Genomic DNA, 286,670 nt, shown 5'->3' with positions numbered 1-286,670 from the left:
AGAGCAGGCTGCGGAATCCGGCGGGCTCTCCTGCGGGGTCTCCAGGCGGTGCTTCTTTTGAAGATCAGCTGAATATGTATGGGCGTGTGCTTCTGATGTTAAAATTCCCAGTTCTCGCTGTGCCTCCCGGTTTTCTAGGCTTCGCACACACTCCTCAGGGAGCCGGGGCGCAGTAGCTCGTTGGATACATTCTCTGCGGTTTGGGCGTCTAGCTTTCCTGCGCAAAATGGGGCTTTTAACCAAGTTTGCGCTTCCTTCTTGCCTCTTTTCTGTAGCTGGTCAAACCTAGCCCGCCAGATTTCACCCGTCCCTCACCGTCCGCCAGAGTTCCCCTCTGCCCCTCACCTGTCCAGCACGGCCAGTGGTGCCTTGGGAAGTTTAGGCTACAAACCCTGTGTCACAGTCCTCAGCCAGCGTCCCACAGGACTTGCCAAAACATGCAACACCCAGCTATTTAGTGAGGGGCCCTGACCTCTGGTCCCTTAGGTTACCAGACACAGGAGTGACAGCAGCCAACACAACAGTAGCCATCCGATGAGAAGCAATCAAAAGTCTACCTAATCTATTTGTAGATCGATCAGCAGCACGTATATTTCGGGTGTGCTGCCGAATGTGAGCAGACACGGTGCCCTGCGGTGGAAAGGGCTGAGGGCGCTGCCCTGTGTGGCTGACATGGCCGCCCTCTGTGGCCGGGCTGAGGGGGTGGCAGAGTGGGCTGTGGAGTAGGAGGCGGTCGTGGTTACTGTGGCCTCTGAGTCATGGGCGACTGTCCATCGAGAAGCAATTGCGTTTACCCTCAGAGGGGGGCTGTCCAGTCCGGCCTCCAGCTGCCACGCCTCCCCCCGCTGGCCTGTGGTTTAATGAGAACATGGCTACACTCACGGGCTCACACCGTCTGTGGCACTTCCGTGTCACAGGACCATGACTGGGAACCTGACATATTTCCTCCCTGAGCCTTTACGAAAAGAGGTTGCCAACTCCTATTCTAGGAAGTAGATGAAGCCACTTCCATGTGTTTTTGTGTAAGAACATCTGGTGGGAACGGGGCATGCCCTGCCTCTCCACGGCCACCCTCAAGGCCCGCGTTTCCCATGGGTCAGGCTAGCCCAGTGGTCGGCAAACTCAGTAGTCAGCAGAGCCAAATGTCAACAGCACAACGATGGAAATTTCTTCGGAGAGCCAAATCTTTTAAACTTAAACTTCTTCTAACGCCACTTCTTCAACATAGACTCTCCCAGGCCGTGGTATTTTTGTGGAAGAGCCACACTCAAGGGGCCAAAGGGCAGAATGTGGCTCTGAGCCACAGTTTGCCGACCATGGGGCTAGACCCTTACACATGGCACTGTGCCACCGGACAGGGCCAGCTGGTGTGTGTGGGCTCTCCACTTCGTGCGGGAAAGATGTCACAGCACACCCCTTGGTGGCCATGAGGGAACCTCGATCAAAGCGGAGGATGTGAAACAAGACGGGGCCTCGCACAGGAGAAGCCGCGGGAGCCCGGGCTGCCTCGCTCTCCGGGGGTCAGAGCGAAGGGCCTGGGGTCAGGCCAGGGGGAGCTGCCGCTGCCCATGACCCTGGCTGCGAGCCTGCGGGGTCCTTTGGGGTTGGAGGTGCCTTTGGGGGAGGGAGAGGGAGAGGAAGGAGATGGACTGGCTGGCTGCCCTCTGGAGGGGAGCAGGCCCTGTCCTTTGTCTTGAGGCGCTCATTTCTCTCTCGCAGGCGGAACCTTAGGGGAGGTCGGAGGGAGGGTTCAGCAGAACAGTCACCATTTTCCAGGTGGGCTCCTCCAGGCCGTGGTCTCCACTGACGGGTCAGTGTCAGGGCCGATCGTCAGTCATCACCTCAGGTCCTGGTGCCGCTGGAGCTGAAACACCCCGGAGGCCCAGTGTCACCTCTCCGAGGGGACCTTCTGATCTGCTGGGCATTGCTCTGCAGTGTGCGCAGCTTCCTGCCTCAGTTTCCCTGTTCCACTTGTCCTGGCTCCCTGGCCCATCTCATTCCCCCTCAGAGACTTCCAACCTGGAATCTTTTAGGGGTGATGAGGGCGGACAGCCTGTCTCCTGTCACAACTTCCTGCTGACAGGGCCGTGGTCCCTGCCTGTGGGGCGTGGCAGTCTCTCCCTCCTGATCTATGAGGACCGGGAGTGGGACCCAAGACTGGGACAGAGGGCTCTTAGCCAATGGTCCCACAGGTGGGCAGGCTGGGTGGAATAACCTGAAATAGCTCTTTAATGGAATCGTTGTATCATTTCAGAAACGAAGTTGGTAGGTGGCTGCGTATTTCATTGCCTCCATATTTAGTCCCGAAAGGAAGTGGGTTCAGTGGAACTGTTGGAGCTGCTTTAGGACAGCGGTCGGTAACCAGAGGTCCGTGAGATCTGAGAGGTACGCGCTGCTGCTCGGAGGGGCTGGTGCAGGGGCTCCCATGGGGCTGCGCAGGGTGCACAGCAGTCGTGTTTGATCGGGAGCCTGTCTGTGCAAACAGAAGGGAAAACCAGGTCAGTGGTCACAGCATTGGAGCCACTGTCTGCCCGCCGACCAGGCTCCGAGGGTCCTGGCTGGGACAGACGGACGCCTGACGCCTGGCGACGCTTCACCGGCAAGTGGACCATCGAGGCCACGGCCTCCTGTGCCCCGGTGAGTTCCGGGCGGCTGGCCTGCCGCAGCGGCTCTCAGCAATTCCACATCAAAGGAGGGGGTGCCGCTGAGTGGAGGCGGAAGACAGCCACGGAGTCAGAAACTAGCTCAGTTCACAGGGACAAGCAAAGCGGTACACTTCGAAGACTGCGAATGGCAATGGAGTCCAATATTCACAACTGGCCATTGTGATTTCCATCAAAACACGATTTCCCCCTAAAATTATTTTGTCAGAGGCTGTAGTAGGCCTGGTTCCAGTCCAGCCAGGTTATTTGTATAAAAACACAAGAATAGCCACTGACCATACAGGCTTCTTCAAAGTGGCTTTGCTGGCATTTCACTCCCCTCGAATCTTCAGCTTGAGCCTTAGGCAGCCCTTCAGGGCACAGAAGCCAAGCCGCGCAGTTGCCATCTGGCTTAGCCTGCGAGGGTTTGGGTGGATCTCTCACAATTTTGAGGCCCCTGAAATGTCTGGGTCCTCTCCTTGCCATGTCTCAGGAAGGTAACCTTTGTTCCTTACCCAGAAAGACTGCATGAGCCACTGGCCAGCAGGGCACCAGGCCGTGTCCCCCCAGGACTCTGAGATTGAAGTCAATCTCAATGCCTCAGCCTTTCTGGTGACACCCAGAGGTCAGCATGTCCCTCTTGGTCCTGACATTCAAGTAAAAAACTTGGTTAATAAAACCACAATTGGAAACTGGTCTTATGTGTCCTGTTATGAAGAGAACAGATTCTTGTTGGATTTATGCAAATAAATATATTGTCATGAAAAGAATGCTAACTTATTGAGAGTTGCCAAATGGTGGAGAGATTATGGAGGGAGAAAAGTATAAATGCTGCAATATTGCTACGAGGATGAAATTACCAAATTGTTCTAGGGAAAAACAAACGAGCTTCCTTACATCTGGAAAACAGAAAGACTTTTTCAACAATCAGCAATATTTTGAACAGTCATAAGAATTATGATTATTCTCAATTCACTTTGTTTCATGTAATTAATTTTTGTTTGTTTTGATTATGTGCCAGTATTTACATGAATCCAGATATTTCTTAGAGTTCCATAAATCTTCATTCAAAGACATGACCAGCTTGGAGACCTGTAATTTAGAATAAGTTAGCATCCTTTCCACAAACCTTCCCAAAGATGTGACATATTTGCAAGTGCATCAGAGCAAAACAATGACTGCCTAGAAATGACAAAACTTAGAATGACACGGTGATAGCCCAGCGGTGTGGTTCAGTGGTTGAGCGTAGACCCACGCACCAGGAGGTCACTGGTTAGATTCCCGGTCAGGGCATGTGCCGGATTGCAAGCTCATTCCTGGTATGGGGCATGCAAGAGGCAGCCCAGGGATGCTCCTCTCTCATCCATGTTTCTATCTCTCTCACACTCTCTTCCTTTCTCTCGCTCTAAGGCAATAAAAACATTTTTTTTTTTTTTAACAAAATGACTTATTAGTGTCACTGACTGGATACCTGCTACCCTTGAGAGTTTCCTATTTGTGCTTGGCTTTGAATCTTGGTAAGTTCCTTTCTAGAGCAGACTGAAATTTCTAGAACATTCATTTTAATAAGAATACATGTACATAAATAGAATAGCTATTATTATTATTATTGATTTTTATTTGACAAAGGTTCTCATGTAATTTTTCAAGCATATCAAACAGGCATGATTAGTTCAAAAGAAATTTAGGAGAGAGAATAAATCCTTGAGATCTTCCAGGGCCCATTGGAAAAAGTCATTTCTTGGTTAAAAATCTCTTAAAATTTTAATTTTGGGAAGGTTGTCAAATGTACTTAACCAAAAGATCATATTATAAATTCTTTGTAAACCTAGGTGAAGCAAACACACATTTTATGCTAATAACTCTGAAAGATATCAATCAAACTTAAATCTGTTTTAATATCAAATGATTTAACAGACTTCAGTATTCTGTTTAATCTATGTAAATATTTAATTTTTTAGGTCAATAAAATATCACACCTTGTAATGCCATCTTGTAAGAAACATGCCCTGATTTATCTTCAAAGGAAAGAAAGAGCATGTGGCCAGGCGGCTGCTGCTGAATTTCCCCAGAGCACTCAGGGTGTGGGGGTGGAGAGAGGGTGAAGAGCTTTGCACATGGCTGGTAGCACATTTTCCAGGAAGATTCCCCTGGACCAGTGGTCGGCAAACTCATTAGTCCACAGAGACAAATATCAACAGCCTAACTTTTGAGAGCCAAATTTTTAAAACTTAAACTTCTTCTAACACTACTTCTTTAAAATGGACTCGCCCAGGCTGTGGTATTTTGTGGAAGAGCCACATTCAAGGGGCCAAAGAGCCACATGTGGCTCAGGAGCCACAGTTTGCAGACCATGGCCCTAGACAAAGGGAGATGGAGGTGACTAGGAAAGGGCCCAGTCCATTTTTTAAACAACCCAATGGGAGACAGTAAGACCTGGGAGACCTTTAGGAAACAGGTGACCAAATAGTCCTCAGCCAATGAGGAGCTGGAGGAGGGGCTACATAAACAGGCTGCTCCCTGCTCCATGTGTGATCCTGTACAATGGGCGCCCACTGTTGAGAGTGCTGTTAAAAGTCTCATTTCGCCATGCTTAGTCCTCTGTCATGTGACAGGAGAGCATTTCTCACAATCTGGAGGTAGGAAACACTCCACACATGATACACAGACAAGCACAGATTACACAAGGACCATACACATGAAGACTACATATATGAAGGCCACACACATAATTCGAGGTACTAATTTTTATAGAGAATATAAAACTTTTCTCATTTGCTTTTGATAAAAACTTTAATGTGAATGCTCAGTGGAGACAAAGGAAGTCTGGTCTCCAATCGACGGGATTAAGCAGCAGGAGAGGCCTGGCGGGTGCTCCCCAGAAGTGACGTAGAAAAGCGGTGAGCCTGGGTGGGCTGCTTTGGCTCACTGAAAAGTCAGAAACCCCAGTGGCATAAGATGTGACATGACAACAGTGGGTTTGTCAAAATTAATGTCTAGAAATACGAGGAGAAAGCGTGTTTGTGGATGTGTTTGCCCCATGTCCTGAAGGCGGCCTCACCAATGGCCAGAACATCGACTAGATGCCCTGGAAATGGATTTAACCCGACGCAGGCAGGGGACTCACCTCCAGTCAAACAAACAAGAGAGAAGGGTCCCTTTAGATGTCAGGGGTGACCAAGTGCTGACTCACTGAACCTCATCATCCAGGTGTCACCTGGGGACATCATGCGGGCAGGTGACTCCATGCCCAGAGGGCAGGTTTACCTTCCAAGTCAACATTGACCAGATACATCTTGCTGAAGGTCCATCTTGATGGTGGATTTATTCCACAGCTGACAGATAGATGTACCCTCCACTCCAGATGATGAGAAAGCTCAAGGGTCGCCAGCATTCCCGGCTTCTTGTCCACACCTCTGCTAGTGAAGACAATAAGTGGCTTCCCAAACCAGCATTCCTTAGACTGATGCTTATGAACACCACATTCTAAACACACTCTCACTTCCAAGAAACACACCTTCAACAAAGCACAAGTCATTACATTAGCAGCTTCAAATCCATTTACAGACTTTGCAATGAAAAACCAAAAGCAGGCAGACTTAAGACTTGTAAAGCTATCAATGTTTTAATATTTTGTGTTATTTCAAAATAACTAGATATTGAATAATTTTCAAATTTACTAATCTAAAAAGAAAAAGTTGAAATTGTTAAGGGCAGGAGGGAGAAATAGAATATTGGGGACCAGCTATAGCTATGCGATTTTAATCATGCTCTGTTAACTGTGATTGCTTTGTTCTGATTAAAGAAAACACATTCTGACCTGGCTGGGAGCTATAGGCCTGGGAGTTAGCCTGGAAATTGGGTCCATTCTTCTTATCTGAGAACTGCCTTTCATCAAAGAGAAGTTAACAACCTTGTTGCCCAAACAATGGAGTCCTGAGGGGCCTGCCCTTTGTAACCCCCAGCACGCATTGCCTGTAACCATTAAACCCATTCAGATTCCTCTGCCTACTTCCCCATGTACTCTGTCCTACCCAATATAAGCAGCTGACTTATGTGTGAGTGTGTGTGTGGGGGGGGGGGGGGGAGGGGGGACAGAAGGGGGTAAAGGAGATTTTTGTGGATGACCTGCTGCTCTCCCATACAGCTGGCAATATTGGAAAAGAAAGACACTTAATTAAATATTATTCAACCTTATTTGTTTAATTGGCTCAAGTATTGATCAAGCCCCTTTGTTGTCCAGTTTCAAAATAAGTTAAATTGATTTGCTTAGGTCAGTGTTTTTCAACCTTTTTTTGGGCAAAGGCACACTTGTTTCATGAAAAAAATCACGAGGCACACCACCATTAGAAAATGTTAGAAAATTTAACTCTGTGCCTATATTGACTATATATAAAGTAATTCTCTTGAATAGGAATCAAATAAACACAAAGAAAGTATTTTATAATTACTTTATTATGAAATATTAAGTAAACAAAATAGTGAAAAATTATAAAATTCTTGTCTTGTCTGCACCTACAGCACACCAGGCAACATCTCGCGGCACACTAGTGTGCCGCGGAACAGCGGTTGAAAAACGCTGGCTTAGGTGGCTAAAGTTTTTTCCCTTTTTATAAAGATCATCTTCCAGAAATTTGTATTTCAAAGATCCTAGGACTTTGGTTTCATAAAGCCAATTATTTATAAGCCTTTGAGATGCATAGGGAGATTTGGGGAAGGTAAGATGTTTGGTGGGCTGAATTGCTCTGTGAAGACTGCATTGAAAACAAGGACAGTTGTTTTTTATACCTTAAGGACTGGGTGGCCACCCAAATATTGGCAATGAACTGACAAATCCATTCACCCACTTCTGGAATGTTTCTTTTTATTTGGGGATATTTTTCTAGTTTACAGAAAGCACATAGTTTAAGATCTCCTGAGAGCCATAATGGCTTGGATAGATGAGACCTCCATCCATTTCCTTTGGGAATGTTGAAAAAGGTCCCAGCTGCAAGATAGTATTGTGGACAGAAGGGGCCACATGCTAGCCTGATAAGCTTAGGGAAGGCTCAAATAAACTCACAAAAATACTTCACAGGCTTGACTATTTTTTATGTTAACAATATTAAAATTAATGGTGCCATTAACTAGCTAACCTCTCCACTGTCCATTTTATATTGGGGTCAGGCCATGTTACTAAAGAAGATTAGCCTTTTTTTTGAGGGTCAGGGTCAAATATCTCCCAGTTGGTGAGCATATACCCCAAAGGGGGACTCTGAAGGCCCTATGGCCAGGTTCCCATCCACAGAGACACGTGTAGCAAGCTGAGAGTTCGAGGCATCTCCGAAGGCCTCTGGGCTGTTTGGGCCATTCTGAGCAGGGCGGGTCTCCTTTAAGACCAGAACATGGACAGAATCACCAGATGAGGAAAGACGATGAGAGATGAGCTCCTTCCCACCCATCTGGCTTCGTTTTTGCATTTACAGGCAAAACAAATCTCCCAAGGAGAAGGTGCCCAGCCCTGAGGCGGGAGTCCTTGGATGACAGGGGTTGCATGACCTGCAGACTGAACCCCGCCTCTGGCAGATGGAGCCCCTGCCTCTGGGATCGCGCCTGCTGATGGGCACACTGGTCAACAATGGCCCTTTAGCACCCAGACCACTTGTCCCTTGTGCACAATCTAGTTGGTGAAAACGAAATCTCTCCAACTCTCAGTGCTTTGGATCCTACAGGTAATTGCCAAATGAGCCAGGCATTTCAGTGATTCGTGTATCCTCTCCCTCGCAGCAGCTCGTTCGAACACATGATCTACTTTTTATGACTCCTCGGAAGGGAGAGAATGGGGTGGCACTACAGTAGGGCCTTTCCTCACTCAGGAGAAGCCAGTCCATTCTAAATCTTTCTGAGCCCAAATAACTCTCTGTTAACCTGGTCTAGAGTCGGACAGGGCGCGAGGATGGAGGCAGGTGGAAAGAGGACATTTAACGTCCCAACAATGAAAGGAACTGCCCAGCAGGGCAGCCGGCTCTGGGGAGTAAGTGAGAGCTATTTAGCTGGATAGCATTCCGGCTAACAAGCCCCACAAGACAGACTTCCACTCCAGGGCGCGTCCTCCGATGGCCCTAACCACCATCACACGCTAGGGCTCTATTGCCAACTGGTAGAGGGAGGGAGCTGAAAATGTGAGTCTGACTGGTGAACCCTCTCAGCTGATACCGCTCAGCCAGCTCCCGGGGAGTCTCACCTGGTTTGACCTTTGGTCCCCTGAGGACAGAATCTCTCCCTTCTCGTCTACAAACTCGACATTCCTGGTGCCCTGTGGCCGCAAGCAACGAGGGGTGACTGCAGTGGGAGTGCTTAGACCATCTCCCGTGACCTGAAGATAGGGGTCACCAGACGTGGCTAAACCCGGGCTGGCTGGCAACTTACTGACCAAACCAAAGCTCACAGACTCTCCCACAGGAAATAGGTCCTCCCATGGGCGATGGTGCACTGTTTGCATGTGACTCTCACGATGAAGCCACAAGGGACGGGAAATGACTGCTGGTGTACTGAGCACCTGGCATGCGCAGATACTACTGCCAGCCCTCAGGCTTCCCAGCAGCCTCAGGGTGGAGGGATCACAGTGTCACTTCTTACAGATCAGGCGTCCTCCCAGCAGCCTTGGGGATGAGTGCTCGGTGTGTCACTTCTTACAGAGCAGGAGGTTCAGACTCCACAAACCTAAAGGAACTGCCAAGTTCCATGAGGTGACTAGAAGCAGGGACAGGGTTTGAGTACAAGCGTGTGACACTGGTCACATTGATATACGTACACTTCCTGGGAGGCAGATCATGTATGCATGTTATGTTATCTATATATATAAAACCCTAATATGCAAATAGACCCAATGGTGGGACAGTCGAGCAACTGGTCACTATGATGTGTGCTGACCACAAGGGGGTGAGTGCAGAACATGGTGGGCATTGGCCATGGTGGGGTGGTGGAGCAGGTGAGCAGGGATACCAGACCAAGGTGAGGCACCAGTCACTGTCATCAGGGAGAGCCTCTGGTGTTACTGAAAATTCTTTGCTCCTGTGTGCCACTGTCCCACTAGGTGCTCACACCTGTTGCTGGTGCAGGCCTCACTCACACCCCTGTGCTGTCAGTGGGTGAGAGTTGCAGCTGCCAACCATGATCGCCCCTGAGGGCTTCTCTATCTTCCCCTGCTCCTGAGGGGCGATTGGGGCAGCAGCTGGTGCTGGTTCTTTTCAAGGTGCACATATTTGTGCACTGGGCCCCTAGTTTATTTTATATTTATAAAATAACCATTCTACTTAGCAAATCCAATCCTCCAAACCTTCCCACAGACCAGCTTCACAAACACTCCACAGATGACGTTAATGTCGGTGAGCACTGTGTGGGGCTCGGGGAAAGGAGAGAGTCAGGACCCTGGTGTGTGTGACCTGGTCATTAGTCTCTGAGGCCAAGGCGAGGGGTGAGGGCAGGCAGGGGTGAGGCCAGTTTGACAGGGGACCCAGGAGGCTGGCGCGGAGGCTTCGGGGGAGGGGGGGTCCTGCAAGGCTGTGTACCTGGTCTCAGTCCCATTGAACAGCTTTCCATGATTCAACTAAATGAGTCATTTACCCAACAGACACACCGGAGTGAGAGGCCCACGGGGCAGGTTTCCCTGCTCCTCCAGGCCCCCTGCCTCTCGCACCGAAGCTGACACTCGGGAAATCATTAGGCGAGTCAGGAGCAGCATTTCCAAACAGGAAACCACAATAGTTAGCAGGTCCAGCCTCGAGGTTCCCATCCGCCTCCAGCAGGGGAGTCACAGGATCGGGTCCAGGGTGCCGGCTGTGTGTGCACCGGGTGAAGGGAAAAGCTGTTATCAGACATGTGCTTGACTGTCTTGGTGGGCAGCATAACAGGACTCCCAGGCTGTGGTCATGGCCATAAGGTGTACTCTGTGTTTGCGTGACTGCGGAGGGTGCTACCTCCTAACCAGCCTGGCCACACGCAGCCCCTCCCGTCTCTCTGGCACCCACGGGCCGGCCTGGCCTGGCAGGTGTGCGCGGGTTGGCACGAAGCAAATCACACAGTGGAGCCAGCGACCTGCCGAGGTCCCTCCCCGGTGCTCCCTGTGCTTACCTGCCCCTGCGCTGACCAGTGTGGCTGCAGGCTGTGCTTCCAATCACCCTCCTGCAAACCGTGACAATGGCTAATGCTCCATCCCTGAGGGCTCGGGGACCTGCCCACAGCAGCCGCTTGGCTGGGAAGAAGGTCCTTCCCGTGTTCCTATTACACAGACCAACACCCCCAGGGCAACGGAGACCCCCTCATAGCGGTGCTGTGGGCTTGCCCTCCGTGCTTTCCCAGGGCTGCTCCTGCTCGCATTCTTCCTCTCAGACGCCACCCTAACCTAAGCCCTCTGAGGTGCAGGACTTTACAGCCAGAAGCAGAGAAAGACCCATTTTCCTCCGCAGATTCTATGGAAGCAGAAAGACATGCAGTAAATTAAACCCAATTTGCATGACACCACCAGCGTGTGCAGCCCTTCCTGGGAGTGGGATGGTCTTTGATTGAATTTCCTGCTTCTCTCTCTGTGTGGTATTCTGGGAGCAATCAGGAGCCCTCTGCTGGCCAATTAACACCTGGCCTCACAGGCCTGGTGTCTTGCTTGTGCTGCAGAGGTAATGAGCCCCAGTCCTGCTAGGGCTGTATTTTTAATAACATTTCTCCGTATCTTTTTTCCCCCCTCTCATGTCAAACAGATCACTGCACCATTAACCCATTTGTGTTCGGTTGTTATCCTGTGACAAAAAGCAGGATTTAGAGAGTTCTCATTGTGTTGCTGAGGAGAAATCAGACATCCAGGCATTGTGGCTCATAAAATATGGTGAAGAGGTAGTTGGAGATTGACATTCCAGCTACTTAATCTGTTGGATGGTCTATATGAGGCCAAATACATGCTCACAATCCAGTTACAAGTCCTTCTTGAATGACACATACATGGCGAGGAAGGCAGGGTGGGGGAGAGGGCGGACTGCGAACAGTAAGCAAATGCAAAAGTGGTTCCTATACAGAATGCTGGGGACTGTGGGAAAGCAAGCAGGGAGACACGAGCCAGGCTGAGGGACCTGGGCTTGTGGGAGCAGGTGGCACCCGAGCTGAATGCTGAAGAGTCTACGTGGTGCCCAGGTGGGCCACCCCCGAGAGGAAATACTGTGCCCATGGGGAGCTGGCTGTGTGCGCAGTCCCAGGACAGTCCTGACAGCCCCTTCCATGTGACTGCTCCCGTGGGGAAGACCAGCCCGCTCTGTCTGCTGACCCTGTGCTGAGCAGCCTGCAGGCCACGTGGGCTCATTCCCAGTAGGTCAGCCTGGGCAGCGGCATCCTGACCTGTGCCACGGGGGATGTACTTTGTCGACTTACTGGCAGCAATGCCACCTGCCCGGTGAGGAAGGCACATGCACAGCCGCCCCATCCACCTTCTTCCAGTCTGACGCCGAGTGGGATGCTGGAACCACTTACAGACACTGGTGATGGGGGACACACGCTGAGTCCGTTGTGTGTCGATGTGCCAGATCCCACTGTCGACCGGCTCCCTTCTGAGTGGGCCTGTGAGGGGCACCTTCTGCTGGAGAGATTACTAATGAGTGGATCCTTTGGGGGCTTCGGCGTAGAGAACGTAAGGCAGAGGTCCATCCTACTACTGATGACGTGAACTGGCCGCCATTCAAGTCGGTCATGCATAATGGATCAAACACAGGGCAGGCTTGTTTTTTGATGTGTATCAGGGCTGATAGAAGAAGGGGCTGATGGAGGGTGTGCCATCTTCTAACTGTGGCTGCCACGATTACCTTGGGGTTGTCTCCATTTCTGCCAGTCGTAGGGGAAAAGAATGCTCAGGATAGGGGGAGGGAGATGTTTTAGGGGACAGAGCCGGAAGGGGAGCCTGTCGTATCTATTCACGTTTTATTGGCTAGAACCCAGTCACATGGCCACATCTAACCACAAGGGAGTCTAGGAAACGTAGCCTAGCCATGTGCCCCAAAGAAGAGGGAAATGTGGACTGGAGATCACAAGTGGCATCTTTTGCAACCCCCACCCACCCCATGCCACCTCTTATCATGAGACCTACCTGGGTTTGTTTCTGGCCCAATAGTCACCCTGGACACCTGGATCCTGGTTTACTGTGACATTGCCTGCAGACCATGAGGCCACCTGCTCTAGTCTTCCTTCTGCGAGCCAGGGCCTTGTGGCAGTTCACGGTTGGTGGCCACGGCCACAGAAATAAGAGTTGGAGAAGCTTCCCCTGAGTCTCAAGTCTGGAGGTCCACATCATATTAAAAAGAACAGAAGCTGAAGCTTTTGTCTGCTTTCTTGTTCATAGTTCTTACAACATTATGACTGAACAGAGAGTTCCAAACAGACATACAAAAGTGAAAATAACTGGGCTGGATTCCCTAAGCCATTGCCATGAGCCTTAGATACAAGTTGTGCCACTTAAAAGTTGTGATTGGCAAGGCAGCCAGTCACGAAAGATCCACAATTCAATGCTAAGAGAAAAGACAGAAAGGAAAAGAATGCAAGATTCTGTCAGCTCCATTGTATTTAAATGTAATTAGAATTAACTGGAAAATGCACTCGGGTGCTGTCGTTTTTTAATGGGAATGCAGTTTTCTGGGGTAAATGGAGAAAATCATGTAATATGTGGACTACTAGAGGGTCTGTGAGGCCACCTGCTGGCGGGTTTTGGTAGAACCTTGGTAAATGGAACCAGGCTGTAAGCACCTACAGAACCCTGGTCCTCAGGTAACCTTAACTGGTTCAGATGTTAACCCCAAGATCTGTGGGTAACAAAATTGTTTCTTTACTGTGTAAGCATCTTTAAAAACTCACAAGATTTAGAATTAAGTATTGAAACATTTAAAAGACCAGACCATAGTATTAATGTCTGTCTCAGGAATCTGGAAAGATTTGTAATTTTAGTCACTGGTAATGTTTAGATACTTAGAATGACCTCTTAGAAAACAATTTAGCTTTGTAACTTCAATTTAAAATAAACAATTGAGAAATTGATTTAGTCCTGTAAATTTAGGTTGAAATCTTACTAATTTTACATACGGTGTTAAGATAATTAAGAGAAGGTAAGGTCCATTGTATTTAAATCTAATTTATTAGATTTATAAGAATTACTTAAGTATAGGCAAACTTTTTCAGCCAGATAATAGAAGTGTTTGGAGAAAAAATTAAATACATTAGATTTATAAGTGCAATTTACAGTCTGTAAAGTAGCTTAATCAAGTTTGTAAATGGGACCAAACATTCATAATGTCTCCTTCACCCCAAATATGACTGTTAAGATTTGCTAGACTTAAAAGTAAAATAATAAGATTTGAAAATTGACCCCAAAAGCTGAAAATTAGGATTAAGCGTTAGAGTTACTAATTTGAATAAAGTGAGTAGTAGATACTACAACCAAAAAGATATAGAATTATATTTTATAGTACTTAGTCAACTTGGAATAAAGAAAAATAGCCGACCGGCCATTTGATGGAATTGAAGACACTTCCACATGAATCGGCCCGTCTTCAGATTCTTATCCCCAAAGTTTCCTGAGACAAACTAGAGGCGGGGCCATTCATTCTGGGCCGTTTTTCAAATGGCAATGCCTCCAGATCCCTTTAAAAGGGAACAATGCTCAAGGATCCCGTGTTAAATTATGTTCATGGGGTCAGAGAACTAGATAGAAGCAGTTCACGTAAGAGCTTAATACACCCAAACAATCGCACCAACTAAAAACAAATCCAGATGCAAATGTAACAATGATGGAATGCATGACGTGCGGGTCTGCAGCCCAGCCAGTTAGCTACCAACCCTGGTACTGGCTGCACAGCCCAAGTGCCTGGCATCTGACAGCCGTCATCACCAGCGTCACCCACATCACCCGCCTCATCCACATCACCTGTGTGCTGACTGCACCGCTGCTGCTGGGAGCCTGCTCTTCGGCCTGCGGCGTTGTCTCAGGCACAGGCACTGTTTGTACTCTGCTCACTTCCCCTCTTCCCTCATTGCAGGGAGTTGTTCAAGGACTGCCCGTTGGTGATGAGGTCACTGCAAGTGGAAACAAAGGAGGACACTGAAATCTGGGGCAGAGCTTGCTTTTAAGGTGCCTATTGAGATGAACCAGAATAGCCAAACATTACCATTTGAGGATTACCAAAAAACTGAAAATGGAATTTTAAAATTCATTACAGAAAACCCATAAATTGTCTGGAGAGCTAGTTTGAGAAACACATAATAAAGTGGAAAGAGCTGAAGCTTTGAAGGAAGTCAAATTCTGGTTCAGATCCCAGCTTTTCCACTTATGCCCTTACCCACTGTGGCAGACTCTCTGTGTCTCCTTTCCCCATCTGTATAACAAGGATAAGAATCCCAAAGCTCACGAGAACCAAGAAGGCAGTGTAGATAAACTTGGTCCTTACCACCCCTCACAACCACATCAAAATTACAACTAAAATACAGAACAACCATCATTCAGAACCACCTAAAATATAGCTGAATAGGAGTCCTTCAAGAGAGAAGTAAAGAAGAAAGTGCATTGAGACTGGAAGAAGAAAATGAAGAAGAAGAAGAAGAAGAAGAAGAAGAAGAAGAAGAAGAAGAAGAAGGAGGGGAGGAGGAAGAGAAAGAGGAAAAGGAGGAGAAAGAAGGGCTAAAATATGGACAATAAAATTATTGCCCAAAAAAATGGGCAATAATTACATATCTATTGATAATTAAATCTAAAAATAAAAATAAATGAACAAGAAATCTAATGAACAAAGTAAACTGATGAATAAAATAGAACCAGAGGCATGAAAACATGGAATCAACTGATGAATCTCAGAGAGAAAGGGAAAGGGGAGGGCAGGAAGAGATTAATCAAATATCTTATATACATTCTAGAGGTCCGGTGCACAGATTTGTGCACCAGTGGGGTCCCTCATCCTGGCCTGCAGGGATTGGGCTGAAACTGGCCAGGTGCACCGATTCATTCAGGGTGTGTCTGACCCATCTCTCTCAGTCCCAAGTAAAATGCCAGAAAGCAGATCTTAATGGATTGAGACAGGCGTCTTCAAACTACAGCCCACGGGCCACATGCGGCCCGCAGAGGAGTCTGATCCGGCCCGCCAGGTTTTTTGGGCAGTGAGTGCAGCCGAGGTGTTACAGTAGGAATTAGTAGTTCATATAGTCCGGCCCTCCAGCTCTCTGAGGGACCGTGATCTGGCCCCCACTTTAAAAAGTTTGAGGACCCCTGGATTGAGATAATGCTCTGGAGAATGGCAGTTTTGCACCTTACACATTACAGTCAAGGGAGAAGATGTAAGTGGGTCACTTGAAATCCATTGGTGATGGATTAGGGAGATGGAAGAAAGCAAAGCAGGGAAACCTCTGGGATTGGACAAAAAGTAAAGTGATAGACACATATTTCTTTACTTAGGTGGATGCAGGACCGTCAACAATTACTTCAGTAAAGTGAGGGGATTTGTGGTCTCTGCAGAGTGGTGCCTGTGTTTTGAGGGGTCTGGGAAAAGGAGAATTACTTTGACTTTTCAACGACATGTTATCATAGTTGCAAAAATATTTTAGGGAGACTGGAAGTAAAGATTGATCTTTGTCAGGGAAGATACTGCCTAGGACATGACTACCCACCATAACTCGTTTAAAAATGTCTAATTTCAGACCATCCTTGGTGATTACTTTAGGTCTCTGAGTTTGCAAGGCCACCACCCAGGCCTTCCTCCCCTGAGCTTACCATTAGCATGTGGCCTTTTTTTGTTCATGAGAATTAGAGATAAAATGCATCAGGTGAAGAACAAAGGGCAAGTCTTCAGTACAAGAGAGTTGCTCTTATTGTTAGAGATGAACTGTGCTTAATGCATTTGCCAAGAAACCTGTTCTGCAGTCATGAGTATATGTATGAGTGTATGTGTGAGTGTGTACATGTGAGTGTGTATGTGTGTGTGTGTGTGTGTGTGTGTGTGTGTGTGTGTGAGTAGGAAGGTTGCATTGTTAGAAGTTTTACCTGCATCAGATACAAATGAAAGATATTACAGGGATCCCTTTTGAAAAGTTCACACTTTTGAAAGTTCGCACTCTTCCTTTTGGTTTTTAGCAAAGTATTATGTTGGCACCAGTTTTTGCTAATGGGAGGGAACCCAGAGAGGGTTTTCACTTTTACAAAACAACAGGAAAAGCAAGCACTGTGCTCAGCGTTGATGTGGCATCATGCTAGCAAGTAAACTACACTGCGTGTATGTTCCTTCTGCTTTCTGTAGCTGAGCATTTACCGACTGCTCCCGCCTTCACTGTGTCTGCATGCTGCTGTGGATGGCACCCAGTGCTCCCACCTTCGCAGCTGGTGAGTGCTCCTGCAGGTTGCCTGTGTCAGGTGTGATTTGGTCGGTTGTTTTTTTGTGTCTGGGAATGCTTAGAATTTTTCCATAAAAATCAGTGGTAATTGCTCCCTTGTTTTGTGCCATTTTGGCTTACAGAAGGTTTCACAGGAACCTCTGCTTTCCGGAAGAGAGGAAAACTATATGAAGTGTGATTTCCTCAATATTTTCTATGTAGCCCCAGTGCAGAGGAGAGGTTGGAATTGGGGGGTTGGGGAGCTCAGGGTCTCTATTCTTTTCAATCAGAGCAATTTTGTTTTACATGTGCACTTCACACATGCATGATTTGCATTTAAGATATTTGACTAAATGAATTTGTGGCTAAAAAGAAAAGTTGAAAACCATTCATCTATTTTTTTTAATTTTTAAAAATTTAATTAGTATCTTATATATAAAAGCCTAAGCAACTCGACAACCGGTCAACCAGATGACAGGCAGTTGCTATGACATGCACTGACCAGCAGGGGGCAGACACTCAATGCAGGAGCTGCCCTCTGGTGGTTGGGCACTCCCACAGTGGGAGCACTGCTCACGGACAGACTGGTGCCAGACGCAGGTCTCATGGCTGGCGAGTGCAGCTGTGTTGGCACAAGCCTCTCCCATGGACACTCCCCCTGTGCCCCTTAGTGGGGTGGCAGCAGGCACAACTCAGTGTGGCCAGGATGAGTGGGTGGCGCAGCACCCAGGCTGGGCTTAGGCTCCTCCCTGGCGGCCTGCCACTTTGCACACTACTTCGTGCTGTGCTGGATCAATGGGGACAACGGACTGGAGCCCGATGAGCTGACGGGTAAGGCCAGGCTGCAGCTGCACGGAGATCCACTGATCCCCGCAGGCCAAGCCGAGGCGCACCCCGGTGCACAGACGCATGCACGCACCAGCCTGTAGTATTAGTATACTGATGAGGATGGAAACCGTCGGCCCACTGTGATGTGGCAGACACAACAATGAGTTAGGTATTATAATTCGTTCTCTACTGGTGAGAAAATTAGAAGTCTATGTGTGCATTTTGCCTCCTGAATTACTTTTGAGTAAAGCATGTTCTTGGCAGTGTTAAGACACCACCCTGAAATGTCCCTCAGGTTTGGAAGCCCTTGCACATGGATCTTCCAGGTCTAGACTTAAAATGTAATTCCGAAAATATCAGGCAAGTCACTTTCTGACCTTTGGAAATACTAGCCCATAGCTGTTCACAGGCATCGGCGAGGAATCACTCCTCTCACCCAGCTTCCTTAGGAGTCAGCATCCTTCACTTACGCATATTTAATAAGGAGGTTTGAAGCGGGTTTCAGGAAAGTTGAGGAAAATAGACTGCCTCCCATTTTTCACAGTAATTTCATCCCAGGGGCCCTAGAAATGCAGACACAGGCAGGCCTACTAGCTAACACGCCCCATCACGTACACACAGGAACGGGCTTATCGATGTTATGCAAATCTGCTTGTTAACTACAGACTGGGATGCCAATTGTCTAAGGAATTTATTAATTCTGAACTCTGAAAAAAATTCAAAATAAGAATGAGAGAAAACAGCCTAAATTTATTTTTTGAAAAAGCTGTTTAAATTGATTTTCAGAGAGAGAGGGTGGTAGAGAGAGAAACATTGATGTGAGAGTGAAATATAGATTGTCTGCCTAGTGGGGATCAAACCTTCAACTCAGGCAACTTGAATCGGCAACCTTTCCGTGCCTTCGACAAACGCTCAACCAGCTGAGCCACACTGGCCAGGGCAAATGCCTAAATTTCTTTTCTTTTCTTTTTTTAATATTTATTATTTGAAGTACTATAGGCCCGGTGCATGAAAATTCATGCACTCGGGGATGGGAGCGGGGAGAGAGAGGGAGCCCTCAGGGGATGTCCTACTGACAGCTGGGAGCAGGCCTAAGCCACAGTATGGCCTCCCTCTGCAGGAGGTGACTGGGCAGCCGAACAGGGAATGGCGCCAGCCAGTGAGGCCCTGTCCCCTCCCACTCCCCACCCTGCCCTCGTCACCCCTCCACTGCTGCTGGTTGCTGCCACCTCTTCTGCTGCTGGTTGCTATCCCCTCCCTCTGCCAACTGGCACTCGCCTTGGCTGGCCTGGTACTGCCTGCTCACCAGGCCCTCCCCCACCACCAACTGGTCTTTCTGCTGTTCAGTTGATTTGCATATTATGCTTTTATTATATAGGATTACATGTATTCCTTCTGTCCTCCACCTCCCATTGACCCCTTCTAGCTCACCCTTGACCCCCACCCACGCTTCCACCACCCTATTGTCTGATGTATGTTTTATGCATATATGAATACAAATTATTTGGTTTATCTCTTCCCACTCCCCTCCCTACTCCCAACTTTCCTCTGAGATTTGACAGTCTGTTCCATGCTTCTATATCTCTGGATCTATTTTGTTCATCAGTTTATTTTGTTCATTAAATTCCATATATAAGTGAGACCATGTGGTATTTGCCTTTCTCTGACTGGCTTATTTCACTTAGCATGATACACTCCAGGTCCCTTTGTGCTGTCTCAAAGGGTAAGAGATCCTTCTTTTTACTGCTGCACAGTATTCCCTGATGTAAATGTACCACAGCTTTTTATCCACTCGTCCGCTGATGGGCACTTGGGTTGTTTTCAGATCTTAGATATTGTAAACTGTGCTGCTTTGAACATAGGGGTGCATCCATTCTTTCTGATTGGTGTTTCGGATTTCTTAGGATATATTCCTAGAAGTGGAATAACTGGGTCACATGGCAGTTCCATATTTAAATTTTTGAGGAAACTCCATACTGTTTCCATAATGACTACACCAGTCTGCATTCCCACCAGCAGCGCACTAGGGCTCCTTTTTCTCCACATCCTCTCCAGCACTTGGCATTTGTAGATTTGTTGATGGGAGCCATTCTGACAGGTGTGAGGTGATACCTCATTATTGTTTTCATTTGTAATTCTCTGATGGTCAGGGACTTTGAGGACTTTTTCATATGTCTTTTGGCCATCTATACGTCCTTTTTGGAGAAGTGTCTATTCAGGTCCATTGCCCATTTTTAATTGGATTGTTTGTCTTCCTTTTGTTAAGTTGTATGAGTTCCTTATATATTTTGGATATTAACCCTTTATCAGATGTATTGTTGCTAAATATGTTCTCCCATAAAGGGGGCTCCCTTTTAATTTTATTGGTGGTTTCTTTTGCTGCACAGAAGCTTTTTATTTTGATGTAGTCCCATTTGCTTATTTCCTCCTTAGTTTCCTTTGCCCTAAGACCGTGGTAGGCAAACTGCAGCTTGAAAGCCACATGCGGCTCTTTGGCCCCTTGATTGTGGCTCTTCCACAAAATACCACGGCCTGAGGGAGTCTGTTTTGAAGAAGTAGCATTAGAAGAAGTGTAAATTGGCTCTCAACAGAAATTTCTATTGTTGTACTGTTGATATTTTGCTCTGTTGACCAATGAGTTGGCAACCACTGCCCTAGGAGATGTATCTGTAAACATTGCTATGAGAGATGTCTGAGATTTTGCTGCCTATGGGTTCTTCTAGGGTTTTTATGGTTTCCCGACTTACATTTAAGTCTTTTATCCACTTTGAGTTTATTCCTGGGTATGATTTACTAGTAAGTTGGTGGTCTAGTTTCATTTTTTTTGCATGTATTTGCCCAATTTCCTCAACACCATTTATTGAAGAGACTGTCTTGACTCCATTGTATGCTCTTGCCTCCTTTGTCCAATATTAATTGAGTGTAATGGCTTGGGTCAATTTCTCAGTCTCTGTTCTGTTCCATTTGTCTCAGCCCCAGGCTGTTTTGATTACAGTGATTTTGTAGTATAGCTTGAGATCTGGTGTTGTGATTCCTCTAACTTTGTTCTTCTTTCTCAAGACTGCTACAGCTATTCCAGACCTCCCCCCCCCCACATTATTATTGTAATAGGTTGTTAAAATAAATGAAAAATTTCAAATGATAAAACCTGGGTTTTCTGCAACATAATTACAGCTTGAAGCTCCGTGTGTATGTAATAAAGCAAGGCCATGCCACCGCTGTGACATCCTGTCACTCAAATAGCCTCTGAGTCCAGGAGGGCAGAAGTGAACGAACTAGCTCAGTGGGAAAGGAAAACACCCAGCTAACACAGCCGAGGGGTGAGGGTGTGCTGTGAGGGAACGGCCTTGAACTCAGACTGAAGAAAGCAAGGTTTTTGCTTCTGACTCCCAGTAAGCAGCTCGATTTTCCCCAGGAGGCACTGACTCTCTGAGTCTGGTCCCTCCGGAGGCGTCGTCCCACAGGCAGCTCTGCGCCTCCGGGTGCTGTCCGCGCTGCCTCCTCTGCACAAAAGGAGGTCTAAACCCAGAGCACAGGTTGCGCAGCGCTCATGTGCTCAGCGCCCGGAAGCAGACTTCCAGGGACCAGGAAGTGCTGGAAAAACACAGTTCCATTCCGCTCTCAGAGTCACAGGAGAGGACGTGAGGAAGGTGTGTGAAGTTCATGGCAGGGTGTCTGAGGGGGCAGGCGGAAGCCAAGTGGGAAAATCTCTAGGTTTAGATGAGAAGTAAAACAGAGAGACACACAAGTCTTTTACACGCGTGGGTGCAGGACAGTGGACATCTACAGCACATGGAGATGTATGCGGGCGACAAGGTCGCGGGAGGGCTCTGTGGTCTCCTGCTCCAGAGCTGGCAGCTGAGCCTTCCAGGGTTTGGAAGAGAGAGGGACTGACAACTCAAAGGCGTGTCATCCCAGACACAGCCATGGCCAGGGCTCACTCGAGTCAAAGCCTGGCCTTTGCTAAGGCAGCTGCAGGCCTGGGACGGCCTGCTCGCCATGACCCGCCGGGTCGGGGATTTGTGATCAGGACAGCCTGTGTGGTTACATTTGGTCCCTGAGCTTGTCAGCCTGCCGTGTGGCCCCTGAAGCCTGTGAGGGCCATCGCAGAGCCCTCCCTCTCTCACACTCACGTTGAGGGTCAGGTGTCACGTCCAGCCACACTCTGCTTGCCGCGGCAGGGACTAGGGAAGCTCCCACGGAGATGACATCTGGCCGCAGGGCTGGGTCCCTACGTGACAATGAGCAGGGCCCTCTTGCTGGACAAGCAGCATAAGTGAGACTGTTTGTTAGGTTAGGCTTTTGAGAGTTGTTTGTTACGGAAGCAAAACCTGGCCTGGCCTGACTAATACAATGCGTGCAGGCATTGGGAAAGCATAAGGATTATTCAAATACAAGAATGAAGAAACCACTCCTTTTGAAAGCATTTTATCCTATTTAGGTGTTTAAAGAGCTTGAGAGGAAGGTAGGACATGTTGCCTCTTTAGGAATATCCTGTTGGTGGAACATCAAGCTCAAATGCACAGTCAGGCAGTCACCCCAGGTGAGAGAGTGCAGTGCGTGCCCACAGGAGAGGCAGCAGCAGGGGCAGGCAGCCCTCACTCGGCCAGGGTGCTTCTGGGTTCAGGTTGGCAATTGCTGGTTGGGGCTTATTTCCGCAGCTGATTTAACTGGTCAGGAGAAATGTGGGCTTGGGGTCTCAGGGAAAGTAGTTTCAGGAGAAACCACGTGGGTGGGCCTGATAGAAGGCGAGTTTTGTTGTCAGCACCGTGGTGAGTGCTTTTCTTATTTTAATTGGAATGGCTTCCTGTGAGCGAGCTTGGACCTGGCTGAGCCCAGAGCACCCATCGCCCCAGGCTCGGTCCTCCACACAGCTGAGCTCTGCCTGACCCTGGGCCATTTAGATTTTGCAATCCTTGCGCTGAAGCATGTAGGTTTCAGAGAGAAATGGCGGTTTATAATAGCAATTAAAAGCTACTACGTCTATACGAAAGTTAAAAACGTGGGTTCAGCTAACATATTGTGAAGGCCACACACCACAAGCAGCGTGGGAGCCGCTGACACTGGGAACAGACAGCAGCCTGCCGTGAGTTAGTCACTCTTCCTGGGACCCTGGAAGGAAACGTGAGACTGAAGCAATAATTGAGCATTAAGCAAAGCACCTGACTTACATGTGATATTTCCTTTGATTTCCCTCCTTTTTAGAAATACCAAGTCCCCATCAAACTGCTTCCTGTCTTGTATCATTTTGAATTTTTAAAAAATTAAATTTTAGAGAAAGGGAGGGTGAGAGAAACATTGAGCTGGGGCCGGAGATTGAGCCCAAAACCTCGGTGTGTGCCCCGGCCAGGAATGAACGGCCCCTGGGTGGACAGGGGACACTCCAGCAGCGGAGCCCCGGCCAGGCTCTGCGATGGTTTTGGATCGAGTGTAAACCGGCAGGCGCCGGCGTCTCTCCGAGCGGCTCTCTGGCTGTGACAGTCGCCCCGGACCGTCCTTGGGAAGCCGCGTTCAAGGTGCCGCCTCGCACACCCACCCCGTTCCGGCCTGTCACGGGCAGACCTGGAGGGAGGCTGGGTGGCGGGAGCCCCTGGGACCCTGCCATCGGGTGAGGAGTTTGCCTGCCCCGGACACGGCTCCCGGGCGGGCAGTCCCACGGGGGCCACCCGGCAGGCTCAGACTCTTCCTCGCAAAGCCGCCTGCTGGCTCACAGCCTGGAGGCCCTCCGTGGCGCACCTCCCGCTCAGCGCTCAGGGCGGACCTTGGACGTGGCCACTCCAGAGCTGCTGCTGCTGCTCGCGCCTGGGTCTTCCCGTGGCCACCACGCGCACCCTGCGGCCCACCCGGGGCCCCCACCCGCACCCCCACGGACCTCAGTGTGTAAGGAGCACCAGGCACAGTGTGTGGAGGGCAGGGCAGTGAGGGGCACCTCCCCTCCCGGGATCTGGCCGTGCACAGTGGGAGGACGAGCCACCCCACAGGGGTTGGATTTCTCCTTTAAATGAGGAGACACGCCTGACAGTCCCTGCCACACGGACCTTGTTGAGGACCCTCAGTGTGTGGTGCTCTTTGGCCAACATCACGCTGTGAGGGCGAGACCTGTGAGACGGGAAGGAGGAGGGGTGTCATCAGCGGCCATCACCGCTTTCTGCACAGAGAACAGTGAGGCTCCGAGAGCGTAGCTGAGTGGCCCAGGTGGTCAACAACTAGGCAGGGGCGTCTGGCTTCACACCCGGATCCTAAGTTCTCATCTGAGCTCACTCTGTTCTTGGGCGAGAAAGGGTGGGCCACAGAGACAGAGCGGGTGGAATGGGGACTTGTCTCCTGAGGTGCCTGCCATTCCAGTGCCTCCTGCAGGCTGGCGCTGTCCCCAGCTGAACAGCACGTCTCCTCAGGGGGTGGCGCCTTCAGCTGGACTCTGGATTTGGAGCGTGGCTTGTCCCGTGGCCGTGGCCGTGGCCAGAGAAAGGGAACCACAGAGCCGAGCTGGGTGTGCACAGAGCAGCCAGGGCCTGGGGCTCACGGATGCCACTGTGGGGAGCAGCCCAGGCCCTGTGTCTGGGAGGTTCAGGGGCATCGTGCCCACAATCACTCTCTTCCTGTCAGTGAGGCCGCACGTGGAAGTCCGGGGTCCCTGGTCCTGGGCAGGCCATGCTTCCTGGTTTCCCAGCATAGTACCATCTTAGTCCTGTTTTCTTGGTGCCAGGATCAGTAACTCCCTCTTTCTATCTGCAATGTGTGTGCATGCACACACATGTGTACATGCACATATGTGTACACACATGTTTGTGTATATGTGTGCATGTGTGTGTACACACAGTTCATGTACAAAAGAAGACCTGCTGACTGCCTAGGAGTGAGCGTTTCTGAGGCTCTCAAGTCCTGCTTTGAAAGTCCTTGACAGGAGGTCTCACCCTGACACAGTGCCTGCTGTGGGGAGGAGACAGCAGTGCGTGCTGTGACGTAAAGAAATGTGCTCTAACTGATGGGTGAAAACGACACCTTGTTTTAATTTTGCATCTTCACAAAAATGGATGGCAAGATCGAACACACTTCCTGTGTGATGTGTGAGCAGCCCGTGGGCTCTGGTGCATTGCTGGTCGCAGGTGGTCCTCAGGAGGGTGTGTGTTCTCAGCGGGAAGCTGCACTTTACGTAGGGCTGTTAGGCCTGTGGTGTGTGTCTGCGGGTGCGACAGCGTGGGGGGTGACTCAGACCAGATCAGAGCAGAGGCCGGGCTGGCCGCAGAGCTGACCCTCAGTCCCTGTCCTTCCTCCGGCCAGGTGGGGAGAGGCAGCCAGGCCTGACCTCCGGAAACACGCAGGCCCTGAGCTGTCTAGTAAATAACCTCCCACTTAACCTCTGAGCACTCCGGTTAACAGGAATCGGGGCTAATTGTAAGATTGACATTTTGTAGATGAAGCTACTGGGGAACGTGATCCCCACGTGCACCAGGCCCAGTGGAGGGCAGTCCGGTCCCGGGCTCAGCACCGTCATTTTATAATAATACATAATGTGCACTTGTCCATCTTTACTGAAGAGGCAGGTCATTGCAGTTAATTTTCAGTTAAATAGAAATTACCCTGTTAAATATCAATTTTTAAAAACGTTTTATCAAACCATCGCAGAAATGCGGCTGATTGATGGGCCCATTTAGCTTTTCTGCCTCTTGAGAACCCACTAAAATGGAGGTAAACAAAATGTCCAAAGGTACACAGCACAGCAATGGGGAGAGTGCCACAGGTGGACATTGCAAGTAAATCCCAGAGAGAGAGAGAGAGGAATTGAGAAGGAGGAGCAGGGCTGGGGGTAGTCAGAATGGCAGGGCCTGAGCCAGCGGCCTGAGCAGACTGTGCTCTGGGACCAGCAGCCCCGTATCACCCCCCGAATCGTCGGGAAAGTAGATTCATGAGCCGGAGCCAGGGAAGCCTGGGGGCACAGCCAGGCGGCTGCTCGCTGCCTCCCTGTCCAGAGGGGCGTGGAGGTGTGCCCTGGCCAGGTGCCCCCTGCTCCTCTGGGGCCCAGACCAGCAGCCAGGGGACCCCTATGTACAGCTGCCCCGGGGCTCCAACCACACCCCACACCATAGCCACTTGGCAGTGTGTGTACAGTTTCTCCCCTTCCCCTGTCGTCGTCCTGGCAGCTTTGTGGAAGTCAGTTACCTGGGTGTGGGGTCTGTTCGGGCCCCTCTGTTCCCCTGACCTCGCCCCAGCCAGCGCCAGCGGCTGGTCCTGCGGCTTCATAGGAAGTCTGAGAATCAGAGTTAGGAATCCAACTTCGGTCTCTGTTTTTAGACTGTTTTGGTTACACTTGGGCTTTGTATTTCCGCATGTATTTTAGACTCACTTATCAATGTCTATGATTAAAGAACTGTAGGTATTATGATAAGGATTGCATTTAATCTATAGGTCATTTTGAAAAAAACTGACATATTTTTAAAAAAATATGTTTTTATTGATTTTTTGGAGAGAGAAAAGGAGAGGGAGATAGAAATATCAATGAGAGAGAATCATTGCTCGGCTGCTTCCTGCACACCCCACACTTGGGATTGAGCCCACACCTGCGCATATGCCCTGACAGAGAGTCAAATTGTGACAACCACTGAGCCACACTGGCTGGGTCTGTTCTAAGCATTTTTAAAATCATAGTGATTCCAGCCAGAGCCACACAGAAAGGCACTCTGGGAAACAGAGTTCCTGGTTCGACCAATTCAGGTGTCTCTCCTCACCTGAATTATCTCTAAAACCAGTAGGGGTTTCCAAGCCCATGATGCAGATCTTGCTCATGGACTTTATGTGTGGAGGGAAAGCTCCTAGGTCCCTCTGAGGCGAACAGGAAAGGTGAGTGATATACACACATCACGCTGTCTATGGAGAATTTTAAAGTTAATAACTTCCAGACAGCGTACTGTGCACGTCTGTGCCAATCGGATCGATGTTCACACATACATGTGTGTGTGTGGGAGGGTGGATTCCATGCAATTTTATTTCTTCCTGGTTAAGTTTTTATATTGAATATGTATCACTTTATAATCAGACATTTCACAAATAACAACAAATCTTGGCCTTTAGTTGGGACAAAATGCTACAGGGCTATGTGTGCACAGTCAGCATCACATCCAATCCATCCACACCCGGAGCCGGAACTTCCAGCACCGGCGTGAGCACCCGCATCGCTGGCTTTGAGCTCCGAGTGGCCCATGGCCCTTTCCCTGGGCTTCCTCCCCCCTCCCCCGCCCCTTCACAAAGCAGAGGCCTGGCCACTTCTCCGCCCAGTGCAGCCCCTCCTCTCTGCACCCCCTTACGTAAGTGGAAGCATCAACCTTCTCGTTTAATGAAATCGGGGCCCGGGGCTGTGCCCGGGACCAGGCCGGGCGCCGTAGGAAGAGCAGCTGGTGCTGCCGCTGGGCCTGTGCGCTCTGAGTCCCCGCGGATCGGATCGGAGCAGCACTGGCTCCCCGCGCTCTGAACTGGGCTCCTGGGAGGGATGGGAAATGACCAACAACTGGGTCTTGGTCTCAGCTTCCGGCTGGAGGGTGGGGCTGTGGATCCCCCTGTCCCGGGGGGAGGGGGGAGGGAACAAAGGGGCTGAGTGGTATTTCATTTCATCACAGGGATCGTCCCCTCTGACCGTCCGCAGCCTGTGCCCGCTGGTCCCGGCCTCGGACTATATTTAGCCCATTATGAATATGGAATAACCTTGAAAATGATTCGCAGCGACATCCCTCTGTCTCGCCGAGTAACGTCAAAGTCGTTAGCAGAAGCGGGCGTTTGCCTGGCAGAGCGAGGTGGAATCCGAGCCTTCCCTGTGTCCTCTGCCTGCCTCGGGCCTGGACCCCAGAGCCCGGCAAGCACATTCCTCCACTGCCCAGGCACCTGCTGCCCCCGGAGGAGGAAAGGGCATGAGGCCACGGAGGGAAGAGCCGCTGTGGTGTGGCACCTGGTGCGGGACTGTGGAGCCCACTGGTCAGACCCCTCACGGAGGAAGGGGAGGAGCTGAGGGCCAATGGAGGCGGTTAGGCCTCTTCTTTCTGGCTGTCACGTCACGGCCACGTGTCTTGCCATTCACTCTCTACTCATCCCCTGAGCTGTCCACGCTCCAGGCTCTGCTCATTCTCTCCGGAAGACCTCAGCATCACCGTTATTGTTACTTCTCCTCAAGCTTCCCCAGCAGAGGACTGGCCCCTCACCAGGAGGCAGGCATGTGCCCTCTGCCTTCATGGCGCTTGGCAGAGGCATTGGCTGAAATAAACACCCACTTCCCACGGCCTGGGGCTCCGGGGGGCAGGGCTGCTTGCCCAGCGCGTCCAGGCCTGGTCAGTCTCCCGCAGACGCGGGGTTAAGGAGGGAAAGGGGAGCGGGTGAAGGGGGACAGAGAACGTGAGAAGGAAAGGGATCAGCACGGATGCCATTTGATGCAGGAGGACGGGGTGCGGAGCCGGAGAGCGCTGGCCTCGGGTCTCCCGGTGACACACCGGAGAGTGAATGAGCTGCTGCCCCTCTCGTCTGGCTTTGGGGTTCCCACCCCGACTCCCACCCTGAAGCCCCGCTTTGTCCTAAAATTAGCAACTATCATGTCGGTTCTGCCCTGCACGTGTCTGTCCCTGCGCTGTGTCAGGCCTGTGCTCCACTCTCACTTCTCAGCGATGCCAGTCCGGGGTTGCTGCATCCATGCTCCTGCCACCCCGTCCCCACGGCACCCCTGCCACCCTGTCCCCACGGCGCCCCTGCCATCCTGTCCGCCCGGTACAGCAAGGCGGGCAGATGCTCGAGATGGAAAACACCCATTTGTTTGTCTATCTGAGTTGTGGTAAAACACGCACACAGCACTTACCATCGGAACCATTTAAGGGCCCACTTCCACAGTGGGGAGTGCATTTCCATGGTGTGCAACCAACCCGAGCTTTCTCAGAGACGGAGTCACTCTGCGTCCCCTGCTCATGTCACCAGAGTGATAGGTGCCGCTCAGTTCCCGGAGGCGTGAGTGGGGAAGAGCGTGGACTCTGGAATTACCTTCCCGGTTCACATCCGAGCCGGTCATAGGATGCACCCGATCCTTCTGGCCGCTGGAAGGAAAGCATGTCCCTCACCGGGGCAGGAGGCTGCACCGTGGGGCTCTGCCTGACACGTGTGTCAGCCGCAGCCGCTCGTCGCCCTGACGGTTCTTCCTTCTCTTTAGGGGTCCGGCCATTTCCCCGGGGCCTTGCTGGGCGCGATGGCCTGCATCGTGCTCCGGGGACAGGCCGCACGTGCCTTGGGGAGGAAGGGGCGCTGCTTCAGCTGTTTTCGAGTGCTGCCCAGCAGGTCCCCGAAAAAATGGGCCAGCTGTTGTGTAGAAAGCACGGAGTCACTGCCGTTCTGTCAGCGAGAAGAGCTGCTTGCAAAGACCCCGTGTGAGAGTGGCGCTCTCTGCGTGTCTCTCCAGCACACACTCACTTCTCACTTTATTCCAAGTCCCAGGAGACACTTTGACGGTGTTTTAAAGCTCGACGCCAGGGACTCGGTGAAGCAGCAGTGACGCTGTGAGCAGCTATGACCGAGGCCACATGCATAAGGATCACACTGCCACCAGCAGACGCCAGCGGCCGGAAGAGGGGCTTGGTGTCAGTGCTGTGATGTATGATCCCTGGGATGCAGGGCAGGCGGGTCCTGGTGGGGTGCTGACCTTGTGACTCTGGCTCCTACCCTATGAGCCAAGTTCACGGCGCGTGCCTCAGGGGCACCCTGAGAACCCCACGGGACATGCAGCACAGGAAGAGGTGCGCAATGAACACCAGAATATTACCCCCTGCTGCCGTTCCTACGTCCTCTTAGTTGTGTCTGAGTGTACCAGTACCCACTGCTGCCTGACCAACTCCCCCAAACTTAGCGCTTATGCCTCACAGTGTCCGTGCGTTGGCATTTGGTGGCTGAGCTGGTGCTTCGGGCTCTGTGGTTGCGGTCAGGGGCCAGCAGGGCCAGCAGGGTGGCTGTCACCTCCAAGCTGGACTGAGCTTCCTTTAGGACGAGCTGACAAGGCTGCTGGCTGGAGTCCACGGTCCCCGTCACAAGGGCCTCTCAGAGGCTTCTTGAGCAGCTTGGTGGCACAGCAGCTGGCTTCCCCCAGCACAAGTGGCAGAGGTCAAGGAGGAGGTCCTGGTGCCTTTCTGACTGAGTCTCAGCAGCGGCCCACTGCCATTTTCGCTCTGTTCCACCCTCGAAAGCCAGACCTGCAGGCCGGCCTGCACTGCGGGAGGGAGTGTGATGCTGTTCTCCTGAAGGGAGAGGTCAGAGAGCTCCGGGCCTGTTTGAAGACACCACGCATGGCACATGGGCTAAAGTCACTGCCGTCAGCTTCTCCTTCTTCTCAGTTGTTGGCCACCAGCTATTTTAGACGAGGTCCCAGTGAGAAGCAGATGGTCCCCAACTGTGCACAGGCCGCCTCTCAGCTGGCTCACAGCTGAGTGCAGGGACCAGGCCACTGCTTCCGCAGGCCAGCTGCCTCTTGAAGGCATTTGATAAAACCACAAATTCTATGCCTGGAAAATATGTTGGCCTCTTATAAAATCCAACATTTCCTGTTGGAGGGCAATGCTGTGTGAGGTAAGTCATTTTTAAGTCCACAGATAACACTGTTGACCAAAACACTGGAGACAGGAAGAGCAAACAGGAGTCTGTTCCTGGGAGGACAAGATGCTGCTTCCCGTACAGCCAGCTGACCGGTCCCTCTGGAGAACGATGTCACCGAGGACGCAGCATGGGCCTCTGCTGTTGGCCGATGTCAGGCTGCCACGATGGTGGCCAGGCTTGCTTTGATGGAGGAAGAGGTCCTTGCGCCCATGTGCCTGATGACCTTTCCCTGGGTGGGCTGAGTAAGCGCTGCGTGGCTGAGGAAAGAGGCTGATTGGCTCTTCTGATGGGTCATCTTGTGCATTTATTACTGGGAATCTCCTTAGCCACGGGCGCCCTCTACTGGGCATTTATCAGGACATTTATTTTCTGTTCATTCTGAGCTCCATTTAAGTTCTCCTTGTCATCACTTTTCCAATTTGGACCTTTCTAGATTCCGGACCAGCTGGCCGGCCCCTTAGCTGCTCTCCCTGAGTCAGCAGAGGCGTGTGCCTCAGGCACCGATCTTCTTCCTCCCGGAGCATGGACTAGACCACAGTGCATGCCCAGCTGCCCACCGGAGACTTCCCCTCACCACCGTCTCTGAGGGCCACCCAGGATGGGGATAGAAGGCAGCACCTGCAGACTAGTTACTGCTTGCTGTGTAGACCTGTGCACACCGCACACCAAGGCTTTGTCTTCTGTAAATTGGCCATAGGGAACATCACATGAGGCCAAGGTGTGAGCTGAGGAAGAGACAATGAAACACAGTTAACCTACTGTGAATGTAAGTCATCCAGGAAGTGAAGTTACTGTTGATGACACTCATCCAGGAAGTCAACCTATTGTGTGTACAACTCATCCAGGAGGTCAACCTACTGTGAATGTAAGTCATCCAGGAAGTCAATCTATTGTGTGTACAACTCGTCCAGGAGGTCAACCTACACTGTATGTAGCCCATCTAGAAAGCCAAACAATAACTCCTAGCCATAGGCCCAAACAGCCAGTGCAGGAATAACAGATGACTTTCCAATTTTCACCTCCACTTCCAAAGTAGCACCAACTAGAGAACAGCAAATGGCCACATCCAGCCAGTCACACCGATGTCCCCTGCTGGTCAGTTGGCCTGTGCATCTTCAGGAAGGCACACCTGCAGCCTATTTTTTGTTCCCACATGGGAGCGTCCCCATTCTGCCTGTGTGCCTGCCAAGGCCCGTGCCGGGTGGTGGACTCCCTCGCTGTGGCCAGCTCTGAGCAAATCGGCGCTGCTGTTCTCTTTGGGGCAGTCTTTATTTACTTCTACAACTAGGCCAGCTTGTCTGAAACGCAGGTAATTCAGATAATGAAGGGAGTCAGCGTGAGTTCTCCAGATCCTTTTGCTGGCGGACCAGCCTCTAAGGTTGGAGAGGACTTCTGAATTTAAATCCTGCGTGTAGAGCACCATTTAGTGCCAGGACCATCTAATGAGATCGCGTTGGGCGGTCTGATATACATCCCCAAGGGGGATTGACGTGCTAGGTCATTATGCAATCACGTTTGCCTTTCAATTTTCAAACACAGAACAGGGAAAATGGACGAAGAGGTTGAGTTTGAAAATACAATAGTACCAAGTTGCTTGTCTTCAAGAAATGTCTCCCAAATTAAACATATACAATTACGTGCGGGTATTTATCTTAATGGATGTTTCTGCGACAGATGAGAGGGAGGCGACCTGGCTGCTGAGATGGCCTGTCGGGGCCTGTGAGCGGGAAGGACCCACTTTATTCAAACCATTAATGACCTGTCACTGTCAGCCCGTCTCTAACTGTATTGTGCGCCTTTTATTCTTTGTGTTAAAAATACGGAAATGGAAAAAGATTATTTCCAGATGCCTCCCATCCTAATCCTGTAGAAGCAAGCCATGTTCTAACATCCACCTTTATTCTTATTTTTTGCTTATTTATAAATTTCACCACAAAAATGCAAACATCTAAATGTATGTATGTAACAAAAATCACCATGAAGGATTGTCCCTTGTATTAATATATTGCTATTTCCAGTCAGATCCTCTAAGTTTCCTAATGATTTAGTGAAATGTTTTCTCTCCCTCCTTCCCTTCCTTCCTTCTTGCCTTCTTCCCTTCCTCTTCCCTTTCTCCATTTCTCTGTTGTCTTCTTTGAAAGGAGAGAAGCATCTCATTCTGATTTACTTTTCACCTGGGCCCGCACTTCCTCACTCAGCTCCCTGACATGCGCCTGTTGAACCTGACTTGGAAAGCATGTGTTCTTAAGAAACCATGGAGGTGGATCTGGGCCCCCACTCCTGGCTGTGGGCCCAGAGCAGAAGGCCTGGAGCACTTTTACCAAGTGATTTCTTGATGAAAATTTCTCTGGGTTCAGGTGTCAGCACATGCTTAGCTGAGACAGGACATGTCGGTGTTTGTTTAACTGGATCCTTAGTTCAAAAGATGCGCTATGTTCCTGGTGGCTTTGTGTGAGAGCAGCCACCCTGATTGGCTCCCTTGAGTTCCTAGCTCCCTCAGGCACACACTCTGGGCTGAGAGCCGTCCACCACGTGGAAGTGTGAGCACATGGTGCGATCTGTTGAGCTGGTGCCCAGGCACCATCGCTAGTGGGTAGGTTTGGCCAACTTGTGGTGGGAGAGAACGTCAAGTTGGAAACAAAGAAATGATCAGCTGGGGCCTTTTCTCACAAACTTTGACTTATTTCAGTACATTAGATGGGAGAAGGGATTACAGGACCGTATTTTGACCCTAGACCCAGAGGTGGAGAGGATGGTCGTTGGTGGCTCTGGCAGCATCGCCTGGGTGAGCTGGGGGAGGCGGGCGTGAGCGGAACAGCCATTGCCTGGGCTATGAGTCTGCGCACCTGGAGCCCAGCTTTGCGTCTGCCCTGCATCCCGGCTGCCGAGCCTCACTCTCAGCTCCTCTGGCAACAGCAACCCCAATGGTGTAGGCCATTAGCCAACTTTGGAACTTACTCGCCAAGGAGGTCAAGGTGCCTGACCTTGTAAACTTACCCACAGTTTGTAGACACTCTGGTGTGCAGGCCAGCACAGGGCAATGGGCATGTTATTCCTGTTAGTCTTCGATATACCTTCACAAGGGAGGGGACGTAACACCCCCTTTTGCCAAAAGATAAAACTGAGGCTCAAGAAGCTTCTGAGACTTGCCCAAGTCAGCACCTGTGGCTTGGATATGGAATGAAAACTTTCTCATGCCCAAACACATGAAGTCTATTTCTATGCTATCTGCTATTCAAAACACCCACCCAGCCCCCTCCCTCTCTTTGTCCTTTCGGACCCGAGTCTGGCTCCCACCTCTCACGGTGTGAGAATGGCTGTTCCCGGGCAGCACTGAACAAAACCTGGCATTGGGTCTAGATTATTATTTACCCATCACTCCTGTCCTAATTCTGAAATTTTGGGCTCAATGATATATTTTTTCCTAAAGTGAAACAATAAAAATGCTTGGCCTTGCACCCAGCCGTGTCCCTTACCCTTTCCCACTCCTGGTTCCGCTTCTCCCGATGACTACGACCGTTTCCAGTGGGTTTCGTAACGTCATGTGCCACCGGCCTCGCGCTCACACCTGCCAGCCCTCGTCTCCATAGCTCTTTATCCCTCAGCCCAACTGTGGAACCATCATCCGTAGCCATTAACTGACTTAGCAAACCCTCTGTCAGTGGGGTCCTCCGTGGAAATTGAAAACTAATTAACATTTATCTCAGCGGCTAATCACATAAAATCTACCGCCTTCCTATCCCAGGTTCCGAAGTCGTGATTGCTGTGAGCTGAGCAGGAAGAGCTTGATCTGTGCTGACAGCGCACCAGCTGAGGTGAGAGGACCGGGTTGGCTCCTGCCTCTGGGGCTAATGAGGACCACGGGGGCCATGGGCTGAGAGCCTCCAGGACAAGGGGCCTCACTGCCTGGACAGCTAGTCACCGAGACACCCAGGTGTGTACACCCACACCCACACCCACACACACACACACACGAATATTACACACCAAAAACTTGTTGATCTCAATGTTTAAAAAGAGTCCTCTTGGAAGGAAATATTGAACTATTTATTCATCTATTCACTCATTCACCCATTCATTCCATAAATATTGATGTCTTCCCATCACAGGCCCTATTTGTGAAATGAACTGGGGAGACATATCTTTCACTTACGTCATCAGTGACAGAAGCTCAGCAGATGGAAGGAATGGGTGTCAGGGACATCCCAGCACAAAAGGGTCAACGGGGTGGCACTGGTACTCTTTTTATTTGGGTAAGATGAGTTAATTTCTCTGATTGTTCTTCCATTAGCCAGCTTTTTGTCCTTTAGGACTCAGCAGAGACTTTGACATGCTAATGTTCTGTTGCTTTCCAAGAGGGCAATAGACTATGCTCTCCTCAGATTGATGTGACCACGGCTCGTGTGTGTGTGTGTGTGTGTGTGTGTGTGTGTGTGTGTCTGATGTTTATCACACAGGATAGAGTTCCCAAGAATATATTTTGGGACATTCTAACCTAGAGTGGAATTCTTTATGCAAAATAATTGAGATTAAAAAATAGGTATGAAAAATGTTTAGGCCGCAGTGGAGCCGGCCTGGCGATGTGTGACCTGGGGCTGCAGAGGTATGGATGGGTGGCCACAGGGCTGCACTGGCCCATCAGAGCCTGGAGCCCATTTGGAACAGGTGCCTGCCCTGTGGGTGACTCAGTCCTGTGCCTGGTGCAGGCTGGAGAGTGGAGCCCGGGCGGGGCTCTGCCCCTCACACAACAGCACTCTCCTTCCTGTTGAACTCCAACTCCTCAAGGCCACAGCTCAGTCTTCTAAGCAATAAATCAACATGGGATCCCATCAGAATCAATCAAGAAAATAAGGTTTCAGGCCCTTCCTCAGACCCACGGGGCCAGAGACCACATGTTCCCAGGAGCGGTCACTTTGTTTTAATAAATAGAACATGAGTTCGGAATCTGAGGGGAGTGAGTGGTTTAAGGGATCTTATGGTGAATACTTTCAAATGAGGAAACAGCATCATTTAAGAAGGTTTTGTTGGCTTAGATTCTCTGAAAGCAAGACCACCAAGACTGTGTCCATGCCTCTTCTTCTGAGCCGACTTCTTCCGGAACTGAATGAGGAATGGCAATGGAGCATGGGGGAGTGACATCTGGGATGGACAAAACGGGGATGTATAAGGACCAAGGAGGATGGTATTAACGTCCTCACGTATGACTAGTCCGGAGTGGTTACAATGGCATTTTGATGAGTTTAGGTGAAGGATAAAACCTTTAAGATATATGTGAATCACAAAAGGCTTAACATTTCATTCTTAATATGATCCTAACTATGTGAAATATATATATTTGGGGGAGAAATCATTAAAGTATTAGAAGTAGTTATAGATGAATAATTATACTCAGGGCTAGTCACATGATTTTGTATATTTCAAAGTAACATGTCTTATTATTCTACTGGGTTAATACAGTGTTCAGTCAGTTATTACTGCTTTTGAACAACAGGCTTTACTCAGATTTAAACCATTTTCCAATACTGCTCTTTTTTTTTTTTCTTTTTTAATCCTCACTTGAGGATGTTTTTCTATTAATTTTTAGAGCGCATGGAAGAGAGAGAGAGAAAGACAGAGAGAAATATTGACGTAAGAGAAACACATCGATTGGTTGGTTGCCTCCTGCACAGTCCCGAGAAGAGCCTGCAACCAAGGCATGTGCCCTTGACTGGAATCGAACCTGGGACCCTTCAGTTTGCAGGCCAACGCTCCATCCACTGAGCCAAACCAGATAGGGCTATTTTAAAAGTCTTTATTGTTTTGCCCTGGCTTGGTAGCTCAGCTGGTTAGAGCATCGTTCCAATGTGCCAAGGTTGCAGGTTTGATCCCCAGTCAGGGTGCTTACAAGAAGCAACCAATGAATGCATCAATAAGTGGAATAAAATCTCTCCCCCCCCCCCCACTCCCCATCCCCAGATCCCCTCTCTGAAGTCAATAGAAAATACCAACTTTATTGCTTTGAGCAGGTTCAGATTCACACACAAATGGAGCAGAAAGTCCTGAGAGCCCCCCATGCCCCTCCCACTCCATCAGAAAACAGTTGCTCAGCCTCAAGGAGCCGGTGGGCAGGGCGGTGGGTCATGGGGCTCTGAGCCCTCGCTCCCCAATGAGGACAGCGAGGCCCAGAGGAAGAAGCAGCTGCCTGGGCTCGCACAGGAGTGAGTCTTCCTGAGAAGATACAGGTTTTTGGTGTGCTCTTTAGTAATCTAGGCATTTCTCCGAAACCTCAGGGGTGTCTGTAATAAAAGTGTTAAACACAGAGCATTTTTGCAGGGTTTTAGCTCCTTTCATTACAGAGCTTGGAGAAGGTCCTGGAGCCCAGCGGGCAGAGCCCGGGTGAGTGCACAGCAACGTCTGCCTTGGGCTCTGAGACGCCCAAGAAGGCATCGTGCCTTTGACCAGTGGTTTTCGAATTTGCGAGGGACGCCCGCTCTCTGGCAAGCGAAGCCAGCTTGGGTTGTCTGTGACTTGCCATTGTCCGTGCCCTTCCTCTTCCCGTTTCACACACGTTATTTCTGCTTTCTGTCTGCATGTGAGTGTGGGCCTCCTCGTCTCGAAGAGCAGCCGACCCCAGGTCCAGTCAAGGAATGGCCTGAAGGTCGCCACCACGCATCATAGCTTTGAGGCCCAAGGTTTGTCACGCCTTCCCACCGTGGCCTAGCTGAAAAACATCGCGATGCCTCAGTTACCTTTGGCTCAAAATACTTATCTCCTGAGAACATAGCGGCCAGAGGGAAAGGATCAAGCCCACACTCAGAGTCAACACCCTGCTGGTGCCTCGGCTTCTGCATTCACTGCCACAAGGCATCGCTGATCTGTCCCCCCAGGGCCCCTGCTGCTAGGGGCTCATTGAGGCTGTCCCCCTGGACCCCTGCTGCTGGGGGCTCACTGAGGATATCCCCCTCGGGCCCCTACTACGGGAGGGGGGGCGCTCACTGAGGCTGTCCCCTTGGGGCCCCTACTATGGGGGAGGAGGACGCTCACTAAGGCTGTCCCCCCGGGGCCCCTGCTATGGGGGGGGACTCACTGAGGATGACCCCCCAGGTCCCTGCTGCTGGGGACTCACTGTCACTGCCGTTTCTGCCACAAAAGGAAAGGCAGCTTCCTTCTCAGAACAGCAGCTGGCACTGTTAGCCTGGCACTTCTCGCCAGGGCCCCTGCCCTCCTCCCTTTGCTTCCAGGGAAGCGAGAACTGTCCACACCTGCCCCTTCTCAAGGACTCCACTTGGCGCTCCACTCTCTCCAACGCCCATCTCTCCCCTTCTGGTGGGTCATTCCAATCACCATGGAAACATGCTCTAAGGCAACACCTCCCCTTGAACCGTATCTCACACCAGCTAGTAACCATGGACTTTCTCCTCCGCACACACGTCGCCTTCCCAAGCCAGCTGTCAGCACCTCGGTCACTTTGGGTTCATGCTCCGGCACCTGAACTGGCTCCGTGATCTTCCTGAATCTCAGGTTCAAGGCACCCTCCTCTTCCCCGCCCCCTGCTCTGAGCGTCCCCTCCCCTGCCCTGTCACAGGCCCTTAATTCCCAGGGGTTTGTTGTGTTGTATGTCTGTCTTTTAGGAGCTGAGACGCCACTCAAACTCGGACTCAGGTGCTCTGCCATGACGCCTGCGCATTCCTCTCTCATCTAGACAGGTGGGCCCCGAGGGCACAGTTCGGAGTCTGCCCCTTCAGTGGGCTTGGAAGCCCCAGGGTAGAGGAGACCTAGAGTGTGGGCTCTCAGCGCCTTTGCCAGCGTCAGGCAGGTTCCCCTGAAGTGAGGCCTAGGCGGCCCTCACAGAGCAAGGCTCGCTTCAGGGCTGCCTGCCTTCATGTTGGATCTCCCGCCCACCCCCTGCCGTCGGCGTTTTGTTAGGAGATGCCAGGCGTACGGACGCTGGCTGCTCTTTCGGGGCCGGCCCAGATGCTGCATCCTGTGGAGCTGTCAGAGGCCTGTTTGTTCCATCCGCTCACAGCACGCTGTGTCTGCAGTCCCCAGCCTCCAGGTGAGTGCTGGGAGGCGGGCATCCTCCAGATGTCTCCACATGTCCGGTGTTTGTCATTGCCAAGGAACATCTGGGTGCTCAGTCTCCGTTCCCTGTGCATTCACGGCTCTGGCACAGCCACTGTCTTGGGCTCAGTTGCCCCGGATACAGCACAACAAACAGCCTGAACGGGGCGGGTGGGCACGGAGCAGATGCCTCCTCAGGCTCCGTTCCTGCGGCTGGAACCCCACCTGGTCTGCGCCCGCGGCAGTGGGAGGCATTCTCTCTTCTCTCTCAGGACCCGAAGTGTGGGGTGTCAGGAGGGCACATGCCACACGAGTTCCAGTGGGATGAGCTGCCAAGGCTGGATGTGCCCCACAGAGAAACAGGAAGAACAACCTTGGCACTGGCTACAGCCCCCCACGTGAAGCCGGGCAGCGAACCGTCCTGAAGTTCAGCATGGCGTCCCCATAGATCTTGGGAAATTGGCCGCCCTTTGGGGGTAACAGGAAAACGAGGGGCCTGGTTTGATGGTCACTACGTCTCTCAGCTCTGGCTGTCCATCACTGCATAGCACCCGGCGCAGTCGCACGAAGGAGGCAAGAACGTGGGCAGCAGAGGGGCTGGTGGGGAAGGGGTGAGCTCGGGCTCAGAAAGGACCCTGTCCGCACCTAGAGAGGCAGGAGGAGAGGCGGGAGGAGAGGCGGGCTGGCGCGGTGACAGGCGACCCTGACTCAGGTGCCAGAGCATGAACCCAAAGTGATCGAGGGGACTGGCAGGTGCTGACAGCTGGCTTGGGAAGGTGACGTGTGTGCGGAGGAGAAATCCATGGTTATTAGCCGGTGTGAGGTACAGTTCAAGGGGAGGTGTTGCCTTAGAGCATGTTTCCATGGTGATTGGAATGACCCACCAGAAGGGGAGAGACGGGCATTGAAGGAGAGCAGAGCGCCGAGTGGAGTCCTTGAGAAGGGGCAGGTGTGGACGGTTCTCTCTTCCCTGGGAGCAAAGGGGGGAGGGTGGCTGCCCGGGCACACCCGCGCTCCATTTCTGCTTTCCACATGGATCAGGAGGCTGTGCTGTCCTGTGGGAGGCTGGATGAGACAGCGTGAAGGTCTACAGATGCTCAATCAGACACCCTCTACTTTCCATTTCTCCTCCAACTCTCGGCGCGTGTTGCGTTGCCGTCCCCTCCTCAGGGAGCTGGACCTTGCTGCCTTGCCCTGAGCACAGGGTTTCCCTGCCGTCACCCTCGGGACCAGGGTGGGGACAGATGTCCTGCCTGCTCCCCATTGCCACTTCCGGACTTTTATTGTCTGCCTCTGAAGGTCTTGGGTTTGGGTTCAGAAGATGACGTTGCAGTTCCTGTGGCGCCATTCCTCCATCGCTCCTGCCACGGATGTCCTTCCGGAAGGTCTCGGCTCTGCGTGCTTCTTCAGCTGCGGGTATTGTTTCTGATGTCATGCGCCTCCTTGTCTCCTCTGGCTGCTCCTCCCTGATGATGCTGTTGTCTGTCCCTCAGCCTGTTCGCTGTGGGATTTTCTGCTGTGACTTCGGAGGCAATGTCTTCCAGACCTGACTGAGGGCGACAGTCCGTGTGTGGACGCACGGAGGTTAGCTTTGGAGAAGTGATCTTCCTCGGTGCCTTTCGGGGTGTCCCCTTGTTGGCAGTGTGGTTCCCAGCCCCCATTTCAGTTCCTTAGTCATCTCTGAAGAAGGCCGCGTCCTTGTCTTCCTCACCGTGGCCACAGAGCAGGCAATGTTTGGGTTCACATCCTGGTTTACCTATTGGTGGTTTCAGGCTCTTATCAAATCCAGCTCCTAAGGGTCAGCCGATGGGCATCACCTGATCCATTTCTCAGGTCCTCGGGCCCCTCAGCCGGGCCCTGGCTCTCCTGGCTTCCGGCTGATGTCCGCCTGAATGCTCTGCGCGCCGCTGTGAACTTACAAAGGGCTCTTCGTGGTCAGTGTGGCTGCCGTTATAAAGTGGCTTTCTGTGGGGTACTATACTTTGATTTACTGCCACCAGCAAGCCCGCCCGCATTTCTAACTCAGACATGTTTTAGGATGTGGCTCCTGCCCGAAGGAGGACGCACAAGTTGGGTTGGTAAGTTTAGGGGCAGGAATGGTGTTAGAGAAAGCAGTCTTCCCACCTCACAGAGCCAGCCAGAGGGGAAACGGCTGTCCAGTGTCCAGCGCTCAGCCTGAGTGTGGAGATACACGGAGAAAGGGCTGCAGTGCCTGCTCGCATGCATTGCCCGGGGTCCGCAGCTTCAGCCTGCCACACGGTGAGGTCTGGCGAGGTTTTTTCTACCCAGATCTGCGGGGTTCCCACCAGCATCAGCAGCCCCCCAGCCCCAGTGGGTGGCACTTCCAGCCTTGTTTCTCAGTGTCCTCTGCTGCTCTGCACCCTCCGATGCTTAGGGATGACTTGGGAGAGCTGACCTGAGGCCACTCACTCCATTCAGTCTGGACTGGCACTTCCTGTCCTTTGACATAGAAGTGGCCTGTGGCCCAGCGTTCCTGAGGGGAGCATGATGGATGGACAGTCAGTGTTGCTGCCAGACATGACTGTGCCCTGGTGTTGATCAGCAATGACCATGTCACAGTTGCCTGGTCTTCAGCTGTTGAATGGGGCTGACAGTATTGGCATCACGGGGTTTATGAAAGGTTTGCATATACCATTGATATGATTGGGAACACCTAACCCAGTGGGTGACTCATCATTGTGGCTCACGTGACACATTGCAGAAGTCCTAGTCACACACCACCTTCCAGAGCTTGGTCAACGGGACCGGCTAAGCTACCCGCTAATAACTCAGTTTCTACTGCTTCTGTGTGAAGCCTTTAAAAACATCTTGCTTTTGCTGACTTCTCTTAAGGACGTGCTGTCAATCACCTCCCAGAATGAGGCACGAGAGCTTAGGTGAGTTGGTAAGGGACTAACCCAGCGCTGGCCGCCCTGAGTCCTCGGACCTGACACCTGGGCTTTGATCATGCGCTGAAGGCCCCAGTCCCGCAGAGGCCCGCCTGCACCCAGCTGCTGACCCCGCTGGCGAGCGTTCCTGAGGCGCAAAGGAATCTGCTCGTCCCACTCTGAGCCACATGGGTTCAGCTGCACCTGCTAAGGTGGTGTGAGCTGTTTTATCGGGAGTCCCTGGCACTCCTTGGAGGAAAAGCTTCCCCATGAACAAAGTTCTCCACACGAGGTGCTGCTGCTTGTTCTGGTATTAATGGGCCCAAAGCAGTGACTCCTCCGAGGGGCAGTGTGGCCCTGAGGTCACTTATGTATTAGGTTTACACTAAGAGTAAAGGCACACGCCACTGAGAAAAGGAATAGCCCCATCTTAGGAGGCCGAGAGGCAGGGCCACAGCAAATCCTTGTTCTTCTGGACCTTCATCTGCTTTCCTCCCGAAAAGGGCTGGTCATGGGACACTGTTTTGGGATCTGAGAAGGAGTCTGTTTAGAGCATTTGAGAAAGATGCCCCTCCCTCCCCTTGCTTCCTACTCTGATTGCACGTGACAGTGTGACACTTGGAGACGCAGCTGCTCTCTTGTATCCATGAGGTAAAGCATCGCTGATGCGCTGGAGAGAACAGGTGGCAGAGATGGTCTTCACTGCTGTTATGGAGCTCTCAGGTCAACCTGGGGGCCACGGGACTTTCACATTATTTAGCAGTAATATGTAAAATAACTTTTGTTGGGTCTCGGTGACTTGCAGCTAAAACTATCCTCACTATATGCAAAGAAAATTGGACATTATTATCATTACAGTGGATTGGAGGGTTTTGAGCAGAGTAGTACTATTCTTTGACTTATGGCTTAAAAAAATACTGGCTGCCATTTGTTGAATAGACCAGCATGGAAACAGGGACAGCAATTAGGATGCAATTGCAGTGATAGGGACTAGATAGGGCTGTGAAAGGGAGCGGAAGATGCTTGGATGTGGGACTAACTGTGGAGACAGTGCTGCTGATGTGCTGGTTGGATGTGGAATATGAGGAGAAGTTGCTTTCTGCATGTCTGTCCCAAGCACACGGTGGGGGTCGCACTATTTGTTGGGACGGAGAAGCCTCAGAGAGACGAGATATGGTGTTTATGGTTCCATGTGGTCACGTTATTTTTGGTGTTTATTAAATACCCAAGTGCACATGAAGGCATTGTCCAGTGGACAAACGTATTATAGGTGAGATCCCAGGGGTGAAGTTTGTGTTGGAGAGAGAGAGTCTGTGCCATCGTTGGGTAGGAGGGCTTGGATAGGTCACCTGGGAGAAGTATAAGTAGAGAAGTGGGGCACACAGGAAACAAAGCCAGGTCACGTGATGATAGAGAAACGGGGAGAGAGAAGAAGAAAGCAAGCCAAGGGCACTGGCCAGGAATGGCCAGTGAGGGGGGTGGTCAGTCAGATCACCAGAGCCCAAGCACACTGTTTCAAGAGGGGTTGGTGGTCAGCTCTGCACGTGTAGCTAAGAGCACGGAGGGCAGATTTGCTTTGGGAAGATCTGAAGTTTCTCAATCGTTCATGAGCAGAGGGATCTTATTAAAATCAGATTTTGGCCTGGCTGGTGTGGCTCAGTAGTTGAGCATCGACCTATGAACCAGAGACCACAGATAGTTTAATTCCTGGTCAGGGCACATGCCCAGGTTTCAGGCTCAATCCTCTGTGGAGGTCATGCAGGAAGCAGCCAATCAATGATTCTCTCTCATCATTGTTGTTTCAGTCTCTCTCTTCATCTCCCTTTCTCTCTGAAATAAAGAAAAACATACTTAAAAAAGTCAGATTATGGGGGTGGGCCAAGGACTCTGCATTTCCAGAAAGCTGCAGGCAATGTCGCTGCACTGGTCCTTGGGCCACACTTCTTGAGTATCAAGAGTCTAGGTCATCGGTGACCTTGATGATGGGAGGCAAGTTCCAGCAGAGTGGTAGGGGTGAACGTCATACTGGAGTGGGTGGGGGAGAGAATGGGAGTTAGGAAGTGGGGACAGCATATGGACAATTGTCAAAGACTCAGAAGGTCTCTCTCTCTCCCTCTCTCTGTCTCTCTCTTTCTGATCTGCATCTACGCATGCCTGCACACATTCATCCTCCTGGTTATAGTCCCAGGAGGTGATTCTGGGGGGAAGGTCAGAACTCCCTGCGCAGCCCTGTGCCGAGCTTTTGGCCCTGGAGAGGCAGAGCGTGTGGCCTCAGGCCGCCGTGGCCGCCGTGGCTGTGCACACTGCTGAGGGCACTGCACAGCCACCGGCTGCCTGCCCATGATGGCCTTTCTTTCCAGCAGCCCTTGAGCCGTTGTTTTTGTTGCGGGATATTCTTAGGAAAATGCTGCCTATGAATACGCTATGTGTGAACTGTACATTGTTTATTACAAGACCATCTGATGGTTGTTTTTCTTTGGAAGCACATTCTGCTACTGACCCTCTCCACCCCCGCCCCCCACTCCCACCCCGGGGTTAGAACTCCAGAGTCAGATGCTTATGTTCAAAATTCAGCTCCAATATTTATCAGCTGTGTAACCTTGGGCAAATCACTTAATTCCCCTAAACTTCTGATTCCTAATAGCTTGTTAAAAGAATCAGAGAAGGTAATAAATATAACACTTAGCATAGGAACAGCTTCATAATTTTTGTCTGTTATTACAGAATTTAATGCACGCAGCTTGACTTAGTCAACGAAGAGAATTGAACCCCTATTAACCATCAAATGAGGTTGACTCTATAATGGTTTTGTGGAATGATAAATAAAAGGAGAAAAAAAGTTGCTAATGGTGATAAAATATCATTTGGAATCCCAGATGAGCAATGTAAGACCATGTGTGATAATCACAGTACTACTAAGCAGCAAAGTCATTACTAATCATCCTTTATCAAAAAGCGTTCCTCTCTGCTTTCTGGCCTCAGAGCCCCGGTCCTGCCCGGGTCCGATCCCACCTCAGAGTCACAGAAGTTCAAGGAGAAGTGCCCTCAGAGACCACAGTGTCTGTGCTCTCCCTCACAGACAGGCTGCCTGGCTCAGCAGTGGGAGGCTCTCCACGGTCACCTTGGCCTTAGGTAAGTGGAAAAGGTGGCGCTTAAATGGAGGTCTTTGAAGAAACGTAGGCACAGATGCGTGAGGAAGTGAGCAGGGAGCTATGTGGGTGGCGAACTCTGACTGCTGAGGTAGCAGCAGCGTGAGCGCTGCCGCGGGGACACGCAGACCAGAGCCGCGGCTCCCAGGGCGCCCTGTGGCGCTGATGGCCGTCTTGCTCGCGCTTCCGTTCTCCTGCCTCACGGTGGTGCGTGGAGCGCCTCCCTCCCCACCTGCTGTGCTGCCTCCGCTCAGCTTCAGCCCTCTCCCCAGGGCTCTGCCCCACGGGGAGCTGGCGGTGGCCCGGCCCCAGCACCCTTTTCCGACTTCAGGGTTGACCCGGGACTGTCTTCATCTGCTCAGTCAGCCTGTGCAGGTTCATGGTCCAGTAGGACCGGCCTGGGGGCTGGGCTGCTGCCTGTGGGCAGGGATGGGAAATCGCTTTTGTTGCATGTGGAGCTCCAGAGTCCTGCCCAGGACACTGACGTGGTGACTGGGCAGACACTGCTAGGAATGCCGTGCCGGCAGCGGCGGGTGAGGCAGCTCACATCTGCTAGCTCCAATCTCTGCCGGCTGATGGGGCATTTTCTGGGACTTGCTTTGTTCGATGCACCTTGGGAAGTCAGACATTTTTCTCTGATGCCCGAGTGACAAACTTTGTACCTCTCCCCTTCGTCCTCTCACCACCCCCGGAGAATTTAACTTCAGAAGAGGAGAAGAAAGACCTTACAGTTGCTGAAGGTTTACTGCGTCCTACGTACTTTCATGCACATGACCTTTCATAGTCAGGGAGCCTGCAGGCCCTGGCAGGCTTGGTGTCACACTGGCACAGCTAAGTGTCAGAGAACAGAAAGGGACACAGCATAATGAGAAAGGAAGAAATAGGAAGCCCATTAGCATATCTTATGGAAATGAACGGCTGTGACCTGTCTTCCCTGTGGCACAGGGACCTCAGCGCTGCCTCGAGTAGGAAACGGCCGCAGCACCCTGTTCCTTGCCCTGGCCGGAGACCGGGGTTCCTACAGTGGAGACCACATCCATTTGAGGACATTCCGTGTTATTCAGGATGGGGCTAGGGCTCTGAGACAGGTCCAGGCTTGGTCTGCAGCGCTCTGATAGGCAAACACCAGGTACCTCCTAACACCACAAACTCCATTTTCTTTACTCACAATGAGGGTCGGCAGCCGCTGTGCATGGGTGAAGGCTGCTCTGCTTGGCCTGGGAAGTGGTGGGCTCCTCAGAACCTGTCGGTACTGGGATGATGAACTGGGCTTTTCTGACCTCTTTGCCCAGGACTGCCTCCTGGTGGAGAAAAACACGGGCCTATGACCTTTAATAACAGGTTTCATGGGTGCCCACTCACTTGGGTTGATAGTACTGAGTATCGACACTTATGCGCACACACACACACATACACACACACCCATGCACATATATGGCATGAGCACGTACTTATGCATGCACACGTGAACACACATCCACACACACTACACTCATGCACACTTACTTATGCACACATGTGCGCACACACCACTCATACACATATTGGCATGGGTGCACACACATGAACACACATGCATTTTCACATTCACTTTGTGCATGCACAGAATCATGCACACATGCATGCACACACACTCATGTATTTCCATAGCTTCCTGGAGATAGCTCCCGTGTACCAGGATTGAATCCAGTCAGGACACTGTGGTGTCTCCAGGGCATGTCCCACATCCAAAGGCGAAGCTGACTTTCTAGAATCTATCCCATTCAGCAAGCTGCTGCTGCTGTGAGCACGCCTGCCGATGCCACATCCCCTGAAGCTGGTCCCACCACTTCCTGTGAGATGCCCAGTGTCCTCCCAGACACTGCTTTCCATCTGCCAACGCTGGGGCTTCCCCCTTCTGCAACCACAGCCTGCAGCCTGCCAGGAACCGGCCTTGAGTTGCCAGGTGCGTCTTCACTGTGGTTTTGGTTGAATGGAACACTGCCTCTCCATGTTTGGTGAGCCAGGACATTAGAGGGCCCTGTGGCAGGTTAGCTCGTGCCCCCAAGGTCACCCAGGAGTTAGCTAAGCACGTGTGATATTTTCCTCACACCCGCTCTCTAACACAGCCCTCAACTTGAGCACATGAAGGGCCAGGGGTGATTAGACTGGCCTTGCCCCTCCAGCCACCATTGCCTGGTGCCGGGGGTGGCAGACATTGCTGAGAGTTCCAGAACTCCCCACCTCCTTTTTCCTTTGGTACCAGAGCCCCACTCCCTGTCTCCAATGAGTTAGCTGGGAACATAGCATTGAGGTAGACACTACAACTCCCAAGCACCCTTGCAACAAAACATGATCATATGACCGAGCTTAGGCCAAAGGTTTCAAGCAGGACTGGAATCTATCTTGGTGGTTTTGAGGGCCAGGAGGAAGACCACCTGAGAAAAAGGATGCTTTTTGTTTTTTGTTAGAGCACAGACGTGCTGCTGCAACAAACAGACTAAAAAGTGCCCAGTGGCACAGACAGAAGTTTGTTTTGCCCACATGATTGGCCTTAAAGCCCTGGGCAGGGTGTGTCCCTCCCGGAGAGCATTCAGATCTCGGGAGAGAGGAGGACGGCAGGCCCATGCTCTGAAGTGCGCTCTGTGAGGAGCGGACGGGTGAGTGTGGAGCCTTCTCCCCGAGAGTCCGTGGGCCCTGGCACAACGGGCTAGGAGGCCTCGGACACAGCCAGGCCTCCGCCAGGCAGTGGACACCGGAGGGAGGCAGCAGGTTCTATACGGTGATGCTGGTTATGTAAACTAAGCAAATACAGACACAGCAGACCAGAACGCTCTGACGTGGCACTTTCTTAGAGAAATATCTTAATCTTTCTGGGACACAATTAAAAATGCCCTCCTTTAACAAAGGAGGTGTGGCCGGATCAGCCCCAGAGTTACTTTCACGGCTAATGCTCCGTGCCAAGTGACTTCATTCATTCATTCACCTCGAATGTCTTCCACGTGCCCAGTGACGTCCCAGGTGCTGGGCTGCAGCCCCAAACACAACAGGACAGGAAGGAAGCCCTGCCCTGTGGGCTCCATTCTCTCAGAGCAGAGAGGCATACATGCAATGCCCGGTGCGCTGTGGGGTGTAGAGAGGGGTCAATATTAAAGGGAAAAGTCAGGCAGAGGGGAGGTCAGGACGGCAAGAGGAGCGTGGTAAGTCACGATGGCAAGCGGGGTGCTCAAGAGAGGCTCATTTTAAATGCAAACAAGTGAGCAAATGCTTGGAAATGTGGGGTGCTCAGCCACACAGATGTCTGAGAGCGGGCTGTAGCAGGAGCGCCCAACGTGTGCAAAGACCTGCAAGGGGGTCTGGGAACGAGGGCTTTTATCTGGTGAGAGGAGCCATCGGAGCTGTGCCGTGGAGTGCTACTCACTCTGCGGGGTCTGGGGCGGGTTGGCGGGGGGAGCTGGGAGGCCACCGGGGGGTGGGTGAGGGGTCAGGTGGAATGTGCATGTGAATGCGTGGGTGTGAGGAGGGAAAGACGACGGGTTTCCTGGGGAACTGCATGTGGGCGCCCAAGGAGAGGGGAGTCAAGAGTGGGTTCAGACGTGTTACGTTGAGATGCCTCTTAGATGCCCAAGAGGAGGCGCTAAATAGGCCCTGGACACAGGCAGGCGGAGTGAGGAAGAGGCCTGGTTTGGAGAGAAAAAGTTCCCACGTCTCGGGCTAAGAGCTCCGGGGGTGTAGACTGAGGTCCGGGTGTATTTCTGTTCCGGAGGATTTTGTGTCTGGAGGGTTTCCGGTCATCGCTGATGTCACTGTTGCTTTGTGAGCAAGGACAGAGGCACGCTGGCAGCAGTGCTCCCCGTGGAGGAGGGGCTGGGGGGCAGGTGGGGAGGAGGTCGGGATCAGAATCTGGAGAACTTGCGGGGCCACATCAAGGAGCCAGGTTTCCTCCTGCAGGAAAGAGGGACCAGCAGACAGGAGCCTGGGGGCCGGGCTGGTGCAGGTGGGTGATGAGGACATGTTGGGGGCGTGTGGCCCTGGATACTAGGCCTCTCAGCTCTGGCCCCCGCCTGTCCCCACCCTCTCGGTCCCTGACATTTGCACTGCAAACTAGTGACAGCTCTGAAGTCCATCACTGTCTTAGTCCCACCTGGAGGGTGACGGCGGCGCATGGGAGTCCCTGTGGCCAGGACGGGTGGGAGGGTGGCTGAGCAGAGTGCCCTACCACGGGCAGCTCGCAGCAGGGTCCCGGGAGGCTCCGATCCCAGCCTGGTGTGCAGGGCAGTGCCATGGTGAATGGCCAGGGACCGTGAGGGATGGCTGACCTGTGAGTCAGTGATGGAGTGCAGTTTGATAGCAGAGCGTGGACACGCCATTAGCTGCAGATGTGTCTGCCATGCCTCTCCTCACTGATATGCCATGGAGCCTAATTAACGCTCCTCCTGCGAGACAGGAGCCGAGGCCTGAGCACGTCGCCATGGGGTATTTTGCACATCGGTTGAACAGCACTCAGCAGCCCCAGTGACATCCGTGCAAACGCTGGTTGATAACGAGAACGGTCTTGGCCTGAACAGTCACGTCGCAATGTGTCTTCTGTTCCTCTCACTTTCATGCATTCGCCTACAATGCTCTGGGGTTCTGAGGCAGACTAGCCTGTTTCTGTGTCCAAAGCTGCGGCTTTCCCTGCTTTTGGTGGGAAAGAAGCAGCAGCTGCAGTGAGGGGGTTTCAGGGCGGCGGGCACAAAGGCAGAAGGGATAATGATAAGAAAGCTGGACGGAGCATCACATCTGGTTCCCGGCCCGCTGTCCGATGTGAGAGCCGGGTGGGAGATGGGGGTGAATGCACCAGAAGCTGGCCCCGACCTGCGACCCCTGGCGGTTCCCCACTTCCAGGGCAGGAGTGTCAGTCAGCCTCTTCCCATCAGCGACCCGGGAGCCTGCAGACGTCTCCCACACACCCAAGGATCCCGTCAGGACGCTGGCCACTTCCTCTGTGGGTGCTGTAGTCCCCACCTCGCCGCCCACCTCCACTGATCACATTTAAATGGAAATGGAGAGGCATCGGCTCAGGCGAGTCAGCTTCAATAACACCTCACCCTGGCGATTAGAATTTTTATTGGTCTCCATCTAATTGATTTGTGTCCATTCCAATGACCATTTTCCTCTATGCCCGTCACTTTCCTGCACTCCTTCCTCTGCTCACAGCGTCTTGTCACCAACTACCACCCCGAATGTCTGACAGGGACTTTCAGAGGGTGTTGCTCCCTGATTACTGAAGCCAGCCCTTCACCGCCGAGCGAAGCCACCCCGACAGGTTCCCTCGTGCCTACATGCACCCTCAGCAGCCCCTGGAGGCGGGTCCCATTGCTCCTCAGTGTGTCCTGACTTGGGCACAGCCCTGTTTCACCTGGCAAGCTCTTCCAGGCAGAGGTAGGCTCAGTGTCTTCCATGTCAGTTATTCATGATGTGCAATATACACATGCACACCCACCCACATGTGAACACACATCATACACACACACACACACACACACACACACACACACATGCTCTACGGCGATGCTCTGAGTTATCCTCTCACCAAAATTGACCCATCCCCAGTCACCCCATTCTTTCAAGTCTCCTTCCAGAGGCCAAGGGTGGCTGCGGCTGGATTCATCAATGAAATACCTTGTTGCTAAGTTGTTAGTTCTCATATGTGACCCTGTGAGCACATGGATAGAAGTAAGCTCTCGATGAAAAATGCAGGAGTCTTCTTAAGGTGAAAACTAGTTGATGGAGAAGCAAGGAGCTGCGTGTCAGAGTAGAGGAGGCAGAGAATTTGAGCCGGGAGACCCTCCTGGGCTGTCGGAAGCCAGGTGCCCGCTGCGCCCAGCCTCTGAACGCCAGGTTTGTGGCTACTTTGTTTGAAGACCGGCTGGTGGTGAGCATGCAATCAGGCCTGGGACCCCGCACACCTGCTTGGGAATATGAGCAGGTGGAGGTGGGCCTCAGAGACACAGGGCTTTGGGATGACTATGGGACGGAGGCACAGACGGTGCCCCCTCTGACACCCAGGACACATGCACTTCCCCTTCTCACCCGCCCTCGCTGCCCTTCACTCTCAGGCAAGGTGCTCCGTCCTCTGGATGCCTCCACCCCCAGGCAGGGTGTTTCCACAGCGCCCGAATCAGACCTGACGTGGCTGCCAAAGAGCCAAAGGAGCCGGCTCCGGCCCGTCGCTGCAGGGACTGGGGGACAATATGTTTGTAATAGATTACTGGGCATTTTCCAGGCTGATGCTTCCACTCCACTGTGTCCTCCGAGCACAGGGATCAGAAAAGCTGGCAGCCCTTTGCCATGGAGGCTTTGAAAGGCAGCCCGCCCACACGCATGTCTAGTGCCCTGTCGGGTTCATGTGCACGTCTCTGAGTCCCCAGTTAATTCGCCAAACAAGGTCTCAACCCACCAGCACAGAAAGAGGGCTGGCAGCTCACAGCGTCTGTTCACTTAACTCACCCCGTGAAGTGGCAGGTGCTCCATGGCCTGTGCATGGCAGTGAGCACAGGAATACATATGGCTGGTGCGTATGGACATACGTGTGCACCCACACATGTATGTTCGTACACACAAACACACATGCATTGCGCGCGCGCGCACACACACACACACACACACACACACACACGGGCTCCATGAAAACTAGATAAATGGTCAGTCAGGCTGGCTCTTGTGTCAAGCCAATTGGACTTGGCCTTCTCCCCATACCCAGGGCAGAGTGCACACAGCCAGGTCTGAACAGGAAGCACGCTCTGGCTCCTGACCATCAACTGAGCCCAGATTCCTTTTCCCAACACAGCCAGCCACTCTGCTTGGAAAGCCAGAAAGTCCGGGTCCCAGCCATGACATGGTTTGTGTCCAGGAAGCCATGATGCTGTCCCCATTGCAGGGAGGTCTGGAGGCCCCACCCTGGCACCCTTTGCCATGCGGCTCTGCCTCCTGCCACACAGCTCTGTGGCCATGACTCCCACTGTCACTTGGCGATGAGCACCTGTCCACTCCTGCATCCCCTCCTGTTACTTCAGGTGTAGGTCTAGCTGGCAGAGCTGCCACACATGGGCTTGTTGAAGATGCCAAATGCCTACTGGGCTCACACCTGAGGCTTCTGCTGTACCACACCTGGGGTAGGAGGAGAGTGAGGGGCTCAAGAGCAAGGACATTAGAGAGAAAGGAATCTATTCAGCTATGAGTCCTTGCACATGGTGTCCTTGGCCCTCAGTTCTCTTAACTGCGAAGTGTGGACGAGTAATGTCCACTTGCCTGGGTGACTGTGAGGCCTGAGTATGGCAGGAGTGTAGTCACATTTTAGGCCCACACTGAGTGCAGTCCCACATCAAGGACCCATAGTGCTGGATGTCACTCATTATCATCATCATCACCATGATCATCACAATCTTTCTCCTCATCACCATCATCACCATCACCACCACCATCATCATTATCACCATTACCATCATCATCTTTATCATCATCATCACCATCTTCATCATCATCATCATCACTGTCATCACCATCTTTACCATCATCACCACCATCATCATCTTCACTTTATGCTCTTTGGCAGAAGAAAGTACCCGATCCTCATAATGACCTTTGCCCTCTGCCTCTTGCAGATGGCACCATAGTAACAGGATGAAGGCTACCATCACCAGTAATGTGTACTCTGTTACCATCGAGTACCTTCTGATCTGACTTCAATTTAATTGTGAGAAAATACCAGACAAACCCAATTGAGGGACATTCTGTAAAATAACTCACCAGTGACCGCCAACAGTGCCCAAGCCATGGAAGACATGGGTAATAGTCACAGTTGGACTTGACCATGAGACATGACGATGCAGTACAGTGTGGGGTAACAGAATGGAACCAAAGACATTAGTGATTAAACTGCTGAAATCTAAATAAATTCTACAATGAATTAACAGTATTATGCTAAGGTTAATTTTCTGGGTTTAATAAACTTTTATCTAAGCTATTACCTGAGAGGAAGCTGAGTGAAGGGTATAGGAGAACTATCTATACTATTTTGCAATTCTGCTATAAATCTAAAGTATTACTTAAAATTCAACAACTAATAACTGGAAAAATAGCACATGTGAGTTGGATTTATTTTACCACCGATTGCCAGTAGAATTCCAGAAACCTGTTATTTGATTCTGAGTCTCTGTAAGGTACTGACTGTAACATGTTAGTTATGCATGTCTCCAGCTCTGCTAACACGCTGACAATTGTCATTATCTGTAAATAAACACATAATTTTGCTACTACAATATGTTTCCAAAAACCTTGCATTGACATTTTTCAAATAAATGACATCTTTTGCAAACTTGAGTTACCTCCAGTGTGCATGCTTCATAAATTTAATTTTCACATATCACATTCTGTAGGTTAATGAGTAGCTACCAGATTGAACACACTATCCCGGTTGCAGCTCAGTGCCTTTGTTTTTACTGGTTCCTTGGCTGAAACAGACTCTCCTGTTGTCTGTGAGTCCTGCCTGTCATCCAAGATGCTGCTCAACGGCTCTGCTCCCTTCCTCTGTGCTTCTGGGCTCCCCTGTCCACCACTCCTGTGACCATCAGGATCCTGAAACACTGGCACATCGTGGGCATTTACCTGTTGGGACTGACATTGGCCATAAACATCCAGTTTGGCCAATTTGGTACATACTTACTAGACACCAGCTCTGCTTTTCCAATTCTACTGAGCCTTGCAGTGTTTTAAAAACTATGACTGTCCGTCTCTTTCCATTGGGTTGTAACAGACTTAGGAGTAGCTTCCTCATTTCCATCCACCCCCCAATGCATGTGCCCTTCCTTAACACCAGCTCTACAGGCTCACAGAGGCTGAGTCACAGACTCTGAGCCACCCAGAGCCTGTCTCACACGCTCTCTTCTCCCTGCCACCCTCCAGGTGCTGGCTCTTGGTCGTTAGGGTTATCGCCTGATGGTTCCAAAATGGCTCCAGGCACAACAGTCACACATAATAGCATCTCACACAGAAAGAAAGTTCCTGCTCCCAAGAGGGTATCCATCCTGTCTCGGTGTCTGGAGGAGGCTCACATGCCTGCCCGGACCAATCACTGGTGCTAGAACCGAAAGGTGGTGATTAGCTGTGGCCCATCGCGGCCCTTCCTGGGAGCTGGCTGGAAACCCACATTCCCAGAATGTCAGCGGTGTCACACCTGAGCACACTGGTGATTCTGTTGGCAAGAAGGAAGGAGGGATGACTGATGAGTGGGCAACTAGCATCTGCCACATATGCTAACCTGGATTAGGCTGTATTTCTCTGTGTTTGTATTTCCCCTTTGATTATATTTATTATCACGCCAATGGCAGGAATCAAGCCTTAAGTTCTCTGCATTCTCCAAAGAGCCTTGTCCAGAGATGAGCTCAATGAGTATTTGTTGATGGATTGGAGGGAAAAAATACCTGAAGTCAGAACCCAAGTCCCGGTCCCTCGCAGGCTTCCTCCTTGAGTGCCAGCCTGAGGGTCCCTCCGGGCCCTTGCAGAGGTGGCCAAGTAGGAACAGGGCAGCAGGAATTCTGTGTGGCCATAGTCAGCTCACTGGCTGGGCATGGACACATGCCCCACTATACACTAGGCGGGCATTGGGGCAAACACGTCTATTGTGGGATGTGGGATGCGGGTGAGTGGTAGTGCCAGTGGCAGAGCTGCCCACGTGCATTGCGCTGGGTCTCATTCCTGTCACGCTCTCTCACCTGCAGAGGTAGCTCACCCCGCAGAACCTGCCCAGAGCTTTCTCCCCAGACCCCCAGCAGGGGGGTGAGGGTTTCTCCGGGGTCCTGGGTATGTGCCCTAAAATCACACGACTCAGATTCTGTGTCACGTAGATACAATAGTGTTTCCTATTCAATGAGGGCTTATTACTTTCCAGGCTCATGATACCTTTTCAATATGCTTTCCCGCAGAAAAGCCTTATGCTGGTGTGAAGTACATCAAGGTGTGGTCACACTGTCTGAAAAAAGCCACGAAGGAAAAGACACAGGGCCGAGACGGTGTCGAAGCAGGTGGCAGACGCAGTCCACCGCAAGGCAGCACGTTTCTATCGGGAGTGACTGGCTGAGCGGACGTTAGCCAGGTCAGGGGGAGAGGGAGGGAGGAGCCCGCAGGGGGCTGAGCATCCGGGGCCTGTGGTGGGGGGTGTGTGCCAAGAGACAGGCCCAGGGAAGAAGTGGTCAGGAAGCAGTGGCTGATGGTCCGTGGGCCACGTAAAGGGCCCGTGTTGTTTGTCTAGAGGCCACTGGGAAGATGCCTGATGGTCTGCGATGTCTCAGAGTGTGTGAAGTTTGGGCAGGTGTCACACAACCAGGCATCTGTTTGAAAACATTGTTTAGGCTGCCATATTAAGACAGATCTCACTGGAGGTGAGCCAGAGCGGTGCGGAGGGAGCGGTGAGGGGCTGCTCCTGGGGTCCAGGCGGGTCGTGGCGGTGGCTTAGACTAGGGCAGTGGCCGTGGAGGTGGAACAAGATAGATGGATTAGGCCCATTCATTTTCTATTGCTGCTGTAACAAACAACACAAGCTTGGTGGCTTAAAAGAACACCGGTTCTCACCTCACGCAGGGTTGGAAGTCCAGGAGGTTTGCCCACTGGGTCCTCCGCTTAGGGCCTCCGAGGCTGAGGGGGTGTGGGCTGGCCAGGCTCCTCTCCAGGGCCCTGTGCCCAGACTCATTCCAGCTTGGGAACAGGGGTCAGTGGCAGGACTGGGTCTCTATTTCCTTTATCTTCACACCCGCCAAGGGCATCCCTCTGTTCTCACGCTGGGTGTCTCCAACCCTGTCCTGACCCTGTTCCCACGCTGTGTGTCTCCAACCCCGTCCTCCGACCCGCACAGTTTCCCCTTTTGCTTCCTTTCCGCTCCTATGGGCTCATGTGATCACATGGGGCGCTGAGGGATGGGGGTAATCTCTCTAGCATAGGGCCCATTGATGAATAACCTTAATTAGATCTGCAATGTCCCTTTTTGCCACCTAATATAACATACCCGTGGGCACAGCACCGAGGGCAGAGGCCGCCAGGTCCCGATTCTGCTGACCGCACCAGCTCCGTTCAGAAGATAAATCTAAGGTCTAGGCAGTGGGTGGGAGGGACAATCACTCTATTCTGGGAGACAGGTGCGAGTGGGGAGCATCCCAGGATCAGGTACTCGCACCCTCAGAGGCCTCGCAGGGCGGGTGCTGAATGGTGAGGAACGACACCTGGTCAGCGGAGGGGCGGCCAGGGCTCCGGCCTCGGCTCCGTGTCTCCGAGGGAGTCAGCCCACCTCTCAGGGCTGCGTTCCTGGTGTGCAAAAGGAAGATATTCAGCTGAGTGCTTTCTTCCCGCTGCAGCTCTCGAACCCCGAGCTCATCAGGTGCCTTGTCTTCCCGCCCTGTGACCTGAGGGGAACGTGCCAGGTGTGGGAGGCGGGGCCAGGGAGCCGCCTGCAGATTGCTGGATTCATCACGTCTTTCCGGAGAGGAACGCCGACAGATGTTTCTGAGTCATAATAAAAGGTTAAACATTTTAACAAAAAGACACATGGCTGACGGTGATTGGGTTCCTATTAAACTCCCGATACCCACGATTTTTCCACTCATGCAAATGAACTGGAAGCTCATTAATGAGACGAGAGGCTGCAGCCTAATTAGCAGCGGGGCCGGGAAGGTTACAGGAGCTGATTCAGCAAACTAACTGGATAATTACCGGACTGGACCTTGGCAGCTTCTAGAAAAGCTTATTAATGGCGCTCTCCGAAAACGCCGTGGCGTTGGCCTCTCCACCACAGGCCCTGGGGTTCCGTGGGGGTTCCGCACCAGGAACAGGTGCTCCCGTCAGCCTCCTGGGCAGCAGATAACACCCCATCTTCCTCGGAGGCCCGGCTCCTCGGCGGGGAGGCCTGGGTACAGGGTGACCCGTCTTTCCGGGGCCCGCCTTTGTCTGCGCCAGGCGTGGAGGGCACAGGAAGATCTTTTCACACGCGTTGCCTATTTGACAGCAGGAGGACCAGCATTTTGGATGTTAGTTTTCATTAAAGCCACACGTACCTGGTGTTTAGCAAGGCAGCCGGTTGTAAGTGAGGTGTGCTTACAGAACCTCATTTAAACCTCGCCATGGTCCTGTGAGGTCCATGCCATGACTGTCCTCAGTTTGCAGATGAGGAAACTGAGGCACATGGAAGTCTCCTGAAGCCACACCGGCAGAAAGAAGCAGAGACAGCAGAGAAACTCAGCACATCACCTCCTGAAACCAGAGATGTGGCCACGGCCCCATGATGTGCGTGGAGCTTGGCGAGGGGATGCTTAGTGGAAACTGAGCCAGGATCGCGCTCGGCTGCCAGGCCAAGGTTGGCCCTGCCACGGGGCTGCCCACACAGCATTCCCTGTGTTTGTGAGGAGCACGTGATGCCATTGGGCTCCCCAGGCCTTGCTTTGTTATCGAGCCTTCGTGTCTTTTCTGTGATTCTGCATCAAACCTTCGAGGCCAGGTGCTTGCAAACTGCAGTGGCTCTGCTGGGTTTGGAGCTCTTTGTTCTCTGGCTCCCCCCGGGGGGTCCTGCTAAGTTCGCTTTAGGAAGGACCGGGCTGGCCCCGCTGCCCGGGGAGCGAAGGAGAGGAAGCCAAGGCTCTCAGCCCCTCAGGCCTCATCCCGGAGCCAGGGCCCCGGTCTTCCTGCTTCCCATGGGCCTGAAGCTACCAGCCCCCCACTCTGTGCTCTGTACCACCGGATGCCTCTGAGAGATGGGGGCTCAGGTCCCAGTGCCCGCGTGCCCCGACGGGAGCTGAGCTCACTGGGTGCTCGATGCAGGAGCCGCAGCGGGATGCTTTGAGCGCCTGTGACTGCAGGAGGGGACTGGGCGAAGGGGATGCAGACTGGAGCCACCATGAGCGTGCGCTGGTCCCAGAGCCTCCTCCTCTGGCAGAAGGCGCGTGGCTGGAGCAGAACCCGGGCCGCAGGGCTGGGCCGCGGCTGAGCGCCGTCCCACGGTGGCGTGCACTCTGCCATCCGTGCCCAGCACTGGGCATTTTCAGAGCCATTTGTTAAAAAACAACTTACCTCGTTGGAAAAGTGAGTTTCGTTTCCTTTCACAAAGATAAAGGAACGACTTTAAATAGCGTGGGGTGACGCAGAGAGATCGCCCAGGGTGACATGGAACGCTGGCTCTAATCAGAGGCACCAGCTTCAGGGCTGGGAGGGTGTCTGAGGACGGAGCGGAACCTGCTTGCTTATCCCCGGGGCGGAAAGGATGGTGTAGTTTACACCACACTGAGCATGGGGACCCCCAACAGGAACCGCTGCCTCCCCTCCGGTGGGGTGGCCAGACCCTTCCCTCCAGCAGGCGCACGGCCGCTCCCCAGGTTCACCCGAGCAGGCAGAGTCTTTGGGGCCCACCTGTCAGCGAAGGAGGAGCTTTCGCTGCTGCTCCCAATCCCCTCACATCCAGGGCCACCACCTTGGCCACTGCCACGGCCACGGCCACGGCCACAGGAGGTTCGGTTCCTCGTCTCACCCTCGGGGAGTTGTGGGCGCCCACCACTTCGGTCCCAGAGCCCTTGGCTCCAGGCTCACCGGCCCCTGGCACTTTGACCCCCTGAGCGGTCCTAGCTCCTCCTGCCACCTCCTCCCATTCAGCTCCTGTGCGGCGGCTCGGGACCCGGGGCTCCATTCCCATCAGGCGGGCACTCGCTGGTGGAGGTCTGGGCTCCCTTCTGGGCCTTGGACTTGAGGAAATTCCTATTCCACTTTCCATGGTGATGAAAGTATGAATCCTACGTGAGCACAGACCAGGGCCAGCACAGGGTCCATGGCATATGAACACGTGGCCAGACCTGGGCAGGCAAGGCACTCAGGGACCCACTCTCCCCTCCCCCCCCAATCCTCCCCCCGCCCCCTGCAAGCTCTCTCCAGCAGGAGGGGTGGGAGGCAGAAGGACGTCTGTATTACTTTCAGCAACACAGATAACTTTCACCGAAGGAGATGCCCCTCAATGCAGCTTCATGGGAGGCGGTGGCTACCTCAGAGACGAGATGGCTTGTCACTGCCAACAGGATGCTGTTGGGCCTCAGGAAAAGGCCACTGAGAACGGTGCGCATCGTGCTGGCCCAGGAAACGGGAGGACAGTGGTGACCTGGATGACAAAGGTCCCAGTGTTATTGGGCACTTAAGCTGGCTGTCACTGTAACTTCCTGCTGGTGGGTGGTGCTGAGAGAGGCAGCTTCCATGGAGGGCAGCCCCTCTCTGAGGAGCCGGTGAAGGGGGGCGGGGAAGGCGCCTCTGCAGAGACTAAGCAGGCCTTCCTGTTGAGGCTTCTTCCTTAATTTGCATTTTTAATTAGATGGGATCTCCAAGGGCTTCCAGCCTTTCTTCTCTCTGCCTTTAGCATTGCCTTTTTTGGGTTTTTGCTCCGCAATTAGAATTTGTAACAAATGAGTTGCTGGCATATAAATGTCAGCTCAGGGTAACACACTGCAGCTGCAGGACTGAGCAGGGAGGCCTGACCATTCCTTTAGAAGTGAAAGCGCTTTCAGAGGCGAGCACATTCCTCCCGCAAGGGGACGGGGCTGGGGGCAGCGAGGTTTGGGTTTGTCTCTGGTTCAGGTTCCTCCTGGAAGCCGTGTCTTTGTGCACATCTGAACGCATGAACTCCCACTTCAGAGACAGTTCCTCCTGCAAAGGGGCCTGGGGAGGTCACCGAGGACAGAGCAGGCCGCCGGGAGGAGGGCGGATGGGTCACTCCTTAGAGCCTCTGGCCAAAGGCCTGCGCCGGGCCTGACCGTGCTTTGGAATGCCGGAGAAAGAGAACTGCAGTGACCTCGCCACACACCGTGGACACGTCATTTACCCCGTGTCCAGCTCCACTCCTTCCCTCCGTTCACTCACTCCACTCCCAGCGCGCAGGGCCTGGGCCGGTGACGGTGGGGAGAGGCTGGCCACTGTTGGTGCACACAGTCTGGGGAAGGACAGCTGGACCACCTGGCATGTACTGTGTGGACATGGGCAGGGCACCGAGCCATTTTTGAAGGCTTCTGACGCTGAGGACTCGAGCTGCCCAGCACGTGGCCAGGACACCCACAGGCCCCCCCACCCCCCTACGCTGAGCCAGGGCTCTGGGCTCGCCCTCAGCTGGAGAGCAGACAGCTGCTCCCCGCTGCCTAGGTGAGCCTTTTATAGACTCGAGACTGTGTCTGTCTTCTGTCTGCTTGTGACAGAAAGAAGCCGGCTGCCCACGGCGATAACAATGATAATTTTCCCTTGGAGAAGGAGTTGTTATTGCTATGGTTACCAGCACAATCTTTCCCAAAGGGAAAAAGGCAGTTAGTCATGAGTGCTCCTGGGACCAGCGCTGACGCAACCCTCCCTTGTGATTCACTGGGAAACGTCGGAGGGGAACGGGTCACCGCAGGTCACGCCACCACTCGGACTGTCTGAAAGGGTTGATGGAAGCCAGTCCTTCCCTCCGTGTCTGAGCCGCGGGGTCAGTGCCTGAGCCAATAGCCGCCCCGGTTTATTAAATCAGGGCGCTTTCACACGGAGCCTGGAAGGAAGGAACAGGGTGTGACGTAGACGTTGTAACTGTCTTTAAGACAGAGGGGGCCAATGACATTGCTTAATCTGCAGAACCCAGTGGTCAGGACAGCTCAAGCTTTGTTTCCCAGGTCTTTTTTATTTATTTTTTAATTTTTTATGTATCTTTATTGATTTCAGAGAGGAAGGGAGAGGGAGAGATAGACAGAAACATCAATGATGAGAGAGGATCATTGATCGGCTGCCTCCTACACACCCCCCTCTCCTACTGGGGATGGAGCCCACAACCCGGGCATGTGCCCTGATCAGGAATCAAACCTGGGACCCTTCAGTATGCAGGCTGACGCTCTATCCACCGAGCCACACTAATCAGGGCAATGTTGTCAGATCTTGAAGCATGCCCCTCACACCACAGTCCTCCTGAAAACACACTCCCAGCACCAGCCAGGGCCTGTCATGCTCCCATTTTTCATTTCTCTGGTTTAGGATGGAAAAGTTGACAATTATATAAAACTGCCTTCTGGGACAACAGAAACATCTAGTTATGGTCAGTTCTAAGATCTTGGGCTCAAGTTAGTTGTTCAGTTGGTGCAGCCAAGAGCAGGTCTTGGAGAGAACGGGTGCAGGAAAATGCATGCTGCTTGGCTGGGGTGGGTCCCGGGGGGCGGGGCAAAGACACTGGCCACTGTCTCAGGGCCAGACTGTGCGGGCAGGAGGGAGCAGAGAGGGCCCCTGGAGACCAATCACCAGTTTCCCAATTCGCCTGAGCATAGACCGCCCATCCCTCACACCTGTGTTTCAGTGGGTCCAAAGAAATTCACTAAACAGAAGGTCAGTTGCAAATACTTTTTGCAATTAATAACTATGTTCTTACGCATTGATCTGCTCATGTGTGTGCTTGAAAAGTGGAGGCTTGGACCATGAAAAGTTAGAATAGTATGGCCTGACGGAGCATTTATGACCGTCAGTTGCGGAGAAAGTTTAGTTACCACACTGAAGGCATCTGTTGTTCAGCTTTTATGTTATCACCTTTCAGATCTGGCATGAAGGATGACACACAGAATCATGCACAGAAGATGGACTTTTATAAGCTGAGGAGAGCATGAGCCCACACCAGGCCATTCTCAGCACCAAGACAGTCCCCTCTTCCCGGTACTAACTCACTCGCCCCGGAGGGTCTCCAGCGCCCGCCCGCCGGGGCCCAGGGGAAAGAACGAGGGACCTGGGAGAGGGAGAGGGAAGGAAACAGGCCACACAAAAGCCTGTGCCGTATCTTTTCAATGTCAGATCCTTGCCTCCAAACTGCCGGCAATAAAGCGGATGCCAGCTCACCTTGGGGCGTGCAGACACTTCTGACACGTGAGGAAGGACAGCTGGAGCAGGAAGAGCCATTAAGGCAGGCAGGCGGGCGCTTGGGGGGCTGCCGGGATGGGACTGGGACCTTCCCTGGTTCACAGCAGGGTCTCTGCTGGGGTCAGCCTCGGGTCAGCCTGGGAGAGCTGGCCCCAACAAGTCCACCTGCTCCCCCTTCTCTGCACAGCACCAGCCACAGCCTCCTGACGAAGAGGACTGTTTCTAACCCCGAGCAGACGCACTGCAGTCACCAGGATGGCTTGGGGGGCTGCCACCCCGGGGGACAGGTGGTTGTTCTATGGCATGGGTGTGGCTCCCTTCACCACAGCCTCACAGCTGCGCTGTTTTCCAAAGGCCACCATGGCGTGTGAGATTGCCCCATCTTCATCACATTTCAGAAAACCCCAGGACTCAGACACAGACATGACTTTTGGGAAAGAGAAGTCATGCCATTTTACCTGCTAGTAAAAAGCCAAAACTCACTGCGCTGTTTCTAAGCCAGGCTCCGTCAGCACGCGCAGGTAGGAATCCTAGTGCCAGGCTGACTGCTGCCGCCTGCAGACGGGACACCGGCCCAGCGTCTCAGTGGCCAAGAGTCAGATGAATGGAAGGACTCAAAACAAAACTCTTCCAACAGTGCCCGCCCTTTGCCCCTGCTCCCTCCCTGTCACTCATGAGGCAGCGTCTGCGCTCAGCGGGATCCTCCTCAGTGTGCTCTGGCCCAGGAAGCTCCCTGGCTGGTAAGGAGACCTCTGACCGGCTCCGTGGGCAGACACCCACACTGAACACCTCACTCCCTTCCCACTGCTACAACCCCCCGGGTAAAGCTTCCTGTGTTCAATGAGTGTCCGTGCCACTAGAATCCCTTCTCCTTTGTGAGACATGGAACTAAACATCAAACGAGTGTAGCAGTGGTATGGACTGAATGCATGTGTGTCCCAAACGCCTCTCTTTTCTTAGCCCTGGACCGAGGACATGCTTAGATAGAGGAAGGGAGAGAGAGAGGGAAACATGGATTGGTTGCCTTCCATACCCCAACCAGGACACAACCCACCGCCCAGGCCTGCATCCTAACCGGGAATAGAACCGGCAACCTTTCAGTGCCCAGGACGACACTCAACTGATGGAGCCACACTGGCCAGGTCCAGAGTCCATGTCTTAAATCCTCATCCTGGGGGGGTTGTGTTTAGGAACAAAGCCTGTGGGGTGCTTAGGTCCTGAGGGCAGAGCCCTCACAGTGGGAGGCACCAGCCAGCTTCCTGCCCCCCCCCTCCCCCGCCAGGACTCAGTGAAAAGGCCATCTGGGAGCCAGGAAGCAGCCCTTGCCAGCACCAAACTTGCAGACTGTAAGGAATGAATTTCTCTTAGTTATCAGCTGCTCAGTGAGAGGTATTTGTTATAGCAGCCTGGCCAGACTAAGATGCACCTTAAGAACTCATCATTCTGGGGGAAGGGGAAGCAGGTACGATGTTCTGAGTTTCTGAGTGATGAAAATGAAGTCCCTTAAGTTAGAGGGCATACAAACCATCTATGTAATAAAAGCCTATGCCACTGGTAAGGCGGAATGAACAGAATGACTGGTCGCTATGGTGTGCACTGACCACCAGGGGGCAAACAGTGAACGCAGGAGCTGTCCTCTGGTGGTCAGTGCACTCCCACAGGGCGAGCGGCACTCAGTCAGAAGCCGGGCTCACGGCTGGCAAGCACAGCAGCGGTGGCGGGAGCCTCTCCCACCTTGCAGCAGTGCGAGCCCGGTGGTAAGGAGCGGGAAGCAGGTGTGCAGTAAGAAGCAAGGCGTCCTGGACTGTGAGAGGGATGTCCGCCTGCTGGCTTAGGCCCACGCTCCACAGGCGGACCTCCCCAGAGGGCTCCCGGACTGTGAGAGGGCACAGGCCAGGCTGAGGGACTGCCCCTGTCCAGTACCCAGATTTCATGCACCAGGCCTCTAGTGTCATAGAAATTGACTTGAAGAAACATACTGCCATTTTCTTTCATATGGAGAAAGATCTAACTGCTACCAAGCCCTGAGAGAGTCCTTCTCCCTGCAGCCTGAGACCTCAGCAGCTCTGCTTTGGAAGTTGGAGGCCACGTCCCCTGTTCTTTATATAGATATAGATATACAATAGATATAGATATAGATATAGATATAGATATAGATATAGATATATAGATATATAGATATATAGATATAGATATATAGATATAGATATACAATAGATATAGATATAGATATATAGATATAGATATAGATATAGATATAGATATAGATATCGATATATAGATATATAGATATAGATATACAATAGATATAGATATAGATATAGATATAGATATAGATATAGATATAGATATAGATATATTTTATTGATTTTACACAGAGAGGAATTGAGAGGGACAGAGAGTTAGAAACGTCGATGAGAGAAAAACATCGAGCAGCTGCCTCTTGCACACCCCCCACTGGGGATGTGCCCGCAACCAAGGTACATGCCCTTGACCGGAATCGAACCCGGGACCTTACACTCCGCAGGCCGATGCTCTATCCACTGAGCCAAACCTGTCATGGCCACAACCCCTGTTTTTCGCTCCCGGGCACCCCCTGCCCCACCTAGGATGTCATCCCCACCACTTAGAACGGACCCCTTTGTGGAAACAGGTGGCGAGGCCCCCGTCTCCCGGAGTTAGACTCTCACGGAGCTGCTTCCCCTCGGTGGGGACTGGGGCTGGCCCTCCTCCACGCCTTACTCTGCCTGCTCTGCTGTGGAAGGAGAGAATGCCATTTGCATTCCGTTCATGGGGAGAAGGGACGGCGTCAGAGGGACATCTGGGCTCTAATGGAAAAGTTGCTGAACACGGACAACGGCCTTTTTAAAACTCACGGCCCGTCCTCATAGAGCCAGCGCTCTGCCACCACGCTGCCCCTCTCCCCGGCAAGATGTCCTGTCACGTCTGAGCGCGGCTTCAGTGAGCAGGAGGCGCATCAATCCCCCCTGAGCTATTAAAACGTTACCTGCTTAGCAATAATTAAGGTGTGCAGCCACAGCTCCCACACAGCTCACGGAGCCAGGGTCATATTTTTCTCCTGCTGCACCTCAGGTGTCCTAAATTATCAGGAAGCCAGGGAGGGGGAGCGGGGGCCAGCAGGAAAGGAGAGAGGGAAGGAGATGCTTGCATAAAAGCAGAATAATGAACCTTTTCTTATGAGTTAATATCCTCATACTAGTTTCTAAAAACATTTTCTTTTAGATTTGACCTGTTGAAATGTTTTAATGAAAATTTGTGTGATTGGAAGCATTTTTAATTTGAGATTTTAGGTCACCAGAGGCATCGCTAAACTTTCCCTTTGACTTTGGCTGAAAAAGTATCTGAGAGGCTACACGCTCCACAGCCAGGCACCGAGAAGACAGGAAGCTGCAGGCCCGCAGGCTTGGCTCCTTCTGGCTTTCAGATTTTTCTTCTATTTCCTGTCCTTTCCCCAGTCCCCGCCTCCCCAGGCCCCGCCCCTCAGGCCCCGCCTCCGCAGCCCATTCCACAGCCATGGAAGCTCCACCCTTGTTTGCTTCCTTCCACCTTGTCCATCCCTCTCACCCAGCTTCTGGTGCTCCAACAAAATGGCCTTCACCTGGACATTGTCGGGAGTCTCCAGTAGAAGTCTCCCCCCTGAAATTCTCTGTGTGTATGTTCCAATATAACTTCCCTCGTGTCCACGGAAATGGGAATCTGTCAAACTACACGTGTCCACTCTTATTAGTGTGTGTGTTCTGTGGGGAAAGGAAGCTGTGGGATGGCCTTGTTTTCTTTCTTTTTTTTTTTTTGAAAAATAACAAATTTTATTTTTCAGTTTCAGTTTCCCTTCCGGGTTGTTTTGCACTGGTTTCTGGTATCCAGCATATGGTACTTGATATTGTAATAACTGTATGGTGCCAGGTGGGAACTGGACACAGTGGGGGACCCGCTTTGTCAGGTTTGTGACTGTCCTGGCCTGGAGGTGTGAGGGCTCTGGACCCAGAAGGCAGGCTCAGGGACGGCTGGACAGGCTGGAACTCGGAGCCCTGAGGAGGAGGGTGGCCATGCGGTGTGAGTTGCTTGCTGGTGGTAGCGTTTCCCATGTTTCTGTTACTCCTGCTCATTGGACCGCCGAGCATTTACCGCGCGGTGCACGGGGAGTCTGTGACCGGCGGAGACGGGGGGTGGGCCTGCTCCTCTGAACCCGGGGCTGGAGGTTTGCGCAAGGAAGTGGCTCCCCCTGGGAGAGGGAGACCTGGGTCTTAGTGAGCCTTCAACATCTGGGATCCTTCTTCCCTTCACCTGTTCAGAGGGGACTGTCCTACCTCCGAGCCTTGTTATACGTGGGTGAGAGCATTGCAGACGGGATAAGCTAATTCAGTACCATTTTTGTCACGTTCTCTGGGAGACTGAATGCTGGGCCCCACCTCTGGACCCAGGCGCTGGCCATGTGTGCTGCTTTGGCAACGACATGTGGGCAGGCACTCTGTCTGTTGCCTGTAAGCCTTCCTCCTCCATTGGCCCCCACCACAAAACCTCATCGCCTCTGGGTGTTTTCGCTGTTCATAAAATATTTGGGTTGCTCTTTGCAACAACATTGTGATGTAGATGCCCGAGGACTCTCACAGCTTTGGAAACTGAGCTGCAGAGAAGGTGAGCAAGCTGCCTATGTCACACAGGAGCAAGTGGTGATGGGAGATCTGTGCTCGGGGTGTGCATGTCGAGGTTGCCACCTGAGGAATTGCTCTGCTTGGGAACTCGCTAGCGATGGGCTACAGAACCTGCTCCTTGGACATCTCCTCCTCCCCCGAGAGCAGCTCCTTCTGATACTGGCCCCTCCGTTCCTCCAGCTGCGAATCTGGGAAGATGTGCAGAACCTTAATGGCTGTGCTACGCCTGGTGACAAGGCGTCTCCTGCTCCCAGAAGACTCTACAGCTGTAGAGCATCCTCAGGCACACGGTCCCGTTGATCTTGAAGAACTGCCCCCAGGTAAGCCGAAGGCTGTCCGGGCAGGTTCCTTCCAGTTGTGTAAGGAAAAGGCCCTGGAACATCTCTGTGATAAATGGGCACCTCGATCCTGACGCTCCCCACGTCCAGGCATCGACGGCTGAGCTGGGCTGCAGCCTGGGAAGTGCTCAGGGTGCCAGCCTGGAGTCCGGAGGCGAGAGGGGGAGCTGGAGCCGGAGCAGCAGGGGTGGGAGGCCGCCCGCCCAGGCACAAGCTGGCGGCACAATAAAGATTTTACTACGAGGCAGATTACTCCAAAGACGGATGGACTCGCTCAGAGACCCACTCCCATTTATGAAGGTCGTAAGTTACAGCTGCCCGGCCCCTCGAAGGAGCGCAGCCGGCACCTTTTATGGGCGAGACTTCCTGCCGTTTATCAGGCTCTCCAGAAAGCAGACAGGCTTTATGGTGCGCCATAACTTTAATGCCTGCAAACCATTTGGCGATTTGGGGGGGATTATTAGTAACAAGGGCAAGATGCTGAGCCGATTGCAGGCTGCGGGCCCTCTTTTGCTCGCTCGCATGCCAGCTCGCCTTTCCCAGGCAGAAATGAGACCCTGAGCCCTCGGAGGTCAGAGGGCGGGGGGAGCCAGGGCGCCTACACCTTAGACTTTATCACATGAAACGTTGTCACAGCCCTAAGAGAAGAGATGCCTGATGAGAATCTTAGCCAGAGCGCAGACTGTCCTCAGGAGCCCTCTGTGGACAGGTGGCCTCCTCCCTCCCAGCCTCCCTCTTCTCCTCTTCCTCCCTCCCCCCCCCCCCACTCGCTCACCTGCCCCCTCTCTCACCTGGCCCCTCGCTCACCTGGCCACCTCCCTGGGGTCCCTCTTATCTCAGTGCCTTGCAGTGGAGGGAGGTGCTGTCTGTGGTCCCAGAGAGGAGCTGCACCCAAGAGCAGTGGGAATGAGTTTCCCCATCAGACTGTCCCTCCCACTGCTCCTGGGTGAAGCTCCTTCTGAGATCACAGAGGACACTTCCCTCCACTGCAAGGCACTGAGATAAGAGGGACCCCAGGCAGGTGGCCAGGTGAGCGAGGGGCCAGGTGAGCGAGGGGGCAGGTGAGTGAGGGGCCAGGTGAGCGAGGGGCCAGGTGAGCGAGGGGGCAGGTGAGCGAGCGGGGGGTAGGGAGGAGGCAGGCTCTGCTAACCACTCCCTGCCAGCAAGCACCCACCAGCCTCGCAGGGCAAACGCATGCTGCAGCCCCAGCTTTGCCCCTTTTCCTGGCCTTGGCCTCCAGGCATGTCCACGCACCCGGCCTCCGCCCACCTGGGAGGGCCTGTCTGCTCAGGCGCCAGGCTGACGCTCGCCTGCCTTCAGGAGGATCCCTGGTGGCGTCCACGGAATCCACTCACCTCCCCCCGGGCCAACGTGGGCACACACTCCGCCTGTCTCCCTTAGTCCTGCTGATCGCCAGTTCTAGTTTAAGGGCGCCTTGGCCATCTTGGTCTTCCTTGGGACTGTGGGCAGGGCACCCACTGGGGTCTTTACTGGGTGTGGTCACCTTATAACCCCGCTCCGCCCAGGGGCCCGGCAGCCTGGGGGCCTACCGACATGTGCTTATCATAATTATGTGCAAACACCTGTATGCGTGTGTTTCACATCTGTGGGAGGGGTGGGAGGGCCACGTTACCGTGAACTGTGTGCTGCGCAGTCATGCCTGCAATGGTGACGTCCTCACGGAACATGCACACTTTTCCTCTTGCCGTCATTCTCTGAGCACGTGGCACAACCACTGTGCACTCAGCACCTGCAGCCTAGGCATTCGGCCGTCACGTGGGTGTGGAACGAGGCTGGGGGGGGGACGGAGAGGAGGACGCCCAGCTTGTGGCGTGGGTCCCGGGGACACGGGCTGCAGGGCCCAGGGGCACGTGGAGCTGGCTCTGTGGCCTGTTGCTCCCAAGCTCCAGCGCAGAGCAATTCCCCAGGTGGCGACCCGACAGCCACCCTCCCGCCACGCCCTCCCTGGCCGGTGTCTGTCCGTCACAGCAGCGGACGCTCCACTGAGGATGAGTTGAGTTGCAATCAATCAGACTCATGCTTGACAGACTGCTCGCCCGGCAGCTCACCGGCTCTCCTCAGGCATTTACATCGCAGGCACATCCCAGTGCTGCGTAGACGCCTCGAAACCAGATCACAGACGCCAAGGGTGGGTGCCCACGGCTACTAGTACCTGAGAAGCAAGGTCACCTTCTGAGACCGGATGAGGACCAGTGCACACGAGCTCCGCCAGCACATTCCCTGAGAGGCAACAGATAAACTGCAAAAACCCGCCTGCACCCAGGCCTGGTGCTGGGGGGTCCTGTGCGCCCTCGTGACCGGGCGCTGCCCGCACCCAGCTCGGGGCGTGATGCTCTGTTTCTCCAAAGTCCTTGGCATGAAAGCCTCATGTGTAGGATCTGCCGACAGGCACACACACCAGAGCATTCGGCTATGGAACCCCCTGGTGGCACTCAGCTGGACCTGGATGTCACACGCCAGTTACCCCGGTGACCACTGTCCCCGCTTTGTCCTTCTCATCCAGACGTTTTCCAGAGGGAGGGACCTTTTGAGTTGGTCAGTTATGAAACTTCTTCCGAGGAGCAGCGCGGGGAGCGAAGGTGGCAGCGTTCCTGGTGCCCACACGCCAGCGGGACGAGCTGGGTGTGAACTCGGCTGTGCCCGTGCCTCCCTTTCCCGCTGCCCTGGCGCACACAGCAAAGCCCAGCCCGGCTTTATCTCAACCGGAGTGAGACCAGGCCGCCCAAGCCCGCAGGCCGAGCCCGCATTGTTTAACTGTGTGAGAAAACACTCATTATCCCAGTTTTACAGACAAAAACAAAGATGCAAAATAAAGCAGTAAAACACAGATGGCAGTAGACCGAGACCATCCATACTTCACTCTGAGGTGTCTGTTTGCCCGGCCTTCTGCATGCACTTCTATGGGACCTGCAGCTCACTCCGCGGCCCGTGGGCCGTTCCATCCCATTTGGCAGATGTGGAAACTGAGGACCGGGAGGCAGCCAGTTAGCACATGGCCTACCACAGGCCTGTCTGGGCCCCAAGCCTGTGCTGTGGAACCATCTAACCGTCTCACAAACCCTCGAGAATTCAGGATCACATCCGTCTGAAAAACTTCCTGCCCGCCAGGTCTTTCGTCACTGCGGGCTAAGTGTCCTCGCTGCTCTTCATCGCCACCGTGGAAAGAAACCTCGGTGATAGTCAGTAGTTTTCGTGCGTGAAGGAGACTTGAAATAAAGCAAAAACAGCCCATTTGCATAGCACGGTCTGCTGAAATGTCAGCAAACACAAGCTAGCGACACATCGGAAGCCAAGCCCAGGAGGACAAGGCCTGGCTACCTGCCTCCCACCCACCCTGTCCCCGCAGCCTCCCGCTGGCCTGGGACCTGCCACGGAGTGGGCCTGTCGGCTGGGCCTCAGCCAGACCAGCACTGTCAGCGGCCTCAGCAAGGGCTCTGATGGAGCCTGACAGCCAATCGCGAGAGGAATTTGATTTGACATGTGCCTGGCAGTGAAAGCAAGTGCTCGCCTGCCCCCTGACCCACTTGACCCCATGGCCTCGCGTGTCAGACTGTGACATCCCAGCATCAGCTGAGACACCAGACGCACGAAGCAGGAGAAAGATGGGCAGTGACAGCTCAGGCCCCGCACCTGGACCGGCCCCTGCCTGGGCGGGGGCTGGGCTGCAGAGCCCTGGCCGAGGCTGTGCGGTCCGGATGCCCCACCGGAACGTGCCCTTTGCTGATGCGCTGACCGCTCCTCACAGACGCTGAGTCGGTCCGTGAGGCCTTGGACATGGAAGCAGCTGGGGGTGCAGATATGAGGGCTCCACAGACAAGGCAATTCCCAGTTTCGCTTGCATCTACCCTGGAGGCAAAGCAGGGAGAGACGGTGAGTGAAGGGAAGCCCCGGGCAGGCTCCAGCCTGAGTCAGGGACTTGGTCTAAGTTCTCTGACTCCCTCATTGCAGCAGCACTGCAGAGCTCCACAAGGGACCTGCCCATGACCACACGCCGTGAGGTAAGGGCCCGACCCAGCCTGGCATCCTCCACACCCTTCCTTCCGTGCTGCACCTCTGCTGGCCTGGCACCAGAGATGGGTAGGGCTGGTGAAAGCCACCGTCACATCAGCCCATCTACTTCCCCAGCCCCCCTGCTCCTGTGGTGAAGGGTCCCCTCACCTGCCAGGGAGTGGGCATGTCGGCTGGGCCTCAGCCAGACCAGTACTGTCAGCGGCCTCAGCCAGTGCTCTGGGGCCACAGACAGCCCAGAGCCCCTCCCCAGGCCTCAGCAGGAGTAAGGAGGGCAATGCCGGGCCGTGGTGAGACAATGACTCCCAGGCTTGCAGTGGCCCCCTGGCCACCTGCCCACCTTGCTGGCAGCAATGTAAGTGGGATCAGAGGGCACTCCTGCTCAGCCTCTGGGATTTTTAACTTCTAAAAACACGGACTGTTATATAATTGCCAATATTTTATTTTGTCAAGCAAATATGTGGACCCACTTGCTATCACTTTCATTCAGGAGAAAACACAAAATACCAAATGTAGGAACAACATCATCTCATCCTGAAAACAGGCTTGTCCGGACAGGAAGTTGGCAAGCATCAGCTGGCATAGGTGGTCACAGATGAATGACAGTACACAGGCCACCGGCAGGAGACTCAGACTGCCATTCAGGGGCCCTGGTTCTGGTGGAAAGAGCCTAGTTGGATTTGGGGTACTTGCCCAGCTCTTGCTTTCTGACATTTTATCACTCTGGGGGCTGTGAGATGGTCTCCAGGCACGGGCTCACGAGATGGTACAGGTGGTGCCTGTGAACGCTCACGGGCAATTGTCTGATCACTGCAACCTTGGAGAAGAGAAGAAGATGGGCCTGGCCTCTGTGATGCCGAAGTCACCTCTTATAGCACCTGCCAGCCCTCTCCACAGAGCTGTCCTGTCAATAGGGCTGGTCTCTTCCTCCTTGTTGTTCTGTACGATAAGACGGCTCCTTCTGTTCAGAGGTGAGCAGCCGCCACCACCAAAGCACCCACCATTGATAGTTTAGCAGGTTCTTGCAACTTCCTGGTAAGGAGGCAACACTCCAGTTTACCCCAACATTAGCACCCTTAGCCAGGAAGCTCCCATCAGAATGGCTGGCAGAGTCCAGGCCGCAGGGCCTCCGTCAGCCTCTCAGAGCGGACCTGGGTTCAGTGGCCTCGGTACTTGGGTTCTGGCCGGGAAAGAATTCAGAGCCAGGACTCAAACACTGGAGAACATGTATGTAGAAAACCACAGAGGTGGAAGGAGCGGTTCATAGAAGCAAAGGGCTTAGGGAACAAGTTACAGAGGCGAAGGAAGGCCCTGGGCGCTTAGAAGTGAGGAGGTAAAGATGGCGGCCCTGAGGGGTTAGGGGAGACCCCGGAAGGAGCTCCTGGGAAGATCCAGCAGCTTCCAGGTGAGTCCTTTCTGGGTGTGTGTGGTCTCCAGGGCGGACTGGCTAGCGCCAGGGTAAGGTCATATCTAATGCAGCTGATCCCGAGACAAAACTGGTCCGGTTTTGCTGCTTTTCTGGGCCTGGAGCTGAAATGCAACCGAGGCCTCCCTGTTATCTCTAGGGAGCTCTTGCAAATCAATACCCACTGGCTTTTATGTGGTGGAAAGCCCACAAGAGTGAGCTGTCCTCTCCCAGAAAAGCCCCGCTTCTCTCCTGACTCCTGCAGGATGGACAACTGGTGGGAGGGGCAGGGCAGGGCTGCCCTGGCTCAGTGGGTGCCCAGGAGCCGCAGAGCGGCAGCACCCACACCAGCAGAAGCAGTGCCAGGGAGGCGCACTGAGCTGGAGCAGGTGGCCCGGAAACAGTCCGTGAGGACCCGGGGTGCGCTGCCGTGAGCGGCTCTCCTTCCACGCTCCATTAGCACGCTTTCTTGGCGCTGGCCTCCTGGCTGGGGATGAGGGGCTGTCTTCCCTTCCAAATGGCCCTTATCAGTAATGCAACAATAGCCATTTAATTAGCTGACCTGAGCGCCAGCCAGGGGTGCTCATTTGCTTTTGCAGCTGTTCCCTGGTCTGCACAGAACTGATAAGCGGGCTTCCCCCCGGACCAGCGGGGGTGGAGGGGGCTGTGGGAGGAGCGGGCCCTCCGGAGTGTGTCCTGCACCTGAGGGAGGTAGCACTTGACCAAAGCGTGTTGTCCAGCCAGGCTTCCCCAGGGCTGTCGGCTGTCAGCGGAAAGATAAAATAGACAACCAGGAAATTGCAAAGGCGGGGGCCGGGTGGGAAGCCAGGAAGAGCCCACCCCTTCCCAGAAAGGATACCGAAACTGCCTCGTTTACAAAATCTGAGTATCTTTTGGGGTGGTTCCCAGTTTCCAAAGCCAGACCCAGCCTTTCCTTCGTGCCCACCTCTGGGTGCACACTAGGCTTATGAATATCCCCCCAATAGTTCCGCATCGAGGCCTTCTTACACCAAGATTAATTTACGTGTCTCCCATCCTCTGTTCCCCACTCTGAACAGGATTTCCCAGAGGCACAGGTGCACGGTCCGAATGAGGCCGCACCAGGCTCTGCTGCCTGGAGCCAGGAGCGCAGCAGGGGCGGAGGAGGAGGCTACTCTGGTTGTTACCCTGAAGCAGGAAGTCACTCGGTCGTTACAGAGTGTGTGCCTGGCGGGGTTCCAGCACTCACTGGGGGCTGCGATCAGTCACTGGGAGCTCCCTGGCTCCCTGGGGCCTCTCCCCATCGCTCCGGTTCCACTCCTGCCCAGAACACGAAAAGCGAAGCACCATCACCCCAGGTCAGTCCTTCTGCTTTCCTAAAGAGACTGCAATGCATGCACTTTGTCCCCATCCAGGTCACAGAGACTCGGGCAAATGTCCGTTCCCTGCCCACCCCTCATATGGGGGACCAGACCTGGCTTCTCAGAAATGCAAATGCGCGCTCTCTCCTGAGCCCAGGTCAGACATCCCTGCACGGAGCCTGATGGCCCCTCGCAGTGAGGCAGAATCCCTCTTCTGCGCTAATCGTCCAGCACAGACCGGAGGAAGCGGCCCCAGGAGCCGGCCATTGGCAGCACAGCCCTGCGCTACTGAGCGGGACTCGGACCTCATTCATCCTCCCGACGGCTGCGCCAGCCATTTTAAATGACATGGAAGCCGCCCCGTTTACCAAGATCAGCAAGCTACCGTATTATTATGATTATTTAGCATTTACACACACTATTTGCAAAGTGCTTAATCATAACTTATTTATTACTTCATCTCTGCTCGCTAATGGAAAATTCCAGGGCTCGGCGAGTTCACTGACCTCCCCTCTGGAGACACCTTAGGCCACTTCCAACTGCTGGCCACGTGCCTGCTATAAGAGGCTTTAATGAAAACCATTTGGCCTGCATGTGGACGTATTCTTTTTTTGCATTTGCAGTGTATCTATTGCAATAAAATTCTTACTTCTTAATGAGTGAACAAGCGTTACTGTGCTGTAAGTCACTGAAATCCTGTCTTTCTAGAACCGATGCAGAACTTCTGAGAGTCCATTCCAGCTGCGTGACGGTGGTGGAAATATCCGTCCCTGCTGTCACTGCTCAGGGTCTCCCTCAGACCGTGGCTGAGCACAGCGGGCTCGAGGGTCCTCTGCCCCCCTGGGGCTGTTGGAAGGGCGACCCCCGGGTTGGGAGGCTTCTCCAGGTCTGCCTCTCTATTTGACCGCAAAATTCTTGGGCAGGAGTCAGAACTCATTGTTTTAACCCATCTCTGCAGAGCATGTGGGAAGGGGCCTGGAACTCAGGCCAGTGTGAATTTACCAAAACCAGCCACACCATGCTCTCGGCATCTCTAATTGGTGGGGGCTCCAGGGCCCACACTACATTACCAGTCACGGCTCTTCGCAGCAGCCGTGAGCATGTCCTGTTATTCCGGGGACACGGCGGGTCCTCCAGCTGCTCCTTCAATGCCCGGCACTCGGGTGCCCAGGGGCCTTGCAACAGGCCGTATCTGCCGGGACTGCTTTACCCAGTGCCCAGGGGCCTCTTACATCTTGTTCAAGTGTCACCTGCTCAGAGACACCTCCCCTGGCCAACCCACCAATCTGACATGTGACCCCCGCCGGCCAGGCAGACATCGCTCTCCCGGTGCTAACGTTCTCCTCAGTTCTGACACCTAACCAGTCACTTACTGCATGTGTGTGCCCGGCATGGTGGGCTGTGCTCTCAGCTCTGAGGACTGGCATCCTGACCAGTCACTCACTGCATGTGTCTGCAGAGTGGCGAGCTGTGCTCAGAGTCCCGGTGCTGAAACAGGCTGGTGCACAGCACTGCCTGTAAGTCTTGCTCAGAGAGTGGTGGGGCGATGACGGGACAGAAGCCAGAGTCCAGGGCGCCATGGGGACACTCAGGAGCACGGACCCCAGGGCCAGACCAGCAGCCGCACCCCAGTCCTTGAGTTTTTCCAGAACCGTCCTGAGCCACATGCAGTCAGATCTGGGAGTTCCCACCTCTCATAGTTCTCCAGGCTCCCGGCCAGAGGAGTGAGGAGGCAGGAGGGTGCAGTCTTAGAAGGATCTGGGGGTGAGGGGGTCGCATTCGCAGCGCACTGGAGGCCCGTGGACGGCCTGTCAGCTGCCACAGAGCTCTCACCAGGCCAGCAAACCTGCAGACCATCCCGGGCTGTTTGAGGGGATGTTCAGGTTTTACCAAATTGAAAGCTCATTATTAATTCATGCCAGAGATAAGAACCAAAATTCACACTGCCAGAGGAGCACCCACTCATCTGCCAGCCAGGGTTCCCCTAGCCAACCCCCCCCCCCCCACCAGAGTCCCCCCAGCCAACTCTCCCACCAGGATATCCCTGCCAGGGTTCCCTCAAGGCCCCCCGCCAGGGTTCCTCTGAGAGCGCTGCTGACATGGTGAGGCAGAGTGGGGACGGTGACTCGGCAGCTGCAGGTGGCCCCTTGGAGGACTCAGGAAATCGGGTCATGTCCACACAGGGCTCCCAGTTGCGCATCCCAGGGTGCCAGGCCCCAGACTGCGGGGCCCTGTGTGTGAGCCAGCCCTCCCCTCAGAGCCCCCGCTCATCTCCCAGCACCCGGGGCTCTTCAGGAAAACCAGGACCGAGTGTCCGTGCCCCTGTCCCATCACCGGGCATTTCCCAAGTGGGAATATCATGTGACTCTCCCTTTGCCCACCCCCCTTGGACCATGTTGTTTGCAAATCCACTGGGTGTCAGGGCTCAGGAGCCCCCTCCATTCTTACACCCGCAGCCTCTGTGGTGGCTCCCAGGACTCAGGTCAACACCGCCTCAGAGAGGGAAGCTTTCCCAGCGGCAGCCTGAACCCTTCGTCACAGCGCCACGCTGCCCTGGGCCCGGGGGCCACCGGCCTCAGAGCATTCCCTGCGCGGGGCCCCTCTGGGACCCGAGACCGCATGGACAGGAGGAAGGACAGTTCGGTGTGGACGCACACCGTGATATCCGCTACTCTTCGAAGGCTGACCTTGCACCTTGGCCGCCCGGAGCTGCCGTGCCTGGGGGCACCCGGAGCCAGCGTCCAGCGGCCTGTGTCCTCCCACTGCTCCTCCGCCCGCCCAAGCGCTGGCCCACCGAGACCTAACATTTGTCTGTTTTGCGAATAGATGAGTATTTATTAGACGGGAACAGCTGGGAGCTCTGTGATATTTAGACGGGATTAGGCGGCGTGTGAGATAATGCGGCTTTTCTCTAACCAGCCTGGGCTTCGTTACTGCGGGGATTTCTGGGGTCCCTGTGAGAGCGAGATACAGTTAATTTCCTGCAGAAGCCGTGGGCTGGGCCGCGCTGATATTGCTGTGTTATTTAGAATGGAAAGGTCAGGCCTGAGATTGAATAATCAATGGCAGACCCGTGGGGAGATGAGGTGGTTGGCGAGCAGTGACTGAAACTCGGCCTGCTCCCCTGCCCTTCCCGCCCGGGCATCTGGCTGCCTCTGTTCATTCTGCAAAATGTACCCCAAACCCTCAGGGCTGGTGGGGAGGGTGTGTGGGCAGGACCAGGCGGCGTTCAGGCGGCTGATGGTTGGTGGTCTGACCCACCCACCAGCTCCTGGCCGCCTGCCCGGCCGCCTCCTGCACAGGAATTTTCCAGTTGCAAATGGTGGCTTTCTCCTTGGCACCTGCACCTTCGTCCCCTCGGGCACTGGTCTGCGTGGCTGCTGAGATATGACTCAGAGCCCCCTCACCATCTGTCTTGAGTGGAACACGCAGCGTGGAAGGTCGGGAATGCTCAGGCATCGGGTGCCGGCCCCAGGGCGGTGTCTGCCCTCGGAGGGCAGAGCCTCCTCATCCTGGCGGCCCCCTCCCAGACCCGGAGCAGGCCCTGCGGCTCAGAGGCTGGTCACTTCCTCCAGAGGGTCCAGCCCGAGCTGGGGAACAGGCTTCCCGGCCCAGAGCCCTCCGGAGCCGCGTGCAGGCCCTCTGTCTGCGCTGCAGGGTGCAGGGAGCTCCTGATACCACGGTGGACTTCCCGGTGCTGTCCTGCTTCCCTTTGGTCCGGTCACCCCGGGGGCTCAGAAACCAGGTTTTCAGGAAAAGCCTTTCTCTCGCTGGAAACCACCAGTCACCACTGTCAGTGGGCGGAGCCCACACACTGACCGGCAAGCTGTGTCCAGCTCCGCGGAGGAGGGCGGGCCAGGGGCTTTCTGATCCCTTTCGGATCTCAGGTGCCATGCGGTTGATTTCTTTTTAAATTGGATTTCAGTTGACACTTGAACAGCACAGGTTTGAACCGTGCAGGTTCACTTATATGCGGATATTTTTTCAACTGACCCAAGTTCAACCGGCAGTTCCAGCCATGCTGTTCGAGGTGAGCTCCGGGCTGGGAGCCTTTACCGCAGGCACACTTCCAGAACCAGGGAGTGTGGGGGGCTGCCCTGCCTTCCCAGCACCTGCTCCTCAGGCTACTGGGGCCACAGATGCTGCCAGGAGAACCGGCCACTCGAGCTGCTGAGGTCAACGGTGACAGAGCCAAGGCCCTGCAGGTGCCCTGTGTGTCTGCACCCGCCCCACCCAGGTGCCCTGTGTGTCTGCACCCGCCCCACCCAGGTGCCCTGTGTGTCTGCACCCGCCCCACCCAGGTGCCCTGTGTGTCTGCACCCCGCCCCCCTACCCCCCCAGCTTGCCGCAGCAGCTGCCACCCTGAAGTTTATAGGTGTCGTTACCTATGAAAAATCTGCTCCACGGGAAGACGGCTGGGGCTGGAGAGGGGTGGCAGATTGCGATTTAACGATCAGATTAAAATATGCGAAAGCAAACAAATAAATAAGTAAGGTGCCGGCAGCCGGGAGCCCCACAATTCATGCCGTGGGCACCGGCTGGGGCTCCGGGGACCAGCTCGTATCTCACCACAGGCAGGCTGGGCGGCCGCTCCTGTGCCCGCAGGAGAAGCAGTTCTCCAGAAAGATTTACACCCGGAGCCGCTCGCAGGCTGGAGGGCCAGGCCCGGAGGGAGCGCGCAGGCGGAGGGAGGCCGCCCAGCCCACGCCAATGCAGCGACCAATTTCCCTCCCCCAGCCCCTCTACTCACCAGTCTCGAGTCAACTTGACCGCACGGCGGCAGCCACAGCGTGGGCATGCTACTGCATGGGCCAGCCCTACTCTGCACCTCCCGCCTGTGATTTCACGGGGGCCAGTGGGAATTTCTCACTGTGTCACCCCCACTCCCAGGCACAGAGCCGCTGCTCACAGGTACAGGCTGGGGATGGATGGCCGAGCCATTCCTCTGTCCCAGCCCCACTCCACACCCATCAGCTTCCCTTCCGAGGGGCCTCTCTGGAACAGGGGTGAGGCGGTGGTGGCTGTGGCACCGGCCCCCGCATGCTCCCCCACCCCATCTCCTTGGGACCGAGGGTGCTCTCTGGCCTGTGTTCAAGGGCTGGTCCCCCCCGCCCCCCGGGTCCCTCCTCCTGCAGCGCATCCTTTGTACTGATGCCCCGGCCTGGAGCTGCCTCCCTCCTGCTCCGAGCGAATCCTGCAGTTGGCGGAGAGGCAGCTCCTTGGGAGGCAGCCCTCAGCCTGACGCCCCTTCTCTTCCCGGGGCTCTCCCAGTGCCCCGTCTTTAGTTGTGCTGCAGACGCAGGTCTGTGTGAGTGAGCCAGGCTCCCCCGAGGACAGGAAGCCCCTGAGAGCGGGGACTGGACGCTCCCTTTGGCTGGTGACTCCGCCCCGAGAGCAGAGCCCTGCACCGGAGCTCCTGGAGGACCAGAGCCTGGCAGGGCTCTCGTCACCCAGTAAGGCAAGGTCATGACCTCACCACATGCTATCACCCCACAACCCGTACCCGTTGGCCCTCCACAGCCAGAGCAGGGAGGTCACAGCCACATTCCACAGCAGAAAGCACGGTGCTTGCTGCGCGGCCCAGGGGGCTGCGGCTGCTGTCGTGGCTGGAGGAAGAGGGAAGCGGGAGACGATCTGAGATCATCAGTCACCCCCCACCCCCTCCTCGGGAAACCTTTTCTCCCACTCAGCAAATGATGCTCTTGTACCAATAACAAATGTCAAACGCTCTGCCTGGGACCGGGGAGACAGACATTAGCAAAGGAGAGCAATTCCGTGGAAAGCAGAGAATTTCTGCTTAAGGACCGAAATGCCAAGTAACAAATGCCACAGGAGACCCCGGGGAGACAGGTCTGCATCCGCAAGCAGGACTCGAAGCGGTAGACGCGTCCACAAGGCGGCAATTATCCGCCCCGCCCGCTCCGGAACCTGCCGGCTCAGAGCACCAGCACCAGAACCAGCCGGATGGGCACCGGGCGGGGCTCCTGAGACACCTGCAGGCGGGACCCCCTCTGGCTGCAGTGGCGTGGCTCCTGGTGGATGTCTTTGTCCACTTACCACGTGGCAGCGGAGCCACATGGCGTGAGGAGTGAGGGAGTCGTTGCCAGGCTTCTCCGGACTTGATTGTGTTTGATTCACAGTGAGTGACACTTGTACCCCTTCCAGTCCCATCAAGTGACCCCACTGAACCCACATGTTAGACCAGAAGCAGAAGGAAGCGAGGAGTTGGGACGCACCTGGCGCGTAAACAGAATGGGCGACGTGGGCAGGGGGCCCTGGCACGGGAGGCGTTCGGCCGGGAGAGGCATCGCAGGACCGGGGTGGGGGGCAGAGGCAGCCTGAGGAGGAGCTGCACGGCCTCTCTGCTCCACGCCGCCATCGGCTCCAAGCACCAAGGTCACCTTCTAACAGACTCCCTGCTTCCAGGCGGGCTTCTGTTGCCAGTGTCACGTGAGAAACTTAAATGGCGTGATGTCACTCTTCGGCCTTGGGTCCTCCAGGCCGCCAGGCTCACTCGGGGACAGCCAGGTCCTGACCAAGCTGCACAAGAGGCTACTGGTCTGCGCCATCCACCTTCTTTCTCCCCCCGTAACTTTTCTGACCGTCTGGCTCTCTGTCCCCCCTGCAGTGGGGAGGCGAGGAGCACCCCGAGGACGGCGGGCAGGCGTCACGGTGGGGAGCACCTCAGATTTTGTGCGTTTAAGCCTTGGAGCTCAGCTCTCCAGGCAGCGATTAACCCGTGGAGTGACCGCCCGAGGTGGACAGTACCACCATGGACCACAGGCGGGTGCTGAGCCCCGAGTTTGGACAGCACCCCCATTAGTGCATGTTGGGGGGAGGGAGAGTGTTGGGCGGACAGGCTGGGCCTGGGCCACCCCCTTTCCGGACCTTCCCCGCTGAGAGCCAGGGAGCCGCCGGGAAGGGACCACACTTTCCTGTGGGTCCGTGCGGGGGCCAATTGGGCTTGTCTTCTGCTCTTGCTTCTTCTCTTTGGCCACGAAGCATGACAGGTGGCCGCTGTTCAGAATGTCCACGTGTGGGGAGTGCCAGGGAGGGGCTGCCCAGCCAGACCGCCCGCCAGGGCATTTAGGAGGTGAGAAGAAGGAGAGGTGAGCCATCACTCCTGTCCCCTCTGGGCCCCGGGGGGAGGAGGGCACACGCCTGTGGGCGGGCACAGCAGGAGGAGCGGATCCCTGAGGCACCGCCTGGACAGGAGACCAGCACCGAGCGTGGCTCCGGCTCCCAGTGACACACTGGAGTCCTGCTCTGGACACACTGTGCCTCTGCCTCTTGCTGTGACAGGTCAGGGGTCACTCTATTGGTGAGCTGGGTGAGTAGGGCCACGAAGCAGGGCAGCTGAGGTGGGAGATGGCCGGAAGCTGCCCTGCACACCGGACCCCGTGCCCCAATGTTTGGGTCGGAAAAGGTGGCCGAGGCCTCTGTCCTCACGCCGGCCATGTCCTCATCACCAGCATTCGCGGGCGGACTCACACTCTGAGGCCACAGAGCCCTCAGACTGGCCTTCACAAAAACGGGAATGTGATCCCATCCACTCTGATTCTCCCTTCCTCCCTGTTTTCTGTTGATTCTAGTCAAACGGTGATGAGGGAAGAGGGTGCTGGGGACACTCAGTACACACAGGCCTCCCTGGCCCTGGGCGGAGCCTGGACACAATGCAGGGGGTGCCAGGGGCACAGGTGGCCGCCAGAGCATCAATCCCACCACCCCTGGGTGCTGCGGGCTGAGTGCTGTCCCAGCCGGGACACCGGACACCACTGCTAACAGACCCTGACCCCAAAAGTTGGGGCTCAGGGCTGCGGCGGGGGGGGGGGGGGGAGAGGGGAGAGGCACTGCGTGGGAGCAGACACAACGCAGGGAGCTGTGCGGATGGGGCACGGCTCCCCTGCTTCTGAGGGCTGAGCCCTCCAACCTCGGTCCGTTCTCTGGGGACATCTCTTGGATCCCACGATTTTCCTGGGGCCAAATCACAAAGAGAAGGGAATCGGAGTTGCCTGCAGAGAGCTGACTCACAGGCTTAAACTTTGCTCAAACACCCGCCTAGACCTGTAGCTGGTGTTGGGGGAAGGGGCGCACCAGCCCCAGACAAGCAGGCAAGATGGGGCGCTCTGCCACCTGCAACAGGGCTTCTTTTCCCATACGAGGTCCTCCCTTCCCCCTGGCCGGGGTGGCTCAGTGGGTTGGGCACCTTCCCATGCACTGAAAGGTCGCCGGTTCAATTCCCGGTCAGGGCACATGCCTAGGTTTCAGGCTCAATGCCCAGTTGGGGGCGTGCAGGAGGCAGCTGATGGATGTTTCATGATGTTTCTCTTTCTCTCTCTCAAATCAACAAACAGCATCCTCAGGTGAGGGTAAAAAATCCGTCCCTTCCTGGGTGACGTCCATGGCCGAGTCCTCCACCCCACGGCCACCCACGGGGCTGTAGGATGATCAGGGTGACGGCCACAGTCCAAAGAACCCGCCCTCCTAGGGGGAAGACCAGGGCCGCGTGGAAGAGAACAGTTACACCACACACAGGCGTATTTTTTGCAACAAAAGAAACTATTTATTTGGAATATGCATTACCAGTACAAATTAGGAGACTGTAAAATCTACACCGTGTTAGTATCATCATTGAGAACACAGAGCTTCCGTCGATCAAAGGAACGAAGCCGGTGCTCGCAGAAGCAGAAAAGCTTAACTTTCAAACCAAACAGGGCAGAGCTTCAGGGTTACACTCTGAGTATAAGAGCAGGGAGGGAGCAGAGATAAACCAGCGGCCGAGGGGAACACTTCAAAATAACTGGAAGCGCCCAGGGGAAGGGGAGGAGTAAGCGAGAAAAGGGGAAAACGTTGAATGTTTCACTTATTTTAACAAAAGGCAAAACAAAACAAAACAAAACAAAGAGGTTACAAAAAATAAGATTCCAGAAAGCTTTGCGCGAGGGATCGAAACCATCAAGGCGATGTGAAAAGCGTGCTGCTGTTCGGCTGTGACTTCAAAGAAGCGGGCGGTTTGGGTGGAACCATAAGAAAGCGCCGCTGCCGGCTGCTTCTCCAGTCCTCGAGGAGAGCCGAGAGGCCTGGGTGCTGGCTGCTCTCGGACCCTCGGGCCTTTGTTAAATGACAGAGGTGAAAAGAGAGCTCCTTCCTGGTGTCACCGCCTCTTTTCTCCGGACCAATAACAGCACCCAGAAGGCTGTGTGAGAATAACACCCGGGACCCTGACCCAAATTAGGGCCCCCAGCCCATCCCGGTGCCCAGCCAGTGCCATCCCAGCAGCCGGGAAGCTTCTGCGGGAGGAGGCATCCTGGCCACCCCAGCTCCCTCCTCAGGGTGAAGGAAAGAGAGCCGCTCCTTGGCACTCACACAATAAGGCAAGAACTGCTCCTTTCAAGGCAAGGGAGGAGAACGGAGCCCTGACCTTCCTCAGAGCTGGCCGGTGCACACACTCCGGGCGCAGGGGGGCGCAGGGAGCCACCAGGCGCCCACCGGGGCCTGATCCGTGACGCCAGCTCGATTCTCAGACAAAACCGAAGCAGCGAGAAACAGCCTCAGCGCGGCTGCCGCCTTTCACATCGCCTTGGTACATGTGTGAGGAATAAACACAGCAAGACCACAGTCCTGACGATTAAAAAAAGCACCCCATTAACAAACCAAAAATAACACAAAACAAAGCATCATCCTTTTTTGTTGTTGTTATATTTTCAAGAATAAAGGGGGGAAAAGAATTCATTTCTGGGTCTCAAAGTTAAGAAACATAATAATGTGTTAGGTTGTACCTCTATGATGCTCACTATCCCAACTTTTTTTTTTTCCTTTTTTTCCTTTTTTTTAGTTTACAAAATGAATTACGGTCACTTTAAACATCGTGGAACAGGAAATGGGTGTGCACAACTCGACACTTGTCTAGCATTCTTGAACTAATCCACAAATGCAGGAAAAGAAAAGCAATGGGGGCGTGGCCAATGGGGGTCGTTCCGTGTGGAAACAAACGTGGCGATGAGGGCGTGGGCGCGGAGGCGACCCCGTCCTGCTTTTCGTGCTGCGAGGGTCATTTTTAAAACCTTTATTATAAACACTTTTAAATCCAGACCGCGTTTTTGGTTTTTTTTTTCCCTTTATCTGAATATACAAGAACATTCATTATCAAATGTTCGTCATCAGTACTACAAAGAACAAGACACGAGTCGCAAGAAACAATGGAAAATGTTAATAAAGCTGAGAGGATTGTTGAGTATCTTTTTAAAAAGTTTTCTTTAAATTTGAGTTTCTGTAGTTTTATCTTTTTTTTTGGTATCGAAGTCAGGTTTTTCTGGGCAGAAAAATAAAACTCCGAAGGAAAGGGGGGTGGGGAAGGGAGAGAAAAGGCAACCAGCAGCCAAATAAAACCATGTCACGAAGGTGCCACCAGGGAGAAGCGTGTGCGGGGTCCACCCCACCCAGGGAGGAGGGTCGGCAAGGGGGCGATGAGCCGTTACAGGGGGCAAATCCCAGGGGACGCCGCGGCCAGGACACTGGCTCCCATGTCCCCAGCACATGGGGGGGAGGGAGATGGGATTGAAGGAGGAGCCCCCAGGGCACTGCTGCCACAGGCCCAGTGCCCACCACTCTCCTCACATTTCACTGAACATGAGAGCCTACATGGAGCCACACTGGATGTGAGCGTGGCCGGGGAGGGAGGGGACGGTACAGTGAGTGCGCTGCCACGGGGCGGGTGCCACGCTCTGCTCCCCTTTCTGCTGACCCAAAATGGAAACCCTGCCACCCAAACCCGCCTTCCTGCGGCTCCAGGAGAACCTGCACCCCAGGCCAGGCGTCTGCGAGGTGCTCCTGGTATTCCCGGCCTGCGTCCGCGTCCCTGCCTCGGCACCCTGCGTGGAGCCCGACCTGGTGACGGCTTAGGGGCCCGGGCCCAACGTGGCTTTCTCATGCTCCTCATCACACAATCCCAGCACCATGTGTTCTCCCCTCCAACACACATGCCCAGTGGCCATGCGGGAGCGTTTCTGCCCACTGGGCCGCGTCACGCAGAGCTGCCCGCAGGGCCACACCTCCAGCTGGTGGTCAGTGGGGCCTGGGCCGCGCCAAGGCCCACCTTAGATTCAAGCACCAGCTGAGAGCCAGGCCCGGTGTTTCTGGTTTGGGAGGTTATCGCTATTCTAAGAAACCGAACAGACCAGAACAACCAAACAAGCAACAGCCACGACCCCTCCCTTTGCCATCACGGTGGCGGTGACGGCAGGTCCCATGTGACAGATCTTAGACCGGAAAGCCGTGCCCGCCTGACCTGAGCATTTCTCTCAGACGCTGCTCCCGACCTCGCCTGCATCTCAGGGACAAGGACCCCACGTCCTGTCCCACAAGCCCGGCCAAACCGTCTGCCCATCACAGATCCGGGAGCGAGGCCCCGAGAGCCGAGCACCGCGCACCGCGCCCTCGACAAGCCACATGGAACAGCTTCCCTGCGCGTCTCTCTGGGCATGCCCATGGGAGACCGTGACCTCCGTCTCTGTCACTCACAGGTCCTGGACAAGCCAGCACACAGGTAACAAGCCAAGCGCTCACGCCACCGCGTCCTCCAGACCCAGATGCAGCACACAGAACTGGACAGGTCACGACATGTCTCCGGCGCCCGGACAAAACAGGACAGAGCACTCCATTGCACAAGTGCCCGCACCTCTGGCTCAGGTGGAGCCAGCAGAGCAGGACCCTGGGAGCCGGCCTGCCCTGTGGGGGTGGTTCTGGCATGCATGCATGCGTGCCTGGGTGCATGTGTGTGTGTGCATGTGGGTGCATGCTGGGGCCCCCGGTCCTAGACCATGTGGGCTGCTGGCCTGTGTCCTTCACAGAGTTCCTCTCCTGGGCTCACAAGGAGGATGACATGGTTGCTAATGTAGGCATCTGTATGAGACATGTGGCTGATCATGGGGTGGTGCATGTGCCTACAGGTATGTGCACACATGCATGTGTGGGGAGGGCTCAGGAGAGAACTGCCTTCCTCTGTGATGATTTGGCACTGTGCTGACCCACACCTGGCTTCCAGCGTCCTGCCCCCACATCTGACTCTGAACCAGGAGCTGTCCGAGGACAACGAGCAGCCGGGATGCTGCCTCTCAGGCTGTACCCCTCCTGCACTGACTGCCTGCCTGGCATCGACCTGGCGGAGCTGAACCCAGGACAGAGCACCCTCAGAGCTGGCTGTGGCAGGACCCAGGGGAGCCGGGAGGGAGGCAGCGGGTGGTTCCTGCCAGAGGTAGTGAGTGAGGGAGACAGGGTGCTGGGCATGGGCTCCATGAGGTAACGTGGCTCCTCATACCACCAGAGTGAAAACATACAAATGCTTTTATTGTTTTCTTTGCATTTTTTCTCTTGAAATCCCTCTAATGGTTGAAAGTACCCTTCAGTGACATGTAGAGGGCAGGGCCCAGGGAGTGGAGGGCAGGGGGGGTGGTGAGGGCACAGGCTGACGCTGCTGGCTGGAAGGCTGGCTTCTACCCAGAAAAGGGGACAGAGTATAAAGAAGTGTCCGGATTGGCCGGAGGGGCATCCCGGGAGGAGAGAGAGGAGCTCGTGGTGGCTGCTGATCGCTGCGCCTCCGGTCTGACCGCTTCAGCGTGGGAGACTCCCTCCGGCCCCGCCCTCCGGGCGCAGGGCAGCGGGGATGGCGTGTGGGGAGGTCAGTTGGAGGTGTCGGAGTGGACGCTGCCAGGGCCTTCTGTAGGGGACGTCACTGATGAGGGGGTAGTCGCATCCTGCCAACCTCCATTAGCCTGGAAGGGAAGAAGGAGAGAAGTCAGGCCTGCGAGGGCGGTGGGAGCACAGGATGACTGACGGTGACGATGACAGGAGGAGCTGTGAGGAGGCAGCTGAGGGCCTGCAGGGGGCACTCGACGGCAGGCTGTTCTTGTGGCTGCTCCCCCTCTCCCTCAGTGACTGGGCCCCCCCTGTGCCAGTGACACAGAGTCGTGTGTGTGTGTGTGTGTGTGTGTGTGTGTGTCACCCCCCCCCCCCACCCCGTCAGGTGAGGCCGCCTGCCCTGAAGGTCCAGGGGCCCGAGTCCCGGGCTGGCTCTGGTGGGCACTCCTACCCCTTGGCCTGGAGTTCCCCTGAGAAACACAAAAAGGTGCCCAACTGCCTCCGAAGGGCCCTTCCAGCTCGGAGCTCCCTAAATCCGGGTCCCAGGCGCCTCGGCACATGCCAATGGCGGGGCGCTCCTGTCCTCAGCGGGGCACTGGGCACACCCAGGTGAACTGTGGCTCAAGGCGGGACCTCCGCAAGCACAGCCCGGCTGCGAGCGAGGTTCCACGAAGGCGAACCCCGTCTGGTGGGAGCATCAGGAGCTCCATGGAGGGTGCCCAGGGTGACCCAGGAGAAGGGGCGCTGCCGCAGAGCCTGGCCTGGCCTGGGGGAAGTGCCTCGAGGGGCTGAGCCGGGAGCCGACGCCTGGTCTCCACTTGCACATCCTTTTCCAACACTCAGTCCAGAGCATCCCAACAGCAGCACTGTTCCCACAGGACCCGACAGCCCAGGCCGGAGGTGCTGCGGCCGTGACATCACGACCCCGCCCTCCTTTGCCCACAGATGGTGCAGCGACAGTGTGAGTGCGAAAGGCAGTGATTGCATTCCCTCCCCGGTAACAGCCCTCTGCTCCCAACACGTGACTAAGGCCCAGACAGGCCTGGCGCTCCTGGAACACCTGGGCCCACGGGGCAGGGGTGACTACGGCATTTGAGCGGGGGAGGGGGACACCTCCTCCCCGCAGCGTGAGGGGAGGTCCCCGCCATCACAGAAGAGCCAATCTGGACACGTTTCCTAGACCAGAAAACTAGGCTTTCACAACAGCCACGGTTTTGGGAACCAAAGGTTTCAGCACGGATCCCCCTTCTGCCACCTGCTTGGAGCTGGCCCCGGGGCTGCCTGCCTGGGTCCCGAGCTATACATGCAGCTGGCTTTGAGCCCAGAGCAGTGCTGGCTAGGCTGAGGCCCGGCCCACCCTTCCCTCCTTCCTCTGACTCACCTTTGTGGCACAGGGTTGATGCAGAGAATTCATCACCGAATGTGACAATGTAAGTGAGCTGGGCACTAAGAAACTCTCATTTGCAACCCAGAACTCCGCTGAGGCGCCACAAAGAGGCTGACGTCAGCACGCTAGGAGCTCGGCCTGCACACAGCCAGATGCCCGCAGCCCAGCCCGGGCCTGGCTGGCGGAGAGCTCCGGCCAGGGAGGGAAACACAGAGGCACCCGCCCCGTGATACGCACGACACCCACACGCTCACCAGGGCGGTCACAGCCAGAGCCGCCATTTCCCACCAGGTTCCCCGGCAGGCAGTTTTCCAGCGTTTCACAGGGAGTGCTTTCCAAGAGCTGCTCTGGTTGCCAGGATGCTCCCTGGGAAATTTCAGCCTGGCCACTGCAGTCCCATCTCGAGCTGTGACCTTTAAAAATGTAGTCTGACCTCCAACCCTCCCCTCCCCCACCTTCAGTGGCTTGAGCGGAGGGTCCGTGTCCTCCTCAGGCCTGGGCTTCCTGCCGGCTCAATGCTCGTGGCTGATGCTCCCACACCCCCTCCCGCTACTCCTCTGCTCAGGGGTTCCCACAGAGGCGAGCCATTCCCCCAGTCCCCCCCACCCACACCTGCCGTCTCCAACCTTGAGGGGCGCACGTGTCCCATGTGCCCCTAGTTTAGTCACCTGGGGGCAGCCCTGTCCTCACCCACTTCCACGTCACCCACCAGACCAACCATGAGCACCACTGTGGGGCTCTGGCCAATTCCAAGCTGCCTACCAGTGCCTCACCTCACAGGTGTCAGACAATGTCCGTGAGGGGACATGTTGTGGCCCTGGTTGTGGAGAGAGATGTGGTCTCAGGTCAGTGACCTCCATGACCATTTACACCAAGCCCTGCACACCTAGGAAACAGCCGAGGCAGCCTGGCCGCCTGTACTTGGCCATGTACACCCAGGAAACGCCGAGACAGAGCCTGGCCGCCTGTACTTGGCCATGTACACCCAGGAAACGCCGAGACAGAGCCTGGCCACCTGTACTTGGCCATGTACACCCAGGAAACGCCGAGACAGAGCCTTGATAGCCTGCACTAAAACACATACACCCAGGCTTACCTCCTGATATGCCACCCTGTGCAGGACCACCCTGCTGGTCAGCTCGGCCTATGTTACACTGCACCACGGGGTCCTGGCTGAGACTGTACAGTAAGGCGGTCAACCTGCCCTATGTCCATTGGTGACACGTGACCTCTCTTGTTACAAGTCACTTCTGTGCCATGCACTCTCACTGCCATCTAGGGTGCCCTGTCACAATCCAGACACAACCCTTCCTGCCCTGTGCCCACCCCGCACCATCCTGCCAGCACCCAGTGCCAGGGAACTGAGGGGCACCTGTCAGTGGGCTCTGGGATCAAGATCTACCCTGGCACCTTCTCTTCGGCATTCTTTTCTGTTTCACTTGTTTCGAACACCCAGCATTCATGCCACCGTGTGAGGCACTTGGACATAGGAGGGCTGGTTGAGGCTGTCCCCTCACGCAGTGCAGTTCCCAGCTTTAGAGCCAGGTGCTTTCCTATTTGTATTAAAAGTGCAAATGTGACTGTTAGACATAACGTTTCCACATCCTGCAGACCTGGGGACTCCGCAGGTTTGATGTATACACAGGAAGCTAAAACTTACGATTTAACTTTTCAGAGAAAAACAAAACTCAGTTTGCCTGAGCTAAATAGAGGTGTATTGGGGCAGAAAATTATTTCTATCTGAATAGAAACCCTCCTACTCAGATCTGCAAAACCCCAGACACGTCTCTTTACACACATCAGCACAGTGTGCAGAACACACAATGCATGTATTCTCATAGACTGAGCACACATTCAGAACACACACACACACACACACACATACACACACACACACACGCGCGCTGCAGGAAAAAGGCTGTAAGAGACTATTATGTTTACTCATATAGCCAAATCTGGATAATTCAAGCAGAGGGTGTTTTGTCTCTCCGTATAAATGATCTGATGGGCTGACTCTATACCGCGCCAGTTCCTCGTTTTGTTGGTATAACCTCTGATTTTGCTTTTCTTTGTTGAAAGATAGCTTTTCCTCACGGTGCACAGAGAGGCTAACGCACACACTCCACGGAGCATGCACACCACGGGGGGGTGGGGGGGACGGACACCTCAAAGCCACTGACCATCACGCAGAAGCTGAAGCCCCTCTCCCTCGTCTGCCGTCCACACGGCCATCACCCAGATAACCAGACCCGCAGTGACATGCCGCAGAGAGACGGAGCCAACTCCACACCCAGAGACTGGCACATTCAAGTACACCGAGGACAGTAATAGCAACTTACATGCCACCACCGAGACAAAGCCACAAAGGCCGCGCTGGCAGCCTCTTATTTTGAAGCCTATTATTTGTGGGAGGTACAAGCTATAATCACAACAGAAACTTTCAAAACCCTTATCCTCCGTGACGCACCAAATCTATTTCCGAGCCCTAATTGCTATGTCACCAGAGAGCTGGCTGCTTAATGCGCTCAAATGGCGCTGAGAGCTTGCAGGGCTGCAGCACACAGAGCGTGCGGGGTGGGGGGTGGGGTGCAGGGCACAGCCTTCCTGCTGCCTTGTTCATCCTGGAAGCATCTCGCTCAGAACTGCTTACAGGTGACGCGAGAGAAAGGCTTGAAGACCGCCAGCACGCAGACTGCAAACGCACCCGCCCACCCACGGCACATCCTTGATGCGGGCACACACTCCTGAGGCTGGATTATTGTCCACATGGAACATGGGTTGACTTTTTAAATTTTATTTTTTCCCCTTTTACATTGTCCCAGAAATGTGTGCGGTGGAAAGACCCCAGCCATGTGGCGGGCTAGGGGGTCCAGCGAAGCCAGGGCAATGACTAGACAGAGAGAGAAGGTATTCTATATTCCCACTGTAGCTCGGTTCTTTTCTCTGTAAAATAGTACCACTAACAGATCTGCCTTTAGGTCTCCGAGGACAGCAATGGCTTTCCTGCTGAAGAACATTCCACTGAGATAAACAGGATGAGAAGTGGTGTGGGGAGGCCTCCTTCATGGGGCCCCGCCATCTAGAAGCAGAGTTTCCTCCATTTCCAGACTCCCCAGGGCAAGGGCAGGGCATCATCTAGTGGAAGATAAGAGTGCCTGGAGGTCACTGAGAAAAAGGTGGACATTTCAAGAACACATTTACAAGAAGAAATTCATTAGTAATCAAAGAGAAACAAATTAAAGTCAAGTAAAAGCGAGATACCCTTTTATGATTTAAGTAGTGGCCCAGTGCACAAATTCATGCACATAGAAAGAAAATTAATTAGAATAAATAATTTAATATTGTTTTTTGCCCTTTCTCTAAAAAGAGTGTCAACCAAATTCATGATCAACAATGAAAGATCGAAACATGCATGTGTGACTGGCTAGAGCTTTATATGCATCATGCATGTGTGAGTCAACTTAGCCTTTTATAGATACAGAGTAAACTTGCTTAATTAGACCTGCTTTCTGATGTAGCTAAACTTTTCCAGCCCAGTGAAGCACCCTAACTTCTCTTTCAGGTAATTGTCAGCAACACAGCAGTAAACAGCAACATGAAGCAGATTATTATTGTAGGTCACACAGGGAGAACAAAGGGTAAAATATTTAACTGCAACAGTGTTTGACTATATTCTTCGCAATGAGAAAAACCTGAATCATTTTCAAGGTCCACCATTTCTTATTTCTTTTCAGCCGCTTCAAGTTTCTAACCTTTCCAAATCTCCATTTTCTGGTTAATGAAAAGAAAATAGGATTCCATCGAGTCTCCTATCCAACTACTCCAGGATTTCTGTGAGTATCAAATGAGATGAGGCGCAGGAGAACACTTCACAGACATTTGGTTACAGTGTAAAGTGTTTCCACCTGGCTCTAAAGCCCACAGCTAATGTAGGTCCTGGTGTGTGAAGGCACCATGGCCAATCCCAGAGCTGCAGGCGAGGACCAGTCCCTGGTGCCACAGGTCCCAGTAGAGCAGCCGCCAGACCCACCCAGCACGGGGGTCAACAAGGGATTCCCAGCTCTGTCTAGGATTCAGGGCCTTGAAGAGTTCAATGGATGCTGTCCCTTTAAAGTAGGGGTGTCGAACTCAATCAGAGAAGGGGCCAAAATCTAAAATCCAGCCTAAATCGCGGGCCGAATGGTTTACTGAACAGTCATAAACTGTCATTGTGATGGAAATGCAGCCGAGTGCAGTGATGACAGCGCGGTGCGGGCCACATTGCAAGGCCTGGCGGGACGGATTTGGCCCGCGGGCCTTGTGTTTGACACATGTGCTTTAAAGGGTAAAAGACACCGCTCAGCATAGCCCTCAGCTTGGATGAGATGGGCATCGCTTGGGGATAGGCAGGTCTTTTATTTCCCTGCCCTCAGGTCCAGTGGCCACTATCAAGTCCAAGCAAATTCCTGCTGAGCAAATGAATGAATGAAGGAATGACTGTGGACCGAGCTCAAGGCCAGAGACAGCACCTGTCCCAGAAAAGACCAGTGAGGAAGGGAAGGAAGAAGACCCACTGCTCTGGCCTCTGAACTCACACCCACAGAGGCTTCTGGTGGAAGCTGCTAGGTCAGAGGGCACAGGCTTAGGTAAGGTGGGGTTCAAATATGAGCATCAGGCTGTGAAAAATGGGGAAAAAAGTCATTCTTTTGTGTGAAAGACTCTCTGAGTAACAAAAGTCTTTGGGTGCAGACAGACAAGTCACCCACAGCCTGCCTGCTGGCTAGGGAGGGAGGAAGGGAGGGAGCAGGGAGGGAGGGAGGGAGAGGAGGGAGAAGAAGAAAGACCTCTTGACAAAAGTTGGATAGGCTCCTTTCAAAAGATGGGCATTAAGCACCTACTATGTATCAGGTCTGGTGACAAAACCAGGACGCTTGTCATCAGAAGCAGGGTGTGGGGAGAAGTAAAGCAAGAATCCGAGAAGCCCTCGCAGGCATGGACTGCAACACCTCAGGTGCTCAGTGAGCAGGGCTGTGGCAAAACTGCCTTTGACCTCTGGCCGGAACACTGACCGCTGGGCATGGCACCAGGAACCTCCACACACGACAGGACAGGCGGGGAGAACCGCCTGGCGCCTCTGCAAACTGCCCCACAGGAAGGCTGGCGGGTCCTCGGGCTGGCCCATGGCGGAGGCAGAAGCCCTGTTGGCAGGTCTGTCTCACTCACCTTCAGTCTTGTGATTGTTCTGATGCCTCTTAACTTCCTTGTTTACATTTTAAAACCAACCTAATTGTGTTAATAAACTTGAATTACATAAGTTAACACATATAAACTGCCTAGCACAGGGGACCAAGCCAATAAGTGTTAGTTATTAATGCAATTATTAAATGTCGTTTTAGCCTGTTAATTTTCTGCCCATATTGTTTTTAATTGTTCGTTAATTTCCTGCTTTACGGCACTTGCTCAGTTTATGACTACTTGATCAATTTTATAATCTCTGTAAGCACGTTCTTCGAGGCTGTGATTCTAGCCACTCGCCCTCACTGTCTTCTGTTTGTGTTGTTCTCCCAGTATGTGTATACTTCCTCTCGCACGTCTCTGGCACTCTATCGTTCCCCTGCCATCTCCCATCCTTCCACCGGCTTGTCCTTTAACAGTACATTATTTCTTCCTACTTCTCTATGTCTCTTATTTCCTGGCTCTTTTACAATTACTTTTTGCCATGGCTTTTCTATTTCCTATTTCTCTGCCTAAGCTGGTTCACATGTGTGACCTGTGCAGCCCGTCGCAGCTCACTCGGTGAAGCAGCTCTGTGAGAGCTGACAATGGGCGCAGGATGGCAGTCCTGGCCCGGCTGTGACGGTGCCTGCTGCCTCCAGAGCCTCTTCAACTCCGTCTGGGCTAGTAAACAGGCAAAACTGGCCTCTTCCCCCATTTGGCTATCCCCCGAATTTCTGTTGTTGTCGTATTTGGTTAATCCTCACCCGAATCCATTGATTTTTTAGAGACAGTGGAAGAAGGGAGGGAGGGGGAAAGAGGGAAGGGGGAAGAGAGAAAGAGAGAGAGGAAAACATCATGTGAGAGAGACACATTGATTGGTTGCCTCCTGCACACACCCCAAGTGGGGCCAGGATGGAGGCTGCAACCGAGGTATGCACCCTTGACCATGAACTGAATCTGCAGCCAGGCCCTCAGGGAGCACCCGCTCCGGGTCACATAGCCAGGCCCTCAGGGAGCACCCGCTCCGGGTGCCACAGCCAAGCCCTCAGGGAGCACCCGCTCCGGGTGCCACAGCCAGGCCCTCAGGGAGCACCCGCTCCGGGTGCCACAGCCAGGCCCTCAGGGAGCACCCGCTCCGGGTCCCACAGCCAAGCCCTCAGGGAGCACTCGCTCCGGGTCCCATAGCCAGGCCCTCAGGGAGCACCCGCTCCGGGTCCCATAGCCAGGCCCTCAGGGAGCACCCGCTCCGGGTGCCACAGCCAGGCCCTCAGGGAGCACCCGCTCCGGGTCCCATAGCCAGGCCCTCAGGGAGCACCCGCTCCGGGTCCCATAGCCAGGCCCTCAGGGAGCACCCGCTCCGGGTCCCATAGCCAGGCCCTCAGGGAACACCTGCTCCGGGTGCCACAGCCAGGCCCTCAGGGAGCACTGGGATGAACAGGCATCTCTTCACTTCCTTCCTCCTCTGGTACTTGTCCCAGATGCAGGTTGGTCCTGCCTTCTGCTTCTTCTCTATCAGATGGACAGTGTGTACAGGAACGTGGAAAAGAATTGTCCCCAATTCAAATGACACCAGAGATGAGCAGAGTTTCAGAAATGCACCGAATTTGAAAACAATGCCTGACTTTTCCTAAGAGAGAGCTCCATTTTCGTATCCAAAGCCAAGCTTGCGGGAGGAGGTCCTCCTTCCAAGGAGGTGGGAGGTCTCTTCGGGAACCAGCGCTGACGGCCCCACAAACGCCAGGGGGCCCATTCGCTCATGTTTCCTGAGTGTGGAGGGCCAGGCCACGCGTGGGCCACCCCAAGCCCGAGCTGCCCTCTGTAGGGGTTGAGTTTCCTCTTTGTGGAGCAGAAGGCAGGACCAACGTGCTCAGCACAACTGACGCGACGCTGTCCCTGGGGCAGTTCCAGGCCCGGCCTGGCGGAGGGGACGGCGACCGCCTGTGGGAAATGCCGCCTCGTGGCTACCTGGTGGAGCCCACAGGCCTGGGGCAGGAGGAGCCGAGGCTCCAGGGAGGGCCCTCTGGGCACACGGTCACTCCCCTCCCATGGAACACACACTGGCCAGAAAGCTGAGAAACCTCCTACAGAAACAGGACGGAAGAGCCTTTTACAATTGTGAAGAGAACACGGTGGATTAGTAAACACAAGATAAACAGCAGCACCGCACACTGCACACTGAATGGAGGAGCCGCCGGCCATTACATCCCGAGGGCGGAGCTGGCCACACTGGCCAGCACCCCGGTCGCTGGGCCGGAGGCAATGGCCAGGCGGGGGACGCGGGGGTCTCAGGCTGGATGCGCGGAGGCGGCTGCGGAGCGGTGCAGGACTCGGGCGGGGAAGGCCAGAGGTCAGGGCCGTCGTAGACAGCAGCGAGAGGCAGGGACAGGACAGGAGACGCACAACAGTCCAGCTACACTGCTCTGACCTCGGGGTGACGGGACCGGAGAGGGCGTGTGAGCGGCAGGCGCCTGGACTCTCGCCCCTGACTCCCCACTCAGCACAGTCGCTCTTGTCCTGGGACACAGCAGTCATGTCCCATCACGTGCTGAGGAGGGGCGGAGGAAGCTCCATCCCCGGAAGCACACCTCCCTCAGAACAGTCAGCGACCCCCTCAGCACCCCCGGGGAACACCCACCCGTGCCCCCAAGAAGAGGCCGATGAGCACGCTATCCCTGTGATGCTGCCGACGGCACCCAGGGGCCGGGACGCCCACCACAGTCTCTGGCCGCGGGCAGCTCGGGAGCATCACAGTGGAACCATCTTCTGGGGACACTCCTCGCCTCCCTGGACACACTGTGGGCCGCCCCTCGGCCCCCTTGCTCCTCAGCCTCACTAGCGGCAGGTGTGTGGCTCCACAGATTTCATGGACGCTGGCGGTGACACACGGGGGCTGCGGGATGGCCGGGGGAGCGAGGAGCTGCCCAGAAAATGTCCAGCTCAGAGGAAACACGCCAGGCCCAGCTGGGCTGCCGGCTGTGGGCGTTCATTCAGTTCTGGCTGGAACCTTCCATTCCTGTCCTGTCTCTTCTGATCCCCTCCCTCTGTCTCCCTCCCTTCTCCTGGCACCTCAGCCCACGCTGCTGTACACACATGCACCCACCCACCCACACAGTACCCACACTCTCACACAACACATGCACACACACAACACATATACCCACACACAACACACATGCACACACACAAGGACACTCAACACACACAAGAACACACACAACACATGCATACGCAAGGACACATACAAAGGATAACACCACACACACACACACACACACACACACAAGGACACACAAAACATATGCATGCACTCAATGCAGACGCTCATACAACATACACATAACAGACACATAAGGACACATTCACACACAATGCGTGCACGCACACACAAACACACACAAGGATACATACACAACACATGCATGCACACAATGACACATACACACAAGGACACACACAACATGCACACAAGGACACACACACAACACATGCACACTTACACATACAACACACACAGGACACACACACACTACGTGAACACACACGTGTGCACGAAAAGGATACAGGCACATGGACATGTACACATCCCAGCTCAATCCACCACTAACAGTCACCTCGCCCGAACACGCTTGGTCTCGCAGGGGCGCAATTTAAAGCTGACACAGAAAGAACACACCTGTCTGGCCGGCCTTTGCTTACCCACCTGTACACTGAAGACCCAGAAGCAATAACCAAGTTCACGGGAGCCAGCAAGAGGCTCTTTCACGCTGTGCTTTGAAGACGTGACTGTCTGCACATGTGTGGTTACGACACTCCAGAACCGGAGCCCAGCCCACAGGGTGGCGTCGGAAGGGGTGCTGCTTCCGGTCCGAGGCCCTGCTCCCCGCTTGGAGAGATGCCAATGCGGGCTGCCCCCCCGTCCCCCGCTTCCTGCCGCCACTCAGACTCCTCAGCTCCTCTGTGAGCATGCCATGCTCTCGCCCCAAACTCACACAGAGCAAAGCTCCTTCTGGAAAAGTCTGCCAGGAAGTGGGTGAATGCATATGGGCTGGAGCCCCCCGCAGCCACTCAGCTCATCTGGAAGCCATTTCTGAGCACACACTCCACAGGATCGGTGGTTTCTAGGGGGCACCGGCGACTCACCCGTTCCCATGGGAACAGCAACTTGCGTGAGCACAGAGGACCAGGGTCTTCGGCTGCCTGAGCACACCAGGCCAGCTCTGACCTGCCGCTCTGAACTCCGGCCGAGATGGCCCTTCCCCTCTTGGCATGGGTGCTGCCTCTGGGCCTGCCCCAGTGGCCTGGCCCCTCTAGTGGGTCATTTGCGGTGAGCCAGACTCTCGGGGGCCAGGACGTCCCAGCCAGCACACACCCCGCTCTCCTCGTGTCGGGGCTGACTCCCTGCCCTCTCTCCCAGGCCGCCTCTGACAGAGAAGCCGGGGTTCCCTGGCCCGCAGTTCTTGCCACTGGCCATCACGGAATGGAGGGACCGTCACCTCCATGGCAGATGAAACACCTCAGCCAGCACAGCGGGGGTGATGGGTCATGCCTACTTTCCCTTCCTTCCTTCCCCAGTTTAGTCTGATCATCCCAACGAAGCCACAAAGCCGTCCCCACCGCCAGCACAGGCCCGGCCATCAGTGCCCCGCCTCGGGCTCCAGGCCCAGGACCTCAGCCGAGGGGCAGCCATCCTGTCCCAGCCGCTGTCACCGCCGTGAGGGAGCGGACGGCTGATCTGAGAAATCGAGTTGGATTGCTGTCCCAAATCCACACTCGGCTCTCCCGTGTCTGTCTGATCGATTTCACTCTGTGCGACACAGCTTGTCGCTACGGATTTTCATGCTGGTCGGGAGCCGCAGGGACCCTAGGACCCATGCACGATGCTCAGCACCCGCCCGTCCCTCTGCAACCCCGCCTCTCCAATGGGCCATCGGAGAAAGGATTCCTCTTCAGACCACACCCGATGCCATGGACACCGGTTCCCAGCTTTGCTCCCGTCCCACCCCACGCCGGTCACCTGTGTGGCTGCTCCCGCAGCAGAGGCGTGTGGCTGCAGGTGCCTGCCAACGCTGATTGTGTCTGGCAGCCCCCGATGCCCGCCACGATGCCCGGCCCCGCACCTCGGCTTTGTGGGCAGAACGCTGCCGACGGCGTCACCGCTAGACGCGAGGAACTCAGCTCAGATGGGCCCCACTAAGTGTCCCTGGGAGCAGGTGACTGTGGACTAATTGGCTGGGAGAGGATGGAGGGGACTTGAGTGCTTACACTGATGCCCTGGGGACTGTACATCTGACTGGCCGCCAGTCCGTCACTGTATCCTCCTGTCTGGCTGATAACATGGCGAAGGGTATCCACCTGCGGGAGGAAGAGAGGGGAGGTTAGTCAGGGCTCCGCATGCTAGGTCACACCATCCCTCAGAGACGCTCCTCTGGGGGTGGACAAGGAGGCTGACTCCTCTCTAAGCCAACCCAGGCTCCCCTCGAGCTCCGAGAGGCGACAGGAACACGGTAACAGAAAGGGGGCACCCACTGAGCTTCCGGGAGGTGGAGGTGGGTGGGCACCTTGGGAGAGGGAGGAATGACCCCCCACATCTCCGTGCAGCTTCTCCCTGGCTGGTGTCCCATAGAGGGCACCCGGCCAGCCACTGCCCGAGAGCAGGTGTGGCCGGCACGCATCTGTCTGGGGACAAAATGGCCAGCGCTGCTACCTGGCTGAGTGTGGCCTTATCTCCTCACATGTGACCCAGGCACTTCCTGAGCCAGGGCTGGAGCGCCGCCTGCGGTCTGTCTGGGCATGTCGTGCTTCCTGGCCACGTGCCCATGACACAGGCTGGCACGACTGGTAAAGCCTGGGCAGTTCTGACCCAGAGGCCCCCGCCACCCCTTGCCCATCAGGGGTGGGAGGGTGAGCTGCCCGGGACCCTGGGCTACCCCACGTGCTTCACTTTCCCTTCCCAGCATGGACGTGGACTCGGCACCAGAACGGGTCCCTGGGCCCTCGGGAAGGCTGGGAGCTGGGCTTGGTCAGCCGGGGTCTCCCCGAGGTCCACCTGGAAGCAGGATGCTCAGGCCTGCCCCCCAGGAATCACCTCCACGTCGGGCAGGTAGTGGGTGGAAACCCGGAGTGAGAGGAGACCCGGAGAGGGAGCCGGTGCCCGAGCAGCCCCTGGGTCCTGGGCGGTGAGCACAGAGCACTGGTCCCCTCGCTCCTGCCCCGCCTTCCCAGTGTGATTGACAAGCCAGAGCCAAATGCGTTCACCAAGTGTGGACGAGATTCCCACGACCAGGGCTGTCTCGGTTTCGGTCTGGTTGGTTGGTTGCTGCTAAGGTTTGTGTCTACGTGTCCCTCTGAAGCGGTAAGTGCCGACACGACCAGGAAGAGCCCGCACGGCCGAGGGCACTGGGCTCCAGGTGCCCCTGCGGCACAGTGGCTGGTCCCTACCTGTGACTGCACGTTGGCTCCAACCTGGGCCCCTTGGTAAGAATCCCCATTGAGTGACTGCACGCTCATGAACAAATCTCCAGAGTTTGACATGTTAAAAGAGCTGGAAGAACCTGGAAAGGAAAGGATGAGGCACCTGAATCACAGAGAGGAAAAGGCTCCGCCCGCAACTGACAGCAAGAGGAAGAGCGACATGCAAAGCAACCCCCAAACGAAACTGCACCCACACCCCTCCCCCCGGTTAGTAGCATGGAGGACAGAGCAGACAGAGGTGCAGGGGTCCTCGGTGCAGGGAGCCTCGCAGCAGCTCCCCGCTGGGGGAGGGGCCGAGCAATCCTGTCTGCTCATCTGGGGGGGGGGGTGGGCAGTGTCCAGGCCCAAGGCCTCCCTTCCCGCCTCTGGGGTCTAGGGTTGGCCAGGGGACCGCAGGCGGGAGAACGTGGGCTGGTCCTTGCCACGTCCGCCCCTGCCTGGAGTGCACGAGCTGGGCAGCTGCATCCGAATACGCTGCTGTGGGCCCGCCCGCGCTGGGCCCATGGGGAGGGGTGCATGAAGCAGTGCCCTCGCAGGCAGGACCCAGGTCTGATTCCGCTGGCATTCCTGATTTCTAGAAAGCAGGTGAAGTTCCTTGTTGGGTGGCAAACAGCCCAGAAAGCCTCTGGGGTGGGGAAACGTGTGAGAATGAGCTACCCTCCCTGCTACCTGCCGCTACGGAGGAAGAGGAAGCAGGAACGTGAGCATGCGTGAGTATGGAGTGCTGATAACAACAGTGATAACAGCCCAGGGCCCACAGCGGGGCAGGAGAGCAGCTGCCCGAGATGGAGCCGTTCCCCGGAGCTTGCCCTGAGGTCCATCTTGGCCCACCCGGCTCCCCTGGGAAAAGCCACCCCCACAACCTGAACACGGGGTGTGGGAAGCTCATGATTATTCTGGGTCAGCGTGCAGCTCAGCGCATTAGGAAAGGAAGCCCGACGTGCAAGGTTTGGTTAAGTCATGACGTTAGCCTGGAAGAGGAGACGCAGGGACCAGGTCCTTCCACTCTGCTTTCCAGCCAGAGGCTCTGGCTGCTCGCCGCGTGCTCTCCGTGCGGAGTCGCCCAACAAGGATTCCTGCCTGAGCCCGGGCGCCTTCCTGGCTCTGCAGGAGCGGCCTGCCTCCTACCCGAGGGCTCGGCCACCGGGACGGGCTCCGGTTTTCTCCACGGAAGGATCCTATGCTAACTGGCCGTCCTATCCTCACGCTTCAATAGCCCCGAGAGGAACCGAGGACTGAGCTGAGCACGCTCGCCTGGGCACGACCTTGAGCCAGAAAACCGCGTCTTTCTGGGTTCTCTGGGACGTCCCTTGACATGCAAGGACCCAGCTATTTTGCTGCATGAACTGAGCTCATGCTCGCTCCCTTCAGGTGGAAAACAGGGCGTTCCTTCTTTGGGGAGGGTGCCCCCCACTGCCCAGAGACTGGCCTTGCCACAGCCCTGCACACATCCTGTTGTCTGGCACGTTTCTTCGTGTGACTCATCCCAAAGAAATTAGAAAAGATGGGTCTTCGGCAAAATAGGCAACACAGGCCCAGGGTCTGCGTAGTCCCAGCTCTGGCCTCCCAGCTGGGGTGATGCCCAGAGCCCGCCCGCCCCCCCCCCCTCCCACTCCAACCCCAGTCAGCCTCTCAGTGACCTGTCAATCCCAGGCCTCCATGCCCTAGTTATTTCCCTTTTAAATCTTCATTTAATCCCAGAAATAGAAGCTAAATAGTAAAAGCCACTTTGCCGTAAGTATGACAACACACACTCCCACGCCAAGGCCATCAGCACCCAGGACCGGCTGCTCTGAGAACCAGCTGGAGTGGCTCGGCTCTCCCGGGAGCGCACAGTCTGAGTGCGGGAGCGCGACCCTTCCCAGCCCAATAGCAGGAACACCACCCTCCAGATGTTGGCTGGTGGCACACACACCGAGAACCAAGAGAACCCAAGGGGTACCCAGTGCCAGGGAATGTGGCATCCATGACCACGAAGGCCTGGGATGTGCCAGGTACAAGGCAGATGCTGCCATTAGCACACCGTTTCAGAAACACACGAGCACAGAGTCACGGGAATGTGTCTGGGCCGCACGGACACAGCGAGGACACGCGCAGGGCAGCACACAGAGCAGTGACTGGGGCTCCCGTGTGTGGGGCTGCCCTCTGCACGCGTGTCACACAACCAGGGCTCCTGACTCATGAGGCTCTGGAGGAGCCACTGCCCTCATGGCAGGTCACACCGACATCTAAGTAACAGAAGACAGGTTCTCCCTCCTGCGCTGGAGCCAGGGAGGCAGTGGGGGGACACGGCCTGTGGGGGCGGCTCTGCGGTGCGGTGGCCTCATTCCCACAGGAGCATTGCTTGCTCAGTCACGGGGGTCTTCCCTGTGAGCGGTGGTCACATCACCGCCTATTAGTCAAACACGCTGCACTATGTGCTGGCCAGCCCACAGGCTCAGCCTGCAGCGGGGAAGGGGTGGGGTTCCAGCTAACACCCCGACATTCCGGGCTGGGGTGGAGCTACACTGCCTGAAGGAGACCGAGAGGGAACCGGGTCCCCTGGGCGCCACACGTTGGCACAGGCAGGTGTGTGAGTGTGGGGTCCCAGGCACTGAACGTCTAGTCTCTAGGACACATAAGGTTGTACAGGAAGAAGAAAACCAGCCGTCTTCATCACCCCAAGAAGAGGATGCCGATGACGAAACTGCAATGCTGCGCAGGGCTGCAGAACCGGCACCGCTGGCCTCTCGCCCCATCCTTCCTGTGGCATGCACCCGGCCTGGCACTGCGGAACGGCCGCCCTCCCAGAAGGCCACAGCGCCAAGTGTCTGCAGACAGTCCCCGTGTCCCGGACGCAAGCTCCTGCTGAGCACGGCGACAGGATGGTGTGCGGTCCTCCTGGAGGAGCTCCGCTGGGGAGGAGCCCTGGCGTCCTCTGCACTGGGCTGTGCAAGGCAGACAGAGGAGGGCCGCCTGCCAGGCCTTGCCGGGGGGGCTCAGGAAGGCTGTGTCCAGGCCGGCCTCTCTCTTCTCCAGGACCCCTCCTCCGCCCAATTCGAAAGCCCTGCTACTTCCCGCTCAGGGCAAAGCAGCAAGGGAAACGTCGTCTGGCTGCGGGGAGCTCCCAGCAGGTGTTGGGAGCCCGAGGCAGGTGTGGGTCAAAGTTCTGAGCCCCAATCCCGAGAGGCGGTGCTGTCGTTCTGCACTGAGATGGAAGGGGAGGCACACAGGAAGAGAGACTCAGCCGGGGGAGCCTTCCACTGGGCTTTGGACACCAAGGACAGGTTCCAGGGCTGCCTGGCCGGCCAGTCACCCTCCCTGCCATGGCCTTCCCTCTGGCCGTGGGACTGCACTGATCTCCTCGCAGGAAGCCGGGGTCCGGGCTTTCACATGACAATCTTCCCCCTCCCCCTCCCAAAGCCCCAGGCCTCCTATTTCCGGTGGAATGCAAACATGAACCAGGGCTCCCACTGACTAAACGGGGCCGGGGGGAGACCTGCCACGGCGGGGCCTCCGCTGCCCGCGCACCTCTGAGCAGCTGAGTGGAAAGCTGACTCCTGGGCGAGCTTCCTGGTCACAGACCCGGATCCCAGGCTGATGTCGGTGCTGCCACGTGGCCCCGGCAAAGCAGACACTGTCTTCTTTCCTGGAGGCGGAGACTCCTCCAACTTCCCAAGAGATAACCCACCTCGTCAAAGGGCCTCTGTCTGAGGTCAGCTCTTCCTGTAATCTCAGCATCCAGAGTCCTGGGGACTTTCCCTCAGGTCTTCCCAGAGGAACTTTCGGGACAAAGGGTGGTAATTATTACTTCATTGGACCCCATTTTTGCATTCTTTTTCTTTAAAAAAAATTTTTTTTTCTTTTTTCCTTCTATTCTTCCTCTGCATCCACTTGCCAGCTCTGCTGGTGTAAAATGTGGCATTTGCCAGGCACGCTCACTATCTCTGATGCTCACTATCACCACAGGGACCCGTGTTAGGTGGCTTTGTGAAATAAGCTTGAGGAAGCAGGCCTGCATCTCTCAGCAGCAGGGGCCCTCACAAGTGGCTGAATAGCGGGAGGCAGAACAGCTCTGGAGGGAGGCCTCGGGGAGCCACCGGCCCGGCGTCCTCCTTGCAGGAGGAATGCAATTACAGCGAGCAAACCTCCGACACCATTCCCACCTCGACAGGGACCAGAGGCTCCAAGGCTCCTGAGCAAGAGGTTTCCAACCAGCCCCACACATGTCCAGATTCCCTTTGGTCTAAACCTGCCGTCTGCGTTCACCATCGTGTCTGCGTTAGGCTTATCGAACAAAGAGCTAACGGCAGCATCAGGAACTCCTGCTGTGACCGCTTGGCCTCTTCAGCTTCTCCCTGGCTCTTGGCAGCGACGTGGGCTGAGCAGGAGCCGGGAGCACAGACAAGCCGCCTGAGACTCGTGTTGACACATGTGCCATTAGAGGGCCCGCTGCTGCCCACAGGGCACACTCCCTCCTTCTGCTTCAGAGAAAGCCACGCAGGGCTCCTCCAGAGTTCTTTCCAATGACGTCAGACACCTGGAGGGCGCGGCTCAGATCTCCCGGAATCACTTACTTTGTGTCCGAATAGTCACATGACATTGAAGCCACCAGAAAACGTCAGGAAACTGTCATCACAGTGACATTCCCAGAGGCCGAGGACCCCGCCAGGCAGGGTGAGTGCTGCCTGCTCTCCACTCCGTCAGGAAGGAGGACAGTCACCGAGTCCTGAGGAGCGGAGTCCACAGGGCCGTCCGAGGATGCGCCATAAATCACACCGCCATCTGCGGGGCAGGTCTATACGGGAGAGGAGAGCCGTTTCCCCTCTGCTTTGCGTTACAGCAACCTTTGTGGAGTGTGGAGTGGAGTGCGCTTTGCTGACAAACTGTCCTTCTCCCAAAGAGGCCGAGGAGTCGCCTGCTGGCGGGGCATGCCCACCAGGCGCTGGATCTGACACACTCCATCACGGCCAACGGGGCAGGAGGAAGCTTTGTTCTTAACCTGCTGGCTTCAGTCCTCGATCAGTCACACCACAATGAGAAGGAGACACACGGAACCTCCACAGCACGCACCTCCGCTCCGCTGCCCTCCTGGGTGCGGGAGGAACAGCTGGCCAGATGCTGCGCCTCACCACGCCAGTCCGCAGAGCCCAGCCCTCCACGCGGTTTCGTTTAAAGAAAGTGAGGCCGTGATGGCGCCACCCGAGACGTGGAGAACCTGCTGGCAACAGATCTGTGGGTCCAGGGCCTCGTGTCTCCAAGAACAACCGTCCAGGGGGGAGGGCCTTCGTGGACAAACAAGCTTTGGGTCAGAGGTCCTACGGGCCCCAGAAAGGCTGGGCGTTAGGTTTTCAGCAGTAAGAGCTCACATATTTAAATGGGCGACTTTTTACGACGGAGGCATCGATTTTCTCACACGTGCACCCCCAGCCACGGGGTAAACTGCCATAATCTGAGGTCAAACTCATTTCATTAGGAAATATTTCTGGTTTTTCCCTTAGAAAAAAGCACCAACATATCCTCCACAGCACACACACACACACTGAGGTTACAGTTTATGCTATGTTTGTCCACAGGGCAGGAAGCTCAGGCTCGGATAAAGCACATACCAACACGTAAGGTGTGAGCCCAAACTCTGGAACCAGAGTTTCGGTGCATAAAACCAGGAACACAGCACAGGACTGAGTATAATGTGAAGACCGAAATTGGAATCATCTAAATTAATGACTGGCAATTTCCTTGTGTACTTTACACATAAAAACGGAACAAAATAAAATGGTAAAGAATAACAACTTTCAGAAGTATAGATATCATAGTCTGACTTTGCAGAACTGAATATCCACGAGATGTTGCCGGAAAAGTGAATATGCACGTGTGGAACCCAGCTCATAGGTGACCCTGCTTGTATGTGATGCAGCAGTCGGACAAGCATCGGGTTCCATGAAACAGACCACGTGCTAGGACCCGGGACCATGTCCACGTACCCACCAGCCATTGAGCTTCCTCGGGCATCTCTGAAGGGGGAATGTGGCACCACCTCCTCAAAACCAACCGATTTACCTTAAACAGACACCCGTGCTCACCGCCAGGCAGGCCCTTCGGGTGAGCAGGGGACACGTCCTGCTTTGGAAATAAAAGGGAACCCTCAGGGCACGTACAGCCAAAGGGACACGCAGATTCACAGACGGAGAAGCCGGGAGGCTTGGAGAAAACCCGGTGCAGAAAGAGCGCGCACAACACGAGCCCAGTCCCCCCAGAGCAAAGAGGAAACTAACCGGCCGAGTTGGGAGTTGAGGGTGAGTTAGCCTGGCTTCCGTGGGCTGACACATTGGTGGCAGTGACAGCCGTTTTGGCAGCATAAATATTGGCTTCCTCTTGAAATTTACCTATGTTCTTCTTGTACCGGATTCGCTTATTTCCAAACCAGTTTGATACCTAGAGCGTGTGAGAGAAGAGAGAAGGTTAGCATTTCCTCCTCCACACCAGGGCCATTGTGGGGGAAGGGGAAGCCGAGAATGTGGATATGGGGAGAGGGGTCCTCCAGCTACGATTTCACAACCTTGAGGAAAAGGTCTGAAGTAAGAGCTTGAGAGCAGCAACGATAAGACACGATACTCTCTCGCTGAATCCAACACAATTCACACAACACAATTCACACAACACAATTCGCACAACCAGGAGGAGCCACTCTTTAAGCCAGGACCCTCTCAGGCCAGCAAGCGTGGGGAACTTGCTGACCTGTTAAGTATGACACTAAAACAAAAACGCTTGTTAAAAAGTAAGTTAGTTTTGGCCCTGGCTGGTGTGGCCCAGTTGGTTGAACGTTGTTCTGGGCCCTGAGACATTGGATTCCTGTTTAGGGCACATGCCTGGGTTTTGGGCTCCATCCCCAGCAACTGATCAATGATTCTCTCATCAATGTTTCTCTCTCTCTCCCTCTCAAATCAAAGAAAAATATATGTTTAAAAAATAAAAATAAAATAAAAACCAATGAGTACAGTGTTTGCAAGAATTTTCTTTGTCATAGCAATGCTAACACTGACTTTGGGCAATAAACATACACTGACCTTCAATATCCATGTAAACCTAGGTCAACCATGATGGGTTAAAAGCAGACTTTTCGGGGTTAGGTACCTTTCAGGTGGACTAGATACTCAGCTGTGGTGCTAAGACCGCATCAGCATCCATGGGTCAGGCCCATGTGCGCAAGGGCGCCCTCCTGACTGGGGAGAAACTGGGGCTCCAGGCTCCCACGTGCAAGCCAACACTCAGAATAAACCTGGTTTCCGTTTGCTGTGAAGTCAGTCCCTTGGCGAGGCTCACAGCAGCTGTCCCGGCCTCTGCCAGGCACAAGTGGGGCAGCGCCCGTGAGCCTCCCCCCAGTCCCGGCCTAGGGAGGTGCATGCCCCAGATTCCAGGTGTGACTTAGCACCAAAATGCGGGCTTACATAACTGCAAAGCAGACTCTGAGCCTGGCGAGGGCGGCGGCGGCTCCTGCGCCTCCGCACACACAGCGTCTATGTGGAAGGCAGACAAAGGGAATTCTTGCAGGTGACACCGACTTTGGGATCCGTGAACAAGATTCACAGTCTCACACGCTGACCCTCATAGCTCTACGCAGCATGTGACGCAGCAAACACGGCAAGGCTTTGCTGCGAAAATCAAACCGTGCCATTGCAGGGGCCCTCTTACATGTGAAGATTGCCTCCTCTCCTCACACGAATGCTGAAGACTTGGGTCTGTGAACATCCCATATCCTGCATCTTGCCCTGAGAGACAGCCAATGAGAAGGCGCCCTGTGTGGTGTAAGTGCTTGTGCAACAGGAAAACAGAGGTCAGCCAGAAGGGGGCACAGCGGCCATTCACCAGTGCTGTGCAGTCCACCCCTGACCTGTTCTCCCTGGCAGCGCCCCACTGTCCATGTGCACCAATGTACCCTGGCTGCCTCTGACTGCTGGGGGGACAGGGCAATAAACACACAGACTTGGGAGGGCCTGGGTGAGCTGAGAAACGGGGGGAGGATGGTGCCTGGGGGGCTTCTGAGGAAGAAAGGACACGCCTGAGGGATGATGAAATCAGCTCCAAGCGAGAAAGAGGAGAAGGAAGAGGTGCAGGGGGACGTGTCAGGGACAGTTCCCTTCCAGGTGGGAATAGCTGAGGGGAGGGAAGGTGCCAGGTCCGTCCGGAATGCCTGGTCGTCCACCAGGGGCTGTCGCATGCCCTGGGCGACATACAGAACCCGTGTCGCACTAACGACCTCACTGCTCAGCATCATGGCTGAGGGGCTGATAGGCCCCGTCCCAGGAAGGAGGAGCCCTCGCTCCTCTGGAGAGACTCCGAGGGCATGTGACCCTGTGACGCCTCCAGAGCCTGTGTGCACCGCAGGGAGCGTCCCCGTGAGGCTGGCACTCCGGGGGAGCCGGTATGTCTGCGGCCGTGAAGGTGGACGAGGTCACTTGGCACACAGAACAGTGCTCGCCAAGGCAAGTGCAGGGAGAGCTGCTGGAACAGACTCCCAGCCTCCCCGCTGCCCCTGAGATTTTGATTCAGGATTGGGAGGGGCAATTTTAATGAAGAAAGGAGGAAGGGAGGGAGGGAGGGAGGGAGGGAGGGAGGGAGGGAAGGAGAGAGGGCGGGCCCTGGCTGGGATTTAGGGACCTGGTCCACAGCTGGCGCCTGCCAAACACCCAGCCAACACCGAAAAGTCACTTCTCCGTCCCCTTGGACCGAGGGTCTAGGTGCAGAGGAGAAGGGCTGGAGATGCAGACAAAGGACCCCCGCCCTGGCCCCTGGAAGGTGCTTCCTGGGTTCAGGACTGGAGATGACTTTCCTGGGTCAGTGCCTAAGGAAGGGGAGCAGGAAAAGAGTTGGAGGGGGGCTGCTAACGCTGCTGCAGGATCACTCAGCGTGGGGGGGAGGGGGGAAGCCCTGGCGAGCTCGCCATCGGGACCCCGGGGAGCCTGTGCTCTGGCCAGGCCTCATTCCGCCGGGCTAATCTCAGGCCGATGGGAGTGCGCCCGCAGGGAGCGCCGGAGTAGGACCAGCTCAGGCAATGCAGCGGCAGCGCTTGTTCCAGGTGCCTGGCAGCCGCCCAGCGAACTCCCACTACGTCAGTTCCCTGCCCACCCACTACGGAGAGCCAGGTGGTCTCTTCACGGGACATAACGCAGAGGAAGTCTTTCTGCGGTAGATTTCAGCGAGAGACCGGGGGTGGATTCTGAGGTTCCGATTGAGCGAAAGTTCGCATGGACCCTCTTACATGTGAATATTGCCTCCTCTCCTTCTCACAGGAATGAAGACTCGGGTCTGGGGACATCCCAAACCCTGCATCTTGCCCTGACAACGGACACCGGTCACGGCATTGCTCCCGCGGAGGGGCACTCGGAGGCGTGTGCGACCACTCCAGTGCACACGGGGCGTTAATTCCCCACACCTTCATCCCTGAGCACAGAGAGAAGGCCCGCCTGTCCCTTTCACGTGGAAGTTCATCCCCTGGCTCATGGAGGTCCTGGGTGGGGCAGGAAATGGGCTGAGGAAAGGCCTGTGGCTGAGAAACTACAGGAGAGCTTTCCAAAGTCAAGTAAGCACCTCCGTGTGGAGGCAGCGAGCTGTCGGTGGGAGGAACCGAGCCCCGTGCCACAGCCCTCCACCGGGTCTTTGCTTCCAGCTGGTCCCTGGCCAGGCCCCCGGATCCCGGCCGAAGCCCCCTGTTCACACAGAGCGGGCTGACCCCGCTGTCCTAGGTTCCGCCGCCAGAGCCCGCGGGCCGAGGCTGAGGCCTCACCTGGGACACGGTGATGCCGCACTTCTTGGCCAGCTCCTCTTTGGCTTCCTCGCTGGGGTAAGGGTTGCTGAGATGGGAATAGAAATACTCATTCAGGATTTCCGTCGCCTGCTTGTTGAAATTCCGTCTCTTCCGCCTGCAGGGGAGATAGGGAGCAGAGGAGACACAAAAAGGCGTTCACACCAAATGCACATGCACAGGGAGAGCAGGGCCCGCTGAGAGAAGACAGGGTTTCCGGCGGCTGTGCCCAGGGGCTGGCTGCCACTCCATCACACACCCACCGCTGTGAGACACCCACTGGGCCCAGAGAGGGCCTGGCGCGCAGAAGGGCCCTGGGCTTGTCCTGCTGGCCCTGGAGCGAGGCGGACCTCCAGGAAAGAACAGCCCTAAGTGGCAGAGGACATACCGACTTCTTTCCGACCATTTTTTGAATAAAAGCGTTTTTCTGCGCTTAAAAAAAGTGCTAACTGAACTAATTCAAAGTGAGAATTCCTTCACTGCCTCCTCCCAGAAGGCCTTGGGTGGGACACGGCTCACTGCAGGCCCGGCCGTCCCTCCTTTACGGTAAATGAGCTCATCTGCCTTTCTTGCTTCTATCAAAAGCTTTCCCTCATGGACAAGATGCCCAGAACATCCCTGGTTGTGCCAGGATAGGATTTCCCAATTTAGCCAACAGAAAGCGCGGACCACCTTGCTAGACAGGAAATTCAGCTAATATTGTGTTTTCAGGGTCCCGCGTGGATTAATTAACACAATGAAGTGCCTGATTTTACCGGGTGAGCACCATCTGTCCACAGGTATGAGCCACATCTGCCCAGACACCGGCAAGACCGAGCCACTCTCCCAATCACGCTGGGTTTCTGGGTCACCCGCCTCAGAACTGGGCAGACTGAATTAGAAACCCAACTGCAAAGCAGGCAGCGTCTGCAGCTCCCGCATGACGGGATCTGGGGGGAGGGCCGGGCACCTCGTTCCCAAGCTTGTCCTGGCCTCACCTCTGGCTTCCTCTTGGCTGGAGAAGACAGCTGTCTGGGGTGGGGGCCCTGCGCCCCTAGGGCTGCCCTGATGGGGAGCCCCTCGCCGTGTGAGTGAGGGGTGACCTCCCAGGGGCCACACCCCTGATGGCCTGCTCCGCTCCTTCCCGGCGGTGTCAGCCCAGGCCAGTGACCCTGGGGCCAGGATTGGTCAGGATCTAAGAAACCGAGTGAAATGACACACTTCCCAGGACGGGTGCTCGGCCGCAGACACCGGCTACTCACTTTGGCTTGAAGTGTTATCAGCTCGCAAACCAGGCCAATCAAACCTCAGAGAGTTGGTCTTTAGGTTTTGAATTTAAGAAATATCACAGAAACCGGTTCAGCTCAGTGGATAGAGCATCGTCCTGTGGACTGAAGGGTCCTAGGTTCGATACTGGTCAAGGGTATGTACCTTGGTTGTGGGCACATCCCCTGTAGGGGGTGTGCAGGAGGCAGCTGATCGATGTTTCTCTCTCATCGATGTTTCTAACTCTCTATCCCTCTTCTAACTCTCTGCAAAAAATCAATAAAATATATATTTTTTAAAAATATGGACATGGGTGAATTATTCCGGGATAAATGCGACATATTGGAGAAAAAACTCCTTGAATCTGAGGGATTTTAGAGTGGGACATGTAGGCATTGTAGACTTATTTGCTAAGCACCATACATGCTGTCTCCTAACCATCCCTACACCTAACACTACTCCTGTCCTACCCCTACCCAAACCTAACCCTAACCATCCCTATACCTAACACTGCTCCTGTCCTACCCCTACCCAAACCTAACCCTAACACTAGCCCTAACACTACCCCTAGCCCTACCCAGACTCTACCCCTACCAAACCCTAACACAACCCTAACCCTAACCCAACCCTAACTCTAGCCCTACCCCTAACACTACCCCTGACTCTACCCCTATCCCAACCCTAACCCTAGCCCTAGCCCTACCCCTAACACTACCCCTACCTTAACACTAACACTGACCCTGACTCTACTCCTACACCAACCATAATGCTAACCCTAACCCTATCCCAACTCTAACCAACCCTAACCCTAACTAAACCCTAACCCTAGCCCTACCCCTAACACTAACCCCTGACTCTACCCCTACCCCAACCCCAACCCTAACCCAACCCTACCTTACCCCTACTCCTAACACTACCCCTCACTCTGACCCTGACCTTGACCCAAGCCTGAGCCCTGCTGGTCCTGGATACAGGGCACAGCTCTGGCTTTCCAGGGGTCCATCCTGTCCCTGGTGCCATTCCCCCCAATCCTAGCCCTGCTTACACAACTTCTCCCAGCTACACCACATGTGCCCCGCTCCCCAAAGACACGCCTGGCTTTCACACTCTGCCTTCCCACCCGCCGTGCCTTTCTCACCAGCCTGTGCACAGGCGTGTGCCTCCCAACTGCCGGCAGCCCCACGGGGAGGGGCTGTTCCATGCTCATCTGAGACCGAGGGCCAGCCCAGTGAGCACGCAGGCAGCGCTGCGTGGCCACCGCAGGGCACTGCCGTCCACGGCTCCTGCCACGCTGACCTCACGCTTCCCTGAGACTCAGGACGGTGCCCCCCCACCCCCACCCCATCCAGCCACACGGGGTTGGCAGTTGTGTCCCAGGATTCATGGGTGGTTCTGCATGGTGTCTAAGAGCCTCTGTGCCGTGAGATGAGCTCCCGAAGGCTGGACTCACGTGGTTGTGCTCGTCTTTGCCGTCCCAGTGCTAGCTCAGCTTCCGGCTGTGAGCAAGCACTCCGCTCACGAACAAACCCATCTCCACCAGCCCTTCTGGCGGCCTCCCTGTCCTTCTCCTCCAGGCCCGGCCCGCTCCCTTCCTGCAGCCCTCTACCGGTGAGGCGCACACGACACTCCGCACCGGTGACGTTCTGACTGCTCTCGCCAGCAGAATGGTATTGGAAACGTCAAATTGCTGCCAGACAATCATTGAGGGCAGCGGTTGCCAACCTCAATAATAATAAGAGGACTTACAAGCCCTCTTATCAGCGGTCGCCTACCCCTCAGGGGTAGTGTTAGGGGTAGGCGACCGCTTGGCTCCCTGTCCACACCGCTTTCAGCTCCCCTTTCCCAGCACGAGGCTTGGGACGTGGCATGAAATGACGAACACTGAATGGATGAGCGCATTAACAGGTGAGTGGAATTCTTAAGCCACTGTTTTCTGGCTCAGTTAAGCCAACATAAGGCAGAGAAAAAGGCAATGACTACGTGGACAAAACCTGGGCGGAGCTCAGGGAAGAGGGGGAAGGTGGATTCTACGGAGCCTGTGAGACCCGGGCCCACAGCTCCTGGGAGCGGGGGAGGGGAGAGGGGGTGCGGGTGCTGAGAGCAGCGCAGGCTCTGGTCCTCGGAGGGGAGTCCGTGCAGGGGGCCCTGGGCTGTCGCTGCCATGGTAGGACCCTCCTGCGACGGCTGTGCGACTGCCTGTGGGGGCGCGGCTCCCAGAGCCTGGACCTGCCCCGGAGTCGTGGGAACCGAACTCTGCTCCGTGGAGCTATTTGGAAGAGACCCCGAGCCTCAGGTGAGTCCGGCCTCGGCCGGCACCTGGGTCACAGCTGGCGACCCCATGAGCAGGGACAGTGAGGCACCGTCCTCTGGGGACCTCTCCACTGGGCCTGCAGCCGGGCCGCCGCCGCGGGAAGAGGCCACGCCTGCCCGCAGGCCGCCCACGCTGGGTGTGCGCTCAGACAGCCACTGGCTTGGCCCAGGACGGCGTTGGGGGCCACATTCTTCCACTGACACCACGTGTCCCCCCAGAATAAACACCCAGGACAGCTGCTCAGCTGTGCTGGCTGGGACCGGGGGCTCAGGCGCCACGACGCAGAGGTTGCAACCCCACAGGAAGCAGCCCCTGGAAGGATGGTCCCGGGCCGAAGGGAACGGTCGACTGAAGCCATGGGAGCAGAGGCCCCGGCTTTGCGTCCGACCGCGGCCAGATGCAGCAGGATTGTGGCAAGAACAGTCTGGGCACCGGCCTGCTCCCTTCTCCCCGCCTCCTTTCTTGAAAAGAACTCAGCCTGGGTCCAACTTTTCTTTTTTCAGTATCTGCCAACATAAACGCCAACTCCAGCATTTTAACAAGGGGCGTTGCCATGGGGATGGCAGAGTGGCGGCTGCACTCAGGGAGGAACAGCCTGCGTGAGAGAAGCCGAGCTGGCGGCCTAGGAGGAGGGGGCGCAGGTCCTGCCTCGGGGTTCCCCCTCCTCACTCATTGGCACGCCCAGCCGAGAAAAGCCATCTTCCGTTTTACTCTCTTGTGGCTGTTCCGCCGGCCCAGAGGCAGGCTGCTGGCTGGCGCCCTCACCCTACGCTCCAGGGCCCACAACACACAGAACAACACGGAGCGAGGGGATGCCCGGCCTGTGGCGGCAAAGGCCACGATGGAGCGGAAACACACGATTCCAGGGGAGACAAATGCAGAGAGCAGCCAGTCTGAAAAAACCCTCACTGCGGGCCCCCCCGCCCCCAATCTGATTAATAATAAAATCGGAGACTGGGCTCATCTTCAGAACATGACACAAGGAAGGTGACTGCCTTCCTGGGGACCAGGTGCAGCCAGCAAGGCAGCCTCTCGAGGGGCGCCTGCGAGGTCACACGGTGCCCCCTTCTCCCCCCAGCAGGCCCGATCCCCATACCTTTGGCGGGGAACGGGCACCGGAGAAGTCCAGCGCTGCCCGAACCCTCTGCTCTGGGGAGGAGGGGCTGAGAGCCCATGGCTTGTCACCTGTTCTCGGGTTTGGTCTTAAAGGGCCTTTGCACCCATGGTTTCAACTGAATGATCTGAACTCACATGAGGTCCTGAGCAGCAATCCCAAAGGAAGCATGGAGCCTTAGCCCAGGTCTGGGCCTTGGACCAGCTTGCACTCCCTGTGCCCCCGGCACCGGGTCACCATCTGTTCTCCTAGCCCCAGCCCGGAGCGTGGCACGCGGCTCGGCCTGCACAGGGCCCGAGGGGACGCCAGCTCTCAAACGGAACTGCCTACGGGCCCAGAGAGCAGGTCCCTGCCCGCCGGGTGCTCAGGGGGAGAGAGTGTCCTCCCCCACACACCAAGGCTGTGGGTTCCATCCCCGGTCAGGGCACATACAGAATCAACTAATGGATGAAGTACGAATATGCAAAAATGGGTAGAACAACAAATCAATGCCTCTCTCTCTCAAATCAATAAATTAGAAAGAGGAGGTCCCCAGTGGTAGGAAAAAGTCCTGCCTTTGCTGTCACCCTAGCCATGTTGTCCTTGCTCAGGGATGGCCCTCTCCCCCGACTCCCTGCCAGCCCCATGCTTCCTGCAGCTCTGGCCACAGGGCCTCCCTGACCCCACCCCAGCCCCTTGGACGCTCCCAGAGGCCAGGCCGAGGGCCACTCACCGCGCGTCCAGGAAGCGGGAGCGCAGGATCATGACGGCCTCGCACGTGCTCTGCTTGAGCTGCATCTGGATGGAGCTGAACTTGCGGTGGATGATGCTCACCATCCGCTCGATCTCCTTCGGGGAGATGGGTCTGGTCCGGCTCTGCTCGCGCAGCAGGTTCATCACGTGGGTGGTGAACTCGTTGCAGGCCTGGGGGACAGGACACGCAGGTGAGGGGCTGGGAGGGGGGCGGGGGAGGGCTGTGCGGCACCCCGGGGTGTGTGTGCAGGGATGCACGGAACATTGATGGCATTTTGTCAAATCGGAGGCACAGACTAAGTGGCGGCTGGAAACCCATCAGCCCTGAGGCTAACCTTGGGCCACATATAGACTTTGAGAGAAAAGAAAATTCTTAATCATGTTTTGATCTTTTTTTACTCATGATTTTACTACTGAAAAAAAAAACAAGAAGATAATTTCGGTGTAAAATGCAGGTCACAACCCTTCACGCAACGTTCACAGCCACAGAGGGTTTGGGGTCACAAAAGCACATCCTGCCTCGTCCACAGAAGAGTAGGGTCCTGGGATTCTAAGCTTTTCCATCAACCCATTTCCACTCCCACTTTCATTACGGGGAGTCCCTCCTCGCCAGCCTCTGGGGGGCCCCATGTCCACAACGCGGGGGCCACAGGCACAGCCTCCCCATGGGGCTTGGAGGGTTAGGGGGCTCGCCCTGCAGACAAGGGCCAGGCAGGGTGACTGCCGTGTCCTCGGGCCCAGGCATCCTGGCCGCCCCTCTGACTGGCTGCCCTTTCTTCTAGTTTCTGTCCTCATCACCTGCAGTCAGGTTCCCAGCACGGCACTCAGTAAAGCCCTCCTCGTCACCTGCTCCCAGTGAGCTCACGCACTGTCGTCAATGCGGATGCGATGTGGAAAGAAAAAGGAACAGGCTGCTTTGGGACCCCAAGGCCCAGAGGTCCAGCCCAGACTTAACCACGAAATGCAATTGTGATCGGCAACAGGCGTCGCCACATTTCGGCAGCACGAAGCCCTCCTGTTGGTCAGTGACGCAGCGACAGTCCCGGCCGCTGCCCCTCCCCGAGCGGTCCTCTGAGTGTGGCTGCCAACAGCTACGCAGAGATGCATCCTCTGGGTCTGGGGGGCTGGCCTTGACCTGCTCCTTGCAGATTTGGGTGAGCCCTGTCGCCACCCAGAGCTCCTCTGTTCTTTGGGTGGGCGCGATCATTCCTGACCCTCTAGGGAGCCAGGCAGTGCCCACACTCCTGAGCCGTGCCCTGTGGATGGGGCCCGTTGCTGGGACACAGCTGAGGCCGAGGAGGAGTCCCTCTGGCTCCCTTGGCTGAGGGCCTTTGGAAGTCATTAACTTCACGTCTCTACCTTGTCTTCCTGAGGAGGGACGCGGCTGACAACACCCCCCTCGGAGGCAGGGAGCATGAACTGAGCTACTGTATTCCTGTGGGGCCATCTCAGCGTGTATCACGGTCTTTTCAAAGACCGAGACCTTAGGGACCGGTGTATTATCACAGCTGGGGAGCTCCAGGCCTCACACTCCCTCCTGGTAAAACCAAAGGGCTCCTGGGTGCCTTCCTCCACTCTGCAGACACCTGCTGAGGACAAACCCATGGACAATGGGGTCCAGGTGGCCTCTGCTCGCCACTACAATGCTGCCGAAGAAACAGGCTCTGATAAGTTTCTTCTGCCCTAAACCACCCCACTCCGTGTACAGAAAAGGGGGTAACCCTATCGTGAGCTGTGGGACTCCAGGATGCTTGGGGTGGGGTGCGGGTTCGGGGGAGCAGCCAAGGCTTTCCACGGCCCCACTCGGGGGCCAGTGAGGAGGCATTGCCAAGGGCACTGGCTCCCATCGGGAAGCTACAGGGCGCGGCCACAATGCATGCCTTCGCTGCTGAGAATAAAAGTACTCCCACTGCCTTTCCCGGGCCTCCCGCCCAGCCACAGGCAGACAGGGGGCCCCCACCCACTGCCCAGGGGCAGCTGCACAGCTGCCGGCCAGCTGCTGGGACGTGCAGCCAGCAGCGTGCTGCGTTCCCAGTCCGGGAAGACGGACAGAACATCCCGGCCCAGATCTCTCCAGACTTCAACTGCCTGCACCCGTTCCCATCCCCCAGGCTCGGCCCTGGTGCTGGGCTGCCCCTCAGAACCAGAGCCGGGTTACAAAGGCCAAGCAGTGCCACCCACACAGGTGGCAGTTTCTGGGGCAGAGGGCACTGCTGGAGGTCAAGGACGGCCCCTTCCGGGAGCAGGAGCTGCAGCGGCCCCCAGGCTGGCCGTCTCTGAAAGGCTGTTCCTGGGAGAGCACAGGCCTTTGAGACAGTCTGGCCTCGGGCCCTGGATCCATCTTACATCCACCTTCTCCTTTTCTCCCCTTACATCCACCTCTCCCCTCCGGAGGGGAGGCCAGTCTCATCAGGGTGCGAGTGACCAGCCCAGGTCAGCCGTGGAGACGGGCGGGCCATCCCCATCCCGGCAGCATTGCTTACAGAAGCTGGAAGCCTGCAAAGCCAGGGGAGCCCCGTTTTCTGAAGAAAGCAGGGGGGCTAACCCCAAGGTTACTGCCATGGCAGCTTTGTGAGAACAGCCAGCTCCCAGCTCCGCCTCAGAGAGGCTGCTGAAACCGTGCACCAACCCCGTGCAATGAACAGAACAATTCGCCCCTCCTCTCTGAGGCGCATCTCCAGCAGCAGCCGGACCAGTCGTCCTGGGCAGAGCGGTGCAGCCGCTGTGGTGGCTGCAGGGGCGGGGCAAGGAGGGTGGGGTGAGGAGGGGGGTTGTTATGGGAAGCCCCCAGGGCTCCTTACACCTGGTTTTCTACCAGCAACAAACTGAAATCAAAACAACGCGCACAACAAAAGCAGCTATTAAAGAGTCAACTTGATCATTGCATCCAGGTACCAACACAATTTCTTCTGCTGAGCTGTCCTATTTTTCAAAAAGCTGCCAGGAGGAATGGTCACAGAAAAATGAGTAAGATTGTCTCAGAGAAGGCCAACGGCATTGGCATATTCCCCCGCAAGCTGCTATTCGCTATAATAAACAACACAACAATCGAATGTGAGATCAGGCACCCAGAGTGCGCTGAGCGGTGTTGGCTCTCACCGGAAAAGCCTGCGTGCCAGGTGGTGATTTCTTAGTCCTTCTTGAGAGTGATGACCGGGGACCATTCCACCGCATGTGAGCTTGGGCTCCGGGGCGCCCAGGGCCCAGCACCTCTGTCAGGGGCGCAGGTACCTGCCTGAGGAGTGCTGAGGCCTGGGGCCAGCCAGCAGTCCACAGAGCCCCGGGGGGCAGGTGGCCCCTCGTGGTCATAGCCCAGCCCCGGGCAACCTGCCCATGCGGGCTGAGCTCCAGGCATATCACCTGACCTTTGACCTCCGTTTCCTCACTGTACCAAACAGAATTCCCCAGAGGAAATACAGTGGCTTTCTCATTTGAGGTGACAGAGGGGTGATGGGGTTAAATCAGGAAGTCAGTTCTGTGCTGAGAACAAAGCCAGTTCCCAATACCTTCCCATCTAACATCCACTGCGGGGATGGCGCAGGGGAGCGGGGAGGAGTGGGGGATGCACTCCAGGCTCTCCTGGGCCTGGGTTCTGGGCGTGAGTTCCCTGGACGCCAGGCCAGCAGTTATGCCAGAGGCAGGCTGACTCGTGAAAGGAAGGAGGAAGCACAGAGCCGGGAGCCTTCATAGAAATGCCTGTGTCTTCCCCAGGTGCCCATCGCTCAGGGCCACTGCCACTGGCTCCTGCTCAGCCAGCTCTCCACCACATCCTGGGCCCGGAGTGTCCACACAAGCCACCCCGTGGAGGGCGTGGTTCTGTCCCAGAGGGCAGGGTGACCGCTGGCTTCCCGGCCGAGCCTCCCACCCGTCTGCTTCCCCAGGCCTGGCCCAGCGCCAGTTTATCTCATTAGCGAAGGTCTTAGCAGACATCCACTTCAAAGGTCGGCAGGTCTGAGTACCACAATGAAACTTCTTCACTTTAACGTTTTAAGTGCCTATTTCTCCTTTAAAATGTAAAGTGTCTGTTAAGTTTGCATCTGCCTGCCCCTGACAGTCACAGTGGCCTGGAGGGCAGGGCTTTCCCTTGTGGCTCCTGCTCCCTCTTCCTGGGGGAGCCGAGGAAGGAGCGGAAGCCAGGACCCGACAGTGAGGGAGGATGCGCGCTGTGCTGTCAGGACATCTGCCCGTCACTGAGGGACGGCTGGTGTGGGGACTGCTGGACGGGCACTGCTCCGGCCGCCATGGAGACAGCGTGATGGGAGAGTGTGTCACTGCGTCAGCCAGTGTGAGCGTGTATGGGTAACTGTGTCTGTGAGTGTGTGCGAATGCGTGTGTGTGAGTGCATGTGTGTGTGAGCATGTGTGACTGTGTCTGTGAGAGACTGTGTGTGAGTGGTGCATGTGTGTGAGGTTGTGATTGTGTGTGTGATTGAGTGTATGAGTATGTGTCTGAGACTATGACATTTTGTGTGTGACTGAGTGTGAGTGTGTGATAGTGAATGCATGTGTGTGAGAATGTGATTGTGTGTGACTGGGTGTGAGTGTAAGAGTGTGTGTGTGTGTGAGCTTGCGGTGTGCAGAGGGGGGTCTCAGCTGGAGGAGCCCTCTGGATGAGAATCCTTACCCTCATGATGCCTCTGCCCTTCCCAGCTGCTCCCACCCTTTCCTGTAACAGCCTGACTCCAAGTGCTCAGCTCTGCACGAACACCGCCAGGGCAGCTGTGGAACGCTTGGTCCTGCAGACCACTGCAGGGGGCACAGTCACTCCCACACACAGGCACAGACATGGTCATACAAGCCCCACACCACTGCAGGACACACACACACACACACACACACACACACGGTCACACAGGCCCCACACCATTGCAGGGGAACACACGCACACACACACACACACACACACACACACACACACGGTCACACAGGCCCCACACCACTGCAGGGGGCAGGATGGGAACCCACGTCTGTCTGACTCCAGGGTCCAGAGGCCCTGCTCTGCTCAGGGGCTGAGGGCACCGTGATGCCCTGCGTGGTGGGAAGGAAGGCGGCTGGTTGCAGTGACGGAGGCTGAGCGAGGAGGCCGGTGGCATTACCTGCTCGTACTTCTCCAGCTCCGTGTGGTAGATCTGTCTGATCTGGGACAGCTTGGCTCTGTAGTCCGAGTGCTCCACCGAGTTGTCGGAGCCGGCCCCTCCGGAGGCCGCCGCGGCCGCGGCCGCTGCCGCCGAGCCACCCCCCTTCTCGGGGCCCGCCACGCCCTCCGCCAGCAGCATGTTGTCCAGGCGCATCAGCTGGGGGTCTGTGGGCTCCTCCTCCTGGGCGCCCCGGATGCTCAGAACTGCGGGAGATAGAGAGGGCGTCAGTGGGCACCAAACGGGAAAACCAGAGCTGAAAGCACCCACAGAGCCCGGGCGGCAAAGGGCGGGGAGAGGGTGGACTAAGGGAGGGAGTGATCTAGTTGGTCAGCAGGTGGTTCCTTCAGCCCTGGCACACCCTGCACCGGACACACAGCTCAGTGCACCCAGCGAGGGTGCCAGCAGCCAGGTCTTCGGTGAGCAGAAACCTGGGAAGAATGTCCAGTGCAAAAACTTGGGAAGGCCTTGGATGAGGCCGGAAAGGAGGGGGGTGACTGGGGCCCGCGGGGCAGCAGTCAGTCCCGAGTGTGTCCACACATTGGGGACAGGCTAGAGCTGGTTCAGGGAGGGGTGCACCTGGTGAGCCCAGGGGTGTGCCGGGGAAGGCTGTATCTAACGCAAGGAGAACCAGCCGGAAAAGTGGTTCATAGGAAGTGCACTCCTGCATCACACCCTGAGGCACACCGGCCTAACCACTGTTCTTCTTGGTCTGGACAACGGCCTGGTTCTCAGAAAAACCAGGAAGGAACGTCTATGGCGGGGGAGGGACCCTGGGAGGAAGCCATGCTGCTGAGGAGGGTCAGATGGGCAAGGGTGTGATGCCCGAGAGCATGAAGGATCCGTGTAGTTGAGGGAGAATTTAAAAATCACAGTAGACGTGTGTTTCACTTGGATTCTATCCTTTCCTGAGTCCTATGAAAATATTTTTCAAAAAGAAATCAGGACCCACTGAAATGTAATATAATTGGTTTCTAACTGTGGACAATAAGAAATTGGCGTGACAGACATGTGAGGCACCATGCATGCTGGGGCTCCGGTAGAAAAATTCAGAGAAAAAAATGGTCCCGATGGGAACAGCAGGGATGAGAGACAGCCTTCGCCGCCACTCTGTTCTGTGGCCGATTCTGCCTCCAACGGCCGGACTGCCATGCGGGCGTGAGGGAGGCACAACGCCCGCTCACACCCCGCACACACACATGGGCCACGGCTCACGGTTGTGGGACTGAGAGGAAAACGGCCGTTAAACAAACCCACCATGTGGAATAAACGAGAAGGGCGCCGGCCTAAGCAGAACCGACGCCTCCTGCTCTGGCGATGGGAGACAAAGTGATTATTTAAAAGGTCCCTTTATCCCCGGGCACCTGCCGCACTCAAATGAGCCCTCCAGATCCAATTCCACGGCGGAGCTGTTACCTAATCCGCAGCCATCACATGCGATCAGGTTCGGTCCCTGACGGCGCCGCCCGCCCTCCCAGCCCAGCGGCCTCCCTGCAGCCACCTTAAAGGGCCAATCCCCGCGGCTGCCCTAGGTGATTTCTACAGAAACTGTCACACCCCTGAGCAATGCATCTGAGGTCACAGCCACCCTTTCACCACTGGCCCTGGGCCAATCCTTTACCGAAACCCCCAAGATTAGAGGACCCCCTGTTCTTACTGCCCACTTTTCCTCTCCAGGAGAAAACACCAGTGCAAGGCTCAGGGCAGGAGTGGGTTGTCTGGCCTGAGCCACGACCAGGCCGGAGCAGCTCCCCGCAGGGCCCACTAGAGGGCACTGCCTCCTCACCGAGGACAGGTGGTGCTTGCCCAGCTGGATTCACACCCACAGGTGGGAGGAGGCCGGAGCCAGAGCACATTGTCCTGGGGTGTGCGCAGCAGTGCAGGGACCAGCCTGGGCTAAGAGGCAGGCCCACAGCAGTCAGGTGTTCGGGAGCAGGTGTGAGGTGATGGGGTGCCTCTCGCCCTCTGGCCAGTCTCTGCCTGATGTGAAGGCTCAGGGCTTCCCCTCCACGCAGGGAGTCCCACCAGCCCGGCTTCACGGCCCCCGCGGGAGGAGTGCAGGAGGCAGGGCTCTCTGCCTCGCCCAGGCTGCTCTGCCGCCCCGTCGGTCAGCACTCGGACAGGAGTCGATGGAAATCGGATGCCCTGGCGTTCTCACAGAAAGAGCAGAGTGCGTGCCCCTTACAGTTACGCCTTTTATTTGTTCACGAGCTCACACCGCCCAGTTGAACCACCTCCTGAAAGATGAAGTGAACTCCAAAGTCACAGACAGAGGACGGAAGGCAGGGCCGAGCAAGGGCAGGGCAGCCTCGACCACCCCCGTGGGAGCCACGTGTGGACACAGTTTCCTGCCAGGTTGTAGGTACGGAGCGTGAGAAGTGCGTCCCTCTGAGTGTGCGTGTCCCCGGACGGAAACGCCTCAGGTGGAGTGTCTGCAGGACGTGCCGGGAGGAAGCAGAAGTCTCCATGTTCGTTTGCCTCGAGATGAGCCTATCCTGTGGCTGAGGTCACACTGCCCGCTTCCCCACGGAGCACATTCACGGCAGCTTTCCTCCGGGCCCGGGACGGAAAGAGGGGCAGCTCTCCTGCCAGCCCCGGGGCACGGCACAGTGGACACAGGAGCGGAGGACAGAGCTGGTCCCAGATGCCGCCACGTGCCCGTGCCCCTCCTCATGGTTCCCTTCCATTCAGTGTCCACACACCAGCACACGGTACTGTCCACACACCAGCACACTGTACTGTCCATAACACCAACACACTGTAACGTCCACACACCAACACACTGTACTGTCCACACACTGACACACTGTACTGTCCACACACCGACACACTGTACTGTCCACACACTAACACACTGTAACGTCCACACACCAACACACTGTACTGTCCACACACCGACACACTGTACTGTCCACACACCAACACACTGTAACGTCCACACACCAACACACTGTACTGTCCACACACCGACACACTGTACTGTCCACACACCGACACACTGTACTGTCCACAACACCAGCACACTGTACTGTCCACACGCTGACACACTGTACTGTCCACACATGGACACACTGTACTATCCACACACCAGCACACTGTATTGTCCACACACCGACACACTGTACTGTCCACACACCGAGACACTGTACTGTCCACACACCAGCACACTGTACTGTCCACACACCGACACACTGTACTGTCCACACACCGACACACTGTACTGTCCACACACCGACACACTGTACTGTCCACACACCAACACACTGTAACGTCCACACACCAACACACTGTACTGTCCACACACCGACACACTGTACTGTCCACACACCGACACACTGTACTGTCCACACACCGGCACACTGTACTGTCCACACACCAGCACACTGTACTGTCCACACACTGACACACTGTACTGTCCACACACCAGCACACTGTACTGTCCACACACTGACACACTGTACTGTCCACACACCAACACACTGTACTGTCCACACACTGACACACTGTACTGTCCACACACCAGCACACTGTACTGTCCATAACACCAACACACTGTAACGTCCACACACCAACACACTGTACTGTCCACACATCGACACACTGTACTGTCCACACACCGACACACTGTACTGTCCATAAACCAAACACACTGAAGCTCTCATCAGGATGCCATCGGGATGTTCTATAAAAGCGCATGTCAGTGCTGGTCACGGGGTTTTTCTGTTGTTGGTTGGACCTCAATCAGCCACTGACGAAGGCCCAAGGAGCACAGAACATAAGCGATGAGGGCTGAGGTTTTGTCAGTGTGCGGGGGTCTGTGCGTCTCTTCCCACCACACAGGAAGGGACGTGGGGCCAGCGGGACGCAATGTCCTCTCCAGGCTCACCTCTTTCTCCTCCTTTGGGCCTTTCCCACTCCTGCTCTCAGAGTGTGCGCCCTCCGCCCCCCTGCCCCGCCCTCTGCCCTCTGTCCTCTGTGCCCTCCTCCCCCCGCTGCGCTGAGCAGAGCCCAGCTGTCTTCCTGGGCCAGGGGGCGTCCAGGTGGCCGCCTGGCCGTCCTCCGAAGACGCGTCCTGGAAGCTGAGACCCTTCTGGGAACCACTTAGCTGGAGGCAATCTCACCTTGTGTCAGACGAGCTGGCCTGCCAGCCATCTCTAATGGCTGCTTTCAAGTTCCCATTAAAAAATAAATAAATTATAACCAGCAGAGCCGAGAGCCTCCACTCAGACCCAGGTTTGAGGAAGCGGATGGGAATCGAATGTGGGAGTGAAAGGAGGCTTTTCCAGCGAACAGGCAAGAAGGACGCGCTGACCTCCACACTGACCCTGCCACTGCCGCCACCACACACAATAACATGCTACTTCTTGTAAATGTGCACCTGACCTCTCATATTTATGTTGGGATATGAGCTGCAGAATGTGTCTCTCCTGCCTGGGACCTGCACGGAGATGAAGGGGAAGGCTGATCTGTTGGTTTCTTCCAACACCCCCCTCCGTGGACTAACAGCCTGATTTTAGGGGAGCTCATGGCCACTGAGCGGAGAGGAACTTTCTTTCCCCCCATTAGTGGTCACGTCTCTGGTGACAACATTCTAGTCAATGGAAGTTGGACATAAAGCTAGGAATGTCCGAACACAGGAAGGCATTTCTCCCCGGACCTGCCTGCCCCGGACCTGGATCTGCCCCGGACCTGCCTGCCCCACATTAGCAGGTGCCCAGCTGCATCAGGAGCCCTCTGAGGGAGGCCAAGGTGAGAAGGAGCCATGCTCGAGGGAGTGGGGGTAGACGGGCTCTGAGACGCTGGGCCTAGACCACCTGACCCCTGTCCCCGTGACCCTCACCATCTTAGTCCTTACAATGCCCTCCCCCACCAAACCGCAGCCTGTGGAAACCTCCACGGAGACTTTTCTCTCAGCAGGAGATCCCGCCGGCCGGACTGGGAAAACTGACAGCCAACAGCCCCGTACAGCCCCGTGTCACTGACACGCATATGACACGGGGTGTCGCTATGGCCTAGGCAACTGGGAGCTACCCAGTTCTGTCTATCAGGGTCCAATCCATTTGCCCAGAGTCAAAGGCAAGACAACGGGGTCACATGGGAAGGGCTGGTCGGGGAGGAAGTGGTTCCATTCGTGAGTGACATGAGCTGAAGACGCTCCAAGGGAGCTTACATTCACTCCAGTGTGCAACCAGAATGGTGCTGGGGTTCACAGCTGCGCCCAAACACACAGGCTGCTCTCAGGGGAAAGCCAGCCAATGCCGGCGGCCACTCTCCCCTGCTCAGTGGTGAGTGCCACTGCTGGAATGGCCCTCAATTTGGAAGCCAGAGAAGGCCGGGCCCAGAACGGGCGTGGCCACCTCTGAGAGCCCACACTGAGCACAGCGCCCCTCAGGGGTCTGCCCGCAGCTCTGCCCTCAGGTGCCCAGGCCACTCAGGAGCTGTCTGGTTCAGAAGTTCTGCTAGATCTGCTCAGACAGACAGACAGCCCCAGGTCACCACGGGGCCACCACCTCGCCTTTCCAATGCCACCCAGCATCTCACTGCATCCTAACGCCACACCCAAGAGGTGTGCAGGCTGACTGCAGGGAGGCAGGTGGGGGCTGGGTGGCGCTGTGCAGGGCCACGCTCCCAGCCAACGGCCATTCCACACGGGATCCTGCGCAGCCCTCCCCGCACGCACGTGCAGCAGTGCCCCCTGCAAAGGGCCTGCTTCTTCACACCCACTCTGCACTGCGCAGCACTCCCCGGATGCCGCAGACACGTTCCCCGCCACCAACGATGCCCATGAACGCGCACACTTTGAGAGCAGCTGTCAGACTATGACTTAAAACATATGAAAGGATTTAAAATCATACACTTTTTACAAATAAAAATATTGCATTGCCGAGGGCCAAGGCCTGCATGGCAGAGGCCTGGCCTGTGTGGCAAACCTGTGGCTCTTCGATCCCACAGGAGCTCGGCAGCTCCCCACACCCACCCCACCTCCCTGCTGAGCATCCTGTCCCTGAGCGAACCTGCGGCCGGCCTTGGGTGAAAGCGGTCATGGGAAGGAGGAAGACACAGATGCTGCCTGAGTTCTGGGCACCAGTGGGTTTTCTACCTGGGATGGAGCCCAAACTTGAATTCAGCTCCCTGTTCCCTTGCTCTGAGCCCGAGTTTCTGCAAACCACCGCCTTCCTGTCCACCCAGCCCAGGCCAGAGCCTCGCAGTGGAGGCCGGGCAGGTGGGCGAGCTGCCGTTCAGTGGTAATGGCCGCTATTACCAAGGCCTCGCCCTGCCCACGGATGGCTCTGTGTCCAGCTCTCCTCTGATTGCCTCTGAGTCACACGAGCTGTGTTTAACAGCGGTGTAATAAATGCCGAGGAGGAAATATTGCCCCCAATAAAAAATAGTTTGTCCCCATGTGGCCAGGATCCCATGACTCACAGCAGTGCTCCTCCAGCTCCAGGGCCATTTCCATTTGCATTCTTTTTTAAGGGTCCCCTGGGGCTTCAAACAAGCTGTTTCAGAGGAAAGGCAGAGACTGTGCAGTTGTCAAGTGCAGAGGGCTGTGTGTTCCGGACAAACAAGTGCCTGTGCAGACAACGCAGGGGGAGAGCCCTGGGTGCAGGGACAGGCCCGGGGCGGGAGAGCTGCCTGTCCGTGGGGAAAAGCCACCGGCCCTCCTGCTGTGGCTCAGCGGCGGCTGAGGGAGACAGACGGAGGCAGCGAGGGCTGGGCTCACCACTCCTGCCAGTGCGCACACACACTTGCGCTCACACACACACACACAAGCACCCACAGAGACTCATACACACACACACACACACACACACACACACACACGATCACTCATGCACACACATGCGCAAACTAATGCACACATATACAGACATGTGCACACAGATATACACACACTTGCACTCACATACATGCAAGCATGCACAGACACATACTCAGGCACAGGCACACACGTACACATACACATATACACCAACACTCACATAAACTTGCACTCATGTGCAAACACAAGCACACACAGATGCACATGCATGCATACAGGCACACACATATACATGAACAAAGGCTCACACACACAAGCACATACACATACATACACACACATACATACACACCCATCAGGGCAATAAAGGTATCAATTTCTCATTTAGCTACAAGAGAATTCCCTTCTCCTTTGGATAATAAGCAAAAAATATGTTTTTCAAATAGTAGCTGTCCATCCTGGGCCAGAAAGCAATAAATGCTGAGCCCCCAGGCCCTCGGCCGAAGACACGGGCAGGAAGTCCCCAATTTCTCAAGGTTTTCAGGTGAAGGAGGACGGCGGAGGGGCTAGCGGCCTCCACGCTGGAGCTGGGCACTCCTGATAGCTGGTCTCCAGGTCATACCTACCTCCTGGCCAGCCTTCCGGGCAGACCTTTGCGATGAGTGTTGCGTGGGTGCTCATGCCTCTCTCTCGGAGGCACAGCTCTCCTCATCCCTGCCCTGCACACCGCCCACACCCCTGGAATGAACACTATCTCAGTAAAAGGATTTGGGGGCCTCAGACTCGGGGTGCTGGGACTCGGCTCAGACCGCACTTGCTCACGGACAGTGTGTGAGCCACAAGCGTAACAGGCAGCCAAGGTGATGGCCTCCAAGGTCACGACAGAAAGCGGACAACGGCCTGGCCACGCCCGAGGAGAGGGCTGGCACTCGGAGCAGCCGCGGAGGCTGGGGGAGGCGGGCGAGGGATTGCGGGTGGCGGGCAGCGGCGCCCCCTGTGCCACCCGGGGGAAAAGCCCGGGTTCCCAGGAAGGTCGATGCCCTGGTCTGCTGCTTGGCCTTGGGCCCTGGGCAGAGCGAAGGAGGCTCAGGGTCCTGGGCCATTTCTGACCGGAAGAGTGGGCAGACAGCCCGCAGCAGACTGGACTGCACTTCCAGGACTCTCTGTGCCCCACTGCGCCTTTCCTGTGAGCTCGTCCCCATCGGCGCCTCGGAAGGAGAGCTTGTATTTTTTATTTTTTTATTTTTTACACATTGGCTCACAGGATTGAATGCAGCCTAGGGGTCCACAGATGACTCCAGTCTGGTCCATCCAGGTCATGTTCTTTGCACCAGCCTGGGCTGCTGGGCTGCTGGGCTGGTCCCCAGAGACACATCCACTGCCTGTTGTCTGTATGACCCCTCGTCCCAAGCCAGTCACCTGCTGTGAGCTGGGGAGGCAGTGGAAGGGGTGGAAGGGGCCGCCTCGAGGGAGGGGCAGGGGACAGGCATGGACGGAGGGAACGGGCTGATGGCAGAGCAGTAACACAGCACCTCATCACCCACATATTCATCAACTACGCCATTGGGGCACGGCACTAACCACCGGCTCAAGGCCGCCACTCGGCAGGTCTCTTCTGGGAGCCAGGCCACACACTCACTTCCGATGCCGTTGCAGTGCCTGCGCAGCACAGACGTGCTCCTGACCCCACAAGGGCCGGTTTGCAGGAGGACAGGGACCATAAAGTTTACGACAAGGAGACTCCATCAGAGGAGTTGATCGGGGACCACAGGGAACCCCCCAGGAGAGGGGATGGAAGCTACAAACCCGAGTCACATTTCCAAAACCCTCGAGGGGCCCAGTGAAGGCATTTCTTATTTTTTGATTATTCCACTAGCGAAGCGGTAAAGCACGCAGCCTCCAGGACCCAGCGAACGCTAACGACAGCCCCGGGGCAGGTCCTCTCCCCCCACCAGCTCTGCCCTGGGAGCCGGAACCAGACGGGCCTGCTGTGGGGAGCAGGGGCTGGGCATCGCAGCTCCACCTTTGCCACCCCCAAGGGCGGGAGGCCCGGATGACATTCCAGAGCTGTCCCTTCACTGTTCTCCGGCCTCACAGGCGCCTGGTGGGAGGTACCTGTTCGCTTTTCTCTCCTCATGTCCTGCCTGACAGATGGTTCAGAGGAGAAATATGTCCTGGGGAGTGTGGATGTGTACATATACATGGAGAAAGGCCTGCATACATGGAGAAAGGCCTGCATACATGGAGAAAGGTCTGCATGCATGGAGAAAGGCCTGGATGCATGGAGAAAGGCCTGCATGCATGGAGAAAGGCCTGGATGCATGGAGAAAGGCCTGCATGCATGGAGAAAGGCCTGGATGCATGGAGAAAGGCCTGCATGCATGGAGAAAGGCCTGGATGCATGAAGGAAGGCCTGCATGCATGGAGAAAGGCCTGCATGCATGAAGGAAGGCCTGCATGCATGAAGGAAGGCCTGCATGCATGGAGAAAGGCCTGCATGCATGAAGGAAGGCCTGCATGCATGGAGAAAGGCCTGCATGCATGGAGAAAGGCCCGTGGCCGCCCTGCACAGAGGACCAGAGCTAACCACGTGCTCTGGTCCCGCCGTGGGTCCTTCCTGGGACCGCTCTGTGCGGATGCCTGTGTTGGCGGCGGGATGCTCTCAGCTCTCGGGGTGCCCAGAGCTGCAGCCCGACGTCTGAGTGGGCCTCCATCCTCCCTGCTTTGTGCTACAAATAAGCGTGGAAGGTGCTGGGACACATCTGTGAGATGCTTACCCACACTTACAAGAATGAACTCACCAACTGGACAAGGAGTGGGACGCGGGGTGGCAGCGAGGACAGAGGCCCTGTTTCTGTGTCTGTGCTGCCTCCCACGTGTCCATTCGCCACAACTCCAGGTCAGAATCCTTCGAGAATGAGTGCTACAGAGCTCTCTCCTCGTGTGGTGGGGAGTTAGCTTGCTCTTGCGTCACCCCCAGCTGGGCAGATGGAGAGGCCACCTGCACCCATGCCCTGCCCCTGTGCAGCCCCCAAGGGAATGCCTCCTCCCCACACCGTCCAGGTCCCCCCAGTCCTCCCCGAGGAAGCGTCCAGGACTAAAGGTCGCCCTGAATTCTGAGCCAAACCTCCCACTCCGGGGACGAGGGGCTGGGACCTTCCCACCGGCCCCATCCACTGAACCTGCCTTTGTTTTAATGTGCTGACGCCACAGGTTGAATTTAGAATTTTTGAACAAGGGGTCTGCGCTTTCATTTTGCCCTGAGCCCACACGTTACAGAGTCCGTCCCGCCTCCCAGTTCATTTTCTTACTAAATTATCTGACTAGATGTGCCTGACTAGAACCAGCACAGCATCCTCAGGGCAGGCCCAGGAGCAAACTGGGCAGAAGCTGTCGTCCCACAAGGTGGCCAGCAGGGCCACATGCATGCGAGCACAAGCCAGCCATGTGGCACAGAGGAGGCCAGAGCATGCCGCCTTCCCGCCACCAGCACAGGACACAGCCAGGCCCCTCTGGCCCCGAAGGCAGCTGTGACCAGGGCCAGTCTTCACAGGCGAGCGTCCTCTGTTCCTGATCCACATTCCCAAACAAATCAGAGCAAAACAGGTCCTGATTTCTCCCGTCAGAACAGATGCTTTAATGCCCACTCCACCCCTCCCCCCACACACCTTTCTATATGCACATGTACACGCAGGCACATGCACATGTACACACAAACACGCACATAGGCACACATAACCACCCAAGATGAGTTTTAAAGCTAACATCTAATCTTCCAGGCAGAATCTCCCTCGGGGGCATTAGGAGGGGGCTGTGGGCACTGTGTCTCCCAACTCGGGCCATGTCTGGCCCAGGTACCTTCTCCATCTGCCTGAGCGGGGGCTATGTCTACCCCACACACTGCTGGCCCCTCCGCAGGAGGCGAGCATGGAGGGAAGCATCCTCATCACCCCCCGAAGGACATCCGCCTCCTGATGCAGAGCCATTTCCAAGTGCGGAGCAGCTCACAGAGCCAGGATGCAGGCAGGGCGGCTGTCACAAAGGACGCCGCAGCCTTAGTGTGGACGCGCAGTGCCCTTAGGCAGAACGGCGGAGAGCTGCTTTGGTGCCTGCTGCCCATTGGAAGCGAGGGAGCTCCCACAGACCCCATCTCGCCCTGCCCTCCCGCGGGCCCCGCACGGAGCCTGAGACCAAGGTGCCACAATGACGTCTTTTCCCAGGTGGTGGCCTAGCGCTCTTTAGACAAATTCCGATAGGATGACAGGGTGAGCGGAGAGAAAGAAGACACAGCCGGAAATGTAACAGAATAAGACGCTGGATTATGGCTGGGAACACCAAGGGCCTACGTGAAACCTGCGCTGGGCAGGTGGCCTCAGACACTCCTCCTGAGGTGTGGTCAGCCCGTGTCACAGCGACAACAGAGCAGCCGTCAAACGTTCCACATGGACATGTGATCTCAGGAAACTCACAGCAGGAGGCAAACGTGACACACACCATGGGCAATGGCTCAGAGATACACACAAACACACGCCACATGCCTCCCGTCACAGACACAAGGAACACACAAGAGGCCTGGGCAACGAGGTCAGTGCCCTCAACATGGCCTGGGCAACGAGGGAAGCCGCCCGCCAGCTGCACCGACCACTGGAGTGGGGCCTGGGCTCCTCAGCAGAGTGTACCCGCCCCTCGAACGTGAAACCGGGATGTTTTCCGGGAGTGAAGGCGGCCTGGGCACCCCTCCCAGGCCGGGGGACCTTGTGGCTCCACATTACAGAACACTCTGCCGGAGCCGTCACGGCGCCAGGATGATTGACACGGGAGCGTGAGGGTCCCCTGTCTCAGGTCGTCCTGGGGGCAGGATCAGCGCCAGTCGCAGTGTCTCGGCACTCTGGGAAGCACCCCTCACTGCAGACGAGTTCGGGCCAACCTAGCAGGCGTTCCTGCACAAGCCCAGACCGGCCTCTGCCTCCTGCAGGCAGTGTCAGAGATCTGACCCCGTTCCCAGTCGGAGCTGAACAGGGAAACGTCACCTGGCTGTCTCACCAGGCCTGGGACAGGGGGCCGAGGCTCTCACTTCCATTCTAGCCCCAGACCAGCGCCTCCCAGGGCCCACCCTGTCGCTCAGAGACCATTTCACCCCAGGCTCTCTCATAAGGGAGTGTGGCCACATCAGGAAGTCCCTATGGAACAACAACTACATAGGCACCCAAGCACTCACACACATGCACACACATGCATGTGCACACACTCACAAACACCACTTGTGTGTAATAAATGTATGGATTATGTGATTCATTCCCAAGTTCCCATAGTCCATGTCCACATGGCCTCTATTTCCATGTGCAGACGCTCAGCCCAGCAGGTCTGCGTGTCTCCTTGTGAAGAACAGCCTGGGCCGGCCACCAGCATGTCCCCGAGCAGTGGGCTGACGGACAAAGGTGAGTGGTTTCCCTCTAGGTTCTAGCACAAATCATGACGCCAGTCAGGAATCGACAACAAACAGAAACCCAAAGGAAAGGCTCGGTGGGGGGCGGGCACTTCGGTTTTCAGAATGCGGTCCCCTGAGAGGACGGGACACTCCCAAGCCCCCAGCCCCACGCCCGGCGCCCTCGGAGCACAGCACAAGGCAGGAGGGACCGATCGGGCCCCACTGAGGCGGAGGCCGAGGCGGCAGCGGGAGAAGTTCCTAACCCTTTGCTGTGCTGTTCAGCAAGGAGACGGAACGGCGCATCTCAGCTCCTACTTTCGTCTGCAACTGAAGCGGGTCCAGGAGACGCCAGGGCCGCTGCAGGGCAGGGCAGCGCAGCGCAGCGGGATGAAATATTCCCATGGCGCAGGCTGCTCCCGGCGGCCGAGGGGACAGGGAAGCGGCGTTTGGTTTTCTTGTGTTTTCGTTGTTGTTTTGGGTCTTCAATTAACCTGACAAAATGTGATTCGCGAAGAGAATGTATACAGAACAAGCTCTGGGAAATAAAGAGGGACCTTTACTTTTTTTTTTTTTTTTCCTAGAACAGCTAAAAAAAAGGGGGGGGGGAGAGAGGGAAGGAGAGAGGGAGAGGGAGAAGGAGAGGGAGAAGGAGAGAGGGAGAGAGAAAGAGAGAGGGAGTGGGAGAGAGAAAGAAAGAGAGAGGCTTCCTCACTCCATGCACTCAGAGTCCTCCCACTTCAGATGCAGGCTCCATTGTTCCATAACCTCCTGCATGAAAACGGGGCCCTCCGTAGGGGGTGGAGCTGGAGCTGCTGTTCTGGCCCCCAATCAGGCTGCCTGATGTGTGAATGGGAGTCGTGGGAGCCCCTCGCAGAGGCTCTCAGGGTGACAGGCTCTATTTAAGATGTCACTGCACAGAACAGAGTGTGAAACTACACTTAAATAGAGGGGGGGAGCAGGAACCTCACTGGGCATTTGAGCCCCACAGACCTGGAGCTGGGCAGGAAGCTCTGGCGCTGGGACTCCAGGCTGGTGCTGTCAGGGCGTCTGGTCAGGCTCCAAGCGGCCGGGTCTCAGCCACTGGCCACCGACCAGCTCCGGTGAAAGCCCGAGCGGTCAGCCACGGCCTCCTCGCCAGCCAGGCTGAGGCCCTGGCCCTGAGGATGGCCAGAAGGGCAGCTGGGCTGCCTTCGTCTCTGGCTCCGGGAGCGCCCCTGCTCCAGTCTCGCCCGCCTGCCCGCCCACCTGTGCCAGGCAGCCCGGCGTCACCGAGGAAGGTTTAACGAAGTTGTCAGGGCTGCTTGGCCCCAAATTGGAACGGTGCTTTTTCCCTGAAGGCCCTGCAATTACTGCTCCATGTGGGGGTGCACTCAATGTCAGAGCAAATGTTTTCCTTATGTGTCTCTCTCCACAAAGAAAATGCTCAAATGGAAGCCAGCAGACGCCTCTGAGGCAGCCCGGCTCCCCAGCCATCGGAGCCACAGATGTGGGCGCCTCGAGCATGGGTGGGGGCTGCAGGAGGGGCCCAGCCCCCAAACCCATTGGAACGCCACCCGTGTGGCAGGGCTGGATGGCCCGCGGTGCCCACCACTGAGGTGTGGGCTAGTCTCGGGCCCGGCGGGTAATCTGATAATCCGTGGCCTGCACTCGGCTGCTGCCTCCCCCTCCCTTGAGTGGTGTGACCACAGACACTGCCCTCTACATTTAATTTCCTCGCAGGCCGGACGCATTAAGCAGAAGCACACAGACCACAGCCTCTGGGTGTGGATTTCCACGGCACACGAGGCCCAGCGCTGGGTCGGGGGCGGACCTCTCGGCAGCACCAGGCCTAGCCGCCTGCCTGCAGCCAGCGGGGCTGTCCAGGCGAGCGGCACACCAGCCTCTGGAGCACAGGCTCTTTGTGCTGCATCTGAACTGAATTTCCCTTCATCTCCCTCCTCACGCCCATGGGGCCTCCACACGCATGTGAAGCACTGCACGCCGCCCAGGCCTGGGGCACCAGAAGCAGGAACACGGGGGTGGGGATACACTGGGAGGAAAGCGGCCACGCTCGGTCCAGCGTGGCCGCAGGCGTGGGGGAGGACAGGCGCAGGCGAGCGGGCTCTGAGGGGGCGTTTCCATCGGAGCCTCGCTGGTCCTGCCCTGCGGGTGGGAGGAACAGACAGGCTGCGGGCGGGTTCTGACGGGACAGAGAAGAAAGAAGGGGCTGTCCCACCCAGCAGGTGTCTGTCACCGGCCCTCCTTCGTCCTCCTGGCTGTGCTGCCGAGCTCACCCCTACCATCACCTAAAACCTGCCCTGCGCCAGCCTGCCTGCCACCCGCGAGGCCACTCCCCACTGGCCGGGCCGCAGCCATGTGAGTGGAGCCGTGAGCGTGAGCCTGACTCACCTGGATGATGTACCGAAGCCATAACCAAATGGGCGGTAGAGGCTGTCTCCGACAGCCCCTGAAATGGCCAAGGCAACCAGCAGTGCGGCGGCACGCAGCCCACGCAGCCCTGTGATTCCACACACGGTGACAGTCACGCAGGACACGCAATCAGAGGCCGCATCCTGCTGTGACAGAGGTGCCACGTCAACACATGAGGGTGGACATGTTGGCTGTGAGCTGACCCGGCAATGACATCACAGAGTCCAGCTTGCCCCCGAAGCCCGATCGCCTCCAGAGCCGAGAGCGGTGCCTCTCACAGCACACATGTCAGATACAACACGCGGCACAGGAGCACTGAGACCCCCAGCAAAGGCGACCAGGGCTGCAGTGAGCAAAGCCAGCAGTCGCTCCTGGGTCACAAGGCCTGGTGACCACAGACGGGAGCACGTGGGCACCAAGGAGTGAGGTGACACAGAGGTCACAGAAAAGGCTGGGAAACGTCCTGAGAACTCTCCTTCGCTCTCTGCCAGCCCAGGCACTCGGGGCCCTGACTCAGTGCCTCTGGGATATATTGGCTAAAACCGATGATATCACTCCAGGCCCTAAACCTTTCAGTGGTTAGAAAGTTAAAGTGCTACTGTGGGGTTCAACTCCTCTGTCATTCCTATTTCCTCAAACTTTAAACAGTAACAAAAAAACAGGAATCTGAAGAGTTAAGAATCTAAAGTTAGGACCAATAATTATCTATATACTAGAGGCCCAGTGCACAAAATTCGTGCATGGGGGTAGGGGTCCCCTCAGACCAGCCTGCACCCTCTCCAATCCAGGACCCCTCAGGATGTCCAACTGTTTAGGCCCGATCCCCACCTCTCACAATCTGGGACCACTGGGTCCTAACTGCTCACCTGCTTGCCTGCCTGATCACCCTAACTGTCCCCTTCCCCTGCTGGCCTAGATACCCCCAAACCCCCTTCCAGCCTGGTTGCCCCCAGTTGTCCCCCATGCTGGTCTGGTCACCCCTAACTGCCCCCCCAACCAGCCTGGTTGGCCCTTATTAACCCCCCCCCCACCAGCCTGGTTGCCCCCAACTGCCCCTCCCCCCACCAGCCTAGGCACCCCTCACGGCCTCCTCCCTACTTGCCTGGTCCCCCAAACTGCCTCCCCTGCAGGCCTGGTCTCCCCCAACTGCCCTTCCCTGCAGGCCTGGGTTTCCCCCCTCCCAACTGCCCTCCTCTGCTGGCCCAGTCACCCCTAACTGCCCTCCTCTGCTGGCCCGGTCACCCCTAACTGCCCTCCTCTGCTGGCCCAGTCACCCCTAACTGCCCATAACTGCATTCCTGTGCAGGTCATCTTGTGGTGGCCATCTTGTGTCCTTATGGGAGCAGCCAACTTTGACCACATGGGGGTGGCCATCTTGTGTCTTGGTATGACAGTCAATTTGCATATTACTCTTTTATTAGATAGTATATAAAAGCCTAAGCAACCATTCAACTATTTGGCTGGTAACTATGACGTACATTGACCACGAGGGGGCAGATGCTCCAACTGGTAGGTTAGTTTGCTACTGAAGTCTAGCCAAATGGGATTGGACAAGATGGACCAAACATGCCCTGGAGCCCTCCTGTGGCCACTCCCCCACCTGGAATGTGCACCGGTGGGGTCCCTTGGCCTGATGAGTGCCTTCTTACATCCGGGACCCCTCAGGGGATGTCCACAGGGCAGGCTGAAGGACCCCACTGGTGCATGAATCTGTGCGCTGGGCATCTAGTTAGATCACATGTGTCAAACACAAGGCCCGCGGGCCAAATCCGTCCCGCCAGGCCTTGCAATGTGGCCTGCACCGCGCTGTCATCACTGTACTCCGCTGCGTTTCCATCACAATGACAGTTTATGACTGTTCAGTAAACCATTCGGCCCGCGATTTAGGCTGGATTTTAGATTTTGGCCCCTTCTCTGATTGAGTTCAACACCCCTAAGTTAGATTATAATGGCAATTCCTGTCGACCTTTGCAGGGGTCATGTTAATAAAAAACAAAACAAAAAAAGATTTCAAGACTTTTTCCATTTGTACTCTTTTAAGCTGAACCCTCAAAGTCATGGTCCAGCCATCAAACACATCCCTGTGCCCATCAGGAGCTGCCCTTGGCCCAGCATAGTTTATACAGGCTCCTCTACAGGCACCTGGGTCCCCAAGGGTGGGACATCCTCTGTCTTATTCGTCACTACATCTTGTTCTTTCTTCTGACCAACCCCCACTAAAAAAACAACAAAAAAACAAACAAAAAAAACCCAAAACAAAACAAAAAACAAAACAAACAACCTTAGGTCAAATAGTTTCAGAAAAATCGCTAAGTATCCCCTCTGCTCCTCCAACTGCAGACTCCCCTCACCACTCACCACACGTCCAGAATAAATATACGCTGTTTCCCTTCATCTAGACTTTATCCTCCACAACATTTGTGTGAGGGTTTTTTACATTATCACAGAAGGAACTGTCTGGGTTTCCATCTACATCCACCCCTGTGCACATACATTCATGTCATGATACGTCTACCCGCCCATGTTCCTACATAGGCACCCAGACACCTGGAGCCGGTGCTAAACCCATCGCTGTTCTCCGTTTGTCTCACAAACACTGAGTCTGGGAGCAGAGACACAGACCAGGGATTCTCACAATTCTGAATTATCAACATTTATGAGATGCTTTTATTTTCTGGACTCTGTACCCAATATTAGGGGACCTTAAGACCTTGTAGCCAAATACATGTTTACATTGCAGCAAAGAAAAAGTACTTATAAATATGACTGTCAGCATATGTGTACAGCATTTCAATGTAAAATCTGTAAGTTATCTCTCTGAAAAACAAAACAAAACAAAACAAAAAAACAAATTCAAAATTTTAAGGTTTTGCAAATGCCCAAATTAAAGGGGCCTTTTTTAAAATGGAAGTTTGCAACAGAGGCTGTATTTTCCATAAGACTACCTCTGAGGTCAAGGAAATCCGTAAGCCGTCCTGGGACATGAACTTGGGCTACCCGGGCAGTGTGAGGACGGACGGGGCCCAGACTGTCCGTGGCCAGCCCTCTGCAACGCTGTTCACAGACGGTGAGGGTCACATCAAAGCCACATGCACACAGCCCCTTCTCCACGCCATCCCAAGGCAAAGCTAGTCCCACCAGGCCGTGTGCCAGCCAGCTGTGCAGAGGGAAAGCGGGGGAGGGGAGGGGCAGCTCTGAGCCCGCTTTACAATGCATGCTGACTGGCACCAGGGGGCTACCGGGGCCCCAGAGCCTTCTTAAGACCCTGGCCGGCTGCCAGGAGAGCTGTCAGGCCGGGAGTTACACGGCGCCCTGGGGGTAATAACGTTTTCTAGAACGCTCCAGCTAATAGTCCCACGATGGGCGAGCGCAGGGATTACAGGCACCCTAGTCCGGAGCCCTCATCCATCTCGGCAAGGTGCCCCTTCCTGGCGGCGGCGGGGACACCGTCCTCTGTTCCCTGGGCCTCTCTGCCACGGTGTCCCCTGTGAGCCAAGTCTGCCTTGTACACACCGTCACACTCGGGATTCTTTTATTCGAGGGAAGAATATATTGTACGTGGACTGGAGGCATGCTGGCATAGAGGGCATTTCTGTATCTTCTTTAAACGTCCAGAGTGGAGACCTCACAAATGCACGTCAGCCCCCCACGCCAGGCGCTCACACCAGCCTCTCCCACAGCCACGATGGACCCTCTGCTGACGGGTCTCTGCTCCTCCTCCAAGGGCCCCAGGGGAGGGGAGCCATGCTTCTCGCTTTCAAACCCACCCTCAGCTCCTCGCATTTTTCTCTCAATTTCTCCCGCGGGGTGGCCTTGCCATTGCGTAAAATAGCAGATAGAAACGCATGGCTCACGGCGCCATTTCATGGATCCCAGAGAGAACGAGGGAATAACAAGGCCATTCTTCCAGCTTCCAGCGAAGGAGAAGCGCTGGGCTGGGCCCCGGCTCAGGCTCCCAGCCATCGCGCCATGAAGGGGTGCCAGGCTCCTGGACCCCCATGTGTCCCCCATGTGTCCACCTGCCGCCCTGAGCTCACTCCCCTGGAAGATGGGGAGCCATTCCTCCTCACGCACGGCCTTCCCGGCCCCGAAACCAGCGGCGATGGAACGCACACAGGTCGCCGCCGCCCTGCCTGCGGAAACAGCCCAGCCTCTCAGCTAGCAGCTAAATTAGAGGATTCAATTAATAACAGCTGAGCGTTCTGTCACGTTTAGGAAGATGTATGGCGAGACAAGCGAGTTGTGATGTAACTGACAGGAATGATAAAGGTGCTCCCGACAAGCCTGGCAGATCCTTGGCTCCCGCCGTCCGCCCACGTGTCTGAGCGCGGGCAGTGCCGGCCAGGACAGCCCGCTGCCTGGGGGCCCTCCCCGCGGGCTGGGCACGAATCAGGTGGGACCCCGCTCACTGTCACAGAGAGGCAGGCAGGCGGGGGCCGGGCCGAACCCCTCACCGCCCGGTGCTGCCTGCCAGGGTCCCCCGAGCCCACCCCATGCCGGGACGTGCCTCCTGTTCCACACACCCCAGGCGGAACCCCCTGGAGCCCCATCACAGAGCGACTGCTCCCGCCTTTCTTCCCGCTCCAACCCAGACAGCCTGCACCCACATTCCTTCGGGAAGGTGCTCAGACCCAAACTGAACAGGAAATAAGAGCCACAGTGAAATTGTTAACATACGGAGTGGCAATGCTAGTCCACCCCCCCACCACCCGGGCCAGATCCCGCCAGCGCCCCCCGGGATGGCCACGGCGCTGCCAAGACCAGCGGGTTCCGGCCAAGCACCGCTGGGGCACTCGGGACAGGGGCGGGGGGACTGGCAGAGCCGGGCAGAAAGCACGGGTACATCCCGAGGAGGCCCTGCCCTAAAACTAAAGTGCCGCCTCCCAGCCTGGGGCCTGATGCCCGGGAACGGTGTGACACCAGGAAGTGCGAGAGCCCCCCCAGCGCCCTCGCACCCTCGTGGGAAAAGCAGGAGGCCTGCGGGGTGGCCACTGTCCACTCGGGGCTCCACTCTCTAAATGCCTTTGGAAAGGAAAAGGAGAGGACAGCGCAGACCACGGGAAGCGGGGCAGTCAGGTGCCCCCGGTGCACAGACTGGTCCGGAGGTTTTAAGAACAGGGACTAAGAGCTGCGTTTAACTTGCAGTCATTATTTTCAAAACTGAGTTCTATCACCTAAAATCTCCACCCCCCTGTGCACGCCCCTGACTTCAAACATAAGTGGAAGCAAGAGCCGTGCAGACAGCAGTGTGCACTGCCTGCCCAGGCCGCCTGGCTGCCCGGCTGGAGGAGGAGAGGCAGGTTCCGGTGCGGAGGGCAGGCGGGCTAGTCGCAGGCCCACGCTGTTCTGGCCCCCAAAGGCTGCAGAACACACAGTCAGGTGTGCTGTTAGGAAATCAAACTAGTCTCCGGACCTCCCATGATGTCCTGTTGACCCTCTGATGTCAACACACACAAACACACACACACACACACACACACACACACACACACACACACTTCCTCCCCAGGGGAGTTTATTGAATTGAAAGTAGTCCCAAGGATCTGACCGGCTTTCCTGGGTGCGGAAGACACTTATGTAAATGTGAGTGGGTGCACAGAGTCTCACCTCCCTCCCCCCAAGGACAGCTCCCCTCCCCGTGCCCCCCAGATCAGAGTCTCTGCTTCTGCTCTTCACACCCACCCAAAGCCCCAGGACGAGGAGATAAACACTCACCCCCACAACCGTGGGCATCAGGCCCCACAACACATTAGATCCTACCACTGCCAGGTCTTGGTGAGGTTTTGGATTTATATTTTAATTAATGTTTACAGAGCTTAATTCACAACTCCCCTCTCCTCTCCACACTCAGCGCCCCCTCGGCGGCGAGGCTCAGATGGTCTGCCCAGGTCCCGGGCTCGCGATGTGTGGCAGGGGCGCCTGTGCCCTGGAGGCCACCGTCCTCCGAAACCATGGGGTCTGGCATCAGAGGAAGAAAGTCACAGGCAGAGGTAAGTCTTAAAAGAGCTGATTGTCTACCGGAAAGTCCGGAAAAAAGGCTTGAAGGGAGTATGTGGACACAGGAACTTGCTCATCTGGGGGAGCCATTTTGAATGCTGCTCTGGCCCTGGGGACGCCCGAGCTCACGGGTCCCCGCGCACAGACAGCCGGGACGGAGGGTGGTTCTCAAGTGTCGGGGCGTGCGAGCCTCTCACACTCCACGTTCTGGGGCCCCAAGGAGCTGCTGCTTCTGTTGACTTACTTCTCACTGTCAGAAATCTGAAACTAAGAGAGGGTTCCAGTCTATTAACTCTCTCTACAACAAGCCCGTTACACATTACTGTAAACAACACGTTTTTAGGAAGCACTAGAGGCCCGATGCTCGAACTCTGTGCAAGGGCCTCGGCCCGGCCCCACTTGCTGTGGCTTTGTTCGAAGGAAGGACACCCGGTCTAATTAGTACATTCATTGTTTTGGATACTATTTTGAATACAAAAAGAATGAGTGGGTTTGTTTTACTTTTTGCAAATCTTTTCAAAGTCTGACCACAGGGTTAGGTGGCAATGCCACAGCTCACAGCCTAGAAAACCAGGGTGCACACAGGAAAGACTGGGCACGAGAAAGCAAACGGTGCCCACGTTATCATGGAAACGCTCTGTGGTCCCGGGCAGGGCCGGGGACCCCGTCTGCCCAAGAACGGGCACTCAGTGCTCTCCCTGCTTCCCGGACATCGTGCCGCAGCCTGGAGTAGGGGACCTCCTCCGTCCCCCGGCCCCGGCAGGGCTGGGGGCCTCTGGCACCTGGCACAGCGAAGACGATGGGAACACAGGCTGCCATCCCCGAGCTGACGCTGCCTCTTTCTGAACTTTCTTACCTCGCATGTAAGAAACGGCGCGGCTTACAATGAACGCTGTCCCGGAGAAGACAGAAAGGAACAATGAGCCCTCCCCCCACCCCCGCATCCACTCTGAGACGTGCGGGTGGTGGTGCGGCCCAGGAGCCGCCGGCAAGCGCCTGCGTTCCCACCCGCCCAGATTCCAATTGCGCACATGGCTTCTTTTGTGGGAGGTTTTTTGTTTTTTTTTTAATGCTCTTGTTTGGATGTATTTTAGTTGCTAAGAAACAAGTTTCTTATTGCAGATGCAGTAAGAGTAAAGATAAAGCAACTGTCAAAATAGCATGTTATTTTGACAGTAGCCATATCATAAGCATAATTGATACAGTTTATCTGTACATTTTTACCCTCACTAATGGGATCTCAGTACTGTATTCTCAGATATTTCACACGTACACAAAGACACACACACATGCATTTTAGTAAGAAAGGGCAATATACACTTAGCAATGAGCATCCAGGGACCACACACACACACACACACACACCACTGAGCCCCAATATGAAAGCTCTTTTTAAACAAAACTCCAATGTACTGGCTTTCATGGCCTGTTTACTACACTTGAAGTATTTCTATGGAAGAGGTTAAATACCTTTTCTAAAAAGATAATATGTGGTTTCTTCTATACAGTAATGTTTTCATTTCTGTCCTAACTTTTTAAGTAAAGCAAAAATGGCTTGGGCATATCTGTATTCATTCAAACCAACGTTCCTAACCACCATCAGACAGGGGAGACCTTTCACTGGCCTGTTTGGTCCATGGTTCTCCTAATCTGGACTCTGGTGCTTTGATCAATGACACTCAAATCCTCCCAATCTTCCTGCCCTCCCCCATCCATCCATCCATCCATCCATCCACCTCCCCACCCACCAACCCAGGCGTCTTCAAACTACGGCCTGCGGGCCACATGCGGCCCGCAGAGGAGTCTGATCCGGCCCGCCAGGTTTTTTGGGCAGTGAGCGCAGCCGAGGTGTTACAGTAGGAATTAGTAGTTCATATAGTCCGGCCCTCCAGCTCTTTGAGGGACCGTGATCTGGCCCCCACTTTAAAAAGTTTGAGGACCCCTGCACCAACCCATCTACCTATCCATCCACCCATCTATCCATCCATCCAGCTACCAAACAACCCACCCACCTATCCATCCATTCACCCACCTACCCACCAACCCATCCATCCATCCATCCATCCACCCACCCATCCATCCACCAACCCATCCATCCATCCATCCATCCATCCATCCACCCCCTTACCAACCCACCAACCCATCCATCCATCCACCCCCTTACCCACCCACCAACCCATCCACCCATCTACCTCCCCACCCACCAACCCATCTACCTATCCATCCACCCATCTATCCATCCATCCAGCTACCAAACAACCCATCACCTATACATCCATTCACCTACCTACCCACCAATCCATCCATCTGTCCATCCATCCATTCACCAACCCACCAACCCATCCATCTACCCATCCATCCACCCATCCACCCATCCATCCACTTACCCAACCTATCCATCCACCCATCTACCCACCTACCCATCTCCAGACCCATCCAATCATCCTCTAGCTGCTGTTCTTCTATGAAGTGGTGGGATAATCGAAGGGTCAAAACCTTGCTAATCACAATAAGTTCATGTGAAGAATAAAATCTACCTAAAACATCCAGCAGCTCGAACTACCAACCTGACTCTACCTCGTTTCACTTTTGCTCCACTGACAAGCAGTGTCTGGTAGAATCTGAAGAAGGAAAAACCACAAATAGATCATTATCTCCTGTGCCTGCCCAGGACTGACAGCAGTAATAAGTGCTATTCACCCTACTTCATCCTCTTTCTTGGATAATGGCCCTTCAACCTCTCTAAGGAACAGAGTATTAAGCAGTTGTTAAAAATAATATTTTGAAAAGTGATAGAGCAACATGAAAACCTCCATTACTGTTTTAAATTGTGAGTTTGATTAGCAAGATATTTCTTGTTTAGCTATCTAATCTGTATATCTATCTATCTAACATGGCCATTGTATCTATATCTATATCATCTATGTCTATATCTATATCTATCTTTCTGTCTCAATCTTTACCTACCCACCTTCCTACCAGTCCGAAAATGAATAAAAATGGGAGGGGGTACTAAAAATGTAGAACAGATTATCAGTGTCTCTCTCTCCCTTTGTTTCCTACACTTCTGTGCTGCTTTAACGTTGCTTGGACACACATGAAGAGAAGAAAGGGCATCTTAAAAGGCTCTGGTTGTGCTCCATTTCTCCACGTTTGATGGCTGAGAAGCTCTCCCCATTCTCTCCATCCACAGGGTGCGGTGTGGCTTTCACGACCCCGTTGGACACTGATGCCCCGGCTGACCCGCTCCTAATCCAGAGTGAAGGGAGGGTCACGGACGTTGGCACCTGTGACCGCAGTCCCCATTCTCTCAGTCAGGAGCACCTCCTCCAGTCGTGCCGGATGGCAGGTGCAGACATCTCTGCAGGGAGCTCTGGAAGCTCGACAGGAATTCCAGGAAGCCAGAGGCTCCTGCAGAATCTGTGCGTCCAGGGAAGAAACTGCTGATCCTGGCGTATTACTTAACCTCAGATGATGGGGAGCACAGAGCGGCCGCCTCTGCTAATGGCTGCCGGGCGGACCTTAGGCAACAAGCCAGGAGTCGGAACTGACGAGGAGCCTGCTCCGTCCATCTGAACAGCCAATGGAGAGTCCTTATTTCCACTTAGTTCTCTCTCGGCCCGTCCTCGAAAGCACATGAGTGCTCCTCAGAGCCAGCAGGGGACAGCAGCAGGAGTCAGTGGAACCCCAGGAATGACTCTCCCTGCAGTCCCTGGAGACACATGGGAGCACACACAGCGAGGCACACTCGCACTCATGTACACATATGCATACACATGCACGGAGAACACATTTATGCACACAGACACAGGTATATACTAAATCTACACATAGACACACAGGCATACACAGGGGCACAATGCACATATATACAGACACATGTCTGTACACATGCACATGCATGCAGATACACATGTACACACCCTTTGTGTTGTACAATAACTATTTATGATGTGTTATGATCTCTCTGTATCTTGTATTTTGAATAAAAGATTTGGAGTTGATGCTCCTAGCTTCAAACACTTTGCATCTCAAATCCTGTTCATCTATTGGTAATATTAACAGTTAATAATAATATCATTTTCCATGTACGAGAACAGGACTCAGGCAGGTGCCGTCAGTGCCTCTGGGTCACACAGGGACATAGGAGAGTGTGTCTTCTCTGAGACCCCAGGAGGGTCTGAGCGGGACGGGCTCCCAGGCGGCTGACACAGGGAGACACATCACAGCGGGAGCAAACTCTCCCGCACAAAACCACCGAGCTCGGGCCTCACCCAGGGCTGGCCCCCGCGCGGTGTCACCAGTCACTACCGAATCGACATTGCTACCGCTGCTGCTTCCTTCTCGGTGCCGTACATTAAATGATGCAGCTCAGCCGGGAGGTCCAAACCCACTTTCCACATGCTCCGCTGGGGCTTAAAAGGCTGTCTCCTCTGTAGTTCTGAGCGCTCACTCCATAGCACTCGGCGCAGAAGCGGTGCTCCCAGCCCGGCTTCACCAGGGCAGGACGTGGGTGAAGACGCACTGCTGTTCCAGAGGTGAAAGGGCGTTTGCAGAGGGCTGGCCTCTGACCTCCGCGGGGGTGACAGCCGGGCAGCACCCTAGACGGGACCCAGCCACCATTCCCAATGCCGCTCACCGAGGCCGAACGCCTGCCTCTCTCTGAGAAGCTCAGCCTCCTGTTCTGACATCTCTCCTCGGAGAGGCAGTGCGGCCGAGGAAGAAATATGGGTTTCAATATCAGCTCTGCCACATGCGGACATGTGACCTTGAGCAACTTCCTTGACCTCTCGGAGTTTAATTCCGGATTTAAAGTGAGAATGCAGTAGGACGTGGAGGACGAAACCGGGTGGAGAAAGTCTGGATGTTCCTGGACTCAGCCCGGCAGGTGACCGGCACTCAGTGCGGAGCAGGCCCTGCGCTCCGCCCGCCCCCACCGCTGGGAGAGCGGACCAATCCTCAGCTCAGACCTGGGACCTGGGCCGCATTTCTGCTCCTGCTGCCAAGTACAGTCTCCCAAGGTTCCCTATGTATCTCCCACCTCCTGGTCAACAGCTAACGGAGAGCAGAGGCCACGCCTGCAAACGCTGGCCAGCGGACCTGGCCACACAGGAGCCGGAGACGCCACGCACTGGGCCCGTGAGGCCACACACACGAGAGGCTGCTGGGCGGCAGCTCGCTCACTGGACAGACTCAGATGTTACGGTTGGATGTTCTCCAGCAGGAAGTGCAGGGCATCCTGATGCAAACAGAGCAAACTGAAGAGCTTGGTGCAAACACGACACGGGCCCCTCCCCTGGGTGTGTTCTGATGCTGTGAGTTGAAGTGAAGTGACTGAGATGTCCAAGTGTGCTGTTCCCAGCAGACGCCCAGATGCCCAGTCCCCAGCCAATGCCCATTCTCCCTCTGCCTCTACTTCCCTAGGAACGGAATCCTGTCCATTCAGAGAGCATGCCCGGGGTGGAGGTTGGATCTCCACTAGGAGAAGATGCATGCGTACAGAGGGACGCATGGATGGATGGATGAACGGGTGGGCAGACGGGCGACATGGAATTTCATGAAGACTCCGTGAAGGAAAGTAACAGGGATGAGACGCACACCCTTCACCGTCTCCTCCCCTCCTTCCTGCTGGACTGGCGAGGTGTGGCGATGCCTGCACACCTAGCAGGGACGTGGGACGGAGGGGCCTCGAGGCCAGAAGTGAGAGGCAGGCCTTGGAGGCCTGGTCCCCGGGGCGCTCCTGTAAGGGTGTAGTTTGACACCACACCCTGAGTGCTGGGCGATCCAGGGTTCATGTGTCTGACAGAACCCCGATTGCTATGGATGCGTTCGGGGAACACACATGCAGGGGAGGTGGTCTCGGGGACAGCACCTAATGCAGGTGGAGGGTCCAGCATGTGTGTGTTTGCTGAAGTGCGACTGGACCTACGTCATCCCAACAGGAGCCGGGAGAAAGGAGCTCAGTCCAAACCAACACAGTGGATGGCAAAGGACAGGTGTTGGGGTGGCGGGTCCTAGGATGCCTTAGTGGGGGGGAAGGAGAGAGAGAAAGAGAAAGAGAGGAGGGGGAGAGACAGAGGGAGAGAAGAGGAGAAAGAGAAGGGGGAGAGAGAGGAGAAAGGGGGAAAGAGAGAGATAGAGAGACTCCAGCCTCAGCCCTCTGTCTTCATCCAGAGATCATGACAATGCCGAAGGCGGGGGAGTGCTGAGACCCCCATCCGCAGAGCAGTGCGGTGCAAAGGGAGGAAAAGGGAGCTTGGCTTCCACCCACCCGTGCAGCCAGAGGTGAGCCAGCCACGCCTGCAGTGATGCCTGTGCAGCCACATCTTTCAAAGCATAGGAGCCAGAGAGGGTGGCCCGTGGGCATCCTTCCTCTCTCTGCCAGGACCCTTCCGGCTGCTTGATCACAGCAACAGCGGTGTGTAACGTGAGACCCCAGCAGGTCAGCACAGCAGGGCTGCGCTGGGCCCAGCACCTGAGTCACTGAGAATCATCCGGAGGTCCTGCTGGCCCCGCAGGTGCAGTGCTATCTCCACCATGGCCCGTGGGACCCGGCTTCTCGCCATGAGCGCCAAGAGCCACAGAGTCCACGTGGCCACCCTCTCTGCTTATTCAGAAGCTGTGCCGCTCAGTCTAGACCTCAGCGAGGACGGGCCAGCTGCTGGTCCTGCCCAGCGAGGGAGAGCGGAGAAGCAGCCGCTGCTCACGCAGATGCCCACACTCGCTCATGTACGTTAGGGGCGTGGATTTGCATGTGCATATGTGCTTTGGCTGCCAGAGCTAACGATGCTCAGGTCTGACGGTGCCCAGTCTTTATCCTGCACCGGTCACCGCCGCGTGAGTCAAACACGCAGGCAGCCTCCCTGCCTTTCCTCCTCCTCACAGACACCTGAACCCGCATCACAAAGCACCGTTATTAATAACGTGCCGAGAAGAGTTGGTTACGGGTCTGTCTCTGCACTAACCAAGTTCCGTGAGAGCAGTGGTGCTGCATGCATGCCTGGCACGTACACACACACACTCAATATTTCATGAATTCATTCACGAATCCATCTTTGTATCCCAAACACCGCCCACAGGCGCCTGCGCACATGGGGCGCTCAGCACACACACTAACCCCATGTTGCCAAGCAGGATGGGCCCCGGGTTCATCTCCCACCCAAGCGCCCTCAAAATGCACTAAGCTGGCTCCTTCGGGGGTGAAGTTCATGGCCACGAGACTGTGAATTTCCTGAAAACAGAATGGAGTCTGTTCACATTTTTCAATCTTCCCATCTATGATTTAAAAGGAATTCTCCTCATCACATGATTCAGCACACAGAAAGCACGTGGCAGGAAGGAATGGCCCGAGATGTTCCGTTGCCATGGTCACAGATCACAGTAAAGAAAACTGTGAACCACAGAAACGGCCGCGACTAAGATGCTCAGGCTTGTGCCAACTGGCCACAGCATTCCATCACCACCACGCTGCCATCGTGTCCCCGTCCCATTCTGCCCTTGCAACTCGGGTCCTGGCCCCACCCGCACACCGGACACTCTGCTCTCCGGGTGCAAAATCCTCAGAACAGCACGGAGCATGCCTGCTCCGAGCCTCCAGGTCTTCTTTCTCAAGGAGGCGGAGATTTCTGTAGCTTTTTATTTTTTAATTAAATATTTTTATGGATTTCAAAGAGGAAGGGAAAGGGAGGGAGAGAAACCTCAATGATGAAAGAGAATCATTGATCAGCTGCCTCCTGCATGCCCTACACTAGGGATTGAGCTGCAACCCAGGCATATGCAGAAACCAGGAGCCTAACCGCGACCTCCTGAATTATAGGTTGAACGCTCAACCACTAAGCCATGCCGGTGGACTATTTTTTATTTTTGTTTTGTGTGGTTGTTTTTTTCATTTTTTTTTCTATTTGCCTTTAGTATTTGTCTCTCCAAAAACATGGACCTTAGAATTAAAATATAAAATGTTAACCAAGTATTTCAATATAATTTAATTTCATCTGTGAGAACTTAGATAAAAGAATGCTAATGTCTGAGGACACACATGCCACACACAAAAATGCACACAAAGAGACACTCATATACACACATGCACATAAATGCATGCACAGACACATGCATGCATGCACACTCTCAAACACAAACACACAGAGACATGCACACAGAGAAATACACATATACACATGCATATATAGACACAATCATACATGTGTGCAGACACACATGCACACACAGAGAGACACATATTAGCACACACATATAAACATGCATATGCATATGCACAACTACAGACAGGCACACATGTATGTAGGCATGCATGCGCACAGAGACTCACACAAATGCACGCAAAGACATGCATGTACATATGCACACACAGGCACACTCACACACATGGACACTCACAGACACACACAGAGACACACGCATGTGCACACACAGACATGCACAGCCTCTTCATAAATGCTGCAGCAGAAACTGCGTCTAATCCCGGAAAAAGAGATGCCGCTGTGCTGCTTAAATGAAAAGAAGGAAAAGGGCAAGAGGGGGGAGTATAATCATCTAAACTTTAAAGACAGCAATTTAAGCAAATTGCCATCTCTGCTTTTAGAAAGGAACAGGAAGAAAAGGCTCATTTCTTCCGAAGTAAAATCCAGAAGGTCAGTGCTGTGACAATCCTCTCAATAACCCTAACAAAGACCGCGGGCGGGGCAGGGCGGGGAGCTGCTCAGCAGCAGAGCTCACCGAGTCTTGGAATAAATGTGCTCCCACACATGGGGGAGTGAGCCCCATTTGTGCAGACTGGCCTGCGAGGCAACATGCCAGCAGCCGAGGTGACGAATAAAACCGTCAGCCCACACTTCTGAGCTTTGCTGCACAGGCACTCACTCAGAGGCAGGGGGTGGCTACGGAGCCCAGGCTAGGCACAGGAGCAGGTGAGGTGGTTCCTAACACACGCAGAGATGGAGCACACGTGTCAGAGTTGGAGCACGCGTGTCAGAGATGGAGCACGCGTGTGAGCATCCAGGATGGATTCCTCCAGAGGGTACTACGTGTGCTTTCGGACATTCTACCTTAGACCACAGAGTGGTGGGGAGTTTCCTGAACTACAGCTTCTGGGGACCACGCTCACCATGCGAGTATCTATTGGGCGCTGCCGGTATGTGCGACAGAGTACACTGTGTGGTGACCGTCAAGAGAGCGTGCACCCACGTGGGTATCACTAACAGACCAGCGTCACACCCACTTGAAACAGCTGCACACTTACAAGGACACACTCCTTCCGGAGGGCACCACTATCTCATCTGCATAAGTAATAGTGGGGAGAATGAGAATTTGGGGAGTTCAGGGTGGAATTATTCAGGGGGGGTTACTGGAGAGCTGGAGAAACTGAGCCTAATGCATCAGGTAGAGAACCGTGTACTCTCTCTTTAAGCGATTGCACAATTCAGCTCAGCAGCTAACCAGCTAACTAGGCAGGATTTGCTCAGTCATAAACAAGGAGGAACTTGACCTACTAGTCCGCATCTGGGTGTAAAGACAACTTCGTAAAGCAGAAGGCGCCTACATCAGCTGGCCACACCTATTTCTGTCACCATATGTAATATCCGATCTTTGTGGAAAGGATGGTTTGATCTCACTCAAGAAGAGCTGGAGGTATAACCACCTTGTAAAAACAATTTGATTTTTTTTTTAAATGAATTAAATATATAATTACCCCAGGTCTTGGGAATATAAGTCCTAGGTGCTCATATAACAGAGGTGAAAATATTATGCCACATGAAGATTTAGACTCAAATGTCCACCTACTCATTATTCACAAGACCCTCAAGCTAGAAATGACCCGTGTCCCCAGAGGGTGATCATAAGTGCAACCGTGGCTAAGCCCACAATGGAATCCTACTTGGCAATGGAAAGAAGCAATCCTAGAGTACCGAGGCAGGTGGTGTTAAATGCTGTCCTGGGCCCTCAGAAGCGAGAAGCTGGCCACTGAAGACAGTGCTCCCGTCACTGCACCCTCAGGGGTTCTGTGGGAGCGAACTGATCTGCCACGGCAGCAGGCAGACGGGTCCCCAGGACAGCACCGTGCTGGGCGTGGCTGCGAGGGGCACTGGGAACGTCTGGGGTGACAGCAATGCCCTTGTCTTGATGGTGGTTTGGGGAGACACACATATTTGTCACCGCTCATGGAACAGAATGCAAAAGCAGGTGTGTTTATCTGTAAATTATACCTTGCCTGCATTAAAAATAACTAAAAAGGAAACAAGGGATGTCAGCAACTCTGGTCTCTTTCCCTAACTCCATCCCAATTTGTTTCTTGACAGGGGCGGACAGTCACCTCTCAACAGCACTAACACCGCACGGACCGTCCTGGAGCTGCGCCAGGTGACGGCGGGTCCCAGGCTGCGGGAGCCCAGGCGGCAGCCGTCAGGCTCTCTGGGGGAGCCACCTGGACACCCCTCTCCTCCCATCTCCCCGAGGCTGTGAAGCACCACCTCCCCTTTCAGCTCGCAGCCCGAAACCCCCAGGGAGGGCTTGTGAAGGAGCCCAGGCCTCCGCCGAGACCCTGCGTGCTGCTGCGCACTCCCCTCACCTCCGCCACGGAGCGCCGGACAGGCACCGGGCGAGGACCCTCCTGACCGGACGCAGTGTCCTTCCTGTTCGGCTCTCCAGCTCCTCCTGCGCGGTGTTCAGGCAGTCTTTTTTCTCTCCTCTTTCTTCCCAGCTTGCTTTGGCGATGCGTTTTCTGTCTCCCTCCTCCATCTGTCCATCGCCTCTGCCTCCATTTGGTTGACAATCTTTTCTGACTTGAGCGCAGTCCCCGGCCTGCGCCTTTGTTAAAATCTGTGTATGTTCCGGAGGACGGTGCGTCTGTCATTGTTCCTCGTGTGGCTTTTCCCCTTTCCTCTCCCCCGGAGCAGGGGACGGATTTGCCTCAAAGAAGGCAGATGAAAGGGGAGCGGGTGAGACGGCAGAGCGTGCAATGCGAGAGGAAGGTGTCAATTAAAAGAATGAGCCGGGCCGCGTCGCCCTCCTGACAGGCGGGGCGAGTGGAGCTGACAGCCGCAGCCCGTGCCCGGGTCCCCTGAGCTCGGAGCCGTGGCTCCGGACCGGCGGCCTCATGCCCACACTCGGCTTGGTGTCCCGCGGCCCCACAGCCATTCTAATGCTGGAGATTACAACGATCTGAGGCTCGGCAGGCCAGGGCGCCTGAAGCTGACGAATGAAGAATTGGAAGGGGGGGGGGGCAGCGGGAAGGGGCTGCATGGGCGCTTCCAGACCTTAGCCAGCCCCACGTTTGTCCTGAAACCAGCTTCTGCTGGGGGAGGAGGTCCCTCCTCCACAGAAAGGCCACCGGACTCCAGGCCCATGGCACAGCCTGCGGCCCTGGTGCCTGCTCTCCCTCCTGGCGGGGCATGGACCAGCCTCTGCTCTGAGGCCCTTCCCATTGCAGCACCGGACACGCCTCAGAGGCGAGGCCAGATCCAATTAGGACGGATCTGCACCTCCCGACTCCGGACGCCTCCTCTGCGGCGGGAAGGAGGCCCGGAGCACGGTGAGCCTGTCCTCACCACAGAGGGCGCGGCCTGTGGTCCCGGCGCAGATGGAATGGCCTGAGGGGGGCCTGATGGTCTCTCCAGTGACCGGCGTCACCCCACCTTCGCTCTGCCTTATTAAAGCCATCCGTCCTGAACGCTCAATGAACGTTTCATCTCCAAGCCTGGAGCCAGCAGCAGGCGGCGGGGACGGCTGAACAATGCAGGCTCCCATGCTGCGAGCCCTCCCTTCCTCTGCAGCTCGGCCCACAGCCACGGAGGCCCGCACGCCCCCGGCTCTGCCCACAGCCACGGAGGCCCGCATGCCCCCGGCTCTGCCCACAGGCACGGAGGCCCGCACGCCCCCGGCTCTGCCCACAGCCACGGAGGCCCGCACGCCCCCGGCTCTGCCCACAGCCACGGAGGCCCGCATGCCCCCGGCTCTGCCCACAGGCACGGAGGCCCGCACGCCCCCGGCTCTGCCCACAGGCACGGAGGCCCGCACGCCCCCGGCTCTGCCCACAGCCACGGAGGCCCGCATGCCCCCGGCTCTGCCCACAGCCACGGAGGCCCGCATGCCCCCGGCTCTGCCGAAGCACGCATGCAGCACGCGTGTAGCACAGACATCTTCCACACTCACACCAATTCCTGAGGTGCAACAATACGCACATTCTCCATATTATAGCACGAACCATTTACTCTCACTGTATCCAGGTCATGCATGTCTGTGCTTGTTTATTTTTGTCCTCTTTATGCATGTGTTAAGTTCTTATGCTGCCGAATGTCAAATGGAGGCTTATATCGAAACATTTCACGTTATAAAATGATACATGTTTTTTTAAGTGACTGGTGTTGCAAACACAGAATCCATGTATGTTGTTGTAACAGATGAGCTCAAGCTATGGTGTATATATAGCTAATGCGACACAGTGTAAATGACTGCAGGATGCATACAACCACACTGAGCATCTGCATCCCACTGAAACAAGATGCGAGTGCCGATCTCTTGGCGTAGATGGGTGTAGAAGCATGTGGAAGGGCCTAGGTCTCCTGTTCACCCAAAACCTGCAGCACCGGCCTCGCCACCTGGAAACAATGTCCTGGTGTCACCTGCTCACTGCACCTCCTGCAGAGCGTCCTGGAGTGGCTGGCTGCGCTGGCAGGAAGGTGGTCCATGGAGACTCTCCCGAGGGTCATGGCACCCACACCCCGAGGCCATCTCTCCCTCCCTTGCCTGTAGTGTTCTCCAGGCACTGAAGCAAATGCCACCCACGAGGGGAAAATGTTCCCGTGTCCAGCTGTACCTGTCACTCCAGGAAACGGCCAGTGACCCTTTGCTACCCCAGCTCATCACCACAGAGAATTCACGTGATACAATGCTGTCCGCTGGGCCTACGGCAGGCATGCCTGTGTGCGGGAGGCCTGACGTGTCTGCCTTGTACGTAAAGTGCACCCCCACTGAGACCACACGCATCTGAATGTCTGCGAAACCCCGTCTGCACAACGCAGAGAAAAACACCAGCACTCCGTGAAGCCACGCGTGAGAGCAGCTGTACTCAGTACGCAACACGCTGAAGGCCAACAGCCCATTTCAAAGTGACTGGAGAAAAATTAATAGGGTTTCTGTGGACACAGCCACACTAAAGTGTGGTTGTTGTTTTTTTTTAAATTTGGTTTAAGTAATTGCTAAGTGTAGTATAAGATTTAAAAACATTTAACAAAAGTCTCACTTATAATTGGCTCAGCTATTAAGCTGTTTAACCTGTTAACTGAGCGGGATCTATAAATACGTCAAACGTAAACAATATTGGGAATGGGTATGATGTATGAATACGTCCTGGAAATGTATGTTGTGCCCTGAGAGGGACGGAATATATTTTTTGTAATCTTTATAATTGTTTGTAAAATTTATAATTTTTTAATTCGATGTTTCCATTTTTTTGTTGGTATTCTTTTCTATCTTTTTGTAATTTTGTATTTTCCTTTGTGCTTTATATATAAATAAATGAAAAAATATATATATATCATTTATTTTAATTAAGTATAAATAAAAAATAATAATAATAATAATATGAAATTACGTCCTCTGGGTGTGACGTACTGGCATGTCCTAGTGAAAGAGTATGCGCCCATTACAGGTTGCATAATTAAAAAGGGAACTCCCCGGTTAACAGGTTAATATTTATTTTTTAATGTGGAGAGACTTCCGGGGCATCTCGCTGAGAAAGCGGGATAGGACGCCAGGACGGACACAGGCGGGGCCATGTGGGTCTCAGAGGGACCTCAGTACCCAGGCGAAGGCAGCTTACTGCGGCGGGCCGCCCAGCGTGTGGAGAGGACACTTTTTAAGTCACAAGGGGAGCCCAGCTTCACTCTAATAAGTTAAAGTATGAACTGGCTGGGCCGAGGGCCTGGGAGGGGGGCACAGTATGGGGCCCCACCCCTTGGATCTGTGGGATTCGGGATACGCAGCGCTTAGCCAGCCCTTGCCCGATCCTGACTCCAAGGACGAGACGGCGTTGTCAGGGAAGCAGGCCCTGCATGGAGCGGCAGGCTGCCCTGGCCCCCGCCTCCGGCTTCATCTCTGCTCCAATTACCAGTGATGGACATCTCCCCGCTCGGCGCCAAGACGGGATGCTGGTCTCTCACTCGCTCACAACACCGACCGTGTAATCACAGGCAAGGCAGCGCCGTGCCGGCTCCCGCAGGCCCGGCAGGCTGTGCAGGCCCTGTCCCCGGCACGGTCCCGGGCCTGCCCGTGGAGGCCGGGGAGGGCCCGCGCGCTGACCCCTCCTCGCCTTCGGCCCTCCTGTCCCGCAGGCGATGCTGGGGTCTCGGGGCCTGGGAAGGCCTGTGGCCGGGGGCCTGCCACACGCAGACCCAGGGCGCACGCAGGCCACCGAGCCGCTCGCTTCTGTGGCAGACTTCATAAGGCTCCGCTCTTTGACTGGCGTTGAGTTTATGTGAAAGTAATTAACAGTAATTAATCCTTAATTACAGTAATTAGCCAAGTCGCAGTAAATTAAACCACATCTGGAGCAGATGAGGGCTTCCGAACGGGAGGCACAGAGAGGCGACAATCAGAGATGCTTAATCCGCCGACAGCCCTGATTAAGCCTACCTGTTGGCCTCATCTGCATGTGGCTTTTGTTTGCCTTCCCATAGCCCTTTCCACGCGGCCACGGAGAGCGGTGCGCGGCCACGGCTTTTGTTTGCCTTCCCGGGACCTTCCCACGTGGCCACACAGCAGCCGGTGCGAGCCACGCCGCCAGCGCAGCCATGCCGCCCGGCTGTATTGACATGCCCCCTCCCTCCTCACCAACAAAATATAAATCCATAAATAGCAGGCCTCATCAAGTGACAGGCTGAAATCAGAGACGCCGCACCGGTGTTTTTGGCTGATGAAAAGGAAAGATGATAGGAGCCATTACCATGTCTGAGGGGGGGGCAGGGGGGGTGGAAAAGGCAAACACTTGACAGCACAGGTCAGGGGGTGGGAGTCCCTGCGGAGCCTCCAGGAGCATGGCCCGGGGTCAAAGACTCGGGCACAGGCGCGCATGCACAGGCGCACACACACGCGCACACACACACGTGCACATGTACGTGCATGCACACACGCACAGAATAAATGCATTGGCAGAATAACATTGCAGCCGGACACCTTTCTGACCTCACCTAGGTGAGTGCTACCCACCCAGCATCACGGTTCTGCTCACTGAAACAAAGGCAAACACTTAAAATCCTTCACAGGAGAGGAAATATGGCAAAATGTGGCAATAAATGGTTCTCCTAGCTGCTGTGTCCACAGCAGGGCCAGAGCCAGCACTGGTGGAGTTCCCTGGTTTGTGCTTCCACTGCAGCTCTGGCTCACCCCACCATGGGAGCAGCAGGCCTGCGTGGCAAACCTGGAGCTGACTGCCAGGCTGGTCAGACCACAACCGAGCTGCGGGGGCTAAAGCAAGGGAGGCATACAAGCCTTTGTTTCAGCAAAATACTTGGGGGCAGGAGAAGGCTTGGAGAGAAGATGAGAGCACAGAATCGTCTCCCCCATTCTGACACCTAACATGCCCTAAGACTGAGGCTGAGACGGTGACAGCATTTCATCACCACCATACGTGGAGCAACCTAGACCCACGCTTCCACTCCATGCAGCAGTGCTCGGAGGTCAGGATCCACACGCCTGGTGCGGGAGGCACAGCTGGCCTCGCAGGTCACAGCCACTGAGAGCACCAGCTTCTGGTCACCGATCTGGCTGGGGGATGGTCTGTGCCGTTCCACCCGCACCACTTTCCTCACAACGCCATCAGCACCGGCCGGCTGGCCAGGGCCACGTCCTGAGCAGCAGTGCCATGGACCCACACTCTTGCCGGCTGACCAGCTCCTCCAGCAGCCACGCTGCCTCCGGCACCCTCGCTGTTTATGGAGGCCTGAAGATGTCCCAAAGGCCTCCCAGTATCCCAGGAAAACCGGCGGCTCTGCAGCTCACCAGAAGGAGATGAGGCCAGGGGAGGAGCTAAGCAGTTTCTGAATGTGCTCAGTGGGGTACACTAATGCACCTATATCATCAACTTACTGGGAGGATTAAATGAGATCACGATGCTGATGCACCAGAAATATTCAGTTTATTAATTATTATTACTACTAGAGGCCAATGCACAAAGATTTGTGCAAGACAGGGCCTTTCTTCCCCTGGCTGCCGCCTTCTGGCCTTTGCTCTGGCCCGGAGCAGCCTTTCTGCCTTTGCTTCAGGTCAGAGCCACCTTTCCATCTTCCCATGCTGCCCAGAGGCTGCTCAGGCCTGTGTATGAAAATTAACCTGCCACCTTTCTTGGGTTAATTTGCATACTCACTTCTGATTGGCTGGTAGGCATTGAGAAGGTACGGTCAATTTGCACCTTTCTCTTTATTAGTGCAGATTATTATTTTTATTATCTGTCCTTTGCTTATGCACGTAACTGACAAACAGCACATGTGCTGGTTAAAGCATGGGCTGGAGAGCCAGACTGCCTGCCTACATTAACTAAATACGCCACTATGAGCTGTGTGACCTTGGATAAACTAGTTAACCTCTCTGGGCCTCATGTTCCTTAACTGCAAAAGAGGGGTAATACTTGTACCTACTTTACCCGCTTCTTTAAAATAAATTGCCTAAAAAATGCTGAGTGTAATGCCAGGCATAGGTAAGCGCTATATAAATGCCGCCCTACTATGTATTAAAAGTAATATGTTTTATACATAAAGGTACATTACATTATCTTTTGGCAATACCTTTGAAATCTTTATATCCATGTAAAAAGCATCTGTATTACCGTTCCAGTCCCTAGAAAGCAAGCCCGACCTACCTACCTTCATAGATGGATTCTTAATGAATTCCTTCTGATGATAAAGACGAGGAAAAGGAGGGGAAATGAATGCGGACGTAGAGGCACGTGCATAAAGGGCAGAGGAAACTTCAGCAGGTCAAACCTCCCCACTTCCCCACCTCACCACGAGCCGACGCTATCAATAGGACATCACTTAGGAGCATTCACTTTGTATCAGCGGGGCTCTGCGAGGGTGGGAAGGAGGCTGCCCTAGATTTATCCACGATCCATTCCTCCTCGCTGCCGGCCCTCAGACACCCACTCTCTTCCCGCTTCTTCCCTCTGCGGTCACTGCCAGCCCCGCCGGCAGAGGCACGCCGCCCTCACCGGTGCCTGCGGGACGCCCGGAGGAGCAGCCACTGGTAGTCGCGCAGGAACATGACCACAAAAGAGCCGAGGTGCCTCCCACCAGCGATGCCACCGTTACTGTGGTTTCCTGGAGGTTTGCACACTGACTCACGCGGCGTGTCGGTGGGATTTCTCCCGGTGGCTTTTGTACCTCTCAGCCGGGCAGAGCCGGCTCCACGCAGGACAGCCATGGGAGGGAGACATCGGGGGGAGACACAGTGCCGCCCGCCGAGAGCGCAGCTCAGCGCCTCCGCTTGGCGGTGAGCAGTGAACATGCAGAGGCCGGAGCCACACATGTGCTTTTGGGGAGAGACAGGTCTTCCCCTGAGTGAGGCGTGCTCAGTGACACGAACACCCACGTCCTGCTCGTTCCTCTGACCTCACTGCTCCGGCCGCATCTGACTCCAGGGAGGGCATCGTCCGAAGAGGGCGGTGCTGCCTGGGGACGTACTCTCAGGACAGTCAGTAGTTCCTGAAAATTGCCCATCACAGCTCTGCCTCTGGCGTCTTTGTGGAGAACAAGTAAACGATGGGTTTTAGAAGGAACAGACCCGCATTCATGCAGGCTATCTCCTTCCTGGGCTCGCCCGTCTGAGCCAGAAGGGCCAGCACAAGGGATGCCACGCTGTCCTGAACCTGCAGCAGAGGAGGGGCCCTGCCCACAGGAACACTGTGGGGTCCGGCCAGCAAAGGGGCAGGCGCCCCTCAGACCAGGGGCAGACTAGTTGGCATCCGCCCCTGCCAGGCTGGGGGAGGAGTGCCCACTGCTCCCCACAGAGGAAAAGCCCGTGCCCGGGCGCCTGCACCTCCGGCCTGGCAGCGCCACGGGCAGCGCCACGGGCAGCGACACGGACAGCGCCACGGGCAGCGCCACAGCCAGCGTCACGGGCAGCGCCACGGACAGCGCCACGGGCAGCGCCACGGACAGCGCCACGGGCAGCGCCACGGGCAGCGCCACAGCCAGCGTCACGGGCAGCGACACGGACAGCGCCACGGGCAGCGTCACGGGCAGCGCCACGAACAGCGCCATGGGCAGCGGGCAGCGCCACGGGCAGCACCACGGGCAGCGCCACGGGCAGCGCCACGGGCAGCGCCACGGGCAGCGACACGGACAGCGCCATGGGCAGCACCACGGGCAGTGCCACGGGCAGCGCTCATGGCGTGTGTGGCCCAAGGACGGCGGCCACGCGTCACCTCTGAGGGGGAGGAGACTGCTGCCTCCTGTTCCAGATCACCGCGAGTCCTCCAGCACTGCGGGTGCGGACGCCCCGGGCCAGAGAGGAGAGGGGCCCTTCCCCAGCTGAGTCCCCACGGGACGAGGGCTCAGGCCGGGAGGCTGCAGCACCAGGATTTTCCAGTGAGGAGCGCCACCCAAAGGTCCCGCCGCTCCTCAGGGCGCCAGCTTCCTCATGCAAACCGAGGGCACCACGGGCAGCGCAGGTGCCTCCCTGCCACGCGCCCGGCAGGTAACCAGCATCACCATGACCATCAGGAGCCCTGCTCTGCCCTGGAGAGGCCACCGGGCGAGATGAAGGCGGAGGGGCCCGGACCCGGGTCCCGTGGAGGCAGGCGGGTCCGCATCGCGGGCTCCCCTCCCCTGGGGGCTGAGAAGGACACCACAGGCCTCTGCCAGGGCACCGGGGGGGCCCCACGGCACTCGAGGTGACACCATTGCTGCCGCCGGCGGCGGAGCCAGTCAAGTCCCAGCGAGCTGCGTGTCTGTGTGCGACCCGGAAACCCAGGGGCCCCGAGATCAGAAAACCTCTGACTTCTGGGATCTGACTTCCGTCCCTGCACCCTGGAAGCATGAAGGTCGGACAGCTGTCTGCGGCCCCCACCCTGCACACACCTGCACCTCCCTTCGCTCTGCATCAAGGGCCGCGTAGGGGGGACGACCAGCCAGGTTTCGGAGACCTGGTGGCGGGTCGGTCTCAGTGCAGGTACCTGGCTCCGACTGGCGGGCCAGCTCAGCGCAGGTACCTGGTGCTGGTCGGTGGGCCCAGGCCCTGCTTCACCTAGCTGCACGGAGCCACGTTCACAAACGGCCCCCCCTCTGCCCTCCTGGCTGTGGGCTCCAGCCCTTCCTCTCATCTGCGCAGTTCAAATTAATTATACACTTTAATTTCATGAATTATTAATTTGATTCTGACTCGGCAGCTTATGATTCTCCAGCGCCAGACTCGACAATTCCAGCTTCATTAAAAATCCCCAGCTGCCTGGGAGACGGGCTCTGGTGGGGAGAGCGATCCGCGGAGCAGCAGCCGCCCCCCCCCCCTCCATGCCCAAACTCCCAAGGGCAGGGGCACCAGGGGCTCCTGTCTCTCCCTCCAGGCCCCCTTCCCACCAGCCACACTCACCAGCAGTAACGCCTGGGGACCGCAATGCTCCGGGCATGACGCACCGGCCAGCACGGGCTTTGGCGGCCAGACCCTGAGGACGGGCACAGTTGCCGCTAACTGGGTGGCAGAGCACAGCCCTGAGGACAGAGCCTCACACAGAGCCTCTCCGTCAGTCTGGGGTTGGTTGAGGAGGAGATGGTGCGGAGATGGGAAGGGACTGGGCTCGGCTGCAGCTGGTGGCATGCCCGTGCTCCTCACAGACCCACAGTCCCAGCGCTGCCCAGGGCTGGCCCCAGGCTGCATTTCCTCAGTGAGGAGACTGGCCATCTCCGAGGCCCCTCGGGGCTGACCTGGTACATCCTGGGAGGCCATGCTCCCCAACCTCGCGATGCCCAGCAGGATGGAGGACCTGGGCCCGGGCCCCACGCTCCCTCCTCCAGTGGGTAAGAGCAGCCATCTGTGACTGGGCCAGATCGCGGCCGGCATCAGCTGTGTGTTCCCGGAGACAGCCTGGCAGCTCCCTCGGAAAAGAAGTCTGGGGTGGGGGGTGGGAGGGTGCCCACACTCTTCTTCACAGAACTCAGGAAACCCCTGGCTGCCGAGACAGGGCCCAGCTCGACCAGCATTAGGGACATGAATGAGGGAGGAGAGAACTAGGATGAGACTCCTGATGGGGGAGGAGGGGGAGGAGAAGGGAGGAGAGGGCAGGGCCAGACGCCCATTCCTCCCGCATCTGCTCAGAATGCGAGCACTGCCATTCCAACGCTCCTCAGACCAGTAAACCTCAGCCCTTCCTTCCGCCTCCCGGGCACAGCTGACCTTTCCCCACAGCGCCCACCCAGGAACCCCCAGCTCCACTCGGCTATTCCAAGACGCAAATGCGATGAACAGGTCCCTGGCACACGCGCTTCACACACAGTCCCCGCCCGGGGGTTCCGCCCGGGCACTGAGCCTCCACCGGGCCTCTCCGGAGCCCGAGGCTGCAGAAACGCCGGCTGTATACTGGGCCCCGGGGACGGAGGAGATGCAGCAGTGACCGCGGGGCGTTCCGAAGCAGAAAACACAGTCGTCCGCCTGTCGCTCCAATGAAGATGCGGTGCTGGACCTGCCAGGACAAGGGCCTGTGTGGTTTCCTGCGAAGCCGGACGTTTTGCATTCGATACCAATTGGGGCCTGAGAATCAGAACCAATTGTCACAAACGCGGGAAGGCGGCTAGAAGCTGGGAATCGCGGTTTGACTGTAATGCTCCCTGAAGGGGCAGCTGGACACGGATCCCGCCTGGGGCCATTCGGCACACGTGCCCCATGTCTCCGGAGTCAAAGACAGGAAGACGGGGCCAGCACTGGTGTGTCTGGCGAGCAGGACATACCGAACCGGGGGTAGAAGGACCCACAGAACGGGTCTCAGTCAGCGGGGAGGGGCAGGCGCCCAGGCCTCCCCACGACCAGAGCGTATGACCCCGACGCCAGCGAGAGCACCGGGGCCGGTGAACACTGCACCTGCCATCCAATTCCAGCCCCAGTGTCCACACGCCAGGCCCAGGCGGGGGCGCAGTGTCCGGCGAGCAGCACCTTGGTCCCGTCCACATCGCCTTTCACCTGAGACGTGAGGCCGCTGCTGCCCGCCGCCCCTCGCAGGACGGAGCCCTGGCAGCATCCTCCTCACCCACCTGAGTCACACCCACTGAGAGCGGCTGGAGACACCCTCTCCCGGGACGTGGCCCACGTGGTCCAGAGGACCACACCCTGCCCAGCCTCCTGTGGCTCCGGCCCCGCCTGCCCTGGGCATCGGGCATCAGATCTGACAGGGTCACTGGCCCGGGCAAAGCTGAGCAGAGTCTGAGAGGCTTTCTCATCAGCCAGAAGCGGTCATGTGGCCGCTCCCTAGGGCCAGCCCTCCTCTTTCCATAAATGCCAGTGCGATTTAAGCGGGGGAGGGGCCTCCGCGGAGAGGAAAACAGGACTCCAGTCCCAGATTCAAGCGCTAAACCATGCCATCCCCTTTTTTTTTTTTTTTTTTTTTTTCATTTTAAATCTGATGTTCTGAACAGATTGCTCTCTCTCATCCAGTCCCTGCCGTGAAGGGGGAAGGCTGCCTACATCTCCAGCTTCTTTATACCAACTCTGGAGGGTGAGAGGCAGAAGTGGGAGTCTCAGGTGACTTCAGCCGGGCCACCGGTCATCAGCTCTGATTTCACTGTCACTGGGGCCTCGCTCCTGCCCAGAGCCTGGCATTCAGTCCACACCCCGCGGACCCGCACCAGCAGCGTGAGCACAGGGAACCTGTGGGGAGCACTTTCACGATGACATCTGTCACCCAAATCCTAAACTCTCCTGGTGTCAAACACTCCTCTTAGACCCGCACGCACTGAGGGAGCCCCATGGAGCAGCGAGCGACCTAGACGAGGACTGTCACCCAATGGTGGTCTCACAGGGTCAAGCCACAGGATCCTGGAGGACCCCCCCCCTCCCCCCCCGCCCAGAGCAGCCCCAGGCAGCACCCGGTTTCCCTCAGACACGCTGAGATGACAGAGCCTTTTTAAAAGATAATCTGAGTTCCCCAAAATCAGTCCCACGGCACATTATTACACGAGTTTATGTGTGTCAGGTCAGAGTCAACAAAAGTGAGGCACGCTGTCACTGACGAACTCACTTGGAACGCCAAGTCACAATCAGACTGGACCAAACTCCCCGGCCGGGTCTGAATCTCTGCAATTGGGAATATTGCCCACCTTGGTATTCATCTGAGGATGAACAGAGACGTGTCTGACATGTGGTGAGTGCTGAGTAAAAGGCTGCTATCTGTTCAGTTATTGTTACGATTGCTACTAGAGGGGCACCTCCCTGAGGCTGGGCAGGCCTGTTAGTGGTGGAGGAGAACAGGGCAGGGAGCAAAAAATGGGATTCTGGCCAGCGCTCTGAGACCACAGTGCCGCCTAGTGGACGCCTCTGGATTCGTTTGGTTTTGACCTTGCCTGTGTGGGGCCCAGCCAAGGCCCGCCTATCCCAGGCAGGTCCGTTTGCATGGAAGATTGTTTCTCTCGGAAACAGGCTCTGGTCCTGCAGAGATGTGTCTGAAGGTGTTCACTCTCCTCTTCTGGAGCGACACCTGCCCCGATGGCTGGGGTGCCGTGCTCCCTCCATCCCAGAGCTACTGACAGCCCCAGGTGCCCGGCAGGTATTTTTAGCCGCATTATTCATTCAACGCCGCCTGACAGTCCTAGACAGAGCCCAGCTCCGGGAGGGCGGGCCACGGGAGCTCCATGCCCCCCCCGGTTTGCTGGTCTGTATTCTCGGTGGCCAGGGGCCTCTGTGGCCCTGGGTCTGGCTCAGCATCGTACAGCAGTGGGTGGAAGAAGCCCCGCCAATGTCGAGTTTTTTTGTTTTTTTAATATATTTCATTGATTTTTCACAGAGAGGAAGGGAGAGGGATAGAGAGATAGAAACATCGATGAGAGAGAAACATCAACCAGCTGCCTCCTGCACCCTCCCCCACTGTAGCTGTGTGTGGGGCTGTGCGGGGCTGTGTGTGGGGCTGTATGTGGAGCAGTGCGGGGCTGTGTGTGGGGCTGTGTGTGGGGCTGTGTGTGGGGCTGTGTGAGGCTGTGTGTGGAGCTGTGCGGGGCTGTGTGTGGGGCTGTGTGGGGCTGTGTGCGGGGCTGTGTGGGGCTGTGTGTTGGGGCTGTGTGTTGGGGCTGTGTGGGCCTGTGTGTGGGCCTGTGTGTGGGGCTGTGTGTGGGGCTGTGTGTGGGGCTGTGTGTGCCTGTGTGTGGGGCTGTGTGTGGGGCTGTGTGTGAGGCTGTGTGTGGGGCTGTGTGTGGGGCTGTGTGGGGCTTTGTGTGGGGCTGTGTGTGGGGCTGTGTGGGCCTGTGTGTGGGCCTGTGTGTGGGGCTGTGTGTGGGGCTGTGTGGGCCTGTGTGTGGGCCTGTGTGTGGGGCTTTGTGGGGCTGTGTGTGGAGCTGTGCGGGGCTGTGTGTGGGGCTGTGTGTGGGGCTGTGTGTGGGGCTGTGTGTGTGGGGCTATGAGGGGCTGTGTGCGGGGCTGTGTGTGGGGCTGTGCAGGGCTGTGCGGGGCTGCTTGGTCCTTCTCAAATGTCCTGTCCATGCCATTAACTCCTACCAAGTCCTATCCCCCTTTTTCCACCGAGCCCGCCTCCCACCCTCCCTGACAAAAGCTTAGCAGGGCGCGAGCACGGCCTGCACAGCGCCCAGCGGACGTGGGGGTCCCACCGCGCGTCCCCGCGCCACGTGCCGGCTCATCCACAAGCAGAATGTCTTCATGGTCAGTGACCATGTCCTGAGTCTCCAAGAAGCAAGTCAGAGCCAATGACACTGGGATTTGGGTATAACCCAGGCACCCCTGGCCCCTGCCCACGCCGCCCGCCTCGGATTGGACGGCAGTGGACGGCGGCTTCCGGAAGCGGCAGCGGCTTTGTGGGCGGCCACCTCACCCTGGTGCTGAGACAGGCTCCGGGCACCACAGCGAATGCTGCTCCAAAGATGCGGCTTTCCATGGACTGATGGAGTCGCGCACTGAGGGTAGCGTTTGTGCTGGCAGGATCCCTGATCAGAGGCTCAGACCCCATACCTCACACACGGGAAAGGAACCTGAGGCCTCGCCCAGTCCCCACGCTGGCGGCCTCGGCTTCCCGCACAAAGCAGAGCGTGCACAGGATCGCTCCCTGCGGTGACCCCGGGGCAGGCAGGCACTCACTGCAGGGAACACGGGCTACGAGGTCCCCCCCACCACCTGTGGCTTCTCCTGTCCTCAGACCAAAGAATGAGACGACCCGAGGCACTGCCCTGGAGAGTGACCCCTGCTACCGAGACCCTCCAAGTCAAGGACCTGAAGACCAGCAGGTTCTGAGGTTCCCAAACCCATCGGCACAGAAAACCCACAGTGACAATGCGGGACCCAAAGGGCCGCAGAGAGCCGTCCCATCGCATCCACAAGGCATCGTCCTGTTACGGCTGCTCCAGAGACACTTGGGAAGGGAATGGCTGACAGCACGCACACAGCTCAGAAAGTCACTGCATGGAAGAGCCGGCACCTGAGAAGTCCGATAGAAGAGTCCTAGCCATTCATTCCTTCAACACGCATCGCGCTGCTCCGTGTGCAAAGCAGTGTGCGCGCTGGCGCCTTGTGACACGCAGGGACGGACATCACAGACGCGGCCTGAGGGGAACTTGAGAATCAGCTGTGAACTTACATCCTCATTTTACAGATGAGCAGACAGGGGCATGGGCAGTGAGGGATTTACTTTACATTCATCCTGTAATGAGCCATCATATACAGTCGTCGAAGATGGAAAAACACGAGCTAGAAGGTGGGCACTCCAGTTCCAGTCCTGGCCGGCGTGTTGGGCAGGCCCAGCCCCTCTCCAGGGCTTGGATGTCCGCCCCCCCCCCCATGTCTTTGGAGGGGCCCTCCAGCTCCGGGGGCCTCTGGCTCAAACGCTGCTCCCAGAGAGGCCTGAAGGTCAGAACTAAACTGGACAAAGGAACCGCGAGAATGCGAACTGTGGTTGCGCTAACTCATCAGGTCCTAGCAGGGGACGTGGTGACCCTCCCTCACGTTGCTACTGTTTCCACGGGGTTTGGGCTGAGGTACCAGACTCTTCACTAATGGTGTCACAGCCAACGAGAGGACTGAGCGACATCTGGAGGGGCCCTTCCAGCTTTCGCCTTCTACATTATATTCGCGCATTTAGTGAAGACAATGGGAAGGCTCCTTTATGGACTCAACCAGAGAGTCAAAAGCATCAACTCGAATCACTGTCTCCTATGTATGGGTACTGACTTCCAAAGGTGGAATGGAAATTAGTATAGAAAAACCTTTGTCTGTCCTGGGTCAGATGGCTTCATAGGGGAGTTTCACCAAACATTTAAAGAAGAAATAACACATACCCTTCTCAGACTATTCCAAAACATTCAAGAGGAGGGAAGACTCCCAAGCTCATTTTCCAAGACCAATATTATCCTATTGGCAAAGCCACTACAAGGAAAAAGAATTACAGGCCTACATCCCTGATGAACACAGATGCTAAAATCCTCAACAAAATATTAGCAAACTGGATCCAGCAATATATTAAAAACATCATACACCATGACCAAGTGGGGTTTATTCCAGGGATGCAAGGCTGGTATAATATGTGCAAGTCAATAAACGTGATACATCACATAAACAAAATGAAGAATAAAAATCACATGATCATATCAAAAGATGTAGAAAAAGCATTTAAATGAAATCCAGCAACCATTGATGATAAAAACTCTCAGCAAAATGGGAATAGAAATAATATACCTCATCATAATGAAGGCCATATATGACAAACCCACCACCAACATCATACTCAATGGGCAAAAATGAAAAAGAAGTGTTTACCTTAAGATCAGGAATAAAACCTGGACAGCTCCTTTTACCACTCTTATTCAACATAGCACTGGAAGTCTTGGCCATAGCAATCAGACAAGAAGAAGAAATAAAAGGCATCCAAGTTGGAAAGGAAGTATCACTGTCATTAAATGCAGAAGGTGTGGTACTGTGTATAGAGAACCCTAAACAATCCACCAGAAACTACTAGAACTGATACATGCATTCAGTTTTAAGTAGCAGAATGCAATGTAAATATCCAGAAATCAGTTGCAATGATATACACCAAGAATGAACTATATCAGAAGAGGAAACTAAAAAAAAAATCTCATTCACAATCACCTAAAAAACAACAACCTATTAATAAATTTAACCAAGGATATAAAGACTTGTACTCAGAAAATTATAGCATACTAAAGAAATAAACTGAAGAAGATACAAATAAGTGAAAGTATATAAAGCATATGCCATATTCATGGATAGGAAGAATTAACATCATTAAAATGCCCATACTACAAAGCAATCTGTAGATTCAATGCAATTCCTATTAAGACACCAATGATGTATTTCACAGATCTATAACAAACATTCCAAAATTTTATATAGAACCACAAAACACCTCAACTAGCCACAGCAATGTTGAGAAAGAAGAACAATATCAGATTTCAAAACTATACTACAAGACCACAGTAATCAAAACAGCATGGACTTAAAAACAGACATATCGATCAACAGAACAGAGAGCCCAGAAATAAAGCCACATCTATATGGTCAGTTAATATTTATTCCTGCCTCCTCTTAACAAAGAAGGCAAGAACATATAATGGAATAAAGACAATCTATTCAATAAATTGGCAAAATTAGACAGATACATGCAAAAAAGAAAACTAGACCATGTTCTTACACCATACACAGGAATAAACTCAAAGTGGATTAAAAATTTAAATGTTAGATTCAAACCATCAAAATTCTAGAAGAAAACATAAGCATTAAAATCATGGACATTTCTCAAAGCAATATTTTTTTCTGATATATCTCCTCAGCAAGGGAAACAATCAACATATGGGACCACATCAAACTAAAAAGGTTCTGTACCACAAAGGAAACCATCAATGAAACAAAAAGGGAACCCACTCAATATGAGAACATATTTGCCAATGATACATCAGATAAAGGGTTAATATCCAAAATTTACAAAGAACTTATAAAACTCAACACCAAAAAAAGAACAATCCAATTAAAAAATGGACAGAAGACCTGAATGGACACTTCTCCAAAGAGGACATACAGAGAGATGGCAATGGACACATGAAATGATGCTCAATGTCACTAATCATCGGAGAAATAGATGAAGATCAAAACCCCAGTGAGATATCACCTCACACCTGTCAGAATGGGTATCATCAACAAATCAACCAAAGACAAGCACTGGTGAGCATGTGGAGAAAAGGGAACCCTAGTGCATTGAGGGTAAGGACCAGGGACTGGTGAGGCCACTGTAGAAAACAGTATGGTTTCCTAAAAGAACTGAAAATGGAACTGCCTTGTGGCCCAGTGATTCCACTCCTGGGAATATATCGGAAGAATCCTGAAACACTAATTCGAAGGCATATATGCACCCCTATGTTCACAGCAGCATTGTTTACAATAGCTAAGCTATGGAAGCAGCCCAAGTGCCCATCAGCAGATAAGCGGATAAAAAAGTTGTGGTACATTTACACAGTGGAAGCCTACTGGGCTGTAAAAAAAAATTATTATTTTTTTGTGGCTGCATGGGTGGACCTAGAGGGTATTATGCTAAGTGAACTAAGCCAGTCAGAGAAAGACAAATATGATTTCACTTGTATATAGAATCTAATGAACAAATGAACTAACGAATAAACAAAATGGAAACAGACTAATAAGACAGAGAAAAGACTGACAGGTTTGGGGGCTGAATGAAAAAGCTCCAGGATTAGGCTGTTTTGGCTCAGTGGATAGAGTGTCGGCCTGCACACAGAAGGGTCTCAGGTATTATACACAACTCAGGACCCAGACAAACGTATGGTGATCGCCAGAGGAAAGGGGTGGGTGGGGAGGAAGAAGGTAAAGGGAGATAAGTGGTAAAGAAAGGAGACTTGGCTTGGGGTGGTGGGCACACAGCATGGGATACAGATAATGTTTTATAGAATCACACCACTAGAACCTGTATAATTTTATTAACTGTCATCTCAATAAATTCAATTTCAATAAAGAAAAACTTCTGTTTGGGTTTTTTAAAGACAAACTAAAAATTTCATTTCACTGTGGGCGCTCCCTGAGATTTTCTCTCAATGTGGGGGTGTCTCCTGAGCCACCAATCAGCTGGCTGCTTTGCAGCACGTGAGCTGTGAGGTCACCCGGGGGAGAGGTCAGGACAGAGCTGGGGGTGGGTCCTGTGATACCAAGTCCTTCCCTCCACACTCAGGGCTATGGTCCTGGAGGCACAGGTGGTCATTTCAGGCCGTGAGGGGTTCTAGTTCAAGATTAATGACTGATGGGGCCTCGTAAACAGGTCAGCAAACTAATGGCTGGAGGCTTCCTGCTGCTCTTTGCCTTCCGGGCCAGCCGCAGCCTGGGCGCCCCTGAAGGTGCTCCCTTTCTTGGGGCCCACAACAGGGAGTCGGGGGTCAGGCGGCAGCACAGAAGGCAGAGGGGACAGTGACGGACATAGACAGACAGACAGGCAGACAGAAAAGCAGGTCAGAAGGAGTTTGGAAATGAACAGGAAATACTAGTCTTGCCATTTAATGCAAACAACTCCCCAAATTCCCTCCTCCTTTGTGCTGGTCACATGCTGGACCTCAGCTGGTGCCTTCCCAGCACGTCCTCACTGCTCTAGAGCCACACGGTCACGGCCCAGATGGGACTGTCGTTGGGAGAAGCAGGTCCGGAAGCCAAAGCGGGTCTCCCCAGGCCAGGGTCCGGGACAAGTTCAAAGGGCCTTGAGGCTCCCCCAGAGGGAGAAACCTGGGCCTCTGTGGCGACTCGGCTCCTGGCAGGGTCAGTTTCCTTTATCCACACAGGCCTTTCCGGGTCCCCCCACCCCCCCCCGACTTGTTGCCCTGCCGGAGGCCTGGTCTCCAAGCCCCAGCCAGGAGGGGGAGTGTGTGTGTGTGTGGGGGGGGGGGGGGGGGGTGCAGGGCGGGTCCTGGTGGGAAGCAGACAGGCCTGCAGCAGTGTGGGGAGCCGGCACCCAGGCTGCGGCTCTGCGGGAGCCGGGCCCACACGCAGCCTCCCTGCCTTTGTCTCCTGGCCCCACACGCGCTGTCCTCATTTGGAGGGCGACCCTCCGCCTCCCTCCCCGCGGATTAAACATCCCCTGGCCTCGTTCTGACCCCCGGGGGCACATGCCCACCCGCCCCCTCTTCCTCCGAGCGGCCTGGAAAGGAGCTAAAAATAAAGCGCAGAGAGCGTGCCCGCGGGCTCGGCTGGCAGCGCCGCGGGCCTATCTCTGCGCGATAAGGCTGCGAACAGCCCGTTATCAGCCAGTCGCTGGAAATGTGCGCCGGGCTGATTAGGCCGCAGTCTCTGCCAAGGTTATAAACAGCCGTTATCGTCCTCCCGAACAGAATAATCCGGACAGTATCAGCTCAGAAACATATGGGCCACACAGAGAAGATAGCCGCTGACGGACACTTCATTTTAATTGTAACGAGCGGGTCGCCGCTGGCAGGCAGGCAGCGCGGCCGCCTGGCAGCGGCCCGGCTTCATCCCGTCCTCCCGGTTCCAGGCCCCGGCCGCCTGCTCCTGGCATGAGGACGCCCTGCCTGGTGTGCCTTCACCACCCTGGCCCTCCCTGACAGAAGGTGGGGGGCGGCTTCCTGATTCTCTTACAGAAAAAAACCACGCGCCAGCACAGGGGCTGGGGGACTTCCTCCTTTCCGCCTCCACGCCCAGGTCAGAGCCGGGCCTGTCGCCGCCGCACCTTGTCCCCCAGGGCCACGTCCTCAGAACCCCGACTCAGCCATCACTGACCCCCTTCCGCTCACCCCGTGCTCTCAATATTTCCACAATGACACCCTCAGCACGGCCTCTGTCCTGCCCTTCTCTCTGCCGCCTCTCTGTAGTCCCGGCTCCCCCCTGCCCCACGGAGAGCCACGTCAGCCCATGCAGTCTGTGCAGGCGCCGCCCTGTCAGTCCCACCAGCGGCTTCCTGACCCAGAGGAGCAGAGGCGGCGGAGGGGAGGGGACCCCTGCCCACTCCAGCAGAACCCCATGTCCTGACACCTTTTCCCAAAGCCAGGGCAGAGATGGGGGCGCAGCTGCTGGCCCGGGAGGACAGGGCAGTGGGGCATATTCCCCGAGCGCCGGGCATGTGCCAGCAACCACCCTGGCATGCTCCATAAACCTGCTGATTAGTCCTCAACACAAGCTATGCCACGATCCCACCTAAGCGACCTCCTGGCTCAGCTACGCGATCCCAGGGTCCCCTCGGGTGGCTCACACCAGGAAGTGCTGTCAGGGCCTCTGTGGTCTGTGTGGGGCCGCCACCCCCTCCCGGGGCCCAGGGAGGCCCCGCAGGACCACAGAGCACTGCAGCCGCTTTCGCAGCCCCTTCCAGGGGAGACCGAGCCACGGCGACACCCCGATACAGCACCCCCTCCGGGGAGAAGCCTCGGCCGCAGCCAACCTGAGCCTGGCTTCTCGGCGTGGGCGGATGCTTCTAGAATGACCTCCTGCTGCTGCATCCCCAGGCCCCAGTCCCAGAAAGGGGCTGAGGCCCCAGAAAGGGGCTCGGGTCCCAGGAAAGGGGCTCAGTCTGGAGGCTGAGGGGCAGACAAAGCGCCTCCTCACCATGCCTGGGGTCGCCCCCAGGCCATGAGACCAGGGAAGCCACAGGCTGTGCGAGTTTCCTGCAGACCACACAGGCCACACACGTTCCCGCAGCCACACTCAAAGGCAGGACGTTACCCACATACGTGTGTCCATGGGTGAGACGCCACAGCTGCCATGCACCATGGATGCACCGGCATGTTTCCTGGTTAGAAATGGAGCCCGTGCACCCGGACTTCAGAGCCAGCGTGAGTCAGGCGATGGGGTGGGCCCGGGCTGTGGGAAGGATCCCTGGCCAGACCCCCACGTTGCTAATGCCATTGGCCACCCAGTCACAGTGCCCGCCCAGTCACAGTGGCCGCCCAGTCACAGCGCTCGCTGAGAATCAGAATGGCAGCCAGTGACCAAGTGAGTGAGGCCTACTCGCCCGCAGTTTACCCCAAAGCCCGGCGGCTCCGGGGGCTCCGGGTGGTGCGTGGCGGGCACCAGCAGGCGGAAAGGCCGTGTCTCCGCCCTCCCCAGCCAGGCACCTCGGAACAGGCACGGGTGAGGAACCACAAAGTCACAGAATCGCAGCCCTGTCACAAACCCCTTCAAAAGCCTAGAATTTCTAAGAACAAGGGGAAGAAGCAAACAGAAACTCAGGCTTCCAGAACTCGGACTGTGAGACGTGGAGGCCGGTCATGCACTGATCTCCCTGGAACAGCATTATCTCAGTTATTTCTGTAAATGTGGCGGCCACTGGGCAGCGACCACAGCATCCGGGATCGAAGCCCGATGTGTCCGCGACAGGAGGCGGCCCGAAGGCGCAGGAACAGCCCTGGTGCTGCTCGTGGGCCCGCCCATCACACCCCCGCGAGGTCAGGCACCGCAGAGCACAGCCTGAGGACGAGAGGGCGCTGACGGAGCGCGGGGAGAGCACGCCAGCCCGCGTGGTCTCTGCTTCTCCAGCCCTTCGGTGTGGCCCGGATGGGAACATGCACACGTCTGTGTCCCTAAGTCCACATGCACCCGGACAGTCAGAGGCAGAGCCTGGAGGGCCCCTGGGGAAGATGTACAGAAAGCAGTGCAGCCGAAACTGGTTTGGCTCAGTGGATACAGCATCGGTCTGCGGACTGAAAGGTCCCAGGTTCGATTCCAGACAGGGGCATGTATGTTGGTTGCGGGCACATCCCTGGTAGGGGGTATGCAAGAGGCAGCTGGTCGATGTTTCTCTCTCATCGACATTTCTAGCTCTCTATCTCTCTCCCTTCCTCTCTGTAAAAAATCAATAAAATATATTTTTTTAAAATTAAGAAAAGAAAGCAGTGCAGTCAGGCGGTACGTGGCTGTTCCCACAGCACAGGCCCTGGGACTGCGGCAGCACCAGGCCCCGGCAGCCCGGTGGTCCCCACAGGCCACAGGCTGCGAGCCGAGCGACATTCCTTCAGGAGCATGCTACTTATAAGCCCGTGGTCAGTCCTGTTTCTGAATCAGAATAACCCTACGTTTCACCGTTTTGGTAACTATAGCATTCTGATTGCCAGGCACGGCCTGTATCCCCCCTTTGTGATAAAGTGTGTTATGTCCAGGACACATCATGTGATAAAGTGCGTTATGTCCAGGACACATCATGTGATAAAGTGCGTTATGTCCAGGACACATCATGCTTCTGCCCGAATGGGAGTTTCTCTAAGGCACATGTGTCAAACACAAGGCCCGCGGGCCAAATCCGTCCCGCCAGGCCTTGCAATGTGGCCCACACCGCGCTGTCATCACTGCACTCCGCTGCGTTTCCATCACAATGACAGTTTATGACTGTTCAGTAAACCATTCGGCCCGCGATTTAGGCTGGATTTTAGATTTTGGCCCCTTCTCTGATTGAGTTCGACACCCCTACTTCAAGGGGACGGGCTGCCCCGGGAGATCTGCAAGGTCCCAGCGGAGGGGTGGGGGTGCCAGCGTTGGAGGTGAAGAAGGGGTGCTGCTGAGCACCCCATGGTGAGCAGGGCACCCAACAACAAGAAATTCTCTGGCCCCGAACCTCAACGGTGCAAAGGTCAAAACCCTGGCACAGATTCTCCCAAGCAATACAAGATCCCCCAAATGAGGTCCCTGACAGACTAGGAAGAAATAAAAGACAAGGAGTTGGAAAACGTGAAGGAGACCTTTTAGCCACATTTTGATGAGCAAACCTATAGCTGCTTCTTTGCTGCTGCAGCACAGGACTTCCCAAATCACCCGTCCGGCCACCTGCACCTGCCTCCGAGCCCCACAGCCCCCGAGCCCCCGAGCCCCTGAGAGGAGGGCGTCCTTCCCTGTGACACCCTCCGGGGCAGAGGTGCCTGGCTGGGGCACAGTCAAGCCCAGTTAGATGCGGCGAAAGCTAACTTTTCGGCCCGTAGAAAGTGAACCCTCTGTGCTGACAGTCCTCCACGTGAGCCCCCAGCCACCGCGACAGCCCCAGGGCCTGCCGTCAGTAATGCTGTTATGTTGGAGCCCGGTAAAGGTATAAAGTGTGCACACCCCCAGCCTTTCATATTAATAAGTCCTGTAACTAGCCGTTTCTCACCGCTCCGAATTCTCGAGCACAACTAGAAAGGGCACTTATCCTGAAAAATCTAATAAATTTACAGTTTTATATACTTCCTTCAATTGTAAAAGTCTTGTTCAATAAACTTTAAAATGCCACCACAGAGCAATAACACAGACAGTATAACCCAGCCCTGGGAAAGCTGTGTAGCCAGAAATTGTTCCCCTTTCTGCTAGAGCAATAAAGTTTTATATGTTTGAACTGACTGTAAAAAGGTTTGAATGTTGGCAACTGGGGAATAATCTGTCTTCTTTATAGTTATTATCATATTTCCCACAAGACCCCTTGGTCTGTGTCAATCCTTTCTGTATGTGACACCTTTGTACTGTCAGCAAAAGCAAGACTATTTCCTTTTTTTAACTATAGGACTTGTATCTGTTTTCCTTCAGATTACGGCTAACAGGAATAAATTATTTCTGACAACCATCTATTGCAGCGTTTTACCAAATCAAGCTGGTTGCGAGCTGCCTTCCCAGGAGCGAGGGGGCTCTTCCCTCCGCTCCCCGCGGTCCCTCTCGGCTGATTCGGATGCGGTCCAGGCTGCATGCACCGGGGACGCCAATAAAAACAGATTTGTAGGGAAGTTGCTCTGAGTGCCGGAGCCCCCTGGGGCGCAGCGGCTGGGTCCTCGCGGGTGCTGTTGGCTGTGCGTGGGGGCGAGGCTCAGCGGCAGGGAGGGGGTGGCCATCTCCTTCCCGCCCGTCTCAGTGTGAGGGTAGCTGTGCTCTTGGCTCAGAGGGGAGGCCGAGTCCAGCAGGCAGAGAGGCCATTTCCCAGCCTCTGATGACCAGCCGGGGGGCGGAGGGGTGGGGAGGAGGAGGTGGGCAGGACCAGCAGGGACAGACCCCGAGCTGTGCACCCAGCGTGGGTTCCTGGGAGCAGGTCCCTCTGCTGAAATGAGTCTGGCTCAGGACAACCAGCAATGAGGATAACCAGCAATGAGCCTGTGCACACGTGCATATGTGTGTGTGTGTGTGTGTGTGTGTGTGTGTGTGTGTACATGCGTGCATGCACACACAGGCTCCACTTTTCCTCCCCTGGCACTCCCCCGCACCCCCCAGCTCAACAACAGGTACAGGACTCTCAGAGCTGCCTGCAGAGGACCCAGGCCGTGAGCCGGTCCTTCACTCCTCGCTGCGGTTGTCATGTGGGGCAGAGGCTCCTGGGCTGGGCATGGGCGGTGACTCTAGTGAAAGGACAGTCACGTGCAATGGGTGCGATTTTCTTAAACTGCAGACACGCAGACAGAGCGGTACGCACCACAGCTGCCAGCGCGGAGGGGATGGTCAAGGCCCACCAACGGGCACCTCCCCGCACATGGCCCCAGCCTCCCCATGCCAGGCCCGCCAACCTCCCTCCTCCTGTGCCCACGTGTCAGAGGCGCGAGCTCTCCCCACAGCAGCCGGGGGGCAGAAGCTTCACAAACAGCCAGGTCACTGCTGAGGGCGGTGGCTGGGATCCCCATTCACCCCTTTAAACAATGCCGGGCCTCAGCACGCGCAGCTCCGAGGTGACAGCCAGTGACTTCCAAACTCTGAGACCGTTTCCACACAGAAAAGAAATAACTGGTCAGCAAGGGGCAGGACTGGCCTGGAGGACCGAGTTCTCCTACCCCACCCCCCCACCCCCGCCTGCTGCTCTGCACCTCCGGAGGTTTTTAGAAATTCCAGAAAGGCAAGGAGTTTCCTGAAAAGGCCAGGGCTTAGCTCTCTCCTCTTCCTTTATTACTGTCCTAAATTTCAGACCAACCGGAACCCGTACCTCACTGCACCCTAAAACAGGCCTCCCTCAGGAACCGCACGGGGACATGTCAGAGCACCCCCCGGCTGCTGCCGCACGGGCCACCGCGATGCCCCAGGCACCCAGATGGGCCCCTGGCTCCTGGACAAGCAAGAAGACACCAGGAAGAGTGTGTGTGTGTGTCTGGGTGGGTGGGGGGGCGCGGGGGGAAAGGGGGCTGGGGTCCCTGTTCCCCAGCATCAGGGTCCATTGCTACGTGGGCCATGTGGATGGAATGCTGCCCAATACAATTGGAGCCATTGCACCCCCAGCGTCGCCATAACGACCATGCTGACGGACTCATCTGATGGCCAAGGTCAGGCTCCACTCTGCACGAGGCAGAGTGTCCGAGATGCTTGCCACAGAGCTCCTTCTCAAAGGTGCCAGCGATAGAGTTTAGGGCGAGATGAGACCCGGGCCCAGGTTGGCACAACCTTTGACTCACACGGCCCTTTCCCGACTGAACTGGGAGAGGGGGCGGGCAGGGAGAGGATGCTCCTGCTGGAACCGCCAATGAGCTGAAGGAGCAGGAGGCCATCCACTGGACGTGGGAGGAGCTGGGGACCAGAGGCAGGAAACGGGAAAAGGAAGCGAGGACCAAGACTGGCCCTGGCCGCCGGCCACGTACTCACAGAGGCCAGAGCAGAGTGCTGACCTCGGCTCCCTGCACAGCCGGCTGGGCTCTGCTCCTGGTGGACGAGGAGCCGGGCCAGCAAATGGCCAGCAACCCCCAGGGTGTGGCCGGCCCGCTGTCTCAGGAGGAAGGGCTCAGGGGCTCGACCCTAGAAGGCTGAGGAGGAAAGACCCAGGGCTGTGGAGGCGGAGCTGGGCCTCCGCAGGGAGAGCTTTCCGAACCACAGCAGGCCTGACGGACGTTCCCTATGGGTCCTGCGGAACCTGGCCTTGGCCCTCGGCCTCCTGGCCCCATGGCCCCGATGCTAACAGTGCACACAGTGGCCGGCGTCCCCAGAGAGCCTGGAAGGGCAGGGGCCGGGAAGCAGCATTTCGTGCACACACACTCGCTGTTGGTTTCTCAGCAGAAACAATGGCAGCCCCGTGGTCTGTGTGCGATCTCTAAGCTGCCAACACTTCCGTAAGGACTGGTGCTCCATCGTGGGTGACGTGTTATCACAGATGAGGAAATAGCGCCCAGAGACAGCAAGTGACCTGCTGGGGCCCATGCCAACGGGTCTTAGAATTGAGTACCTGCTTGTCGTACACGAGGCCGGGGCCGGCCACCTCAGGACAGGTGGTGACAGGACAGGCAGGGCACAGGTCACCGGAACCCAAGACCAAGGAACAGCAGCTGCTCCCGTGAGCCTGAGGCCGCCCGCGCCCCTCCCTGGGCTGCCTGGGCCCTGCCATCATCCGGCGTGAGGCAGGGTCTCCGGCCGGCCCTCGCTCGCCTTCCTCACCTGGACGCACCGCCCTGACAAGGGTGATGTCTGCTCCTCTGCCCCACCCACCTCTCAGCACCCGCCCCCTCCCGCCCCCCGTGCTGGACTCGGAAACCAAGAGCCAGGCAGCCTTCGGTGCCACCAAGGGGGACCAGTCACCTGAAGGTGCTTCTCCCGCAAGTGACCAGAGCCTCCTCCCGAGGCTGCAGGGCCTCAGCCGACAGCCCCGTCTCCCCGTCTCCCCGGACACGTGTCCCACAGCCCGGGGGCTCAGAGCCTCGTGAGGACCAGGGGTCCCCGGGGTGCAGAGGGCAGCTGAGAGCCCGGGGAGGCCCTCGGCGAGCGTCCCTGCCGGCGGCCGGCGGAGACCCATTACCTCATCCCTTTCTCTGCGCGGCTGCTTCCCTTCCCATGAGCACCCTGTCTCAGGATGCGGTCCCCTCCTTCCCCGCTTCTCTATCCATCACATTTAACACCCTGACAGTAACAGTCTATAATGTTTCTATTCTACAAAACCGCTCTGTCAACTCCAGCCTCCAGAGCAGCAACTGAGGAAAATAAATAACATCAAGGCAGGACGGGCCGCGCAGCCGGCGCCAGCGTGCGTTCCAGGGGCCGCGGGAGGGAATGGAGGAGGAGGGGGAGCCACGGCGAGCGTCCTCCTGGCCTGGGACACTGCACAGCCCAAGGGGCAGCCCTAGCTCTTCCCTCACACGGGGCTCCCTGTCCCTGCAGAGGCCGGTGTTTATGTTCATCGCTTCGGACACAGACCCACGGAGCTTCGTTAAGAGCTGCCCGGAGGGAGCGGGTGAGGGGCCAGGCGTGCGGAGGCTTCCTCTCTGCCAAGCCTCCCCTCGCCGCAGCCCGGCTGCCGGGCTCCAGGGCCTGGGAGCCCACTGGCCAGGCTCTCACTCACGGCTGTGGGTCCTTGTTCCTGAGCCTGCTGGGGCCACCGAGACACAAAGGCCAGCGTGTCGCCGGGCTCCGGGGGCGGTAAGGGTCGCTGAGCCGGCGCCTCGGTGGAGGATGGCGCCTGGACAAGGTACTGCTTCCCCTCAGCTCGGTGGAGGATGGTGCTGCGGTGAGCACGCAGGTGCGGAGGCCGGAGCTGGGGACCCCAGGACGGAGCAGTGAGAATCCGTGTGAACAAGAGGGAAGGGGCCATCGGCACAGGCCGGCAGGTGAGCCTTCGGGCTGGTGTCCGGCGCCCTGTTCTGACGAGGAGATGTAGGCACAGACCCACTTGGGAAAGGAAGCGATGGGGGCGGGACACAATGAGGAGGCAGTGACACATGAACTTGGCACAGAACTCCGGCCTTTGGCTGGGCGCCCGGGCTGCCCACAGACGGGAGGGCGCTGGGCACGGGGGCCTGGGTACATGGGAACTCCTGGCACCTCCCTCACCCGGGACTCTGTGCCCAGGCAGCTACCGGAGGGGAGGGTCCTCCCCCCACCTCACCCCCTCACCCCCTCACCCCCTCACCCCCGCTGTTGCTCAGGTGCCTGGACGGAGAAAGGGGCAGGTGTGGGCCCCGCCCTCTTGCCAATGGGAACGCTGGGACTCGCATCCTCCCCAGCCGGCTCCCATCCCCTTCGTTTCCTGTCGCCTCGCAGCACGTCAAAGGCGCTCACGGCGCAGCTTCAGAAGGACATGTGCGGCCAGTGTCCTGGGGAGCAGCAAGGACGAAGGGCTGCAGCGGGCCTGGCGCCGAGGCCGCGGGGACTGGCCCTTCCTGTCCACCCCAAACCACCAGCAACCCTCTCCGGGGAAGGTCATCTGCCTTGGTGGCAGTTTCTGGGTGGACGTCAGGAGAGGCCCATGTCCGGCTCTGTGACGGGTTTCACTACTTCACGTGATGACACCTCCTGTGCTGCCCACCGTGCCCGGACACTCGTTTTTCTGATTGGGGACAGACAGGCGAGCCGGCTCCTGGCCTCAAAGGTGCCCTGGGACGGAGGAGCCTTCACATCGCTCCCTCCTGTGGGTCGGCTCGACGACCGATGTGTATACAGGAGGCATCGCAGGGAATACGGAGGTCGGTCAGCACAGTTCCTGCTCCAAAGTTTGTAATTTAGTGAAGAGAGGACTGCAGGAACAAATGGCTAAAGTGGATGGTTGAGTAAAGGGTAGAAAACAATGAAATACACGCCAATTAAAGCTGCAGGTGCGTTGTTATGGAACGTGGAGAGGTGTGAGCACGTGGAACGGCTTAGCGGCTTCCACACACCACACACAGAGTGGCATTCTGGAGAGGGCCACGCTCAGGCCACAAAGGGCTCAGCTGGTCATTCAACCCAGTTCTGCCCTGTGGTTCTGCCCTGTGGTTCTTCCTGTGGTTCTGTTTCGTGGTTCTGTCCCGTAGTTCTGCCCTGTGGTTCTTCCTGTGGTTCTGTCTGTGGTTCTGCCCTGTGGTTCTTCCTGTGGTTCTGTCTGTGGTTCTGCCCTGTGGTTCTTCCTGTGGTTCTTCCTGTGGTTCTTCCTGTGGTTCTGTCTGTGGTTCTGCCCTGTGGTTCTTCCTGTGGTTCTTCCTGTGGTTCTGCCCTGTGGTTCTTCCTGTGGTTCTGTCTGTGGTTCTGCCCTGTGGTTCTTCCTGTGGTTCTGTCTGTGGTTCTGCCCTGTGGTTCTTCCTGTGGTTCTGTCCTGTGGTTCTGTCTGTGGTTCTGTCTGTGGTTCTGTCTGTGGTTCTGCCCTGTGGTTCTTCCTGTGGTTCTTCCCCACGAAGGGAACTCAGAGCCAGTTGCTTCCCCTCAGCTCAGTCTACTTGCCGGTTAACAGAGGCCGTGGTGCGGCAGGACATAAGAAACACTGCGTGTGCTAGCAGTGCCCGACACGGCCATGATTAATGCCAGCCACGGTCACTGCAACCCTCCCCCAGCCCTCGGAAGCAGGTTGAGTGGTGTCCACTCCTGGCAGTGAGGAAGCAGGCCTGAGAGAAGGTAGGGACCTGCCGCAGGTCACACAGTGGGGGAGGACAGGGGACAGAGGCCCAGGGTGTCCATTCTGGTCCCCAACAAGGTCTGGCCCCTCCCAGAAGGGATGTCTGGAACCAGAGGCTCAGCCTCGGAACCCTAAAATCGAGGCGGGTCTAGCCCACCATGCTCTGTCGCCAAGACAAGCCAGGTGCACGTCAGAGACATGGTCAGAGGAAATCCAGTTACACAGACGTGGTCGCAACTGGCCGTGAGGCCCAGATCCACACACCTGCCAACAGACAGAGGAGGGCGGGAGACACGGGTCTGGTTCAGGCTGGCACAGGACGCGGGCCTGCCTCTCCGGCCGCCGGCCCAGCCTTGCCCCCGACAGTCACAGCGGCAGGCTTCGTGGCCACCGGGCCGTCTGAGCAGCTGTGACCGCCAAACGGGGCTTCACTGCCCTGAGTCACCGTCACTCAGGCTCCGGGGACTCGGATTCAGAAATGAATTGGATGCTGTCATCCATGACTCACCTGTCCTTCCCCGCCCCCTGCAGGTGCCCGGCTCTGTCAATCTTCCCTTCAGAACAGCCTTTCATCCCAAACACCCTCATCTGCCCGGTGCCAGGCCCCCGGTCTCCGCCTGGCACCTCTACGCAGGCTCCAGGGAAGTGCCCGCCGCTCCGGGACCAGTGGGTCTCTTACACAGTCTACCCTCTGCCAACACTCAGGGCCACCTTCAATGCCAGCCCCCGGAGCTCCCGGGACCTACTACGCACCAGCTCCCATACTTCCAGCACACAGCGCCCCCTGGGCCAAGCAGCCGCCTCACGGGCCTACAACATGAGCTGGCCTGGCCCTGGTGCCCTGTCGCCGGCTCTCTGGTCCATCACGTGTGACTCGTACTAACGTGCCCTGCATCTGGAGAACGTTGGCACAGTGGGTAAGACATTCTCTGCGGACTCCCCAGTGTATACGAGGAGTGATTATGGGACACCAACTGTATACCCAGGCCCTCCTAAAACCCTGGAGGATATAGAAAAGCATAAACCTCAGAGGGTGAACAATCCAATGGAAGAATGAATGGGTAAAAGTAAAATGACGAAGACGAGGGACAGAAGTTGGAAGGGAGGGAGACAGCAAAGTGCACGCCAAGCTGCAGAGTGTGGACCTGAGTGCAGGAGCCTGAGGCGGGCACAGTGGGCGCAGGGAGCCCTCACAGGTGCAGGGGGCGGGCTTCCAGCTGCGGGCCACTCAGCGTGTCCATGGGGAGCGAGGGAGAAGATGGTAGGAAAGGCTCCGAGGAGGCAGGCACAGCTGGACCCGGGTTCATGGTCGGCCCAGGCTTTAGGTCCACCCTGCCTCAGCCTCTGTGCTGACACACGTGCTCGCCGACATCAGATCGAGGCCCCTCCGGAGGTCGAGAAGGGAAAGCTCCAGCCCCACAACCGCCTCTGCCCGGCTCCTCCACTCAGGAAGCGCGTGGGCACTTACAATTCTAGACTGTCAACCTCAGGCCGTGCACTATTTGAGGGTCCAATGGGCTGATGGCAGCACGTGGTTTGGAGGCAGGGGCCTGCACGTTGGGGCTGCCGGCAGGTGGTGAGTGGGTCTGCAGCTGAGCTGTGGGCCTCGCGGGGGACGGATGGCGGAGGCATCAGGGCAGGGACACCAGGAGGACACCGGTGGACGTACTGTGAAGGCCCAGGGATGAGCCGCCTCTGCCCGGTGACCACAGACTGTGAACGTTTGATGTTCCCACAGCACACGGTGTGGAACACACACACACACACACACACACACACACACACCACCTGCTCGAACTCCCTGCAGCCCGAGCTGGGCGTGGACAAGGGGCCCCGGGCCCAGCAGCCGCCTCAGTCCTGAGGAAGTAAAGATGGGAGCACATGTGACTAAGCCTCTAGGTCGCTCCTGCGGAGTGGATGTGGCGGAGCCGGAGGAAGGAAGCTCAGGCCACCTCAGCAAAGCAGACCGAGGGGCCAGGCCACTGGCTCCGGCGCGAGCTGTGTGGCTCCAGGTGGAGCCGTGCTCCCGCCTATGCCCGCCCGGCAGCACCTTCGGGGATGTGCTCGCTCATTTAAGATTTGACAACCCGGTCCCTTCCCAACGACCTCAGTGCCCTTCAGACCCTCTGACTATTTCAGGATTGCTCCTCACGTCTCGACGGCCATTCTCGGACCTTGAATCATCAGGTCACCGCCTCCTCGTGTCCCCAAGCTTCGTGTGTGTGACGGGGAGGGGACTGCTGCTCCCAGGGGCCTCCGAGGCCGGTGGGCAGGTGAGCTTCCACCGGCTGCGGGTGCCCCGAGAACAAGACACTCCGGGGGAGCACGGCTTAGCTCTCACCGCGGGAGAGGGAGGTGACCTTTAGAGGCCGCATTTCAAGATGAGGCCCAACTCGCCACGCACACAGCCTCGTTTCACCACGTTCCCTCCCTTTCTGACCTCCCGACCTCCCAGAGCCCGCTGGGCCTCTTCGAGCAGGAGGGCAACCCACCCAACACTGCAGCCTCCAAGGTTCCCTCCGAAGGCAGGCGAGGGTCCCCAGCCTCCTTCCCCAGCCTGAGTGTCTGTCTGGCAGTCTGTCTTCCTCTGCAGAGACCCCCCGCCCCTCCCTCCCACCTGCCGGCTTCCAGGGCCCCGGAGACGAGACGAGCACCCGGAATGGAGACCCGCGGCTCTGTGCAGAGCGTGCGGGCGCAGGGGGGCGGCGGGCGGGGCGGTCAGGATGCTTGTAATCAGAAGGGTTATCTAATGCTAGTTTCATTCTAATTGCGTCGGTACCATATGTCACCCGGCAATAACACCGCGAGCAGCATGCCACCGAATACATATTTAATTCACATAATGGGTACAGCAGTAGAAGTAATCAAGGCAGCTTGCCATAAGCTGTAAAGAAATGTAGCTTGTTCCTATCAGGAAACATTTGGCACTCAGGGAGCGAGCTGCATCCCAGAGAGACGCTGCCTGCTGCAGAGGCTCCGGGGAAGGGCGGGGTTGGCGGGGTTGGCAGGAGGGGTGGGAGAACAGGAGGGGGTAAGAAATAAAAGGATGAAAACACGAAGAGATTAAAGCTGGGCATCGATTCCCGGCGAATGAAAATCGATGGGGGAATATTGTCGGTGGGTTGCTGGCCATCTCGGTATAATTAACAGTAATGGGCTTATTGGCACAAGCTTAATAACCAAATGAGCCCCAGAACTTCCTGTGCCCTGGGGTCCCTCCCAGTCCCCACTGGCCCGACCGCGTCCCAGGAAACGGATGCAGCTACGGAGGCTTGGAAGCGCTCTCTCCACACCTCTTCATCTGGCCGGCACGTGGCACGTGACGGGGGCGGCTGCCACGGCCACACTTCCTCCCTCTGGAGATGATTAATACCCCGGGCCACGCTCATCAATATCTCTGGACAGATCAACTGGAGTTTTCATTACAGCCACAGCCCTGTCCCAGACACACAGCTGTGGACCGGTCACTCGGAAGGAGGGAGGGAGGAAGGAGGAAGGAAGGAAGGGGGGAGGGAGTGGAAAGAGGAAGGGGGGGGGAAGGAAAGAAGGAGGGAGGGAGGGAGGGAGGAAGGCAGCCTCTTCCTCCTCCTCCTCCTCCTCCTCCTCCTCCTAGGCTGACTCTTGCCGGGTTAACCGGAAACTGGCCCGTCCCTCATTAATGCGGCTCCCGCCAGTGTGTTCCGATGTATATTTCATGAGGATAAACAAACATTCGTTTCACTTTGGGAAGGTGCTTGCTGTAATGTATTGTCAGCGGAGCCAGCCATGAGGGGACATTAATTTCAATCCTGGTGTTTAAACACTTTGGCGAGTCCTAATTACTCATTCCCGGCACGATCCCAGGAGCCAGTGATGCGGGCTCCGCCCTCCAGCCACGCAGCCCTCCAGGAGGGGACAGCGGATGGAGGGGCGTCAGGGCGACCTGAGGGCCGCTGTGTGCAAATCAGACTTTGGAAAGGAAACCAAATCCTAGCTTGTTCTTGCCTGAACCATGTGTGGAGAGCAGGAAGCACGGGGAGAAGAGCGGGTGGGGACAGCCAGCTGTCCCTGCTGAAGGCCCTAGACCTGGTGCGTGAGAGGAGGTGCAGCGGAGGGACGCCTGACGCCACCCCAGGGTGTGTCAGAAATGCACGTGCAGCGTGCCCGTGCTGCCAAGCATCAGGGTCACACGTCACGGGGCACGTGTGGGTGGGTTGTGTAAAGCAAGAGGACTAAGTACAGGCCAGGAGTACCCACAGGGCTGGAGCCACCCCTCCTGCCAGTGCCTGTGGTGAGAACGGGGTCCAGGGAGCCCCCAAAGAGCAGCTCCTGCGTCTGCAGTGACCGGATGTGGGAGGGGATGGGCGTCTTTCCTGCTTCACCGTCTTCGGGTGTAATGTCCTTGCACCCTGCTGCCAGAAAGGGCCAGCTCCAGTCTGCACCCAGGCTGGCCTCCCGGGAGTGGCCTGGCCTGCTGCCGGGGCCACGCAGGCCCCTCTCTGTGTATCTCCATTTGGGCTTCTAACATGTTTAAAGCATTTTTAAAACCTACTTCTCAAAACATAGGGAAAGCACTAACACACACATCTCCTTTGTTCTCCCTCAATTTTTCAGAATTCGTGACGCAGAAGAGAGATCAAAGAACAAAGACAGTCCTTTCATTTCTGTAAAACTTCCACAAACAAAGAAATGGGCCCCATGGCAGAGCTACCTGCCGGATGCAGGGGAGAGATCTGTGGGTTCACCTGCAAACAGCAGCTGGGACGCTGAGCCTGGAAGTTGGGGGTATTTACGAGCTGGTTTGAACACCAGTCTGCCTATTAGATGTTCTGTACATGCACAGGAAGGGACTCTTACAAATAACGGTAAATCCTGAAGTGACGCCCCATCAATGGGAAAAGGATAAAGGAACACCTGAGCACACAACTTCCCATCAGCCATCAGCGAGCTGCGCGGAGGGTCTGGCTCCAGGTCCGGCTCCGCCACTGGGGCCCCAGGAGGCAGGTCTCTCAGTCCCATTTTCTCACTTGCCACGAAGAGAACAATGACCGGACTCTCTTCTCTCACTGGCTGCGGAGTCAGGTGCCCAGTGTGGCCCCGGGGGAAGAGGCGCTGGCCTCCCAGGGCCAGGGTGGAGGTCTAACTTGGGCACTCGCTGCAGGACCCCGGCTTGGAGCCCCGGCTTCCTCTTCATTAGAACCAGGTGCTCCCCTGCCTCAGGCACCCGGAGGGGAACGAAGGAGGTGCCAGCTGCCAGGTACCTGGGGAGCCACAACCACCACACCGATGCTGGTGCTGCTGCGTGTGGCCACGCAGGTCACCATCCACTCCCAGACACACACCGGGTGACTCAGAGGCTTAGACGCCACCTGAAGGAGCAGGAGTCACTCTCCCAGATTGGATTTGATTGCCACACCTCCGTTTGCCCTGAGTTCCACTCTCTGTGGGTCTCTAGTCAGGCCTACTCTACTGCCCAAACCCAGTACCCAGGGTCAGCTTGTTGAGGGCACAGGATGGAAGGAGCAAGGAAGCCTGGGCATTGGGGGGGTCACACAGCCCACCTAGAAACCAGTGCTGGGCCCAGGGGCCTGGTTGCCCCAATGCAAGACCAGCCAGGGCAGCACGGGGAATGCCCCCCTCCTCCTGCGCCCTCCATGTGGGGAGCTGCTCAGACCCAGGCAGGCTCAGGAACCGGGGAGACGACCGAGCCTGCCTCCGGCAAACGTGTCTGTCCATGGCTCCAGCCAGGCATCCTGGACAGGCCTCTGGAGGGAAAGATTCCAAGTGCAGATGTGGGCGGAGCACATGGAACACAGCGCACACACGCCCGCCCTCGCGCGTGGACCACTGTGTGTGCCTCGCCACACACGCTGAGGAGCGGCCTGCAGGAGGCGAAGCTTTCGATGAGCTCATGAACGCGGGCCCCTGAGGGACGAGGAAGACACCCCGGAGCTTGACCACCCCGTGAGGACACGAGAAGGGCTGCGAGCCAGAGGGGCGCTCTGGCCGCGGCCTGAACCTCCGCACAGCACGCGACCCCAGCCTTCCCAGCACCGGGCTGGAGGACCGCCGGGGAGGATTGCCCGGGAGGACCGCCTGTGCTCCGACCGCTGCCCTGTGGTGCGGGCTCCCGGCTGAGGGAGGCGGGCGGTGAAACGCAGGACTGGCCACCCGTCCCCACGGACTCTGCTTCCTCTCTGTCGGCAGGTGTCCGGGGATCTACGGCGGTCCTTGGTGTCAGGCCCGGGCTGGGACCCAGTTTCTTCCTGATGATGAATGTGGAGAAGGCAGTGCCCTCCTAACGATGGGCAGCCTGGCCCATGGCACCCAACGAACACCCTACTGACAGGAAGGGCCCTACCGCTCGCCAGGTCTGCTCCAGGGCTCAGTGTGAACACCTGGCACCAGGCGGTGTAGGACAGGCGGAGACGCGGTTCCCCCGGGAGGAGCTGGGGGGGAGGGGTGACGATTATTAACCCCTCAGCGAGGGGAAGGAGAGCTGCCCTCTTCTCCTCTGTGCCAAGGGGTGGGCGCCAGGAGGAAAGCTGGGGACGTCTCACAATACTGTCACCAAACCTCCTCGGGGCAGGGCCTGGGCACCACCTGGCAGCCAGGACCAGCAGTTACGCCTGCTCCGCCCTGCCAGCCGCGTGGCACTCAGCTTCTTCGCCTGAAAGGAGGCATGGGGGGCTCCCTTGCCAACTTCCGAGGGCTGTTTCCAGGAAAGAACAGGAATAAACGATAAAGAGGGTTTAAGGTCAGGGGTCCCGGAAGTCACAGTCCTCCACGCAGGGTAAGGCCCTTTCTGAGCACCTCCTCCCGCCTTCGGTCTGCGTCAGCCCAGGGCCCGTGGCCTGCTGACCCTCTGGTGCAGACTCCCAGGTGTTTCTCCATTCTCCCGCGGGTTTGTTAGCAGCTCCACTCCCTGAGGGGGTTTCCACGTTCTGGCAGCAGGTGTACCAATTCCTGCCCAGGGAGCTGGCGTCGGGTCCTAATGGCACTTAGTGATTCGGAATTAATTCCTCCGCCGCAGACTTATCCAGAACGCCCCATGCCTTTAGGTCTTCTCAGGCCCGACTCCTGGCGCTCACACCAAGTCCCGGGCTCCCTCTGAACTGGAAAAGGGGTTGTGGCTGCAGCTCAGGCACCCAAACGGCAGAGTGGTGCTGGCCTGGCAGAGCAGTGTCTAGAGTGGAAGGACACCGGAGGTTTGCCTACTCCAGCCCCAAACACAAGGACGCCGAGGCCAGGCATGCAGGGTTCCGCGCCTCACTCCTCCTTGCTGCGGGGCTAAGCCAGGCCTGGGGTAAGCAGACGGAGGCCATCTGCTTCTAGAAGTGAGCATGTTAGGGACACAAGAACAACAACACGTCCTGTGAAGCCAGGAGGCCCCACCTGAATGCACACGGGAAGCTGGGGGGCAGGCAGACCGTGGCTGGCGCAGGAGGATTCGCAGAACCTGCACGTGACCAAAGGCCAGCTGCATGGCCCAGGTCTCACAAGCTCATTGTTGGAAATGACGCGGCTTCAGCTCAGGGTCACTTTCCCTCTGTGCCCAGGTCCCGCCCCAAAGTAGAAGTTCCCATAGCAGTACTTCCACAGACAGGCAAGGAGACTCCGCCCACCCTGCACCCTTGTCTGCCGCTCTGCCCCCTAGTGGCAGGTGGCAGTGGAGCGTGGTGACCCTGGACTTGGCCTCCTGGAGGGTAGCCTCCTCCCCCTCTCCTGAGCTCCCACTCCACTCGGACCCGTCAGAGCATCACAGACGACTTTCCTGCAGACGTAGCTTATTGTCTGTGATGAGCAGTGCACCGACTTGTCTTCCAGAAATTTCCTTAACATGGCTGTGCTTTTGCTCTTGCCTTTTCAACCTGAGCATAGACTGTCCTGCACTGCGATCGTTCTCCGCTTTGACCTGGATGGTGAGAACATATGCCCTGCCTGGACGTGTGGAGGCCCAAGTAGGTTTGCTGGAATTCCTTAAAGTGACGCCGGTCACAGTGGGGCCTGTGTTACAGAGGCAGGTCTCCTGATAGGGCTTCTGTGTCCCCTGCCATCCAGTACAATTGCAGCTTCAAGACAGAGGGGGAAGTGGACAGAGAAGAAAAAGGAAAAAGGAAAGAAAGGGCAGGCGTTTCCCTGCTTTGAAGTGTCTGCAGATGCCAATTTAGGAAGGACAGGCCACGGGTAGCCCGAAGGCGAAGGTCACAGGAGTGAGGACGCCCCTGATGAGAAGAAACACATGACCCCGTGTGCCCGGGCACGCACACATCTCCAGAGAACCGAGTGCACACACGTGCTCACGGCGGTGAGGAAATGTCTTCTCACAAAGACGGTCCAGCAGGGCACGCACGCACACAGCCGAGGGGGAGAGAGCCTCTGGAAGCCATCAAGGCCCCGGGAACCGCGGAGACGCCACCTGAATGCAGACACCGAGCTCCCAGCGCTGCCATTAGAGCTGGGCCTAAATTATTGATCTCCCGCCTTATCAGCACCACGGTCACGTCCCAGGCCCGAGATCTAAGTACACTGCGGTCCCTGCCGCAGCCGCTGAAATAATTAGGAGGAATTCTCATTAAGGGGAGTGAATGGTCCGCAGACACAGGCAGAGGGGAGGGTCCGTGGTGCTCAATGTCCTCCACGGCCGGGGGTCACCGGGGTCAAATCCCCAGCAGTGCCCACAGATGACAGCTCATCAAATGGAGAAAGTGCCCAATTCACACCCGCTGGTGTGCGCCCATCTGTGCGGTGGGTGTGCAGAGTGGAGGGGGCAGGGCTGGAAGCCTGGTGTGTTAACCAGGGAGTGGGAGCAAAAAAACCCAACAAAACAAAAACAAAGAAAGAACGGAAAATAGCCAGAGCAAGAAAAACGCATGAAAAATAAATAAAAAGAAGCATATTAATAATGGAAAACCCGCTGCGGACTCCCTGCCTGTAATGTATTCCTTCTCTGAACGTGCCGGGGGTCTGGGCGGACAGGAGGGAGGCTCCTGTGGGGAGAGACCCCGGAGGGGCGGGGGTCCCGGGTGCACACCAGCCACAGGCACCCACTCAGATGCCTGCACCAGGCCAGCGGATGCCTATGGATCCCAGTGAGCTGGAGGGCTCCTCCCGTCCCACCACTCACAGACACCGGGCGTTCAGACGTGGTCCCAGCAACAGCCAGACTGTGAGGAGGGAGCAGCTCAGGGACGGGGCACGGCTGCGGCAGGGATCCTGGGGGGTGGGGCGGGAGTAGCAGCAAGAAGCAGGCCCCACCGTCCACCAGGCACCGCGGGGAATACGCACACGCACACCTGACGTTTGCCCATGTTCAATATCAACGTGTCGTCATTTACAGAAAAAGCCCATTGCACTGGCTGGAGAGGCCACCACCACACACACTGGGCGTGTCTGAAGTGGGTCATTTTCACTTCTCTCCGTTCATGAAATCCCCCAGCAATCACGCACCAGCCCTGCACGGGCTCCCACGCTGCGACAGAGACAAGGCCGCCCTGACTCCGGAGCGGACAGCGCGTGTCTGGGTTATCTGTGCGTGTGAGGCCTGCCCGTGGCGGAGATTAGCATGGACCTCACATCCCGCAGGAGCAGAACATCATTACACGTCGCGGCTGGCGCAGAGCGGAGGGGGATGCGGATGTCCCCGCTGATAGGGAGGAAGACTGGATGTTATTTATTAGGGGACACTTACCAGAAACGGCATTTCCCCATTTGCATTAGGCTCACGAGGCTGCGGTGGCCGGTGCTCGGGGGCGGACATGGGCAGAGGGCGCTCTGCGGGGGCCTCCGGGCTCTGCGATGCCCCCACAGGCCCGGCTTCCGGGCCCCTTAGCCCGTCCGGCCCTGGCCCCTGGTGCCACTCCCCGCCCAGGCCTCCCTGGTGCCACTCCCCGCCCAGACCTCCCTGGTGCCACTCCCTGCCCAACCTCCCTGGTGGCTCTGAGGGCCCCGGCCTCCAGGTGTTGCCTGCTCACTCGACCCCTCCTGCCAGCCCGGACCCCCGCCTTCAGTTGGCATCCGCTCCTGAGATGTTGGAGGCCCCGGGGGAGAGCCCATCAGGCAGAGCTCACAGTGGACCCTCCACATTCCAGAGTGACACCTCCGGGCCTCCCTGGGAAGGGGCTGGGCGAGGCCTCATGCTGGCCCGGGCCCCCCAGCATTTCTGCAGAACAACCGGAAATTTGCTGAAGACACACGCCCCTGGCCGTCGGCTCCACAGGGTCCCAGGCCACTGCCCCATCTCCCAGAGCCCAGCAAGCCTTTCCCGTGGAGGCAGCGCCCAGAGGTCCTGCAGGGGCCCTGGTGGCCGGCCGCCCCTCCTGCGCCCTCGCGTCTGTGAAGCAGGCAGCCCCGGAGGAAGGCAAGCAGGAGGTCAACCTCCATGCAGGCAGGGCCTCGGGTGGGAGGCAGGCCTGGCCGCGCAGCCCTCCAGAGCTGGGCGCAGGGAGTGCGGGGCCGGGCGAAGGGAGGGAGGGGCTTGCAGAGAGGATAGACTGCTGTGGACTCAGGAGAGGGCCATCGGGCCGCGCACAGACAGACAGACGGTCAGAGAGACTGCACCGCATACACTCCAGGGAAATCCATTAGGGAAGGCCCAGCCCCTCCTCAGACACGGCCAGGAGCCGCAGAAGCCTACGTGACCCAGAGTCCTCTGCGCACCCGGGGGCACCCCAACCCTGCGGGTCCCGGGCTCCCGACTCAACTCCCCCCTCCCCCCAGGAAAGTGGCCGAGTGCAATTATGCAGAAAGCAGCTCCGAGCGCTGTCACGGCGACAGACGTCTGCGGTGGCGTCCTCCGTAAGGCGCTTCTTCTCCCCAATTGCTCATAGAGAATCATAGCCTAATAGCATCCCATTAACATAATTGCCAACACGACTAGTGTTCCGTGTCTCAGAGCCATTTACTTACTTCACCATAAAGAATACCAAAACAGCCCTAAAACACAGAGGGAAGGGTGGGGGAGGGGCTGCGGCCGGAGACTTCCCCCTCTCTGGTCCCCAGCCCCAAACAGGGTTCCGGGACCATAAACACAGGCGGTGCCTCCACCATCCCGGGACTCACACCCGAGCTTTCCGAGCAGACTCCCCAGCAGACGTGTGCTAAAATCTAAACGGATTCTGCCAGGCGAAATGAAATTCCCATTATTTTTAATTAATCCTTAATTAAAATATATTACTCCGCAGATTCCGCAAATCTCTCTTAATATGCAAATGCGGCCCATTCAAGGATATTTACATATCATTAATTAAAACGGCACATTCTTTCAGTCTAACAAGCTGAGGGGCTGTGGCTGCCTCCACGTTGGCACGGGGAGCCTGTCGGGGTGGTGCCAGGCTCGTCTGATAAAGACCTTCAGGCTGCCTGCCGCGCTGGGCCACGGGAGCGAGGACCAGGGCACCACGCTCTGACTCGCTCCCACCGGCCTTCACGCATGACCCGGGGGCTGTGGCCAGTGATCCTGGCAGGGCCTGGACCCCCTGCTGGCTATGCCCACTGGCAGGCCACCTGGGACCTGTCTGGCTGGGCCCTGGCTGGGAGACCATGCGGGTGGGGGTGGCGAGGAGACGTGGGGTGGGAGGGGCTGGGGCCGTGTCTGAGCTCAGGGTGGACCATGTCCGCAGTGGAGACGCAGTCAGGTTGGGTGGGAAATAAAAGTGGACACAGCACACCATCCCTCCCAACGCCATGGTGGAGGCCACCCACCGGACGCCCAGGAAACACCAGCCTCTCGGGGGATGTGAACCTGGTCTTGCTGTCGGCACAAAGCTGCGCCTTTCTTAGGAACGCACAGTCCGGGAAAGGCAAGCTCAGGACCCTGGAGCAAAGGGCCGACGTGGGAACCGAGGATGGGAGGGCGGCAGTGAGGACACAGTTCCTGACCGAGTCACAGCGCAGGCAAGTGGACACCAGTGCATTTCCACAGACGAGTCCCACCATGTGGGGGGGGGAGGGGCTGAAGGTGGAGTCTCCTTCCCCGCAAGGCCAGCACGGGGGCTCGGACAGGCCAGGAAGCAAAGCAGGGGGAGCATGAACTGCACCAGCACGGGCTTGTGTCCTGGGACTCAGGAGCCCACGTGGAGAAGCCCAGCCCTGGAACCGGGCTCTCACCCCACTCTAAGGGGCGCCTCGGCAGGACGAAGGTTCTGGGCTGCAGACATTAGTGTCATTTCTTTAAGAGGCGACACCAAACGACGAGCTCCTTAAAGCAGGCAGGCCTCCCGAGTCACCGCAGAGCCACCCGGTTCCCCCGGAGGTCCCGTCCACACGCTGCCCACAGCGCAGCCGCCCGAAGGCCTGAGACTCCTCCGGGCCATGGCCCAGGCTCCGTCTTGGCCCAAATGTCCTCCACTTCTCTCTGCCCGTCCTCCCGTCAGAGCCGGAGCTGTTGCTCTGTTAGTATTTATCTGTTCAGAGCGCAAACTTCTACGAGGCAGGACCTTCGCTCACACGCTTGCTCTTCACTTAGCTCATTGCCATGTAAACATGGGAACTAGCACACAGGCTGGACGACCTAGTGAGACCAGTGGGAGCCAGGGAAGGTTGCAGGGTCAGGGGTCAGGCCGATGGAGCCCTGGTGCTGAGACGGCCTCCAAAGCAGCCTCATCTGGGTGGGGAACCCACGGGAGTTTCCAGAACGTGAGCTGGAGTGGGCAGGACCATCGCACGCGGACCTGACCTGAGGTTCTGAGAAAGGCCCAGCTTGGTGCCAAAAGCAGATCCAGGGTCATGGGGAGCTCTGCCCACGCCCAGCTGTCGCTGGTTCCATGGAACCCCCAATTTTCAGTCTGCTCATCCAGAACTGGGGAGCCAGTCTCCCTCACAGGGCTCTGCCAAGTTCAAATGAGGCGACACAACCAGGGCTCAGCTCACAGCAGGACCCAGTGCACATGGTCCTCAGGCAGCCGCTGTTCACCCTGCGCTTCAGGGTGAGGGCCAGTCAGGGCTTTGTGTCTGGAAGGCTCCGCTATTGGTTCCCACCCTCGTCTGCATGGTCAGCCTCTCCTGGCGCCGACAGAGATCAGCCCTCCAAGGGTATCAGGCCCCCGAGCACCTGCTCCATCAGCCAGAACTTACCGGCTCCTCCCAGCAGCTCCCCCAACCTCATTTTTCTTTCTCAGGCTAATCTGAGAAACGGACACATGAGTACATCATGGCAACAACAGTATTCGCTAAATACATCACGGAATCGCTGAAACCCTGCGCATATTTAAACACAAAAGCACCACGTAAGAATAATGATAACCGCCCTGCCCGGCTTCTGCACTCACAGCGTGTCCACTGCGCAGGCGCGGGCACAGCCTCCTCCTCCTCCCTCCATCAGCTGGAACCCGTGGGAAGGGGCTGAGGAGGCCCAGCAGAGAGCCACGGAGACGTGCCCCCAAGGGTGGCAGACAGGGCATCCTGGAACCTGAGGCCTCATGGGAGCAGGGGCTGTGCCAGGGGTCCCCTCCAAAGCCTCAGCTCCATCTGGTCGTGGGCAGGGCAGCAACTGACCTGGAGTTGCCTCAACTGAGAATCCCACCCCTCAGTTTCACAGCAGCCTCATGTCTTCAACACGACGGTTCTGACCATGTCCCACCCTGGGGTCCCCAGTCCCAGGGCCACACGGTAACCCCAACGAGGGGCAATAAGGGGCAACAAGGGGCGGGTGGGAAAACGGGCCCCATCCACCTCCTGGAGCCTCAGTAGTGGCATCGGAGGAGCAGCATGATCCAGGCAGCAGTGACGGGCATGAGCCCTGCAGGGACAGGAGGGCCGAGTCCCCGGCTCGGTCCATGTGCCTGGCCACCAGCAGCCTGGGAAGGGTTTGCAGGGACGAGCCTCCTGCCACGGCGGGCACACAGCCCGGGCCTGCAGGCCGCCCGGAACTGCTTGGGCTCCCAGGTAATGCTTAATTTTTGCTTCTTCAAACCGAAAATCTTGTCATAATTTTAAAATCCTGCATGAAGGCGCCACTGTGCATCATCTGGAACGCAGCTAAGGCTCTGGCAATGCAGCCATGATGCCATCTGAAATGACCACCCAATCCTGCCCGCGCGGCCGAGTTGCTGTCACCACCCTGCTCAGGCTCCCCTGCAGGACCAGCCCGAAAGCCCCGCCCAACTGTTACCACAGTCCATGTCTGTGCCACACGGGCACCACGACGGGTGGCACCAGGACCCTGACCTGGGGGTCAGCTGGAGCCCAGCACGTGCCGGCTGACCTCGCTGCCTGCGGCATCTGTGAGTGACGGGAAGCGCCCTCACGAAGCTCCCGTCCCACAGGGAGCAGGGAGCCTCGGGGCTCAGGACCCTAGGTCCCCAGCCAGCCCACCGGGACCCAATGAGCGGAGGGAATCCACTTCCCAAACCCCAGGACCCGCCATCACTCAGGGCCCTCTGTGCACGGTCCCCGACACGCAGCCCTCCGTGGTCACGTGGGCACACAGGCTCACCCTGGGCCCGTCCCAGACCCATCCCAGGGCCCGCCCAGCTCCCCAGCACTGGCTCCTGGGGAGCCTCGGATCCCAGCATCACCTGTGCAGTCAGGGCTGCACTGCAGGGTGCCAGGGTCACCCACACTCCCCTGGCAGTGGCCATTTGACTCAGGATGCCAACATACCAGCGAACACTAAGGTGGCTTTTGCCAGGACTGCGATGGGCTGTGGGGGGCTGCACCATCACCCCGGAGCCCTCGGAACGTGGTGCCAGCTCATGTGCTCTAACTACAATGCCTGGTGGGCGCCATCATCTCATTAGGTGTCAGCATCTTGGATAGCACGTTACCTTTAGAAAACCAGCGTGTTGGTAAGGACCTTCATGTCAGAACCTGAGTCAGGCAGCTGAGGGCTGTGCCCCAGCCCCCTGTCCCACCACGCCCCGCACAGGTCACCGAGAGGCCCCATAAACATTGTTACTGGATCACCAGGCCCTTGGAGCTGCCCCTGCAGGGTGCAGGTCACAGAGGGCCAGGGGCCCAGGGCTGTCTGATTCCTGGACGGTCTGACCATCACCCCCCTCCCACATCGCACGTGGGTGGGGGCTTTCACCTCCCGTTGGTCAGCAAGGCGATCAGCGTGAGGGGACGAAGCAGAGAGAGAAGATCTCACTGGGAAAGGAGGTGTTTCTCTCAGGGGCCACCCACCAAGGCGACGCAGCCACCCCGCAGCCATCGGTGCTCAGAGCTGGCGTGAAGGGGGTGATGCAGCCGCGCCCCACAGCACGGGTCAGGGGTCAGGCAGTGGGCAGCCTCACGTGGCTTCTGGGTTGGGCTCCTGCCCTCACAAAAGGTCTCAGGAAATTGGCCACAAGTGAGAAGCTGCCGTTTCATTTCTACTCCTGAAGCAAATGCTACTTAACAACGTGTAAGCATTTACTGTTATTTTTATTTCACTGCTTCACTTAATCCAGATTTAATACGTCATGACCATCCACGGTGTGATTTCCCGTGTTGTCACTGCGTAGGATGACACGGACATCTCCCCATCCTGTGACAGACAGACGTCCCACCTTCGGAGCAGACACCAGCTGAGTCACTCCTGTTACATCCTAAAATGTAGGACTCCGGCCGCTGAGGCGCAGTCCACGCTGAGGTCCCTCAGTGGCCACACCTCAGAAGTCTGCCCGAGTCAGACCGCCCCCATCTCTCTGCACCCGCCGCCGGGAGAACACCAGCTCGCGCCTTCGTTTCAGTCCGCTGGTCAGACACAGGAGATCCGCTCACCGAGACCAGAAACCGCTGTCTAATATCACTGCCACGGTCAAACACCCTCCTAGGGCTTTCTTCTTTCATTCTTAACACAGGTTTGATGTCATACATACAACCCACAGTCAACCCACCCACAAACCCACACTGGGTCACCATGGGTAAAAGCCCATCACCTATGGTTGGGACAGTACAAGAGGAAATATGTCACATGCAACATGTAACAGATACCGTAACAGATAATACCGCCGTGTTCCATTCATGCGGCATTAGGATGCCAGCGGCAGAACCATATCCGCAAGCCTTGCCCCCATTAGTCACAGCGCAGGGATTTCTGTGCTCTCAGCATTTTATTTGTCCTCTACGCTTCCCACTTCCCACCGAGCAGGGTTTGTCTTCATTTCCTCGTTGTCCATCACTCAGTCTTAAATTGACACCGTGAATCTTCCCGTGGCAGCCACGGCGTGCCATGGCCCAGCCAAGTCCCCGTCCTCTGCTCATACTTCATCTGAGGCGAAGGGAATGGATGGCGGGCGCCCCGATACGGACGTGGGAGCCTACTTAGTCTTGAGGTGCTACAAGGAAGCATTTTTCATAATTTAGTTCCAGGGAAGGGAAAAGGCTCCGCATCACCAGTGTGTTGACCTGGAGTAGCTCAGATGAGATGAACCCTATGTTTAAATTTTCTGACTCTGCAAAATACAGGTTAGATTCTTTAGAATACAGAGTCGTCAATGGACAAAAGTCTCCAAGACACCAGCTCGGCCAAAACCGGTTTGGCTCAGTGGATAGAGCGTCGGCCTGCGGACTGAAAGGTCTCAGGTTCGATTCCGGTCAAGGGCATGTACATTGGTTGCGGGCACATCCCCAGTAGAGGGTGTGCAAGAGGCAGCTGATCGATGTTTCTCTCTCATCGATGTTTCTATTTTAGACCTCTCTATTCCTCTCTATAAAAAATCAATAAAATATATTTTGAAAAAAAAAGACACCAGCTCGACCTGTGTGTCCTGACCGCGGCTTGGAACAGATCCTGGCCCTCCCCTGGTCAGCAAGCCCCGCCGCTCAGGGGACATCGTCGCCGTGGGGGGCGGCGTTACAACGTCACTAACATGTTAGGCAGATAGATACCGGACAACCCACACATGCCCATGTGCACACACATAAATACACACCATGAACACATGGATATACATACAAATACACATTAAAGGCACACACACACCTTCCTGCCTGGTTCCAGGTGAATGCCCGGGGCTCCCGGTCGGAGACCTGGATTTTCGTGCTTTTCTACATTCTCCACACAACTCGACAAGGTGCCCGAATTGTCCATCTAGGAAACGGGGCTCTGGCAGCCGGACACTCCCACCAACTGCAGCTAAGAAAGTCTGCCCCAGAGCTCCAGTTCTGTGATGTCCTTGACTTGGCTCTACTGCTTGGAAGAAAATGGAGACAATTTCTCTAATATAAAGCTTCCCCTTAATGTTGAGAGAAGGGGGCACGGTTTTAAATTCGCATAACCAATTGTGAGTGAGGCGCGCCGGGGCAAGGACGCCATGCTGGGGACACGGAGCCACGCTGTGGAAAAGGCCGCAAGGCCAGGGCGCCGGATGCGTGGACCACATGCTCCAAGATTATTGGAACAGTTGTGTCGTAAACATCAAATTATTTTCAGGAGATTGTTTTTCTTAAAGAAAGACCTCGAGTGAGTGATACACTGCAGCACAATCCTACAAAGGGCAGCCCACCAGGCCACAGGAAGGAGCAATCGGTGCCAGCACCATGTGAGCCTCAGACTCTGTGCAGGGCAGTAGGTAGGCACCGGTGCATGCACACTGAAGTCTGTGCCCGTGAATGTGGGAGCTGCCAGGACGCATCTGCCACAGCAGCTCCCAAGCGTTGTCTGTGGGGAGGGCTCTGCAGGGGGAGGGCAGAGGGACCGTCCTGGTGGCGGGAAAATGCCGTCCTCCCCGGGGTGGCTGCACAGGGCGGGCTGAAGCCCACCCGCTGCCCGCTGACGGGGTGCCGGTTTACTTCACTTCTCACAGTTCACAGGCTCAGCCCTCGCCAGCCTCCTCCTGCCTGCGGGTGGATGTGGGAAGCTCAGTGGTTAAGGAGAACATTCAGCCCTGGAAAAGGAGGAGCTGAAATGTAACCCTGTCCTCCCCACTCCCAGCCGTGACCTTGAACCCGGGAGTTAAGGTTCACACTCCACACCTCCTCCCCCCTTTTAAGGGGGGAAGCCTGTCCACAGGTGCTCGGAACAAAACACTCCAAAGATGAAACGCCAATGACAGGAAAAGACTGTAAATGGTGTAATGTTATGTGTTCAGAGATCCAGGAAGTCATTGTCCCACGGTGGGGGGTGGGGGTGGGGTAACAGGAGCCCTGCCGGGTGGCTTAACATATGCGGTGACTTTCTCTTTCCACCAATGGGAGCATGATGTCTGCAGCGATCAGAGCTGGACCTGGATTCACACTGGCCCCCATTTTTCCTTCACACACACACACACACACACACACACACACTCACACATGCCATGCACATGTCACACACACCACACGCACACTGCACACACGCCACACATCATGTAACACCACACACACACCATAAACATGCACACCACACATATGAACAGTCCATGCACAGACCATGCACGCATACACGAGCACACACACCACATACACACACGCCTTCCTCAGCACTGTCTGCCCTTGAAGGCTGCTCTGGCTGCTCTGCGAGGTGTCCAACCTGCACAGAGCATGTGGGCAGATCAACCAGAATAAGAGCGAGCAAGACGCTTCCCCAGGGCAGACGCGCAGGGCCCCAGAGGTCACTGGGGCAGGTGGCCAGGCTGCAGGGAGGCGCCCTTTTGTGGGGGCCCCTCCATCCCCCATGCCCTCCTGCTCTCTGACGGCTGTTTAAGTGAACCGCACCGCCCCCCCCCCCCCCATTCTTGCTTCTCTCTGCACTTTCTCGGGGCTGGGTTTAATTTGACACGTCGAGCTTTGGTAACGAGGCGGGAGCAGCGCAGCCACAGGGAATTCATTAGGGCGCCACACTGCAGGCCGCTCTCTGTGCGCTAATGACATCGGGGTAGGGAAACGAGACAGCCGCCACGCGAGATGAAATAAACATGAGCACTGTCAGCGGTGACAGCCTCGGCAAAGGGGACAAAATGAGCCAGGTAGAGACCTTGCTCGTCCCCACAATGCAAACCGACAGCTTGCAGGGCCCCCTCCCTCCCCCCCCCAGATGCCCCTGCTGCACCCCCACCCCCGTGCAGAGTGAGAGGTGAGGGTGAGGAGGAAGTGTGCATGGGAACGAAGGAAGGAACACAATGAAATGATCGGTTTTAACACAGAGATTTCATTTATCAGATTGGTGCCGGCGAAGCCGATCATCACCCTCCTTCGGAGGAGAGGCGCAGAGAGGGAGAGGGGCAGGGTGGCCGGGTCCCTGCCTCCCCCGCCCTGAGCACCCTGGTTGATTTTCCAGCAGCACCACTGCCCCACGTCCAGTCCGTGTCCCTGACACCACAGGGAGCACTGGGAGAGGAGGAGCTGGAGGAGGATAGGGTGGAGGAAGCAGCCGAGGTGGTGCCTGCACGCTTCCTGCTCCCAGGTGTGGGGCAGGGAGGCTGACAGATCAGACTGGGCTGCCCGCACCCCACAGCTAAGCCCTGCCGGTCCCTGCACCCAGTCACCACTGTCAGAGGGCTCACCGCCCAGGACGGTCTCAGGGACCAGGACACTGTCTCCTGCGCAGACAGCGCAAAGAAGTGCACTGTGGGTAATCAATCCAACCGGCGGGCTTTCCTCTGGATGGAAATAATCCTATCTCCCCAGGAGCACAGGGGACACCACTGTAACCTGCCACATATGGGAGCGGTCCCCAGGTGAACGGGGCTGGTCCCCAGGTGAGCCGGGCTGGTCCCCAGGTGAGCCGGGCTGGTCCCCACATGAACTGGGCTGGTCCCCACCCAGGGAAACCGAGCTGGTCCCCACGTGAACCGGGCTGGTCCCCACCCAGGGAAACCGAGCTGGTCCCCACCCAGGGAAACTGGGCTGGTCCCCACCCAGGGAAACCGGGCTGGTCCCCAGGTGAGCCCGGGGCTGGTCCCCAGGTGAGTCCAGGCTGGTCCCTACGTGAACCGGGGCTGGTCCTCACCCAGGGAAACCAGGCTGGACCCCGGATGATCCCGGGCTGGTCCCCAGGGAAACCCGGGCTGGTCCCCAGGGAAACCCAGGCTGGTCCCCAGGGAAACCTGGGCTGGTCCCCAGGTGAGCCGGGCTGGTCCCCAGGTGAGCCCAGGATAGTCTCCAGTGGACCCCCGGGCTGGTCTGGCTGAAGTTGGGAGCTTCTTCCACGCCCCCTCCCAGAACCTTCTACTGGGTCCAGCCTTCTTTGGGGAGAATGTGAGCAAAGCCCATACTGTAAAGCCAAATATTGTTTTCTTTGGCCATGAGTTTCTCAAGCAGGGCACATAATTAACCCAGGAATCAGAGAACTGCCTGTTGGCGCACATCCCCGAGCAAAGCAGATCTGGGGGTCACAGGATGGGCCCGGGTTTAAGGCCTAGAGCTGCTAACCCACAGGCTCCTGTCACTATGGGGCCCCCTTTCTCCCCAGGATCCTCTTAACCACCACCCACCCTCTGCTGACAAGTGTGTACACCCACGGGAGTGAGTGTGGGTGTGTTGGCCAAAATAATGGCTGTGGCCCTGCTGGTGTGGCTCAGTGGTTGAGCATCAACCTGTGAATAAGGACATTGTGGTTCGGTTTCCGGTCAGGACACATGCCTAGGTTGCAGGCTTTATCCCTGGTGGGAGGTGGGCAGGAGGTGGCCCATCCATGATTCTCCTTCAAAACCGATGTGCCTGTCTCTCTCTCCCTGTCCCTTCCTCTCTGAAATCAATGAAAACATCTTTTAAAGAAAAGGAAAAGGAATCATGGTCATGAATTCTGCTCTTAATACTTGCAGCCCAAGTCTGGCCCTGGTTCTGGTTCTGGTCCCACCTCTTGATCCCACCTCTTGATTCCTTTTGATCACCCTTCGCTCCTCCCCATACCACCAGTCCTCCCACCCCATCCCTACGCCCTAAACCCAACAGCCAGGGAGTGTGCTCAGCTCCCTATGCATAATTCATTTCTTTTGTGGACCTTCCCCGGTGGGGACTTAATGCCCCGGGCACTGGGGACGGAGGCCCGGACAGGGGACGAGAGGGCAGGGGCGACACCTCTGCCCTGTGCCAGCACAGACAGAACCAGAGGCCAGGCTGGCACCTGAGCTCCACGTTCTCTTCACCAAAAGGAGGGGCCCTGTGCTGGTTACTAGGGGACAACGGGCTCCATCCTGGAGGGCGAGTGGCCTGTGGAGCCGGGGCCTGTGGAGGCTGGAGGCCGTTCTTCCAAACACTGAGGCTGACCCACGGCGGAAAGAACCCCTGCGCCCCCCACCCTCTACGTCTCTGCTTTCATTGAAAACCAGCACCAGCAAAGAGCAGCGCGCCCACTGCACCGTGTGTAACAGCTGCTGCGTTGGGGAAACACAGTCCCTGGCCCAAAGTCAGATCTGAAACGCAGCTTTCTCATCAGGCTTACTGAACCTGAACCCAAGGCAAGCGGGTGAGGAGGAGCGGCCGAGTGGGACCTGCCAGCCAGCAGCCACCGCCGCCCCGGCAGAGGCCACCTTCCGGCACACTCCGAGCCTGGCGCCCTGGGAGCTGCTCTGGAACAAGAGTCAGGCCCCAGCTCAGAACGGGCTCCCGAACTCCAGGACGGACAGGAGGCGGAGGGCTGTACTCCAGCTCCGTCTGTCTCAGGAGTTCCTTTTCCTGGCACCGCACATTGGCTTTTAAAATACATCTTTCATTTTTTCCTTTTAGCTTCTGCTTTCCCCCATCTCCACTTAAAAAAATAAAAGGGGTTGGGGGGGGGGGGCGGATGAGGGCTGTGAGGTGCGGGTCCCGCCTGGCAGAGTGAGGGGCCCATCAGAGTCTTGCCTGCAGCCCTGCTCCTATCTGGTATAACTCTGGGCATTTTAGATTTGGGGTTTCTGTGCTGAGTTTCTGAACCATCAGGTAGCTCAGGTGGGCTCTTGGGCAAAGAGGTGGGCCAGCTCCCTGCACGTCTGGGGTCAGCACCGTTTTGTACACGGCTCCCCGAGTGGACCAGCCAAAGCTGCTGTGTGAGGAGCAGTCATGCTCCGTGCCGTCTCTGACAGCTGGGAGGAGGAGCCAGTGAGCAGGCAGGAACCAGAAGCAGGTCCAACCAACAAACTGTGATTTTACTGTGATTCCCGCAGGGTTAACTTGCAAAGACAAATAAAACCCTCCATGGCTTCATCGAATGTATGAAGACCATCGGGCGGCGGGCCAGCTTCATCCTCCACCCACTGCCGGAGCCCCGGCCCAAGGAGCTCCACAGAGCAGCTCGGGGCGTCAGGGGGCCGGGGCCTGGGCGGATGGGGGGCAGGCTGGGCCTCAGATTCGCACTCTATTTGGGAAGGACGGGACTCTGAGGGGAATACTGACGTGCAGGATTACAGGAGTCAGCCTGCCCGCAGCGTCAGCAGCATTCCCACACGCCCACAGGAGAGCCGCGCTGAGTCACACCGGGCTGTGGGCTTGGCTGGACAAGTGCGAACCCCAACCACACCCACCCCTTACCGGCGACGTGATTCCGGACATGAATTCAACCTCTCAAGCCTCATCTGTAAAGTGAAAGCTGTAATTTCACTTCTTTGTGGGTGTTCGAAAGAATTTAACTAGGCTCAGGCATATAAAAACCTCGGGAGTGCGCCCCAGGATGTATGGATGTCACATGTGCAATGCATCCCAATAAATTACTGCTTTATAAGAAGGTTCATTTACCCGCTGGAAACACACACACACAGAGGTGCAGGCGGACACGGTGACAGGTAAGCCGAGGTGACAGAATGCAGGAGCCGCTGGCTGGGACGTGCAGACAGGGCGCTCCACCAAGCGGCCGCCTGCTTCCTCCAGGTGAGTCACAGGGAGCTCAGGAGCCACGCCCTGTGCCCAAAGCCGAGCTTCTGCGGCCCAACCGGGAGGCACAACGCTAAAGGGCCTGCCACTCACCAGGCGGGTCCCCCCTCACTGCCCTGGCAGCCCCGCTCTGCGTCCGGCTTCACTCTGGGTGGGAGTGGCATCCCCCCATCCTGCCCCCGGTCCCATCCGGCTGCACTGCGTGCCCCAGCGGCCTCGCTGGGTACAGATGGACTGGCCATCGCCCAGTGGAATCACTGCCTCGTTAAGGTTAGCCAGCCTGCAGAGCCGCCACTGCCCTGTGTGGCTGAGCTTCTAACAATGTTAATGGCGGCACTCAAGCCCAGGAGACTCCTCATGCCATACACGCCGCCCAGGACGGAGCTCTCCCATGGAACGCCGGCCGCTGCCACCCTCCATCTGACACGAAGCCCCGCCTCCCGACATCTGGAGCAGCTGGCTGGGCGAACGAGAGCGGCGCTGCCGCCTGAGAAGGTCCCGGTGACGCTGGTCACAGCAGAGCACAGAGGGGGGTGTCCGGCCTCCCGCTGGACGGCGAGCTCCCTGGGCGGCGGTGTTGTCGGCCTCCTTCGCTGTCTCTAGCGTTTCCAATGGTCTGAGGAGTGACATGCTCACCACCCCCACCTCGCTGTGGGGCTCTGGGGCAGCTGCCCCGTCTGGAGGGCACTGCTGGCCTCGCAATGCTGACCCCCGAGCTTCCAGCCTCCCGGCCCCAGAGCCTCCCAGCCCCACACTCCTCCCCGTGGGTTCTGCCAGCAGCTCCAGGGCCCCGAGGCCTGCGACTCCACGGTCCCCAGGTGCCCAACAATCTCACTGCTCCTTGGAACTGTCCCATCGTCCATGCAAAGTGCACAAACCACCCTGCCCGATACCAAAAGGATTGCCCTGCAGCTGCTGACAGTGCACAGGCGAGCAGCGAGCAGGCGCCTGGTCTCCCCACCTCAGGGGGCAGGCTCGTGTGGAAGGCTCAGACTGTGGAGGAAGCCATGGCTACGTCGGCACCGACAGGCTACAGGCTGGGTGCCAGGCTCGGCTCCTCCGCCCGGCCCTGCCCTCTGGCCTGGGGCGAGACTCACAGCAAGTCCCCGTGCACGTGGGTCACCAGCACCCGCACCCTGTGCTCCGGAACCTCGAGGCCGCTGCTGCCGCCGGAATCAATGACAGAGCTCACTGCTGTCCACAGGGAACTCTGGACGCCAGCATGGCCCCATGGGGCTCCTACAGACAGGAAGGGACAGGCACCTCGCCTCGTGGGGTGAGATGAGAGCACCCACTCTCCGTGCTCCCTGCCGGGTGGTCGTCCTTAAGCACCAGCCTTGCCCCAAGGCCCTCCATTCCGCCCACTGCAGGCGCCCCGGCCATGGTCAGCCCCGGCGTCCAGGTGAGTAGTGCCCTCACCGCAGGTCACAGCCTGTGCAGAGGGCAGAGGCGGCCTGAGGGCAGGAGGGTGAGCCAGCAGGGAGTCTGCCTGGGGCTCTGGCTGCTCCTCTGGCCTTCCCAGATTCATCAGAAAATCGGCCGCCAGTGTGCTCGCACGCTCACAACAGGTGCCCAACTCAGTCCGGCAGCCCTGGGTAGCCGGGCACCTGTCGATGCCTCTTTGGCTCAGCGGGTCACTGCGGCCCGTCGGGCACCGAGACCTCACCGGGGAAACAGGGATGCCACCACGAGGCCTGGGTATGTGGACGGAGAGCAACTAGATCCACATGTGTGCGTGTAGGTGCTGCCCTGGAAGCTTCTGTGTTCCCAGCAGGCCCAGCAGGAAGAGGTGCAGACATGGGCACAGTGGCCACGCTGCTCTGTTGCTAGGCAGCAGGATTAGGTCCCTTCCTGCTGCTTGGCAACCAGCATTTCCTGTCACACACTCACAGCCACAGTGGCAGCAGCAGTGCCCTGGGCTGTGCCCTCACAGCCCTCAGAGAGAGGGTGGCCTGGAGGCGAGCGTGTGAGGACGGATGGGTGCCCCCGCCCCTGGCATCCAGGGCTATGCAGAGGCCCGGCACCGCGGCCATTTCTCCTGAAAGCCCCCCTTTGGTGACACTGGCGTTAGGGCCTGATGGGGCAGCTTCCCTGCGCGCAGTGGGTGCCGTGGCTGGGAAGAGCCGGGGCGGCAGGCTGGGGCCTGGGGAGGAGAAGCTGTGCTGGGCTCACAGCTCCGAGGAGGTCCGGGTGGTGCCTGCTCCTGGCTCAGCTGTGAAGTGGAGGGGTCACAGGAGGGGTCACACACCTAGGATGGCGCTGCTCCTCCTCCCCGAGGGATAACTGACCCTGGACCCCTCCTGTCTGGTCACATCTGTCCGCTCCTCACTGCTGGCCCACAGCGCACCCCCTCGGCCAACTCCTGCCCTGAGTCTGGGGGACGGTGGCGTCCCAGCGGCCCGCTCAGCCATGGCTGCTCGTCGCCTGTCCCAGGTCCCCCCACCTACCCCCACGTCCGTGGGCCCAGCTTCCTTGTTTGCAGGCTGAACCCACTTAACAATCGTGTTCATTCTATTATTATTTTTTTTCTTCAGTTTATTGAGGCTCAACTTCTCTGCACGTGCACTGTCCCAGGGGCCTGCAGGGGGTTGGAGTCCGCTCTGCCTCCAGGGGGAGGCCTCCTGGGGCACTGGGGGCTGCGCATGCTCTCTCAACGCCTAGAAACCCCCAAGCCGTGCCTGACTCCACCATGAACTCAGCTCCAGCATCGCTGTGATCGACCGGCTGGCCCTCCGCTTCCACCTCAGCCCTGTGGGGGCGTCTTCCCCTCAAAGGTAACACGGCTGTTTCCCGAGCAGGAAGGGGCCTCCTGCTGTGGAGCGTGGGCCCCAGACTGAACTGCTCGGTGAGGAACGTGAGGCCCCTTCACTGCTGTGATCAGAACCCGGACCGGAGCCTTAAGGCGTCCTCCTGACACAGGCTGTGCCTCAGCAGCCACAGACCACGCCCACCGCGGCCTGCTGCCCGCACTGTGGCCAGGCCTAAGTGACCAGGGTGCAGCTTACAGCCCATTGGAGGACTGTGCCCCTGGCATTTGGCACAGCCACGGTGCCCACGGGGGAAGCAGCCAAGGGCACAGGGCCTGAGCAGACAGGAGGTCTCGTCCCCTCTCGGTCTTCTCTGCAGCCAGCTAGCAGCGACCAGATGCCCAAGCCTGATGTGGCCTCGGCAGCCACAGATCAACGGTGCCACCCAAACCACGGAAATACTGCCCCAAAGAAACCTAGCACCATCTCTGGTGAAAGGAAGGAGGGGAAATGGACAGAAACTAAACACTAACTTCACCAGGGAGTCTACACGGGAGCGACAAATACACATGACCACAGGCTGCAAACAAGCGGGGCCGCCATGCTCCCAGCTGGCCCTGGCCCTGGCTACATGCCGGACTGAGGCGCCTCGGGCTGGCCACGTGAAGGACACACCTTGCCCAGGCTCAGGCCTCCGCAAATTAGATGTAAATTAAAACAGAAAATCTATCATGCCCCCTTCATTCCCCTTCTCCTTGGCTCACCCACCAGCTCTGTCTTCTCTCTTTTCCCTCTGAGTCTGTAGGCCTGTGTTTCAGCAAAAATGAAGTCTAACTGTAACTGAGATCAAAAGGAAAAAAGGGGGACAAGAGAAAAACAAGATCCGGGGAGCTAGGACTAGAGCCTGGGAGGGCGCCCAGGGTCTGGAGGCCATCAGATTTGTGGGGGCCCATCTCCAAGCCTGGGACAGAGAGGGGGGCCCTCAGCTCCCACGGTGGGCTGATCAGAGTCCAATCCGGAGGGAGGGTGTGGTCTCCTGCGGCCCAGCGCGGGGAGCCCAGGCCCGGAGGGAGCTGCTCCGTGAATAGGGCCCAGCAGGCCTCGCTGAGTGGCCAGGGGCCCGCGAGGGAGAGAGAAGGAGCCGGGAGAGGGGAGCCCCTCACTGCGTCCTGGAGAGCCCTAATCAGCTGCTGAGGACCCCGGAGGAGGCTGCTCCGGGAGGCCGCTCCCCCAATCACAGCCGCCCGCTGTCACATAATAGATGTAAATTAAAACAGAAAATCTATCATGCCCCTAATGTTCCCTGCTCGCCAGCGTGCAGCCCGTCCGGGGAGCCGAGGAGGGTGATGTATGGCGAGGCTGGATGGAGGGCGAAAAGCGTGGCGAGCGGAGCCAGGACCGGTGCAGCCGCCCGCGGTCCTCAGACCCAAGGGCAAGAGACGAATAAATGTTGATTAGTGTTGATTTTGTCCGACAAACGCCTGTCGAGTGACAGTCGGGCTAAGCCGCACTGAAAGAGAACCATTAATCTTGGTCTGGTTTAAGTAGAGTATATTAATTTGTGTCATTTTTACTAAGTCGCGGGGAGAAAGGCCTGGGACTGCTTTGCATATGACTGCTTTGGTGGTTCCGCCCAGCCCCCACCCCCACCCGCGACCCCCACTTTTTAAAACAGATACCATGGTGGCAGCAGCAATTTCAAATGGCACAGCAGGGGAGCGGGGCTGAGCAGCCTCTCTTGGATTAAGAAAATAAACTCCCAGGGTGTTGGCATGGCAACAGCATTTCAGATGAACTGCTATATATTCAGTGATTAATAAATTAACATTTTTTGCAGTTGTTCCCCCTCCCCCACACACAGCACCCTCCCCACACACACTCAGCCTCCCCTGAATGGCAGGCCTGGTCTCCTATCAGGAGCAGGAAAGGAGCCGGCCTTCAGCAGCAGGGACTCGCTCCTGCCACACGGTTGGTGCTCAGTGGGCAGACAGCATGGCCTCTGCCACTGGAGCTGGCAGGGCTGCAGCCGGTGGGCAGACCGCGTGGAATCCTGTTCCCAAGGTGGAGGGGACACTGTGCTCCCAAGGCCGAGCGCAGGCCCAGCCCCCAGTGTTGGGGCCTCCCAGGTCCCCACAGCCCCGAAGGGCCCACCCACACAGATCCGCGTGGCTCTGAGTGTCCGGCTGATGTCCGGGAAGGAGTGTGCAGGCTGGGCTTGTGGATCAAGGTCACGGCTCTCCAGCTCTGACTGCTGCAGGGCGGCCTCCACAGGGTGTCTTCAAGCCAGACACCGGTCCATGCGAGCCAGGCGGCCGGCTCCTCCACGGGAGCCTCCTGCCTTTGCTGCCAAGGCCGATTCACTCTCGGGTTCCTCCTTTGTATAAAGCGAGTCTGACCAAGTGCCCAGCTACACACACACGCACGCACGCACACACACACACACACACACACACACGCACGCACGCACGCACATACACACACACGATCTGCCGCTTCCATGTCATCGTGACTGGACATGCGAGGGCGGCCGTCTCTTCCCCGCACTGTGCCTGGGCACACGCCTCTCCAGTGAGTAAATACTGAATCAACCAGGAGCCCTTGTCACTTCCATTTTCACCTTCTACCTTTCTCTTTTACTTAACTTTTGTCCCCACCACCACGCCTACTTCCCCATCTCCCGATTTTATTGCTTGAATCTGAGAGGGCTTTGGGGCTCCTCTATGTTGTCGGCATCCAAAGACATGCCAGTTTGTCCAAAGGCACTTTGAGCAGCACAGGGGCTGGTGGCTCCCGGCCTATGAAATCATGTGTCCCGTCTCACCAGAGCTTGTACCTGGCACTAAGCCAAGCGGAGGCTTTTATTTTATTTATCTATTTATTTTTAAATATACTTTATTGATTTTTTACAGAGAGGAAGAGAGAAGGATAGAGTTAGAAACACCGATGAGAGAGAATCATCAATAAGCTGCCTCCTGCACACCCTCAACTGGGGATGTGCCCGCAACCAAGGTATATGCCCTTGACCGGAATCGAACCTGGGACCCTTCAGTCAGTAGGCTGACGCTCTATCCACTGAGCCAAACCGGTTTCGGCCAGGCAGAAGCTTTTAAAGTGGGTCTTTACAATCAAGTGAGACAACAGCTAGTCCACTTTCCTGCAAGACAAGGAATACGCAGCCCTGTGTGTGTGCAAGCAGAGACCAGGCACCTCCTCTCAAGCTCACCCCCAACTCCATGTGTCCCCCCCCGCAGCCACTGAGGGTGAGGCCACACCTCCTTAACCACTGGGGAGGGCAAAGGCACCTGGACCCTGGGGGAGACCGCCGGCTCCCAGCGGAAGTCCCAGGAGAAACTCTAGCACCCACCTTTCCCCTGAAACGCCACGCGATCCGGCGTTGACTGAGTAAGTAAAATACTACCTAACTCAGGAAAGAAAAACGGGTTCAGGATTCTGTCTCCTGCCTCCCAGAGTGGCTTTGATAACCGTTCTCTCATGCCCATCCAAGGTCTGTGTTCCTTTCCCTAATCAAAGTCCCCGATGTCAGCCACGCAGAATCCCATGCCCATCCCCCATGGATCATGAGCATCAGCTTGTCTAATGATTTTGCAAAATGACAGGGAAAATTTTTACATTGTTTTATTCACCTTCCTGAAAAAGTGGCTTTTTTGATAGCATTTCTCATATCATCTGCGATTTTTGGCAAACCCATTCACACTGTCTTTCAAAAAAGAAACAGTCAAAATATTGCCCTTATAAAATATATAAATATATATAGTCATATATGCCAGCATCCCCAATGTGGCTGAGATAACAGATTATGGGAACTCCTACCTTTTATCAAGCAGCTGGCAAACCCACCTGCTTGTCGGAGGAAGGGAGAGATCGGGGTGCACTGCCTCGACGCCTGTCTACTTGTGCCAGCAATCTCTCCTCTGGGGCTGCCTCACGTTTTGCAAAAATGCTCAGGTGGGTGGCTTGATGGAAAATTGACCCAACAGTCACACCTTTTAAATAATTTCTGTTTAAAGAATCAACTAATAGTGGCAACACTGACATCCAGCTGGGCTGGGAGACAGGGCTTTCCATCACCTGCTCCACTGATGGCCTGGGAGCCGCAAACCCCTCGGCCCCATGAGTCCAGCGAACCCCACAGCCCAGGAGCCCAGCGAACCCCACAGCCCAGGAGCCCAGCAAACCCCATGGTCAGAACTCAGGGTCCTGACCAACCCCCGAGGGGGAATCCGTGTATGGGCAGAGGAGAGGCAGAGTCTGCCAGGGGGACACCTGGAGACACCCAGAACCTAACAGAGCAAGGTGACCTGCAGAGGCAGAGCCCCAAGGGGACTGCTTCTGAGGGCCTGCTGGGGCCTCCTTCTGCAACTGTCTGCCCACACTGCTAAGTGGCCACCACGCACAGGTCTCCAAGTTCAACTCAAAATGCTTAGCACTTTTTGTTTTCAATGTTTGGATCATAAGTGTCAACTTCCTCCCTTTGCACAGAGGGCAGGTGCACAGAGACTCAGAGAATGATGGCTGCAGGGGCGACCATGCCATCTAAGGAGCAGTGTTTCAGGCAGAAAAAGGGAAAGTGCACCAATGACCAGGGTGAGGGCCCCAGCCCAGCCAGGGTGTGTGGTCGACTTAAATAATCTGGCAGGATGATGTCATTCCCTCCACCCGAAGCCAGAATGGAACCGTTGCCATGGCAACAAGGATACTCGAGAGGGACCAGAGCAAAGGGAGACTTACAAACAGAAAGACAATATGTGGCCTGGATGAAAGCGTGCGGTGTTCAGGGCATGGTGTGGCCTTTACTGCCGCACGTTAAGGAGGCCCGAGGGCCACTGCTGAGTCATAGGCGGTCAGCCCAAACTCAGGCACCCACAAGTCACAGATTCCAGGGCAGATGAAGGTCGGCAGGTGCACGCACCAGCACAAGCCAACGCTGCCACACGGTCTGAAATGCCACCTTCTATGGAGCTGCTCACTCCAACAAGTCACATAAGTTTGGGCCATCAAAGCCACGTCCTCAGACAGCTCTGAACTGTGCGGGACTTAGGGGGACGAAATTGGCTCAGGCTAGGAGCAGGGACCGCAGGACAGACTGCCTTGAATAGCCTCAGCCAGCGGTTCCTTCTCCCGGAGCGAGGAGAGGGCACTCCCAAGTAGGCGAGGGGAGGACAAACACCCACGTGCATCTGCTGACGTCAGAGTGCTTCTGAGCCCAGGCATCCACACGCTGGAGCTAAAACCAGCGTGGGTCAAGGGCCCATTAATGTTCCTGCCCCCAGCCGGAAGTGGATGCCGGAGGAGGCTGAAAGCTAAGTGTTTAATTAGTATTAAATTTATAAGACTCTCAGTCGTGGAAGATGTTGTAAAATTAGAAAGCAGTTAATTTTACAGTTGCTGTATATGCCTCTGCTTTGACCTCCGACACACAGCGCGAGATCACCAACCGGTAGAGGCTTGGCTCCATGGCACCTGGTTAACGGTGAGGAGGAGAGGGGACTGCAGACACGAGTGGGAGCCAGGCCATGGATCAGAAACACCTAAACACCAGTGGTTGAAAGCAGCCTCTGCCGTGTCCCACACCCCATCCCCAATCTTCAGAGTATTAGGACTACAAGCGATCTCTGGCTTTGGAGGCAGAAAAGGTTTAGGTGGGATGATGGAGTATCTGATGCTGAGGCTTGAAGTGCTCAGTGGGAGAGATCACCACACTGCTTTTGCTGCAGAGAGAAACTCTGGAATTAGGGAAATGTGTCTTTCTGGAATATTCTATACAGGATCCATTGTACCAAGGACCCCTCTGCTCGGCCCACACACAGAAGCCCCAGCCTGCACTGCAGCCGAGTCAGCGATGTCTGCATGGATCCCGCCAACCGAGGTGCAGGGACGGACACATGGGGTGGGGGTGGGGTGGGGAGGGAGCCCACCCTGAGCAGGGCTCAGGTCCAAACACGCAGCCTCTGTGCCCAGACAGGGGTGCATCCTCCACCGCAGATTAAAGGGATGAGCATGTCCCCCCCAAACACACAGGATGTTTAAGCTGCAGAAACGCCAAGCCCTGCCCTTGTCTCTCCCCAGAGCTGGGGTCCAGGACGGGTGGCAGGGCAGGAACAGGACTGGGGTGCAGGGAGGGAATTTCCTGCCGGACGCTTGGTGTCCTATCTCCCCAAAGCACAGGAACATTTCTGCCTCCGCTCCTTCATTCTGCCTCAGGCCCAGAGACAATGAGCCAGGATGCGGGGCAGACTGTACAGAGGCACAGGGCAGGGGTCACAGATAATTCAGGGAAGGCGTTTCTCCCTCAAAAAAAAAAAAAAAAAAAAAAAATCTCACTCTAATTCCATTATTAGCAGGAAAAACAAAAACATGGTGAGAAAAGGCATCTCAGCTCAATAGTCACACGCACACTTGCACACACACTGGCGCACGCACACTTGCACACAAAGATGAAGAGCGGCCAGCCGGCCGGTGTGAGACCATGGAGGCCTTCCCCAAAGCGCCCACAGCAGGAACACCGTCCCCGCTGCTGCCCCGGACTCGCTGGCCTTCTCGCTGGACAAAGGATCGATTGGGGGCTCACGTGGCCCTGGGCTTAGGTGGTCTGCCTTCAGGACGTTGCAGAGTGAAGATGTGGGGCCGGGGAGGAAGAGGGACAATGAGGCGGTGGGGTGCGAGTGGCTCCACGAGCAGAACCCCAGTCACAGGATCAGGTCCTCAAGTCAGAGTCCCAGGCGCTAGCTTCGGGAGAGATTGGGGGGGAGGAGCCCAGGAGGTGCAAGAACACAAGAGAGAAACATGCAAGTCCCTCCGAGCACCAGAGCCACATGCCTGTGACTTGTGACCCTGAAAAAGGGCTCCGGCACTGGCTGGCGTGGCTCAATGGATAGAGCACAGGCCTGGGAACTGAAGAGAACCAGGTTCAATTCCTGTCAAGGGCACATGCCCGGGTTGTGGGCTCGATTCCCAGTAGGGGGCGTGCAGGAGGCAGCCAATCAATGATTCTCTCTCATTGATGTTACCAGATCACATAAATGCAGGAGGGAGGGGCAGCAACCTACAAGTGGGCGGCTAAGAGCTACAGGAGGGGGCAAGGCAGCAGCTATGAGGGGGGAGGGGGTAAGAGGAAGAGGAAGGGGAAGGGGGAGTTACAGGAGGGCAGCAGTGACCTCGGACGCACGGATTCGTGTGCGCAGGGCTACTAGTATATGCATATGTTTAAAAAGGCTTCTGGGAGGCAGGGGTATTTTCTTGGTACAACCACTGCCACCCTCGTAAGACCAGGTCCCTCTCCAGTGAGGGGCCCGGCCCGACCATGGCAGTGTCCACATGCAGAAGACCGATGTCTTGCGTATCTGGAGGGCACAGTTTAATAAGCAGAGTGACACCCATTTTCCTTGTCAGTAACAGAGCGTGGCTCAGGGAGCCAGCGGAGCTCGCTGCGTTCCCGGAGGGAGCCCTCGGCCACGCCAGGTCCCCGCACTGCGCAGTGGCCACCTGCTGAGGACTGAGTCGCTCAGAGGAAAGGCCTCGGACCCAAGTGGAGAGGCACTCAGTGAGCAATGGAGCCACCCTCGTGGCCAGTGGCCTGGTCACGCAGTTGGTAACTGTCTTCAGCCACCAAGACACGGCAAACTGGACACATGATCACTCCGAACCCAGATGGTCCCGACTCACGTGGTCCGGTTTTGGACCTGACGGTGGTGTGAGCCTCACGCACGCAGGAGGAGCTGTAACGCACGCGGGAGGAGCTGTACCTCAGACGTGAAGTGGCTCTTTCCCGGGATGCGCTCTGCTCACCGCTGGTGGTGATCTGAGGCTCTGTCAGCAGCGATCACGACACAAAGGAGGCACCGCACCCTCCACAGGGCACTGCTGCCGGCATCCTTGGAGCTGGTGTTTGTCCTCACCTCTCACCAAGTTCATTACACAATGCACACCTGTGCCTCCTGCTCCTGGTGAGGAGAGGAGGCAGTGACAGGTGCTTATGGCCAACCACACTCGTGTTCTGAGTACATGTAAGGGGGCGTAGCTACGCTATGGTGCTCGGTAGGGGGTGCATCAATGTATTTTCCATTCAGGATGCAAGCCCTCTGGGAGGGGAGGCCTCGGCACGCGTGCCTCCATTCGAAATCCGTTCAATCCTGACCAGGGGGAGTTCCCGCCCTATGGAAATATATTTCCAAATTCACAGTAATTTACAGTGGAAGGAAACACTGAAAGGACATTTTCACAAATGCGTTTCCTAGAATTAAAATAGTGGTCCGGGGGACAGTTACTTGCTTAAATGTGTGTAAGCAGCCTTGCTGACAAGGCCAGGTGGAGGTCGCCTACCTTCATCGTGTACAGTCTCCATTTTAGGGAAAAGGTACAGGAATGTCATCCCATTTTAGCTTCTGCAATGACGGGAAGACTCACCTGGACCTCAGCCAGTGGAAACGGGAAACACTTCTCTAAGCGAATGCGCCTTTTATAACTACAACAGCACCTCCTACGTCCAAAGAACTCGAGCAGGTGTCCCTGCCAGTGCGTCTGCGAGTGTGCGTGACATCGTCCTGGTTACAGACAGTGCACATGGGTTCACCAAACCTTCCCAAGTTCATGGCTCCCCCAGGTCCACTGCCCACAAACGGGGACTCTCCGGCTTGGACAAAGGAAGGTTCCAACGGAAGAAATCCAGGCCTCTCACCACGTCACGCATCGCGAGAAAAGGACATCGAAGCCACCGGCTGGCTTGCACGCCCCACTCCTTTGCTCCTACAAACACTAACAAAATGTGGACAGGCACAACACAAACAATGGCCCAGTTTGCAGGCTGTTGGTTTATCACACAATAACATTTCTCTTTGGCAAGAGCGTCTATCTTCTTCCATCTTCCGTGTATACATCTTCTGTTACAAACGGCAAGACAGGGGATCGTGGAGAATAACACAATCAAAGTAACATTTCTAACAAAGATGTGTGCGTGATCGATGGCGATGCAGCAATCGCTTAGGAAACATTAGTAAATAATTCTCCCCGTCGGCTCCTCAGGTGGTTTAGGACAGTGGAAGGAGGGCAGGGAAGCCACAGCACCCACCAGAAAGACGACCCCACCTCAACACCCGCCCTGCGTGCACACCCGCACACGCCTCCCCCTCCCGGCCTGACTTCCCTCATCCATTCTCAGCTCCTGTTTGTCTGAGGCCACATGCAACTGGATTTGTCAAGCCCCCTTTTAACAACTTGTTGTCACAGTCCATTACCAAATTGCATATAGTTATATATCCCACTAATTAGGCTTCTAAAATATCATTAACATGTCTCTTGATCATTAGCATAACGTATGAGGCGTCCTCGTCAGGCACGACTCGAGTTTGTTAATGTGGTGATGGGAGGCGCGGGCAGGCAGTGGGAACGGGGGACAAGGAGAGGTGGCGGCGTCCGGGCCGGTGGTGGCCAACAGGTAGGGACAGGGGCACAGACAGACGAAGGCAAGGAGGGGCCAGAGAGACACCCTGCCGCGGGGCAACAGGTCAGTGCCTTTGGCTTGGGGGCCGTTAAGACACGAAGGTGAGACCTCAGGCACCCTTCCCGCTTGGAGGAAAACGGGCAAGGCTCTCTCTGCCTGAGCCGAAGAGGCTCCGAACTTTCAGACAAGAAGGGGACTCAGCAGGGAACCTCCCCACCCCCACACTGGTGCACAGGCGCCCCCCGCTGTTCCCCCACCCCACCCCCGCCCCTCGGGCCCGTTATTAACACACTGCTCAAGTCCTGTCCCTGTCACCTCTACGCCAGCGACGGTCATGTGTGATGGGGCAGGCCTCACCTCCAGAGGTGACAGGCGTGCTCTATGTAGAGAAGGTGGTGTCACTGGATGTGGCATGTTGGCATGTGGTGTGTCGGCGTGTGTGAGTGCACACCAGCAGTGCTCCGTGGCCTGCCTTCCGACTTCACGGACACGTTTCTTAGGGAGCCCGTGGGGACTCACAGGACGAGGGCAGTGTGAAGCCTTTGGTTCGGGAAGTGGCAGCTGGTGGCAGAGAAGACGCAGGGATCTGGGGACTGGGGTCTGGGGGCTGAGCATGTGCACACCTGAGCTCCGTCCACGGGAGCTAGGCCTTGGTCACGGAGGCAGGCAGCCTTAGAAGCAACCAAGAGACCCTCCCTCCTCTGCCACATACAGAGATCATTCTAGGACGTGGGCAAAGGCTCACAGCCTTTCGGCCGTGAAGACGCCATGGGCTAATCTGCGTGGGTCTGGTGTTCCTGCAAGTGACCCGGAGCAGCCGAGGCATATGCCACCGGCACACAGTGTCACGGCGGCTCGGAAATGGCTCCAGCAGAGATGCAGGACGGCAGCTACCCACCACCCTCTACCTGCCCCTCCGCCCACTCCCAGCCCAGCTGCCGGGAACTGCAGGGACTCCAGCGGAGCCACGGGGCAGACAGGGGGGCAAACTGGACATCCACATGGAAGTGTCCACCCAAGTGACCCTGCGTGGGCCGAGGGCCTGAAGGAGTATCCACAGTCCCGTGACCTGAGGCGTCTACACAGCCAGGACTGCGGGAAGCAAAAGTCAGTTAGCAGATTGGGAACGAAACATCCGGCTGTCTCATTCGGAAAGAGGGGGAGATGGAAGCAAAGGCAGCAGCTTCCACCCGAGTGCGCACACCTGCTGGCAGGCGCAGTCGCATCCTGGAGGCGGGGTTTGGGGGGGCTGAACGATTGCTTCCCCAGAACCACGAGCCCTTTCCGACTCCAAAAGCCATGGTTATTTCCTCCACGGGTCCCGGCGGCTCACGGCCTGGCCAAGCACACAAATGTCGCTGGCTTCCCTCCCCAAACCGCAAGTCCATGGTTACGAAGCCTTTCGGTGCTCAGCATTCCCTGCTCCAGGCAGGGTCTGGGCTGGGGGGACTCACGGGGAGGGGCCGTGAGGGCAGGAGAAAGCACCCCCACACATGGGCACACACGGGCACACACGCCAAAGCACACGCATGGTAAGAGAGCTGACACTGAGAAAGACCACTGAAGCCACAACAATGTTGCATGTGCCTGCGTGCTATTAGGGTCATGAAGGATCGCACCAACGAAACCGAGCCTCCAGGAGGATGCCGCAGGCCCGCTTTTACAAAGTGGAGTAGCACAGACCCGGCTGCTCCTCGGGCTTTAGAGACAAACGGTGTTTGTGAAGAGCCCAGCACACCTGCTTCTCTGTAAAACCTGCCGAGACCGTGCGGCGCTGACTTCCCGGTCTGCCTCGCCCACCCACGGGGTCAGTCAGTGCCTGCGGGTCACCTCCCGGCCCCGCCCGCGGGGTCAGTCAGTGCCTGGACCTCGCCCGTGGGGTCAGTCAGCGCCTGCGGGTCACCTCCCGGCCTCACCCTCGGGGTCAGAGCAGTGCCTGGGCCCCGCCCGCGGGGTCAGAGTCAGCGCCTGCGGGTCACCTCCCGGCCCCGCCCACGGGGTCAGAGTCAGTGCCTGCGGGTCACCTCCCGGCCCCGCCCGCGGGGTCAGAGTCAGTGCCTGGACCTCGCCCGTGGGGTCAGTCAGCGCCTGCGGGTCACCTCCCGGCCTCACCCTCGGGGTCAGAGTCAGTGCCTGGGCCCCGCCCGCAGGGTCAGAGCCAGTGCCTGCGGGTCACCTCCCAGCCTCGCCCGGAGGGTCAGAGTCAGTGCCTGGGCCTCGCCCACGGGGTCAGAGTCAGTGCCTGGGCCTCGCCCGCAGGGTCAGAGTCAGTGCCTAGCCACAGTCCGGCTTTTCCCTGCTCACTGCCTGGTCACCCTGTGCACCAAGTCCCAGGGGAGAGACAGCAGAGTGAGCACCAAGGCCAGGGAGAGGTGAGTGATGATGTTAAAGGCGCAGCGTCCACCTCGATGGTCACACTCAGGGGTAGTGATGGAGGGAAAACCATGCAGGGCCATATGGGGGCCGGTCAGGGCACCTGCATTTTGCCGTCCATTCCCCCAACGGCCATTGAGCTGACTGCCGGGGACTTCACCTGCGCGGCTGGCTGGGAGCCCCGTTCTTCATAAACATCCGAGATGTGGAGACCAGGCTCCCTAACGTGTCTGCCGCGGCCTGAGAGTGTTGGGGCCGGATCCTGAGGGCAGCTCGTGGGGAGCCTGAGGCTCTGCTGTGCCGTTTGAGCGTGTTCCCCATTCCAGCGCTGGTTTGCTCAAGTTTGACATTTTAAAGAAGTAAACCTACTTTCCCCCTTTCAGCATTTTCCAAATGGCCAGAGCGCCGGGCTGCCAGTGGGGCTGTGCAAGGGGAACAGAGCAAACGAGGAGAGGGTCCCCCAGACTCAGTGTGATCGGCCCCGTCCCTCCAGTGTGATCATTCTCTCAGCAGGAAGTTGACTTGGAATCTCCTTAGACCCTCTTCACATGTGTCAAACACAAGGCCCGCGGGCCAAATCCGTCCCGCCAGGCCTTGCAATGTGGCCCTCACCGCGCTGTCATCACTGCACTCCGCTGCGTTTCCATCACAATGACAGTTTATGACTGTTCAGTAAACCATTCGGCCTGCGATTTAGGCTGGATTTTAGATTTTGGCCCCTTCTCTGATTGAGTTCGACACCCCTATTTTAAGTGATGCTTCTGTGTGTTATGAATAGTGCGGCTAACATGGGGTGCTGAAGGGTTGCTCGAGGCTGGCCCGGAGGTGGGAAACGGGAAAGAATGCTGACAGTCACCAGCCACGCCTCCTCTGCTCCCTGCAGTGCTCTGTCCACCAGGAGGCAGCACAGGCCTTACGGGAGATGGAGGGCCAGAGCCCAGAGGCCTGGGTTCTAGTCTCTGCCGTGGCCCAGCCGTGGACATGTGCCGTGGGCACGTGCTGTGGGCAGCCACAGAATCCCACGTACACAATGAAGGCCAAAAAGAGAGAAAGTGGACCTCGATGGGGAGGACTTCAGAGATAAAGGTACCCTGTGCTGAGCAAAGAACCACACGTGCTGGGTGGACTGCCCCTGCGGAGGGAGGACTCCGCTGTGGGGACTGGCCATCAATAGAACCACATTTTCTGTGGGGCACAAAGGATGCTCGTCCAGGGAGAAGGCTCTGCCGATGCCACGGGCGCACCAGGCCCTCTGGATTCACCGCACGGTCAGCACAGGAAGGCCAGATGCCCGCTAAGCCACCACTCCAACCCGCCATGAGGCAGCCTTCCTGCCACCACTGAGCCAGAGAGCTGGGGCTCGGTGTGTGCTCAGCCCTCCAAACGGCCACCTACTCGACTCCAGAGAGAACATGACTGAGGCCCATCCAGTCCTGGGCGGCCAGTCGAGCAGTTTTCTCCACAATCCCCTTTGCACCGCTCAGATCAGCTCCTGCACTGCGAGGCAGCTGCCCGGGTGAGAGGTTAATTCTGTGGCCGTGAAACTGAGCCCAGCGACAGGCTCATCTGGAGGCTGAACCTCGTCACCTCAGCCCCATTAGCTCCCGCCAGCTGAGCCGACGAGCCCCAGACCTTGGCCGGAGTTACAGCCTCCGTGGGAGATAGAACGTAAAGGCACGGGCACAGGGCCATGGTCTGGGCACATGAACTTAAGGATCTTCCAGAATAATATCTGAGGGGAGAGTGTGCTGTTTGGCCCCAACAGTAAAGAAACCGCCTGGAGGAAATCTGATGCGGCCTCGGGAAAGGACCCCAGGTGGGTTCAGATCCCAGGCCTGCATCTGACAGCTGGTGACCTCGGGCAAATTACTTAGTTGGACCGCGGGCTCAAAATCTGTAAATTGGGATAAATATACCCCCTTCTTCAAAGGATGATCATGAGGATTATGGGAAATGATCTACATCCATGGATCTCGCACGATAAAGGTCGTAAATATGAGCCATTATTAGCACATTTCAAAGGACCGTAAGCTCAGGAAATGCAGCTCCCTCTCCACTTAGCACCAAGAGTACACCACTCTGGATGTCCCCCACCCCGTTACACAAAGTGCTTTTACCTTGTGATTTATCCTAACTGTGCCTCCTAAGCCTGCACTAGAGATTTCAGTGTGCTTGCGATGACCTTGGCTAGGGTTTTGTCCTTGAGAACAGATTCCTAGATGAATCACGCAGGAGCCATAGAATGCGATTCGGCTGCCTGAGACTCACCTCACTGTGCACTTCCCGGGAGGTACTTCTCACGGGGACCCACCCAACAGACACTGAGTTACCATTGGGCCTGGCCTGCTGGGTCCCACCATCACTGGAACGTGGACCAGACCGGCACTCCCTGCTGCACCGCCCAGCAGCATGAGAAGGCGCCGGAGGCCTAGGGACAGAGTGTGCAGGGCCAGCTGGTGCACACGGGACCCCAGGGCCCAGGGCAGCAGCAGCGTCAAACTCTGGGAGCAGCACTGGAGGCTGCTTCAGGGCTGGCCCCGACCCGTCCCCCGTCGAGTCAGCCCAGGTCTGGAGAACGGCCACGGGGAAGTTTGCCTGGAGTCACAGAGCCGAGGCTCCAGAGGCCAATTATAGACAAAGACTGGACCAGGCCATCGATCTGTCCCACATACACGTGACTGTATTCCACACGGACACGGCTGGTTTGTCATCTCAGGAGACCCCCGTGCAAAGGGTTTCCATGGTGACCACCTGGACAGCACCTCATCACCAAATCCAATAACCCTTCACCTCCCGGGGCTCCTGGCTCTTACTTAACCAGGGGAACCACCCCCAAGCCCCAAGCCCATGGGTGCCCTGGTCCTCACTGGGCTGTGGGCTGCCAGGCGCCTCCTCTCCCCTCCCCGGTCTCTGGAGCCGTCTCCTGGTGTATTGACCTGCGTGTGCAGGAAACAAAGCCACCCAGTAGCCCTCTGGGCGACGTGGGCAGGACTAACTGCTGCACATCACCACTTCGCCCCCACAACGGGACGCGGTTGCTGGTAATGGCGCTGGATTAAAACAAATTGATCGCAAAAAGGTCACTTTGGCGCCTAACATTTAGAAGGTGAGCCGTCTGCAGCTTGTCCTGGGGGGGGAACCGCCCAACGCCATCAGGAACATCTCACCTTTATAGAGCGGCTGGCCTGAGAGGAGAGACCACCTCAGAAAAACAGTGCGGTCCTGGTGTTATTTCTGTATCCCTCAGAGCAGAGGAAAGGAGATACGGGGGAAATAGTGAATCGCTTCTCACAGATCCCCCGTGGCTCTCTGAAGGCTCACGCAGCCACGGGAGCAGTGGGGACAGTGGTCAGGAGACCGGATCGTTAATGAGAGAAAACAAATGAGATCCCACTCAGCTCCGCAGGCCGCGCACCGGGGACCCTGCAGAATCTGTCGGCAGTGGCCTCTGGCCTGAGAAATGCAGATTTGAAGAGAAACTGCAGGAAAGAGCTGCCGTGCTTGGAGTTCAGGGGCGTGGCCAGGCCAGCCAGGCCTCCATGGCGTGCTCCCAGCTTGGCACGGCCCGGGCACTGCCCTAAGCACTGCCCTAAGCCTGGCCTTAACCTGCAGGGTGACGAGCCACTTCTGCATCTCAGAGGTGAACATGGAGGCCCATGCTTCGCCAGCCCCTTGGCAAAGGTCGGTGACCAGGTGGTGCCACGGGTGCCAGAGTCACATGTCCTCAGAGAGAGAACAGGGGGGCGGAGCCAGGGAGCGGGCCTGCCAAGAAGAGAGGAGGCGCCAGTGGCTGCTGGGCGCCTGATGTGCCACACTGGGACCAGCAGGCAGCCTGGCCGCTGGGACAGAACCACTGTCCCCACTCGCAGACACAGCCTTTGTCACAGCACAGGTCTCCCCGGCCCGTCTCTAACCCGCTCTGCCTCAGCCTCTCGTAAGGGAGGGTCGGTCAGAGGTGTGCAAGCAACTCCCTCTGAGTGTGCCTCCCGCTGGGCCCTGTGCTCCCACTCAGGCCCCGTCGCCGGAGGCCTGAAGAATTCCGCCTGCCCCGAGAGTGACTCTGCAGGGGGCCGGTTCTGCTCTGAGCGGCTTCTGTCCTGTTTCCCCACAGGACTATCCCACACGGTGATCTCTGGGAGTCAGCGTTACTGCCGGGCTGTGAGCGCCCCGGGGTCACCCCCAGGCTCCAGGAGGAGAGGGGAGCCCCATGTCCCCTGCTCCGTCCTGTCACTCCTAGCTCAGTCTCAGCTCAATGACCAGGCTCTGGAAGCCAAGACCAGGATGAGGCTCCGGCAGGACACTGCAGGGCGCGGCCTGGCCCGTGCCGAGGGTGGCCAGCTGCGGAGGGCCGGCCTGGGTGCGGAGCGGGAGGTCCACCGGGCAGCGCAGGGTGCCCGCGTCCTCGCCTTCGCCCACGTGGTGGCTGCCATGGCTCATTTCAGCAAAAATCCACGGGCATTCTTCTGACCTGGGGCAAAAAAAACCCTCCTGGCGATCCTGAAAAACAACATGACATCATGCTGCCTTGGCAGGGTTATAAATGGCAGTGAGGACGAGGCCGGGTAACCCGAGACTATCAAAACAGAGGCTGGGAGAAAGGGGCCTTTGTTGGGGGCGGCCCTCTCCTGGGCTGGAGGTGAAGGGCGATGGGAGGAGGGATGGGGGGCCAGCTCTGCAGGCCCAGCTACGACACCCCAGAACCAGGCAGCTGCCCTCCACGACAGTGTCCCAACTCCTGGGGGTCCCTCTCCTTCCTGTGCTTGGCAGGGTGCGTGAGCCGCGCCTCAGAGCGGGCGGCAGTGGGTGGGGCGTGGCCAAGCCGGGGCCCATGCTATTTTGTTCTGCGGACTCACAAGCAGACACCGAACAGGAGCCCCAGGGCGGCTGCGGGAGGAACAATGTCACTGGAAAGACAGGAATTGGAATGCGGCCCGAACCAGAGAAGTAAACGACCCGGAAGGGTCAGGGGAACAGCAGCCATAAAGCCTGAGACCCTGAGAGGGGAGAAGGCTGGGTCCGGGGCGGGAGCAGGGACAGGAAGGCCGAGGGCCGGGCTGGGCAGGCGTGGGCCAGCTGAGGGCTGGCAGAGACGGAAAGCATCCCAGGATAAAAGGAGAAGAAACAGGATTTATGGTGAGGGAAAGTTCAGAAACTAAAAGGCGGACAGATGTGAGCCAGCCTGGCTGGAGACAGAATTCATTCTGCTGGGCAGACATTTAATTCAATTTTCGCCTTTCTTTCTTTCTTTCTCCCCATCTCCCGGCCCAGACTCTAAGGAGGGCCCGGCCGCCCCAGCCAGCGTGGTGCCAGCTCTGAAGCCCCAGGACTGCGGCCTGACTCGGGTCACCGGCCACTGTGAGGCTGATCACGGGAAGGGGAGTGATCACGCATTCCCCTTGTTCCCACCGGTTCCCGCTGGTTTCTACAGGAGCGTCACCTCTAGGAAGCGGCCCCTCCCAGCCCCCGGACGCTGGCTTCTGGCTGCTCCCCCGCTTTCATGTGGACCCACTCATTGTCTTTGGAAACCACAGGCCTCGACCACAGGGAAGGGGCCCAGGGCTCCTCCAGCCGGAGCCAGCGCCGGCCGGTTCAAAGAGGAGACAGGAGGGGCCTGGACCACCCTCCAAGCTCAGAGCGGACTTCCCGTCCTGCCCCCATCCCTCTGTCCGCGGGGGACTGTTATTGGCGCCAGAGAGGGTTGCAGGCCTGCGTGCGGATGGTAGGCGGGGATGCAGGAGCCGTGCTGGCCTCAGTACCCACTGTGACAGCAGGCGCATCTGGGATCGCACAAGGCCTGGGTGGGACGGGTTTGGGTCTTGGGATTGCTGTGTCTCTCAGCCAGGAAGCACTTGGGACCCCCTCTCGGGCCCCCTGCCCGGGTTCCCTTCTCTGTGGGAGGCAGCCATGCAGCCCCCCTCTTTTCACCACGGCCCCCACTTAAGTCATCACCACCTTTCACTGGGCAGACTTGGCACCCGCAGTGAGAGGGGCTGCCTCGGGAGCTGGGGGTGCAGAGGTGAAAGGGGGGAGCTTTGCTAGTGGCTAGCTTTCCTCTCCCCCTCCCTCCCCAACCTAAAGCACAGCTCTTCCCTGCACCCAGGGGTTCAGTGATATGCGCAGGCGCTATGCTGGCTCCGGGTGAGGCCAGAAGCTCAGCGCCCGGGAGGCCTCCAGGAGCCCAGAGGAAAGAGGGCCCGGGGCAGGGAATGGGGCGGACTGGGAGCAGGACCTGGTGCTCTGAGGTGAAGAACTCCCTGCACCGCTGAGAGGGCTCCACGGTCCCGCCCTGCTGTGCCCACGGGCGCTCAGGTCTCGCCTCGGGAAGGAGAGATCCCAGAGGGACTGCAGGCGGCAGGGGAGCCCGCTTCCTGCTCCCTGCTCCGACCTTCTCACTTTTGGGGAAGGGGGTTCATGGAGGAGGAGGGGGCGGGGACACCTCTGAAACGTCTGACACCTCTGCCCCTAAATTTATTTTCTCATTAATGAGAAAAGGGGAATTTATTGTTTGGAACAATGTCTGTTTCATATCAACTCTTTCCCGTTTCCCCCCAGACACTGGAGCTCCGCGGAGACCGAGTGCAGATGGTTCATATTTCAGGAGAGGCAGTCTCCCCCAATTCCCGAAAGATGCCTGGAATTCCTGCATTAGCAGAAATTAGCTCCAGAGAAAGAGCCATGAATCACGAGAGCGGAGCCTGCCGAAGCCTCCGGGAGCCAGGCCTGTCCCTCCTCCTGCCCACCTCCCGCCGCCCGAGTCTGCCTGTCCCCCTGTGGCCTCACAGAACCCTGAGAAATGAGGCCCGGGGTCCGGGGCAGAACGGGGGCCCGGGGCAGAGCTGGGGCCCGGGCAGAGCGGGGGCCCGGGCAGAGCTGGGGCCCGGGCAGAGCTGGGGCCCGGGCAGAACGGGGGCCCGGGCAGAGCTGGGGCCCGGGCAGAGCTGGGGCCCGGGCAGAGCGGGGGCCCGGGCAGAGCGGGGGCCCGGGCAGAGCGGGGGCCCGGGCAGAGCCTTCTGTGATCCCGGAAGTCTGGCCGCTCAGCTGGCTCTGCTCACCACCCGGAGGTGCACCTGCGGCTCTCCTCGTCTGCCCAGGAGAGACAGCAGCTCGCAACCCACGCTGAGTCACACAAAGACCGGGTTCGGCATTGGCACTGATGGCGGTGAAGGGGGTTTGCTCAGGTCAGGGGCAGTGGCATCCGGTCCACAGGACCTGGGCGGAGGAGCCGCCCCTGGCTGGTGGCGGGGCAGAGGCAGCTGCTGGGCTCCCCACACCTCCAGCCCGTCGGTCCCCTTCCGGCCGCAGGGAAGCTGCCGCCGGCCATCACCATCACCCACTCCGCGCAGAAGGCACCTGCTGGCACCTGTGGCACAGAGTGTGGCAGGAAGCTGGTGCTCAGTGAATGTGGTGGATGATGATCGAAGAAGGCCCCAGAGCAGAGATGAAAACGCCAGGGTGAGCGGCCACCAGGCCCTCCTGAACCCACATCGGAATCATTAAGGGGCTCAGCCCTTCTCAGGCCTGTGTGCTGTTTTCACAGAGGGTCCCGCTTCTAGGCGTTTCCACAGAGGCCCCATCAGACCCACTCCTGGGAGCAGCCGAGGTGAGCTGGGCACCGGCGGCTTCCGTCCAGTTATAACGTCTCCCAACAGCTGGCTTCTCTGAACTGGCTATCTGGGCCCTGAGCAAGCTGGAGTCCGTAATCCCAGCTCCCTGCACATTTCAAAGCTCAGTATGTATTTATAAGTTACATCACTTACATGCTTGGCCAACTGCCTCTGATGGAGAAGCCTTCCCGAGTCCCCATGCCTTCCAGCACGGGGTCTGACTGTGCGTCATCGCAGGAAGAGAAGCCATGAGCGGCTGCTGGCTGTGAGGGCCTGTCCTCACCCACAGGCAGGAGCCCTGCCTGGCGTCCGTCCACCTGCCTCAGGGCCACGCACCTGGCCAGCTCTGCTGCAGAATTTCATTGGACAACATGATCTTCCTCCATAATGAACACATTTTAACAAACTGTTCTTCTGCCCCTCTGCACCCTACATACACCACCCAGCAATTCCCCTTCGTCTCAGATCCCTGTTCACCTGTCAGCTCTCAGGGAGACTTCTGTGGGCCTCACCACCCCACAGTGAGGTGGCCTCCTAAGCCTCAGCTCCCATCGCCCTCCCCAGCCCCATCCCAGCACCACACCCTCAAGAAGGGCGGGACTCCTCCCTCCAGGAGGGCGGGGCCTCGTCCTTCTTGTCCCTCCAGGAGGGCGGGGCCTCGTCCCTCTTGTCCCTCCAGGAGGGCAGGGCCTCGTCCCTGGGAGACCAGGGTCTGGGGTGGATTGAGGACTCCCCAGCAATGAGCAGATGTACTGGCCTCAGTGGAAGAAGGGAACATGCTGGTCCTGTCCTCTCCTGTCTTTACTTTGGTTAATTCATGTATTTTGGAAACAGTAAGACTTTTTAAATGCAATTCATCGTGAAGAAAATATTTCCTCGACATGAGGGGTCTTAGGGAAAGCCTCAAAAGAGTGGCCCAGCTCTACACCAAGAGGCAAGCTCAGCTTATCACGGAGAATTCCCGCGGTCACGATGCCACGCCCCTCCAGCAGCTCGTCGTGTCTGCCAGCCCTTCACGGCTGCTGTGATAGGTCATGTGTGGCCTCTGGTGCCTCCGTGAAGCAGACACAGAGGCCAGGCACAGGGCCGAGAAGCCATGTCCGCTCTGGGTGTTAGGGCTGCATCACTGGGTCCTGTTATCACCGAGCAGTTATCTCCACGGGCGGGGCTGAGCGCCCGGGCATCCTGGTACAGGGGATGGAGACAGTACAGAGGGGGTGGGAGAGAGGGAGGGCGGGAAGAATGAGAGGGATGGAGGGAAGAAATGGAGGAAGGAATACCAGGGTTGAAGGGGCCTCAGAGGTTAAACTGCAATCCCCAGAGCAGTGGAATGGCGGGATGAGGAGGGAGGACCCTGGAGCAGGCAGCACACGGCAGGCTCCGGAGGCTACATACTCGCCGTGGCCCTCAGCTTCCTCATCGCCTGCACATTGAGGGTAGTGATACTAAGTGACATGGCGTACACAGCGCTGTGCACACGTCCGCGGGAAAGTGTGTGTGTCCCTGACGCTGTGGTTTGCCAGGCGCAGTCCCAGTTCCTCAGCCAAGCACACAGGCTCCGGTGGAGACTGCGGTGGAGGAGCTGCCCCGGGCAGTGCTCAGACCGAGGACAGGGCGATGGAGGGGCCCCTTTGCCCCCACAGCCAGTGTCCTAAGTGCCAGCTGAGAAGAGGTGGATTTTGGGGTCAAGTCAATCACCGCTTAGACAACCTGAGAAGTTGTTAACCCAAAGAGCCCGCTGCCTTGCCCAACTCACAGGCTGCAGCGCGCACACGGATCGCATCAAACCAGAGGTCAGGAATGCAGGCGTGTTTGCGTAGGTCTTTCCCAAGATCCTTATCCTCATCTCCCAGGCACAAACAGGGACAGTCCCCTGGCCACCCGGGTTTTTAAGGATTAAGAGAAGGGCCACAGCAGAGGGAGAGGCCTAGCACCCCCTTGCAAGCCCCTTCTGGATATTCCTGGGCTTTGCCCCTGCGTGTGAGGGGCAGTTCACTAACAGGGCCTGGAGCCGGCTAGCCCCCCCCCCCTCTGGCCTGGACAAGCGGCCTGTCCACCAGCCACAGCAGGGGCCTGGCTCCCGCTGAGAGGAGAAGGGGGACTGGCGGCTGACCAGGTTCCGCTTACTAACAGCTTAACTACACGGGTCAGCACCGGATGGGCGCAGGGCCCGGAGGCTGTGGCCAAGGACAGCAGGGAAGGCCCTCGCGGTGGCAGGAGCCGGCAGCTTCGCCACAGCCCGCGTGTCCCGGTCGGTCAGCGGGAACCGTGAGGAGGCCGAAAGGCAGTGGAGACTTCGGTCCTTCACGGGCTCCTCCTTCAGTCTAACCCCACAGTGACAATGAACCTCGGGTTTTCGAGGACAGTCTGACTCAATGTTCTACCAAATTCCCCATAATGATGCTCACATCAGGCCGACACAGCCCGGGCACCAGCTCCTGGCTCCAAGGCCAGGACCCCCAATCTCAGTTGGGAGTCCACATGGCTGTGGCGTCCTCTTCCGGCCACAGAAGGAAGTGGAAAGTGTGGCAGACAAGTAACCGTGTGTCCCCATCATTCCAACAGGGCGGGCTGGCCCACCTCTTCGGAGAACCGAGGTCAGCATCTGCCCTCTAAGGGTGTGGCACCCGCCAACAGCCTGCTCCTCCACGGCAGACAGGGAGGGGGGCGCCTGCCGGCTTCCGGGCCACGGACCATCCCAGGAGAGAATGTGGTTTAAGGCAGAGTTTTAACTGCAATAACCGTTTCCCAAAAGAACACTCACACCACCAGGCAAATTATAAACCAAAGCAAACAGAGACCCGAGAGAACTCCTGTCTCAAAGCAGGTCCGGGGCCAGCCTCCTGGGACCCGAGAGCCCCACAGACCTTCTTCATCCCTGTCCCTCCGCTGTGTGGCCTCGGCCAAGCCCTCAGCTTCTCTGGGCCCGGTTCCTCCTGGGTAAGTGGATGTTAGAGAAGTGGGGATACACACACACGACGAGAGAAAGAGCTCGGAGGTTAATGCGGAAACAAAATGAGGGTGGAATAATTGTCATGGAAATAGTAATATCTTACTTCTCAAGACACAGTCTACCCTGCAGTTATCCTGGCTTCACACAGAAGGACGCTAGGCACGGAAAGCTAAACACTGAAATCAAAGCCGTTGTAACAGTGACAACAGACCGCCACCGCCAGCCTGCTCACCAGTGAGGCCACAGACATCCGCCTTCCCCCAGGTTTGCCGTTCATAACTCAGCCTAATGGGAAAACTGGGCGTAAGCAGCCGGCTGCTTTCACTGGGAAATTCTTCTCTTTATCTAGTCAGCAACCCAGCCCCATTGTGGGCGCCACCAAAGCCCTGAATCAGAGCCATGGGGCTCTCTGCTGGCAGCGTGTCTGCAGGACGGACTTCCCTAGCTCAGCCCAGGCCGGCCTCTGCCTGTCATCCCCCTGCGAGCCCATTGCCAGGGCCGCGTCCAGGCCTGAGTTCAGAGCCCCTTCCGCACGGTTGCTGACTCACTCAATAGCAACAATGCTGATAATAACGGCTGTCAATAATCATAACCATCACCATCCCCATCGCCATCCGTCCCCACCATAAATAAGAACTCCCGCCGGCGGCGATCACGTGGGTTTGGAGACCACCTGCTGCAAGGAAGCTGAGCTGGGGTGACGATGAGCAATGAGCAGGCAGCGCCACAGCAGGCACTGAGAAGTGGCGCCTCCCCTCCCTCTCGGAGAAGCCGCCAGAGCCACCCACCAGGTAGCTGACCTTCTTTCCCATCGAGACTGCCCAGCCTGGGGCTCCCTCGTGCCACCCTCGTCCACACCGCCCACTTGGCTCACCCCCCACGTGGGTGATGCTCAGGGTCCCCAGGATGTTTAGGGAGAGTCATGCCCAAGTCCAAGGCTGTGCGAGGGAGATTCTGAGCAGCCGTGAGCCCTCCCTCTGCAAGGTCTGCACCCTGCCCGGCGGGGACTCATGCATTCCCCCAGGGCAGACTGCGGAGCAACCAGAAAGCCCTCTGCCGTGGGGCTACTTCTGAAGAATCTGGGGACCAGTGGAGGCCCGCCGAGCCCAATCCCTGGAGCCCAAGAGGGAAGGGCCCTCACCTCACACGCAAGGCCAGTGAGCCAGGTGCCGCGGCAAAAGGTCTGAAGGGGGCATGCTTCATTGACGCCTCTTCTTACAAACCAGGGACTTGGCCGGGGGCGTCCTGCTCTGCCCAGTGAGGGGCAGACTGCTCTGCCACACTGCTGCTGCCACATGGCTCTCCTGCACTCTGCCGGTGTGAGAGTGAGCGGCACTCCGAGTTCCGAGACTTGGCACCAAAAAGAAAGCCAAGCATCTCCGTCACAAGCTATGGTGGATTACACGTGGAAACAGAGTTTTAGGTAGATGGGAATATTTGTTAAATTAAGTTCACCTACGCTCTTCACCTTTTTTAATGCTCTCATTGCAAATTTAAATTTTTCGGCTGCTCTTTGAAGGGCACCTTTTTTGTGGTGCCCGGCTAGACAGGGGGTCTCCACGCCTCAGGCACAGCCTCCTGCCGGGCTTCTGGCCCTTCCCCCCTGGACCGCAGCAGAGCAGGGTCTAAACTGCTTCTGAGAGACCCACTGTCCTTATCTGGGAAAGGGGATAATCCACCCCTGATGTGAAATGGAATGGGCAAGTGATTTGAAGTTAATACAATGTCATGCAAATTACGTCACTGTAAGAACCAAGGAGGCCACTCCCTGGAAGGAGGGCCTCCCCATGTAGCCACCTGCTGACCGGTGTGGAGGGAGGGAGGGGGCCTGGGAGCAGGGGCTCCTCCCAAAGGAAGAAAACCTGGAAGTCGCCAAGTGCCCGACAGGAAGTGCCCGGCAGGGTCGGGCTGACCCTGCGGGAGCCGGTCCAGAAGCCGCGGTGGGCGCGGCGTCCCTGCTCCGGGCGTGGAAAGCAAAGCGCAGGCACGCTCTCCACCACGGGACACAGCGGTGCCTGGCCTGGCCAAGCTAACGGGAAAGAGGAGAGCTGGCACCATTGCTATGAAGGGACGGCTAGTATTCCTTAAGTTTTAGCTCTCCCAAAGAGCTTTAGATGTAGCCCAAACACCTGGACTTTTACGGACGAAAACAGAGAAGTGGAGGCCTGTCCCGGGTCATGGCTGGCAATCTGCTGGTAACCCCTGAAGCCAGAGCCCCCCCAGGCTCCCTTTCTGTCAGGGAAAAGGGGAGAGAATGTGAGCAAACCTAGTTTCCCCACCTTCCGAGCATGGCTCACTTCTTCAGAAGCAGCCCCATGTGTGGGGCCCACCCAACTCTTGGAAACAGAAGTGCTCCCAGCCCGCCTCCGTGAGGATCCAGGAAGGGTCTGTGCATGGGGCAGTGCGGGAGCCCTGGTTCCCAGGGCGAGGGGGCCCGTCATAACTGAGTGGCCCCAAGAAAACCCGGGAGCTGCTTCCCGTCAGCGAGGCAAGGGGAGGGCGCTGTAGCCTGAGGGGCAGAATTCAAAGCCCTGGAGGAAGAAGCTCCAACACAAGCTGGCCCCGACCGCAGATCCTGCGCTTACCGGGTGGGGATGTCAGGTCACCGCCTCAGGCCCCTGCCTGCCCCCCGCACCAGGCCCTGCTCATCTCCAGTGACCACAGGAAAGGCAGTCCCAACCTCGGCCTCCACGCCGCCTGCCTGGCTCAGCAGACCTTCAACTGGCTGGCCCGTGAGAGTCCCACAGCCATCCTAGATGGCCATGACCTTGGACAGCTGGCAGCGAGGCTGGCTGGACACAGTGAAGCTGCTGGGTGGATGGCTCTGACCTCAACTGAGGAGGGAGCCACGGATGTTCACATCGAGGGGAGTGTGTCTGTCCCTTCTCAGGGCATGCTGGGAACTGTGGAGGCCCCGGACACTTCCACTGCGGCCCTACCAGAACCAGACCCAGAGCACGAGGCTGGAACAAAGAGCCTCCCGGCCCCTTCCCGCTGGCTCCCAGCCCGGCCCTCCTGCCCTTCCCCCGCCTCGCAGCCACCAGAAACCCCGTCACCCCACCCTGTTACTCAGGAGCCACATTCTCAGAATAACTCATCAATTACACCCGTCAACTTGCCCCAGTGCCACGGGGGAGTGGAGAGTCTAGACGGCCTCCAACGGAACGCACCCCACTCGCTCGCAGAGGCCCCGACGCCGCAGACGCCGCGAGGAGCTCCCAGACACAGCCTGGAGGGTGGCAGGAGGGCCTGCGGGACTGACACGGGGCACGAGGGACGGACACGGGGCCCGAGGGACTGACACGGGGCACGAGGGACGGACACGGGGCCTGGGGCGGACACAGGGCCTGAGGGACGGACACGGGGTCCGAGGGACGGACACGGGGCACGAGGGACGGACACGGGGCCTGGGGCGGACACAGGGCCTGAGGGACGGACACGGGGCCCGAGGGACGGACACGGGGCACGAGGGACGGACACGGGGCCTGAGGGACGGACACGGGGCCTGCGGGACGGACACGGGGCCTGCGGGACGGACACGGGGCCCGAGGGACGGACACGGGGCCTGCGGGACGGACACGGGGCCTGCGGGACGGACACGGGGCCTGCGGGACGGACAAGGGGCCTGCGGGCGGACATGGGGCCCGAGGGACGGACACGGGGCCCGAGGGACGGACACGGGGCCTGCGGGCGGGACACGGGGCCCGAGGACGGACACGGGGCCTGCGGGACGGACACGGGGCCCGAGGGATGGACACGGGGCCTGGGGCGGACACAGGGCCTGAGGGACGGACACGGGGCCCGAGGGACGGACACGGGGCCTGCGGGACGGACACGGGGCCTGGGGCGGACACGGGGCCCGAGGGACGGACACGGGGCCTGCGGGACGGACACGGGGCCTGCGGGACGGACACGGGCTGGGGCGGACACGGGGCCCGAGGGACGGACACGGGGCCCGAGGACGGACACGGGGCCTGCGGGACGGACATGGGGCCTGCGGGACGGACACGGGGCCTGGGGCGGACACGGGGCCCGAGGGACGGACACGGGGCCCGAGGGACGGACACGGGGCCTGCGGGACGGACATGGGGCCTGCGGGACGGACATGGGGCCTGCGGGACGGACACGGGGCCTGGGGCGGACACGGGGCCCGAGGGACGGACACGGGGCCTGCGGGACGGACACGGGGCCTGCGGACGGACATGGGGCCTGAGGGACGGACACGGGGCCTGCTCCTCCCAGGCCCGATGGTACAGGTCTGCCCGTCTCTACCTATGGACAAGCAAATCCCGCCCATGTCTGCTGACAGGCACCCCAGGTCGCCTGGGCTAGGGAATGCTGAAACGAAAACGTCATCGCTACTCAAAGGCTCACACAGACTCATCGTCAATAAACATGGTGTCAGGAAAGCAGCGTGGTGACAGACAGACTTTTTAATCATTTGGTGAGAATCACTCTTAATTCATACATTTATTGTATGCAAACGAAGCTGCTCAGTCCGGGGCAGTTTGCTCTCCGGAGCAGGATACATGCTCCAGGAACCCTAAGTGTGCTCTGGAGTCCTCAGAAAGCCCTGTGACCGGGCACAGATGCCCAGCCCCTGAAGGCGCCGGCAGTGACGCAGGACCCACGTTACCAGACCCTGAGGAGCACAGCCTGGTCCTGTGGTCCCAGGGCTCCTCCTGCAGAGCCACTGGGCAGTCACTGGGTGCACACTGAATCCTCCCAAGTCCCCCCAAATTCCCCCAAATTCCCCAAATCCCCCCAAATCCGAGTCGCTGCTTCCTGAGCTTCCACCTCCTCACCTGGGCCTGGCACCGTGCCCCCGCATGGCATGCTGTGAGAGGACGAGGTGGCACCATGCACATGCGTGCGCTGCCCGGCGAGAGGACAGACCTGCATGAACGACACGACACACCATGTGTCCCCCCTGTGTCACCACCTCAGCTTCCCAGCAAAGAGCGCACTGTGTTCTCCGCTCCGTTTACAGGGCCCGTAAGACATGCCAGGAAGGAGGAAAGGAGCCCTGACTCCTCAGACCACACCCAGCTCCCCCAGCAGCAGACTCGTGGGGCTCCCCGCGCGTCAGGGGCTGGGCGGAGGCCTGTTCCGGAGCCAGCCCCCCAGGGCCGTGCTGAGGTAGGGAGGAGAGGGTAGGTCTGGCCACGACCACACCAAGATTTCCCAGGGACCTCCCACTCCCACCAAACAGCGGCACCTGGCCCTTTAACCTCCTCCTCCACCACTGCGGCCCCCATCTCCCCAGCAGCTGCCTGAACCCCTCGATGCAGGGGCGGGTGGCGCTAGAGCGGTAGGGGCAGGGGGCATGTGAGCAGCCAGAGCCCAAGGACTCCTCGATGGGCAGCCCAGGGAGGCGGACGGTCCTGGGTGTCCCCCCGGCCTCTGCCTGTGGTCAGAGCCGGTGAGAGCCGGTGAGAGCAGCTGAGAGCCGGTGAGAGCTCAGACCGCAGCGGAGGGAGGCTGCAGCGCTTCGGGCTGTGCTCTGAGGCACGTGGCCTGGGAACCTCCTGACCTGGCGGCCTGGCGGCCTGGCTGCGGCTCTGCCCACAGACCCTGGAAGAGTCACTCTCCCGCCCCAGCACGCAGTCCGGCCGGGGCCCAGCACCCCCAGCCGCCCTCCCGCGGTGGCCGGCGGACACCACACCTCCACCGCAGGCTGGCGGGGACGTGGCAGGATGGATGAGCCGCATTACGGCCACGTGCCACTGGCCGGCAATAAACAACTCACCTTCCGGAGGTGAATGGCTCTTCCCGGGCGCCAGGGATCACTTAGCACCGGCAGGAAGCAATCGGCTCCACACGCCTCCGTGCCCGGGAAGGCCGATCCTCCTCCGAAGGTGAGCCCTCAGTCCGGAGAACGTGTGCTCACTCGCACAGTAGGACAGGATGCCTCTCGGTTCCCGCTTCAGCACTTCCCGGCCTCTCTGCCCACCAGCCCGCAGCCAGCCAGAGCCCAAGCCCGCCCCCACCCCGCCCGCTTCGGATCAGCGGGCCCTGTCTGAGCCCACAGAAACCACCGAGCCTCCGCAGACCTGGGGAGGCCGAGTCTGCAACTGGGCAGCTTAGCCTCCTTTCTGGGCCAGCACCCTCCAGTCCTCCTCCCCCTCCTCCTCCCCCTCTCCTCTCCCCCTCCTCCCAGCCTCCCCTCGCCCCTCCTGCCCTCCCTGGGCTCCCAGGCCAGCCAGCTAATGGAGCTCCCCTGCATCCTCCCTCCCCCACAGCCTCCTGGCTGGCCCTCAGCATTTGATCCCTGTCTGTCACTGAGTGATGGGGACAAAGGGTGAGGAGTCAGGAAAAGGTCTGCACCACTTTGTTCGGAGTCTGGATGCGAACTTTGGATGAACTCTTCGCCAGGGAGGGGGCTGGGCGGAGAGGAGCGGCCAGCGGAGAAATCACTGCTCTCCACTCAGGCCTGGGGGGTGGGGGGGGTCTCTTTAAACAAGAGAAGGAAAGGGGGGTTAGAACAGCCCCTCAGAAAGGGAGGCCGGGTGGGGGCAGGGTGTCTTAAGAAAACAAGCCGCTCCCAGGGGCCCTGGGCCAGGCTGCGGCCGCCCGCCAGGATCCCGTTTTGTCCCTCCAGCTGGCCTCTTTCTCCTTTTCCCTAAAGCAGAGGGAATTCCTAATAAAGCCACCGAGGGCTGGAGGAGGAGGGGGCGGGGTGGCGCCGGGCAGGGCCGCACAGACAGCGCACTCGGCGGCGGCGTTCTGCGAGTCCACAGAAAGCGAAGGTGTGTGCACAGACCTCACCGCACACACCGCACACAGCACACACACAGCACACACCGCACACACCACACACACAACACACACACCGCGCACACCGCACACACAGCACACACCACGCACATCGCACACAACACACACACCACGCACACCACGCACACCGCACACACAGCACACACCACGCACATCGCACACCACACACATCGCACACACCACTCACCACACACACCACACACACAGCACACACCACGCACATCGCACACAACACACACACCACGCACACCACGCACACAACACACACCACGCACACCACACACACAACACACACCGCACACACAGCACACACCGCACACACCACACACACAACACACACACCGCACACACAGCACACACCGCACACACCACACACACCACACACAACACACACACCGCACACACAGCACACACCGCACACATCGCACACACCACTCACCACACACACCACACACACAGCACACACCACGCACATCGCACACAACACACACACCACGCACACCGCACACACAGCACACACCACGCACATCGCACACCACACACATCGCACACACCACTCACCACACACACCACACACACAGCACACACCACGCACATCGCACACAACACACACCACGCACACAACGCACACCGCACACACTGTACACACCACGCACACCACACAGACCACACACACAGCACACACCACGCACATCTCACACAACACGCACACCACACACATCGCACACACCACACACATTGCACACAACACACACAACACACAGCACACACACAGCACACACCACGCACATCGCACACAACACACACACCACGCACATCGCACACAACACACACACCACGCACATTGCACACAACACACACACCGAACACACCACGCACATCGCACACATTGCACACACCACACATACCACACACATTGCACACCACACACATCGCACACACCACACACATCACACACACCGCACACACCACACACACAGCACACACCACGCACATCACACACCACACACACACACCGCGGACACCACGCACACCGCACATACCATACACACACTACACACACCACACACACTCACCGCACATACCACACACCACCACAATGCCCAGGAGCCTCTTCTCTCGTGTGTGTGTGTGTGTGTGTGTGTGTGTCTGTGGGGTGTACATGTGTGTGTGGTGTGTGGTGTATGTGGTATCTTTGTGGTGCATCTGGTGTGTATGTGGTGCATGTGGCATGTGTGGTGCATGTGGTGCATGTGCATGTGGTGCGTGTACATATATGCATGGGTGGTGCATGTGGTGTGTGTATGCATTGTGGTATGTATTGTGTGTGATGTGTGTGGTGTGTGTGCATGGTGTGTGATGTGTGTTGTGTGTGCATGTGCTGTGCTGTGTGTGTGCATATTTGTGGGGTGTGGGTGGTGGTGTGTGTATTATGTGTGTTATGTGTGTGGTGCATGTGGCTGTGGTATATGTATGGTGCATATGATTGGTGTGTGTGCATGCGTGCATGGGTGTGCGTGGTGTGTGAGTATGCATGTGGTATATGTGTGGTGCCTGTGTGTATGCATACATGGTGCACGTGTGTGTGTGTGTATAGTGCGTGTGTATGGTGTGCATAGTGTGTGCGTGTGCATGGCGGTGGTGGGGGTGTGTGTGTGTGTAGTGTATGTGTACTGCATGTGTATGGTGTGTGTGCGTGGTGGTGGTGGTGGTATGTGTGTGTGCATGTGCATGGTGGTGGTGGTGGTTGTGGTGGTGATGGTGGTGTGTGTGTGTGCATGTGCATGGTGGTGGTAGTGTGTGTGTGTGTGGTGAGTGTATGGTGCATGTGTATGGTGTATGTGTGTGTGCATGTGCATGGTGGTAGTGGTGGTGATGGTGGTGTGTGGGTGTGCATGTGCATGGTGGTGGTGGTGTGTGTGTGTGTGGTGAGTGTATGGTGCATGTGTATGGTGTGTGTGTGTGTGTGTGCATGTGCATGGTGGTAGTGGTGGTGTGTCTGTGGTATATGTGTAGTGCATGTGTATGGTGTGTGTGCGCGCGTGCACACATGTGCATGGTGTTGTGGTGTGTGTGTGTGTGTCACCCTGCTGGTAGCTCTGTGGTGTGATCTGCCTGCCCTGGTGCAGTGTTTAGTGCCCACCATTCACCCACAGGAGTCACTGGGAACACCAGTGTCTCAGGCCCACAAGCCTGCTGCAGCACCCTGCACGTCTGAGGGCTCTGCTCTCCTCCGCCCGCTTGGCCAGCGGCACAAAGGAGCATCACACAAAGGGGCGCTCCTGCACCTCTACTCAGCCCAGGAGCCTCGGGACGTCCATGTACATTGCTGGCCCTCAGGCCCCTCCCTCAGAGCCCAGGGCTCCCATCTGAGAGCCTCCAGCTCCGCCCGAGGAGGCTCCACCACAAAGCACAGAGCAAGCAGGGCTGGGCCTCCTCCCGGAGACCTGGGGAAGGACACAGGAGGGCTGAAACCCGGGGCACTCCCAGCCTCCACCGAGTCTTCCCTGAGGGAGGGGCCTGCTGGGGAGACGGTCAAGCGTTCTTTCTCCTCCTCCAAGGCAGAGAGCTGCAACAGAGCTCACACTGGGGGACTCACACTGGGGGACTCACACTGAGGGTTCACACTGGAGGCTCACACTGGAGGCTCACACTGGAGGTTCACACTGGAGGCTCACACTGGGGGGCTCACACTGGGGGGCTCACACTGGAGGCTCACACTGGAGGCTCACACTGGGGGCTCACACTGGGGGCTCACACTGGGGGCTCACACTGAGGGCTCACACTGGGGGCTCACACTGGAGGCTCATACTGGGGGGCTCACACTGGGGGGCTCACACTGGGGGGCTCACACTGGGGGCTCACACTGGGGGCTCACACTGGGGGGCTCACACTGGGGGCTCACACTGAGGGCTCACACTGGGGGCTCACACTGGGGGCTCACACTGGGGGGCTCACACTGGGGGGCTCACACTGGAGGCTCACACTGGGGGGCTCACACTGGGGGCTCACACTGGGGGCTCACACTGGGGGGCTCACACTGGGGGCTCACATTGGGGGCTCACACTGGGGGCTCACACTGGGGGCTCACACTGGGGGCTCACACTGGGGGGCTCACACTGGGGGTTCACACTGGAGGCTCACTGGGGGGCTAACACTGGGGGCTCACTCTGTGGGGCTCACTCTGTGGGGCTCAAAATGGGGGTTCATACTAGGGAGTTCACACCGAGGGGCTCACACTGGGGGTTCACATTGGAGGCTCACGCTGAGTTCATGCTGCGAAGTTCACACTGGGGGTTCACACTGGGGGCTTACATGGGGGCTCACACCCTACTCACCCTTCATACCCCAGTCCGGCATCGTCACTAGGAGATTCAGACTCAGAGCAGCCACCCGAAGGCTCTCCCCACCCCCAACAGGCTCATTCCCACCAGAAACCTGTCTCTGAGCTCTGAGCACCGGCCGTGGCATGTGGCTGGCATGGTGCAGTCCCAAGAATGATTCTGCCCTGCCCTCCCGTCTCCAACTCATCACGGAAGCACACCCCAAGGTGCCCACCCTCATGTCCTCCAGCAGAGGGTAGAAACTGTAGAATTCCTTAGGACGTTCTGTCTGAAAAGATAAACAAGTCTGATTAGATTGGGATGAGTCACCTGAGACTCCCTTCTGGCCTCTAACTCACACTTATTGAGTGTCATCAGATACCCAGCACTAAGCCAGGCACACAAAGATGGGCAAGCCAGGCCCTCCGGGAGTCCACACCGGAGGGGAGTCCACACCGGAGGGGAAGCTGAGGGTCCTGCAGGAAATGGAGCCGTCTTTCTGGAATCTTCTGCTGAGTGCGAGCTGTGGGTTCGTGCTGTGCCACGCTCACGTCCACTGCCCTGAAGCCTCTCTGTTTCTTGCAGCCTCAGGAGTCTCAGGGCCTACCTTGCATTTCTCATCATGCCTCGCTTAGAAGCAAGCGCCTGGTGAATGCACGTTAATGGACGGAAGGAAGAAAAGAGAGAGAAAAGGAAAGAAGGCACACCTTCTCGGTAGATCAGAGGACCCCCTCCAAGTGAACAAGATGGGTATCAGCCAGTGTGGCAGCCACTGGCTCTTCTCCTGTCACTGGGCTGTCCCAGGGACGGGCGGTCTTCTGACCTTGGGACCGGGTTCGCTCTGTGACATCACAGGAGCTCGAGGTGGCCACACTCCAGACAACGGACATGGGGCAGCCAGCTCCTGGAGCTGCCAGAGTCGGGAAACACCAAAAGAGGCCCCACCCCGATCCCAGGGACCTGGGTTTCCGATGAGAAATGGCACCAAAAAGCCACCCCTCCAGGTGCCCAGCATGCCTGTCACCGCTTCCTGCCGGCTCCAGCATCCAATCCCGAGCCCCGGAGGAGCGGCCGCAGTGCGAGCACCGCCAGCACTCAGAGACCTCGTGTCACCAAAGATGCCGTGCCCGCCTCCCGCAGACAGCACCCACGTTCGAGCCCAGCGTCTCTGCTGAGATGCACTGTCCCCAGGAGCGCCCGTTCCGCATGGGGGGACATTTATGATCCTTTTGCGTTTTAGTAGGAGGTGCTCAGGAAAGGTTAATGGATGGAGTTTTCTCCTTGGATAAAAGGTGAAACAGTGTTTCCACCTGTAAAGTATTAACTGAGCATCTACTGTGCTCTGGGCATTTTGTTTTCCAGAGGTCATCGGCCCACGTGGCATTGAAGCCTGGTGAGCACAGTGGGAGAGGGGGAGGGCACTAGGAAATACGAAGTGGACGACGTGGGTGGTCCCTGTAGCATCCCCTCATTCAGAATGACCGACGGCGGCATCAGCAGAGCCGACAGAACACATCTTCCTCTCCGAGCAGCCGGTTTGCTTCCAGTTCTCAGTGCCCGTTTCCTTGCGCCTCCAGGCAGCTTCCTCCTCCCATTAGCAGTAAGGGCATCCGCATCCCCTGCCTTTGGTTCCCACCTGAGCATCTCCCCTGAGCACCAGCTTTTAGTCAATCTCTGTATCACGCCTATCTCCTGGTAAGCTGCTTGAATTCCACTTCGGAATGAGTGAGCGGCAAATAAATGAATCAGATAGGTCACAGGGACTGCTGATGGCAGAGAATGTTACCGCTGATGTCATCCTGCCCCCAGAGGGGGAGTCGTCCCGGCAGAGGACAGCAGGGAAAGGAGCACAGGCGGCGGGGACGGTCCTGAGCCGGCAGTGCGGTTCCACGGTCCTGTTCCCACGGTAACACTGTCTTCACTAAGGCTTCCTGGTGACACCGTGTCTGAACCAGGAATCCAAACACAGGAGACCGCTTCCCTCCCAGCACCTGGGGGACTGGGAACAGGCCCGCAGCGCGCCCTCACCTGGTGTCATCTCCACCCGGGCCAGCGCCCCTGGGAGCAGGTGTCCCTCCTCACACAGATCCTCCCCATCAGAAAGGAGCTGCTCAGCCGGCCGTTCTCCAGAGCGGCCTGTAATGGAGACGTGTGGCCGCACACGGAGGCGACAGAAACACTGCAGGCCAGGGTGGGCGTCCAGGCCGACACCGCACCCTGCTGTCCGTTCCTGCGAGGCCCAGGCTTCCCAGAGAGACTGGAAAAGGTGACACACGAATACACATGTAAACACACGTATGTACAGAATGTACTCGTTCTGGCACAGCTGAGTACATTCCACAGGATTTTCTTGGAAGAATCACAACGTGAGGGCCGTCACCCTGTGGGAAGGAGCATTTTCGTGGAAAACCTACATGGAAATTTCCCGAGTAAAATCCGTCCTAGCTCCGCCTCTCATGAGCGGTGGGGCTTCGGGGACGATCGTTACCCTCCCTGCTTCTCCGGGTCCTTGTCTGAAACCGTGCGTGGTCAGGCTCCGTGCCGCAGCGTGTGGCCTGCGCCCAGGACCCAGCGGGAGGGCAGCGCCGCGCTGACACGGTCCCAGCCCCGCCGCGGTGAGCGCCACCCTGGCCCGGGGCCCTCGCCCTCCGCGCCTGGGCTCGGTAAACAGGAGGATAAGGTGACAGCTTGGCCCGCAGCGGCCCCCTCCTCGGCTGACCGCCCGGGCACACGGTCTGTGTGTCCGTGGGTCCAGGAGCTGGGACGCCCCAGGCCGGCCTGACCTGACCTGGAAACTGGGTCGAACAAGCCCCTTGGCCAGTTCGGTCCGAGGAGACAAGCAGCTACTCCCTACCAGCACCCGGCCAGGCCCGGCTGGCCCCACGGACGCCGTCGCAGGTCTCGGAAACAGAAGGGACAGGAGATCCCATAGCTCGAGGCATTAGGTCAGCCCAGCACCCCCTGGCCGTGGGAGGGAGCGGGAGAGGTAAGAAGGCTCTGGAAACAGGAGGCGCACGGTGACTGCCGAGCTGAGTGTGAAACGGCACTTGGTAAAGTAACGCTGGGGTGCGCCCGTACCCTGGCCATGCGCCAGGCTGGCCGCACACGAGTGCGTGGACACCAGCTCCGCACCTGCCACAGCAGGCCCTCCGCTCCCAGGAAGCACCGTGCGGAGGCAAAGGTCACACTTCCTCCCAGCCGCCCCCGGCCAGGGCACCGAGCGCACACTGCCAGGTGAGCAAATGTCACCACGCACCTGCTCGGCCGGGGGTAAATGCCAGCCGCCGGGAAATGCCAAGCGCTCTTGGACCGCAAGTTGGGCAAATAGCAAACTGCTGAGTTGTGGGACCCCCCCCCCCCCCCACCCCACCCCCCCCCCCCCCCCCGTGAAGAGAGGAAGGGAACAGAGGATGAAAGCAGAACGGCAAGGGGGGCCTGGGCACAGGTTCAGGGAAGGGCAAGGAGCCCAGCTGAGCGAGAACCTGGACACAGCCCTGCCCAGGCCGTGAAGGAGGTGGCCGCCCAGAGCCCGAGCCGCCCAGAGCCAGGCCCTTCACAGTCACGCTCCTGGCTCTGAGGGGTGCTGTCCGGGGCCCGGGAGTTGGGGGAGTCAGCAGACGTTTCACAGTCCCTTCCTGGGCACCAGCTCCTTATGGATCAGCCCGCGACTGGCACACTGGGTCCTGCCCCCTCGCCCACCGTGCCTCCCGCGGAGCCGGCCACAGGAGGAACGGGCCAGACGGAATACACGGCGATGCCCACACCCCCGGCTCTAAAAAGAGGAGTCAGCGAGTGAGGAAAATGCAGCCTCCAGGCAGGTGTAGGTCTCACGGCGCCACGTGCTCAGCCTGCGGACCTGAGAGGTTGCTTGCACCGCCTCCCCAGGACAGGTGGGGCCCAGCACACAGTCAGAGGCTCCACCACACCCTCCGGCAGCCCTCAGGAAGGGCGAATGGAGGTGGCTTAGAGGAGAGAAGGTGCCCCCAGCGCCATCTTCCTCCTCCCATCCCCCTGCTGGCTGCCCGGCGCCTGTGTCCCTGTGCCACCCTCACAGCCAGAGCGCCTGACCTCGCCCTCGCGGGCCCTGCCCTTCGCCCCCACGGGGGCCCATCCTGTGCGGCGGAGCAGAGGCTGGGCGGCTGGGACACCCCGGGAAAGAGGGAGGCGCCAGCCCAGTCCGCTCCGGCCGCACGGGCCTCTGTCCGGCCTGGGCAGAGGGGAGCAGACTCCCTGAGGAGCGGCATCTCACATCAGCACATCTGTCCTGGGCAGCCTCCAAGAGGAGAGTAAAGCGATGCCGGCCCAGCCGATGGCAGCCGCTTCCTGCCCGCCTCCAGCCAGCTGTGGGGGAGGGACCCTCGTGCGCGGCAGTTTGGGTGGAGAGGGACGCACCATGAGCCCCACCCCCACCCAAACTCGCACCACATGCGGCTCAGACTGCGGCTGAGGTGGGACTGAGGCCTGAGCTTAGGTGAGTCCCTGCGGCATCTCCCTGGGGCAGGGTCCCCTCCCAGCACCCACAGGTCACCCTGGATGAGAGGGGCTGGCAGGAGCCACTGGGAAGGTGGAGGACACTGGACACCGGGCACCCTGATCCCACTGTCACCGGCCGGCCCTCTACGGGGACTCCTGCCAAGCCCCAGGCCCTGCGGGCAGCGCCAGCCCGAGTTGTCTCACCGGCTCCTGTTCCCCAGCTTTGGGCGTCCCAGAGCCCTCCCTCTCCGGGGGCTCCTTCCGCCAGGCCGAGGCTCGGCCAGGTCCTGTCTGTGGTCCTGCCTCCCGTTCCTGGCCTCAGGACGAAGCTGCTTCAGGCCCACCCCCATGGCGCAGGTGCCCCGCCTGCTCCCTGGGTGCCATGCACACGCCCTCCTGCACCCAGCAGCCCAGCGGGCGGGGTGACAGGCATGTGGAAGGGGCCCTGGAGGACAGCTGCCTCTCCGCCTGCTGTCCACGACGGCCTCGGAGGCGGCGCAGCGGCCTGAGAGCCTTGCTCTGGGGGGACAGACGTTTAGGGAACCTTCCCATTCAGAAGGATGTGATCACAGGGCAGAACCCCCACTCTGCCAGCACCTGCGGCCTCAGGACACGACTGACCGCCTCCAGGCCCAGGCGCGGCCCCGCCAGCAGCTTCTCTGTGGGACGGAGTCTCCAGGAGCTGCGGGCGGGCGGGCGGGCGGGCGGGGGCCGGTATTTTGGATTTTATCAGAGGCGAGTGGTGACCACGTTCACTCAGTTCCGAGGTGGAGACCACGCCCAGCTCCTGGCCTCCTGGGCTGGGGAGGCCTGGGCCCCGTAAGCTGCAGCCTGTCTGTCACGGCTCCAACCAGCCTCGCCGGGCAACGCGGACTGCTTCCATTAAAATACGTCCCACTGGCCGCGCCCAGTGGTTAGAGCAGTGTTTTTCAACCTTTTTTGGGCAAAGGCACACTTGTTTCATGAAAAAAATCACGAGGCACACCACCATTAGAAAATGTTAAAAAATTTAACTCTGTGCCTATATTGACTATATATAAAGTAATTCTCTTGAATAGGAATCAAATAAACACAAAAAAAGTATTTTATAATTACTTTATTATGAAATATTAAGTAAACAAAATAGTGAAAAATTATAAAATTCTTGTCTTGTCTGCACCTACGGCACACCAGGCAACATCTCGCAGCACACTAGTGTGCCGCGGAACAGCGGTTGAAAAACGCTGGGTTAGAGCATCCGCTTGTGCACTAGAGGGTCGCGGGTTTGATTCCGAGTCAAGGGCACAAGCCTGGGTTTTGGGTCCATTCCCCACCCCCAGTCATGGTGCATGTGGGAGGCAATCAATGTATGCCTCTCTCTCACATCAATGTTCCTCTCTCTCTCCCCCTCCCTTCTAGTCTCTCTAAAAAAATCAATGGAGCTCGGACAGCATGGCTCAGTGATTGAGCATCGACCTATGAACCAGAGGTCACAGTCTGATTCCTGGTCAGGGCATATGCCCAGGTTACAGACTTGATCCCCAGTAAGGGACATGCAGGAGGCAGCCGATCAATGAGTCTCTCATCGTTGATGTTTTTATCTCTCTTTCTTTCCTTTCCTCTCTGAAATCAATAAAAGTATACGTGTGTGTGTGTGTGTGTGTGTGTGTGTATATATATATATTTTTTTTAAAAAAATATATTTTATTGATTTCTTACAGAGAGAAAGGGAGAGGGATAGAGAGCTAGAAACATAGACCAGCTGCCTCCTGCACACCCCCCACCGGGGGATGTGCCCGCAACCAATGTACATGCCCTTGACCAGAATCGAATCTGGGACCCTTCAGTCCGCAGGCCAACGCTCTATCCACTGAGCCAAACCGGTTTCAGCAATTTTTTAATCAATGGAAAAAAATCATTCCTTGGGTGAGGATTGAAAAAAAGACCGCTGATTTTTTTACCTCTAGTTCATCTTCTCAGTGCGACGTGGCTGATGGAAGTGGCTATAGCAGCACCCACAACATGCCTGGCTCTCTGGACCTGACGACGGGGTCACGGCCACATCAGAGCTGCCGCACAGGAAGGGGCGTGTTCTCGGACAGAAGCCAGCCGTGCAGGGACGGCAGGCCCAGGAGCCATGGAGCGGGGCACGGCAGGGGCACAGCGGGGGCTCTTTGGAGTCACCCCTCTGGACGCCTGAGACCACGTGATGAGCGGTCATTCTCAAAATGACACGTGGGCCTGATCGGCGGCATCCGCCTCGGCGCTCCTGCCGTGCCCGGACCCCGTGCCGGGACCCCTGGCCCCAGGGTTTGACGGAGGAACAAGGGCTCACCCACCCACTGTGCTGTCAGGGAACATTCCAGACTTTCTGCAGCACAAGGGGAGAAGCACAGAGCACGGCGTGGGGGACGGAGGGGGGAGAAGGGAAGAGAGGGGCAGAGAGGCATCAGGCAGCAGTTGCCAGCAGCAAAGCATCCCCTCCGAAGGGAGGCCTCAGATGTGCTTTCTGGAACATTCTATCCAGCAGGAACTGACTGCAATCGCCACAGACCTAGCAGACACGCCTGAGTAGGAACAAGCACGTGTCCTCCTCAGGCTGCGGAACTGCCAAACACGAATCAGACGCTCTGCCAGGGCCGCTCCCGGCTGGCCGTCAGCGCGGCCGGCTCGTCCAGGCGCGGGCTAAGGGGCTCGTCCTCAGTGAGGCCGAGGGGAGTGCGAAACCATGCGGACCTCAGGCCCCAGTGAAAACAGAGTGAAATGCCTCACAGTGCTTATGCTGAGCTCGCTGGAATATCTGACACATTCGGATTTAAATGAAAGGTACTGTGAGAATCAACGTCCGGTTTCCTCTTCCTCTGTGAAGAGGCTCCGGACACTGCAGACACCGGAGCTACAGCCGCTCGCGGGCTCCCAGGGCAGCACTGCCCCACGGTGTCCTCCCACGCACACGGACACAGGACACACGGACACAGGACACACGGACACAGGACACAGGACACAGGACACACGGACACAGGACACAGGACACAGGACACACGGACACACGGACACGCGGACACAGGACACAGGACACACAGACACAGGACACAGGACACAGGACACAGGACACAGGACACACGGACACGCGGACACAGGACACAGGACACACGGACACAGGACACAGGACACAGGACACAGGACACACGGACACAGGACACACGGACACAGGACACAGGACACAGGACACACGGACACAGGACACAGGACACAGGACACAGGACACAGGACACAGGACACAGGACACAGGACACAGGACACAGGACACAGGACACACGGACACAGGACACAGGACACAGGACACACACGGACACAGACACAGGACACAGGACACACAGACACAGGACACAGGACAGGACACAGGACACAGGACACACGGACACAGGACACAGGACACAGGACACAGGACACACAGACACAGGACACAGGACACAGGACACAGGACACACAGACACAGGACACGGACACACGGACACGCAGACACAGGACACAGGACACACGGACACGCGGACACAGGACACAGGACACACAGACACAGGACACACGGACACACGGACACAGGACACACGGACACAGGACACAGGACACACAGACACAGGACACACAGACACACGGACACAGGACACACGGACACGCGGACACAGGACACACGGACACACGGACATGCGGACACAGGACACAGGACACACAGACACAGGACACACAGACACACGGACACAGGACACACGGACACAGGACACACGGACACACGGACACGCAGACACAGGACACAGGACACAGGACACACAGACACACGGACACAGGACACACGGACACACGGACACGCGGACACAGGACACAGGACACACAGACACAGGACACACAGACACAGGACACAGGATACAGGACACAGGACACAGGACACACGGACACAGGACACATGGACACAGGACACATGGACACACAGACATAGGACACACGGACACAAGGACACAGGACAGACGGACACACAGACACAGGACACACGGACACACAGACACAGGACACACGGGCACAGACACCGGACACAGGACACACGGACACACGGACACAGGACACAGGACACAGGACAGGTGGCAATAGAGACCCCCGAGCAGACAGAGCCTCGTGAAGGCAGGAGGGGCCGCACTCTGCCACGCGGCTTCAGAAAAACAATCGCCGTGGCCCTTTCCTGTGCCAACTATGTGCTTTATAGTCATTCTTGTCCTGCTCGTGTCGTCCTTCCCGCCCGCGCGAGGACACGGAGCTCTGTGCCCGCCAGTCACGCAGCCAGGATGGGCCCGCTGCCCCGGAGTCCCCCTCTGCTCCGTCCTCCGGGCCCACAGCTTCCTCTGGGGCCCGGACACCTGGGATTCCACAGCAGAGTCACCCCTTCGACTCATCGTTCTTCCTCTTCAGAACGCAAACGGCTCTGAGCACAGTCTCACCTGATCCGAGCATGCGCACGCAGGCCTCCTGGACTTACCAGAGCCTGGCCTCCGAGGGGCAGGCCCAGGGGAGACAGGCCTGGGCCCTGTGCGGAGGACAGGAGCGCCCCCATGGGGCGGAGCCCAGCAGCCTTCACAATGTGCCCGAAGACCGCACCTGCCTCAGCCACCCGCACATAGTGGGCAGCCCCTCCAAATGCCAGCCTCAGACAGTACCCCTCTCCCCGCACAGACCCCAGGAAACAGCGATGGCCCACGCAGAGCGAGTGTGCAGCGTCCATGGCCTGAAAAGGCATCGACGGACAAACAGATGAGCACGCTGAGGCTGGCGCACTGGGGAATGTTGCTCAGTCCTGAAAAAGGAATGGCGCATAGCATCACTATAGTAACGGCGACCCTTGGAAACATTATGTAAAACAAAGCATGGTGTCTGCTTCCCTTTATATGAAAACTAGAGGCCTGGTGCACGAGATTCATGCACTGCGTGGGGTGGGGGTGAGGGGGGATGTCCCTCAGCCCAGCCTGAGCTCTCTCACAGTCCAAGACCCCTCAGGGGATGTCCGCCTGCTGGCTTAGGCCCGATCCTCCCAGGGATCCCCCAGGGATCAGGCCTAAGCCAGCAGTCAGACATCCCTCTCGAAGTCTGGAACCCCTCGCTCCTTACCACTCGCCTGCCGAAGAGGCGGGAGAGGCTCCTACCACGGCCACTGGCTCACCAGCCATGAGCCCGGCTTCTGGCTGAGCGGTGCTCCCACTGTGGGAGCGCACTGACCTCCAGGGGCAGTTTTTGCATCGAGCATCTGCCCCCTGGTGGTCAGCACACATCATAGTGACCAGTCGTTCTGCGGTTGAGTCAATTTTCATATCAGCTTCTTATTCTATAGTAGGGGTGTCGAACTCAATCAGAGAAGGGGCCAAAATCTAAAATCCAGCCTAAATCTCGGGCCGAATGGTTTACTGAACAGTCATAAACTGTCATTGTGATGGAAACGCAGCCGAGTGCAGTGATGACAGTGCGGTGCGGGCCACATTGCAAGGCCTGGCGGGACGGATTTGGCCCGCGGGCCTTGTGTTTGACACATGTGTTATAGGATGTCCAGAACAGGAAAATCTAGACACAGAGGGCGAGGCACAGGGAGACACAAACTGACGAGCGACGGTCCTGGGGCGATGAACACATTCTAAATTTAGATTGTGGTGATGGCTGCACAACTTTGCAAATATACTGAAATCACTGAACACACAGTGTGAGTGAGTGAACTCCAGGGTGTATGAACCATCTCAAAAAAGCCGTGAGAAAACAATAAATCCACTCTGTGCGGAGGCTGCCATCGTGACGAACGTTCTTCCTAAGCGAGGAGCACAGTAAGAAGACGAGAGGAGGTCAGGTCGCCCTAACCTCACTCCTCCTGCTGTGAAACGTGTGAGCCGCATGGATACGTTTCACTGGGATTGCGTAACCCCTCCCGCGGCCGAAGCTAAGAAAACACGGTCGCGGACACAGGGAGCTTAGAGCTTCTCGGCAGCGGCTGTCCCGTCTGTGGACGATTAAAGCCTTTGTCTTCGCTCTTCCCCGTTTTCTCCCTCTTCTTCGCCCCCAGCCCAGCCCTGCTTTGCCAGGACAGCCATTCCTCGCTCTGAGAGGATGGCGAGAGCAACAAAAGGGGCGAATCTTAAATTCAGCATTTTGGTCTCCTTTCAGCGGGCCTCGGCGCCGCAGAGTTGGCTTGGTCTGTGGGGACCATCTGGTGCGGGCCGCTTTCTCCGTGGGAGGAAGCAGGGCCAGGAAGAATAAAAGCTAACAGTTACCAACTGTCTGCTCTGGCCCGGCCCTGCAATTTACATGGATTATCTCACCGAGTCCTCACAGCCCTGAGACAGTACGACTGTCCATCCCATCCTGTGGAGGAGGAGCGCGAGGCACAGAGGGGTTTAGGAACTTGAACAAGGTCACACAGCTAAAAAGCAGATCGGTGGCATGGCCCAGTGGCCTAGCTTCGGAGTCCCAGTCCTGCACCGCAGCGAGGACAGGGACTCCTACCTCATTCCAGCATCTTGTGATTATTTGGCGGAAGGTCTAAAGCTGGAGCCGGTGTGCGACGCCCACCTCACGTAACGACAAACACGTCCGTGGAGGATGGGAGTGGAAGCTGTGACCTGAACCAAGATGGGCGAGTCTCCACGCGCAGCCATGGTGACACCCCACACCCCCCCCACCCCCCCCCCGCCAGCCGGCGTGCAGAGCAGAGCAGAGCCTCCGAGCGGAGCGGCGGCCGGAAGCCGCTGCTGGCTGACCCGGCTCCGCCAGGAAGGGAGGAGGCTCACAGGCTGACAGTCCGCACTGTGTTCTTCCCGGGAGCCACGCTGCAGAGCCCTGGGAAGCGACGCCTCGAAGGCAGAAGGCAGAAGGCAGAAGCCTGCGCCCGGGCCCTCACCCCGCACTGCCACCCGGCCGTCCTGGCCAGGCCGTGCCTCTGGCCCAGACGTTCACACAGTGCCGCTGTGAGATGGAGTCGGACAGGAGTTGGACAACCCGTCACAGAACTGGGCATCTTTTATTTACGCAGCAGGGAGAGTGCCCGGCACTCCGCAAACAGCTCATTAATTCGCTGCTTATTTTATTAATCAGGGTGCTCCTTACCCTGCACATCGTGGGGGGAGCCAATGACGCCACTCCCGCCACCCCGGCTACACCGGGGGTGGGGGCACAGGGTCACGTGGGGATGAGTGACAGCTGCTCTGGGAGCTGGGCCCGGACACCCTCTCTCGGGTGGCGTCCAGGGTAAAAGGAAAGTGTAAAAGGGAATAGAACTATATTTAGATTCACTTCCCCAACCTGAAAACACAGCCGCCTCCAAGGAGAGAAGCGTGAGGCCCGTGCTAAGGCGGAATGCTCCGGCCGCGTGCAAACCGAGGCTCAGACCGAGCCAGGCGAGGCTCCCCGCGACAATGACAAACCTTCCCACCTTAAATAAATACGTCCGACATCCAAGTTTGGTCATTTCCTTGTTCGGGGTATTTTTTGTAATTTGCCAGCAACAACCAGAAGTCCATATTGACAGTAGAGGTGGAGGAACAGTGCGACAGGCCTGGTACCAGCAGGGAGCTGAACTCACAGCACAGCGCCCCCCCCCCCAGCAGCCCACCCACTGGGACCCTCCCCCACCTCTCCACCCCACCCCCCTCCCAGGTCACAAGCCTCTCCCTCTCCATCCTCTCCCAGCGTCCTCAGTCTCATTTCCAATCCTCACAGCCCCCCTCTGTTAGAGACATGACACCCAGTTCCCCAAATCCTGTTCAGGTAGGTCTGACCCTGGTGTTCTGAGCACCCAGCTCCCGCTTCTCAGGTGCCAGAATTTGCCCAAAATGGACCATCCAACACCAACTGGAGAGCAGGGACACTGCTCATCACAACGTCATGGTCTCTGCTCCGATCTCAGGGAGCAGCACGGGGTCTGACCCCAGCGCCCTCGGAACATGTGCCTCCCAGCCGTCCTGCGTAAAGCCGAGGTGAGCTCCCGTGCTGGGCGGCTCCCCCGCCTCTCTCAGACTGTGGACATGCGCGCACACACACGTGCACACGAGTTCTGCTACAGACAAACTTCTGTGAAAGCCACCCCGGCCATCTCTGCTCCACAAGGCGTCTGCCCAGAGGCAGCTGGGAATTGTCTGCGTTCCTTCCTCTCGTCCTGTCTCCCGGTCTCGCTGTTGGCACCCGTGCCCTGTGGCGCACAGCTTCCGCCCACAGCCCCGACCACACAGAGCACACATGTACATGCGTGCACGTGTGTGCACACACGCGAACTATTCTCCCTTAAGCAATCGCTCCACTGACAGGAGCAGCAGGCGAGCGGAGGTATGGAAGGGGCTGCGGTGTAACTGAGCGGCCGTGCTAACCAAACGCCGGGAGAAAGACCGAGAGACAAAGGGGGAGGAAAGCAGAGAGCATTTCTGATGCCCTCCAGGCCTCACAGCTTCACTGGGCAGAGAACGCGGCGGTGCCAGCAGCCTGTTCGAACATTGAAGCTGCCCGGCGCCCTGCTCGCAGGGACTCTTCCCCGCGGAACGGCCGCGGGAGTTTTTGTTTTCCTGATTTTTAACCCTCAGTGCTTTCTGACTCAGAAATGAAAGAGACGGAGGGAGTTTACCAAAGTCCCCTCGGGCTTCCTGCACAGTGTGACCTCTGACTTTCTCCTGCTCCTGCGCCGGCCCACTCCCAGCACACACACACACACACACACATACACGAACACACACGCACACGCACACGCACACACACACAAGCACAGGTACACAGCCTGCTGCCCCAGACACGGCGGCTCCGAAAACAAAGAACACGCGATGCCACATGGTCCCAGCCCCCCACCAATCCTGTCCCAGGAGCAGACAGAGCCCCTGGGACGCGCCGGAGACGGGAGCCGGAGACGGGAGCCGGAGACGGAGCGGCTCCTCGGGCTGGGCCGCTGCGGCTCCTCCGGGCGCTCTTTCCCGCCGCGTTTATTTAAAAAGCACAAAGGTATGAAAATAAAACCTCACCCGCACTCAAAGGCGAGAAAACACAGGGGCTCTTTCTTTTTTTCTTGAATATCCCCACGGTAATTCCTGACTCAAATACCTATCCATCAACCGTGTGTCGCCGCCGCCTGCTCCGGGGGCCTGTGCCTGCGTTTCCTTAAACTTCCCAGAGGTTGGTGAGACAATCAGCAAGTTTTCCTACTTGGCTCCGAGTTTCCCAAGTAAAATCTTTAACAAAAGCCAAAGCAGCAAAGGCATGCCATGCCCGGCTCCTCTGAGCCCCATCTGCCCGGCTGAGCCAAAGTGTGACCTTGTGACCCTCCAGGGAGGACACAACACCCACAAAGCCCACCCTGCACCCTGCACCCTGCAACCTGCACCCTTCACCCTGCGCCCTGCGCCCTGCACCCTGTAACCTGCACCCGGCCTCTGTACCCTGCACCCTACACCCTGCACCCTGCACCCTGCACCTAGCCTCTGCACCCTGCACCCTGCACCCAGCCTCTGCACCCTGCACCCTGCACCCTGCACCCTGCACCCTGCACCCTACACCCTGCACCCTGCGCCCGGCCTCTGTGGGCCGGAGGTGGGCAGCAGGGAAATCCTTGGCAGAAGCAAAGAGGCTGGAAGGAGTGACACCCTGGAGGAATGTACGTGCAGGACCACCCAGTGACCTTCCACTAGCTCTGGACCAAGAGATAAAGACACTCCTGCAAGTTTCCACGCTGCGTGCCTGCCTCGCACCCACACAGGAGGCGGGAGGCGGGAGGTGGGAGTGGGAGGCAGGAGGCAGGCCTGCGGGGGCCGGTGGCAGAGCCGAGCTGGGAGGTAAGCGGCTGCTCTGGGACCCCCAGCGCCCTGCATCCCAGGCAGCTTCTCCTCCCCTCCCCCAGCACGCAGAGGATGGGGGGGCTTTTCTTTTCCATTTTTTACTTTTCACTTTCACCCGTGGCCACCCTCTCACTCCCAAACTCTGTGTGTGTTTCCCTTACCACGAAGCAGTGAGCCGACCGTCTTCAATTTACAGCCCTTGACAAAGCATTTTTAAAATATATTATTTCAGAGGCAACACGTGAACCCTTAATTTAGATTTTTTTAAAATCTCCAAATATGAATGTCATTGAACGACAAAAAAATTAAAAAACAAAATGCACATTCTGACAAGACATTACACCTTGGGAGAACGGCGTGGCCAGCGTGGCTGCTCTCCCACCAGCTCAGCCTCGGAGCGAGGACCAGCTCCCGAGCCCACCGGCCGGGTCTGCGCAGGCCCGCCCACTCCCCACCACTCCCACGGACTCCCCGACGCCCCGAGGCTTTCATTAGAGGCTGGAATTAAACACTTAGGCCACAACATGCAGGTAAGTGCCCTGATGGGCTTCCTTTCAACAAAAACCCATAAAGTGTCCTCAGAAACCAAATGTCTTTATGTCTTGATTCCACATTTTATAAATCAAGATCCGTGGGACACATATTAGATTAGAAGCCAATGTCACCAAACCAAATAAATACTAACAATAAATAAGCATCAAGATAAAAAATAAAAAAGAAAGAAAAAATAATAATAAAAAGAGACAACAAAAATGTGTACATGTACTTAGGTTTCCTGCTCTCAGCTCACGGAAAAAGAAAAACTAAAAAGTCTGACAACCTGAACCAGTTCCTTGCTATCTGCGTGCACAGCCCATAAATCTCTCCCAAGGTGTCTCGCAGCTAAAACAATGCAATTAGCGGCTGGCAATAAGGTCAGCGCGGCAACCTGGCGGCTCTGCCCGGAGCTTTGTCTGGGATGCTCTCGCGGCACAAACAGCGCTCAACAAAGGAGCCGCTCACTAATTTTTCATACAATTCGGGCCCCGAGTAATTACCTCGCCCCTCGCACGGCCACATCTTGAAACTATTTATTTTTTAAAAGAGAAACACAGCGCGCCCCGGAGAGAGAGCCGCGCGCCGCCCTCTTTATGTGCGCCCATCAAGGCGCATCACCCGGCATGCAATCATATTTATTGTCACTTTCATCCATGTCATGCCCTTGCTTATATGGTTTAGATATGAATTATTGACTGTTACACTCCTTGTTGTGAGAAATAAATAAATAACGAGGCTGTCAGGTACTTCCCGCAGCCGCCAGCCAGCCCGCCAGGCCCGGCGCTCACCTCCCGTCACCCCCGGCCCCGGCTTCTCGCCCCGCTATCAGGCCGCCTGCTCAACGCTTTCTTTTCCAGAGACACAGTCACCCGCTCCGAGAAACTAAGGATTAAAATAAACAAACGAGAGAGGACGCGGCTGAATGTCCTGTCCGGGCAGCTGTCCCCGAGGCGCCCTCCCCGGGGCGGCCGGCTGCTGTGTTATAATTGTGGCTTTAAAATTTAAAGGCCCTCCTGGGACGTGTCATAAGTGTGTCAGTCCTCGCAGTGAGGCCCGGAGAGTAAAAACACAACAGAAAGCTCGACCTCCTGGCATTCCCTGCGCCCAAGCCCAGCTGTTGCCCGGAGGTGACATGGCCCCCCACGGTGACATCGTCCCCCACGGTGACATCGTCCCCCCACGGTGACATCGCCCCCCGCTGTGACATCACCCCCCCGCGGTGACATCGCCCCCCGCTGTGACATCATGGGCTCCCGGGCCCGGCGGGCGGCACAGGTAGCAGCCAGCACCGGGAGAACCGAGGCCTGCTCCGCGTGATGGCCGGAGACAATGAGAAGGAACTTTAAACAACTCCCCCAAAGAGTGTGTTAAATACGGGCCAAAACACATTCCTTCCGGAAACAGCCTTTACTTTCACATTTCCCCGAAAGGCACTGATTCTGTAAACTTCCTTCAGAGCCTCCAAGCCCAGCCTGTTCTCCCAGGGGCCGTGCACCGAGTGGAGCTGAGGAACCAGCGGTGCTGGCTAATCCCTGTCTGAAACTTGTGCTTCTCCTACAGGAACCAGGACGCCGTGTGGGGAGAACTCCCACTCTGCAATTGTAATGTTTAAGTGTCAGGCCCCGGGTGCGGGGGAAATGGGCCCCCGGGCCAGAGGACACGCCGCGGGTCCTACCTGTCTTCTCCTTGATCTCACACAGCACGTTAAACAGGGCCGGCTTCATTCGGTGGCAGTTTAACGCGTGTTTTCTACAAAAAAGAAACAACAGCACAGCTCAGGCGGACTGCTCAGGACCAGGCTGCCGCGGAGGCAAGGGGGCTGCGTGGACATGGAAGCCAATTAGATCCCAAGCAGAACTCTGCGGCAGCTTCAACGGCTTCTGGCTTAACACAGAGAGCCCCGCACAGAGAGAGAATCGCGTTACTCACAGGGCGAGCGGGCTCTAGCTGCAGACCAGAGCGAACCTAGCTCAGGCCCGTGGAGGCAACGCTGCTTTGGTTTTCAAGTGGCTTAATCAAAGTGGAATGCTTAAACCGATAACGCCATCCTGGGCCGTGGGTATGCAGAGCCCGGTGCGCGGGTTAACAGTTTATAAAATCTGTGCTCACCACCACAGCCGGGAGCTGCCTGCCTCTCGGTCTGTGTGTGTGTTTTCAAATTTAATTCATCCATGTGCTCGAATTCATTCGGCAGATTCCCCCGTATTCTCATAAACACAAGATGCTTGAAAGGTCTTCTGAGCAAAACTGTCAATTTATAAAATTTCAGTCCCCGAGTTAAAGAGTATGGAAATGCATTGCCAGGGGGCAGGCGTGCCCATATGGGGAGTAAATTCATTTCTCTGTGTTCACATCATGTCTCCCGTGCACACCGCGCGTATTTGCAGGTGTTGGAAATTAAATTATTTACAATTAGGACCTAGCACCCATTGGGGGGAAAATAAATACAATTCTGCCTCTTAGATTGGTGATTTAGCTGGTTCTCCAGCCTGTCTGCATTCACAATGCACTCGAAGAACAAAACAATACCTTTCCCCTCATTTTACTATGGAAGCACTTAGCAGAAGAATATTATTTTGGAAACAAAATTCTGATCATATCAGCTGTTCGTTAAAGGAATTCTAGGTACTAACTAAAATTAATTTGTAAAGATAAATGAAAACCCCTGGCACTTGAGATGCATGCAATTCTTTTTTAATCCCTTTGAACGTAAAAAAAAAAAAAAAAAAAAAAAAAAAAAAAAAAAATTAAATTAAAAATAGATGCTGTGCTCATGGAAAACAAAAACCAGAGGTCTGTGTCCACAGCCGAGGAGGAGAAGGCTGGGAGTATCAAAACAAACACATGATTGTGTCCAAATGCTAAGGGGTTACTTTGTAGATAACACATGTATGTGATGAAGGTGCAACTAGAGAGAGAAACATCAGATCCAGAATCTGCCGAGGAGGAACATTGTTAAAGCAGAGGGAAGCCTAGTGGTGGTCTGGCTCTGAGGGTGGGAAGACTTCAATGTAGCAAAGATCTCTTGGGGGCAAGGAGGCTTTTAAAATAGTTTTCATGTACACATAGGCCCAAATGCAAAGAAAATACAAAACAAGAAAGCCTAGCGGGCTGAACAGAAACGCTGCATCTCCCCCCACCAATGAGGTTAGAGGACAGAAATTTCCCTAACCCCACACTGTGCCTGACCCTCTTGGCATCTAGGCCAAGCCGCGGTCATCCTCAGTTTTACAAAAAGGAGTGGGCCTGAACATCAGGAAAGTGGGGAGTCGCCCGTCTCACCGGCCCTTCCACTTCACAAACTTGTTACTAAAGCAGCTAATGGCCGAGTTTATTTTTCTGGAACAATGCAATGGAGAAATCTGTTCCAGTTCAAAAAGAGCATGCCAGTGGGAGTGCTCCCACTTGCCGTACCTCCTAGCTTTTCTTCAGAAAATAAAATTCTAACAGAACAGCCATTAATGTGGGAAAACTTTCGCCAATTTAAAAAAATTTAGAACAGCTTCGGCCTTTGGACATTTCCCAGTTTTCAAACCCCATAAGCCCGGTGCTGGGAGTTTGCATGTGGCGTGTCTAGCAGCTGAAATAAGAGTGGGATTCCTAACAGTCACACTTTTAACTGTTTCTTCTCATTTCTCAACTCTAATTCCTATTTTCCTAAGACAAAAATACATATAATGATGTTTTTTCCATGTGACTACGTCTTTTGGAGTACAGGATTTGTGTATACATGTTTTTTTTTTTAAATAAAAAAAAAAAACGACTGAGATATGTAACTGTAAACACATCTGTGGTCATTAGATTTTTTAAATTCTTCCTTTCGAGTTGGGCCTTAGCAAGCTGGAGTGGGCTGCCACCGAGTCTGTTTTCTTCTGAAGGGAGTTTGCTGGAAAGCCCAGGCGTGGAGACCACACTGCCGGCCGCGGGCGAGGAGAATCCGGGCTTATTTGTTATGTTTCCTGATTACAGATAGGCAAGCCCTCCGTGCAGAGGACGGAGCAGACCAAAGCCCAGGGCGTCCATCCCTCCAGCTGCACTGAGTGGTCTGAGGAGGCAGGGGAAGCTGCCTGGCTGTGCCCCTCACCCCTCTTAAAGGACCAGACGTTCCTGCCATGGAGGTCAGACTCCAATGGAGACAATAAAGTTACACTAAATGCCCTAGTTCCTTAAAACCAACAAATACGTCTAAAAGTAAAAGTACCTCTTATCTTCCCATCAGCTTTTTTTTTTTTTACAATAATTAAAAGGATACACAGTATTTTCTGGAGAGTTGACAACTAGTGACAAAGAATTGTCCTGCATTTTTTTTTAAGAGGTGAGAAAGGGGAAGAAACAAAAATCAATTTTGTAGGAGTCCATCCAGAAGAAAAAAAAAAATCAAACGTCTCTCATTTAGGTAAGGAGTCAACTCCATTTGCAAGCAGCTTGATCCTGGGACATTTTATGCTGTCATGTCACGGGATCCCTCACCCACAAGACACGAAATCTGCTGAAAACTTGAGCCTCCCGCTCTCTCCGAGGCACTTCGTTAAAGCGGTAAAAAGTGCAGCCGCCCTGGGCCCGCGGGCAGCGTCCTCCGTGCCCGGTGAGCGTGGCCGGGCTGGAGCCCGTGCCCGCGGCACGCAGCCAGGCTCCCCCCGCGGCGGCCGCTTTCCGCGCGGAGTTGCTGCTCAAAATGGGGAAAGAAACAACATTTTAGAAGAAAGCGCTGTGCTGCTTAGCTTCCCATTGTTTCCCCGGCGAGAGCACACACACACACACACACACACACACACACACACACACGCACGAAGGGGAAGAATGGGCTGCTCTCACCTGGCCTGCGCCTCGTCCAAACTCTGGTCGGTGATGGTCATGATCTGCTGGAGGATGTCCCCGATGTCCTGCTTCCTGCCGCCCTCCCCCTCGGCGCCCGCGGCCCCGTCCTGCAAGTGCTGGGACAGGCCGGGGTGCCCGGCCATGCCGACCCCCGCGTGGGCGTGCATCAGCCTGGGCTGCTCGTCCATCTCCGCGCCGCGCCGCCCGGCCGGCCCGGCTCCTGCGCGCGCTCCCGGGAAGCTCCGGCTGCGGTCCGGCCGGCGGCCTCCGAAGCCCTTTCAGGATAAGCAGGGCAGGGGAAGAGACCAAAAGAAAAATCCCTCTGCCGCCCCGGGCAGGGCGGCGGGAGGACGGCGAGCGGAGGGGGCGGGGGCGCGGAGGGGCTGCGGGGGGAGGGGGAGGGAGGGCTGCCGGGGAGGGTGTCGACTCCGAAGAGCAAGGAAAATAAACCACCTTCCCGCTGGACGGGGGCAATCAGAGCCGGCTCAGGGCGCTCCGTCCGGCTCCGCCGAGGCAGGGAAGGCTCCGCGCTCGGATCGCCGGCTTAATCCCTTTGCAAACAGGCAGGGATCGGGAGGAGGCAGAACCAGGCAGGGGGTTTGCGAGCAAACTTTCCCCCGCCCGCGGCCCCCGCCCCACCGGCCGGCGATCGCGGAGGGGTGGGCGAGCCGAGCCACAGCCCCCCGCCGCGGCGGGCACCGCGCCGCTCGCTCCTCCTCCGGCTCCGCAAACTCCGGCGGCCCCGCCAGCTCCTGCTTTTGTTTAGCTCGGGCTCCGGACTCCAGAAACACAGAACCACAGCCTGCGAGGAGGAGGAGGAGGAGGGGGAAGAGGGGGAGGAGGAGGCGATGGAGGAGAAGGAGGAGGAGGAGGAGGAGGGAAGGAAGGGGGGCCGAGAAGGGGGAGGGGCGGAGGACAGGGAGAGGGAGGAGATGCAGGGGCCACGCCCCCTGTGCTGATTGGCCCTCTGAGAGCCGGTGGGCCACGCCCCCTTCTGCGATTGGCCACTGGAGGGAAGACGGTCCCTCCTCCCCTACTTCCCTGCCTGTGCCTCCTCCGGGGCCTCCTTGGGCCCCTCCCCCCGGCGCCCTGTCAATCAGGGTTCAGAGGTGGGCCGGGAAGGAGGCCGAGCTAAGCCTGGGTTCTTAAAGGTGCCGTGGTCCCAGCTCCTTAGCTCCCGCTGTGCTGGCCTGCCTCTCAGAGATCCTGTCCTTGAGAAAACGTGGCTGCACTTAAATGCAAGCGTATAAAATTAGCAGGAAAGAACACAGGCCGTGCGGGTCTCCCCCATCCCCGTTTCCCTCCTGCTGTAATGGAGCCATTTAAAACTTGATCCTCTTAAATCCTCAGACCTCAGGGAAACCATTGAGAACAAAAGTTTGTCAGCACCGAGTCCTTATGAAACACAGTCGAGCTGTTAATATCATTAATAATGATTTCGAATAAGCGGCCAGTGTAATAATAGATTATTTTTAATCGCAGCAGAGTTAAGGAATACAGAACTGTGACGTTTTTGCTGCATGAAAACTAAATTACAGAGTATGAAACTAAATAATGCTGAAGAAAAAAAAGGCTAATAAGTAAGTTCACAAAATGAAACTAATTCAGCATATCTCTCCCTTCCCCCTGAGGGAAATTAGTTATTTGGCTTAAATACGTAATAAAGAAATGCATTATCACAGTCTGGTTCTAGTTTTTAATATAGTCTAATAAGCATTATTAACGGGGATAAGAAGGGAACTGACATTTATTGAATGCCTACTATGCACCAAGTAATTTACACAAGTTATTTTATTTAATCCTCAAGACATCTCTGTGAGTTATGGAGTATTATTTCCATTTTACTGATTGGGAACTCAGAAAGGTTAAATAACTGGTCCAAAGTGTCAAAGCTGGAATTCAAACCTAAGTGTGACTCTTTCCCAAAGCCCTGAGTTTCAGCTATACAGCCTGCCTCCATCTCCCAAAAATATGGAAACCGTGTAAAAATTGGTTTTGTATACATAGCCCATCTTGTTTGAAAAGATTTAAGGTGTTTAAGTCTATGCAAACAAGATGTCTTCAATTGAAAAATGGGTAAAAAAAAATTTAAAAAATGAAAAAAAATGGGATCAGCAAAATAAAGCTAATAAGAAATCCATAGTCAAGCCCAATACCATTGCTCCAGGTAGGCCATGAATTTGCCCCCATCTTTTCATCAGGCAAGGTGAGCGGGGGTTCTGACTGCTGTGCAGTCACAACAGCCATAAGAGGAATTACTGAGGAAAGCCTGGAATATTCTGAAAGGCAATATATCCTGCCAGCTCTCTTCCTGGATGGCAGGGCTGCCTGGGGACATGCAGGGAACTGCTCTGTGAACTTTGCACTCCCCAGTCCACAAAATTCAAGCAACCTGCCAGGTGCTTTGAGATCCTCAGATAAAATGTATTCTCTTTTTAGCAACCCAACCTCCTTTCAATCATTATGAAAAACAGGTTTGGCAAGAAAAGGGGTGCATATGAAAGGATTTTAAAACAGTTCTTAACAAGTGACTTGGAGCTTATTGGCATGAAGGCAAGCAATGGGGGTATTCATTATAATTCTGCTGTGATATTCATAACAACTGTTCATTCACATCCATACTCTGACTTGTACATGGGTGAGTTTTTTAATCAACACTAATAAAAAGTTGAGTACAAAACTGTATCCTGAAATCACACATCAATCATGGTGATTAGCGTATTTCTTACAAAGAAGAAAAGCTCACCTCTTAAACCATGAAAACAAGTAAAGCAGAGCCTGTGAGAAATCAGTTTGTGAGCAAGTAATTCTCCCTGAAAACCTAACAACAGTTCTCAGGCGAAGGGCAGGATCCACACCCGAAGGTCATTGTCGTGGAGGAACATTTTAGTAGAGAAATGAGAAACACACACAATGATGTCGACGAGAGCTGGTTTTTATCGGGTGCTTTACAATGATTCTGTGTTATTTTTAAGGCACTTTATTAATTAATCACCGCAGTTGTCTGGCCTCAATGCCTATGCCTTTAATTATCACCCTATAATGTTACCAAAGTAGGTTTCAATGTCTCATAAATGCTACGGAAGGAACACTATGCCTTCAGCGTCCCTCACTGGATGGGAAGGGGTGACCCAGTTAAAGGGACAAGACACAGACTCTGAGGGAGGTCTAAAGGATGAACCAGATCCGAAAGCCGGCGGTAATGAATCTGACAGGACGACAGAGTATCTCTCCAAGCACCATGGAAACGACGAGAAGGTGAGATGGGGAGGACATGGAACAGCAGAATCCGGGCTTTTTGTTTGGTGAGCAGCCGGGAGCCACCGAGGGAGTGGCTGGCTTATTTGAAGCAGGAGAGAAGAAAAGTGTGATTTAGGAAGAAGAATCTGGTTGCCCAACACAGAAGCTCTGGCAAAGATGGAATGAGGAAGATGGGGTAGGAAGATGGCAGAGGAAATGGAAGGAGAGCAGAGGGATGAAGCTGCTGTGGGAGCAGCAATGGCGGAACACCAGTGGCGCTGCGGACACAACTGGCCGAGTGTTGATTATGGTTCAAACTGTGTGCATCTCACCACCAACGTTTCACAGTTTGACACTTTCTTCTAACAACTTCCTCGTGAGGTTATAATCTCCACTTTGCAGATGGGGAAACCAAAGTTCCTAGAAGTTGGGCTCCTTGACAAAGTCTGAATTTAAAACGCTCCTGTTTTTAATACATTACAGAGAATGGAGGAAGCTAAGGAAGAAACTACACAGGTGAAACAGAATTAAAATTAGAATCTCCTATTTGCATTGAGGAATGGCTAGAGGTGGCCTCCGAGGAGAAGCTTACACGTGGTTTCCATCCCTGTGGGCTGTGGCCAGGGGTGAATCTCCCCTTTACATCTCCCCTGTCTCCCAGGGGCTCTGATTCTAACGAATACGTGCTGACAGAATGAATGACGCTAGGAGTCACACTGTGTTTCTTCAGAATAATGAATGAAGTCTGCAGAACTATGTTTAAGGACACAGTTGCTATCCAAATTTGTCCAGGAGAACCAAGATGGCGGGATAGGTAAACATCTGTACTTGCTGCCTCTCACAGCTACATCAAAACTACAACTAAAAGATAAAACAAATACCATCCAGAACATGCGACAGCTGGCTGAGTGGAAGTTCTACAATTAGAAGGGAAGAAAGAAGCACATTGAGACTCAGAGGAGATATGAAGGTGCGGAGGTGAGGAGGCACACACGAAATGGGCTGGCAACTGGGTGTGCTGTTGTTTTGTTCAATCAGGAGGGAGGTACAAGTGCCTGATTGCTCTAAACTCTAGTTCCAGGCAAGACCCTGGAGACCCAGACTCATATAGGGAGAAACTGGACTGTCTCACATCAGGCGGGAATGGGAGGGCGGCTTTCTCTCAGAGGCACTCGCAGAGATTATTGTTCCTGGATGGGGGCGTGGAACATGGAGAAATGGGGACCTCCCCAGTGCAGGGCTAACTGGCAGCCATTGCTGTTTGCTCTGCCCTGGTGATTCTCTGAGAGCCTGCCCCACCCAATTTATAACCCCACCCAAGGTGGGTGCAGCAGCGTTTGCATATAAATGGCCTGTTCTTTTGCAGATTAAATCCTAACAAACTGCAGCTGAGTCAGAGAGCTCCAAAGCTTCCAAAAAAAGGTCCAAGGCCTGGCAGCAGCAGCCTGCCTTGCTTCACAGCTGGGTCTCATCTGGGCAAATCCCAAACAAAGAGGAGGAATCTTCAGATCTGTCTGTAGCTCCAGCTGGGTGGCCTCAGGCAGTGACTGACTTTGCACCTCCCTGGAGATCCAAGTGCCAATGTACCCAGTGGTCAGTGTAAGATCATACAGGATTACAACTCCTCAAATCTATAAGTGACACACTCAAGGAGCAGACTCAGTGAGCACCAAAGCCCCACTGCAGCAAGTTTTGTCTCATAAAGGTGTCTCCAGCATAGAAGTTCTCCCATCATAGACACAGCTGGTCCTCACAGCCAATTGTCCTGGAAGTCAATTCCTCCCAGTGATACCAACAGCAATCAAGGGTTAACTACAACAAGATTGTACACCCAGCCAACAAAGGGGTCCACCAAGATTGTCCACCTCAGGTGATTGGGGACGCTGAGACACTGGGACCTATAGGACACTTAGCACACAAGGCCACTCTATCAACACAGGCGAGCAGCCAAAATGAGAAAACAAAGAAACATGTCACAAATGAAAGAAATGGAGGAAAGCAAATGACTGGATATAGAGTGCAAAACCATAGTTATAAGGTTACTCAAGAATCTTCTAGAAACCTCCAAGGAACTTAGTGAGACCTTCAAGGATCTTAGTGAAAATGCCAAAAAAAAAAAAGGGGGGGGGGGAGGGGATGGCAAAGGACAAGTCAGAAATTCAGCATACACTGACTGAAATAAAGAATAATATACCAAAAAGAAACCAAGATGGCGGCCTAGGTAAGCACCTAAACTGCTGCCTCACACAACAATTTCAAAACTATTACAACTAAAAGACAGAACGGACATTATCCAAAACCACAGGAAAGCTGGTTGAGTGGAAATTCTACAACTAGAAGGAACAAGAAAAGCTCATGGATCAGAGGAGCTGCAAAGTGTTGAGGTACGAAGGTGTGCAAGCAGAGAGGAAAGGAGGCCAAGTGCCTGGCTGGTGGGAGAGGAAAGGAAGCCCCTGACTTCACTGAACCCCAGCTCTGGCTGAAATCCTGTGGACCCAAGCTCATACTGGTGGAGTCTAGACTGTAGAGAAAGGCACATGGAGAAGTGGAGACTTGGAGACTCGGGAGAGTAACAGTGGGCAGGGGTCTGGAGGCGTGCACATGAGCACGTGCGTGTGAGTACACACAGACATCTGACTATGGAGGTTGCTGGAGACTTTCCATAGCAGAAGGAGTCGGAAGCTCCTGACTACACTGAATCCCAGTTCCAACTGCACTGAAACCCAGTTCCAGGCAAGCCCCTGGGGGACCCACGCTCTTACAGGGGGAATTTGGACTGTCAGGCGGAAAATCAAAGGAGCAGTGGGAAGCAGAGGTCTGTTGGTACATGTGCAAGGGCAGAGCTGGCGGGAAGCCAAGACTATCTGCACAGCCCTGAGACTCCACCCCATCCAAGCTGAGCTCAGAAGCTTTTGCAATTTAGCAAGTCTGGTACTATAAGGCTGTCTCCAATATAGAAAGTATCCTGGCGTAGACACAGCTGATACAGCCAATTGGCCTGGAGGTCAATTCCTCCCAGTGATACCAATAACAATCAAGACTTAACTACAACAAGGCTGTACACACAGTCCACAAAGGGGAGCACCAAGAGTGTCCACTTCACGTAACTGGGGAGGCTCACCCATGGGGCCATATAGAAAATCTAACATACAAAGCTACCCTACCAACTCAGGGAAGCAGCAAAAATGTGGAGTCAAAGAAACAGACCAGAAATGAAAGAAATGGAGGAGAACAAATGGATATAGAATTCAAAACCACTGTTATAAGGTTTTTCAAGAATTTCCTAGAAAAGGCTAAATTTAGCGAGACTCTTGAGGATATGAAAAAGGACCAAATAGAAATTAAACATACACTGACTGAAATAAAAAATATTATACAGAGACCCAATGGCAGACTAGAGGAATGCAAGAATCAAGTCAAAGATTTGAAATACAAAGAAGCAAAAAGCACTCAACTGGAAAAGCAAAAAGCAAAAAGAATCCAAAAAGTTCAAGATAGTGTAAGAAGCCTCTGGGACAACTTCAAGTGCACCAACATCAGAATTATGGGGGTGCCAGAAGAAGAGAGAGAGCAAGATACTGAAAACCCATTTGAAGAAATAATGACTGAAAACTTCCCCTACCTGGTGAAAGAAATAGACTTACAAGTCCAGGAAGCACAGAGAACCCCAAACAAGAGGAATCCAAAGAGGACCATGCCAAGACATATCATAATTAAAATGCCAAGGGCAGAAGACAAAGAAAGAATGTTAAAAGCAGCAAGAGGAAAACAGTTAATTACCTACAACGGAGCACCCATATGATTGTCAGCTGATTTCTCAACAGAAACTAGCAAGAACCTACAACCAAGATCACTCTACCCAGCAAAGTTATCATTCAGAATGGAAGGGCAGATAAAGAGCTTCAAAGATAAGAAAAATCTAAAGGAGTTCATCACTACCAAACCAGTATTATATGAAATGCTGAAAGATATTCTTTAAGAAGAAGAAGAAGAAGAAAGTAAAGATAAAAATTATGAACAACAAATACATTTCTGCCAACAAGTGAACCTAAAAATCAAGTGAATTAAAAATCTGATGAACATTGCCAAAACCGGTTTGGCTCAGTGGATAGAGCACCAGTCTGCGGACTGGAAGGTCCCAGGTTTGATTCTGGTCAAGGGCATGTATGTTGATTGCAGGCACATCCCCAGTGGGGGTGTGCAAGAGGCAGATGGTTGATGTTTCTCTCTCATCAATGTTTCTAGCTCTCTATCCCTCTCCCTTCCTCTCTGTAAAAAATCAATAAAATACATTTAAAAAAATCTGATGAACAGAATAAACTGGTGAATATAATAGAATCAGAGGCAAAGAAAGGGAGTGGATTGATAATTATCAGGGGGAAAGAGATGTGGGGGTTCAGGAAGAGACTGGACTAAAATCATACACCTATGGTTGAGGACAATGGCGGGGGGGGTGGGGAGTAAGGGCAGAGGTTGGGGTGGGAACTGGGTGGAGAGTTTCAGGGGGAAAAGGATAAACAATTGTAATAATCTGAACAATAAAGATTTATTAAATTAAAAAAATAAAATAATAAAAAGAATAATATACAGAAATTCAACAGTAGACTAGAGAATCCCAAGAATCAAGTCAAAGATCTGAAATATGAGAATCAAAAAGAAAAAAAAACCCACCCAATTGGAAGAGCAAAAAGAAGAAAGAATACAAAAATATAAAAATAGTGTAAGGAGCCTCAGGGATAACTTCAAATGTACCAAGATCCAAATTATAGGTGTGCCAGAAGAAGAGAGAGAACAAGATTTCAAAAACCTATTTGAAGAAATAATGACTGAAAACTTCCCCTGCCTGGTGAAAGAAATAGACTTACAAGTCCAGGAAGCACAGAGAACCCCAAACAAAAGGAATCCAAAGAGAACCATACCAAGACACATCATAATTAAAATGCCAAGAGCAAAAGACAAAGAGAGAATCTTATAAGCAGCAAGAGAAAAACAGAAACTATGCAGGCCAGACAGGAGTGGCAAGAAATATTCAAAGTGATGAATAGCAAGAACCTACAACCAAGATTACTCTACCCAGCAAAGCTATCATTCAGAATTGAAGGGCAGATAAAAAGCTTCAAAGACAAGAAAAAGCTGAAGGAGTTCATCACCACCAAACTAGTATTATATAAAATGCTGAAGAGTATTCTTTAAGAAGAGGAAGAAGAAGAAGAAAAAGGTAAAGATAAAAATTATGAACAACAAAGTGACAACAAATACATATCTATCAACAAGTGAATCTAAATATCAAGTGAATAAAAAATCTGATGAACAGAATAAACTGGTGGATATTATACAATAGAACCAGGGACACAGAAAGGGAGTAGACTGACAATTCTAGGGGGAAGGAATGTGGGGGTATGGGAAGAGATTGGATAAAAATCATACACCTGTGGATGAGGAAGTGGGAGAGAGGTAAGAGCATGGGGTGGGGTGGGAACCCAGTGGAGGGGAGCTATGGGGGGACGGGGGCGCTGTGGAGAAGGGAAGGGAAGAAAGAGGAACACCTGTAATAATCTGAACAATAAAGATTTATTTAAAAAACTTTGTCTAACTAGCAGAGTGGTTCTCTACTGACCTTAGTCTATGCCTACAAGGCCCTCTCCCATGCCTGCCTCTAGGACCCCTTTCTGACGTCACCGCAACCACAGGAGCACGCCCTCTCCTCTTCGTGAAGGGACGGTGAGGGGGCGGTGAGGTGTGCAGGGCCCGGGGAATAAACTCTCTGCCGCGCCCAGATGCTCTGAGCAGACACTCACCCCTGTGTGCTTCCGGTTATTCCTGAATCAGCCTCTCGGTTTCTAGAAGTCTTCTACTCTCAGGAAGAACGTTCTCCTCTGCCCAGAGGTCAGGGTCCGAGTTTGGGACGGAGAGCACCAGGCAGTTGTGGGCCTCTAGCCTGGCCCCTTTCCCTTTCAGCTCTTCTCTGACCTTCTCCTTGACTACTTCCTTCCCCCTCCCTCTCCACCCCAACGCCTCCGCAGTGCTCTTGCTCTTCCTTTCCTCTGCCCAGCCTCCTTTGTGCCCTCCTCCTGGGCAGTTCAAGGATGCCCTGCAGGAGCCCCGCATTCTGTCAGCACAGGGACCCTTCCCGGCCCAACAGCGAGCGAGGGGGCTCTGTGAGCCTTGGGAATGGCACCCACAGGCTGGTGTGTGTGCGACTTTGCCTCCTGCTCAGAGCAGTGCCCATTACGTTTATCTGAGTCGCAAGGGGTTTCAGGACCCAGAGGAGGTACCGTCCACCAGCGTGGATTGCCGAGTGAAGGAGACGTTCCCCGTGGCCCTGCAGCAGTGCCGAAGCCGCTGGCTCTCGCCACGAGCTGTCCGAGTGCACACGAACCTCTCCTCCCTCTGGAGCCAGCTGCCACGCGCTGGGCAGCCCATAGGACTGGCCCTGGAAGGACAGTCAGCCCATCGCAGCCTCAGGCCTACAGAGCCGCAGGGGCCAGCTCTTGGAAGCAGATCCAGAGGAAGGGGCGGGCCTGTGCTGGAACCTGACTGGCCGCACTGCTGAGCACCGCACAGCTGTGGCAACGAGACAGAGCGGGCGCCCTGGTCCCTTGGAGCTTGCAGCCAAAGGAGGAGATGGACAATAAGTGGACAGAGAGATCTGGGAGCTCAGGGCCTCAGAAACGCTCGCAGAAAACAAAGCAGGACTCGGAGCAAGGTGAGAGAGCCGGGGAGTGGCATTGGAAGGAGGGCCAGCACAGGCTTTCTCCGAACCTGGCATCCCGCTGGTCTCCGGTGAGAACACGGGTGTGTGTGGGTCCTGGGAAGCAGCACTCGGAGAAGTCGGGTGGGCAGGAGGAAGAGACATATGCAAAGGCTTGAGCTTGGATTTGAACTTGAAGGATACAAGACCTGAGAGACTGGAGCCTAAGAGGCAGGCGAGGGAGTGGACAAAGATGGGGTCAGCGAGGAGTCAGAGACAGCAATGTGTGGCCTTTCGGGCCAGGGAGGGAGTTTGGATCGCACACTGACTGCATTGAAACCCGCTGGGCAGACGCTGCACACGGGCTCACCGACAGCTTCTCACCTGCCCTGCAGCCAGCGGGGAGGCTGGGCGCGGCCTGCTCTCCGGAGCTCGCAGCTCTCCTGGGACAAGTCAATGACGGGCCCTGGACGGGCACTGCGGAGCTCCACAGCGAGAGGGCGTGGCAGGCACGGTGGAGAGCGGCGGGGGAGGGGGCCCACTGCGGGGACAGAGGGCCGTGGAGGACGTCGGAGGAGGGGTGTCTAACTCTGATCTGACGGGAACGATCAGGAGAAGCCACGGGGCGGGGGAGAGAAGTAGCTCTGAGGAAGGAACGCATGTGACCACGCTGTTCGAGAGACCAGAGCTAAAGCCAAGCTGGCAGGAGGGGGCGTGGTCTCACGTTGACATCAGCAGCAGTGATTTTAGATGGGCCAGGGAGGCAGGGAGCGTTTCAGAGGGGCCTTCGCCGGCCCAGAGGCTGTAACCCATGCCGTGGACCGGGTGGCTGGTGAATAACCGCCATCATTTCTCGCGGTTCTGGAGCTGGAAGCCCAAAGTCAGGGGCCGGTCTGTGTCAGCGGTACCTCTCATGGTGGGGAGGCAGGGGTCTCTGTGTGGTCTCTGATAAGAGTCTCCTTTATGAAGGTTCCACCCTCACAACCGAAGTATCTCCCAGAGGCCCCATCGCCAGTATCTTCTCGTTGGGCACAGGGCCTGGGAAGGACACAGCCTCTTGGTCTGGAGCACGGAGAGCAGCATCCCCCACTTTTGTTCTGGAGCATCCTTTGCCGGAGTCGGTGGGGAACGTGGACGCAGGAGGACGGTTAGGATGTACCACAGACCTGTGTGCTGGGCGCGCTGTGGCTGCGTGCCCCGCTCTGGACAGGCCCCAGGCTGATTCCGGGACTTGTTGGAGGTAAAGTCAACAGGGCCGTGTAGGGCTGGTGTGGCTGGGGAGGAACTGCAGTCACTACCGGATTTGGGTTTGTCCGAGGAAACTCGTGGTAGCGTCCTCACTGCGATGGAGAGGCCGCCCTGCCCGGGAAATGGCACCACTCCCATTTCGCAGATGGGAAAACAAAGGCGCAGCATACGTGAGCCCAGGCATATGCTCACCCACCAGGCACATTTGCCAAGAGTGGGGTTACCCATTTGATTAACCATTTAGAAAAAGAACCTATGGCAAAATCAAGAAACATAGTGTGTGTAGTGTGTGTGTGTGTGTGGGGGGGGGAGTGGGGGTGGTGAGAAGCACTCGCTCCAGCCTTCCCTCCCGTGATGGGGACGGACATGAGAGGAGGAGAAGCGGCTGAGCTGTGGGTATCAGGTCGGACCCTGGAAACAGCAGACAGTGTAACAGTCCTGCCTCCTCTGTGGACAGCGCCTGCTCTCCCAGGTTCCTCAGGCTCAAAGCCACGCCCTCCGGAAAGCCTTCTCTTCTCGTTTCCAAACCAGACTTTCTTTCCTGAAAGTGACCCCACGTAGGTTTGATGCATGCACTTCACCTCAGTCTGAGTAAAGGGAGCTGTGACCCCTGACCTAGCCCCGAAAGGAAGCTTTGCTGTCAAAGTTGTCAAACTCTATCAGTTCCTGTTGCTATGCATCCAACACCCCACATTAGCAGCTTCAAAGCAAAACCACCTTTTCTTGCTCACAGCTCCTCAGGCAGCGGGCGGGGTGCCGGGGTGCTGCTCGGCCGGATGCCTGGACGGTCAGGACAGCCTTGCTCAGCGGGAAGACAGCTGCCTGTGGTCTGGGCGGCGGCAGTGCTGGGGTTGCGTGTCTTGTCGTCCATCTGTCTAGCTCGTTTCGCTGATGTGTGGTCAGGGTTCCCAGGAGACATTAGTCTTCTGAGGCCGATCCCAGAACCGGCCCCTGGCCTGTGGACACAGCAAGCCCGGCCAGTCGATTCCAGGGTCGGGAAACTGGTGTCACCTCACCGTCTCCAGATGACAGGGCCTGGATGTCCCAGTGCTGAGGGGGAGGGGGAGCATCGGCACATTAGGGAGCTGGGACCAGGGCGGACCCATGACCTGGTCTTCTGGTTGTTCTTGCTAAGCCTGCGTCCCCACCCCCTTCCCAGCCAGCAGGGGTAACGTGGGGCCTACTTTGCCCAGTAACACCAGTTACACCTCTCTCTCCGTCTCTCATCTAGCCTCTCTGGGTCTGTCCTTTCTTTAAATTCCAAGCACTTCTTTTCTGCTATGAGGGGGAGCATTTGGAGGGAGAAGTCGCCCACACAGGATTGGAGTTATTTGCTGCTGGAGGAAAAGGTTAGATTCCCATTCTCAGCTCACCTCCCCGCTTAGTACAATACATCGCTTTCTCTGCCCTCAGCGTGCTGGGTTGCTGAAAGAGCTACAGAGTCCCAGCTGAGGAGGAAACGGTGACGGGCACACTTTCTTCCTTCTTCCAAGCACGGGCCCTTCTGACAGCAGGGCCCTCCAGCTGACAGCCTCCCAGGCTGCCTGGCACCGCATGGCCATCGCCATCATTCCGGGCGATGAGATTCAAGCTTAAGTGTCTTGGGTGGAACTGGTGGGAAAGCTGTTTTTATGCTAAAAATGGACAGACTTCGCATCCTGTGCCTCTTGCCCTTTTTGCTTATTTATGGGCTGGGACATAGACATGCTCTGGAGGTAAAGTGACCGTTTTAGGCTCTGAGACTGAGAGGCGGTGCTGTGAATGTGGAAGAAGAAGCCAGAAATGGCCGAGATCCTTAATGATTTCCTTGAAAACAACACAGGCCCTGATTGCCTTCCTCTGGATTGCTTGTCCTCTGAGACCAAGGAATTCTGCACTTGCCGGGGTGATGGTGACCTGGTTGGGTGTCGCCTCGCTTGTACACTATCACAGATACACGATTCCGGATACAATATTACGGATGCATGGCTATCGTAACCCATACAGCTACTGCCGTTGGTCCCCATAGCTAAGGTGACCAGACGCCCTGCTTTTGGCGGGACAGTTCGAATTTTTAACAATTTGTCCCGTGTCCCGCTGCTTTTTAAAACATCGTGGGTCAAATTGTTAAAAATCGGGACTGTCCCGCCCTAAGCGGGATGTCTGGTCACCTTACCCAAAGTGGGAGGTGATGCTGTACGTACAGTGTGAGCGACTCGGAGGAGAAACAAGGAAGCCGCTTCCTTTTGAGAACAGAGACATCATCAGAGTCAAGTGCTTCTGGACGTCGCGGTGGCGAGGTCTGAGGAGTCTGGCCGTAGCTGTGTGGACGGGGAGGGCATCTGGAGAGGGAGGGAGCCCTGACAGATGCTACAGATGCCCACCACATGGAAGTTTCCTCGATGTCACCCGGAAGGCCACCGGAGCTCCCTGACCCCTCATTCTCCTCTTGACCTTTCTCCTTCTCTGTTTCTGCCCTCAGCTAAGGGCATCACCATCTGCCCGCTCTCCTTAGCCCCAAACTGCTCCCTCTCCTCCAGGGCCACGTGACTCCAGAATGCTCCTGCGTGCACCCCTTACCTCACACCCATCTGACAGGGGGGAGGAGGACAGAGGTCGACAGGCCATCGCACATCACTGCTCAGGACAGCTTCGTCCCCACCTGACACCCGCCAGGACCCTGTTCCTGTCTCAGCCAGTCCTGCGAGGTGGCATTCCTCAGGATCAGCTCCTCCTGCCGCCCCTTTGCGTTAGGACATTAGATGCTGGTGCTTGGACAGTGATCAGGCCCCTTTGCTGGCACCCCAGGACACCTCACTTCTCCCCAGGGTGCCGCAGCTCTGCTCCCTGTGGCCTCCGCAGGGAGCCTCCCCTCCCGGGTGCCTGCTCTCAGAATCCGTAACCAGGGGTGCTCCCGCGGGCACCCTCTTTCCACAGGTTAAACCGCTCCAAGTCCTAACGCCTCCGGGCAGACAGTCCTTCTCCAGGGCCCTGCCTGCTTCAGCCCGTGCCTGCCGGGACCCCCGTGCCTGCGGGACCGGCTGCTGGAGCGTGGCTGCCTGGCCATGGTGGGCGCTGGGGATAGCACCCCAGAAAGAACAGTCGAGAGAGTTCACGTCTCAGAATGTTTTCTTCTCTTTCTTTCATTTCCTCTCATTAACGTGGCACTGAATCTAGGTCTTCAGATCCAAAGTAATAGGTCACATAAAAAAATAGGTCTTGCCGAAACTGCTTTGGCTCAGTGGATAGAGCGTCGGTCTGCGGACTGAAAGGTCCCAGGTTCGATTCTGGTCAGGGGCATGTACATTGGTTGTGGGCACATCCCCGGTTGGGGGTGTGCAGGAGGCAGCTGGTCGATGTTTCTCTCTCATCGACGTTTTTAGCTCTCTATCCCTCTCCTTTCCTCTTCGTGAAAAATCAATAAAATATATATTTTTAAAAAGGAAGTATAAGTTAAAAAAAAGAAAAAAAGAAAAAAAAAAAGAAGGTCTTCCGGCATTGCTTTCAGGGAAGGGATTCGTGTTTCCAGAAGTTGGACTTCAAAGACCTCTAAGGGCCTTTCCAGATCCAAACTCTACGCAGTTCTTTTTTTAAAATTCAATTCTACAACCAATTGTCTGAACTCTTCCCTCTAGTTGTATTTAGATGCAGATAACAAGCAAATTGAAATCAATGAACTTTACATTCCTGAATTAGCACTTGGGATTTCAACAAATTTCAAGGCAGCACAAAATAGTGTAATAGACTAAGTAATGGTGATAAAGTGGTGGAAGTGTTTATGTTTCTCTTCAATGCATCACATGACATAAAGTGAACACCAAGTATCTACGTTATTAGCAACTATCTTAACTCGTTATTGACTTTCTACATTGGTTGGGATTAACTAATTGTTCTGATGGCACTTCCCCTGAAAGCATGAGGTTACTTATCAAAAGGGACAAAGAAAAGAGTGGGAGCCCCCTGGCCCCATTCTGCTGGCCGCTGTCTTGCTGCCTGAACAATCAAGAGCGAAGTGCACGTGCACACAGCACCTCGCTGCCTCCGTGGGCAGCTGACCCCAGCATCCTGTGCGAACACGAGGAGGCCCACGCTCGTAATGGAGGCTTATTTATGAGCAGAGGAGCTGAGATCTGTCCCCACTCCCACCCCCTTATAAACAAGAGCTGTCAGACTCTGGGGAGGGGCTGCAGATTGAGCTCCTCACCATGATCACACCCGCATAACGGAGCCTTCACTGAAACCCTAGCAGACGGCGTCTGGAGAGAGTCCAGGGTTCGAATGCCTGGAGAGGACGTGCGAGCTCCCAGCACCCCCTTTCCTGGCGCCCGGCCTGGCATCACTTTCCTTTGGCTGCTCCTGGCTTGTATCCTTTGTGATAAACCAGTCATAGCGAGTCACGTGTCTTCTGGAGTCCTGTGAGCTGTTCTCTAACTGGACGGTCAATGGGTCTGCGCTGCCTGTCACTCTGAGCCAATTCAGCAGAGACAGGGCTGAATCTTATATGAGCATTTATTCCAGTCCTGCCGGCAGCTTGAGAGCAGCAGGTTATCCACAAAGATCGGCTCTGAGCCCCGCCCCCAGCTGTCCCACCATAAACCAGCTGCTCATATGGGGACAAGGACAAAGATTACATAGGGAAGTGGGGTTACAGGCTTGAGAAAGTAGGCTATGCAGGCTGTTGTGGGACTCCATTGTTTGGGCAAAGATGTTGTCAGTCTTTCCATTGCAACAGGCAGGTCTTAAATGAGAATGGAAGGCATTCCAAGGTAGACTCCCAGGTCCAAGGTTAACTTTCAGGTCCAAGATAGACTCCCAGGTCCAAGGTTAACTCCCAGGTCCAAGGTTGTCTCCCAGGTCTAAGGTTGACTCCCAGGTCCAAGGTAGACTCCCAGGTCAAAGGTTAACTCCCAGGTCCAAGGTTAACTCCCAGGTTCAAGGTAGAGTCCCAGGTCCAAGGTTAACTGCCAGGTCCAAGATAGACTCCCAGGTCCAAGATAGACTCCCAGGTCCAAGGTTGACTCCCAGGTGCAAGGTTGACTCCCAGGTCCAAGGTTGACTCCCAAGGCCTGGGGGCATACAATTTCCAGCCAGGTTAAGAATGTCCTTTCTTTAACCAGCACCAGGCAATCACGGTTACAGAGGATGAGTAATATTTCCTATAACCATAACTAGTCCCCAACATTCTATTTTGGTCCTAACACTTGTAGCAAATTATCCAGCCCAAGGAGGGTTTGAGAGGATCCCAATCTACAGGTGGACATCAGAGTACAGGAGGCTGGGGATTAAAGTGGGGTCAGTCTTGTGAGACTGAGCCATTAATTTGTTCCTTTATCTGTTCCTTTATCAGGAAGACAAAAGCTTTCTCAGAAACCCCAACTCTCAGCTTAGTATGGTTGGTCAGAAGTGGTCATGTGACCACTTTTAGCTGAAAGAGAGGCCAAAACACAATTGTCACCCTGGCCAAGCAAATTATGACCCACCTGCCAGCACCGGTGCCTTGGATCATGAAGTCAGGGTTCTCTTAGCAAAGATGGGGAGGGGGAGGTATGGGCAGGTAGTCACGGTCCCTTCTGCTGATGGACTCTCTATATATTTTAAAGACTTCACATGTTATTTTATTAATATATTTTTGTTGATTTTAGAGAGAGGGTGAGGGAGAGAGAGAGTGAAATATTGATGAGAGAGAAACATCGATCAGCAGCATGATGGGGGATCAAGCCCCCAAATCGAGCATGTCCCTGACCAGGAATTGAACCAGCAATCTCTTGGTACCTGGGATGATGCTCAACTGTTGAGCCACACTGGCTGGGCAGATTCTTTATATTTTAATATGCCCCAAAGGGGGACACCTTGAGTCTTCCCAAGTTTCCATGACAAAATCAAAGGTTTGTCCACAGCTTGGGAATGTCTCAGGGGCCTGTCCACCCGAAGAAACTAACCGCAGCTGCCACCCGCTGGAAGGCTGGCCTGGCAGGAGCATGAGACTGTAATCGCTATGACTTCCGGCACCCGCAGGTCTGCCTTACACTACACATGCCTGCTGCACGTGGGATGAATGCACAGGTGAACTCTCAGAATCCCTGACAAATCTGAGATGGTCAGGCGGGGGCAGCTCGTTCTCAAATTAGGAATTAAGGCTCAGGCTTGGGCTCCAAAAGTCTTTCTGGTCAACCGAGGAGTGATCCAAAAGGCAAGACACTTCCTTGGTCCTTACAGATTCTCAGAGACGCGTGTTTATTTGGGTGATGGAGAAACACGTGCTGATGGAGATTTGGTGGGTTAGAGCATTCCCAGACCACACCCCCTCACTCCCACTATTAGCTGTGTTATATCATATTTATGCTAGATGCCTAGTGCATGAATTTGTGCATGGGTGGAGTTCCTTGGGGTGGCCTGTGGAGATTGGGCCCTAGCTTGTGCCCCCAGACTCACAGCCTCCAGCTTCTCAGTTCCCCAGACCCACCTGGCATGCCGCCTTGGCCTGGTGCCACCCCTCACCTGCTCTACCTTCCCACCTCTGGGGTGACCTGCTCTACCTTCCCACCTCTGGGCTGGACCCCCCGCCTGGCTTCCTCAGCACCTGGGAGCTGGGAGGCAGCTCCATCCCCTGCCACCACCACTGGCTGCCATCTGTGGGATGATTTTCTGGTGATCAGGCCCCTACTTGCACCTGCCTTGGCCTGGCACTACCCGCTCACCTGCTCCCCCATCCCACCACAATCTCGCTGTCCTTGGGACCCATCAGGGCTGGCAGCCACTCCACTGCCTCCCACAGCCAGCTCCAAGTCACCAACGCCTGCCATGTTCCTCACCTCCCCCTGGTGGTCAGCACACGTCATAGCGAGCAGTTGAACTCCTGGCCCAGGGGACAATTGCATATTAGGCTTTTATTATATAAATTGTTTAATGTGAATATATTAATATATCAATTATTATATTATATAATTGTTATTTTGGTATGTTTCAAATTTCTGACGCTATACATTTGTGGATTACAAAATCAATTAAATGGATAGTAAGCACCATATTTATGAATAAAAAATTTTACAGCTCACTAGAAAATGTTTAACTTTTAAAAACAAATCTTTGTGTATGTGTGTTTGAAAATACACTGGGTGAGGTGCAGAATATGTTTCCTACTGATGGTCACGTTCAAAAGTTCCAGGTCCCGGGTTTAGTTGGATTTTTATTCATATCAACAGTGTTTCTGCTGCATATTTTTTACTAATTGGACTTCAGGACATGGAAAACTTCAGATGCAAAGATAAATCATTCATCCTCAAGGATTCTTCTGGGTCAATCCTGCCTTGTTACTACACAAATCTTTTCCTGCACAAGCCTAGGCTGGTGTTGTGTGGAAGGGGAGGGAGGTGTGTGGAAGGTGAGGGGGTGTGTGGAAGGTGAGGGGGTGTGTGGAAGGTGAGGGAGTGTGTGGAAGGTGAGGGTGGTGTGTGGAAGGTGAGGGGGTGTGTGGAAGGTGAGGAGGGAGGTGTGTGGAAGGTGAGGGGGTGTGTGGAAGGTGAGGAGGGAGGTGTGTGGAAGGTGAGGAGGGAGGTGTGTGGAAGGGGAGGGAGGTGTGTGGAAGGTGAGGAGGGAGGTGTGTGGAAGGTGAGGAGGGAGGTGTGTGGAAGGGGAGGGAGGTGTGTGGAAGGTGAGGAGGGAGGTGTGTGGAAGGTGAGGAGGGAGGTGTGTGGAAGGGGAGGGAGGTGTGTGGAAGGTGAGGGGGTGTGTGGAAGGTGAGGAGGGAGGTGTGTGGAAGGGGAGGGAGGTGTGTGGAAGGTGAGGGGGTGTGTGGAAGGTGAGGAGGGAGGTGTGTGGAAGGTGAGGGTGGTGTGTGGAAGGTGAGGAGGGTGGTGTGTGGAAGTTAAGGAGGGTGGTGTGTGGAAGGTGAGGAGGGAGGTGTGTGGAAGGTGAGGGGGTGTGTGGAAGATGAGGAGGGTGGTGTGTGGAAGGTGAGGGGGTGTGTGGAAGGTGAGGAGGGGGTGTGTGGAAGGTGAGGAGGGAGGTGTGTGGAAGGTGAGGAGGGAGGTGTGTGGAAGGTGAGGAGGGAGGTGTGTGGAAGGTGAGGGGGTGTGTGGAAGGTGAGGGTGGTGTGTAGAAGGTGAGGAGGGAGGTGTGTGGAAGGTGAGGGGGTGTGTGGAAGGTGAGGGTGGTGTGTGGAAGGTGAGGAGGTGTGTGGAAGGGGAGGGAGGTGTGTGGAGGGGAGGGAGGTGTGGGGAAGGGAGGGAGGTGTGGAAGGTGAGGAGGGAGGTGTGTGGAAGGTGAGGAGGGAGGTGTGTGGAAGGGGAGGGAGGTGTGTGGAAGGGGAGGGAGGTGTGTGGAAGGTGAGGAGGTGTGTGGAAGGTGAGGGGGTGTGTGGAAGGTGAGGGAGGTGTGTGGAAGGTGAGGGTGGTGTGTGGAAGGTGAGGGTGGTGTGTGGAAGGTGAGGAGGGAGGTGTGTGGAAGGGGAAGGTGTGTGTGGAAGGTGAGGGTGGTGTGGGGAAGGTGAGGAGGGTGGTGTGTGGAAGGGGAGGAGGGAGGTGTGTGGAAGGAGAGGGAGGTGCGTGGAAGGTGAGGGTGGGAGACAAGCAGAAACCTTGCTGAGCATATAGACAGTGATTTGGTCTTTCTTATTGACAGGAAATACCTTTTGTGGGGGTAGAAAACAGCAGGTCCTAAAATCCTCCTCCTCATCTGCCCTCCAGGCTTCTCTGAGGGGAAACTGGTCTTCTGAGATTCTTGTGTACACATTTTAACATACATGTGACTTTTAACACAGTAGACAAGTGTATATAATCTTTTACCTCTTTCACATATGGTAGCACAACATATACACTGCTTGCCACTTTGTTAGTTTTACTAACTCTATACATTTAAGATTTTTTTTAATGTCACACACATTCTTGCCTCAATCTTTATGGCTGCATAATATTCATCGTCTTGGTAAACCAATAAGCCACAACTAGTTTACCTAGCCGCATATTGCTAGGTGTTTTGGTTTGTATTATTATTATTATTATTTTTAAATAAGCAACCGTGGTTGGAATGAATAGTTTTCACACTCACCATTCTGCTCGTGTGCACATATATTTGTGGATGATTCCTAAGTGTGGAATTATTGGTTCAAAGGCAATTTAGATGGATATTGCCACATTTTGTTGCCCTTCATGGAAGTTATGTCAACTTTTAATTTTACCATCAACCTTTGAGTTTATTTTCTCTCCCCTCATCAAACCAGTGCATACCAACCTTTAAAATCTGTACCAAACTGATGGGCCAAAAACCACCTCAGTGCAAACATGATTTTTATGTTAGTGCAGAGACTGAGTACTAAATCAAAGACTTAAACCATTTGTATTTCTTTTCAATTGAACTGCTTATTAATACTCTGCTCATTTTCTTTTAGATTGCTATTAATTTACAGGAGCTTTTTATATTTTAGAGAAATTAATCCTTTGTGTTCTGATTTGCAAATATTGTTTCCCAGCTCTGTCATTTGTCTTTTAGTTTTACTTAAGGTGTTTTGTTTGTTTTTTTTGCCATACAAAAAATGTATTTTATATAGTCAAATTTAATAATATTTCATTTGAGGACTTCCAGGCTTTGGGGAAAGTATAAAGACTTTTCTTCCTTCCTTCCTTCCTTCCTTCCTTCCTTCCTTCCTTCCTTCCTTCCTTCCTTCCTTCCTTCTTTCCTTCCTTCCTTCCCTTCTTTCTTTCTTTCGTTAATCCTTGCATGAGGATATTTTCCCATTGATTTTTAGGGAGAGTGGAAGAGAGAGGGAAAGTCAGAGTGAAACATCAATGTGAGAGAAACACATTGATTAGTTGTCTGCTGCAGGAACCCTGACCAGGGCCCAGGCTGGGGAAGAGCCTGAAACCAAGGTACATGCCCTTGAGCAGAATTGGACTTGGGACCCTTTGATCCGCAGGCCAATGCTCTGAGCCAAACCAGCTAGGGCTAAATGGCTTTCTTAAAGAGAGTGTTGAGCGTTGGTCTCAAATATATATACTAGTGGCCCAATGCACCAAATTTGTGCACAAGTGGGTGGGATGGAGAAGGGTGTCCCTCAGCCCAGCCTGCACCTTCTCCAGTCTGGGACCCCACAGGGTATAATGGGCAGCAGGACATCCCTCTCATAATCCAGAACTACTGGCTCCTAACTGCTCACCTGCCTGCCTGATTGCTCCTAACTTCTGTCTGCCAGCCTAATTGTCCCTACTGCTCCCCTGCTGTCTTGATTGCCCCTATCCACCTCTGCCTCGGTCCCACATCTGGGACCCAGGATTCCCTCCTCCAGCTGATCACAGGCACCTGGGATCCGGGCTTCCCTCCCTCTGGTCAGCCATAGGTGCCCAGTCCGGCTGCAGCCACAGGGGATGGTGGGCAGGTGGCTTCACCTGGGCTGTAGCCATAAGTGCTGGTGCCCAGGACTGCAGAGTGGGTGGCTTCTCTGTCTCCCACGCCACAGCCAGCCACACGTACTAGTACCTAGAACTGAGGGGTGGGCGGCTTCTCTGTATTCCCTGGAATGCAGTATGAGTGACTTCTGCTGCTGGCTGCGGCCTGGGATCATGAGGACTTCAATGTGTCTCCCTCACATCGATGTCACAGTGTTTTCTTTGTCTCCTGGGCTGCAGCTAGCCTCAGGTGCTGCCACCTGACTTCTCCGACCCCCACAGGCCCAGAGTGGCAGGGGGAAGGAAGGCTGCCACCATGTTTTCAGGTTAATTTGCATACTCATTCTGATTGGCTGATAGCATAGCAGAGTAATGGTTATTTGCATGTTTCTCTTTTATTAGTGTAGATATTTTTGTTAATCCTCACCTAAGGATATTTTCCCACCGACTTTTAAAGAGAGTGGAAAGGATAGGGCGAGAGAGAAACATCGATGTGAGGGAGACACATTGATTGTTTGCATCTTACACCTGCCCCAAATGGCCTGCAATCCAGGAACATGCCCTTGACCAGAATCAGACCCGGGATCCTTCAGTTCACAGGCTTATGCTCTATCCACTAAGCCAAACTGGCCAGGGCTCAGTATTTTTTTAAAGCTGTTTTTTATTTGTTGTCCTGATACATATCTGAGATATGGATCTACCTTAATATTTTCCAAATAGATACTTAGTTGTTCTAAATTTGTATGAATATAATGAAATAGTCTAAAAATATATAAAACACTATTTTATAATCTAAAAGGAGAAATAAACAAATTCACAATCTCAGGCAGACATTTTTAACACATTCCTCTTAACAAACGATAGGTCTGATATTTCAAAAGCCTAATAAAATAGGAAGATTCCTAGCAGAATGGATCAAGAGAAAAGGGAAGAGACAATTAGGAATGTAAAGGCACCATCCATATAGATTCTATAGCAGCTAGAAAGGCAGTAAAAGGACACTGTGAATGACTTTGCCAACCATGAGGCGACACATCTTTTACTAAACTTTTACTAACTTCTGGCATAACCACGGCATGCCAGAGTAAGGCTGAGAGCGTGGGCATGAAGAAATGTCTCTAATGAAGAATTTCTCCCCCGCAGAGGGCCTCCTGCTGTCTTCCAAGTGACGTTTAAGAGCAAAGGGCACCAGCCTTGTCCATACTCGTCCAGAGAATTGGGAATAACACGGAAAGCAACACTCCGTAGCACTGTAACAGTGATGTCAATAACCCACAAAGACAGAGAGAGGAAAGTCACAGTCCTGCTTCTTTTAAAAATACTATTAACAAACCAAATGCTTCCATATTCAGAAAAGGTATGCATTATGACTGAGGTGAGTTTATTTCATTAATATAGGGCTGGTATTAATGAAATCCATATATATATATATAAAGCTATGGGCGTCATGACCGAAATGACCAGGTGGACAACTGAACAGCAGGGGTCTGCAGTGTGGGTGGGGCCGCGGTGGGGCCTCTCCAGGAGCCTGCCCCAGGGTCTGCTTCAAGTCCCACACTGTGAGAGGGTGAGTGAGAATGACATAGGCTGAGGGGCCAGCGGGGTTAGTGGGGGTGGAGTTGATCTTGGATGAGCAGAGAGGTGAGGCTGAGCAGAGGGCAGAGCCCTGGCCAGGAGGCCTGAGGTCTGGGTAAGGCAGCCATTGGAGGGATTAGTCCTGGAGATGACACAGGACTTTGGCGTTGTAGAAAGAATAACTTCAGCCATTGAAGATCAAACTGTATACCCCAAATGCTTTTCCTTGGATGGTCCAGGCAGTAGTGGAAAAGCATATCTTTATAAAGCACATGTGTCAAACACAAGGCCCGCGGGCCAAATCCGTCCCGCCAGGCCTTGCAATGTGGCCTGCACCGCGCTGTCATCACTGCACTCCTCTGCGTTTCCATCACAATGACAGTTTATGATTGTTCAGTAAACCATTCGGCCCGCGATTTAGGCTGGATTTTATATTTTGGCCCCTTCTCTGATTGAGTTCGACACCCCTATTATAAAGTTTTAATACATTATAATAGAGGTTGTGGTGGTATTGTCTTACCCACAGCATCTATAGGAATTGCTGCAAATTTACTTCTTGGTGGAAGAACCTTATATTCCCAATATAAATTACCAATTCCATTAAATGAAACTTCAATATCTAGACTTGATATAAAGAGTGAAGTTGCTAAAACCATTAAAAAGGCCCAATTTCTCATTATTGATTAATGCTCCGTGGCATCCAGTCATGCTATAAAAGTCATTGACAGATTACTATGAGAAATTACGAATTTGAACGTTGTATTTGGTGGGAAAGTTCTCCTTCTCGGAGGGGATTTTCTACAATGTCTCTGTGTTGTGCCGCTGCTATGTGATAAGCCATACTACAGGCGAGTTTAAAGTACCGCACTGTTTGGGGATGTTTCAGAAAGTTGTCTCTTAAAACACATATGAAATCAGAGGATTCTGCTTAAAGTGAATGGTTAGTAAAACTTGGAGCTAGAAAACTGGATAACAGTTTTCATTTAGGAATGGATATTATTGAAACCCCCTGTGAAATGATTTGTAATGGTTCTATTATTGAAGCTACCTTTGGAAATACTATAACTATAGATAATATTACAAATATATCTAAACATGTAATTCTTTGTCCAAAAACAGGCACATTCAAAAATTAAATGAAGAAATTTTGAATATACTCGATGAAGATTTTCACACATATTTGAGTGATGGTTCCATTGATTCAACAGATAATGCTGAAAAGGAAAGTTTTCCCATCAAATTTCTTAATAGTATTACTCCTTTGGGAGTGCCGTGTCATAAATTAAAATTGAAAGTGGGTGCAATCATCATGCTACTGAGAAATCTTAGTAGTAAATGGGGTCTTTGTAATGGTACTAGATTTATTATCACAAGATTGCGACCTAACATTATCAAAGTGAAGTATTAACAGGATCTGCGGGAGGAGAGCTTCTGATTATAAGAATTGATATGTCCCCATCTGACACTGGCCTCCTATTTAAATTAATTCGAAGACAGTTTCCCACAATGCTAGCATTTGTGATGACTGTTAATAAACCACAAGGACAAACTTTAGACAGAGTAGAAATATTCCTACCTGAACCCATTTTCGCATATGGTCAGTCATATGTTGTTTTCTCTCGAGTTCGAAGAGTGTTTGATGTTAAAGTTCAAATTGTAAATACTTCATTACAAGGGAAATTAGTCAAGCACTCTGCAAGTGTTTTCACTCTTAATGTGGTGTACAGGGAGATATTAGAATAAGTTTAATTAATTTATCAGTCATTGTATCAGTGTTGTTTTTACATCATGTTTTTATATAATGTCTTTGTTATTGTTATAGCATGTTGTGATTGTTATTTATTAATAAATTTATATATTATTTTCATATACATTTAACTAATTTTCTTTCATCTCTGACACTTCTGTTATAGAGAAAGGGCAAATAGCAATACTAAATATTTCCTCTAATTAATTCCCTTTTAATGTGCATGAATTTCATGCACCAGACCACTAGTATCAATATAATTTGACATGTTAGCAGAATAAAGGAGAAAAACAATGGTATGAATTGGATATGGTAGTAAAAGCATGAAATAGAATCAACATTAATTCATAATAAAAACCTGTTTATAAACTAGGAGCATAAAGAAGTATTCTTAATTTGATGAAGACTTTAAAAAACATATGGTAAACATAAATGGTTAAGTGTTGAAAACTCAACGGTTAAGTTTTGAAAACTTTTCCTTTGAGACTAAGAACTAACTACTACCTGGAATTCTCTTTTTAAAAATATATTTCTATTGCTTTCAGAGAGGAAAGAAAAGAGAGAGAGAGAAACATTGATAATGAGAGAGAATCACTGATTGGCTGCCTCCTGCATACCCTTCATTGTTGTATTGAGCCCTCAACCTGGGCATATGACCTGACTAGGAATTGAACCATGACCTCCTGGTTCATAGGTCAACACTCACTATTGATCCATGTTGGCCAGGAGGACTAATATTCTCTTATAGAGGGGAATGAAAAATAAAAATAAATAAAATAATAAATACTGGAATGTAAGAAATAAACTGTCATTGTTTATAAAATGTATATTTAGAAATTCCCAAAGGATTCACAAAGTGTTAGTATTGATAGGTGAATTTGGTGGATATAGGCGCAATAAAAACAGAAATCAAAAAGCATTCCTATAATCAACAATAGGTAGAAACTAAAAAATTTTCTTAAAGTTAACATTTTCAATACTATTGAAAAAATATAAAACACTGATGAGTAAATCTAACAAAATGTGCATAAGCTCTATATGCAGAAAACATTAGTCATAATTACTTAGAAAGATCACAGTAGGGACAGATGCGGTGCTGTTAGGTCGGAAGACCTAACACTTACAGATGTCAGTGATTCCTGTATGGATTATGTTGATCCGCACAGTCAGCACCACGCATCAGGACCTTCTGGGGGACGTCACAAGCGGCCTGCATATCTGATGAACACAGAGCACCAGAGACCTGGTGGTCCTGAAGAAGAGAAAGCAGGATTCGCCCCACCTCCTACCAAGACATACAGTCACTGACCTATACACCATGGCATTGCCGCGAGGCCAACCTAACTAAGCAGAATCAGAGGTGCAATCTGCACTCCGGCCAGAGGTGGCGCCCAGGGCCCTGTGAGAGGCTAGACCTCAGTGCCTGAGTGCCACAGAGCCAGTTCCAGGGGAAAACCACATTGCAATCATCCCACTGTGTGCCTCATGTGAAAGCAAAATGAAGTTTCTAGAAGTTAAGGCAGGAGGACACCTTCCTGGGTCAGGGCCAGGACGATACTTTGAGCAGGTTATTCGGCTGTAATCCTCAAGGAAGAGTGTGAGGGCGTATGAGAGCATTCAGACCCGGTAAGAGCTCACAAAGGAGAGCTGCTCGGCGGGAGCAGACATTTGCAGCACACATTTGCAGAACCAACGAGGGCTCGGATGAGAAAGTCATTCTAAAAATTCCTACAAATTAATAAAACAAAGAACAGACAATCCAATACAAAAATGCTCGAGACTTAAACAGGCATGACATCACATAGGATGTCTTCCTGGTTAGGAATCACAGGAAAATAAATTCCCTCTCATCCATCATCATGGAGCAGGAAATTAAAACTGCAATAGAATACAACTTCCAGAACATCTACCGCCGAAAATACAGGCAATGCCTTGGCAGCGGCTGGGCGCTGCCAGGACTCTCGCCCTCTCCCGGGGAATACACGCACCGTCATTTACTGAAGCTAAATGAGCTCCCACCTGAAAGTCTGTCAGCCTCGCTCCGAGTGTCTATTCCACACAGCACCTGCATCTGGGCACCAGCAGGCGTGGAGGGATGCTCACACCTGCACCATTTATAACAGCACCATCCTGGAAACAGTCCAAACATCCGAACACTAGAGAGATAAATAAAACGGAATATTCACGCACTGGGATACCGTATGGCCATAAAAATGAGCGCACTAACGCTACATGCAAACATAACAACGACATAGGTGAATCCCCCAAAGGTGAAGTTGAACCAAAGAGGTCAGATATGATAAAATGTCACTGACATCATGTTCAAACGGTGCAGAACTCACCCTACCAGTCAGGGAGACATACTTAAACACTGTAAGGATGTGATTACCATAGAGGTGAGGGTAGTTATGTCAGTGGGGAGAAAGGTTCAGGAGGTGAAAGGTCCACAGGAGCTCTGGGCCACCACGTTCTGCGTCTTGTCCTGGATGATGGTGACACAATGTCCTCCTGAAAACATTACGAAGATAATAGTTCATGAGGTCACACACTTATGGTTTGTGTATGTTTATGGATATGAGATGTAATTGAAAAGAAAAAGATGGATTAAAAAGATACGTTTTGCCCTAGCCGGTTTGACTCAGTGGATAGAGTGTTGGCCTTGGACTGAAGAGTCCCAGGTTTGAATCCAGTCAAGGGCAGGTGCCTTCGTTGCAGGCTCCACTTCAGGCCCTGATCCAGACACGTGCGGGAGGCAATTAATCGATGTATTTCTCCCACTTTGATTTTTCTCTCTATCTCTCCCTCTCCCTTCTATGAGTACTCTCTCTAAAAATCAATGGAAAAATATCCGTGGGTTAGGACTAACAGTAACAACAAAAAGATACTTTTTTTTTTTAACCTGACAATAATGAAGTTCATATATACAATGAAATAAAGATTTCATAAAATGAAGCTGGTTTGGCTCAGTGGTAGAGTGTCAGTCTGCGGACTGAAAGGTCCCAGGTTGGATTCTGGTCAAGGGCCTGTGCATTGGTTGCTGGCACATCCCTGGTAGGGGGTGTGCAAGAGGCAGCTGGTCAATGTTTCTCTCTCATCAATGTTTCTAGCTCTCTATCTTTCTCCCTTCCGCTCTGCAAAAAAATCAATAAAATATATATTTTTTAAAAATGATACTTATCCTTACTAAATACTCTGATAAATTCTCCTCCCCCCCCTCCACCCGCATTCCATTCTCTTCTTTTTTATCTCATTCCATTTAAAAGAAATGCTGGCCAGCCTGCTGGTGTGGCTCAGTGGTTAAGCATTGACCTATGAACCAGGAGGTCATACTTGGTGGTTCGATTCATGGTCAGGGCACATACCTGGGTTGCCTTCTCAATCCCCAGTGTGGGGCATGCAGGAGGCAGCTGATCAATGATTCTCTCACCTCATTGATGCTTCTATCTCTCCCTCCCTTGCTCTTTCTCCCTGAAATAGATAAAAGAAAAATATTTTTAACAAAACATTTAAAATTCTGGTCACAAACCACTAAACTGATTTTATAATTCCCAGTTTGGAAAACATGCATCTAGACCATGAAAAATCTCCTGGGATGACAGGGGACTCCAATCAGGATCAGACGGACCCACCTCTCGCAGGAGGGCTGCTCGCCGCCAGCACCATGGGGTCTGGGTACCTGGTGGCATGGAGGGCCGTCCTGGACATTGTGGGACACTGACACCGTCCTCGCCTCACCGACAGGACGCTGGGCACCACCTCCTCCAGCGGGGACGACCCGGAAGGCAGAGCCACACGGGAGAACCAAACGTGGCCAGTCTCCATGGAGGACGCCCTGGGAGCGTCGCCCACGCAGCAGTGCCCTTTGGAGCAGCGGTTGCCGCCGTTCCGGTCTCACAGATGCCGGTCCGTGACCACCCTTTGGAGGGCGCTGCTCGGGCCATTCCCATTTCATCATGGCCACACGCCTGTGCGCACACTTCCCTTGGGCCAGGGATCCCCCTCCGATGTTTCCCTTGGGGAGCCCCTTAGGCTACTTCTAGGCCGCCCTTAGTCCTTCCCGAGGCTGAGTAATGACGCTGTGCTCTGCCTTCTCATAAAGTGGGAAGACCTGGCTCCTGGCCCAGGAACCAGTTACCTCCTGACCTGTCCGCCTGCTCCTGGGGACGAGCCTCCATGTCCGAGCCTCACAGGGGTGTCCAGAGCTGATTTATTAGGATGTGTTTCTGCATAGCGCAGGGTGTGCCTCACTCACTGTCCCCCCTACAGGACCCGGTCACTCCCCCGCTGTCCCCCCTACAGGACCCGGTCACTCCCCGCTGTCCCCCCTACAGGACCCGGTCACTCCCCCGCTGTCCCCCCTACAGGACCCGGTCACTCCCCGCTGTCCTTTCCTACAGGACCCGGTCACTCCCCGCTGTCCCCCCTACAGGACCCGGTCACTCCCCCGCTGTCCTTTCCTACAGGACCCGGTCAATCCCCGCTGTCCCCCCTACAGGACCCGGTCACTCCCCCGCTGTCCCCCCTACAGGGCCCGGTCACTCCCCCGCTGTCCCCCCTACAGGGCCCGGTCACTCCCCCGCTGTCCCCCCTACAGAGCCTGGTCACTCCCCTGCTGTCCCCCCTACAGGACCCGGTCACTCCCCGCTGTCCCCCCTACAGGACCCGGTCACTCCCCGCTGTCCCCCCTACAGGACCCGGTCACCCCCCTCTCTCCCCCCTACAGGACCCGGTCACTCCCCGCTGTCCCCCCTACAGGACCCGGTCACTCCCCGCTGTCCCCCCTACAGGACCCGGTCACTCCCCCGCTGTCCCCCCTACAGGACCCAGTCACTCCCCGCTGTCCCCCCTACAGGACCCGGTCACTCCCCTCTCTCCCCCCTACAGGACCCGGTCACTCCCCCGCTGTCCCCCCTACAGGACCCGGTCACTCCCCGCTGTCCCCCCTACAGGACCCGGTCACCCCCCGCTGTCCCCCCTACAGGACCCGGTCACTCCCCCGCTGTCCCCCCTACAGGACCCGGTCACTCCCCGCTGTCCCCCCTA

The 286,670-nt window shown here is 55.9% G+C and overlaps 1 protein-coding gene across 5 annotated transcripts; it reads right to left on the bottom strand.

Annotated features, from left to right (window-relative positions):
* Positions 1–64,199: 64,199 nt before the first annotated feature.
* On the bottom strand, positions 64,200–257,600 carry PBX1 (PBX homeobox 1). Of its 5 annotated transcripts, XR_006741896.1 has the most exons (10): positions 256,766–257,595; positions 253,626–253,699; positions 119,161–119,405; positions 114,046–114,236; positions 108,646–108,781; positions 105,137–105,296; positions 98,850–98,962; positions 97,674–97,763; positions 83,878–85,962; positions 64,200–64,235 (listed from the first exon to the last, which is right to left on the bottom strand). XR_006741896.1 is itself a non-coding variant. In XM_036443012.2 (9 exons), exons 1-9 carry the CDS (start codon positions 256,954–256,956, stop codon positions 85,870–85,872), a joined length of 1,182 nt encoding a protein of 393 aa, XP_036298905.1. In that variant the 5' UTR covers positions 256,957–257,600; the 3' UTR covers positions 81,733–85,869. The 5 variants fall into 5 exon arrangements, 4 of the variants coding, with proteins under 4 accessions (XP_036298905.1, XP_036298904.1, XP_036298907.1 ...); XM_036443012.2 differs by lacking the exon at positions 64,200–64,235 and having other exon boundaries at positions 81,733–85,962; positions 105,248–105,296; positions 256,766–257,600; XM_036443011.2 differs by lacking the exon at positions 64,200–64,235 and having other exon boundaries at positions 81,733–85,962.
* Positions 257,601–286,670: the final 29,070 nt, after the last annotated feature.

Source organism: Pipistrellus kuhlii, unplaced genomic scaffold (assembly GCF_014108245.1).
Source record: "Pipistrellus kuhlii isolate mPipKuh1 unplaced genomic scaffold, mPipKuh1.p scaffold_m20_p_18, whole genome shotgun sequence".
Lineage (NCBI taxonomy): Eukaryota > Metazoa > Chordata > Mammalia > Chiroptera > Vespertilionidae > Pipistrellus > Pipistrellus kuhlii.
Note: the sequence above shows the minus strand (reverse complement) of the source record. Positions and strands in the feature narration are given on the sequence as shown.

Coding starts and splice junctions, on each gene's coding strand:
- PBX1 (XM_036443011.2), bottom strand. CDS start 256,956: ATGGACGAGCAGCCCAGGCTGATGCACGCCCACGCGGGGGTCGGCATG. Junction 119,406..253,625: donor TGAGATCAAGGAGAAGACAG/GTAGGACCCGCG, acceptor TATCTCCCGCAG/TTCTGAGCATCCGGGGCGCC. Junction 98,963..105,136: donor CTCAACTCCCAACTCGGCCG/GTTAGTTTCCTC, acceptor TTTCCTTTCCAG/GTTCTTCCAGCTCTTTTAAC.